Source organism: Mustela putorius, unplaced genomic scaffold (genome assembly GCF_011764305.1).
Source record: "Mustela putorius furo isolate JIRA1106 unplaced genomic scaffold, ASM1176430v1.1 tig00000198_pilon_pilon_pilon, whole genome shotgun sequence".
NCBI lineage: Eukaryota > Metazoa > Chordata > Mammalia > Carnivora > Mustelidae > Mustela > Mustela putorius.
In genome coordinates this window covers 715,808-969,250 of record NW_025421311.1, presented here as the reverse complement: position 1 = coordinate 969,250, position 253,443 = coordinate 715,808, and the positions used below count along the sequence as shown (strand labels likewise).

Sequence of the window (253,443 nt, the reverse complement as noted above, 5' to 3'; positions counted from 1 at the left end):
AAATACGAGAAGCCGATCTCAGAGTTTCCCCGAACTGAAATAAAGCAGGAAGCAGTTCTTCCCCAGCCGCGCCGTCCAGTTACTGGGAACAAATTGACCAGAGGGGCAGACTTTGTTTCAGTTTGCTGTGTGAGCCGGTCTTCTCCAGGGTGGGATCGGGTCTGGAAACAAGGAAAGAGCTTCAAAAGCAACATGACAGGACCATGTGGACAAGAGCTCTGCATTTTGGAGATCTGAGCCATGGACATGGAACACGAGTGGATTCACACAGACAGAAAGCGTTGGAACGCCCTCTCGCCTGCAGACGGAGAGGGAACTCGCCGTCCCCTGTTTGTCGGGTCGGCCCTCCGTCCACGCTCAGCTGAATGAGTCCCTTGTTCCACAGGGAAACGGAAGAAGGTTTTTCTTTCAGTCTTGAAGATCATTTAAACACATGGCCTATCTTTAGGCTGAAATTCAGTCCCTTGTTTGTCTTCAGGTATAAGGAACCCTAAAAAGGAAGTTCAGTAGCTAAAAAATACCTCTAACTTTCTCAAGCTGGTCCCAGGGTCATTGATGCTAAGTGTGTATTCTCAGTCCCAGATACAACTACCTACCTGAAGTTTCCACAGGAAAACAAAAACCCAACTTTCCCTGACAGGAGTCACTAGAGGAGATCAGGAAAGCCTGGACAGAACAGGCAACCATGAATGAAGACTCCCTCAGAGGGAGAAGTTTCCAGAACAGAGAAATGTCTCTGTCTGACCACACTTCATAGTTCTGTGTGGCTTTTACTGCTTAAATGACCATAAAGCCAGACTTGGTTTTCATCTCAAGAGCTGATAAACTACTTTTGTCTATTTATTTCTGAACTATGGTGTTCAATTTTATTAGCAATAAATAGTACAAGACTTATTTTCAAGCTTGTTTTATTTACTTATTCTCTGATAAATTGAGTTCAGTGTTTCAGATTCCCTGAACTATTTTTAAAACTTAGAAAGCAGAAGAGCCCAAGAGGGAAGACTTCAAGTGGACAAACCCGCGAGGAAGAAACAAGGTTTCAGGCATGGACAGTGCGCTGGAAGTAGGAGCCCGGGGTCTGAAGGGTCACATACAAAAGCGCATCACACGCTACAAGGTTCTCAAGATGAACGTGACCTTCTGGGAGCCTCGTGTTAGAGAACATGCCAAGTCGGGTTTCAGTGAAGGCAGCTCTCGTTTTCACGTAACACCCGGCTGGTGGCGGGACCGTGGCTCAGTCTCGTCGGTTCGACACGCCTGTCTTCGGGGCCTGCTCCACCCCATCGCCCTGTCTGCGAGGCCCGCGCTTCCCCTCGGATGTTCACCGCGGGCCTCCTAGTGCCACGCTCTGCTCCGGAGCCAAGGATGCTGGCGTGTTCCCAACCGCAGACCCCCAGGCTTCCTGCGCCTCCGGTGCCGGTCACAGTAGAGAAACCACAAACAAACCAGAAACTAGGAGTATGTCCAGTTGACATACTCAGAGACATCCTGGAGCAGGCTGGGCCCCGCCGGGCAGGAGCCGGGTCAGGGCGCCTGGGGGGTACCCCTGCAGGTTGGGCCACCTCTGGGTGCGTTCCTCCAGGGGCCGCCAGGAGAGCAGGACCCACTCCCCTTCGTCGCCGGCAGCGTTTCTCCTGGTGGCTGCGTCTGCAGGGCCCCAGCTTCTGCTCTGGCGAGGTGATACGGTCCCTCTCTCACCTCTGGGCTCTTCACTGTCCCCTCTGGCTTCTCGGCCTCCTCCATTGCTCTTAGAATGAATTTGCTGCAGTCAGTCCCCCGTTTCCAATACTCAGTGATTTCTGTTTTCCCATTGACAAGTCACTAATACTCAGTACGGTGCGCACGTGTGGGGTGTCTGGGGTGAGCTACGTGGAGCTCTTGGTGAAGACCCGAGTCCTAAAATCCGAAGGAGAGAGCAAGGAAACCATGCCTCAGGGAAAAGAGTGCCACAGGAAGAACAGTTCCATGCAAAGGCCCTGAGGCTGAGTAACCGTGAAGAGGCTCCTGGGACCGGGGAGATGCTTGGGTAGGAGGAGACTGAGGGGAAGAGATGAAGTCGGAGGAGCCGCGGGGAGACCGTCATGGGGGGCTCACAGGTCATCCTATCGACCTGAGAAGCTAGAGAGATTCAAGAAGAGAAGCGACGTGGTGATCGTCTGACTTGCGTTTAGAAGATCCCTGCAGCTGCAGACACAGGAGGCGGACGGGAAACTCCGAGCACCGCCCGTGATGCTGGCCGCCGAGAGAAAGAGCGTGAGGGGTGCCCTGAGGGGGCCACGACAGGATGGGCTCTTCCGTCTCATGGCCGTAGTGTGACTCAAGACGGGAGTCAAGGGCAAGCCAGCCTTCTTCCCAGACAGCTGGGAGAACGGAGCGTGCATTCACTGGGCCACCAGCCCCGGGGAGGAGCAGCTCTGAGCAGAAAATCCAGACTCCAGCAGGCGGAGGATATGTGGGTCAGAGATTCAGAGGCGAGGCTGAGTGTGGGGTGTCCATCCAGTCCAGGATCGGGTCAGGCCCCCTGGGCGGTGACCCAGAGAGGGACGAGAAGCGGCTGGAAATCCATTCCTCGTCATCAGCAGCCTGAAGGTGAGCTGTGCTGTACGTTTGGGCCCCACAGCCATCACACAGGGGCACGTGGGCACGGGGTCCTGCTGGGGTCTGTCCCCAGGCGGCCTGCCCTGAGAGGTTCACCGCCGCTCCCAGCCCATCGGCCGACCCTCCTGGTCAGAGCGGGCACGTCTTGTAGGACAGGGACAGATGGACAGGCAGGCACGAGCTCCCCAGCCACCCAGATTGAAGCAAAGGACGGTCAGCGTGGGGGCCAGTCCAGGATGCGAAGTCAGCCGCGCCAACTGTGCGTCACGGTCTCAGTAAATTCATGGAAAGATAAATACATCTGTCCTTAATGCAGGACAGTTTACCACTTGAGGAGGCTTCCGTCGTGCCTTCCCGAGGAGAACTGTTTTCCGTGATGGAGGGGAGCTCTGCCCGCCTCCTCGCACATGGTCTGCAGCCGGATTCTGGCCTGCAGGGTCGCTGAGACGTTGTTTAGTAAGTATTACGAAGTTCACTGACACTGTTTCTATGAGGATGGGACTTCAGGAACCACAGAGAGAATCCGTCCAAGAAGCCGCTGCGTTCCCATCAGAGGAGCCGCCTCTTTCCAACCTGCCTGCCGGCGCAAGCCAGGAGGAGCCCCAGGCCTGCCCACGTGGGAAGGTCTCCGGCCTTAGCAGAAAATGCGATTTTTAAGTCCTTCATTTCACTGATACTCATCTCAAGCCAGTTCTTTTTCTTTCTTTCTTAATTTTTTTTTTGTAAGATTTTATTTACATATTTGAAAGAGAGAGAGAGAGCACACGAACAGGTCGGGGCGGGGGCCAAGGGGGGAAGGGGACAGAATGTGAAGCCGACTCCACCTGCGCAGGGCCCCCCGGGCCTCGATCCCACGACCCTGAGATCATGACCTGAGCAGAAACCAAGAGTCAGACGCTTAACCGGCCGAGCCCCCCAAGCCCCCCGAAGCCGGTTCTGTATGGACACTTTAAGCGATTGTACTGCTGACCATCTCCAAACACAGGACGCAGCTTGCCCCAAGCTGTCTCATTTGTCCTGTAGGAGTGGCCACTGCTGTTTTTCACACATGATGAGGCTCTGAGGCCTTAGCTTGCCTGCCCAGGATCATGGCCGAGTGTCAGCCCCCACGGCCCCTCCCATGCTCCCGTGTCTGCAGTCTCCTCGCAGAGCACCGGCCTCTGCACATTCCGCACGCACCGCAGAACAGGCTCCCCCTGCGTGGTGGTCTGTGCGCCTGTAGGAACCGGGCTCCACCCGCTCCAGGCTTGCAGCAGCAGCAGGCTCAATTGCACAGGCTTCCTGGTTCTTCTGCAACACATTTCACCAAAGCTGGATTTCACGATTCCTGTGGTTTCTTTTCTCAATGCGTGTAAAGGACAAAGAAGGAGCATGGTGCATTCCCCGTTAAGCAATCCGACGGCACAGCGAGCGGCAGGCGGTAGCACCTGGGGTGCCCGTCCACAGAGATGCTCTCAGCATGCAGTTGTCAGAGGAAGTGGGGCCCCAGGGGCTGGGTCTCAGCTGTCTGCCTGGGACCCCACTATTCCGTGGTCATAAATGCAGCCCCAAACACTGGCCTGCCAGGTCCTGGCATCGAACTCTGTGAGCAGGGGACAACGCCGTGACCGTGAGAAGTTACTGTTTCACTGACCACCTCTTGATCTTACTTGGTTCTCAAGGCAAGGCTGAGGCCTAAGAAGAAAATGCTGGCCAGGGGGATGCTTTCTACGAAGAGGAAGGCAAAGATCCTGGATGAGCTGAGTTAAAGGAAGAATTTGTGTTCAGACTCCTGCCTGGCCGTGTTCTTCCGGCCGTTCGGGGGCCCTTGGCTGGAGCCCAGGATGACGCCCACTGCCCCTCCCGCCCCTCCTGGCCCCTCTCCCTGAGCTGCTGGGAATCTTGTCCTATCCGCCCTGTGGTGGCTCATGGCCCTCCGCCCGCGCTAGCAGCATCTCGGTCTGAGCTCCCTGCTCACGCGGTGCCACTTAGAACTCGTGGCCTGAGCTCCTGGGTCCTGTGCCTCTGCTGACCCCTGAAACCTGCCCCTGTCTGCAGAAGGGTGGGGGAGCGTCCTACCCAGGGAAACCATCTGCACCTTGGGACCACCTTTTCTCCTGGAAAACAGAACATGCACTTCGCAGTTTGTTTGTTTGTTTCTTTCCTTCTCTTTTTAAATGGGTGGCTTCAACCCCAAATGTTTATTTCTCACAGTCCTGGGGGCTGGACCATGGAGGCCAGCAACTGCCTTCCAGTGACAGTTCTCTTCCTGGTGATGTCACAGGACCTTCCCTGGACAGTGTCCAGAGAGAGTGCGCTCCCCTCTCTGGTGTCTTTTTATAAGGGCACTAATCCCATCACTGGGCCCATACTCTGACCCATCTAAACCACCTCCCTCCCAAAGGCCCCACCTCCAAATTCCATCCCGCTGGGGATTAGGATGTCCACACAGAGATTGAGCCCCAGGTGTGGGACACCAGTGTTGGCTCCGCAGCAATGCACAATGAGAATTACTCTGGGAGCTTTTAGAATTTCTGATAGTGAGGCTCCTTTCTGCTGGACCAATTAAGTCAGAGTCTGGGGAGGGTGAGGCCTGAGCCCCTGCATTTCCAGCGAGCTCCCCCATGAGGCCGGTGGAGTGTCTGAGCAGCACTGACTTCCTGCCGCAGAGGTTCCCTGGGGTTCCTGTGGATCGCAGCTGCCTGTTGGGTAATAATTCTGTGTGGGGGCCTCCCTCCTGCCTGTCGTCCTGCTAAGGCCTCTGAGGCTATGTGGGCAGAGGGAGGGCCCGTCAGAGGGCCAACGAGGCTGTGTCCTCCTGCTCATGCCCCCGTGACCCCACCCCGGGTGTGAGTGGCAGGCCATGCTGGGGGGCGGGAGGCCTCGTTCTCATCATCCCTGATGCGCTGCACAGACGGCCCCACCAGCCGTAACGAGCACAGGAGGCCCAGCACATGTGCAGCCACTTCAGCGAACGCCTGCGCCCGTGTGCCTGGGGCCTCTCCCTATAAAGCTGGGAGGAAGCGCCCTGCTCTGGGAGAAGGGGCCTCGGTGGGGAGAGGAGCTGGTTAGGTCTGCGGCCCTGCCACAGCCTGGGCAGCAGCTTCCGGCACCTCTCGGTTCCCAAGTGCCTTCTCAGCCAGGGAGGACAATCCTGGCCTTGGCCCGGCCCCGCAGCTCCCCGCCCTTGACCGCTCCGGAGCCTGGTTCCATAACCGCGGCTGTGGTGGGGAGCAGCAAGCGTCAGAAAGGCCCCATTTGGGCGCCTTCTGTTTCGCTCACCTGGGCCAGCCCCTCAGGGGTCCCATCCCCAGGACAACAGGCCTCTTGCTCGGCTGGCGTCGGTGGGAAATGCCGGATTCAGGGATTAAAGCTAGTTGTGAAACAGCTTTCCCAGAAAGGCCCCAGCCCCGCCTGAGCTCTGAGGGCTTGGAAATCTGGCTGAAGCGCCAGGAACTCACGAAAAGCTGTCAGACAGACGACTCCGCAGGCAGCTGGCACAGACGGCGCATTCCTGTCCCGGAGCTGTCTGACTCGCTGGGGAGAGAAGAAGGCTTCCTGACTTACTCCTCCTGCCAAGGAGGGCTGCCATGGGTCTCCTCCTCTGTCTTTGCCCCCCAGGCTCTGCGTGACAGGTAGGGTTCTGGCGCTGGTGGCAGCCCCGGGCAATGGGGGGAGGGGCGTGACCAGCCGGTGGCCAGCCTTGCCCAAGGAGGGCTTGCATCTCTGGCCCACTCCGTCCTCCAGCTCCTGCGGGCGAGCACATGGTGCCTTAACTCCAAGCTGCTCTGATGAGTAAAACACACTGGAAAAAGGGCGGGGAGTGCCTGACAGCCGTTAAGCCTCTGCCTTCAGCTCAGGTCATGATCCCAGGACTCTGGGATCGAGCCCCACATAGGGCTCTCTGCTCAGCGGGGAACCTGCTACTCCCTCTCCCACTTCCCCTCCTTGTGTTCCCTCTTTTGCCTTCTCTCTCTGTTAAATAAATAAAATCTTAAAAAAAAAAAAGTAAAAGTGTTAAAATAAATAAATAAATAAAAGGCGGGATGCACCCTGACAAGGCTGATCTCCTCAGAGAAAGTTCCAGAATTTGATTGCACCCGGTGAGGTTCTCCTCCTCTCCATGGCATTTATCGGGGGGAAAAGACCAGGTTTGGCCCGTAGGAGAACCCTGAGGTCAACACCCAGAGGAGAACCCAGCCAGGTGACAGGACCGGGCGCTCTAGGACCCCCGCTGGGGAGCACACACCTGCTCATGCTGTCCGAGCCCTGCCTGAGCCGCCAGCCTGTCAAGTCTGGTTTTCACCATTTTCTGAATTTAAATCTTTGAATCTTCGGCATTATTTAAAACATTTAAAATTATTTTAAAAATTTAAAAATGCCCGTGCGCACCCTAGTGAGAACCCAACTGAGCTGAGAGAGTGCTCGTGTGGGGTTTCTCTGATTTCAGCTTCAGGTGGATCCCCAGGGAGAACGTGTGGCTCCTGATACGAGACGGGACGGACCTGAGATTCTTCCAACAACAGTGAGTAAAATGGTTCTCTTCCTCTGGGATTGGTGTAGGCCACGCAGCCTGTGAAGGTACCAAGAAGACACGGGAGATTTGTTAAAACCTTTTTTTCTTTCCACATAAGGCACAGACCCAGAAATTACAATTAAAAAATTGAATTTGGGCACCTGGGTGGCTCAGTCAGTTAAGCAGCTGCCCTCGGCTCAGGTCATAATCCCAGGGTCCTGGGATCGAGGGCCACGTCCGGCTCTCTGCTCAGCAGGAAGTCTGCTTCTCCCTCTGCTGCTGCCCCTGCTCGTGCTGTCTTGCAGTGAAGAATTCTAAGATGTACGCTCATAGCAACATTCAAATACACCACATAGTTTTACTAACTACAGTGCCCATGCGGTACATAAGAGCTCCGTAACTTATTTATTTTATCACTGGAAGTTTGGAACTCCTGACTGCCTTCACCCGTTTCGCCCACCCCCTCCTCCCGCTGCGTCTGGCAACCACCAGTCTGCTGTCCTGTATTTGAAAGCTTGGGTGGGGTGTATTGTTTTGTTCACCTTCCATTTAGAAGTGATAAAGCAGCTTTACTCACAGTGACCACAAGCTGAACACAACGTAAATGTCCCTCGATAGATGAACGGTAGGTAGACTTGGGTGCCATCGTGGCTAGAACACCAATCATCAGCTTAAAGGGATAAACTATTAACAGACACAACAACTTGGCTGGCTCTCAAGGCATTACATTAAGTGGGAAAAAAAAATCTCAAAAAGTCACAAACTGTGATACCTTCTCTAATTGACAAAATTATAGTGATGGAAAACCAGTTCCTGGTTGCCGGGGATGTGGGATGGCGGGAACCCTACAAACGTACCAGCTTCATTTCCTGGCTTCCTAAGATGGAATCATTAGGGGAAACGGAGGAAAGGTACACAGGTCCTCTCTGTACAATCTTTCCAACTTTGTGTGATCCTTTTAAATTTTTTTTGAAAGATATCCGTGTTCAATTTAATATTTAACATTTGATTTGTATGTTGCCTCAAAAAGTTTCAAAGACACTGAGGGAGAAGAAAATAAGGTCAAGAATAATATATAACAGGGACGCCCAGGGGGCTCAGTCTGTGAAGGTCTGCCTTCCGCTCAGGTCATGATCCGGGGGCCCTGGGATCCAGCCCCGTGTCAGGCTCCCTGCTCAGTGGGGAGCCTCCTTCCCCCTCTGCCGCTGCTGCCCCTGCCTGTGCTCTGTCTCTCGCTCACTCTTGCTCTATCTCAAACAAAATCTTTTCTAAAAGATTTATATTTATTTTAATATATAATGTATATGTAGTATATATAATAATATAATATATAATAAACGCCTTTTTTCCCCTTTAGAAAGACTGAATTGTGTGTAAAGCCTTATATATCTGCAGGAGTTTCCTCGGTGATGCTCAAGGCACTAGGAGCAGAGACCGCCCCTGGGCAGGAGCGAGATGGCAGGAATTCAGAGCGGGGACACTTGCAAGGGTGCACTAATGACTGCACAGAGACCACAGGTTGGGGCTGGGACCGGCAGAGCTGCGCAGTGACCTCACAGCCTCCCCAGGCCAGCAGGCGTGCTTCCTCCCTCGGCCACCAGATGGCAGTGGCTCCCCAGAGCATTTGAGCAGAAGGTCAGGAAATCCTCAGGCCCCCTCCAGGCGGGCCTCCCATCTTACAAATCAGGCCCAGAGCCTTCTCCTCCCTGGCCTGCCTCCCTGAACCCGCTGCCCCAGGCATCTACGCACCCGGCCTCCGTGCGCGTGTGGGCAGGTCCCCGGTCAGCAGGGGCTGAGCTTGCACCCCAATGCACCCCCCCACCCCGCAGGAGCACAAGAACAAACGTATTTCAGATGAAAGTAAATGAACTCACCTGCTGAAACAGCTCTCTCTGCTTTTCCCAAGAACGCAAATCCTGAATCAAGCCCACCAGAGAGTCGGTGCAGGGTCAGATGCGACCCTCTTGGCTCTCAGACCTCGCTGTGCCCCATGGAGGCTTCTCTGCTAGCCTCTAGTCCTCTCTCATGCAGTGAATTTATTTTTAATTTTTTATTATTTTTATTAACATGTAATCTTTTATTTGCTCCAGGGGTGCAGGTCAGGCTTACACACTTCACAGCACTCACCATAGCACATACCCTCCCCAGTGTCATTAACGCAACCACCCTCTCCCTCCCCCCTCCCCCCAGCAATCCTCAGTTTGTTTCATGAGATTAAGAGTCTCTTATGGTTTGTCTCCCTCCCAGTCCCATCTTGTTTCATTTTTTTCCCCTCCCTATCCCCACAATCCCCAACCCTGCCTCTAAAATGCCTCATATCAGGGAGATCATATGATAATTGTCTTTCTCTGATTGGCTTATTTTATTAAGCATAATACCCTCTAGTTCCATCCACGTCATTGCAAATGGCAAGATTTCATTTCTTTTGATGGCTGCATAGTATTCCATTGTAAATATATACCACATCTTCTTTATCCATTCATCTGTTGATGGACATCTAGGTTCTCTCCATAGTTTGTCTATTGTGGACATGCTGTTATAAACATTCGGGTGCATGTGCCCCTTCACATCATTAGATCTGTATCTTTAAGCGATTGCTGGGTCTCAGGGTAGCTCTATATTTAACTTCTTGAGGAACCTCCATACTATTTCCCAGAGTGGCTGTACCAGCTTGCATTCCCACCAACAGTGAAGGAGGGCTCCCCTTCCTCCTCATCCTCACCAACACCTGTCGTTTCCTGACTTCTTAATTTTAGCCATTCTGACCGATGTGAGGTGGTATCTCACTATGGTTTTGATTTGTATTTCCCTGATGCCAAGTGATATGGAACACTTTTTCATGTGTCTGTTGGCCATCTGAATGTCTTCTTTGCAGAAATGTCTGTTCATGTCCTCTGCCCATTTCTTGGTTGGATTATTATTCTTTGGGTGTTGAGTTTGATAAGTTCTTTATAGATTTTGGATACTAGCCCTTTATCTGATATGTCATTTGTGAATATCTTCTCCCATTCTGTCCGTCGTCTTTTGGTTTTGTTGACTGTTTCCTTTGCTGGTAAAAGCTTTTGATCTTGATGAAATCCCAATACTTCATTTTTGCCCTTGCTTCCCTTGCCTTTGGCAATGTTCCTAGGAAGAAGATGGTGGAGCTGAGGTCGAAGAGGTTGCTGCCTCTGTTCTCCTCTAGGACCTTGATGGATTGCTGTCTCACACTGAGGTCTTTCATCCATTTGAAGTCTGTTTTTGTGTGTGGTGCAAGGAAATGGTCCAGTTTCATTCTTCTGCATGTGGCTGTCCAATTTTCCCAACACCATTTGTTGAAGAGGCTGTCTTTTTTCCATTGGACATTCTTTTCTACTTGATCAAAGATTAGTTGATCATAGAGATGAGGGTCTATTTCTGGGCTCTCTATTCTGTTCCATTGATCTACGTGTTGTTTTTGTGCCAGTACCATACTGTCTTGATGATTACAGCTTTGTAATAGAGCTTGAAGTCTGGAATTGTGATGCCACCAACTTTGCTTTCTTTTTCAACATTCCTCTGGCTATTTGGAGTCTTTTCTGGTTCCATATACATTTTAGGATTATTTGTTCCATTTCTTTGAAAAACATGGATGGTATTTTGATAGGGTTTGCATTAAATGTGTAGATTGCTTTAGGTAGCATAGACATTTTCACTATATTTGTTCTTCCAATCCATGAGCATGGAGCATTTTTCCATTTCTTTGTGTCTTCGCCAATTTCTTTCCTGAGTACTTTATAGTTTTCTGAGTACAGATTCTTTGTCTCTTTGGTTAGGTTTATTCCTAGGAATCTTATGGTTTGGAGTGCAATTATAAATGGGATTGACTCCTTAATTTCTCTTTCTTCTGTCTTGCTGTTAGTGTAAAGAAATGCAACTCATTTCTGTGCATTGATTTTATATCCTGACACTTTACTGAATTCCTGTATGAGTTCTACCAGTTTTGGAGTGGAGTCTTGGGTTTTCCACATAGAGTATCATATCATCTGCAAAAAGTGAGAGTTTGACCTTTTCTTTGCCAATTCACATGCCTTTAATTTCTTTTTGTTGTCTGATTGCTGAGGCTAGGACTTCTAGTACTATGTTGAATAGCAGTGATGATAGTGGACACCTCTGACCTCTGACCTTAGGGGAAAAGCTCTCAGTTTTTCTCCATTGAGAATTATATTCACTGTGAGTTTTTCATAGATGGCTTTGATGATATTGAGGTATGTGCCCTCTATCCCTACACTTTGAAGATTTTTTTATCAAAAAAGGATACTGTACTTTGTCAAATACTTTTCAGCATCTGTTGACAGGTTCTTGTTCTTGTTCTTTCTTTTATTAATGTGTTGTATCACTTGATTGATTTGCGGATGTTGAACCAACCTTGCAGCCCAGGAATAGATCCCACTTGGTTGTGGTGAATAATCCTTGTAATGTACTGTTGCATCTTATTGGCTAGAATTTTGGTGAGAGTTTTCCTGTCTGTGTTCATCAAGGATATTGGTGTGCAATTCTTTTTGATGGGGTCTCTGTCTGGTTTTGGGATCAAGGTAATGCTGATCTCCTAAAATGAGTTTGTAAGTTTTCCTTCTTTTCTATTTTTTGGAACAGTTTCAGGAGAAAAGGTATTAATTCTTCTTTAAATGTTTGGTAGAATTCCCCTGGGAAGCCATCTGGCCCTGGGCTCTTTTTTGGGAGATTTTTGATGACTGCTTCCATCTCCTTACTGGTTTGGGGTCTGTTCAGGTTTTCTATTTCTTCCTGGTTCAGTTGTGGTAGTTTATATGTCTCTAGGAGTGCATCCATTTCTTCCAGATTGTCAAATTTGCTGGCGTATAGTTACTCATAATATGTACTTATAATTGTCTGCATTTCTTTGGTGTTGGTTGTGATTTCTCCTCTTTCATTCATGATTTTATTTATCTGGGTCCTTTTTCTTTCTTTTTGAAAGCCTGGCCAGGGGTTTATCAACCTTATTAATTCTTTCAAAGAACCAGCTCCTAGTTTCGTTGATTTGTTCTACTGTTCTTTTGGTTTCAATTTCATTAATTTCTGCTATGATCTTTATTATTTCTCTTCTCCTCCTGGGTTTAGACTTTCTTTACTATTCTTTCTCCAGCTCCTTTAGGTATAGGGTTAGATTGTGAACTTGAGACCTTTCTCGCTTCTTGAGAAAGGCTTGTATCACTATATACTTTTCTCTCAGGACCACCTTTGCTGTGTACCATAGATTTTGAACAGTTGTGTCACTTTCATTTGTTTCCATGAATTTTTTCAATCTTTCTTCAATTTCCTGGTTGACCCATTCATTCTTTAGTAGGATGCTCTTTAGCCTCCATGTATTTGAGTTCTTTCCATTTTTCCTCTTGTGATTGAGTTCTAGCTTCAGAGTGTTGTGGTCCAAAAATATGCAGAGAATGATCCCAATCTTTTGGTGCCAGTTGAAACCTGATTTGTGACCCAGGATATATTCTGGGGAATGTTTCATGTGCACTAGAGAAGAATGTGTATTCTGTTGCTTTGGGTTGGAATGTTCTGAATATATCTGTAATGTCCTTCTGGTCCAGTGTGTCATTTAAGGCCTTTATTTCCTCGTTGATCTTTTGCTTGGGTGATCTGTCCATTTCAGTGAGGGGGATGTTAAAGCCCCCTACTATTATTGTATTATTGTCAATGTATTTCTTTGATTTCCTCATTAATTGGTTTATATAGTTGGCTGCTCCCATGTCTGGGGCATAGATATTTAAAATTGTTAGAACTTCTTGTTGGACAGACCCTTTAAGTATGATATAGTGTCCTTCCTCATCTCTTTTATGGTCTTTGGCTTAAAATCTGATTGATCTGATATAAGGATTGCCACCCCTGCTTTCTTCCGATGTCCATTAGCATGGTAAATTGTTTCCCACCCCCTCACGTTCAATCTGGAGGTGTCTTTGGGTCCAAAATGAGTTTATTGTAGACAGTATATTGATGGGTTTTGGTTTTTTATCCATTCTAATACCCTGTGTCTTTTAATTGGGGCATTTAGCCCATTTACGTTCAGAATTAACTATTGAAAGATATGAATTTAGTGCAATTGTATTGCCTGTAACATGACCACTACTGTCTATTCTCTCTGTTCTCTTCTGGTCTGCTACTTTTAGGCTCTCTCTTTGCTTCAGGACCACTTTCAATATTTCCTGTGGGGCTGGTTTGGTGTTTACAAATTCTTTTAGTTTTTATTTTACCTGGAAGCTTTTTATCTCTCCTTCTATTTTCAATGATAGCCTAGCTGGATATAGTATTCTTGGCTGCATATTTTTATCATTTAATGCTCTGAATATATCATGCCAGTTATTTCTGACCTGCCAGGTCTCTGTGGATAAGTCAGCTGCCACTCTAATATATTTACCATTGTATATTACAGACTTCTTGTCCTGAGCAGCTTTCAGGATTTTTTCTTTGTCACTAAGACTTGTAAGTTTTACTATTAGATGATGGGGTGTGGACCTATTTTTATTGATTCTGAGGGGGGTTCTCTGTGCCTCCTGGATTTAAATACTTGTTCCCTTTACCATATTAGGGAAATTCTCCACTATAATTCACTCCAGTGTACCTTCTGCCCCCCTCTCTCTTTCTTCTTCTTCCTGGATTCAAATTATTCTAATACTGTTTCACCTTATGGTATCACTTATCTCTCAAATTCTCCCTTCATGGTCCAGTAGTGTTTGTCTCTCTTTTGCTCAGCTTCTTTATTCTCCATAATTTGGTCTTCTATATCATGCTCTTGTCTGCCTCATTTATCCTAGCAGTAAGAATCTCTATTTTTTATTGTACCTCATTAATAGCATTTTTTATTTCAATAAATAAATGGTTATATTTTATTTCAATAAATAAATGGTTAGATTTTAGTTCTTTCATTTCTCCAGAAAGGGATTTTATTTCTCCAAAAAGTATTTCTCTAATATCTCCCATGCCTTTTTCAAGCCCAGCTAGCACTTTGAGAATTGTCATTCTGAACTCTAGATCTGACATATTACCAATGTCCATATTGATTAGGTCCCTAGCCATTGGTACTCCCTCTTGTTCTGTTATTTGTGGTGAGTTTTTCGCCTTGTCATTTTATCCAGATAAGAATATATGAAGGAGAGAATAAAATATTCAAAGGGTGGCAAAGAACCCAGAAAAATGTATGCTAACCAAATCAGAAGAGACCCAAAACTGGGGGGAGAAATATATATTTCTCTCTATATATATTTCTCCAAATATATATTTCTCCATATATATATATATTTCTCCATATATATATATGGAGAAAGAGAGGGAGATTAGACTGGTGAATAGAACAGAGCCACACACTCGATTTTGGGTGTATTTTCGTCTCTTACAAGAACTACCTCCCGAAATTTTAAAGAAAGAAAGAAAAAAAAAAAATATATATATATATATATATAAATAGGGGTAAACATGATGAAGGGATGGAATATGACTGTAAAGATGAAAATTTTAAAAAATTCTTAAAAAAGGGATTGATAAGATAAGTTGGTTGGAAAAAGAAAAAAAGAGAGAGGAGAGGAGAGAATGTGCTCAGGCAAGATACTAGAACAAGCCATGCACTAGATTTAGGGTATATTTTGATCTATTGGAAGAAATTGTATCCCTAAATTTTAAAGAAAAAACCCTGTATGTATACAAAAAGTAAGGTTAAATACAATGAAGGGATAAAATATGACTACAACAATGAAGGTTTAAAAATAATTTTTTAAAAAGGTTAAGATAAACTGATTAGGAAATGTTAAAAGAGGAAAGAGGAAAAGTTAAAAAAAATAAAATCAGAAAAAAATAAAATTAAAAAACTAACTTTGTAAAAGACTAAAGGATCACGGGTAAAAAGCCATGAATTCTTTGCGTTGCTTTCCCCTCTTCCGGAGTTCTGCGGTTCTTGATCAGTGAACTTGGTCTTGGCTGGATGTTCTTGAGGATCTTCTGGGGGAGGGGCCTACTGCCGTGATTCTCACACGTCTTTGTCAGAGGCGGAATCCACTACCCTTGCCAGGGGCCGGGCTAAGTGATCTGCGCAGGTCCGCGCTCTGCAGCTTTTGTTCCCTGATCGCTTTCCGTACTGCTTTGGAGGGCGGGAATGAGGATGGCGGCACCCAGTGTCCCACCGGAGGAGCCAAGACTTCGAGCCCCAATCCTAAGTGCCCTCGGAGAAAAGCCGTCAGTCCCTCCCGTCTCCCTGGTCTCCGGCCGCGCTCTGTGCTCACCGGCCTGCGACCCAGCGTCTCTGTCTGGTGCACAGCCCCGTTTGGAGCCTGCATAGCCTGCCGTGCTCCCGTGCCGCCTGTCCCGGAGAAGGAAGGTGAGTCTCCTGGATCTGCCACTTGTGGGGTCCCTGGTCGAAGAGCAGAGGCCCAGCTGTGCCTTGGATCACGGGTTAAGGTAACCCCGAGCTGAGAGCCCCCCCCGGCTCCGTCTCTGCAGCGGCTTCCCCGCTCCGATCCCTGGCAGCTCTGCCGCACTCAGACACCCTGGTCTTTCTGTGACCCCGCGGGTCCTGAGACCACACTGGCCCCGCGAGGCCTCACCCCTGCTCGGCCTCTGCAGCACCGTCCCTCCGTGGAGCAGACTCTAAAAGTGCTGGATTTGTGCTCGGCCGCCGCTGCTTGCCCGAGCCGGCCCCTCCCCCCACGGTCTATCTTCCGGTCGCTTCAGGTTCACGTCTCCGCGCGTCCCACCTGCCAGACGGTGGTCGATGTTCTGTTCCTAGCATTGCTGCTCTTCTTCTCTACTATTTCCTGTTGAGTTTGTAGGTGTTTGGTGACTTTCTCGCTGAACTGGGATCTGATATCCTTTCAGTCTGCTGCTCCGCAGCCATCTGCCTCCAGCTCTAGTGCAGTGAATTTTAGCCGCTTCTTTTCTCTGGACCAGCCGGTCCTCGAGGGCTGCACCCTGTCATTCCTTTGCAAGGCTCTTTTGGATGCCCAAAAGGGAAAAATTAATATGGAACATTCTGATGCCCATAATTGGTCCCCATGACCTACCAAATGAACTTGAAGCCTCTTGCTGTCATTCAAGGTCACCAACATGTCCCCTAATGGCTTTTCATGTCCCACCCACTCCCAGCCTGGATGAGACCCTGGGTGTCCCCATGAGCACAGGTCAAGGATACCAGGTGCCCCTGGAAAAAGGCCCCTGAGTGATACACGTTATGGATGGTGGGCTGTACTTACAATATTACAATACTAGGTACCAGGAAGGTTCTGGAGCCGGACTGCCTGGGTTCATATCTCCCTCCCTTCTCTTACTGCCTGTGCAACTTGGGAAAGCCTTCCTGTGCCTCGGTTGGCCCCTGGGCAAAGAAGGAGCTAATAATGGCTCATTTCCTACCAGGTTTTTATCTATTTCTGGAGAATGGGCTCAGTATACACATAGATCGGGCACATCGTAAGGATTCAATTGATGCTCAGCAGTACTGGGTTTCTGCTCTGTGGCAGCTGTGGTGGAGAAATGAGGAACCGGGTCTCTAACCCTTGCTGCATGGGAAGGAGGCTTGTGTTCCTGCCTCTGACTGGGAAAAGGCCTGAGGCTCAAGGAGGTTCCGCATCCTTCCGGACTCCACAGGGCAGGATGTGCCAAAGCCCAAGGCCGTCCCTGTCCTCCTGACTCACACTTTCCAAACCTCGGGCCACGGCTTGTGCCCATGTGCCGTTGTCCACTGAATGCTCTATAGTCTGGCTCTCCGTGCTTTACGTGACCACAGCACAGGCACGTGTGATCAGTTGACCACAGCATGCACGTCAGCTTCATCTGCTTGCCCAAGTGAGGTCGAAGTGTTGGCCAATTCTCCCAATTCATAATAATGTAAACAAGTCTTAAATGTGTGTCCATCTTTCATCTAAAATACTGAGGGTCTCACAGTGCTTGGTAAACACAGTGTCCTCCCTGCTGCTCTGTTTCTATTTGATGGACTTCCAGGAATGAAGGAGGTGGTCTGCTGTGCCACGATGTGCTCGGACCTGGAAACACTTGTAATTTGTTAACAAGGTAGCTTTCGTGTTAGGAGATATTTGCCACAATTTAAAAAGCAAGAAAGCAAACCAAACAAACAAAAATCCGAAAGAACTACAGGAGTGGGGGAGGAAGCATAAAGTTAGTCACTGGTGGGAGAATATCGGGAGAAATGTATTCTGTAAATCAGCGTTTTTAATTATTTGAGCAAATTAATAACCTGTATTCCTCTCAAATCAAACTGTCATAACACAGGAGCGCTGAGATAAGATCTGGTCAGTACTCCAGAGTCCGTCACTGGACTCCAGCCTCCCCCCCCCCATTCCTGTTGTAGAAAACCATGCTTCCTCAGAAAAATGCCCTTCCCTCGACTGTGTTGTTCTCCAGAGAGCCAGTTGTCTTTGTATTGTAGACATTTATCACAGCGAAGACACAGTCCTGAACATTCTATCCTGGGAACGAGAGACTGAGCACTTTCCTAGAGTCGGGGAGAAGGCGGGCCTCTCCCTGCGGATTACAGAGGCCCACAGGCTGGGGATGTTGTGTGTGGTCCCCCACACGTCATGTGAGATGCGGGTTAACTGTGACTTCACACGCACTTGGTGCATGTTCTGGTCACAAACACAGCAAGGTGGCACGTCCCAGGACTCAGCTACGTGCTCACTTGTGCCAGTGGCTGCTCTGCGCTAAAGGAGGCGGCCCCCGCTATTACTTGGTGCGTTCTGCTTCTCACTGCAGCGGACAAAGGCGACCTGGGGACGTTCATAATACAGTTAAATCACAACGACTGCTGGTTTCATGATCTCTCTGAATGTCAGGGCCAGTCAAGCACGTTCCAACTTTACTGCGTTCCAGAGACCATTAGTACTGTATTTGCGTTTGCCTCCACATGTTTTTTCTTTTCTCTGGTTTTCCATTGACCCCAGTAGTTTAGGATCCTGCTGTTTGGCCTCCACATGGTGTTTTTTCCAGTTCTTTTCTTGTGATTTATTCCTAGTTTCATACAGTTGTGGTCAGAAAAGGCACGGTACCTTATTGTGTAAGCTGAAGACTGTATTCCAGGAGGAAGGGGGTGTCTGTCTGTACCCCAGTCTTGAGGGGTTGGGAGGGCTGTGTGCAATGCCAGAGCAGACACAGGAATGGATGCCCTAGTTCTCTCTGCCAAGTGCCTGGGAGGCTGGGACCAGGCCATTCGCCTAGTTCGACCCGCTCAGTGTTTCAGCGGTGATTCCCGCGGACCGTTCTCCTGCCTGCGTCGTTCCCTTCCTGGATAACCAGTCCCAAGAGATGCTAGTATGCGAAGGGGAAAGAAACAAGGCAACTGTCTTGTTACTGGGGTGAGGGTCGCTAGGACATATCCTGGGGGCCCACAGCTGGGAGGAAGGCAGGCCCAAGGGCTGGAGCCAGAGGGCCAGACAGGGCGCACAGGTGCGGAGAGAGAGAGAGCATCAGGGAGGTGGCCAGCCAGACACAATCAGGTCCTGGCAGGTAAACACCGTTTAATGTGATGACTGTGTATTCGACCTGAAATCAGCACTTAGCCCTGTCCGGACGCCAGCAGGCTGCCTCTAAGTGCTTACTGGAGCCTTCTACATGGGTGTTTTCCTGCTCCAACACATACTTAAGGCAGACATTGGCTTGTGGTAAGGGATTGCGCTTGTGGCTGTTTACCTGCACCCATCTGTGAGGCTCCTGGGGACACGCCTCCGCTTAGTTGGTCCCTTTTGAAGGATTAAAAACAACACCTTCTACAGATTCTCCAGCTGTAATCGTCCCTGGTTTAGAAAGAAAGGGAAGTTTGTACAGCAGCGAAAGTGACAGACGAGCAGCCAGAGGTCCTTCCCTTGCTGGCAAGGCCAGAACCTCTCATTCGGAGAACGTCTGAAGGACCACTGTGCAGGAAAGAACGGACATCGCAGGCCTGAACGGCGACCCTAGAAAGTTCTGCTTGCAACGCTGGCTTTTGGCTGGCTTCTAGAAACTTAGATTTTTGGAAGTGTTCTCACCATTAATGGTTGAGAAAGACTCCCTGTGCTTAGACTGTTTGCACGAATAACAGGGCTTATGCCACACTCCTGCTTTCCCTGCGGGAGTCTGGAATTTGAGGGGACAGAGGGGGCAGAGTGCGCTCCTGCCGCTCCTGACCGAGCTTCCTTGGTGCACAACACTTCACACTGCTGTGGGGAGATTCAAGTGTGTCTGTGTGGCTCCACTAGAAAAGGACCCTCGGGATGGAAAGGGGACCCTGGCTTCCCCGAGACTTGCCCCCTCCGCCTCTGCCCTTTGCTGATTTTCCCCGCTGTGCTGCCCCATGATAAAGCGGTGCTGGGAGGACGACCCTGTGCAGGGCCCGTTGTGGTCCTTGCGGACTGGGGCCTGGGGCTGCATAGGTGGGGGCCTCCCGCACCCTCTTCTGTCATGCCGGCTCCAGAGACATGAGGAGGTAGTCTCGGCTGCAAAGTCAGATGGATCTGAGCTTGGAATGTGCCACTTAAATAGAAGGTTTGAACTCCAGACCTCGGCTAGAGAGTTGGTCGGGCATGACCGCACCGTGAGGAAACGTGACGGACTTCAGTAGCCGTCGGGGAGGGCATTTTCCCCGCGAAAAGCATCGTTTAGTGTGGTACCTGATCTCGTGCTCGAATTGCTGCTTAAGTTCAGTGCTTGTTCCCACACGTGATCTTCCTCGAAGGAAAATCCCTCAGAACTGCAAATACAACGTCCCTCTTTGCTGCGGCTGCCACCGTTGCCACCGCCGCTGCTGCTCCGTCTCCTCCTTCTTTTCCCAGGTCCTGCACACCTTTTAAAGGCATTTAGAAAACCTTGGACTTAAAGGGACCTCAGGGCCATTGATCTTCTCCTATCCATGTTGAAATGTTCTAGAACATTCCAAGAGGTTTACCTGATCACATCCCCTACACCCATGGCTTCTCACAATTTCCCTCCAAGGTTCCCTAAGGAAATACTTTTTATTGACAAAAAGGAGTTACAGGTGTAGTACAAATCAGATTTGCAATTATAAATACCTCTAAACGTGCCCAGTTTTGCTTAAAAATTCATCTGAATTTGGCTATTTCGCTGTGTGTCTGTATTTGCTTAACATGAATATATCAGATTCAGGCATAACCTGGTGCTTTTGTGTTGCTGTGGAGATGTTCACCTCTATTTTAATAAGCACAGTCTGAAATAAAGTACACTTGTTAAAGAATTTGTTTATTTATTTGAGACAGAGAAAGAGCACAAGCAGGGGAGAGCAAAAGAGGGAGAGGGAGAAGCAGGCTCCCTGCAGAGCAAGGAGCCCCATGAAGGACTCGATCCCAGAACCCTGGACTCATGACCTGAGCTGAACGCAGACGTTTCACTGACTGAACCCTTCCAGGTGCCCCCAAAGCACATTTTTATGTAACCTTTTCCCTAATTGCAAAATACATAAAAGCACAAATGGAAAAGCACAACAGTCCTACATAACCTCCCCTAGCCCTCGGGATAACTGCTCTCATATCCAAGTGCGGGTGTTAACAATTTTTTAAAGAAGAAAACTCCAACAGTTGTAATATCTAGTGACAGAGTCTAGTTGCCTGAGAAAAAAGAGAGTGGGAGCGAGAGAAAACGAGAGAAAGAGAGAATTAACAGTTTCCAAAGAAGGAAGTATGTGGAAATCTCAGTCTGCCTGCAAGACCTAGGGGTGAGAGAGACAGAAAATTAGACATAATAACCACGTTTCCATTTTAAAACATACCTTTCCAGTAGGGATCCAAATGCGTTAGCTATGATAGGGCCAAGACCGAGTCCGGAACATGGAAGGGAGGACATCTGCGTGTGTGCTGCCCAGATGCTCTGCTAATGCAGGGTTAGGCACCCGCGGGCCCGTCCGCCAGCCCCTCAGCCGCTGTCAGCGACCCTGCGTGTTTATCCCCCGGTCATGTACAGACGAGTCTTCAGGAGAGAACTGGGTCTCCTGAGAAAAAGAACTGTGCTTGCCAGACTCGTAAATTTGGTGACTGGCCACACAGAAGATCTCACAGGGTTTCAAGAGCCCGAAGGAAGTGAGGGTTACACACACGGAGAGGAGAGAGGGTAGAACCGTGGGGAGGGCAAGCGTCCTGCTGAAGAATATTCCGCCAGACTTCTGGCTTACGGGCTGGAATGTGCTGCAATGGCAGAAACCTGGAGATAGCAACAGTGCTGGAAAGAAACAAGACTTGCTTAGCAAGAAGTCGGGGCTCCCTCTCCTCCTGGCTCTGCTCTCCACCAACTGGTGAGCTCCTGCAGGCCAGGCCTCTCCGCCTGTTCTCCTGGCAGTAGAATGGGCCCAGCAGTGCTCGCCTAATGGGGCTGCAGCTACGCTATTTTTAATGCCTGGAGTCTAATAAAGACTTAATAAGCAGTAGCTCGGAGGGCTGCTATGCTGGTAAAAAAGCAATACATGTAAAGTATGTCATGATCTACACACTTATCTGAGAGTGGGAAGAAGCCATCCAATGTGTAGAACTAAGGATGATGCTCGCCTTCACCAAAGCAGGCAGACAGATCCCTGCTGGAGGAAGAACCCACTCACTGATGAGCTACTAGCAGTTGTGTCACCTTGGAAGGACCTCCCGAAGCCTTGTTCAAAACTCAGAGTTTTGTGAGGAATCATTGTTTCCAACAGTACAGAAAGGAACAGTCTTACAGCATTCGTGCCTGGCCCTGCAGTCGCCGGTCCCCTAATGGGGGATGTTGGACCTCAAGGCCGCCTCAGCGCTAATGGAAAGGCACCCTGACCGCGCACTGGTTCCTGTCTGCAGCTGCTCCACTTAATTCTGCAGAAGTTGTCATGAACAGAAAACCGCAGTCCTGAACCCCAGACCTGTTAGGTGCACACGCTGCATGAGAACCCCATGATATCCCAACCTTTTCAAGTTTCTCCAAGTGTGTAATCTCCACCGCTCCCTTTCACTCTCTTTACTCATATCACAATTTTTTATTAAGTCAACAGTTTAGGTTTTTGACTATGTAAATAATGGCTACTCCAAAGTTTGCTGAGTAAGTTTCCATTTACATACAACTTTTGTTCCTGAGAAGGTTTTTTCGCTAAAAGTTAGTTATTGCTTTATCTTTCATTGCTTCATTTTCTATGTACTCATTTCAAGTTTTTTCACATGTTCCAGCTGATTCAGTGTGTGCCTACCGATAATTACGCAACTCAAATTCCATCCAACCATTTAATTTAGCTCGATTTTTTCCTCCCTGAGGATGAAGGTGTCCATCCTGAGCTAGTAGGTCTCTAACCTTGAGGCTCAGCTATTTATCCATAAACCTCCCTTTTCTCTTTCCTTTTCTCTTCTGTAGTCTCTCCTCTGACTCCCAAATACCACGTCTTTTTCTTTCTTTACTGTATCAATTCACTGAACCATATTCTCCAGCAACTTCCAGAGACAGGATACACAGAAAATTGATTTTTTTACTCTTGATTTGTATCTTGATTGATAGATTGGTAGGGTATGAAAGCCTACAGTAAAGTCATTTTCCCTTAGAATCTTGCTCATCTACCGTCTTCCACAGTCCAGTACTCTAGCCATTTGAATCCCAGTCCTTTGATTATAATGTTTTTTTTCTATCTTTATCTGTTTTTCTAAATCTCAAAGTAATATGCCTTGGTGTGAGCCTTTTTCCATTTGTTGTATCTGGGTAACTGAAAACTCTAGAAACTCTCCACCTTCAAAAGCAAGAAATTTTCCTTTATTATTTCTCTAATAATTTCTCCCTTTCTGTTTTCTCACCTTTCTCTTTCTGGAATTCTTTTTGGTTAGATGTTCATTCCTCTGGTTTGATCTCTAGTTTTCTTATTTTTTCCCTTTAATTTTTTATGTCTTCATATTTTTATCCTATTTTCTGGACAATATCCTTCACTTTATTGTATTTTTTTAAAGATTTTATTTATTTATTTATCAGAGAGACAGAGTGAGCACAAGCAGGCAGAGAGGCAGAGAGAGAAGCAGGCTCCCCACTGAGTAAGGAGCCTGATGTGGGACTCAATCCTAGGACCCTGGGATCATGACCTGAGTCAAAGGCAGCAGCTTAACCAACTGAGCCACCCAGGTGCCCCTATTTATTGTATTTTTAATAAAATTAACCCATTTGTCTGTATCAGTCAGGGTATTTAGTTGCAAGCATAAGAAGCAAACTCTGGCTAACTGAACAGAAAGGAGATGTGGTGAAAACACGTGAGGTAGCTTATGGAATTCATAACCATAGCCAAGAAATCCACATGTGCCATAGAACTTGTTCCGTAGGGAAGCTACATCACCACGACTGGACGTAGTCAGCCGGGCTTGCACTATCAAGGACACGCCCACTGGGTGCGGATGCTGTCCTAGAATGTCTTCCATTCCACCCCTGGGAGCCGGAAGTAGCTGCAACCACGGGTGTCCAACACCCCGCAGTGAATGGGCAGTGCCTGAGTCCCCCTGTCCTTGTGTGGAGAAACTGACCATGCCCTATTTGCAAGCAAATGCTTGGCATTTTCAGTTTCAACCCTGGAGGATGATCTGGCCTCATAAGCAGGGAATCTCCTAAACAGAGGATAAGAGTTCAACTACCAGGCAGTCACAGAAGATGAAAATGTGCAGAGAAGTGTCCTTATCTGCTCTACACCAATGTCCCCCCTCTTCCATGCTATGCTTCTAAAGCAGATGCTCCTATGAGACGATGGGACTCACCACCCCTAATCCAACTGAAAACATGCTCACGCTTTGTCCTAACAATAAAAAAAAATAGCCCAAAGTCTTATTATTATCTGTGGCTTTCATTCCAGGACCAGGATCTCTGACCGATGTCCCTTCTCCCCCAGTCATGTCATGGTCCCATTTTCCATTCGGTGTCCTTTGGTCTGCACAGGACTTTGTAAAAATAAGACGACTCTAAAGTGGTGAAGAGGGGAAGACGACCAGGAGCTCACCTGTGTAGGACACGTAAGAAAAGGAAACGCTGGTGCGTCCTTACTTCTGCTACAGGCCCTGGAACTTGTGGTGGGTGGGAGAATGGCTCCCCGAGATACATCCACACCCTAATCACTAAAACCTATGAATGTTACCTCACTTAGAAAAAGAGTCGTTGTGGATGCAACTAAATTCAGGATTATTAGTGCAAACACTAAATCCACCCACAGTTACCCTTTAGAAGAGAGAGAACCATGTAATACAGGCAGAGGAAAAGGCAGTGGAACCCTGGAGACAGAGTGTGATGCATTCAGAGCCAAAGGGCTGTTGAGGTCCCAGCCTGGTCTGCTGAACACCCGCAAGGGCAGGGCGCTCACTGCCTCCGTTCTGTAGCCAGCACCAGGCTTAGATCTCCGGGGGAGCTACTCTCCATCCCCTGCAAACTTCTGTTCCACCACTGATCCCGGGTCAGCCCTCTGAAGCCACACAGATCATACCTAAGAGCCTCCTCAGATACTGCCGGTATCTGAGGAGGACTATCATGTGTCTCCCCCTTCTCAAAAAGTCAACTTTTTTTACCTCTTCTTTGTCTGATGTGTTTTGAGCACTTCTTACTTTCTGATTCCTCTCTGTGAGGTTCCACTTATGATCCTTTTAAAACATAGACTCTAGAAGGAGTCACAGTGATTCAGGTCGGTTCTGATCAGTGCTGAGACAGGGAGTAACCTGGGCCTGCCCATCATCTGCAGTCCAGTCCAGTCCCACAATACCTGCAGGACAGGGATCTCATGTGGCAGGAACCTGGTCACTCTACTTCTAGGTCAATTTAGAAGCAAACTGTCAATCAGAGAAACCAAGGAATTGCTACTCCTCACCGTGGCTCCCCCCAGACCTGGCTATAGCCCCTAATTCCACTGGGTAGATCAAGTTTTGTTGCATAATTTAACTACAGATATGATGGGAGCAGCAGTGCATTATGTCTCATTTGTCCATTTTACCAGATTGACATTTTTCAAATTCATCTAATTCCTCCCCCTCAGTTCAGGCCACCAGCTTCTCTGTGGGTTTACTGCGCATCCAGCTATGGGTGCCCCACTGCCTTTAATTTCTGACATCAAGGCCAGGGTAAGCCCTCTATCATACAGTTAGTCGTGCCAGTCCTTATCTAAGACCTTTAGGTAGTTCTCGTCACCCTCATCTTAGCATGACTCGCGAGGCCCGGCGTGACTGATGCCTGATGCCTCCTCATCCTTCACCTACCCAGCCTGTGTGATGAGTGAGCCACGCCAGACTTCGACAAGTTTGCCTGAACCAGGCCATGTTCTCTTCCACTGTCGGGCCTTTGCACCTGCTCTTCTGTTTTCCTGGAACCCCCTCCCTCTTCCATCCTGTCCTCTTTACCTGGCCTTCTCCTTGACAAGCTTTATGGCACCCAATAGCCCCCTCCTCCAGGAAGCCTTCCTGACTCCCACTCTAAGATTTCCTCTCCCCTTCCACTCCCTTAGCACAGTGACTGGTACTTGTACTATCATGTTTACCAAAAGTCGTTCTCAAGACCACAGGCCAGGAAGTCCACAACCAAATAGTGAGAGCTGGTACCATCTACACACCTTGATGTGACAAGGGAAATCAGTCAACCAGCAACACACTGTGTTGACCTTCAGAATCGTCCGGCCTTGAAGAGCAGAGAAAAAGGAACAGCCCCCTCTACTAAGTCTGAGAATAGGACGCAGTGAGTCAGTGGGAAAACCTACAAATCTGATGGGACACAGTGAAGACTTAAAAACAGTAATGATAAAGCAGAGTTTGCATTGCAAATGGTGGTATCAGGCAGACCCCAGGAACTGAGTCACCAGCACTTCCAGCCTCCCATGAATGCTGCAATCTGGAGTGGCCTGGCCTTTTTTAGTACCCTGTCATCAGCTCCAGGTCCTCAGCCAGATGATGGGTGTTGATCTGAGCGGGGGACCAAAGAGAGAGGAAACAGGCCTGTGCCCTATTTCTGGAACGGAAGCAGTATGTTGAAAGAGTGAAGGAACGCATTCATCTATTTGGAGGAGTGCATGGAAAGGTAATGAGATGAAGAAAAAATCTCAGTCCCCAAAATCCATTTGGGAAAGTGCTGCTTTCGCCCCGAAATAAACATCTTTTTTTTTTAAGAGTTACTTTATTTATTTATTTTAAATTTTTTCAATTTATTTATTTTCAGAAAAACAGTATTCATTATTTTTTCACCACACCAAGTGCTCCATGCAATCCGTGCCCTCTATAATACCTACCACCTGGTACCCCAACCTCCCACCCCCCGTCACTTCAAAACCCTCAGATTGTTTTTCAGAGTACATAGTCTCTCATGATTCACCTCCCCTTCCAATTTAACCCAACTCCCTTCTCCTCTCTAACACCCCATGATATTTGTTATGCTCCACACATAAGTGAAACCATATGATAATTGACTCTCTCTGCTTGACTTATTTCACTCATCATAATCTCTTCCAGTCCTGTCCATGTTGCTACAAAAGTTGGGTATTCATCCTTTCTGATGGAGGCATAATACTCCATAGTGTATATGGACCACATCTTCCTTATCCAGTCATCTGTTGAAGGGCATCTTGGTTCTTTCCATAGTTTGGCGACCGTGGCCATTGCTGCTATAAACATTGGGGTACAGATGGCCCTTCTTTTCACGACATCTGTATCCTTGGGGCAAATACCCAGGAGTGCAATTGCAGGGTCATAGGGAAGCTCTATTTTTAATTTCTTGAGGAATCTCCACACTGTTCTCCAAAGAGGCTGCACCAACTTGCATTCCTATTTGTATGGAATCAGAAGAGACCCCAAATCGCTAAGAAAATGTTGAAAAACGAAAGTAAAGCTGGGGGCATCACGTTACCTGATTTCAAGCTTTATTACAAAGTTGTGATCACCAAGACACCATGGTACTGGCATAAAAACAGACACATAGACCAGTGGAACAGAGTAGAGAGCCAGATATGGACCCTCAACTCTATGGTCAATTAATCTTCGACAAAACAGGAATAAATATACAGTGGAAAAAAGACAGTCTCTTCAATAAATGGTGCTGGGAAAACTGGACAGCTATATGTAGAAGAATGAAACTTGACCATTCTCTTACACCGAAATAAACATCTTAACCGAAGCTGGGAATGGCCCTCATCCTGCAGGCTTGGGCTCCAGAAACAAGGACTGCTGGTGACGTTGTTCCATATGGTAGAGAAGTGGGGGGTTTTCAAGTGCCCTTCAAAAAAGAGAGGGTTTCAGGGCACCCCCAGAAGCAGCAAGAGAAGGAAGAACCAAGGAGAATGAAGGCAGCAGATGGCTAAACCCTAACCCACAAAGACAAGTAAAATATATTTATTCATGACTTCATACCTGGAAGTTTGTACCTCTCAATCCGGGCAGCCCAGGGAATGGGGTCGATAACATTGTAACGATGTTGCACAGTGACCCAGGGCGACTCCCCTCATCATGGTGAGCCCTGAGCGACCTGTGAGAATGTCAGATTACTATGCCATCCACCCGAAACTAATACAAGTTTACGTGTTAGTTACACTTCCGTGTTTTTAAAAGAAAAAATGTTACTTATTCAAAAAAAAAAAAACAACTGCCTCTATGTGTCCTTCCTTTCCTGGATATTTTAAAAGAAAACTCTAGGGTCAGCGATCGCTGATAGACGTTTAAACTCCTGCCTCCTTAGAGCCCTTTTGAGACCGTCTGAGTCCTGAGAGTCCGGGGCACCGCGCAGACCCGGGAGCCCGTGCCCAGCCCGGGAGCTGTAATGAGAGCAAACGCTGCGTCTGATTACAACCTGCAGAAGTGCTGCTTCGTCTCTTCTGCGGCTGCTGCTGCTTATATTTTTCACCTAAACTTCTTCAAACTGCAAATTAGCACTTTAAAAAAGATCCTGGATGCTCAGGGCTGGCGGGGGGGGGGCGGTTAGGATTTCGGAATTCGGACCATGACTCTGGCTCCCAGTTGGTGTTGTCGCTGCTGCTTGAATCTGATAGACTGAGTACTTGCTCCCGTGCTCCGCGGTGAGTACCGCTCTCGCTGCGATGGGAAAGCGGAGGTGAGTGGAGTGGGACTCCGTGAACTCAGAATCTCGTCTGGGGGACGGAAATACGACAAATCACCCAAATGAAACAGAGTTCTGGGGAAATGCTGCCTTACAGGAAAGGTGTGCTGAAGACCTGGGGAAAATAGATGCACAGCCAATCATAAGCCTGTTCTTCTGGGGCTGCTGTATCCTGTTCTTGTCATCAAACATGACCGCTACAGCTATGGCCACAGCCTGTGGAGAGAAACAACAAAACCCAGCCAGCAGACGATGGCTCCCGAGAAGACGACGACTCCAGACCCGAAGTTCAGCATCACTCCATGAAGCTACGCGCCTGGTAGTCAGGCTGTTTGCAGAGGAAGCCCAAGTGTGGCCTCCCCGTTCGAGGGGGGTCAGACGGGCCTAGAAGGCACAAAATACCCAGAAAGAGCCCCCGAAGGAGGCTCCGCTCCCTGCTTCCGATACGGCTTCATTCGGATGAAATCGGGTGACGACCAGCATCGGGGAAGAGCTGATGTCCTGACAGGCAGTCTGCCCCCGTCTCAGGCTGGCATGTGGTTGTGCAGGGTGGCCCTGGGGTCATGACCACGGTCTGGGGCGGGGGGGCAGTCTGGCCCGGCGCGAGGCCCCCCGACCTGGAGGTGGGAGGCAGTGAGCACACACACAGCCTCCATCCCTCCATGGGCTCCCGTCTCCCCCGGAGCCCAGATTCTATTCTTGATACTAGAGACAAAAGAAGGTGCGTGCAAACAGGTAAGGAAAGCAGTTGAGTTGAAAGCGTTGTCCAGGTCAAAACCCCTCTGTGTTGACCCCCCACCTCCAAGGCAGAGGTCGAGCGCTGGGTGGGGCCTATGAGCCTCCCAGGAGTGGCCCTCCGGCCTCTTCTGCCCACGTCCTGCCCTTCTGCTCGCCCTTTTGGCCTTGGGAACTCTGGCTTGTCACGTTCTTGCACCCCGATGACCAGGTCCAGCCCGACCACGTCACACTGTCCCCTCCTTTGGCTGGTTCACGGCTGCCCATCCCAACATACAGCGAGGTTTCCCCGACTCCACAATAACCCCATGGCCCTGACATCCCCTCTCTGCCCTGGAGTCCTGTTTTAGGATCGCCCTTTGGTAAGACTGTCTCTTGGACCAGCCACTGAGCTGTGTGGCACCTGTTTGCCACCACATTGCTGGGGCCAGGCAGGTGGCCCTTGGTCAAGTGCGTGAGGAACTGGGATGCCTGTGGACGTCACTGGGCTCTTTCGCCGTTGCTGGCAGAAACCTCATGAGCAGCGCTCCAGGGATGGTAGGGAGGACCCCGGGAAAAGAAAGAAACATGAGCCCCTCACCCTCCCAGAGAATGCTTCTTAACTGTGAAGTTGGGTGGAGGAAGGGAAGATGAATTTAGGGTATGTTTAAAAGATAGGGAAGGAAAAATGAAAGAAAGAAGGGAAGGAAAGCAGAATATTCTCACAGCCACTCATTACTCCGTACGCCTCAGTCAGCAGTTCCAAAGAGGTTCGAAGGGATCCAAGTCCAAAGGGAGTGAAATTGGGAGGCTTTTGCAGATAAAATTATATCTTACGATTATGGTAATTATCATCTATGATATTAAAGTGTACCTGTAGGTCGTATATGAACATAATGCATACGGCATGTAATGTGTATGTGATGCTGTATCATGACGGCAAACACGACCCGGCACCTTCTGTACAGTAGGCACCGTGCCAACTGTCTACACACACCCTCTCCTTCCGTTGTGGCAGCTCAAGGGAGAAAGTCTCCCTGTCCTCACTTCATGAAGAAAGGAAAGCTTAGCAAAGCTAACTTGCCTAAGACCACACAGCCATGGGGCCTCGCTACCTTGCATATATCTAAACAGAGAAATCTACACTTGTTAACTGAAACTTCCCACCACTACACAGAGACAGACAGGTCCAAACAGTAGGTCTCCAGAAGAGCTTGTCAGGGCTACTGTGCTCTTACAAAAACACCACTCGTGTCTCCAACAGACCAACAACTCCGTCCCCCAGTGGAATGTTGCCCCCATCTAGAATCTGGTTAATTCTAAGTGCATTGTAACTAGGGAACTGTTTCCTTCGAATCTGTCCCAACTTATTAGGGAAAGGGCTTCTAAAACAAAACTAAGATTTTGTTTAACCATTCTCTGGGTCTTGAGAAACTGTTTCTTTTTTTTTTTTTTAAGATTTTATTTATTTATCAGAGTGGGGGGGAGAGCGAGCACAGGCAGACAGAATGGCAGGCAGAGGCAGAGGGAGAAGCAGGCTCCCCGCCGAGCAAGGAGCCCGATGCGGGGATGCGGGACCCCATCCCAGGATGCCGGGACTATGACCTGAGCCGAAGGCAGCTGTTCAATCAACTGAGCTACCCAGGCGTCCCGAGAAACCGTTTCTTGATGGAAGAATGTTGGGGTTACAGAGTGGAGAGATCTGTGGCTCTGTTCTCAGAGATTAATGTAAAATTATTTGAGCGTTGGAGGAACACAGCACACACCTGTAATTGCTGTGGGCGCTGGACGGGAAGGCCTGGGCTCATGACCCCTACGTCGATGTGGTTTAGGACTGGCAGGCTTTGTTTATTCCTACTTCTTTGCAAACACTACTCCTCATACTCGACATCATCTACCACTTTCCTTCTCTAAAATACAGATCCTCGTATCTGGTGACTTCTTGATTCTACTAGAACCCCCTCTCTGAAGGTTTTAAAGTGACGGCATTTGCAGAATTTCAGTATCTCATTTTTTCTCTTCTCGGGGCAGAAGTGCTGTGACAACCACCAGACAATGTGATGGTTGTGTACCAGAGTCGGTTTCCTGACACTGGCACACAGTATGCTCACATTTGGAGAATTGGGAGGAAGCATACAGCTGAATCTTTGTACTCTTTTTTGCCACTTTTCTGTAAGCCTGAGATGATCTCAAACCAAAAAGGATAAAACATAGGGAAAATTATGTAAGTAAGGAATTTTCAAAAGTAAAAAGACAAGGAAACACAGAGGTGGAGAGAAGCAGGAATCCAGGCTAAGCTCCTGATTCGGGTAGATGTTGGCCTGGGTGATACGGTAAAGACATACCTACTGTCATGTTGTGGTGCACAAGCTGTGACCCGTCTCACTGTGTGTGCAGGCCACATGCCAGCCCTGTAGGTCTCAGTCTCTGTCTTACACACACACACACAACTCACACGCACGAGGGTGCCTCGGCTTCATTTTCCCCTACGCCCCCGCCCCCGCATTTCTACCCTGTGGGGAACATGGCCACAAGGGACCCTAGAACCTCACAACCCCATCCCCAGAAAGAGCTCAGTCTCTAATCCTGAATTCAGTAATCCTGGAAAACAGTCTCATTATTTTCATGGGGTCCCCAATGGGCCCCTCCGTGGACCGGGAAAGGTGGCCAGGAAAACGGGAGCCCGTTTCCCAGGATGGTGACCCAGAGATGATGTACAGAGTATACGGTCATGAACACTCAAATGGGAAGGTTGCAGATGAACCCCAACATGAGAACTAGCGTTTCAGAGGTGGCAAAGAAAACGGAGTCCAATTACGGACACTCAGCAGGAGCCCAGAGTACACAGCTGAACACTGGGCGAGGCCATGGTCACCGAGCATGGGGACAGTAGATCAATCTCCCAATGTGCTCGTCATTTTCTTGTGTCCACTCTGCACCTTGAGATGACTCTAAAACCTTCCGTTCTCATTCTCAGAACCATGGGTGAGGGTTGTCCTCCAACAGACAGGTCTCTTCCCAGCGTTTTGGCCCCATTTCCTGATGCATGATACCCCCTTGTGTATGAAAATACCTTCTGTTTCCTAGAGTAGGTGCTCCTAGACCTCTCTGCAGCCCGTGGCCCCCTCAGCTCGGACCGCCTCCCTCCCTGCTCACCCTCACCATCCCTCCTGCTCCCCGGACCCGCCCTGCTGGGGGTCTGTAATGGGGATGAAACCCCATCCTGTGGGCAGCCCACGCTGATGCCTCTTTTCCCCATCCTGTGGGCAGCCCACGCTGATGCCTCTTTTCCCCATCCTGTGGGAAGCCCACGCTGATGCCTCTTTTCCCCTCGCCCACTCTCAGCAGTGCAGACACAGACTTTCCTTCTTCCGCTCTCCTTTGGACCTTTCAAGACCCCTGTTATCCCACTAATTACACTGTAGGATTCTTTGAGCTTACACCTGAGTCTCTCCCTGGAGGCTCTAAGGCCCTGGCAGGCAGGGACACGTTTCTGTTTACCTCCTGTGCCTCCAGCACTAAGTCCGGTACCAGCACACAGAATGAACGCAGAAGTTTTTGACTGAGTGTACACAGGAAGAACAGACAAATTATAAGCAAAGCGAGCCACAGAGCCGATTGTACAGCTCTTCCATTTCTAGATGCAAACCTAACTTAAAGGCCCATCAATACAGTCATTCAAAATTTTACTCCCTCTTTTTAAAAATGTGAGGTGGCATTAAGGAAAATTTACAAGAATGGTTCCGCATAAAGCCTTACCGCCCACACACCACTGTTCTCAGCACCATTGGTGTCTTCCCACTTTTCTGCCTGATGTTTGTGCTCTTCGTTAGCAAACATGGCGCCAAATTTGTCCAGTTCTGTAGTCCATTCTTTTGGCTACAATCATGCTTTTAAATATATTTTTTAAATTATTTATTTATTTATATATTTAACAGAGAGAGATCACAAGTAGGCAGAGAGGCAGGCAGGGTTGGGGGGAAGCAGGCTCCCCGCTAAGCAGAGAGCCCAACGTGGGGCTCGATCCCAGGACTCCGAGTTCATGACCTGAGCCGAAGGCAGAGGCTTAACCCACTGAGCCACCCAGGCGCCCCTCTTTTAATATTTTACGCATTGCTATTTTATTTCTGATGACTGAATTATATAATATTGAGTTGCCATAACTTCTGTAACCACTTGCCTATTTTCAGACGTTGAGGGGGCTTCCAAGTTTTTGCTCCAGGATTATACACAACATAAACGTCTCTGTTTCTAGTCCTTTAAATGACTTTCTTAGTAGTAGAATGTGACCCAAATACTATAATCCTTTGTATAGCTCTTGGTCCGCATGGCATAAATGCTTTTTAGAAGGACCCAACCCACTTCCAAGGTGAAGGCACGTTTTTGTCACAAAGAGTCAGCCCATATTTTTCTAAGATCTTACTCCAGGCCCAGGTCCAGCCACATCACAGGAGATCTGAGCTCCCAGCACATTAAAAACTGCTTCAAATGCTAAAAAGTAACTGAAGGTCAACAGATGAATTGAGTACGAATTAGATGAATGAATGGACTTGAATATGAGTCTATTGAAAAAATGCATTGAAGGTATATTGCATATAGTGAACATATCCATGGTGCACATGTGCTTTTATTTGTGTTTATGTATATGTACTTACAAGTGTATATATACGTACATACGAAAGAATCATCTAGTCTCACTTGTCCTCATGCACCCTGAACCGAAGCCGACAGGCGGAACCCCCTGTAATTCAACACCTGCCCAAGCGTCTCTATCCTGTAGTCAAAGACTTTTGGGAGCAACTCCACAAACGCCTTTCGTAGCTCATTTTGAAACTAGCAATGACTGGATCAAAAGGTTGTGTCCATCTCTCTAACCAGACTCCTCTGTGGTATAGGTAGGTCTGTGCTCTTCCTGCCCCTCCCCCGCCCCTTCCTCTCTCCCCTCCGCTCTCCCTTATCTACTGCTGAAGTAAGATTTTTCTCTCACCCTAACAAAAATTTCTAAGCTTTAAAAAATTGTAATGGAATTATAAAATATTACATGAATGACAAGTTAAATCAATTTTTAGGAATCCGGGGTTCAAAGGGGGCTGTATTTACTGGAGACGTCTGAAGAACAGATGGAGGCTAGGAGGGGGCTAAGGCCAGCTGGGGGCCGATTGCTGGAAGCTGGCCCCCCCGTGGGGCAGTCTTCCAGGCTGGGACTGAACTCCTTGGAAATCCAGAAATTTAATCCCTTGGGAAAGCTAAATTATTAGAGATTGAAATATAAAAATCAGAAAAACAATTGGATTGTTTGCAGTGAGAAAGAGCATCACCAGTCAGAGCGCTGGGTCTGCTTGCTCATGTTCTGTGGGGCAAACAAGACTCCACAGGAGCCCTAGCCAGCCAGCCCCTGAGGTCCCCTGCCAAGGGCACAGGCTTTGAGCTCCAGCAGGTCTGGGTGAAAATCCTGGAGACAACACTTTAGCTGAAAAGTGAGATATCTTGGACACCTGGGTGGCTCAGTCGGTAAAGCCGCTACCTTTGACTCAGGTCATGATCCCAGGGTCCTGGGATCGAGTCCACGTTGGCTCCCTGCTCAGTGGGGAGCCTGCTTCTTTCTCCTCCCACTGCTCCTCCTCCTGCTCCTTCTCTCTCACTCAAATAAATAAAATTGGGGGAAAAAAGGTTTCTTTTAAATTAGCCAAAACTGAATTTCGCAGCTCAAAACGCCAACGGCTAACACATCTTCAAAGTGGTCGGGTCAATGTTTGATTCTAGGTCTGTGTAAATACAAAGTCTGTGCCTCTCGTGGAAGTAAGACAAGTAGGCGGTCATTCTCAGCCCATCATGGGCACCTCAGCACCGTCTCAGAAACGAAAACATGGGACTGAATCAGCCGGGACCTAGCAAGAAGCAGCTCTGCGTGGAGCACTTAATCCTGTCATTTAAAACCTTTCTCCCTGTGTCTTAGTAGCACGTGGAAACTTCTGGAAAGTCTGTAGGAGCCTCTGCTTGGAGGCTCCCCACCTCCTGTCCCGTGTGGATTATTTTTCCGCAGATACGACTCGCTCTGCTGTCTTCTGTGATAGAGTCTCTCATTTCACGTCCTTCCAGTCCCGGACTGGCTTTGATAGGATCTCTGTGGGTTGGACCCATCTGGATTTAAATTTAGATTTAATATAAGAAAGACAGAGAGAAAGCAAACTTTGCTCCCTTGTAAAGAAGAAGAGAATCTGGAAAAGGAAACACCTAGTGGGAAATTATCAGCCTGGGTTTATCATTCTGTTTTGAAAGGTCGAGGATGTTGCCTCACACGGGCCTTGTGGCCTACTAATGTGTAAGTGACGTAGGAGTTGTCCGTTGTGGTCTCTGCAGTGCCCGCACACTGCGACTGAGGAGAGAGACAGGGAGAGACCGGGAGAGAGAGGTCACTACAGGAATAACCTCGAATCGAGTCTCAGTGAGAAGGCAAGTCATTTACGCATTTTCATGGCTTAACAAGTATTAGTAATAAATTGTTTGCAACAAACTTCACAAATGATGTTCAGACACGCAGTGTGTCACCACTCAAAACCGCGGCTCTGTATGAGGGCGGTACTGATGCTTTCTGCGTCTGGAATATTCCCAGCACTGTTTGCACCTTGTTTTGCTCGTCCCAGCCCTCACGATGCCATTTGCTCAGCCGGTGCAGTGTTTTCCGGCTTCGCCGCACAGCAGAGTTACCGGAAGGCTCGCGAACACAGACAGTGCGCCGTCTTCAGTAAGTCCGGGTGGGGCTGAGAATGAGCTTTCCCGACACATCCTCAGGGGACAGTGCTGCTGCGGGTCCAGCAGCCACACTCTGGGAACCCCTGATCGAGTCAACCCTTCATCCACTCGAAGGGCATTTCCTCAGACCTGCCGGGGGCCGAAGTCAGGAGCTCAGTCCAGCACTGTCCTGGAGGAGCGGGAGTCCGCTGAGCCCCATGCTCAGGGCTCTCTTCTGACCTGATGGACACCTTTATGACAGTCCAACTGAGCAAGTATCTTCCCCCATTTTACAGATGAAGATACCACAGCCGAAAGAGACCAAGTAACCTGCCCCAAGTCCTGGGGACAGGTGCCAGAACGGGGATTTGAATACGCCCGCTGGATGCCAAGTGGTCATCAGACACTGCGCGGCACGCCCGGCTTGTCCCACAGCACTGAGGAGCTCACACGCCCGACTGCAGTCCGTCGTTGCAGATTAAAACACATGCCCCTACACACAAAACCCATGTTCAGAGAGGTTACGTGACCTGCCCAAAGTCACAGAGTGAGGAAGTTCTTAAAACTGCATCTCCCTTTGGTGCCAAAGTGCTTTTCCCACTGTAAAAACCATTTCTCCGCACTCTCTCTAGATCAAGACCTGTCCTAATCAGAGCCGGGGGAGACGGGGAGCCCAGGAAGCCAGAGTGCCCCCTTCCAGTTGACTGTGATGCATCTCGTGTATTAGCTTGTTCTAGGCTCTTCTGACAGCTGGGAGGCTACGTCCCACCCTGAGTCCACACAGGCTAAGGCCATGTTTCCCCGATGGTTCAGGATCCTGTTCCGATGCTGAGGAACGCCCAAGATGACGCACCAGATTCCCGTGGCCCGTTGAATTTTGGGGGAAGGGACCGGATTGCCAGGGAGGAATTAAAGCATATTCTAATCATGGACCTCTTCTGTCCTCAGAGTGGAAGAAAGCCCCCACACCGAGACTCACCAACGTTCCCATCAGATTGGGTTAAAATTAATCAAGTTCCCCCCAATCTGTGTAAGCAGCTGACCAACTTCATGAAAGCTCAGTGTTTTTCTGCTCTTGGTAAATCGCAAGGAATGAAGCTTTTCCCCGACTCCTGTATACCCTGGTGTTACCCCGTCATCAGGGAGAGAAGCGAGCTGTATAATTACCTTTTGAGACATGAATCATCCTTGCTCCAGGGGCCCAGACCTACAGGAGGCTATAAAAGCAGCTGGAGGGCCAAGGGCAGACGCACACAGTCGGCCTCGCCTGGGCTGATCGCATCCCTGAGCCGCCCCGAGGAGATGAAGGTGCTCCCCGCTCCGGGCCTGGCTCTGCTGCTCCTCACGGCCCTTGAGCTGTCTGCTACAGCCCCCTCCCTGTCTGCAGCCACCCCCGGGACCTCACGGAACAACTACCACCTTGCACAGGTTTGTGAGTCTTTACACAATTCCTCCGCCCGGGCCGGAAAACCTACAAGGGTATAACGAGAAAACAAGGAAGACTCCCTTACTGTTTTGAGACCCCTCTGAGTGGCCCGGAGCTGAGGAGAGACTGCCCCCCGGACAGCTAGGACCCGTGTCAGGTGCACGTGGAGGTGCATGAGGCAACGGAATAAACGAGCCTCCAGGTAGCAAGTTTCCTACTGAAACTGAGGCAACTTGCAAAACCCATGCAAGACAGAAACACCAAGTATGAGACGGCAAATGTCGGTGGAAATCAGGGCAGGAAAATAGCCCCCGAGGTGTGAGTTCCACCCCTGCAGGGCAGGTTGTCAGTGACACGTTAAGTGCCTGGCAGCCACCGGAGAGAGGTCCTGGGTTCATGCGTTAGAGGACAGCCCCGGCGTTCAGCGCCAACTCGATCCAGTCCGACATGAACCGTTTGTCCCGGGCGCCTACCTGCTCTGCCCGAGAGCCATTCCTCTCTAGACGTGTTCCCAAGGACCTTACTTATGGCCACTTTCTGTATGTTCCTCTCTGAAGGTCTCTCTGAACTGGTTGGAAAGGATGTGATACAAATAATTCACGTTAGAATTTTTGCAACAGTATGTGACTCCACGTGATTCAATGTTTATTTGCTTCCAAATGTTTGTGGCGTTCAAGGGAAGGTCACAATGTCATCTAAAGAAACCTCCCCAGGGATGCCCAGCCAGCTCAGTCAGCAGAGCGCGTGACTCTTGATCTCAGGGTTGGGGGCTCAAGCCCCATGTTGGGTATAGGGTTACATTGAAATCTGGGGGATAGCGTCTGACCATGGAACTCCCAATGTTCGGGGATGCGTGCGGGTGAGACATGTTTGGGCCGGGACCTAACGGCTGTCTGTCGACTGTGCCGCAGGCTTTCCTGCCCGCCATGCTCCGCCAGTGCACATGCACACACCGACTGCTTGCACACCTGTCCACGCTCATTAGTCGGCAGTCATTAAACATTTAATGACTGGCACCCACCAGTCATTAAACATTTCCTATCAGCCCTGCTTATAAACGAGATAGTGGATGCCAAGAACAGAGCTCTTAACCTGACCTTCTGACCACAGCCCACTGCCGGGCAAACTAAATTCGCAGTGTCGTATCTCAGAATTCAGGGTCTACTTCGTGTGGCTTTAAACTGTGACTTTCGTGGGTACCCTGTAGCTCTGGGTCCCTTCTCCTGAAAAGTAACTTTCCCTCACCTGGCATCACGCCGCTCTGACTCGGAGGCTAGAGTTGCTGGGACCTCCGGAAGGAGGGTGATGCCGAGGCCGTGACTCCATGAGGGCGTCAGAGACTGTGATTTCTGTCCTGGTCCAGAAAAACCACAGTCACCGGGTCAAACCGGCCTCGCATTCTCGTTCACATACCACCTGTGTCTACACCGCAGAGGCGGAGGATGGCGGAACTGAAAATACTCACGAGCAGCCCTTCACAGCAAAAAGCAGCTGAGCCCTGCGCAGTCTATGCAGGAAAGAGACAGGAAGTCCCGGGAAAGAGAGACTTGCTAGCAGCTTTTGGACAGCCTGAAGTGGCCTTGGGATGCTCGGGGTCCCTGACGACTTCTGCTCTGAACTAAGTTCACTCTCCTCGGTCTCCCTTACAACCTGCTCAGAAAGACCCTGCTCCGAGGACCAGGGGAGCTTGGCAAACTGCATCTTCTCCTGCAGCAGCCCCAGTCGCCAGCCCCGGGCAGGAAAAAGGCATCCCCTTGAGCAAGCTAGCATGATCCGAGCAAACGGCGAGAGTGGGTCCCAGTGACGAGAAAGAATTCTTGTCCTACCCCGTGGTTTATAGGAATTCAGCGGCCGCCACTGTCTGCTGTGCGTGGTTTCTCTTCTGCTCCGCTTTGGTTCCACTGTGGTTTTCTTTAGTTCCTGTAGGTGCAATTCTAGCTTGTCCCTTCGGGATATTTTTACTTTTTGAAGGAGGCTTGGATGCCTATGTATTTCCCCCATAGGACCAACCTTGCCATATCCCATGGGTTTTGAACTGAAGTGTTTTCGTTCTCATTGGTTTCCATGAATTATTTAAATTCTTCTTTGATTTCCTGGTTGATCCAAACTTTCTTTAGCAGGATGCTTTTTAACTTCCAAACGTTTGAGCTCCTTCCAAATTTGGTCTTTTGATTAAGTTCTAGTTTCAAGGCATTGTGGTCTGATACTGCTCAGGGAATAATCTGTCTTTTGATATTGGCTGAGATCTGATTTGGTATTTGTGACCCAGTGTGTGGTTTATTTGGGGAAAAGTTCCATGTGCACTCGAGAAGAATGAGTATTCTGTTGTTTTAGGGTGGAATGTTCTGTGAGTACCTACAAAGTCCATCTGGTCCAATGTGTCATTCAGAGCTCTTGTTTTTGTGTTGTTGTTGATCTTCTATTTAGTTGATCTGTCCAGTGCTGAGAGAGGAGTGTTAAAATCTCCTAATGTTAATGTATCCTGGTCTGATTCTTTATTTTGGTTAGCAACTGGCTTATGTAGGTGGCTGCTCCCGTGTTGGGGCATAGATATTTATAATTGTTAGGTCTTCTTGGTGGACAGACCTTTAAGAATAAAACAGTGTCCCTCTGGATCTGTTATTGCAATCCTCGTTTTAAATTCTAGTTTGCCCAACTTGAGAATTGTTATCCAGATTTCTTCTGAGGAGGCACATTAGCATGAAAACTGGTTCTCCAGCCCTTCACTGTCAGTCTGGAGGTGTTGTAGTTTCACCAAAGGCAAGTGAAACAAAAGCGAAAATGAACTTTTGGGACTTCATCAAGATCAAAAGCTTCTGCACAGCAAAGGAAACAGTCAACAAAACAAAGAGGCAATCTGTGGAATTGGAGAAGATATTCGCAAATGACAGTACAGACAAAGGGCTGCTATCCAAGATCTATAAAGAACTCCTCAAACTCAAGACACACAAAACAGATAATCATGTCAAAAAATGGGCAGAAGACATGAACAGACACTTCTCTAAAAAAGACATACAAATGGCTAACAGACACATGAAAAAATGTTCAAAATCACTAGCCATCAGGGAGATTCAAATCAAAACCATAATGAAATACCACCTCAGACCAGTCAGAATGGCTAAAATTAATAAGACAAGAAACAACCAGTATTGGCGAGGATGCAGAGAAAGGGGAACCCTCCTACACTGTTGGTGGAAATGCAAGCTGGTGTGTGGCCACTGTGGGAAACCGTGTGGAGATTCTTTAGGACGTTAAGCTAGAGCTTCCCTATGACCCTGCAATTGCACTGCTGGGTATTTACCCCAGAGATACAGATGTAATGAAAAGAAGGGCCATCTGTACGCCAATGTTCATAGCAGCAATGACCGCAATTGCCAAACCGTGGAAAGAGCCTAAATGTCCTTCAACAGACGAATGGATAAAGAAGATGTGGCTCATATGTACATTGGAGTATGATGCCTCCATCAGAAAGGACGAATACCCACTGTTTGCATCAAGATGGATGGAACTGGAGGGGATTATGCTGAGTGAACTAAGCCAAGCAAAGAAAGATAATTATCATATGGTTCCACTCGTATGTGGATCATAAGCGATTGCAAGGAGGACCATAGGGGAAAGGAAGGAAATTCAAAGGGGGAGAAATCAGAGAGGGAGAGGAGCCATGAGAAACGATAGACCCCGAGAAACAATGTGGGGGTTTCAGAGGGGAGACAGGAGGGTGGAGAGGGTCACGGGGTGATGGGTATTGAGGAAGGCACGTGCTGTGATGAGCCCTGGGTGTCCTACATCACTACTGAATCACTGAATGCTGCACCAAGGAGTAATTAGGAACTCTACAGTGGCTAACTGAACATAATAAAAATAAATAAATAAAATAAAATAAATGAAAAATAAAAGCTTAAAAAATAAAAAAAGATTCTTGCAAGGAACCACCACCAGGGAAGTGCGTTTCCCCGGCCAGCAGGGTGGAGGGTGAGGATAAGCTGACACTCCCCACCCCACCTCCCCGGCCAGGAGCACCTTGTCCAAACAAGCCAGCGCACCTCACTCCTTTCGTTGTTTCCTGAACAACTGCAGTCCATGTTCACAGCAAAAAACTTTGGAATCTAGGAAAGGGCGAAAAATAAGTCATCACCCATAGTATGACAGCACAGAGGTAAACAGCTCTGGTACAGACCTATTTCTTTTTCTTTCCATTACTGATGTTACTCGTGTTCATACAAATTACATGCATATCTTTATTATCAGTAGATCCATTGACATCAATTTCAATGTTAATTTGCATATTAACCTTATATTAGCATACATGTGTAACAAACAGGCGTTTAATATGCACATATTATAGTGTTTCGTTTATTTTTGGAATTTTGCTTATAATCCGTATAAAGACTTTACCTCTATATTGTCATTCTACTGAGTGTGTTTTCCCGTGCCATTAAATATTTTTCAAAAATGGGATCTCAGAGGCCTAGTGTTGCTTCATATGAATATTATTACATATTCAACAAATCTGCTACTGTTAGGGAGCTGTCAGTGCTTTATGATTTCTGTATATAAATATGCACATAGAGCAGAAATCCTACACATAATTTATATAGAAAATAATTAAATATACAGTTCCTGTGATAGATGAACATTTACACACACTAAGTAAATGTCTCATGTATAATATATAAATACAAAATTTTACGTAAAATAAAACATACATACAGTTCTTCAGCTGTTCGGTGTTTCCCTGAAATACGGTGGACGGTGGAAGTCCCCTGGCCAGCAACAGCTCTGGCTCTCACCCCACCCAGGAAGTCCTAGAAAAGTGTCTTGAATGATAAATTTAGATGTTTGAAGCCTTAATGTGCATGTGAAAAGCTTATAATCTTATGGGTAATTTTATTTGCCTCGGGGGGACAAAGGGCCAGTCACGGAATCTGCCCTGGGAAGACAGGCTCAAGCCCACAGTCTGCTCAGTGAGTGATGGAAAGCCAGCAGGGAGCGGCACAGGCCTCTGCCTTTGGATCAGATGAGAGGCAGCAACAGTAGGGCTCCGAGCGTTGAAAGCCTATCCATCCTGCAGAATGTACAAGGAAAACATGGTACCGGTGACTGTCTTCTTGGGAAATACACTAGTCTTGGTTTTGCAAATTGGATCGAGATTTCAATGACAAATGCTCTGTGGAGAAAGTGTTCACATGAGTTTCCTTCCGTTATTTTTTCCCTTTAGAATAACTAGTCCTTTTAGGAAAGCTATAAAATGCAAGTGAGTAAAAAAAAGAAACCACACAATCCGCACCACCCAGACATAACCATTGTTAATAACGTGGAATGTCTCTGTCGAAGCTTTCTCGAGCCAAGTATATCTCTTTTTTTTTTAAAGATGGAGATATGCGGTCCCGGCTATTTTTAGGTTGTCGGGAATATTGTTCCTTGTTCTAATCTGAGCACGGGTCTCTCGCAGTTGTGTCAGCCTGCCTCTCCGTTCCAGGCCTATCTTGACAAGTATTACACCAGGGAGGCAGGGCCCCAGGTCGGTGAGATGGGGGCGGCAGGAGGCAGAGCCCTGGTCAAGAAGATCAAGGAGCTGCAAGCCTTCTTCGGCCTCCGAGTCACCGGGAAGCTGGACCGGCCCACGATGGACGTCATCAAGAGGCCTCGCTGCGGAGTTCCCGACGTGGCAAACTATCGCCTCTTCCCAGGTGAACCCAAATGGAAAAAAAATTCTTTGACATACAGGTAATGAGATGGAGTCTTTCCAAAGTCAGAGAGAAACACTCTCTCTCCTTTTCTTTTCCTTTAGAAATACCCTTCTTCAATCCGTATAAAAATCCGGACTTATCACCACTGTAAGGAAGACTTTTTAGGGCTAAGCTTTAGATGGGGACTTTGGAGGACTCAGGGTTTTTCCAATGGTTGGCCGTTTTGGGCACAAGTAATTTTATCAATTAGAGACAACACACTTGTCTTTAAAGAAAAATCACCTAGTTTAGATTAGTAACCTGACAGTACCGACCAGTTTTCTTAAAACAAGTTCCTCAATCAGAAGGAAAACAAGAAAACTCACCTATTAACAAAGCAATTGTTTTATTAATTCCAAAAAATAATTTCTTGACAATTTATTAAATGCCTACTCTAGACATTCGAGTTTGGAAACACAAAGGTGAGTCAATCCTGTTCTCTGACCCTCACGGCCCTGTTCGGGAGACACAGAAGCGAACAGATCCTTGCAGCTCCCTGTGACAGATGTGAGCCCACCAGTCCAAGCAGAGAACTGTTGTCGCACTCAGAGGGGCTGCAGGGACCCACTGCTGAGCCAGCTGGCCTCCTTCCTTGGGCTCTGTCCACCTGCGGGTCAGTTTGGAGGCAGGCTGCACACTGGGGTCTTGCACCTGCTGGACAGATGTGGCCTCGCAAACGGGCGGCCTGCACCTGCATATTTGCTCCGGGCCTGGCTAACGGCGAGGATTCTCCCTGGGCAAGACGAGACCAGGCGTGCCGAGGGCTAGCCCAGTGGGCAGGTGCTGCCCAGGGCAGCCGAGAGCCAGGCCCCAGGTGGGGCCAGAGTCTGTTCTTCAGATAAGCACATCTGGCCGCGGTGAGGCGGGGCTGTTCCAGCAGTGCCCACAGGGCGGTGCTGGAGCTCACTCCTCCGGCGCCCAGAAGCCTGTCTCCACCCGTCTGGGGTTTTGCACTCAGTTGTCAACCGCCGACCCCTGCAGGCTGGTGGCTGAACGCAGCCGTTATTAAAAATTAAGCTCTACATACCTGTAATTCAACAAATTATATTTATACACCAGTTATTACATATTACATTCTGGATGTTATACGGAATTAAAAACAAACGGCCATCCAACATTGCTTCCGTCCCTGTCCCACACTTACCTGGGATCTGTGCTCATGAGGCCGTTGGCATTTTATTTTAACCTGTGCTGGGCCCTGTGCTGCTGCTCAGGTCTTCCCAGCTGTCCCCGCCGGGGGGCAGTGGGTGGCTTGAAATTTTCCCCCATGAGAGCTTTGACAGTATGGAAATTAAAAAGCCCTCACTTGAGAAGTTTTGGTCACAGACCCTGTCCTTACAGGGCAGCAGCTCAGCGGCGGGGGGGGGGGGGGTCCCGAGTCCCCGTGGTCGGTCCAGCGAGGGTCCACAGCCCCGGAGCAGAGCACCGGGGCCTCCTCTCAGCCCTGCTCGGGCGGCGACCGGCCTGAGTCCCTAAGGCGGCGGGCTGCGAACAGGGTCATCACTCTGCTGCACCCAGGGAGGTTAAAATCCCGAGTAATCCCATAACAAGGAGAATCAAACCGTTTCAGTGGCAGGTGATTCCCAGGAGCAAATACGAAAGCGAAACAACATGACCGTTGGGGAGAAAAATGCCCGCATGGTAGACCTCCGCCCCCTACCCCCTGCCGTGCGTTCCCACCACCTCGGGCCGGGACTCCTTCAGGCCCAGCGCTCACTGAGAGGAAACCGGGTCCTTCTGTTTCCACAGAATATCTAAATACACGCCTTCCATGCCCTCGGCGGAGGTGGACAAAGCCGTGGAGATGGCCTTGCAGGCCTGGAGCAGCGCCGTGCCGCTGAGTTTCGTCAGGGTGAACGCGGGCGAGGCAGACATCATGATATCATTTGAAACTGGAGGTACGGGGGCCGTTCTCGGACTTTCGTCCTGACCCGCAGGAGACAAGCCCTGACGTGTTTCCTTCTAAGCCGTCCCCAGGCTCCTCTTCCACACAGAGTGATGGTTGGAGGCCAAGGTCATGGCAAGGTCATGGGTATGTCCGGCCGGGACACGGGACCTGGGGAGTTCTCAGCATGTCCCACTGTGCTGCATGGGGCAGGAGAGGGGGCTCTGCTCTCACGGTGCTGTCCCTTCAGAGACAAAGTCGTCCCATTCAGCTTCCCTGTTGGCTAGGAGGCCAGCGGACCTCATCCCCATGGCACTGCTCCCAACCACACACCCCCTTCCATATCCACCAGGAGTCCCCACCAGAGGAAGTCCACACCACAGTGGCCCTGGCCACGTTTCCCCCTTGGCACCGGTCAGGAGAGCAGCACTGCTGTCTTGTCCACACCCTCTGGAGTCCCCAGGCCTCCCCCACTTCCCCCACCTCTGCACCCCGTCCTCGCCCTGGTAAAGCGTGGAGGCCTAACTGGGCACAGGGCGTGGGGGCAGGCTCTGAGCCCCTTTCAGAGCCACCTGTCCAGGGAGCTCGGCTCAGCTCTTCTCAGCTTCCAGGTAGCCAAGGTGAGCGAGCGCTCCCGCCTCCTCCCTCCACAGACGCTGTGGCCGAGGGTCCCGTTCCTTCAGGTCTTGACCTTCAGGGAGTCTCAGGTCCTGGGACGTACATGTTGGGGGTGGGGGTGAGGGAGGGAAGGTGATGCAGGTCCTGGGTGTGAAGGCTTCAGGGTGGCCCTGCATGTGACCTGGCCCGTGTAGGGTTCTCTTCCCCCCAAGGCTTCTACAACATGCCTCATTATGTTCTCTCTCCTCCTTTATCAAATTTCTAATAAGCTGTTAGTTAAATATAAGCGAAACAGAAACATGGGAATCTCCACAGGTTAGGATTTTAGGGACACCTTTACTGCTTGCATGAGCTGATACAGGAAAGCATATCGAAATGCCCAAGGAAACCTCTGGAAAACTCCCCGCGTCATCTTCCTGATAGAAACAGAGGGAACACATTTACCCCGTCTGCTGCTTGTCACTGTCTTAGCTGCACCAGACTCGCACACTCAGCCCGCCCACACATGCACATCCCGGCCCGTCGGGACTGCTTCCCACTCCTTCTGTAAGATGTCCGTAGGACATAGACATCGCAATGAAAACAGTCACGAAAGAGCATTTTTTCTATTTTTAATGCTAATGATCTTTGAAAGGCCAAATATCCCTCCTAATTTTTCTTTTTTCTTTTTTTTAAAGGATTTTTATTTTTCTTTATTTGACGGAGATCACAGGCAGAGGCAGGCAGAGAGAGAGAGAGGAGGAAGCAGGCTCCCCGCTGAGCAGAGAGCCCAATGTGGGGCTTGATCCCAGGATCCTGGGATCGTGACCTGAGCCGAAGGCAAAGTTTTAACCCACTGAGCCGCCCAGGCGCACCCCCCTCCTAATTTTTCAATGGACAATTACTGGTTGATATGTGAACCTCTTATAAAAAATGAGTATTGGAAAGTAAATCTTGAATGATAAGTGTCAATGCTATTTAAAAAAGAAAAGAGAGGGGCACCTGGGTGGCTCAGAGGGTTAAGCCGCTGCCTTCGGCTCAGGTCATGGTCTCTGGGTCCCGGGATCGAGTTCTGCATCGGGCTCTCTGCTCAGCAGGGAGCCTACTTCCTCCTCTCTCTCTCTCTACCTGCCTCTCTGCCTACTTGTGATCTCTCTCTGTCAAATAAATAAATAAAATCTTAAAAAAAAAAAAAAAAGAAAAGAGAGAAAAGGTGTCCCTTCCTTGTAATGTGAAGCACGCCCCCAAAATTGCCAGGAGGACTCACTGCTGTTGGCGTCTCTCCCCACCCGTTTAGATCACGGGGATTCCTATCCATTCGATGGCCCTCGGGGGACTCTCGCCCACGCGTTTGCACCTGGGGAAGGCCTGGGAGGCGATACCCATTTCGACAATGCTGAGAAGTGGACTATGGGAATGAATGGTATATATGCACAATTCACCATAACCTGGAAAATACTGTACCTTCTTCGGGGCCTCCACCATGAAACCCTGAGGTTCAACGTCCCAAGCCACCCTTTAACTAGGGAGGCTGGCTAGGAAAACAAGTAAGCCAAAAATCCAAAAGGGAACACCATAAGGGAAAAGACCCCCCTCCCATGTGCCATACACTTGTCTGAGCTCTGGTTCCTGCCCGCGATCTCGAGGAGGAGCGAGCCCTCCCGGGCACAGCGCTCTTTTTTCTTTCCGTAGCATTTACTCTCTTACTTATACTTGGAAGTGGGCTCTGTTCCGAGATGACTGGGAAGATTCCATGCTCTCCAGAGAAGTGTGACAGGAATGGGTTTTAAAGTCCCAGGATCTCATGCCTGTCTGATCCATGTCTCACAGCCCCTGGTAGCTGTAATTAGGCCCTTCTGGATCCCAGGCTGCTGACAAGGAACAAAATGGCTTGGTTGATGTTTCCAGCCTTCCCACTCCAAAGCCCCTTCTAGCCGAGGTGGGGAGCACCGGGGAATCCTCAGCACCAGAATAACCCACCAGCCTCTGAAGAATCTGGTTAGGAAAAGAAAACAAGTTCACTGTGATTGGGGCATCCGTTCTCCTGTGAAGACGGAAGACACTGAAAACAAAACCCCGAGTGGAGGTTGTCTTTCTCTGTCGCCTCTCCTGTAGGTTTCAACTTATTCACCGTGGCTGCCCACGAATTTGGCCACGCCCTGGGCCTGGCCCACTCCACAGACCCGTCAGCACTAATGTACCCGACGTATAAGTACCAGCATCCCTACGGGTTCCACCTGCCCAAGGACGATGTGAAAGGGATCCAGGCCTTGTACGGTACGTGCACGCCCTCCCTCGGCTGCTCACCGTGAGAGCCACAGGCACTCAGTCTCCCACTTAGAGAAAGTGTCCGTTCCCGGGAGTCACCTGCACAGGTAGAGGTCAAGCTCAGGACCATAGCCGCACCTGTGCCCTTTTAGGAAGAGCTTATTTCCAGATGGGAATACAGCACATTGGTTCCTTAGGCGCCATAGAAAATGCCATCATCTGTCCGGGTTTTGGGGACTTTTGTTTTGTTTTGTTTTGTTGAGCGCGGGTCCAAATTTAGGTAGTGGGAGAGGATGGGTGTGTTTCGTAGTTCCTACATATGGTTCTTACCCGTCTGCAGATCACTGACCTTATCTTCCTAAAAACGGCAAGGGCTGTGCTAAGACCCAGACACCGGCCGCACAGGCAGCCTGCGCCTTGCCGCACGGTGCCGTGGGAGTCACCATCTCACCCCGTGTTTCCCTCCGGGACGGCTGGGACAGTTGAGGCTCAGACACAGAAGCGTCCCAGATAGTCCGGATGCTCTCAGGAGTTAACATTCTTCCCGAGGTGATAAAGAAGTATTAGGAGCTCTAGACCCTGCCTTCCTCGCCACAAAGACAGACCCACGAAGTCCTGAGAAGGAATCCCGGAGCCCTCTTAGACCTTGACCCTTTTGCTTTCACGGATCAAAGGCAGATGGCTCTAGGAAGCAGACCTTCCCCTTAGCCTCAGAGGCTGGTTCCTCGGCCTTTACCTGTCGGAGGCTCTCGGCATCCTCTCAGCCCAGGAAGGGGCCCAGAGAACCGGGCTGGCCCATCTTCCTGAGGTTGGCCAGCCCGCCTGGGGACAGGCACACACCTCTGCAGACAGCCCCTGAGCCGTGGGAGACCCGTGTCATCCTGGGAAGTGTTCAGCTGGCTCTACGCACCTCAGAGACAGGGTTCGTGCCAGCTCTGTCCCTCCTCTGAGCGACAGAGACAAAGGCTGTGAAGGCTTCCATTGTGCAAACTTGGCTTCGGAGAACAGAGTGGCCGTGTTCCAAGGTGAAGCAATCCCCGCGGGCCACTGTGAGGGACTGAGCCCCAGTGCCTGCGTGCCCCTTCCAGATCCTTCCACACGGAAGGTCACCACCGTGCTGAAGGCCATGGTCACGGAGCCAGGGGACAGAAACATTTGTTTTGACGTGGCCGTTTCTGTACAGTGACCAGAATGCATGAGCCTGGTGTGACGTGGCCGGGAGCAAACATGTCGCCACCCAGGGCCACCTCTGGCCCTTTAGCAGGTGGCTTGGCTCACAGGGAGTGTTCAAAGACTGGCAGCACATTCCTGACCTGGCCGCCTTCCAGTTTCTAATCCTTTCCCAAAGCCTCACCCCATTGCTGACCCTGTGCCACCCCAGAGCTTACCCATCTCTCTCTCTCTCACGGGTCATTCCTTGTGCCTCAGTCCCTCTGGGCACCATGGGGACTTGCTCAAGGGAGCCACCAGCACCAGCAGCTCAGCCAGCCCAGCTCCCCTCCTGCAGAAGACATATTGTTTCCAGGAGCACGGAGTGAGACAAAGCCCCCAGTAGCTCTCCCCAAGGCGCAGGCCCCCGCTTTATGGAAGGATCTAGCAGAAGGTGCCCTGAACCAGCACGCCACTCCGGGGGGCCTTGTTGCCATAAGGATGACTCAGCCTTTCCTGGGGGCCTGATAAAAGGCTTATCGTGCAGGGTGCCCAGAAGTAGAGGAAAATGATAGGAAGACACACTGGAAATTATCTTATTGAGAACAAAGAATTTAACTACCAAGAAATAATTTTTTTTAAATAGAAGTGGTAACTTTTAAAGAATAAAAAAGTTAAGGGATGCCTGGGTGGCTCAGAGGGTTAAGCATCTGCCTTCGGCTCAGGTCATGATCCCAGGGTACAGGGATTGAGTCCCGCATCGGGCCCCCTGCTCAGCGGGGAGCCTGCTTCTCCCTCTGTTGCTTCCCTTGGTTGTGCTCCCTCTCTGTCAAATAGATAAATAAAATCTTTTTTTAAAAAAAGGAATAAAAAAAGTGGCAGCTATTACAAACCATCTCTGGTTTGGAGCATCCGCAGCTGTCAGAGAAGTTAGGTATGACAGAGTAAAGGACATGATTGCTCTTCACTACAGGCCACTCGCTCTCCCAAGGGCTTCACAGACAGGAGTTCTCACAAAGCCCACCGAGGCAGCTCCTGTCTTCCCCCCTCCCATTTACTGAGGAAGAGACAGAGGCTCAGAGAGGCTCCCGGATGTGCCCGTTTATCCTACAACTCTGCAACTAGTCAAGCTGGGATTCAGATGCAGGTCCACCTGCCATAGACAGCCACACGCCTTATCACCTGCCACACAGCCCAAGGGGGTCTCTGGAGCAGACGGGGACGTGCTAGATTCCTGGTACCATTTTGACCAAGTCACTTTGAATCCTAGGACCCCGGAAAACATTCCTAGGAAAGCCCACCATGCCCCACGCACCCCCTCAAAGTCCATCCAACCCCGACCTCTGCGACTCCAGCTCCTCCTTCGATGCCGTGACGATGCTGGGAAAGGAGCTCCTGCTCTTCCGGGACCGGTAAGCCTCAGACACGGCACCACGTCTCTCCCACCTGGATCCACGCAGCCCACTAGGGGTCCTGCTGCCGCCACGTTTGAGGACCGTGCAGAGATGCCGTTCTGTGTAGCACCAGGATGGGAGGCACAGGTCTCCAGGGAGACACAGAACCGCCCAAACCACCATTTGTGGGACAGCTACCATATTCTTGGCCCTGGGCAGAGTGTTTTCCATATATGTGAGGTACTTCTACCCTTTTCACCGTGAAGGAGAATTTACAGATGCAGAAAGAAGCTCAGAGAGAATAAGGTACTCTCCTGAGGTAGCAGTTCCCTTGAGTGGCTGAGTTACAACATCAGCCCAGATTTATCTGATGCCTATTTTGTCCATCACTGTATCCCTAGTGAGAGCACACAGTATATGGTCAGTAAATACTTGTCAACAGGTTAGATAGATAGATTGGCAGACAGATAGGCGGACGGATGGGTGGTCAGAGGGATGGTTGGATGGATGGTCAGACGGATGGCTGGCTCGCTGGGTGGATGGATGGACGGATGGATGGATGGTCAGAGGGATGGATGGACGGGTAGGGAATTCCAAAGTTATCGCTCTGCTGAAACCCCTCTTTCTCAAGGCCCCTTGACTTTTCAGCTGTCAACAGGCTGTCAGCCAGCCCGGACAGGAAAGGAATACCAATGGATTTTGGTTCTTCTGTAGCTACAGCTCCTGAAGAACATCCTGAGGTTTGAGGATCTAGTTCTGTTGCTTTAGGAATGTTTCTTTTGAACTGATTAATAGAAATTTTCATAGTTCTATGAGTTGGAAAGGCCGGTGAGGTGGAATTGATATTTAAATTTAATGACATAAGAGGGATGCCTGGGTGGCACAGAGGGTTAAGTGTCTGACTCTTGGTTTCGGCTCAGGTCATGATCTCAGGGTCCTGGGAAACCCCACATAAGGCTCCGTATTCAGCAGGAAGTCTGCTTGAGATCCTCTCTCTCCCTCTCCCCCTTCCCCCACGCATGCTCTCTTTCTAAAAAAATTAATAATTAAATTTAAAAAATCAAAAAATATATTGAATGGCAGAGGAGATGGACTAACTCGTGATGCCAGAGAAGCTGGGATATTTAGGCACAGTGCTGGCAGAACGGCTGTGTTTATAGCTGTGTGAGCTGATCAGCAGGAGAACTGGTTGATCTTTATTTTTTTATAGTTATTTTTATACTTTATTAGATTTTATTTATTTGACAGAGGGAGAGAGATTGCAAGTAGGCAGAATAGCAGGCAGAGAGAGAGGGAAGCAGGCTTCCTGCCGAGCAGAGAGCCCGATGTGGGACTCGATCCCAGGACCCTGAGACCATGACCTGAGCCAAAGGCAGAGGCTTAACCCACTGAGCCACCCAGACACCCCCTTATTGATCTTTATTAGTATGTTTATGGTCATGGTCATCACTCAGGGAAATCAAATAGAAGTAAATTTAAGATTAGTGTAATACTGTAATAATAGTGTAATAATTAGTGTAATAAGCCTGGGTGGCTCAGTGGGTTAAGCCGCTGCCTTCGGCTCAGGTCATGATCTCAGGGTCCTGGGATCGAGCCCCGCATTGGGCTCTCTGCTCAGCAGGGAGCCTGCTTCCCCTTCTCTCTCTGCTGCCTGTCTGCCTACTTGTGAGCTCTATCTGTCAAATAAATAAATAAAATCTTTAAAAAAAAAAGATTAGTGTAATAAGGAAAGAGGAAATATAATTTTATTAAGCCTCTCAGGTTTGAAATTAATGGGGAAGTTTTCATGAGAGAACAGGAAATGGTGTTTGGTGACAACGTTTTCTCGTTGCGGTACGGCAACTAACAACGATGTTAGTTTTTTGTGGGCTGAGCGACTGAGGAATGGTGAGCGGCCCCGCGTAGTCATTGGGGAAAACCCAAGGAGTGTGGAAAATTCATAACGGGGTGAAGGAGCATGAAATTCTGTGTTTTGGGCACTGGGGTCACGTTCAAGTGCTGGAATGAGAGTGGAACGTGAGGACAGACCGCTCGCTTCAGGTCGCACACATCCTTGCATGAGGATCAGTGGTCGGGGTCATGTTGTGGGAATAAAAATCCAGCAAAAAGTCTTCCGGTTACAAGACACTTCGTAGAGTGGATCGGGGGGCGGTATTTGCAGTTAGAACTCGTGTCATCTAGCAAGGTTGTCCTAGTGTTGGGAAGAGAGTAGTTGTAGGACCACAGACGGCGACTGGGAAGCAGAGTTCACAGGGCTGGGCGCCCAGCCAGACAGGACAGCTCTGCTCACCAGCCTTGGGGATCCTACAACTCCGCTCACTGCTGACGGAATCCACCCGGAGGTAACCATCAGCCGACCCCGTGGGTTCAGGGCTCCGTCCTACAGGACCGCCCTCCGCTTCAGATGCCAGTTCTAACCAAGTGGCTGTAAATCACGTTCCCATGAACTCCTCCTTAGGTCTGACTGCTTTACGAGCACAGCAGACCAAACTCAGGAAACCAGTTTACTCATGAGATTAAAGTGCAGGAGAAAAGGATGTAACTCAGAAATGGCCAGAGGCAGAGGCGCCTGGAACAGTGTCTGGAGAAAGGGCTCGAAGCTTCCATGCCCTCCCCAGATGCAAACCGCCTCCACATCTGCCCATCTGCTTGTGTTCAGCAACCCAGAAGATCCCCAGGAGCCCCTTCTTTGGGGTTTTTATGGAGGCTTCGTCACAGAGGCATGACGGATTAAATCACTGGCCTTCGGCATCTGATCCAACCTCCATCCCTCTTCCCTCCCTGAAGGGGGAGAGGTGGGTGTTGGGACCAACTCTCTAATTACCTGGTTGTGCCCTGGGGTAACCAGCACCCCCTCCCCCACTAGGTACTTTCCGAAAGTGACCTTGTTAACGTAACAAAGAATACCTTGATTCTCTCATCACCGGAAATTCCCAAGCTTTTAGCGGGCTCTGTGCCGGAAACCAGGAGGAAGACCAAATATGTATTTCCTATTACAAATCCCAATATCACAGATATATTGACAGTTTTGATAATGAAGCCAGTGGAGTAGAAGTCCGTAAGAAAAGGCCTACCTGTGAAGCTGGTCTTCCAGTAATGAGGTTGTAGGAAAGGTCGAGCTTTAAGCCGCCTGGTTTTCGGATGTCTTGTCCATCATTTCAATGATCAACAACAGACCCAGCACATGAATAACACAGATTTAAAACACGCCTGTGAGCGGAAGTGAGGGATACGGGGTGCAGTGGTTAGTATCATCAGTAACCGTTGTTAGGACCAACCAGCTCACGGGAAAAAGGCGACAATCTTTCCAAAGTCATTTTGGAGGAGAGTGCAGATTGCCGTAACCAGCCTGGTCCAGCAGCTAGACTGAGTGTTGTTGGACGAGTATTTTTTCCTGTCGCTGGGTAGAAGGGACTTAATAGAAAGACACCTGCTACAACTATTGTATTTGAATGAAGGAAAGCAGAGACTGACCTTGGGTCTTTGGTGACAAAGGGAGGTCACGGGTGAAAGCCAAGTTGGACAGGTTTCCCAGCTGCAGTGAGACAAATACACTTAGTGGAATGAGGTCATGGTCAAGGTCACATGTGCGGATTTGTTAGAGACCTCATGCATTTACATTAGATCACCCCTTTTCTCTGGGCCCCCTGGCTCTCAGGGAGCAGGGGGCTGTCCCCATGGCTGATTGCTGGGATCACTTCTTTTCTTGGAGGAAAAGGCACACCAGCACTCATCCCCATTCCTCCCTCGACCAGGGACAGAATTCGCTCACACCAGAACAGACAGATGTAGGTCAAGAACAGCATGACTGAATAATTTTTACTCCTTTTTCTTCATTGGAAGAGTGGTCATGGAGCCCATATGAGGGCCCAGCCCCACGGTAGTGGCTGGAGATACAAAGGAGAAACACTCACCTTGCCTTTGCACACCTCAGTTACCTAAGGGAGTAAGACGTTCAAACACTCTGCCATCATCCTGTGTGCTCACACAGCCTCTCTGTGCACGAGGGAAGAGAGAGCAAGCTCTCGGGGCTCTCTTCTTAGAAGGATGCTCATCACATGAGACCAGAGATCCACGGCCAGGGTCTCTTCTAACCCTGGTTACACCCCACTGGTCCCACCTGCGTGTCCCCCTCCCGTCCCTCTGGGGTGTACGGCTTCAGCGTACGAACTGGGTGAGGACACAGGCTTTTAGCCCATAATAGAGTCATCACATTTTTCAACACGTATTTCCTTCCAGATTTTTCTCCTGTGTAGACAGACATAGTCTAAGTCCAGGACGGGACAAGGGATGTCCACAAAAAATGGGATTTTACAAGATGCGCTGATTTATAAACTCTCTTTGCTCAGCAATAGCTCATTTTTCCATGCCGGTGAGTTTTATTTGTCATTCATTATACAAATGCATATATTCTGCCATAAGTAGATACATCGTCACGTATTCAACCAGTCCCATACTTTGGAGCATCTGCTTGAACTTGAACTCAATCTTAACAGTGGCCTGGCGTCTGCTTTTCCGGAATGGACTAGAGCAGAGCCCAGAACCCAGGTTTCAGCATCAGGCTCAGGAGGTTTAATTTCAGCCGTGCTTCCTACTGAGCAGGGGCCCCCGAGTGGACGCTGGGCCGAGCACACAGCGAGGGCTTGGTGAGCAGCAGAGCTGTGTTGAGGGCTGAGAACCGGACAGTCCCAATGGCAGGTTATGGTTTAGAAACTGCTTGAAGTGTTTCTTACCATTTGTTTTTAAGGATTTTTATGGAGTCTTACTAATTATTGTTGTCCTTTCTATTATTACCAAAACATGAAGCAGAGCAGAATCGGTAGGCACTGACCGGCCACGACGGGCAAGGCGCAGAGCAGGGGGGCACGATGCAAGGAGTGGGGCTGTCACCAGTCCTGTGGCCCAGGCCAGCCCGGGAGCGCACCTTCCCTGAGAAGACACCAGTGCCGCCGCAAAGCACAGAGCTTACTCGTGGTGGAAGAGACCCAGAGGAGAACGGGAAGTCAAAGATGTGACGCCCCATGAACAACGATATCTGTTTTCTTTATAAAAGGAAAAAAATGTCAAAAAAAAAAAACAAACCCTATTATCCAAGTCTGAGCAATGGCCAACGTCATGGAGGGTGAAAGCAGGAACGGAGCCACAGGGACAGGAGACGCAGACGGAGAGTCAGGAGGGAGGGAGGGACACGGCGACGTGAGTGTGTTCAGGCTGCACCTTCTCGTGTGGCCCGGCCGTAGCGGCGGGCAGGAGGCAGGGAGTCAGGGGAGCCCCCCTTTGAGTCCCGGGTCCGCCACCCACTCCCCACAGGCCCACGAGCCCCTCTTCCTCTTCTCTGCACTGAGGGGCTCCAATGTCCCCGGCCTTCCCTGGGAGCATGTGGTTATCACACCCTCACGAGGACTCCGTGGGGCAGGATTTCCTGCTCCCTCTGCACAAGGACACGCTCCAGAGCTCTCATCTCCTACGGCGGACACTGAAAATTCCCAAAGTGTTTGCGGAGTCTGGCTGGAGAACAAAGCTTTCTTTCAAGCCACAGTGACAGAGCAACCCGCAGACGGCTGTGGGAGCTTGGGGTCCGGCCCGGAGTTCCCGGCAGCAGCCTGTGGGGGAGACATTCCCAGGTGTGGGCGTCATCTCCGCAGGGTGTTTCCATAGCAGGATGGGGTGCGGCACCTCTCCGGGTCCCCGTGAGACCACAGCTGCTGTCTGCTGCCCGGAAGGGCACATGGATGTGTTCCAGGCTTGTGTTTGAGGACAAATGGGCATCGCTACGCCAGGTTGAAAATGGCAGGTATCTACTGATGACAGGGACCTGGATCTGTGGGTTGAAGGCACAGACGTTCATTCTTTCCAGCAGACGGAAGATAGCACGGCCGCCCCACACTCCTCAGGCCCTTAGGGAAGATGGGAAGCACATAGCCCCCTCTCAGATGCTCGTGGGTTTTACCCAGTTGAATTTTACCCACAAAATCAAGAACATCACCGTCAGCAGTAGACTCCGAGGTGTAACAGCATTTTGCACATGGAATAAGCGTACACAGCCTTATGGGTCCAGAGCCGATCCCATCACTCACACAGAAGAGCTCGCCCGCCCTGGGACGCCCAAGACAAGAGGTACATCTCGACTTGAAAGAACTCAGGCCTCTGGTAGCATTTGAGTTTGTGGGGAAAGCAAGGGACGGCCAGTCCTGTGCTCCAGACCCTCTCCTGCCGGTCAGGTGAATAGCCACAAGGAAGGAGAAGAACGTTCTTAGAGCGTGGAGGTATCTCGAACCTGTTGGCTAGGCTGGCCCCGTTCTGTTTTCTTCTCAGAATATCTGTCAGCCGCTCCCGGGCCCGTCTTGGAGCCGCTCCGTACCTCCGATCAGCAGGTGGAGGAAAGCATCCACCAGGCTCCGTGGGTGGGAATGGAGGACGAGGCCGGAGAGGGTCCTGGGGAGTTGCCGGCAGGACGTGGAAGATTTAGTGCCGGAGACAGTGAGAGGAAGAGTCATGGCAGCAGACGAGAACGTCGAGGAGGTTTGCCGGACACAGACGGGAAATCTCAGGCTTAGACACGCGGCATTCAAGCCGAGGACAATTCTAGCAGGTTCTGTGGAAGCCGCCGGTACTTGGGGGGATGCTCACGGCTGGAGGCTTCACGGGCTATGGAACCCAGGGAAAGATCTGGAAATGGGCTCTCATAGTAATAACCGACGTTTCGCAATCACCCACGGCGTGCTGTGTGCTGTGCTCAGCGTTCTCCTTTAATCCAGCGCTACTTGCCCCACTGCAGTTTTAACCCCCTTGACATCAGAGACAGAGTCCCCCAGTGGAGCCCCACACAAGTCAAGGAAGAAAGGATTTTCTTCCAAAGTGATCAGTAGTGCAGGGCACCTGGGTGGCTCAATCGATGGGCGAGCGTCTCCTCATTTCGGCTCAGGTCGTGATCTCAGCGTTGTAGGATCGAGCCCTGAGTCGGGCTCCAGGCTCCATGTGGAGAACCTTGAGGTTCTCCGTCTCCCTCTGCCCCTCCCCCTGCTCATGCCCTCTCTCTCTCTCTCTCTCTCTAAGAAATAGAGGAATCTTCAACATGATCCATAGGGAAAGGGACGCCGGGACCCTCAGACCGAGGCCTGAAGCAAAGGGACAGCCCGGCCAGGATGATTTCGTGTGTCCTTCCAGAGGAGTCGTGAGGAGGGGGTCCAGGGCCTGGGGAGTGAAACAGCCAGATAGCAGAAGGAGGGAGCGGGTGGAAATGGTGACGCAGACCGCTGACCTGGCAGTCGTGTTAGTAACAGCGAGGTCCGCAAAGACCACAGCTGGCGCGGGCAGCCGTGTCTGGGAGGAGTTTCCAAGCCTAGAAACTACCCAGACCTGTTGGGAGACAGGAGTAGGAGCTGGTGGAGAAGCAGAAATGCGGGCGATGTGCGGCAGGAGGGACAGGACATCAGCCCCTCCTTCTCCCGGACAGGACTTTTCGGAACCTGGCGTTCTGCAGGGTCCACGAGTTTGAGCAGAGCCCGCACAACTGAGGGGGGTGTCATGCTCCTTCAGTCTCCCGGGGTCGTGTCTCTCTTCTGGTTGTGAGACTGCGCCGTGAAGTCAGCAAGCAGCACGGTGCTTACTTAGCCTGAGTCCAGGTTATGTATAAGAACTCAGACCAAGAGGCAGGAGGCATGTCACCATCCCTGATCTGCTGTCACCTCCTCTGGACTCCCTGGCTGGGGCTGGGGCCCTTTCCAGGTCACAGCTTGCCGGCCTGGGCACCCACAGGCTCCTCCCGTGGGATAAACAATGTGGCACATGAGGCTCTGACGACTTTTAAGCACCGTCTACACATGGGTCTTTGATTCTATAAGCCATGTTCTTCCGGGGCTCAGTGAGGTGAACGGTACATGCTTGATTTCTCAGCCTCCAAAGCCTTCTGATGTCGCAGACCTGGTGAGTGGAGCCCCAGGAGGAGACTGTTTCAGCCAAGGATGTGAGTGTGCTTCAGAGTTTCTAGTGATGAGAACTTCATGTCAGCGGAGGAAATTCAGAAAGAAACTTTGTTTCGCTGATAAACTCTAAGATGTATCCATCACCAATCAATACATCTGGAGAGGGAAAACGTGTGTTTCTACAGTGTCTACCAGTTATTGTTGAGAGGACTGAGTGCTTACAAGACAGCCCCGAGGACTGAGCGCTTACAAGACAGCCTCAGGTACGTTGTCACAATTCACCCTTTGAAGGATTGGCACCTGTGTTATTAGAATTCTCACTTTTATGTGACAGAAGGAAACTGAGTCTGAAAAATTGAGTGACTCACACAAGGTCACACACCCAATGATAAAACCAGGTTTCAAGCTCTCAGTGGGAAAGAAGCAGCAATTCCACTGCAAACATCAAAAGCAGAAAGAGATCCTTCCTCCCCCTGAAATGAGTCAAGGAGAGTCAAGAGTTGAAGACAATGAATGAGGAAGGGCCCCACTCAGCTCCTGCTGAATCAATCCCCCGACGGTCCAGCAACGAGGAGGTGACAGGCTCCTTACCCAAGTCGGGGTGAAGCTGGTCGGGTCCCACACAGGAAGAACAGAAGTTCGGCAACTGAGGGTCACGTCCCCAGGTGTGCCAGGTGCCCCGTAAGCCAGAGGACAGAAAGACGGATCATCAGGACCCTGCCCCCGGTGAAGGCTACCAGCGAGCCCATCTCCCAAGTTGAATTAGCTGCTGTTCTTTGAGAAAAGGGACTGAAAATCGCAGAGGCTGTGAATATCAGTGATCTCATGAGTTCCTCTCACTCCCTGGCACCCATTCACTCAGCCAACAAGTATTTATTGAGCTCTGACTGTGTACCAGGCACAGCATTGGCTCCTGCAAGCCCGAGATAAACCACACCGCTAAACATACCATCCGTGGGCGTCTACTGTCAATGCGCACCATTGTTCCGTCCTTCTTATCAAGATCAGTGACAGACCGCTGACAAAGTGTCGCCTGTTTCCGTGACCAGTTCGCCCACACCCTGTAGCTGCTCCTTCCCACGAGCTCACAGATCAGTTCTCCTTTCATTTATGTTTCAAATCCACATGCAGACACATGAAGAGAGTCTTGCTCTCCTCAGGGTTCGAGTCCATCGTAACCCATTTATGTTTGTCACCTCCGCTTCGAGGCTGTGCATCCCGTGTGCCACTACCCACTGTTGGTGCCGAAAGGTTCAGGATCACAGTTTCTTCTGGAATTTGTGCAACTTTTCCTAAGTGATGGATAGTAACTATCTCTACCTTACATGCTCAGCTTGTGCATCTTAATACGTCGTTCGGCTGTCTAAGCCCGGGCTCCTTGCCTTCGGCTCTGCGGGCACTTTGAGGCCGAGCAGTCCTTGCCGGGTGCAGGGTGTGCTACGGACCTTCCCTGGCCCACCTCCTGCTGGAGCCAGCAGCCCTGACCTCCCCCAGTGGTGACACACGCAACTGTCAGCAAACACGGCCCAGGGTCTCCAGGTGCTCAAAATCGCCCTTGGTTGAGCGTGACCAGTCCACTTCCCCTGAGTCCCCACGATTCCTGCCGTGACAGTCAGGGCTGATCTGGAAAGAACTTTTACATTCTACCACGTGAGAGAAGTCCCCAAAGCACCCTGTGGGTCTGCAGGAGCTCCACATTCCACAACCTGTCCTCCTGAGTCACTCGGGGCAGCCGAGCCCAAACGTCCCAGGAAAGATAGGGTTTCCAGGTGCCTAGCGCTGCTGCCCATTTTTAAAGGAAAAATGAGAGCAACTGTTTCCCCGCATCAGGAGCCTGAGGAGGAAGCACCCGGGAGTCCACACGCTCCTCAGAGACGTGATGCGGAGAGATCCTCCCCTGCCCGCCACCCCCTCCTTGTCCCCACCACGGCAGAACCCCGAAATGCACCTCAGTGCCTGGGTCAGCAGCCAGCATGGAGACGTGACCAGAGTCAGCATTTCAGAACCAAGTACCGAGTTCAGTGAAAAGCCCTCATTTTATGGATTTCTCCTCAGGTTCCCAATCACTGCGTCATTATCAAGAATCAGATGACAGGCTATGGACACGATGCATTTATCTGTTGTCGTGACCCAAATCTGCGGGACTCCCCAAACCCGTGCTCTCATGGTGGTGGCAGAGAGGAAGGAGAAGGGGAAGGTGGTTGCTCGCACCTTCAGGAAAGCCTAGATCTGACTGGACAGGGGTCCAGTTAAGAACACAGGAAAGCAGAGATCTCAAGGCTGGGAAGGAGCCAGGAGGTCAGATGGGTGGAGAGGAATATCCGGACAGCTGCTCTGTCTGCTCCGAGCAACAGGGGACCCCTGGGCCCGTGAGTCCACCTGAGCCCTGGTGTGTCACCTGTTAATACCCGTGTTAGAACAGGCAGTGACCTGTAGGGCATGGGGCGAGCCAGCGCACCTGCCACGGGGCCTGCCACCCCGTGATGGGTCATGTTAGCGGGTGGGTGAGGCCTAGGCAAATCATAATGTTTAGAATGGACAATGTCTAGCTCTAGGGACCTTTATGGTTTAGGATCACTTTCCTGCGCCTTCTCTCCTTGGATCCTCAGAACGACTTCAGGAGACACGGCAAGTACTGTTTGCATCTGTGAGATGGCAAGACTGAGCTCGGAGATGCCGGTCAGAGCTAGAACACAAGACGACATCTCCGGAAGCACGACGTGCTTGTCCTTCTGCATCCGATGCCACGTGGGAAACGAAGCCATGTCTCTCTCAGTGAAGCTCTTTTAAGTTCACTGTCCGCTTACACTGCCTCACCCGGGACCCCTTCACCAGAGCCCTGAATGCGGCGGACTTTCCCTCCTGTGGGGTATGCTCTGTGTCCGCCTCCTAAACTTGACTGTGTCGGACGAGTCCTAACCGTCTGATTATGATCCAAACAGCCTAATCACGTACCTGTCTGTGCTCCTGGGCGCTCCGCTCCCTGAGGCAGGACCCGGGTCTACTTCAATGTCCCGTCTTTGATGTCTACCACCATCCCGGCTGACAGGCGCACTGTAAATATTTGTTAAATTAACTGAACTGGAAAACTCAGCGGTAGATCAGGAGTTCCTACACGAACTACCCAGAAAATTAAATGTCAAAATTTACTACAGTTTCCCTGCCCACAAATAATTTTATGTATAGATTCTACTTTCTACAGAGTCAAGTAAACTCATATTTTATAAAAATGAGTTTCCCCTCCACAATTCAAAAAGGACCCCATTTATAGTGAGTGTTTCAGCCCAATACCCTCGAGGTAGCGCCGCAGATTGATGGGAATAGTTTTGGATGCATGGATGGATGAGTTGCCAAAACTGGAGTTGACTGGTGGGGACCAGATTTTCTGTTAGCTAGCCTTTGATTTCAGGAAGAGAAGCACTTTCAAGAGCTAAGTATTCAGTAGATAACTTTCAATATAACTAATGATTGTGAGTGCTCTTGCTGGCTTTATTGGGATTAATTCGCACTCCCAACCACAAAGGTTTGGTTTAATTGTACTATTCAAAACATTCACAAGGATTATATTTTATCATTATGAGATTTTAGTTTTTAAAAGAGTAGAAAGGAAAAGGACATTTATATCAAGGGATACCTGGAGTGGGAAGGGGCACAGGTGAAATGTGTGAATTACCGGGTCTTCTCCGTGCTCCATCCTTCCGTGCCGGGCACGTCCTTAAGTATATGAAGGAAAGGGGATTCCAAGGAGGCTCGAAGAATGAAAAGGGAAAAGCACTATTTAATAAGGTCAAAAACCTATTCTCTCCTTATGAAAACAAGTTAGGGGCATGAGGCATTGAGGAAAGGCCCTTGCACTGTGGTTTGTAGACAACGGGTCCACGTCCGGTTCAAGATCTAAATCAGCCATTGGTCTTGTGGGTTGCCCAACAGGATCTTCTGGCGTCGGCAAGTTCACGTGATGGCGGGGATCCGGCCCAGCACCATTACCAGCTCCTTCCCTCAGCTTATGTCCAACGTGGACGCAGCTTACGAAGTGGCCGACAGGGGCACTGCTTACTTCTTCAAAGGTACCTTATAGATCCGTGAGGGACAGGAACGGCCGGGGATGTGGGGAGCCTCTAGTGCTGGTAGCATTTGGTCAGGGATGGTGGAGATGCGCTGGTCACTCCTCGCCTTAGCCGTGAAATGCCGCTCTGTTGTCTATAGCAGTGGCAGGAGGGACAATGACTGTCACAATGTTCTCAGAGCCAATGCTCTACCTTAGAGAGACACTGTGCAAAGTGCCAGTGCCCAGGGGGCAACAGACTTTGTCCTCACCCCTCAGGGTGACATGGTGTAGCCCACTGAGAGCCTCTAGTCAGCAAATCCAACATGGCACCCCCGTTAGGAGAACGATGCCCCTGCGGCCATGTCCTACTCACAAGTGGGACCCTAACCCGTGACTCTGGGAGGTGGGCCCGGTGTCGTCAGTCTCTGGCCCCAGCCCCTTACCGTCAGAGCAACTCTGGGGAATTACCTAACTGCTCGGAGCCTTCATTTCTTCCTGGGCTGAGAAGGGATTATAGTAATAGCAAGCTCAGAGATGTGACAGTGGCTGGCCAATGGCGGTTACCCAGTAGGTGGCCCCTGTCAAGTTTAGCTTCTTTTTCTGGAAGCTGGGGGAGGAAGCTACAAGGCCGGTGCTGGCTGACGACCCACAGCATTTGTCTCTCACAGGCCCCTTCTCTCCCGTGCATCTGTACGAGACTGAGATGAGGTTACACACATGAAAAGTATCTTGAAAAAATTAATGTGTGAGATTTAAGACACAATCGTATCAAAATTACTGTTTTGCTAGGACATCACTAAGAGATGCTTGCCTCCAGAGTAGTTTGAACTCAATCCAAGCTTGTATATTGGCTTATAACCATGGCAACCATCCCATAAACTATTCCCATGTGGGACCCTGTGTAGAAATCCTCAGGAGTGAAGTACATTGCCAAGTGGTACTGAGTGTTTGTGAACTTTACTTTCTGTCTTTAGGCCCCCACTACTGGATAACGAGAGGCTTCCAGATGCAGGGTCCTCCTCGAACTATTTATGATTTTGGCTTCCCGAGGTATGTGCAGCGGATAGATGCCGCCGTGTACCTCAAGGACGTGCAGAAGACCCTTTTCTTTGTGGGAGATGAATACTACAGGTATGGCTTTTCTCCTTTTGATTGTCCAGATGTATTCAATGGGAAGAAAAAGTCCTTTTGCAGAAAAGAATGCAAAGTGCCTTGGCAGTAGGCCCATTGACTCCTCTGGGCCCCAAGGCTGCCGTGGACAGTCTCTAAGATAGGAAACCAGCCAAGTAAGCAAAGCATTCATTCACGAGTCCTACTGTTAGTTCTCTAGCACATGAATAGACTTACCCTTCACGCATCTACTAACGGGACCGCCAGTGGCGTACACGAGTAGACAGAGCATCCCCAAATACATTGCCAGCCACAGTGAATGCCGCAGCGGGGGGTGGAACTGATTCCCTGTTATGTGGGTACCAGTGCATCCAGAACACTCTGTGGTTCTGTGCAACATGGAGGTGGTTATGACTGTGGGGCTCTTTGAAGGAAAAGTCTTTTCCTGCTGCAAGGAAAAGCCCCTATTGCTGAGTCCTTTTATCCGACCTGGAACATGTGCTCTCTCCTCACCCAGAGTTGTCCTGCCCGTCTTGCAGATCTCAGGAAGCGGCTGTCAACCAGCCGCTGTGCACAGGGTCACCCTCATGCCCCCCACTGGGTTTCTAGCATTAACTGACTCCTGTGAAGGGTGAGCAGCCCCAGTGTCTGCACCGCCCCCACCCAAGTCTCACGTCCCCGGGCTTGCTCACCTGAACCTCAGCAGGGAGAAGTAAAAGCAACACATTCTAAGCAGTTGACCATGCCAAATAGTTTACTTTTCCCCAGATTTTATGTATGTGTTTATTTGTTTGAAAGAGAGAGCACAGAGGGAGAGGGAGAAACAGGCTCCCCACTGAGGGAGCCCGATGCAGGGCTTGATCCCAGGACCCTGAGATCATGACCTGAGCCGAAGGCAGAGACTTAACCCTCTGAGCCACCCAGACGCCCCAATTTTTAACTTCTTGAGGAATCTTCATACTATTTTCCACAGTAGCTGCACCATTTTCCATTCCCACCAACAGTGTAAGAGGATTCCCCTTTCTCCACATCCTCTCCATCACGTGTTGTTAGTTTTAGCCATTCTGAGAGCTGTGAGTTGGTATCTCATCATGGTTTTGATTTGCATTTCCCTGATGATGAGTGATAATGAGCATCTTTTCATGTGTCTATTAGACATCTGGATGTCTTTTCTGGAAAAATGTCTATTCATGTTTTCTTCCCATTTTTTCATTGGATTATTCATTTTTCAGGTATTGAGTTTAATAAGTTCTTTATATATTTTGGATAGTAATCCTTAGTATTTGCAAATACCTTCTCCCATTCCATAGGTTACCTTTTAGTTTTATTGATTGTTTCCTTCTCTGTGCAGAAGCTTTTAATTTTGATGGTGTCCCAATAGTTTATTTTTGCTTTAATTTCCTTTTTCTCAGAAGACATGTCTAGTAAGAAGTTGCCACCTCTGATGTCAAAAAGGTTACTGTCTACATTCTCCACTAGGATGTTGATGGATTCCTGTCTCACATTTAGGTTTTTCATCCATTGTGTATTTATTCTTGTGTGTGGTGTAAGGAAATGGTCCAGTTTCATTCTTTTGCACATGGCTGTCCCGTGTTCCCAGCACCATCTGTTGAAGAGACAGGCTTTTTCCCATTGGAAATTCTTTCCTGCTTTGTCAAAGACTAGTTGATACAGAGTTGTGGGTTCGTTTCTGGGTTCTCTGTTCTATTCTACTCATCTGTGTCTATTTTTGTGCCAATACCATACTGTCTTCGTTACTAGGGCTTTGTAATACAACTTGAAGTCCTGAACTATGACATCTCCAGCTTTCCTTTTTTCCTTATTCTTCTTCTTCAAGGTTGCTTTGGCTATTCGAGGTCTTTTTTGCTTCCATGCACACTTCAGGATTGTTCATTCTAGCTCTGTTAAAAAAAAAAAAAAAAGCTGTCAGTATTTGGATAGGGATTGCATTGATGTAGATTGCTTTCAGTTGTGTAGATATTTTAACAATATTTGCTCTTCTAATCCATGAGCATGGAGTGTCTTTTCATTTCCTTGTGTCATCTTCAAGTTCTTTCATTGGTGTTTCATGGTTTTCAGAGCACAGGGCTTTCAACTTCTTGGTTACTTAGATTCCGACGTGTCTTACTGGTTTTGGTGCTATTGAAAATGAGATGTATAGAAATGCAACAGATTTCTGTACACCGATTTTGCATTCTGCGACTTTATTGAATTCATTAGTTCTAGCACTTGGTGGAGTCTTCTGGGTTTTATATATATTATCATATTATCTACAAATAGTGACAGTTTGACTTCTTCATCACAAATCTGGATGAATTTTATTTTTTGTTGTTGTTGTCTAATTGCCAAGGCTAAGACTTCCAGTGCTATGTTACACACAGTGGTGAGGGGCACCTGGGTGTCTCAGTGAGTTAAACATCCAACTCTTGATTTTTGGCTCAGGTCATGATCTCAGAATCATGAGGTTGATCCCCACACTGGGCTCCCTGCTCAACAGGGGGTCTTCTCAAGATCGTCTCCCCCTCTCCATCTTCCCTCTCCTCTAAAATAAATAAATAATATCTTTAATAATAATAATAAATAACAGCAGTAAGAGTGAACATCCCTGTCTTGTTTCTGACTATAGGAAAAAGCTCTCTGTTTTTCCCTCTTGAGGATGCTATTAGCTGTGGGTTCTTCATATGTGGGCTTTAGGATTTTGATGTATGGTTCCTTCTATCCCTAATTTGTTGAGGATTTCCTCATAAATGGATCTTGTACTTTGAAAAATGCAAATTTTAAGAGGATCATATAGTTCTTTCTTTTATTTTTTAAAAGATTTTATTTATTATTTGACAGAGATCACAAGTAGGCATAGAGGCAGGCGGAGAGAGGGGGAAGCAGGCTCCCTGCTGAACAGAGAGCCCGATGCGGGGCTCGATCCCAGGACCCTGGGATCATGACCTGAACCGAAGGTAGAGGTTTAACCCACTGAGCCCCCAGGGCCCCCCATCCTTTCTCTTATTAATAGAGTTTGCCGCACTGACTGGTTTGAGACTACCAAGCCATCTTTGCAGCCCAAGAACAAACCCCATGTGATGAATGGTTATTTTAATGTGCTGTTGGACTTGACTTGCTGGTATTTTATTGAGAATTTTGGCATCCTTGTTCACCAGGGATATTGACCATAGTTTTCTTTCCTGGTGGGATCTTTACCTGATTTGGTATTGGCAACACTGGCCTCATAGAATGAATTTGGAAGTTTTCCTTCCTTTTCTGCTTTTTAGAACAGTTTGAGAAGCAGAGGTATTAACTCTTCTTTGAAAGTTTCATAGAATGCCGCTGTGAAGCCATGTAGTCCTGGACTTCTGACTATTGGGGGATTTCTGATGACCGATTCTGTTTCTTAGCTGGCTATCCATCTGGTCAAGTTTCCTTTCTCCCTGTTTCAGTTTTGGTAATTTATGTGTTTCTCGGAGTTTATCCATTTCTTTCAGGCTATCCAGGGTGTTGGTGTGTTTTTGTTTTTGTTTTTTCATAATACTCTCTTAGAATTGTTTGTGTTTCTGTGGCACTGGATGTGATCTCTCCTTTCTCACTTGTGATTCTATTTATTTGTATTCTTTCTCTTTTCTTTTTGGTAAGTCTGTATAGAGATTTAGTAATTTTATTCATTTTTTCAAAGAACGAGCTCCTGGTTTCATGCATCTGTTCTATTGTTTTTTAGTGTCTCTATCATTTACTTCTGTTCTGATCTTTATTATCTCCCTCCTCCTGCTGGATTTAGACTTCTTGTTCTTCCTCCAGCTCCTTTAGGAGTAAGATTAGGTTGTTATTTGAGATTTTCTTGCTTCAGGAGGTAGGCCTGTATTGTTATACACTTTAATACTGTTTCGTCTTATGGTATATCTTAACTCTCTAATTCTCCCCTGGTGGTCCAGTAGTTGTCTTTTTCTCAGCTTCTTTATTCTCCATCATTTGGTCTTCCATATCACTAATTCTCTCTTCTGCCTCATTTATCCTAGCAGTAAGAGCCCCCATTTTTTTTTATTGCACCTCACTAATAGCCTTTTTAATTTCAGCTGGGTTAGATTTTAGTTCTTTTTCATGCAGGAAGGGATTCTCTAGTATCTTCTATGCTTTTTTCAAGCCCAGCTACTTTCTTTATAATCATCATTCTGAACTCTAGTTCTAACATCTTACTAATGTCCATATTGATTACATCCCTGGCAGTCAGTACTGCCTCTTGCTCTTTTTCTTTTCTTTTCTTTTTTCTTTTTTTTCTTTTTTTTTTTTTTTTTTTTTTTTTTTTTTTTTTTTTTTTGAGGTGAGGTTTCTGTTTTGTCATTTTGTCTGGTGAAGAATAGATGAATGAGAGAAAAAAAAATGCTGAAACGGTAGCAACGACCCCAGAAAATTATACACTGAACAAATCAGAAGAGACCCCCCAACCAGGTGGGGGAAAGAAAGGGGAAAAAAAGAATATGATCAGTCTGGTGAATAGAGCAGAATTACACACTGGATTTGGGGTGTATTTTGGTCTGTTAGAAGAAACTGTGTCCCAATATTTTAAAGAAAGAAAAACGTGTGTGTGTGTGTGTGTGTGTGTGTATAATATACAAAAAATAATGTTAAATAAAATGATGGGATAGAATATGACTATAAAAATGAAAATTAAAAAAGATTTTTTAAGGTATTGATAAGATGTTGGTTAAAATAGGAAAGAGGAAAAATTTTAAAAGAAAGAAAATTTTAAAAATTTAACTTTGCAAGACTAAAGAAAACGGGGAAAGCCATGAATTCTGTGTGTTGCTTTCCCCTCCTCTGGATTTCCCTGGTTCTCGTTGACCAGTGAGCTTGGTCTTGGCTGGATGTTCTTGCTGATCTTCTGGGTCAGGGGCCTGTTGCTGAGATTCTCATATGTCTTTGCTGGAGGCGGAGGCGCAGTTGCTCTAGGCTAAGTAATCTGCGCAGGTTCACTCTCGGGAGCTTTTGTTCCCTGATCGCTTTCCGTACCGCTGTGGAGGACGGGAATGGAGATGGCGGCTTCTCAGTGTCCGGCCACATAGGACCCGAGAGCTTGGGGCCCGGCTCCTCAGTGCGGCCTCACAAAAAAGCTGTCAATCCCTCCCGTCTCCCTGGTGTCCGGCCACGCTCGGAGCTCACCCGGCCTGTGACCGAGCGTTTCTGTCTCTGGCGCACGGCCCCGTTTGGAGTCTCCAAACCCAGCAGATTCCTGCTGCGCTGCTCCTCCTGGGGAAGGAAGGTGAGTCTCCCCGGATCTGCCACTTGTGGGGTCCCTGCTCAAAGAGCAGTTGTCTGACTGTGCCTCAGATCATGGTTTAAGGTAACCCCGAGCTGAGAGCCCCCCCGCGGCTCCGTCTCTGCAGCGGCTTCCCCGCTCCATCCCTGGCAGCTCTGCGGCACTCAGACACCCCCGGTCTTTCTGTGACCCCGCGGGTCCTGAGACCACCCTGGCCCCGCGAGGGCTCACCCCTGCTCGGCCTCTGCAGCGCCGTCCCTCGGTGGAGCGGACTCTAAAAGTGCTGGTTTCGTGCTCCGCTGCCGCCCCTTGCTGGCGCCGGCCCCTCCCCCCACAGTCTATCTTCCGGTCGCTTCAGGTTCACGTCTCCGCGCGTCCCACCTGCCAGACGGTGGTCGATGTTCTGTTCCTAGCATTGCTGCTCTTCTCCTCTTCGCTCTCCTCGTGAGTCTGAAGGTGTTGGGATGGGGTGATACCTATCTAGCCGAACTCCTGGGATCCGATGTCATTTCAGTCTGCTGCTCCGCCGCCGTCTTGCTCCCTCCCCGCACATTCATTGTTCAGTTCTGTGTTCTTTAATCTCCATGTATCTGCAGTCTTCCCATTTTTTTTCTTGCGGTTGACTTCAAGTTTCATAGTCTTGTGGTCTGATAATATGCAGGTATGATCTCGGCCTTTCTGTACTTGTTGAGGCCGGATTTGTGACCCAGGATGTGATCTGTTCTGGAGAATGTCCCGTGTGCACTCGAGAAGAATGTATATTCCGTGGTTTTAGGATGCAACGTTCTGAATATGTCTGTGATGTCCACCTGGTCCAGTGTGTCATTCGAAGCCATTGTTTCCTTATTTTATGCTGGTTGTTTCTGAGCTGTTCTCTGATCCTTTCTTATCTTTGTCACTTTCATGTTTTGCTGATTTCCTTAGTGATCTATTTGGGTTTCATCCTCTTTATTCTTCATGTTTATTGGTGACTTGTGATTTGTGGTTACCATTAGGTTTTCATATAATCCCTTTGGCATAAAGCAATCTGTATTAGGCAGATGGCCATCCAAGTTTGAACCCCTTCTTTTTTCCTCTCCTCTCCAGACTTTAGGTATGTTACTGTATTTTATATCCCTTCTTTGTGAGGTCCTGGGCTGACAGTTTAGAAAATATTCGTATTTACTGCTTTTGTATTTTCTGCCTTGATGTTGTCACTTTTGTCCCTCCTTTCTGCTCAAAGAGGCCCCTCTGATCTTTCTTGCTGGCTGGTTTAGTGGTCACAAACTCCTGCAGCTGTTGTCTGAGAAACTCTTCAACTCTCCTTCTGTTCTGAATCGTAGCTTTACTGGCATATCACCTGTTTTCAGTCACCATTTCTATGGCATGAAAGAAATTTATAAATAAGTACATGTGACCTTCCTCCACCTGACTAATAGCTTCTCCTGTCTGAGACTGAGAAGACCAAATAACAGATCTGACTTGTGAAGAGGAAAATGTATTTTCTAGGAATGAAGGACACATGTAGACCCTGCTGACCCCTGCCCACTGAGAGCTCTGGGAGCCTGGCTCAGAGCACCAAGGGGTGTCCTGACTTATTCCTTCCAGTCCAATGATTAAGCCACTACAGCAGTTATTTTTCCTCCAGAACTTCCTTTTCTGGATTCCTGATGGTAATTCATTTATTAAGCCCTAAAGTCTGCTGGGCAGATTCATCAAGTCTTTCTTTAAGATAAGCTGCCTGACACCTGACACCTGACACACAGGACGATAGGTACGGAGAAACCCAACTCCCAATACGGATTTTCAGAAAATGAGACTGAGATGCCCACAGAAGCATGTGTGTGGGTGTAAGGGTGTATGTGGGGGGGGTGTGGCATCCGGTTAGGATGAGTCAGTTCATGCCTGGAAGACTGCTCACTGCCCGACTCCCGCTGCGGGAATTATCCACTTTCCCATTGCTTCAGCTCTCTGTTCCTCGTTCCTCGCCGGGTCTTTGGACTCATGTACCAGCCACCACAAAGCACATGCCTCCAGCCAGGCAGCAGTGAGGTTAGCAACTAACAGAGGAGGCTGGACGAGAGGTTTTTAATTCTCTGTAAACACAATCTTGGAGAGGGACAGGGTCTCCAATTGTAACGAGGCCCGACTCCCGCCTGAGGGAATCACAATGCACCTTTCCAACTACGTGTCTGTGAGTGTCTATTCAGGAAAAGTCTTAATAATCTGGATAAAACAGATTGATTAAAAAGTTGGTCTAAGGGATTAACTCCAATATCAAAGACTCATTTTGTGTTGAGGGAAGGAAACCCCAGAAGGCTCTTTGAAAACTAACCTTCCAAGGCTCTTGAGAGCATTAAGTGAGTAACTCAGGCAGACGCAAGCACAGAGCCCCAGCACGTAGTAGGTGCTCAAGTACAGCAACTGTTCAGACGTTACAGGAGCCCAAGTGGTAACCAGGAGATACCTGCTTCAGAAGTTGAGATAATTAACAAATGGCCGCTTAAAGCTCAGGAGTTCTCTGACCACAATCCAGTCATAGAGCAGGTCAGAGGGAACTTCCTTTGGAGAGACTGAAGGCCCAACATTGCACTGAAACTCCTGCTTTTGGCAAAGCATAGACCATCCTTCCACCACGAAGGTCCTGTGTCGGACGTGCTGCAGCACACGGCTTATGCACTAAAGAATAAAGCAAACAGCCTTGACCTACAGCTTCCGAGGTCAGAAGAGCTGCTGTGAGCCACTCCACAAACAAACCTTCTCCCCCAGACTCCGCACCTGCGTTGAGCAAAGCCTCCCCTGCAGGACACCTCACTGTCTCTGGAAGCCCCATCTTGGTGAGAAGTCCTGTTCAGCGGCTCTTCAGAGACCCGGAAGGAACTGTGGCTGAAACACGTAAAGGACTGTTTTCCTCATCTACGTAACACGTCTGAAGTTTAACACACCTGGGGGGACACGGCGAGTCCACAGTCACCAGAGACCCGAGTTCCTTCTAACACCTTGCTCCGCTGTTAACATGGAGGTGCCCGTCTCGGGGTTGCCTAAGACTCCAGCAGCCCATGAAGTCTGGTCACTACGTCCTGTTCTAAACAGGAAGAAGGAGGAAATTGGAGGAAAAGCCAAAGGGGACAGAAGTTCTGTCAGTAGAGCAGGAGGCCATATTCAAAAACACACAAGGCCAGAGCCACAGACCGAGTTCTAGACCAAGAACAGGGTGGGCCGCATGCTGGGATTTATTTCCGTTAGTCACTCCTCACGATCTTCTTTGGTCCCAACGCTAGGTCCGTCTGTGACACAAACGATGTGTCGAGGGAAGAGAAGTCTCCGGATAGGCTTGTTGTCAGGGAGAGCCTCCAAGAACTCCTGGGCGGAGCCGGTTTAGGGAATGACGGGCCATGAGAACACTACTGAAGAACTTCGCCCCCTGAGGATGGAGGGCTGGCTTGGGGCCAGGTGGGCTCAGGCTCTGGGAGTGAGGGCTCACATGTCCGTGCAATAGGAACTCACGGGGCGCAGCCACAGGGAACTACAAGGTGGAACCCAAAAGGGGGCGCTACCATGCCAGCGCCATCCCACGGCACTGATGTGCTGCTTAAACTTCAAGGAGAGCTCCTTCCCCACTCATCCCTTTGCTTTTACAGCTTCTTTCCCTCTTCTAGACAGGCCCAAATGACTCCGCCAGTTTTTCCTTCTTTACATGACTTCCATTACCTTTGGCTCATGTCTCCCTGTAGATATTCTCTCTTGCTTACCAGGAGCAGACCAGTGGCTACACCAGAGAGCTCCTGGGGTCTGGGGCTGCCGTCCACTCCATCGTCCTTGGAGGCAGTCAGTGTTCTCTGAATTTTGTGCAAAGTGACGTGCAAATCTACAGGCCCCGGCCCCTTTCTATCCCTAAGTCAATCTCTCTGTGCAGACAGACTGAGACATGATTGATACAAAGTAGGACACATTCTCTGCCTCCTGGATGCCCCGGGTATACTGAAAATTGAGTGGTTATTTGGGATTTTATAGTTAGTCACCATAGAGGAAAATAGGTGATAAGTAATAAAAATAAGAAAGATGGGTAGAGTTCAAAATCTTCTTTTTTAATCATAAATTTTTGAACTGCATTACCAAACTACCACTTTCAATCTATATATATTGGGCATGATTATACGTCAGACTCTGTACTAGGACCTTAACACTCAGAGCACAGAGTTTGCCACCTGAGAGCGTGGACCCAAGTAACGGAGTACTCACCTCAGCCCTCCCAGCCATCATGGGGCAACCTGGATTGCCTTTCTGTTTGGGTTTAATAATCTTCAAGAGGGAGTTGGAAATAGCATCTGCTTCATCCATGGGAATGGATAAGGAAACTGTGAGATGCCACCACACAATGAACATTCACGTTGAGGGCTATCCATGTTCAGGAAGGCCTACAGTTGAGAGTACATACACAGGGAAATAATGAAGAGTGGTCCAAGTGTGACAGGTGCCCTGAGAGAAGACTGGATGGAGATCAGTGGGGCAAAACAAAGAGGAAATGGCCCATGCTAGTAAAGGCGTCTGGAAAGTACCCTCAGAGGAAGTGAGCACTGCCCTTCATCTTGAGAAGGGAGTTGGAGTTTCCCAGGGAGGAGGCAGGAGGTCAGCGTGGCTTCCAGGCAGAGACAGCAGTTGAAGCAAAGGCACTGGGGCATGAAATTGCCTGTGTATGTGGCGGAAACCTCAAGCAGTTCAGCATAATAGCCTTGTAGACTAGAATGAGAGATGTGGCCCAAGGAGAAGCAGGGTGTCAGTGATGGAGGGCCTATGCCTTTCCAGGGAGACCAGTGTGAATTTATAGAAACAGAGGGATATCTTTAAGTGTCCTAAATAAACGAGTAACCCAGGAAGTTTTGTATTATAAAACTACCCTTCCGGCAGCAGTGTGACCAGAGCAGAGGGGGACAAGATGGGAGTTGGTGAAACCAGGGAGGCCAGAAAGTCACAGGCAACACTTGCAAAGTGCTCCAGAGAAGAGCTCGCAACCAAAAATCCTACGTTCAGCTTCACTGTCTCCAAGATGGAGACCAAAGAAGACATTCCCAGAGAGACAGAAACTGAGAGAATCTGTTGCTGGCACACCTACCTTACAAGCAATGCTGGAGAAAGAGCTAGCTTCAGGAGGAGGGGAAGTGACCCTGGACAGTAGTATGAATCCACGTTAAAAAAAAAAAAGAGAGAGCAGAAAATGTAACTGAAAGATAGTTTAAAGGTATATTTCCTCCCTTTCCTTCTCTTAATTGATTTTAAAAATAACTGCTTAAAACGGCATATATATGTATGTATGTATACATATTCATTTATTTATTAATTATATATATATAACTGTATTGTTAGGCCTATAACATTCAGAAACATAACCTATTTGTCAATAACAGCACAAAGCACCAGGTGTGGGGAAAATTGTACGGAGCTGAGGAAATTATATCAAATACTAACTCAAATTCACAGGAGAAACAAAAGAAAACAGACATGTTAACTAAGGAGGCTAATATATCAAAAACTATAAATATATACTTTCTCTCCTTTCTATCAGCTTCTTAAGAAGACATTAAATTGTATAAAATAGTAATTAGAGCAATGTCCACTGGGGGTTTGTGACATAAACTAATGTAAGATGTACAAAAACAAGACCATCGAAGGAAGGGACAAGGAACAGACTTTCTGGAGTGATGTTTGTGAGTCTACCTGGAATTAAGCTAGTAAAAATCTGAAGCAGTGTATGGTAAGTTAAATTATTTATGATAAGCTCCCTAGCAACCACTAAGGCAATAACTTTTTAAAATGTAGTAACAAAATCATGAAAGAAAGTAAAAGAGTACATTGGAAAATTTTCACTAATGCAAAAGAAAGCATTAAGGAGGGAAAAGGGAACCAAAAAGACATGACACATGTGGAAAACGAAAACTGAAGTGAATCCAGTTATATCATTATATCAATATAAATGTATATAAATCCAGTTATATCAATAATATTAAATGTGAATGGATTAAACAATATAATCAAATAACAGATATTATTAGATGGGATTAAAAAAACAAGACCCAACTCTATGCTATCGGTAGAAGACACATTTCATATGCAAAGATACAGATAGATTGAAAGTAAAAGGATGGAAAAAAATCTCTGTCATGTGAACAGAAACCATAAGAAAGCCAGAGTGGCTATGCTAATATCAGGCAAGACAGACTTTAAAATAAGAAGGGTTACTAGGGATTCAGAGGAACATTCTACAGTGATGAAAACTTCAGTCTACCAAGAAGGCAAAAACAACCCAACAACAGACCCCCAAAACACATGAAGCTGCTCCCCAAAAAACCCCGACAAAAATGAAGGGAGAAGACAACAACTGAATAATACTACTTAGGAATGTCAGTACCTCACCTTCAATAATGAATAGAACAAGTAGACAAGGAGATCTATAGGGAACAGGAGCCTCAGAAGCACGATAAGCCAACGAGGTCTAACAGGTGTCTGTAGAATACTTCACACAAAAGCAGAACACACGTTCTTCTCCAGGGCTTACGGAGCACTGCCCAGAAGAGGTGACATGCTAGGCCAATTTAAAACAACTGAAATCATACAAAATGCCCTTTCTGATCACAGTGAAACAAGCTACAAATCAATATCAGGGAAAACTGGAAAATTTACAAACATGTGGAAATGAACATACTCTAAAACAATCAATGTGCCAAAGAGGAAATCACAAGAGACATTAGAAAATACTTAAAGATTGGGACGCCTGGGTGACTCAGTTGGTTAAGCAGCTGCCTTTGGCTCAGGTCATGATCCCAGTGTCCTGGGATTGAGTCCCACATCGGGCTCCTTGCTCCGCAGGGAGCCTGCTTCTCCCTCTGACTCTGCCTGCCACTCTGCCTGTGCTCGCTCTTGCTCTCTCTCTCTCTCTCTGACAAATAAATAAATTTAAAAAAAAAATCTTAGAAAATACTTAAAGCTGAATGAAAACAGAGACCGGGTATTTGAGACCATATGCAGGCAATGAAAGCAGTACTCATGGGAAATTTCTGTCTCTAAATGCCCATTAAAAAAGGATCTCAAGTCAATAACCTAAATTTCCACCTTAGACACTGGGTTAAAAAAAAAAAAGCAAATGAAACCCAAAGCAAGTGGAAAGAAGGAAATAATAAAGATTATGGTGGAAATAAGTGAAATAGAGAATATTACAAGCAATTTGAGGAAATCAACAAAACTAAGTTTGGTTCTTTGCAAAGATGCACAAAATTGACAGATTTCTCACTGGACTGGCGTAGTTGAAAAGACTCAGATCACTGAAATCAGAAATGAAAAAGGGAACACAACTACCAATCTTACAGAAATTAAACGGATGATAAAGGACCCCTATGAACAACTGTATGCCAGTAAATTTGATAACTGAGCTGAAATGACAAATTCTGGGAAAGATGCAAAATGAAGAAGCTGAGTCAACAAGAAATAGCCTGAATTAACCTGTAACAATTGAAGAGATTTAATTCATAATCAAAAAATTATCCACAAAAAACAGCCCAAGACTACATGTTTCAGTAGTGAATTCTACCAAAACATTTAAAGAGGAATCAATGCCAATTTTTCATGAACTCCTCTAAAAAATAGAAGAGGAGGGGTCGTTCCCCAGCTCATTGTACAAGGGCAGGATTACCCTGATACCAAAACCAGACGAAGGCATCACAAGGAAATAAAACTTCAGATCAGTATCTTTTGTGAATATGGATACAAAAATCCTCCAAAAATAGCAAGCCAAATCCAGCAGCCTATAAAAAAAATTACACAGCATGACCAAGTGGGATTTTTTTCCCCATGCATACAAGGTTGGTTTAACTTTTGAAAATCAATTAATGCAATACACCAAATCACTAGAGTAAAAAACAAAAGCCATATGATCACCTCAAGAAAGGCAGAGAAAGCATTTGTCAAAATCCAACCCTGTTGTAAAATAAAAACTACTCTGCAAAACTGGAAACAGGACAGTTTCTCAGCCTGATGAAAGGTGTCTGTGAGAGCCCACAGCTGACCTCAGGCTCCATGGAGGAAGCCTGGATGCCTTCCCCCTAAAATCAGGAACAAGACAAAAGTTTTCACTCTCACCACTTCTTTTCAACATTGTACTAGAGGTTCCAGCTGGGACAGTTGAGCAAGAATGAGTAAGATAAAAGGCATTCAGACTGGAAAGGAAGAAAAACTATTTCTATGTCTTGTGATCTTTTATATAGAAAAGCCTTAGAAATCCTCCCAAAACACCTGTTAGAACTAAGTTCAGCAGATATGCAGGGTAGAGTTCAGCATGCAAAAATCAATGGTAGCTCCATACATTTCTTTTTCATGCATTTCAATGAATAATCCAAAAATGAAGAAAAAAATTCCACTTAAAATAGTATCAAAAGAAATGATAATTTTAATAATTATTATATATTATAAATAATAATAGAAATTAATAATATTTTGAAATAAATTTAACATAAGAAGTAGAAAATTTATAGCACAGAAATTAAACAATCTAAAGGGAAAGATCTCTTGTCAATGGATTAGAAATCTTAATTTTTTTTTAATTTATTTGAGACAGAGAGAGAGAGCATGAGCATGGGGAACAGCAGAGGGAGAGGGAAAAGCAGACTCCCACCGAGCAGGGAGCCCAATGCAGGGCTCAGTCCCAGGACCCTGGGATCATGACCTGAGTCAAAGGCAGACACTTAGCTGACCGAGCCACCCAGGTAACACAAGACTTAATATTTTTTAAATGACAACACTCCCCAAATTGATCTGCAGGACTTAACACAATCCCTATCGGAATTATCACTGGTTTCTTTGTAGAAATTGACACACTGATCTCAAATTCATATGGAAACTCATAGGACCCAGAATAACCACAGTATCTTGAAAAAGAAGACCAATTTGGAGGAGTCAGAATTCCCAATTTCAAAACTCACTACAAAGCGAGAATAATCAAGACAGCATGACACGAATGTGAGGATAGACGTACAGACCACTGGAATAAAACTGGCAGTGCAGAAATAGACCCACAGATCTATGCTCAGCTGGTTGCTGACAAGGACGCTAAGGCCACTCAATGGGGAAAGAACAAAAGAAGGGGAAGAGAAGACATAAGGAACATACAGGAGATTTGTACACATGGAGTATGACAGGCTGGTGAAACACAAGAACGGAAGTGTCCAGAAGAGCCTTCTGTGTGCAGGGCTTGAACTCAGAATTCAGGCTGGTAATGCAGATGTGCACTTCCTCAAAGAATCTGGGGTTGACTGAGGCTGTGGGTATTTTTCAGCGTGGTTACATAGTCTTGATTTTAAATCCTCACAGGCAGAGTCCCTCCCCCACATCTGGGATGGTTCGTGGCTGCTTCTTCCTCTCTTCCCCATCCTTGACCACTCTGCTTCTCTAGTGGAGATCACAGAATCCCCATCCTCCCCAAAAGCCTTCTCATTCCTAGCTGGACGTGGAGAATGACTTTCAAAGGGGACTCTGGGCTTCCATGTACCTAGAAAGGCCTCCTTGAAGAGACTTCCTGAAAACCTGTATTTTAGACACCTTATCCATAAATTCCCCTTTTGGCCGCCCTTGCGTACATTTTCCGTAAGTGTCCTTCTGCTGATACACCTCCCCACTCGGTACTTCAGAGGATGCAGGGCGGGGTCAGTTTTGCCACAGATGTATGCTGGAAATCGTCAGAAATTCCTAAAAAATCTAAATTCAAACCGTAAGATTACACAACATGCAGACACTTTACCAAAACTGTCCCCAAACACTCAGATGACCAAGGCAGAGAGTAGGATAATATAGCTGAAAAAATATGCCACATCTATGGGTCCGTGACATTGCCAGGGTCATGGCCAGGGGTGATTTCTGTGGTATCTATGCCCATTAATTGGCGATGGGGAAACAGCTCACAAAGGAAACAGTCACAGGTCAATCATGTTTACTTGGTATTTGGGCTTCACAAACAAGGCCTCGGCCATGAGAAAACACGTGCAGTGAGTTCCGCAGGTCGCTAGTAAGCAGTAGGTGCACAAGGAAAATGCACGTTTTTCCTTAACCTTGCAGTCCAGCTCATCTATGTTCATGGCTTATCGCGTGGTCGGATAATCACGTGCTGGGAATCTGCTCACGTTCTCTCGTCCTCCCTTCTGCCCAGTCGGTGGTTTGGAGAGCAGGCATTCCTGTCTCCGTGAAACAGAAACGTTGCATCTCAGAGAGCTACGTCGTTAGCTCAGGTCCCCCAGTGACCTCAGCGGTCCCCCCGCGGCTGCGTTTCACACCGGGTCTGCACCCGGAGCCCTCACTGCCCACCGCGCCATCTTCTTCCTTCTCTTCACCTCGTTCTTCCCGCCCATCAGATACCCACACTTGTGATTCTCACTCTGTCTGCGAACTTCCTTTTCTGTGATTCTCCGCAAAATCTGCAACAGAACAGTAGACCTTCTCAAGCCTAGTTCCCTCCTGGCTGCGTTCTCTGGACTCTGTCCAGTCCATGCCCTCCAGCCTCCTCTCCTCACCTTGTCTCCGCCTTGCCTCTACTGCAGAATGGTCTGCAGAGGCGGTGCTGGAGGATCAGGTAAAGATTCAACTTCTCGATGACTGAAGAGCTCAGATCACATCACGAGCTCTACTCACACTCATGCCGGCCAGTCTGTCAATGGTTCTTGGACCCCTGGATGGGTCTGTGTGCCCGGCGTGTGTATGCACGTGTGTAAATTGTCTCTCACCCTCTCGCCACCGTTTTCCAGATGAGGAAACAGGAGTTGGGAGCACTTTTCCCTGATCCCAGAGCTGTCTGGTGGTATACTCTTTCCTCTACAACAGAAATCCTCACATATCTGTCCACAAACCAGGGCTAGGTCATTGCCAAGTTCCCACCAATCCACAGCAAAATAAGAACAGAGCAATATTGTAAATGGAGAGGGTGTGGTGTGGGTCAGTATAAAGACACGTTATTGGCAAGAACCATCTTTTAGGCTGAGATTATGTTCTTTCTACCTCTTTGATGTTAAAGTTTCTTTCCTTTGTGAAATGGTAATGAAAATAGGTCGTAATTTTTTTTTTGATGACTTGATGGTAATGTCCTTACTTGGTACCATGAAAAGTGGGGAACTCTATGGTAACTCTGTAGGTACCATCTACTTAACATCTACCAGAAGGGTCCAGATGCGATATTTATATGTTATCAGCCAAGCCCACAATGATGATTTGTGTTTCAGGCCGGTGTTTTGAAACTACTGTGTTAAGAGTAACGCTCTTTAGAAAGCAGTTACTGGATAAGCAAAAGGCAGAGGGGCGAGCCCACAGGGCACGGGTCTGTTAAACACGTAAATGGTAGGAGCAGGGGAAAGAAACAGTGATTTCACAATATCCCCAAGCATTTTGCCTGGGTTTTTTGTAAATTTGATTGTGAATTTAAATTCCCAGCTTGACGTTGCTTCTCTAAAAATTCTCCTGAAAAAAAAGTTTTTAAAGATTTTTTTTATTTTAGAGAGAAAGCATGAGTGGGGGGAGGGCAGAGGGAGAGACTCCCCAGCAGGGGTCCCACCAGCAGGGAGCCCGACTCAGGGCTTGATCTGCAGCCAAAATCAGAAGTCCAAGGCTTGACTGACTGGGCCACCCAGGCGCCCCTTGAAGCATTTTGTATATATAATGTTTTTACCTCTGTCATCCTCTGAAGAAGTACATATAACATTTTGGGTCTTGCCCCCTACCTTAGTGACCTATGTAGACAGATAAAAGAGAAAGACCTTTCTTCCATATCTTCTTATTGGATTAAGAGTCCCTCTTCTCTCTTTAAAACATACCCCTGTATCTAAACTGTTGCTCTGTTCTCCAGAAAGAGATTTGCTCTGTCCTTTGATCCTTCCCAGTCCACCCCATCTAATTCAAGGAGAAGACAGCAGACCCCCACTTGGAATAGTCTCCCTACAGGGCATCTCTAATCAGTCACTCACTCGGAAGGGAGAACACATTTTGCCATAAAACAATATAAATGGTGGTTACATTCTCAGAATCCCTCCCAGATGTTTGCTTACCATGCACGAAGGCAAGGCACCGCCTGGTTTAAAAAGCTCAGCTTACAGTCCTCCCTTCAGAGCAGACAGAGAATGGACGTCTGGAAGCTGGACCCCCACGCTCCCTGAGCCCGCGGTCCAGCCCCTCCCTCCGCGCGGTCCTCCACGCCTGCAGGCCCACCGTCCCTCTGCCCTCTCCTCTGCGTCCCTCCCCAAAGACTGAAGCTTCAGAGTTATCGTCCTCACTCTCTCCCGCCAAAGCACCCGTTTCCTCTCCACAGTGTCTCTGGGAGGTGAGAGAAAAAAGCAGTCTAGCCATCAAGGGTTCATGTGTAAACAGTCCTTAATAAGGGGCTCCAGATTTCAGATGCTGGGAGGAGGCGAGCGTAAGAGACTTGGGCCACGGAGCACCCACTGTGCCTGGGCTGTTCCTTTTTTTTCTGACCCATTTTCCCCCGACTCCAGTCCTGAGACCTCGTAGTCCCCGGATGACCAAGGCCCATCCCACAGGCCTCACTGGCATTTCTGATGACCATAAAACACAGGAAATGATTTCCATCTCTGAATCTCACAGTGACTCGCAGAGCTTGGTTTTCCCCTCGCCCTACTAGGAGGTTCTAATGACCCTCCCAAAAAGGGCATCTGGGACAGTCAGCGTCCACTCCTCTCCGCCACACTCCCCCAAATAGCTCAACCCACTAGTCACGCGGGCCTGAATAATTCTTGGCCAACATGCAGTCCTGTTGGGTCAAGAGGGATCTGCCCCCAGCCGGTGCGGTCATGGCCATGTGAGAGGAGGTGGGCGTCTGCGGCTGCAGGACACGGCTCAGGGCTCCAGGCACCAGCAGAAACTGTCTGACCTTTCAGTGGGAAACGAGTGGGGCGTCCACCCTGGGAATGTCCCCGCTGGGGGCTCTGTGCCGAGGAAGAAGGAACTGTCTCACCCTGGAGATAAGGGCTGCCTGACTGCCTATGTGGTCAGCCCATACCAGGCAGGCTGATTCACACAAGTCCCCGTCTTCTATTCGAGGGGCGGCATGGTCACAAAGACAGGCATGAGACATTCTTCTGAGCAGTCATTGCGCCGTGGCTGCTGATCCGGCAAGAGAAGCCTAATCTAGTATTTGGTCCATTGTGTAATGACTCCAGGAAACAAAAGCAATTTAATGCCGTCCACCTGGTTTCAAGGCAGAGGCTCAGTTATCCGAGATGTTCTTGCTCCTGAATGTCACCTGGTGGCTGTCTGCCCATGTATTTGTTCACTCACTGCGTCGTTGGTCCGGTCGCTCCTCCACAGACATGGAGCAAAGGGGCCTGTGAATAAAAGCCCCCGGGAAGGGCTTTCAACTGATTCTTGGACAAGAATCCAAGCCCAGAAATTCTTACACAGAGTGGGGTGGTGGGGTTGTTGCTACAGTAAATAACGCAGTAACAGTACATGCCGAGTTCCTTTGGGAAGGCAACATACCTATTTTATAATAATGATTTTCTTTCCTTAATTCTTTTTTTTTTTTAGATTTTATTTATTTATTTGACAGAGATCACAAGTAGGCAGAGAGGCAGGCAGAGAGATGGGGGGAAGCAGGCTCCCTGCCGAGCAGAGAGCCCAATGTGGGGCTCGATCCTAGGACCCTGAGATCATGACCTGAGCCGAAGGCAGAGGCTTAACCCACTGAGCCACCCAGGCGCCCAACATTTTTTTTTAATTATAGGAACATGTTGCTACAATATATGGAATAATTCTAAGACTAGTTCTAAGAATATATCTATTTACAGACTAGAGCAAACGAGCCGTCCTAGAATCTAAGGATCTTGGGAGAGAAGTGATGCAGTGTGTGTCTGTGTGTCTGTGCGTGTGTGCGGACGTGTGTGGTGAACAGAGGCTCAGAGAGGCACAGACACGCATCTGGAGTGAGTCCTCAGTTGGGCCTGGCTCACGACGACCGACGAGGGCTGTGTCCCCTCCCATCAGTAAAGACCACTTACTGACATGTTTGTGGAATGACACTTCCTCCAGCTATGATGAGCGGAAACGGAAGATGGAGAAGGACTACCCGAAGAACACGGAGGAGGAATTCTCAGGGGTCAATGGCCAAATCGACGCCGCTGTGGAACTGAACGGTGAGCATCTCCGCTGAGAGCGTTCTCCGGGGAAACAGGTAGTGGGAGACGTGGGCTCTGCTCTGACATGAGGAAAAACAGGCTTCCACATAGGAGTCCTTGGTCCTGAGTCCCTTACCAGTCTAGCTGACCAGACCAACGTAGAGAAAGAGTACAGAATGTCCGCCACCAAGACTCTTTTTCTGCAGATAGAAAGTTCTAGATGGATGGCTTCTGTCCATAAGTCGGGTAACACCTCCAAGCCTACCCAGTCAAAACTGCCTCTTTCCTCTTGAAAATGCACATCCTGTCGACCTCTCCAGGGCCTTTCCCCACCTCCTTACGCCATCCTGCAATTTAGAATGGAGCAGGGGAGCCGATCGGAACCTCACAGGGTTGAGGAAACGCAGCTGAATCTCCCAGACCAGTCGGCACCTTCCGAGATCAGAGCCCAGGGCTAGACTCGGGTCTGAAACCCAGAGAGAGGTCCCGATAACAACCCCAGGAAATGCTGTGCCGCACAGACGCCGGTGCGAGGAAACCGGGTGGTCTGGGACTCGGTACTGAGCACGGACCTTGCAGCGACTGCGAGAGATGAGCAGAGAAAGGGAAGATGAGAACCCACATCTGCACTCGGAGTTTGCTTGATGGGACATCTGCAGAGTTTTAGGGACTGGCTAGAGGTTTGGGCAGGGAGAGGAGAGGAGGGGTTCCCTGGAGGGGAGCGGAGACACCAACATGGCTGAGACCCACCTGCTGGGTAAGCGTCCCTGGGAGAACAGTGAGCGGGGCCGAGCAGCCCAGAAGCGCGGGTCCGAGGGCTCCCGGAGAGCCGGCGCAGGACGGCAGCTGCCCCCGTTGCATCCCCAGCCCCACTCTGGGGCCGCCTCCAAACCCTCCCTTTGTGGCTCTGCCAGTCATTCTCAGTAACAACGTTTTCAACCTTGTCTCTTTTAGGCTACATTTACTTCTTTTCAGGACCCAAAGCATACAAGTACGATACAGAGAAGGAGGATGTGGTCAGTGTGCTGAAATCCAGCTCCTGGATCGGCTGCTAAACAGGAAGGTCTCGAGTTTTCTGGGGAGTGAGCATGACCACCAGCAGTTGGTCCCGGGACCACAAGGACCGAGGCAGAATGTAGGATCGGGGTCTTCCCGCAGCCTTCGATCCTGAGGGCGCTAAGACTTCATCGGAAATCATTACGTTTCTCAAGTTTTTATGGCTGCAGATTCATAATTCTAATCTCAATGGACAATTTCTCTAGGGTCAGCGTCACGTAAAATCAGAATTGAAACCATGCAGTCTTCCACTAGACACCCACTGCCTTTTCTCTCCTTACCTAGTAGACGGAAGCAAATTGATAAATTTGGGTTTTATTTCCAAGAAGAAGCGTATTTATGGATTCCCTGATACATATTATAACTCTTTTTAACAGGAAATGTCATTGCCTTACAAATGATAATTACTCCTCACCAGCAGCGGCGTTTGTGGCCCCTGCATTCGTTGTGATAAGTAGACATTTGTCCATCTGTACCTTGAACCCGGCACAAACAAAATACCGTGTGAGCCTTACTTCTCGTCTTTGGAGGATGAGCTCCGTGCGCTCACTGGCCTTTGAAGTAGGTCGTCGAGGGCAAACCTATTCAAATGAGTTTTCACGCTAGGCAAGAGATGGACACTTGGCGAGAAGAAATCTTTTAACAAAAGCCAATAAAAATGTTGTCTAAGAACAGTTCCTCATTTCTCTTTTCAGTTAATATTTACTAGCTTCCGTCACACTTTGTTCAGCAACCCCCTTTGTACCTCGCGGAAGCTCAGAACCGAGAGCAGCCCCAGGAGAAGCGGCAGTCGCTCGCTCCTCTGCCAGCTTCCCGGCAGTACAGCACCCCGTGAGCCGCCTTCACCCCCTCCAGGGCGTCTGTCTCTTGGCAGGGGTTTTCCGTCTGGGGGAGGCTCTCTCTTTAGTCTTTCTTACTTCAAGCTAAACCTTTTCTCTTTCTTACCTGCTCATCAGTTCAGGGAAAACACAGCTGTGTGTCCTCCTTGTGACCTCTTTTAACCTCCCACTCTAGAACGCAAGGATTCTGAAGACTGAGTCTAAAGTTAGGGGATGAATTCATTTAGTGTTCTCCATAGGCCGTCTGGAACAGCCCAGCGCTCGACACATTCGCTGTGACTGTCCCCATCACTGACTGAACTGGTGTCACGGGGCAACGAAGGGACGGGGCCATTCCCGGAGGTGACTCCCAGCTCCCACTTGGTTGCTGTTACTGAAAATGGCCATGGATAGCCAAGCAGATGTTGAATCTCTGACAGTTGAAGACAAAGTCTAGAACATCTGCTTTCCAAGGTCAATGGCCTTAGTGAGGAAGCAAAGTTGCGTTTGCAAAAACAGCCATCGGAGGAGAAGAGTGTGTTGGCAAGGAGTCGAGGCCGCCTGGCCGCTCCCCGAAGGCTCAACACAGAGTGAGCCACAAGCCAGCGATTCTGCTCCTGGATGCACACCCGTGAGGCCGGCAGACCCGCTCCAGTGTGGTTAAGTTTGAAAGCAGTACACTAAGAAACCAGATACAAAAGGCCACCGGCTCTAGGATTCTGTTTCTACGAGACGTTCGGAAGAAGAAAATCACAGGGAAAGCGGACGCGTGCTTGCCAGGAGTTGGGGGAGGGGCGATGGAGGGTGACCTAGGCTCGGCGTCGGGGGTTTCTTTGTGGGGTGATGAAAATGTTCTAGAAGTGGTGATGGTGAAGGTCGCACAACTCTGTGAACACATGGAAAGCCATTGAATTGTACATTTTAAGTGGATACATTGGATGTGAACTGCCTCTCAATAAACCTATTTCTTCATAATGACCATAGGCCAGGAGCTCCAGGTTACATGGTGATCTCTGCAGGGCGCCCTGGCTGGCTGGGGCAGGGACCCACAGCAGGGAAGTGTTAGCCCAAAGACATCTGGAGCAGAGCCCCACAAGCCACAGGTCCTGCCACTGCCCGGGGCTCGCCCGGGGACACGCACCGGGCAGACCCTTCACTGAATAAACGAGCATTTCAGGGCACAAAAAAGCATGGGCTCTGAGGTCTGACTGCCTTCAACCCAGATCTGTTATTTTTAGCCTTAATCTCAGTGTTGGTCTCTTCCTTCCTAAGACTAGAATGGAATATTCTTATGTCCTAGAGATATGTAGAGGCTTAAATACATTAAGTCAAAATACACAAAGCCCTTAGATAGTGACAGGTGCTCGAGAGGGGCTCTGTAATTGTTATGTGGAAGCCATTAGAAATAAATGTGCTTTGAGACATTTTGGAGAATTCGGATATATCCCTCGAGATAACTGAAGACATTATACGGCATCATGAGGCTTGGTAACCCGTGGCCTGAAATTTTCCTTTCCAAACTCCAAATGAAATCAGTCATCAAATAATGTACTGACCGTTGCTATGTCCCTTCCCCCCAAGAATAATTCTTTAAGTTTTCTTTAAAAAAAAAAAAAGATTTCATTTATTTATTTGACAGAGATCACAAGTAGGCAGAGAGGCAGGCAGAGAGAGGTAGAGGAGGAAGCAGGCTCCCCGCTGAGCAGAGCCTGATGCGGGACTTGATCCCAGGACCCTGAGACCATGATCCAAGCTAAAGGCAGAGGCCAAACCCACTGAGCCACCCTGGCACCCCTTTTTTCTTTTCCTTTTTTTATTTGAAAAAGAAAGAGAGCATGAGGAGAGGGAGGGACAGAGGGAGAAACAGACTCCCCACCGAGCAAGGAGCCTGATGCAGGACTCGATCCTGGGACTCCAGGATCATGACCTGAGCCGAAGGCAGACGCTTAACCAACTGAGCCACCCAGGCGCCCCAGTATTATTTCTTTGTTGAGTAAGAGAACTTCTGGCTCCCAGACACCGTTGTCTGTGTTCTGGAAAGGCAGGCTCCCTATGGACTGTGTTTGTGTCACAACTCACTTGGAACATTTCTGTGCTCGCCTGAAACAAGTTTGTGTCCAAATAATTTAAGACATCTCTTCATCACCTGGCTTCAGAGTGACTGAGGGCAAACGTGTTGTTAAGTCACAGTCGGACGGTGTAGTTCAACTGTTCTTCTTGGGGTCACGAGTAAGCAGAACGGAGTTTTATTTCCGGTGACCTTGGTCGTTGTCCTGTTAACCTCAGGGGTGACTGTTTCTGGGCAGCCCCACATGGAAGCTCTGGGAAAGCACCCGGGGACTGCTAAGGACGAGGGCAGTCCCCCAGGTGGGGCTTCCCCACCAGCTCTGCCCTAGTGTTCTGTGGCTGCCCCGAGCTCGCTCCCAGTTAGCCTGCTGTGAGACGGCAGACCCGGCTCTGGCCGGTCCTCGCTTCTCTTCCACGTGGTCATCCGGAAACGCCTCAGACCGCCCTCCCGTGGGGCACGTGGCACATGGACTATGCAGGTTTTCTGCTCGATACATTTTTCAATTATCTGAGCACCTTCAAGTGCTTTCGTTTCTGCATTATCCAATGTCGTCATCTTCTTCTTGCTTTCAGTCATTTCCTCCAATAGACAATGATGGGGGGCGGGGGCTGGTGAACATTCGCAGCTAAAATCGCCCGCGGGAGTGAGTGCCGCTTGAGGAGAAGCACACCGTGCTGGTCAGCAGGTTAGAATTTTAGATTCTCACATGGAGCAGAGGACAGTCCCAACGATTTTCTGTCTGTTGCCCTATAAACCAGTAGATCACGTCCCTCTGCTGAGCCTGGCCTTGATGCCATCCCCAACCCCAAGGGGCTTGTGGCTGTGGCCAGACAAAAGCCCGTCCTGCTGTCCCCGTAATGCCGTGGTCCTTGCTCCCGCCACCTACACACTCGTCACTGAACTAAGAACAGACCCGGGAAGACTGCTAGTGAGTAGCTATCCCAGGAAATCAGTGAATGACCCGGCCCCAAACGAGGCTTCGTGTAGCGCACGCGTCCTTCATCTCTCCGCCGTACATCCCCTCTTTAATTCAGGGCATCGCTCCAAAGGGTTGGGGAGGAAAGCAAACGTCTGTTGCGCAACATGGTGTTGTCCCGGGAAGAGTGGGAGGAGGCACGAGCAGGGAGAAGGACCAGAGCAACTCGGTGAGAAAACATTTGCAGAGACCAGTTGAGAACTGTAACCTCTAAATCCATTTTAGATCATCTGCGGTGGGAAGGGGGAAGAAAGCACGTCTGTGGAAGTAGCCATTTGTTTGTCCTTAGAACATCCCCGGCCTGTAGAGCAACGACGATCAGCGTGAGCTTCTGGGGTAGTGGGAGATGTGGGCGCAGCTCTCGAGGCCCGGGCGGCAGGAGTCCCACGCGAGCCCGTCCGTGACCTGCTGACGGGTGGCGGCCGCGTTTCCGCACCGTGGGTGGTTCCCCCGTGCCAGTTTCTGGAAGTCGGTGGTGTGACCAGCAGTTGCTTTGGAAAGATTCCATCTCTTTCCTAAAATAGCTTTATCTCCGTGAATGATCCCTTCAGCCTTCTGAGGGATCCGGCCACCCACTTTCTCCACCCTCCACGGTCACTCTCCGGCCATTCAGAAACTGTGCGAAGCATTGACTCTGTGCTGACCACACCTCGGTGCCGCTGTGTTCCCGTGGGAGCTTTCGCCTCCAAGGAACTCCCTCTTCTGATGGAGACAGTCAGTATTCCAGAATGTTCTAGGTGTAATGAAAGATACTGAGCTTCCTCTGAGAAAAGCAAGCAAAGCAGGGAAGAGGGTATAGTGCGGGTGGCGGGGCGCGTTTTCCTAACCCTGTCCAGGGAGACGACTCCCTGAGCGGGGGATCTTCGTGCCGCGCCCTGGAGGCCCTCGGTTGAGGCTGAGGGAGCAGGAGGTGGGAGGAAGGGGCTGGGCAAGTCTGAGGCCCCGCAGGAAAGCCACCATTTCCTTCCGCAGACGGGGCGGAGATGCAGAGGGCACCGACCGAGGAAGCAGCAGCGCAGATGCTAACAGGGGTCAGACAGAGGGAATTTTCTAGGTAAAACCAATAGGACTCGCTCCTGAAGTGTATGTTGGAATTAAGCAAAACCTCTCAGGTTTCAGGGTGTAGCACGTGGGAGAGGGGTGTGCGGTCTGGGAGCAGCTGGCTCTGAGCTGTGCCTTGGACGGGCCCCGCAGGAGGCCGGACAGCATGGACCGATGGGGACCCGTCAGGCTGCCGACCTGCTGTAAGAACACGGTTTGGGGGCGCCTGGGGGGCTCAGCTGGTGAAGTGGTGAAGCATCTGCCTTCAGCTCCGGTCATGACCCTGGGGTCCTGGATCCAGTCCCGTGTCGGGCTCCCTGCTCAGCGGGGGGCCTGCTTCTCCCTCTGCGTCTGCTGCTCCCCTGCCTGTGCTCTCACTCTCTCTCTCTGTCAAATAAGTTAAAATCTTATAGAAAAAAAAGAACATGGTTTAATGCTCAATAAGAGGCTTGGGTTTTCTTTTTTTCTTGATTTTTATGTTTCTCAGTACAAAAATCATGGGACAGTTCACAAAGGAAAACAAAAAATCTTAAGGACTGCTCTCCTGGAAGAGAGTTATTGGTCACCTAAGAATCATAATTAAATACAGTAAAAGAACTTTCACGACTTTTCCAAAAAATCTCTTTGTTCCTGCGGTGGAGACTCCTCTGCCACGTCAGCAGACGGTGACGGCAAGGTCTCTCCTGCACTCTTCTGTGTGTGCCTGAAAACCAGGGTCCCGCGAGTCTCTAAATCAAGGCTTGCGTCAATGTTCACATCTGGAACTCCGGCCGGCCGGCCCGCAGAGCTTGTTTCGAAAGGGCCCGTCCTGCCCTCCGGTGGGCCGGCCCCTGCGTGGGGCCCAGGGCAGAGCCACAGCCCAGGCCTCCAGACGAGGTCGGGAGGCTCCTCCCGTGTCTGTGTGCACCCCGAAACCGGGCCTCAAGCCCACACCCAGAGACGCTGCAGAGAACCCTGTTCCTGAAACGGTACAAGGCCAAGCTCATTGGATCAAAGAGAATGTCCTCATCCAGTATTTTGGGGCACAACCAGTTTCATCAAAAGCATCAGAAACCCTTGGCGTTGGACATTTCCGCCCTGCGGCTTCAACTTCCTGCAGGCACAGGCTGTCAGAGGACGGGGCTTTGCCGTTGTGCTGAGGCGCAGACGGGATCGCTCGCACCACGAGGGTGGTGGGCGGGGAGGGGTGCGGCACGGCCAGCCCGGGGGCCACGGGACACGCACATCGCAGCGCGGCTTCATGGTGCCCTTCGCTAGCGGCCGCGTCCCGCACAAGCCCCCTGTGCAGCGGAACAGCACACACGATGTATAGGAAGTGCTCCCTGCCGTCCGAGAACAGTCGTTCTTAGTAGTTAGACAAGGTCGCATGAACACGGTGCCCAGCGACACCAGAGACACCCGGCCGAGCCTGAGGGACTCCTGTGAGAAAAGGCCGGAACGGTTCAGGGCCAGAGAATAACCCCGGAGGGTGCGAGTTTGAATCCTATCCTGAACCCGGGACCGGGGAGACGGAAAGCGGGAGTGGGCGCTCCAGAAAACAGGGCAGCTGGGCTGGAAGGACGGTCGCAGTCCGAGTGTGGAAAAGCGCAAAAAGGAAAGGAGCTCGTGCAGACTAAGTTTGGCCAAATTGGATTGAATAAAAAGCAAATTTTTTCCACGGGAAAAATAACATGGAGTGTGGTATACGTTATGCCAGGCATTTTGGCCTCATTCTCTTTTTTGTCTTTTTTAAGTAAATCTTTGTGAGGAAAAGATCACTGTTACCCCATTTTACAGACAAGTACAGACTCGAGAGGTGAAGCGACCGACCAGCCGAGGTGACTCCCAACACCCCCCGGCCCTCCTCGGGCAGGGGCAGGACCTTCTGTGCTGGCAGCTCACGGGGAGGGCGAGACTGGGGGCCCCTGGGAGCAGGTGTGTGTTCAAAGGAGGCCTGGGATGCAGCTCCCCGCCCAGCCCTGAGTGAACGCTGAAGAAACACCCACGGGACGGAGAACGTGTGTGTAAACCAGTACGCAGAGGACACTCTCTGGCAGAAGCGGCTTAAACAAACAATGAGGAGAAAATTCTGCAGCTCCTGGAGAGAAACAGGAGGCGTTCACATGGCTACATGGGGCTCGTGCTGAAAATCAAGCCGAGGATGGGGGCTTGAGTCAATAACTCGAAAAGGCAGGCTACACCGTGGGATGTTTTCTTAAATGAAGCTTCAGACTGAAGAAGGTTAGGGACGTAGCGGCTGCTTGGGAAGTTGGGGAGGGTGCTTCCCGGTGCGATCTGACCACAGCCCGCAGACACCAGGGCACCAGCGCGGGGACTGACCTGGGGGGAGGGGACGGCCGCAGACAGATGGGGGCCACCAGAAGGACACTCATTGCAGGCTCGTCCTGGGTGCCCCGCACGTGTTTGTACCTGCACCTGCCGCAGGGACAGCAGCTGGCAGGCAGGATGGATACCCCAGGTAGGGGCTGGGGGTGGGGAGGGGGTCACGAGCCTTTGGGTTTTCAGATGGAGCTCAGGGGCCGCAGCAGGGGGGCGGTCATGTCCTCTCTGTGTGACCTTCCCAGCAGCGGTGTCACTGTTACTGTTGTGTTCACCGAGAGCAACAGTCTACACACCACCAGACCCCCGCGGACGGGAGCAGCGGACTCGTCTGTCTGGAGGAGGAGGAGGGGAAGAAGGGAAGGGAGGACCATGGGAACAAAACAGAACTGGCGGTCAGTTCACAGTTACACCGAACACTGTTCCAACAAGGCCTTATTCGTGAAACACTGCAACCCGCTGTAAAGGTCCTATGGAGGAGAGAATAAATGTCTGTTGAGTCCAAGTTCACCAGAGGAGAGTTTGAGTCCTAGGTCCATGAGAGTGTCCTTGACAGTGGCCTTTCCGGATAACACCTGTTATGCCAAGAACCTGTGCCTCCGGGCTCAGCATCATGGGACCTGCCCTTGTCTCTACGGGGATGTCAGCCAGTTCCCGCCCAAGATTTAATTATTCTCCTAACGACAGAGCCCCAGATTCCGAAACAGGACTACATGACTAGCCCGGCCACGTCACGCCAAGAACGCCGGGCCGGTGCCGCTGGAGCATGTGAGAGGCAACAAGCACCAAACCGCAGAACTATTAGATCCAGCACAGACAGCCCCCAAGTCCTAACTGGGCTGTAACTCAAGACCTTGTCTGTTGGCTCTTCGGAACTCAGTAGTTCCAGTGACGGTGACCTCAGCCACTCAACAAGAGGGCGGTGTAGACGCACGAGGAGATCGCGGGACGCCAGCCGTGCATACAGTCAGCTTTTGCCGGCAGCACCAAGCCCCTGGGGAAGGCGGATGTCCTACCACACACTCCCCCCGCGGCCTGTGGGCTCCAGTGGGCCGCCACTTCCACTGAGCACCTAGGATGAGCTCACAGGTGTTCCGTTTGGTCCCCATGGTACCACGCTGTGCTGGCACTGGGTCTCTGTTCCCAGGCTAAGGAAACTTAGGAGCCGGGTCACAGCCCATGACAGATGCTCTGAGCAAGGAAGCTGTCCCTGGAAACACTGCAGGGCCCACGGACACACTGGAACATACCCTCCCAGAACACCCAGAAAGGGAGAGCTTCTCTCTGTCCTGCGGGCTGGTGGGAACCATGGCATCTGCAGGCTGGTGCTGGTGTGAGAAGCGGGGATTCAGGAGGCGGGGAAGGGTGACTCAGGCGGGGAGGCAGGTGCAGGCCCAGAGGGAGGTGGAGGGCTCTGGCTCGGAGACCGTTGCACCCGTCACCAACAGCCGTCTGGGGTTCTGGGATGCTCCCCAGAATACCATGGACCCCGGGACTTTGGAGGAAACAGTGGTTCCACACGGTGCGCCTTTCCCGGTGGCGTGACTGCTCTGTCTTCCTGAATGCACCCTTTGTTCTCGGGCTCTGTTTGCTGTGGGCTGGCCAGTCGTCTCTCGCCGCAGGTGCTCCCCTAACGGTGCGGGCAGCGGCTCTTGGCGGAGGGGGCCGGCAGGCAGAAGGGAGGCCCAGAAGGGTGCCAGGGCTTCTGGCTGTCTGACCAGCTCCCTGCCGCCCCCAGATCATGGAGGTTCCCCTTTCACAACTCCAGGGGGCAGAGCCTGGGAGACAATTTGCCTCTTTGAGGCCCATGTGGGCCTGACCTTCCTCTCGGGCTGGACCCCCGGAGCCAGCAGAGAGGCTGCGATTCAGCCCAAGTGTCTCCAAATTTACAACCCTGGGTTCTTATCTTTCTCAAACACCCGGACAGGAGAATGAGAGCCCCCGGTCTGCCCTGCAGCCACCCATGGCCCAGCAGACCACAGCGCTGCTCAGCCCTCTGAGGACCCCCACGCCCGGGCAGGCCACATTCTGTTCCGCCTCCTCCTTGTCCCCATCATCTCTTCTCTGGCTGCTTCTGGAGCCTGGCTGTGGGCCTCTGGGGCTGGCCACCCTCTGGGCGCTCCATCCTCCTGTCCTTGGCAGGGCCACCGTGGGCCACCACCCCCGTTCCCCACCCCCAGGGAGTCACCACCACCTGGGCCGCCTGAGGAGGAGGTTTATGGCAGCCTGAGAGGGGAGAGGAGACAGGTTCACTGTCAAAGCCTCTGGTCCCGCCGGCTCACCGGCGTTCCTTCCTGCTGCCTCTCTTCTCGGCCCGCATCCCCCCTTTTCCCACCTCCCAAGTTCAGAGGCCCGTGAACACGTTCTGGGGACCACCAAGAAAAACAGGAAACTCCCATGACTTTCATCACACAGAGCAGTTTCACTTCTTTGACCTCTGTTCCCACTTCCTGGACTTTGATGTTCATGAACAAAACACCATAAATGAGGGGCACCTGGGTGGCTCAGTTGGTTGAGCGACTGCCTTCGGCTCAGGTCATGATCCCGGACTTCCAGGATTCGGTCCCGCGTCGGGCTCCCAGCTCCTTAGGAGTCTGCTTCTCCCTCTGATCTTCCCCTCTCTCATGCTCTCTCTCACTCATTCTCCCTCAAATAAATAAATTAAAAAAAAAAAAAAAAAACACCATAAATGAAATTGTGCAAACAAAGCTGTCCACCCCAGGCTCCCATCTCCACTGTCACTCAGGTCTCTGAAACCGTCTTCAACGACCTGAGTCTCTAGTCCGGGTCTCGCTCGCTGCCTATGAGAGCACCTGTCTTCTCCTCCGCCCGGAGTCCGCAGGTGGAAGAAGACCCGTCTGCTCTGCCCCCTACCTGGTCAGCTGTCAGAGCTGGGGACTCTTTACTCCTCTCTCATGGGTAAAAATTCTCAAAGGCACCGGTTCCTAGAGAGGAATCACATCTCCAGCATGGTTTGAGGATTGAAGCTCCGCAAGAAGGCACGCCATTCTTCTCCCCTGTCCCCTTGGGAAGATAAGGCACCTCTGGATTTCTGAGTCAACACAAAGACGCAGCAAACACGGAGAGTTAAGCACCGAGGGCCACGGAGAGTTTCTCCTAGTAAGTCCCCGAGAATGACAGCACGTGCCTCCACGGGTAGCCTCCCTCTCTCTCTGCCTTTCCCCCCACTCATGCCTAGATAAATCCTTTAAAAATAATAATAATAATTTTTCTTTCAATTTACATGTCTTTTTTTAATAGTTACTGGTTTGGGAATATAAATAATTTTTAAGTTGATTTGGACTTAATAGGACTATTGGACATCCCTTTTGGTCTAAAGGTAGTTCAAAAAATTACTAAGACCCAGGAAACCAGAAACAAGAAAGTTTTCATCTTCCATATTAACCCATTTTAGAGATGATTACAGGCTCAGAGCACTGAATTAAGCCGTCCAAGATGATAAAGCTGAGATTTGCATCGATGAGTGTCTGATTCTGGAGTCGGCATTCCTCTTACAGCCCAGCTCGGCCGACACGGAGGAACCAAGGACCAGACTCGGTGTCTGCGTCGAGGGGCTCCTGAGCTCATGGTGTCCACCCCATTCTCCCTCACTTTCCCTCCATGCGGTCTCCCGGTGGATGTTCTCCGGCTCATCGAACACACCAGACCCAGGTCCCCAGGGACCAAGACTATCCCCGGTACCAAGTAACTCTGCTCAGAAATGCACAGAGGCATGACATCCGCTCAGGTGGGTCTGGGACTGGACACAGGATGTGGGAAATTCAGAGCGAAGGGGCCACACACCCCGTTGTGGGGTTTCATAGTAACCATGCGAATCTTGCCAACTTGGGAGATTCTGAGACAAGAACGACCAGCCTGAGATGTGGTGTTGGAATTACTTCCAGGGGAATTTAGTAAACATTGGAGAACTCTTCTCTTTACCACAAGAGAATGCAACTTCTTCAAAATGAACAAGGAGGCAGAGGAGACCCCTGACAGCAGAAGCCGTGAGTGGATCACTAAATTGCACACAGAACAGGAGGGGCCGCGTGTCCAACTTAATCGTGATTTACATCAGAGAAGAAAGAAGGACAAAAATAATAAAATGCAAAATATCAAAAAACACCGTCAGGGAGCGTCAGGGAAGCCCCGGGACTTCCGCGGGCACCGCTGGGCTCCCCCGGCCGCCGCCTCTGTCGGCGCTTCAAGCCGTGAGTGCATGTGAAGCCTCGTACCAGAGAGACTTGGAAAATTCTACCAGAGCTAGAACACGACTCCTAACTCGGACTCCTCTCTCAACAAAGACAATCAACCACCGTTCGGGTAGATTTCAGCTCAGTCATGCTGTTAAAAAAAAAAAAAGACTAGCTACAAGTCTCTCTTAAAAATCACACAGGGGGTAGTTTAAAAAACTGTTCCGTCTCACAGAAATCACTTATCTTCCATTCATTTCTTAGGACAGTCTTGGCTTCCTCCCAGATACGTGCGAAACGTGCGTTCATTCATGAGCGCACGTCCCAAACCCCCCGAGATGCAGAACCGAGAAGACAGACTGATTCCCAGTGAAGAGCCGTGGTTTTGGTGTCCGAGCGGTTCAGAAACTTGGCTCCTGCACTCGTTCTCGAGTCCCTTCAAACCTTTGTGCCTCCCTTTTGTCCTCTATGAAATGGAGACGAGGCTGGTCACGGGGACAGCGGTCTCGGGAGCGCTGGCCACGCGTCTCAGGCTGTGATCTACCCGTGCCGCACCCCTCACCTGCAGGGGGGACAGGCCAAGACCCCGGTGCACATCTGGGACCACGGTGGTACCCAATCCTACAGACCGGGTTTCCCTCCTACCTGCACACACCTGTGATAAAGTTTAATTTGTAAATTAGGCTCAGTAGGAGGTTAACAGCTGTAATTAATAATAAGAACTTAGAACAACGGTGTCCACGTGCCGAATCGGGTACCTGTGGGCCCACGGCCCGGGTGCAAGGGGCAGGATCAGCTGCCCCAGGCCCTGGGTGTGCCCAGAGCTGAGCCGCAGTGAAGGGAGGTCTGCCGGGCGCCCCAAGTGCTCCTCACAGCAGCCCCATTCCTCACGGACCACTTGTGCTCACAGCTTGCAGGTGAGGAAGCTGAGCGCAGGGCACTGAGGTTGCGTGCCGGTCCCACCCCGGTCTGTCCACAGTCACAACTCGGGCATAATGTCGTTCACACGTTGCTGCTCTTCTCAGTTCCTCGCGGGCTTGTAGAGAGTCAGGAGAGCAAACAGGAAGGCGGCGAACAGGGCCCGAAACGTGCAACAAAGTCAGCTTTTATGGTTAACCAGGTACAAGCGAGGATTTCCCGTCATCAGTGTCGCACTGGGCACCCCTCCCCAGAAGAAACCACCGTCACACACGTTTTATAGTTAAATGTGTATTTATTTCTGCGACTGGAAAGTAGGTAGATACGAACCATATTGTTTAGCTGCTTGCTGTGAGCTCGCCTGTACGTCTTCGCGTATCTGGAGACGTTTCAGTGACAGTGTATAAAGATCATTTCATTTAGGATAAAGGGGACGGTTTAATTCAGTAGGAAGATGAATTCGTGGAGTGATGGTCTCGAGACCACCCCTCACCTGTTCTTTCCTGTGGTTCTGCTCACTGCGCAGCGGGCCGGGTGGCTGGCGCCCCCGCAGTACCCCTCACCAGCGACCGACGAGCTGCGGCAAGTCCACCTCCGGCCACTAAGAGAAAAGAACGACGATCTTTAGAGTCTTGATGCAGTGGGTGTCTCCGAAGAATGACGAGGCTGCCAGGTTTAATGACAGTGAGATCCAGAAGGATAATTTTATTACGGTTCACACCTGCAGGATCTAAGAAGCCCCCCACCGTGGCAGGGAAGACCCCTGGGATTCTGGAACCAGACGCCTGTTCAGAGCAGGAGACCCATGTGGGTTGGCCCTGCCCAGTCCAGAGAGCACGGCTTCTGTGAGCATAGCCGGAACCTTGGGGTCCCCGATGCCTCTCCCCCAGCTCACATGGACCGTCTCGCGGGGTTCTCCGTGAGTACTGTTGGGGAGGAGAGAAAACTGCTTCCTGACTCCTCCAGGTTCTCCAGATGGGGCCTGTCCATCAGACTCACAATAGATTATGGAGAAGAGCAGAAGTGTATTAACGGGGGCGCCGGCTGAGACTTCGGGACTGCTCAGACTGGGGTTTATACGGCACCTTCATGAAATAGATACATTACGTTTCAGAGAAGAAACAAGACCTAGGAAAAGAAATCTGAGTTTCTAGGGGGAGCACCGTGTGAGAAGGTAAATGTATCAGGGGCCAAGGCAGGAGACGATCGAGCCAGTGAAGTTCAGTGTGTAATTCCTCCGGTGCCCCTCCAGGTTGGTCAGGGTCTAGCGGGGTCCTGGGTGCTTACGTCCATCCTTCCCGGTAGAGAGGGACGGGGCGGGAGGTGCGGCCTGCCTTTAGGCGACCTCAGGAAGAGGGCAGAGAACTCTTCCCGTCTCTGTGTCTTCTCAGCTCCCTGCGGCTCAAAGTGATCCTTGTGCCAAGTGACGCCCTTGGGGAGCTGTCCTCCCCTCTCCCACGTCAGTGCCTGGATCACCGACGGTTGCTCACAAGGGGTCGGCTCTGAAAGACGGAGCACTTGGAGGAAGCAGAGGGCTGAGCATTCGGGGGCTGGTGTTGCTGAGGGTAAGTGGGAAGGACCAGCAGAACGCTCTGGGATATCACAGTTGCCCGACTGGTTCTTCGGGGTCTAGAAGGAGCGAGAAGGAAAGATGTGATGATCAGAGGAGGGGAGGCCCGGGGAAGCGCCCCTGAAGGGACGTGCGCAGGTGAGCGCGTGGTATGGGACTTCGGAGCCTCACCTGAGCGCCCACAGGAGAACGCGCAGTGTGTGGATGGGGCGACGCAGCTGGTCAGCTGGGGCGGGGGGCGGGGATCAGCCTGCCTCTGCCCATGAACACGAGCGCCAGGGCCCGGTCGTGGCCGTGGGGCGATTCAGGAGCCCGACTCCCATTGGTCTAGCCACTATGCAGCAGGTCTGACTGGTCCGCACTGATTGCGGAATCGGGGCCCCCAGGACAGGACCGTTCCTCACAGGGACTACCGAGGCAGCGGGACACACAGATTACTTCAGATGTCGACAGTATGACGCTGCCTCCATGGCTCTCGTTGCCTCGGCCAGCGCCCCCAGGCCGCCTAACTCTTCCTCCTGTCCGCCCCTCAGTGTCTCCACAAACACTTTACTGTCGCGCCGACCACACTGCTCCGATTCTGTGTGTCCTGTTCCTGAGGGCACATTCCCTAGGTCACTCTCCTCGGGTCCCCTTGCCTTAGCTCCGGGCCAGACCACGCATCGTAGGCTTTATAAATCTTTGGTAAATGAATGCATGAGTAAACAACTCACCCAGACTCCCAGAGATGGGTGCTAAGGGCTCTAAGCAGGGCAGCAGCCATGGGTTGGGAGAGTCTCCCCGTGACGGCCCTGGTTCGAGTCACCACAGCTTTTGGTGGCCACACCAGGGTCAGGAAGGAAGGAGAATCAGCCCAGACGGGAATTCAGTGGGTGAAACCATTTTATTATCTATTTGGTATTAATAACCGTGGTGATCACACGACACAGCCTAGTATTAGAAATCTGTCATGGGACGTCCAGCCTAGGGCCCAGCCCAGCGCTGGTGGGGATGGACATGCACCGCGTGCCGCAGACTGAGGGACCGCGTGGGCATGAGGGGCTGAAAGGCAGCCCAGGGCCCTGACTGACAGGCAGGCCTGGCTCCAACCCCAGCTCCGCCGCCCATCACCACGGACCTTTGAAACTCAGACAGTAACCACTTCCTGGATGATGTGGTTGAAAGCCTCAGGAAACCAACCCGAACATGCAGCATTGAAAACTGAGCAGCCAACCAGTACACGGGGAGCTCCAGCAACCTGCTGGGAAATTTCGGGCCTGAGTAGCCCTTCAGCCCTGGCCCAATGTAAGGAGCCCCACAGCGTGACTGGAAATCCACGGCCTCCTACTCAGCTTTGGTCTCAGACTAGGGTTCTCCATGTGGTCGTGAGACAGCCGTCAGCTGTGGCAAGCTCGCAGGTTCTTACGGCTCGTGCCCCAAAACACACGCTCCTGTCGACGGCTGTGAACCTCAAGGCCAGAATAGGCTCTTCACACCTGCGGCCGGGGTCACCCGTCCACTCCCGGACTGATATCCCCAAGGCCCAGGGAGGGACCCAGGAAGGAGGAGCGGCCGGCCCACGGAGGGAGGGCCGCCAAGCAGACCACAAAGGAACAACCTCGCACTAAAATTATCCGTCAGTTCTGCTGTGACGATTCCCAGCAAAGTCACCCGTAAGCACTTAGTAAGAGGCGCTGGACGAGCAGTAGCCGTTACTCGTAACGGAGCTGTGAAGGGAACAGAGTTCAAAGTAACAACAAGAATTATACATTCGGTTTGAACCGTATCCTTATTCAAGTGCAAAAGAAAAACAAACAAAAACAAAACAAAACAAAAAGCTCTTCTTTTTAAATGTTGTGTATCTGTGTGTCATACTGCCCTAATTTAGGAAACCGAAAATCATACCGGTCTCCCTGGGTACCAAGGAAAAGCAGGGCCCTACAATCTCTGAATGTTCCGTCAGGCCGCGCGGCCGTAGGAACATAGTCAGAGACCTCGAGACCATTAGTCGACCGGCTCATGACGTTCGCCGCCTCTCTTGCTCATCTGCTGTTTAAAAGGGGAGAGACAGAGTTACAGGCTAAATGCCATTTCATATACAGGACTGGGCCCTGGGACAGAAAAGGACATGACTGCAAAAACTAGTGAAGTCCAATTAAAGCCTGTGGATTAGCTAGGCGTGATTTGCCAGTGGTAATTCCATCTGGATAAACGAATCACGGTGAGGTAGGGTGTTAACATTCATACGCCACAGCCTATCCAGGAGGTCTCTAGGCAGAAGAGCCCAGAGTGATTGGTTTCAACGACACAGATGATTGGAGCCTTAAAGTAATTCTCGAACCGATTGTTGGGCTCTTACTATGTGTCAGAGCACGGTTTTAAACCCGCGATCTGTGTCATTTCATTCTCTGCTCAAAGTCATCCCAAGAAGTGGTACATCAGTCAGGATTCGGTTGAGAGAGACAGGATTTGCCTTTGCAAGTTTTAGAAGAAAGGAAATACAGGGAATCACCTGTTAATAAAAGTCACGGAAAGGCCAGACCTCCGAGAAGGACTCCCAGAACAACACCATAAACTGACCAGAGAAACCAGAGAGTCAGCAAGCTCCTCTGTGCGTCTGTGATGCTGGGAGGCCCCCAGCTGAACTGCTCCCCACACCTCTGGGAGCCCCAGTCCACGGCATGCCCACGGAGCCACAGCAGCCACGTGTGAACTATGTGACATTCACCGAAATAAGGAACACAGAGGAGAAGGAAATTAGTGCAAAAGAAATCACAATTTCCATTTAGGACGTGTAGTTCCAATGGAACATCCAGATGGACATTTCTAGAAGGTAACAGGAAATTCAAATTAAAGGGGGCAGATTTAGGCAAATTTAGGCCAGGAAATGAGGTCAGTGCTTTACACAAACATGTCCTTTATCCCAACAGCAACTAAGTGATGGGCTATTATCATCCCCCAGAAAATGAGGTTTAGAGGTGTCTGTACACGTGTGCTGCCACACAGCTAATAGGAAGGAGCCAGAATTCAGGGACAGGACAAGATCACATCAGCACTGGACAAGCCAGCACCTGATCACGGAATGGACCGTAAATGAAGAAGAGAAGACCCAAGGAGCATTTGTACCACGGAAGGAAAGGGGACAGAACCTTGAGGACTGCCAGGAGTTAGGAGATGGACAGCAGAGGGGGTGTGAATAAGCGAATGGGCAGCACGGCAGGAGAGAAAGCAGGAGTCTGCCGTGTTGGTTGCCTCTGAGTGATCAGATTCTGTAAGGACTGAGAAGAGTCCCGCAGATGCAGCAACTTAGTCCCCTGCTACGCCGCTGTTACTCATGTATGCTTTCCCGTGTAAGATGGTCCCATTCTGTGTCCCCAGACATGTGAGGCCGGAGTACATGTCTGTTCACTCCTTTCTCCCTAGGACCAAGCACATAAAATGGACAAAGCAAGGTTTTTGGTGCAAGAATGAATAAATTAGGTCATATAGGGGCACCTGGGTGGCTCAGTTGGTTAAGCCTCTGCCTTCAGCTCAGATCATGATCCGGCATCCTGGGACCAAGCCCGGCGTTGGGCGCCCTGCTCCGTGGGGAGTCTGCTTCTCCCTCCCTCTGCCTCTCCGCGCACACCCCCGCCCCCGCTCATGCTCTCTTGCTCTTTCTCTCTCAAATGGATAATTTTTTTTAAAAACGTTTAAAATTTTTTTAAAATTTAAGAAAAGATCTGGGGATATACTTTTTTTAAAAGATTTTATTTTTAAGTCATCCATACACCCAATGTGGGGCTTCAGCTCACAACCCCAAGATCAAGAGTCTCATTTTTCACCGACTGAGCCCAGCCACGTGCCCCAAAGATAAATATTTCTTGACAGTGCTGAGTCCACTCACCTCAGAGATGGGATCAGGAAAAGGTCTTCTCTCCCGAGTGGAGTCTATGATGAATTTAAAAATATTATAAAGGAAGAGTTACCCAAACAATTTAGGAAGTATTCCTAGCTAGTTTTAGGAAAAGTTCCCTCCCCATTACCCTTGCCCTCACCAGTATTCACCTAGTCTGGGGGACACTCCTCTCTAAGGGAATCGTGGAAAGCTGTGTTCAGTGAGAGCAGGTGACACAGCAACTTTGGACCTCGGTTGTCTTCCTACATGTGATCCTGCCTCCCCACCAGCTCAGCTTTTGATGTCAGATCAGCAAAATGATATCCTGAAACACCCATCCCAAATAAGGACACAAAACAGCCAAACGCAGGAAATTTTTGAGAAGACTGAATAACTTCAGGAAGCAAGAAGAAAGAAAAAAAATGACAGAAAACTGATGGCCCAGAAAAGGGGGACAATTGGCCTTGTACCCCACGGTGGGTGTCCCGTTGTGAACAACCGAGAGTAGCCTGATCAGCATGAGACCTTTACCCCTCCCCACGCAGTCTTTGCCAGAACCCTGCGTCTCAAAAATGCCTAAAGAGTAAGAAATCCTCAGTCAAATAAGTTTGGAAGGTAAAATCATAGATTCAGAACACAGATTTGCATGTTGGAGGTTCTAGGAAATCCTGCAGGAAGCAAAACTGTTAACTTGCTTTAGTATAGTGTCTCCCAAAATTATTTTGCCAGTGTGTTTCTACGTAGCGTCTGTTCATGCCCTGCATTGCTATGTTCGTGGGAAAGGCTGCCGGAGAGGCTGGTAAGTCTGGCGTCGACCTTGGAGGCTTGGCAAGTGTGTAACCACATAATTCAGTACAGAACAAAACACAAAGCATCAGAGAAATGTCCCTGGCTACGGTGAGTGAGTCTGGGTTCAAACCAGTGGATTCCCTGAGCCAGGATCACAGGAGCAAACGGAGGGAAGACCGTGGGCTTGGTCTCAAGAGAACCGGAGGGTGTGGTCCAGGTGGCCACAGGGAGCGGTCTAAGGGCACTGTGTAGCGTCCCTCCTCCCGCGGGGCCCAGCCCACACCCCAAGAGGCTTGGCTGTCTTCAAAACCATTGCTGATTCTAGTCCTCTGAGCCACTTACAGGTGGAGACATGAAACAAGATGATAGAACATCCCAGTAACTGTTAGGTCTCCAAGCAACAGCTAATTAATCATCGGCGTCCGTGTAAGCAGAGAAGAAGGGCCAGGGCAGAGCAAATGCTCCCAGCGTGGCTGGCTGAAAGCCAAAACTCTTCCCCCCCGGAAATGACATTCGGGGGGTCTGCCACTGCGGTTTCAGGTACAGCCTGACACCAATGACTGGCTTCCCCTTTGCTTGAATCCCAGGTAGCCCTGGACGTGAGGGTCATGTTATTTGATGTGGCCGAGGGGCCGGGTTCCTGCGTCGGCAGAAACGATGGTCTGAGCCCAGGAAAATACCTCGGTGGGCAACTTCGGAATGGAAAGGGAGGCTCAGAGAATGTGGGTCATAAGAAGACAATCTGGAGATTACTGAGAGACCCCTGGTCGTAAAAATAGAGTAAAGACAACCATGTTGTGGGGTTGGAATACAGCAGAAGTAGCAGAAGAAGAAATGGGAGACTTAGCTGGTAAGGTTTCTGGTAAGAACAGGGACACTTAGCCGTGTATTGCACATATCTGCATCCAGTGCTTGGCTGTGACCCGCCTCCCGTCACCTCCAACTCTTCATTCTGTGCAGACCTCTAGCTTGAGTCCCTCGGAGGAGGTCAGGCACGCACAGTGACGTCCGTCCACCGGGCTGGGCTGGGATGACACAGTCACTCCCTTTCTTTCCGAGGTGTAACTTGTAAGAAGCGGGGTCGCCTGTCATCAGACATGGTGGGAGGGACGCCCGCCCTCTGCTGTGTCCACGGAGGGACCCCCTTCCTTCCTTGGCTCTGCAAAAACCCACCATCTGGACGTGAAATGTTTCCACGCATTAAAAATTCACGGACGTCGCTTGTGCTAAGACCTGATTTGGGCTCAGGTCATGGTCCCAGGGTTCTGGGATCAAGTCCCATGTCGGGCTCCCTGCTCGGCGGGGAGTCTGCTTCTCCGTACTGCCCTCCTTGTGCACGCTTGCTCTCTCTCTCTCTCTCAAATACATAAATAAGGTCTTTTTAAAAATATATAGAAAATAAAAAGTCAATAGCACCTATGATAAGACAATATCTTTAATGGCTATTATAACATGCCACAATGTGATATTTAAAATAGATCCCCCATCTCAGAAAACACTGGCATTATCAGCATCAGTAAAATTCTTGGAACAAGACCACTTAAACTTCCTATTTTTCTTATATACCTAATTATCTGATGATCATGCTGGATTCATAGATATTGCAGTGCATGAAAACCCCCAGCACATAATGACGATGACCGAGATCCTAGCCAGCATTTATTAGTCTTACCAGCTTATGCACTTGACCCCTCATCATTCCCCTCACCAACCAAAAGAGAAAGGTGCCCCCCCTGTTTTTCAGCTGAGCTATCCACAGCACAGAGAGGTTACTCTGACGCAAGGGGACTGATCAGGACTGGAAAAAGCTCCTTCAGTGGGACAAATCTGTCTGGTCGGAACATCAAAGCAAAAAATCACACTGCAGCAGGAGGAAAGCAGAGGCATGAAAAGGAAGGCTGTAAAAAACAGAGCATGTACACAGCTGTCAGAATGGGTAAAATCAAAAGCACAAGAAGTAACAGATGCTGGTGAGGCTGCAGAGAATGGGGAACCCTCCTACACTGTTGGTGGGAATGCAGGCTGGCGCAGTCACTCTGGAAACAGCATGGAGGTTCCTCAAAATGTTGAAAATAGAGCTACCCTATGACCCAGCAATTGCACTACTGGGTATTTACCCAAAGAATACTAAAATATACATTTGAACTGAAATACGCAGCCTGATGTTTACAGCAGCATTGTCTCAATAACCAAGATACGGAAGCAGCCAGAGCGTGCACTGGCTGACGACTGCATACGGAAGACGGGGTCTGTGTCCACAGCGGGATGCGACTCGGCCATCAGAGAGAATGAGATCTTGCCGTTTGCAACAATGTGGATGGAGCCAGAGTGTGATGCTGAGCGAAATAAGTCAGCCGGAAAAAGACAGATACCGTATGATTGCACTCAAATGTGGAATTTAAGAAACACAGCAAATGAGCAGAGGGGGAAAAAAAGAGAGAAAGAGGCAAACCAAGAAAGGGACTGAACTACAGAGAACACACTGACCGTGACCAGAGGGAGGCAGGCGAGGGGATGGGGAGGAACAGGGGATGGGGGGGAGGAGGCACCTGCAGTGATGATGTATGGGAGTGCTGAATCACTCTATGTACACCTGAGAATAATGTTATACATACTTTAACAAATTTAAATTAAAATAAAAACTCAAGAAAAGAAAAAAATAATGAAGTGTGGATGCGTCACCTACAGATAAGATCTAGAAGCAAAAATCTCTCAGCACACAGGCAGAAATCTTCATGACTTTGAACTTGGCAATGGGATTTTAGATCCACCAGAAGCACAAGCAGCAACAAAAAAATAACTAAATTGGACTTTATCAAGATAGAAACTTTTGTGCATCAAAGGACATTATCAAGAGCATGAAAAGGCAACCTACAGGAGGGAGAAAAAATATTTGCAAATCCTATATTTGATAAGGGTTTAAAAGCCACACTATGTCAAGAACTCCTACAACTCAACAACAAAAAGACAACCCAATTAAAAATACAGTCAAAAAGCTTGACTAGATATTCCTATAAGGAAGATTTACGAATGGACAACTAACATTCAATATCATTCACTGGTCATTAGAAATATATATCAAAACCATAATGAGACACCACTTCAGGGTCGTAATAAAGAAAAGTTTTAAACATGGGAAATAACAAATTTTGATGAGGCTGAGGAGAAACTGAAATCCTCCTATGTTACTGGCCAGAATGTAAAATGAGGCTGTCTCTATAGAAGGTCATTTGGTGGTTCCCAAGAACCCAGTCTACTTGTAGTAGAATTGTTACATGGCCCAGCAATTCCACTCCTAAGTGTCTGCCCAGACTGGTGGAAAACGGACTGGAACAGACATTTGTACTCTGAGAACCATTGCACAGCTGTTCACAATAGCTGGCAGTGGAAACAACCCAAGATGTTGACAGATAAATAGATAAATAAAATGTGATACATTCATATGCTGGAGTATTATTCAGCCGTAAGAAGGAAGGAAGCTCTGGACGCCTGGGTGGCTCAGTTGGTTAAGTGACTGCCTTCGGCTCAGGCCACGATCCTTGAGTCCCAGGATCAAGTCCCGCGTCAGGCTCCCAGCTCCACGGGGAGTCTGCGTCTCCCTCTGACCTTCTCCCCTCTCATGCTCTCTCTTACTCTGTCTCTCAAATAAATAAAGAAAATCTTTTAAAAAAAGAAAAAGAAAAAAGAAGGAAGGGACTCTGATTCCTGCTACAACAGGGATGAACCCTGAGGACACTTTGCTCCATGACATAATCCATTCACGAAGGACGACTGTGACATGAATACGCTCACATGCGTCGAGGAGTCGCGCTCGTAGAGACAGGATGCAGAACTGAGATTACCAGGGGAGGGAAGAGTTTCCATGTCATGGGTACAGAGCTTCTGATGATGATTTAAAAAGTTGTGGAAATAGACACGGGTGAAGGCTGTTCAGTATCGTGAACGGACCTGATGCACCCAAACTGCACAGTTACAATGGTGGAAATGGTAAATGTGACAGTACGCTTATCTGACGACAGTACAAAACCATGATTTTCCTTTTTGACAGCAACCGCCACCCTTTGTTACAACATGACAAACCTGATAATGCTACTTTGTTCCTTTGAAACACTCCTCGACACTGCTTAGGATAAAGTCAGGAGCCCCTAGCAGACGAGACTGGCTCCTCACAGCCTGATTCCAGACTCCTTCTCCAGCCACTCACATCCCAGCAACGCCAACGGCTCTTTGTCATGGGCTCTCTCTTCCCGGGGTTCTCCCGTCGTGCCGGCCCCAGGGAATGCCTCGTTGCTCTCTCACTCCAGCTAAACTGTCAGCGTCTACATGATCGTTCCTCGGTTCCCATGGGAAGGATTAGCTGTTCCCCGTCCTTGGTATGTTACCTACGACAGGCAGTTTCCCACTGTACAGGGGGTCCCCATACCCCCATCCTAGAGTGTAAGCTTCCATGGGCGGGGATGGGGACTTGGTCCTGTTCACTCATTTCTCCCTAATTACAGTTCAGAGGAACAAGACAAGAAAAGATTACTTTCTTGGTCTCCAGAAATGACTAACCAAGGGAGTAACTCAAATTTATTCAAAATATTTGTAGGGGCACCTGAGTGGCTCAGTGGGTTAAGCCTCTGCCTGCAGCCCAGATCATGATCTCGGGGTCCTGGGATCAAGCCCCACATTGGGCTCTCTGCTCTGCAGGTAGCCTGCTTCCCCCTCTCTCTCTGCCTGCCTCTCTGCTCCTTGTGATCTCTCTCTGTCAAATAAATAAATCTTTAAAAATTTTTTTAAAATTTTGTATCTGATAGTCTTCAAACTGTTAAAATTAACAGAAACAGAAAATATACTATCTAGCTAATGCCTTTGAACTTTAATTCAATGCAAAGATCACAGAAAAACCTCATAAAACCTGCATTAGCTAATCCAAATCTTGAAGTATTCATTTCTTCTATAAACCCGCACCAAGCCCGTTACCATCCACATGCTGACGGGAAATAGGAGGTTCTCAAGCAGGGCTGAACCGTGATGACACAGAATTACGGCATCTACATAAAGAGCCAATTTAATTTCTTGATCTAGAAGGTTGACTTTTGCTAAGTCACGACACCCAACCTCCAGATGATTTAGGATATATTTGAATAAGTAAATTTTTCAGCTGCGGCGTATCTGGCGTGTTTCCCATGATGTAATACAGTTCAAAGCCGTGGGACTCTCCCGGGAAATGCATTACATAAAGGCACACTGGACAGGTGGCTCTGGGTGGGGATTTGGGCCACTGTCACCAAGCTGGGACATCTGGGAAAGAAGTGAATCTGTCGTCTCAGCTTCAGCTTCATCTTTGATAACAATAAAGGATTTGGACTCAAATCCTGACTTTGGAGACTATTACAGAATGCTTTGTAATTATTGATTATTTGTGTGTCTTGGGCGCTTTTTCATGCATTTCAGATTTTTTAAAAACTCCTTTAAGACACATGGTACAAGAAGTCCCCAAATTTTAGATTGCAAAGGCCTGTCTGAGTAGCAGTTTGATTCCAGCAAATAAAACGAGTTAAATTTATACAGCAAACAGGGTGGAAAAAAAAAAATACCTTGAGAGGCAAATACCTTGTGTGCTTCCTGCCAATAAGGGCATAAAACTTCCTTGTTGCCGTTAATGAAAAATAACACTCACTTCCAAGGTTCTGTAGACATTAAAAAGAAAGAAAACAGTCCAGTGAGTCACCTGTTTCCACACGCAGGGCTGAGAAGCTATATAAATGTCCCCAGCGTCCAGCGGGACTCAGCCGGTCGGCCGTCCGTCCAGAGGAGACATCGCGGACAGCAGCCATGCTGCTGACCGTGCTGTGCGCCCTTTGTCTGCTGCCCAGCGCGCTGGCCTCGCCGCTCCCCCGGGAGGCAGGGGGCATGAGTGAGCCACAGTGGAGACAGGCTCAGGTACGTCCCTGGCCCGCTCCCCTGGGGTGGGGGCTCCCCGTCTCACCATCAGCATGAAGAAGTATGATTTTCAATGTGGGTAGTTTTTCTGAGCATATGCATGTTTAATCCAGTAGCTGTTCTGAGCAGGCTGACTGGGGGGCTCCGTCAGTTAAGCGGCTGACTCTCGGTTTCAGCTCTGGTCATGATCTCAGGGTCATGAGATCAAGCCCGGTATCGGGCTCCGTGCTCCATGGGGAGTCTGCTTGATATTCTCTCTCTCCTTCTGTACACAATTGCACACATTCTCTCTGTCTCTGTCTCTCTCTCTTTTAAAAAAAAAAAAAGGAGGGGTCGCCTTGGTGGCTCCGTTGTTAAGCGTCTGCCCTCAGGGCATGATCCTGGGGTCCTGGGATTGAGTCTGGCACCGGGCTCCTCACTAGCGGTGAGTCCGCTTCTCCCTCTCCCCCTGCCGTTTCCCCCGGACTGCACTCTCTCACTCGCTCGCGCTCTGACAAATAAACAAATAAAATCTTTAAAAAATCAACAACAATAAAAAAACCAGAGCAACTTCAGAGCCTGCCCATACCAGGTTTACATCACAGCTCCTCCTACGTAGACAAATGTGGGGGTGACCCCACTCCCCTCTGAGCATCCGGGTTTCGACTGGAAGTAGATGACATGGGATGCTGTGGGGACTTACTCGGAAGCCAAAGCAGGTTTCCTGCTCAACAAATTGAGGTCGTTAATGTTGTTATTTATCATGACTCGAGATTCTTTTCACAGAGAGCTGCGTGTTGCCGTTGAGGTGGGGACTCGTGGTAATGGAGAGGCTTGAAATCAGAAAACACGGTAGAGGTTCCTGGGGGCCTGTGCCCGGCCGGTGGGGACCACGGGCAGGTGTGAAGTTCTGACTTCGCCCAATGGGGACAGTGATACTATGTGATTCACAGCTCACAGGGTTCTTCTCCTGAATAAGGAGGTGACAGTGCCAACTTCTATGTATGTGAAAATCATAGACTTAAAGTGCTTCAGCATATCTTATGTCATGGAAACTTCAGCCCTATCCCAGGAGAAAGATGCCAGAGTTATGTTGAGTCACATACTTGATGATGATAGTGATCGGAGCCAAGGACAAGTTTTTCTGGTTCAAAAGCCATGGTCTTTCCAGTAGACTTCTTAATAAGCAACGTAATAAGTATAAGTAATGAATATTTGGTAAAATAATAGACTGTCGACTCCTAACTGTTGTTCAAAAACTTCAGCTTTAAGCATAAGAAAAGTCTGCTTTTATTTCAATTAACTCAGACTTTGAAAAAGTCGCAGTAATCTGTTAGATTGAACCATATGGAATTACTGATATTTGATTTTTTTTTTTAACCGACAAAACAGCAATGTCATAAAGTCCGATCTAATGGGTTCTCCGAAAGGGGCACATTGCAAGCGTGCTGAGTCACGTCACTTCCTGCACACGCTGCCGATAAGCCAGGAAGACGTTCGCTGGGTTTAATAGAGGCAGGAGAGTTTACAGCAAGAATGCAAAAAGATTTCTTCCAAAAGAGCATCTTTGTAAAGCCTGGAGCTCAGGAAGAGATAAAATGACTATTTGCCAATACCAGATTGATCCCTAATTATACGGATGAACAGTGTTGGTTGTGTTGAAGAAAACACAATCCCTGGGACCCTGAAGAGAGAGACCAATAGGACAAAGGTCACATTTCCGAGAGTTTCAGGGACAAGTAACCTCACCGCCTAGTGCACGGCACGCGTGTGCTCAACAAAACCCTTATGCATTCTATGGCCCTCTGCAGTGTTCACATGAAACAGGCTTCGGAAACAGAATGAGTTCAAATACAGTTCCTCTCAGGGTGACCTTGCGACTTTTTCCTTCGAGAAAGTGCCAAGGATCCAGGGGCACCTGGAGTGCCCCAGGGAGAACTGCTGTGTCCTGCAGCCCGGGGGACCAGCAGTAAGGGGACTCAGGCCAGCTCTGTGACTAAGCTCATATGTGGCCCTGGGCACATCACTCAGCCCCGTGAGCTCTGCTGTCTTCGCCTGGAGAACATGCACAGTAAACGAAATAATTTCATGTGTCCTTTTCTGAGACTAGAATCTTCAGACCCGTTCACCTCAGCAAGGCAAGACCTTTGGTGGATCTCGGAGGTGACTGGGTGCTGGGGGCCTCTGGGCAGGCTGCGTCCTTGGGGGTTCACCCGGTGCCCTTCCCACTTGGCTGTTACAAGCAAGTCTATGCTTTATGAAGTGTACTGTGTGTTTCTCTGCAAAACATTTACCAGGAGACGGGTCCCTGGGGGGCTCAGTGGGTTAAGCGTCTACCTACCACTCAGGTTCATGATCTCTGGGTTCTGGGATTGTGTCCTGCGTTGGGCTCTCTGATCAGCGGGGAGTCTGCTTGTCTCTCTCCCTCTGCCTCTCCTCCTGCTTGTGCGCTCTCACTTTCTCAAATAAATTCTTTAAAATAAGAAAAATCTTCTAAAAAATACATTTAATGGGATAAAAGGGAAACGGAGGGACCGTCCACACATCATGAGATGGAGTGCTAAGGCGTCCTTATCCGTACTGAATTTTCTCCCACTGATGCATACTGTTTCCCTCGTGGCTACGCAACCACCTTCACACCCCGGCTCAAGTCCGCAGGGATCCGAGGAAAGATGCACAGTCTTCTGTGATCTAAAAGGAAGACAATAAAGGTGACAGACGATCCCCCTCTCCCCAACAGGACTATCTCAGGAGGTTTTATCCGTCCAACTCAGAAACGAGGGAGGCCGACAGCTTCGAAGCCAGACTCAAGCGGATGCAGACTTTCTTCCGCCTGCCCGTGACGGGGGTCCTTACCCCCCGCCTGGTGGAAATAATGCAGAAGCCCAGGTGTGGGGTCCCCGACGTCGCCGACTACTCCCTCTTCCCAGCCCAGCTGAAGTGGAATTCCCGAGTCGTCACCTACAGGTGCGGACCTCGGGGCTCGCCGCAGCAGACGGCCCGGCCCTCCTCCTGAGGCCAAACACTGTCCTCTCGTTCACTGTCAGGGTCATATCGTACACGCGAGACCTGCCGCGGGTCACCGTCAATCAACTCGTGTCAAAGGCTTTGGCCTTGTGGAGCAGGGAGATCCCGCTGTCCTTCCGGAGAGTGTTAGCGGGCACGGCGGACATCATGATCGGCTTTGCGAGAGGAGGTAAGGAAGGTGGAAGGAAGGTTGCCGCGGGCGGCTCTGCATGTTCCCGGGAGCGCTTTCCTCTGCTCAGGACCTTCCTCTGTGCTCCACACAGGATATAGGGGATGTATCGTGACATGCGTACGTCCCTTCACTTCTTGTGGTTTATTAACTTGGAGCCACTACTGTTGGTAGCAGAGATGCCGAATGATGGCTCGTGAGCCAAACCTGGCCCGTCATCTATTTCTGTGCATGAATTTCTATTCTTTTTTTTTTTTTTTTTTTTTTTTTTTTTTGGTGGGCATGTTTGCATTCTGTGGATAAATATTTACCAGAACACAGGGATGGTCCTTCATCAACCCGTTATCAACAACTGCTTTGGGGCCACTGTGGGAGAGTTGAGGGATCGTGACAGATACTGCCAAGCTGCTAAATCCTAAATTACTTATTATCTGGTCCTTTACAGAGAAGCTTTGCTGATCCTGTCTGTAGCGTGAATCCTGATAGACGTATACATAGGTACATACGTGCATTTACAGAACAGTTAAAATATGACTAACTAACACCCTCATTAAACCAAGACACAGGTTACAACTTCCGAAAGCCCTCAGGGTTCTCCCTGATGGCCTGTTGCCAACACCCTCAAAGGGTAAGAAAGGAGAAACGGAGAGCATTCCAATCACGGGATTTAAGGAGCTAAAACCCACACACGCCACTGCTGCTAACTGCTAGCTTTTTATGCTGCATGTTTAAAGAAAAGTGTTTTTTGGGGTCTTTTCTAATGTTGGACCGCCGACCTTTGAACTTCGCCCACAATACTGACAACACCCCAGGACATATCCCAGAAAGCCCTGATCCTGGCAGCCTGCGTCTGTCAGGAAATGGCTGGAATCCATTGGATTCAGACGGATCCCGCCGGGTCCCATTCAGACAAGCGTCTGCATCGCGACGAAAGCACTAGTGGGACTCACCGGCACCCTCTGCGCCTGGTATTCCCAGACACTGTCCGCGTTTGCGCTCCGGGAGGCAGGAAGCCTTGGGTCTGTGGGGTGGGCAGGGCGGAGCCGTGGTTTTGTGGGTGAAAACCTGCCTGTGACCAGCAGCGCGTACGGACCCCGACACTGCGCCGGGCGGATCGTCGCAGCCTCTAGTTCCGTAAAGCACAAGGTAAACGGCTAGATGTGGACTGGCTCACGAAGGGTGACCCCCTGTTCTCTTTCAGCTCACGGGGACTACTACCCATTTGATGGACCGGGAAACACCCTGGCCCACGCCTTTGCACCCGGGCCAGGTCTGGGAGGGGACGCACACTTTGATGAGGACGAGCGCTGGACGGACGGCAGCAGACTAGGTACAGTGCCCTCCCTCTTGTGCTGCACTGTGGCGGTGTGGTTTGTTTTTTTTTAAGATTTTATTTTATTTATTTTTATTATGTTCAGTTAGGTACTCTATAGTACATAATTTGTTTCTGATGCAGTGTTCAAGGATGTGCTAGTTGCGTGTAACACCCAGTGCTCAGCACAATGCGTGCCCTCCTCAGTACCCATCACCTCCCTGCACAGTGTTGTTAGAGATCCGAACCCCTAGACCAGTGTGAATTCGCTAATTGCTTTCGTTAACGGTAATTACTGACCCATGATTAACTGCCAATGACAGTGTGCATCTAATCGCATTATTTCATCCCACGAGCCCATCGTGCTGTGTAGACAGAGGATGGAAGGTGGTTGTGGGCTCAAACCACGCTGGGGTCAACCAGCCGTGGCAATGCCAGCCACTCGCCCTGTGTCTTTGGTCAAGTGATGACTTCTCTGAGCCGGTGTCCGTCTATGAAGTGGGACCGTGGTTCCCTCCTCCTGGGATTGTGGTGGGAAGTGAATGACATAATGTGCGCACAGTGCTTTACAGTGTTGGAATCGCATGGTCATTTGATCCCTCAAAGGTCTTTCCAGTTCCCAAAAGTAAGGTTTTTTATTGGAGGAGGAGGAGCGGAGACTGTGATATCTAAGAATTGTGCACAAGTCTCAGGGCATTCTCTGTTGTTCAACAGGAAGCCAGCCACCATCTTTGTCACCCTACAAAGTGGGAGATTACAGAATCCCCCGAAAACTAACAGAAGAAAGCTCTGGTCTAAATACCGCTAAGTGGAGGAGGTTCTAACAGTCAGTTAATTAGATAAGATAACGTGGTTGCTCCCTGCCCCTGAGCAGGAGATCCATGGGAGTATCTGGTCGTGGGAAGTCACCCCCACTGCAGCGTCTGCTGTCAGCTCCGAGCCTTGTGAGGTGGTGACCCGGGCTCGCTCCTACATCCTGTATGTCCTGCTCGTTCTACTTTCTTCCCTTTCAGGGTGGGCTCACAGAGGGTCCCTGGTGTCTGCCCACCGTCAGAGCTCTGGCCACCCTGCTAATTCCCAGGCTCTTGCCTTCTGCCTTCCTAGCACAGCCTGTCTGTGAATCTGAGGGAAGATGATTCAATCAATCAGAAACCAAACCTGGCGTTGTCAGGAGACCCTGCCTTGCTGTCCTGGCTTCCTCAGGGCTGACTGTCTCTCTCCTCATGCTCAAAGTCTCTGTCCATGAATAGCCATTATTTTCTAGATACTGGGAAACTCTCAGGAATATGACAGACCTACTCAGTGGGAGCGAATATCTCCAATTAACACGAGGAACCAAGACTCGGGAGGTCAGGTCGTGTGTCCCAAGTGTCCAGCTAGTAAGCAGCAGAGCTGGACCTTGAGCCTGGGTCCCTAATACCCCTGAAGCCTCTGCTTTCCACTCCAGAAGATGGCTATCTGGGGGATGACCTTAGAAAAACAGCACATTTTTGTAAAAGCAGACGGGACAATGAGATCAAAGCAGTACACTTTGAGGCTCCTTCTCAGCCCTCCACTCGTGGGGCCTGGACTCAAGGAGGTGAGCCGCAGAGGCTCTGAGGAGGTGTGCATTCCTGTGGTTGTCTCGTTTTGCCTCACCTGTCACGTGTGACGTTGTTCACGGGGCTGCTTTAACGGTTCCTGCATGTCACTCTCGGGTTGCAGGAGTTAACTTCCTGGTCACCGCGACCCACGAACTTGGCCATTCTTTGGGCCTCGGTCACTCATCTGATCCCAATGCCGTGATGTATCCAACCTACAGAGTCGGAGAGTCCAAGAATTTCAGACTTTCACCAGATGACATCAAAGGAATCCAGAAGTTATACGGTAATATTTACAATTTCACATCCCTCCTCCGGGCGGGCGGGCCTCAACAGGAAGGGCTGGGAAATGGGTACCCGCTTGGAAAAGCCTGTCCGAACTTGCATCTAAAAGCCCATTGAGAGGAGAAACTTGAGACCTTAGCTCCTGAAAACAGCCCCAGGCTGTGTTATACATTGTTCATTTACGTCTTCAGTAATACAGTATCGTTGGGTGAAATCAGGTAAAGGATGCGACGGAGGTATTTTTTGTCCCAGATCTGCCACTTGCTGTTCTTTCGGGCTCAGTACAGATGCCTTAGGGAATATCCCCCTGGGGCGATGGGCTGAGGGACAGAACGCCTTCCTCCCTAGCTGCCCAAGGGTCTGAATGATCACGAGAGCCGTCAAGGTGCTTCCAAACGGCAGGGCCGTGTCCTCAGGAGATGATCATTCCTAGAAGAAATGGATTTAGGAGATCAGTCCAACCTAGAACTTACCATCAATGGTATTTCCTAAACTGTGTTCCCAGAACGTTAAATAGTACCTCCAGACAATTCCCAGAAAAGGAAGCGATGGGAAAACAAGATCAAGAAACAGCATCTGCTGTATTTCGGGCGCAGCGGGTGGTAATCATACCTGCCAGTCCAGTTAACCGCGAGCTCCCTAGATTGAATCCTCTTTCCGGACCGCGGACTGAGCCTTCGCAGAATAGTGAACCCTTCCTGGAGAATACCACGTGCCTGTGCCTTCAGGTTGTGACTCAAACTGCCGCTGTTGCCCAGAAGTTGATGAAACACTGACAATTGTCCACAAAGTTATCACCAACAGAACAGAAAACAGTGCCACTCCTCCCATAAATCTGCAGCCCTCGTGGGATCCCCCGTGGCCTGTGTCACTGTCCCAGAACCCTAAGAAAGTGAGAAAGGGACCCAGAAAGGGACTGACTAGATTTCACAGGAAGCAGATAGACCAAGGCATCAAATTCTTAGGCATAGCCCACAGGGCGCCCCAGTCAAAGTGGGAAAGGGGTAAGTTCTGGACAAAGGGAAGCAAGACGTAATTGAAAGCTTTTAAATCTAGTGAGGACATGCACCCCAGGAATGGTATGAGCAGAAAATACACATTCCAAAGAGTATGATTCACTTCATGGGTGTTCTTTCCAGATTCATACAAATAATAGCTACAGTGCATCTCCCATGGTGTACGCCCGGCCTTTCACGCGTCCCGCTCACATACGGGACAGCCCAGGGAGTCGCTGGTCCCCTCGTAGCGCCGCTGGGTGAGCTCCGGTGGCGAGAGCTGGAGGCCCACCTTACCCAGGGGCACGCGGCTGGTATTCAAGATGCCCGGCCAGGCCGCGCTCCGCCCAGCACCGTCCTCCCCGCCGCCGCCGGGGTGGGCTTCAGAGCCCCTGGTCCAGCGCAGGAAAGCGGGCTCCGGGGACGGCAGACCGTACTGCCTGCGACGCGTCCTCTGTTTCCAGCGTCTTGGGATGGTTTTTGTGTGTTGTCGCCCATGTCGGGCGTCCGTGTTTTCTCTCTCAACAGGAGAGAAGAGCAATTTGAGGAAGAATTAGGAACGTGGGGAAGAGTGGACGTTCATTCCGTGGTCCCGTGGCTGCTCCCCAGCCGGAGCGAACACACACGGTCCCCGAGCTCCATTCGGCCGCTCGTTCGTCCCTCCCCGTGTCCTGGCTAGTTTCCACCACCTCGCTCTCCTGGGGAAAAGCACGAGAGCCTCCTTCCTCCATGACTTTCCTCAAGAGCTTGCACTTGGTCAGTGGTAATAAATGTTAAATACACAGATAAATAAAGTTTTTACTCTACGCAGAAGGATTTCTATCGGGAAGGACTGGGTCTGTGCAAATGAAGTCCAAGTCCAGACAAACAAAGGAAGACCTCCAGGTTGTTTCGGGTCTTCAGCTGCACCCATCCTGTCCCCGGGCGGGCAAGGAGCGAGCTCTCTCCATCGGCACAGCCCAAAGGTGCCCAAGTTCCCCTTTTCCTCCTGGCCCAGGCTTTCCTCCGAGTCTTCTGGGAAGCCCGGTTCTTCCCACAACAGGCATGTGAATTCCCAAGATTTTACATTCCCACACTTGTGACTGAGTCCGGGCCTGATGTCACTGCATGTCCCTGACCCACACACTGGGTTCCCTGTCCTTGGCCCAGGGCCACCCCAGATGTCAGTCCTACCCTCCTGTCTTTAACTGTCTCCCAGCTCGTCCCACAAGGCCCTGCTGAAGACCTGCTCAGCCGCGGCATTCATTACACGTTGTTCAAGGAAACAGCGTGACCCGCATCCCTCCACTCCTCCCCCTGCCCCAGCATCACGGATTTGTCACTGGCTGCCTGCCTGCCCCAGCCCCGCACTCCTATCCCCACGTCTACACCCCATTCCTTCTCACTTCTCCCAGAAACCCATTTTCCTGACATCCACACAGCTCTTTCTGCCCCGAGAGACTCGCTAATGCGTTTCTGTGGAGAAGAGCGTTGGGTAGAAGGAATCAGCGAGCTTGAACACAAGGCAGTGGAAATTATCAAAGCTCAGGGAGGAAGGAAAAAGGGTCAAAGAAAAGTGAATGGAACCTAACGTGCTGTGGGGCGGCATCAGGCACGCGGCGGTGGGAACGCCGATAACAAGGGAGGAGGTTCTGGGCGTGAAGGATGGGGGGGGTGTCTGTGGAAAACGTCCGTACCTTCCCCTTTCAGTTTCACTGTTTCAGTTTCACTGTGAACTTAAAACTTCCCTAAAAAATAAAGTCTTAATTTTAGAAAAATAAACTTATAGATTAAACATTAAATTACAATCTGGAATTTTTTTAAAGTCTGTGAAATGGACAAACATTTAGCTAGACGGACTAAGGAAAACAGAGGGAAGGCGCAAATCACTCAACTCGGATCTGAAAGTGGGGACGTTACTACTGATTCTACAGGGGAAAAAAACTACAAATAAGAGAGCTCTGTGGGCAATTAAATGTCAACCGATTGAATAACAGAGACTCGGTGGTCAAATTCCTAGAAACAGCAAACCCACCAAGATTAAATCCTAAGAAACAGAAAATCTAAACAGACCCATAACGAGGAAGGTGACTCAATCAGTAACTGAGACTTGTAACGAGGAGGGTGACTAAATCAGTAACTGAGACTCTCCTGACAAAGGAAAGCCAGGGCTGAAGCCTTCACCAGTGAATTCCACCAAACATTTAAAGGAGGACTGACATCGATTCTTCTCAACGTTTTCCCAAAACACTGACCAGGAAGGAACACTCCCTTATTTTACAAAGCTAGCATTACCCTTATATCAAAGCTAGATGAAGACACGACAAGAAAAAAAAAGTAGACCCATATTCCTTATGAAATTCATGCAGAAATTCTCAACAAAGTACTAGCAAACCAAATTCAGCAACATAGTAAAAGGGTTATGCACCATACAAGTAGGATTTATTCCCAGGACGCAAGGATGTTGCAGCATGATGAAAATCAATCAATGCGATATACCACATTAGCAAAAAGAAGGGAAAAATATCATCATCATCTCAACTCATGCAGGAAAGCATTGGACATTTTCTAAACCCTTGTATGATAAAAACACTCAGCACACTAGGAATTGAAGGAAACTCTCACAACATAAAAAAATTATGAAAAATTCACAATCAACATCATAGTCAGTGGCAAAAGACTTAAATCTTTCCCTCTGGGATCAGGAACAAGACAAGGATGCCTGTTTTTGCCACTTCTACAGAACATCGTACTGGAAGTCCCAGGCAAAGCAATTAGATAAGAAAAATAAAAGACGTCCAAAATGAAAAGGAAGGGGCGCCTGGGTAGCTCAGTGTGTTAAAGCCTCTGCCTTCGGCTCAGGTCATGATCTCAGGGTCCTGTGATTGAGCCCTGCATTGGGCTCTCTGCTCAGTGGGAACCTGTTTCTCCCTCTCTGCCTGCCTCTCTGCCTACTTATGATCTCTGCCTATGAAATAAATAAATAAAATCTTCAAAATGAAAAAGAAGAAGTAAAATGATCTCTGTTCACAAGAATAAGATCTTATATACAGAAAAGCCTAATGATTACACCACACACACACACACACACACACACACCTGTTAGAACTAATAAATTCGGCAAAGTAGCAGGATACAGAGTCTACAACCAAAAATTGGTTGCTTTTCTGTACATGAACAATGAACAATCTACAAAGGAAATCAAGACAACAGCGCCAGGAACAGTTTTATCAAAAAGGATAAAATACTCGGGAATTAAAAACGGAGGTGCAAGATCAAAGATAAATTAGAGGGAAAATCTCATGTTTGTGGACTGGAGAACTTAATGTTGTTAAACTCTCGAGACTACCCAAAGTGATCTACCGATTTAATGCAAAAGACAAGAACTTGGGCTAAAATTCATAGGGAATCTCAAAGGACCCTGAAGAGCAAAAACAATCCCAAAAAAGAACAAAGCTGGAAAAGTCACACTTCCTGATTTCAAAACGTACTTAAAAAGCCAGAGTCATCCCGCTGGATGGGGCCCGGTGTCTGGGAGGCGTGGCTCAGTGGGTTAAGTGTCTGTTTGGCTCTGGTCTGGGTCCCAGGGTCCCGGATCCCCTGCTCAGCGGGCAGCCTGCTTCCCCCCTCCCTCTGCGGCTCCCCCTGCATGTGCTCTCTTGCCATCTCTGTCACTGTTTCTATCTCTCTCAAATAAATAAATGAAATCCTTAAAAATAAATAAAGCTGCAGCATCAGTTCAAAAAAAAAAAAGAAAAGAAAAGAAATGCTGCAAAGTTCACGGTTATATTTTAAAACTGCCACACGGGGTCGCCCTTTCTCCTAGGAAACCGTCTACCTTCAACCGGAGCAGGTAAAGAAGTCCTTTCGTACAAGGGACTATTCCTCGGCCATCAGAAAGGATGAACACCCAGCTTCTGCAGCAACGTGGATGGGACTGGACGGGATCGTGCGGAGTGAAGCCAGTCAGGCAGAGAACAAGCATCCTACGGTGCCACTCACAGCTGGAACGGAAGAGCAGAGACCGCAGGGGAAGGAGGGAAGAGTGAAGGGGGAGAAATCAGGGAGGGAGACAAACCGTGAGAGACTCTGGACTCCGGGAACCAAACTGAGGGTCACAGAAGGGAGGGGGTGAGGGCTGGGGTCACCGGCTGACGGGCGGAAGGAGCCGCGTGAAGTGACGAGCACTGGGCGTTACACTCGGCTGCTGTGCTGCTGCACACTTCGTCTGAAGGCATTGACGTACTACAGGTCGGCTAGCGGAGTTTCAATCAAAAATATAAAAATTAAATGCCGGGGCGTCTGGGTGGCTCAGTGGGTTAAGCCTCTGCCTTCGGCTCAGGTCATGATCTCAGGGTCCTGGGATCGAGCCCCTCATTGGGCTCTCTGCTCAGCGGGGAATCTGCTTCCCCCTCTCTCTCGCCTGCCTCTCTGCCTCCTTGTGGGCTCTGTCTGTCAAATAAATAAATAAAATCTTTAAAAATAAATTAAATAAAATGCCGTAGGGACCAACAAAAATAAGTCCTGCTTGGTCCCCTCTTTGCCACCACAGCCTGGACGCCAATGCCCCAGCCAGCAAAGAGAGAATCACTGTCACTGCTTCAGTGCCGGAGCGACAGAGGACGCCACGGAGCACTCCCCTGGCGACCACTGTTTCTCTGGGGACGGAGTTTATGGTTTCTGCAAGTATGGAAGCGTCAGGCAGCACCAGCCCTGCCCACGTCGTCACTGATCTTTCTGCATGTGCGAAAGAGAGACTCCAGCTTGCAGGCGTGGAGACGACAGTGACCTGCCCTTCGGCCTGACCTCCAGCTAAGGGACAGCCGTGACCTACTGGGCAACTTCACCTGGTGAGGAGAAACACAGTGTCACCACTACCCACGGATGATGGGTCGAAGTTCAGGAAGCAGCACAGTCTTTGATCCCTGACACACTTTCCTAGGAATTAGAGACTAGAGAACCAAGACCGGAACCGTTGTCGGTTACGAAGCAGTCGTGGACTTGCCCTCATGGACTCTGATGACGGTGATCGTCAAGCTTGTAGTATGGGCTATGCCTGCACTTGGAGACAGTTGGGACAACTCCCTCGGCATCATTCAAACACCTTAGATAGGCTTCCTCTCCCTGCCACCCACACGAGCGAATCACCAAGCCCGGAGAAAAGAAGCAACTCCATCGAAAAGTTGGGGACCACACATGATGGGCTGGAGTTCCATTGGAACTTAACCCCTACTCCACTTCCTCAGTTTATGTGTAACTAGATCTCACACCAGGGAGAATGCACCTCCGACTGCGTAGACAGCTCTCAACCTACGGAATCATTCTGGTACAGAAACCGTGCTGGGTCGAATACTGCTATAAGCGTCTCTCCTTCCCGCCCCCAAACCCCAGTGATACTGGTGGGAACGGTGGAGCTCTGGGCAGAAAAGGCCGAGTCCCTGTCTGCGCCACTGGGAGCTAGAAGTGTAGTGATGAGTGCAACCAGCGGCCCTGAGAGGTCTCTAATACCCACTGTCAAATGGGCGAACGGATGAATGAACGAATACTAATTCGAGTTAACTTGTTCAATTAAAATTTTCATTTTAGACATCTTACAGAAGATGATGCTACAAATACAGAATGAGAGGCAGAATACAGGCTACTTTAAATTTCAAAAATCTAAATGGTTTCTGTTCAGCTTCCTAGGTATTAATGCCTAGGAAGATATTCACTATAAAAGTGGGCTTTTTCCTGAATGGTAGGCCCTTGTGCTGGGTTCACTGGGCTACTCCACATTCCAAGCACTGTTTGTCTCCAACTATGCAGAAAACAAACCTAGACTCTAAAGTCCTGAAACAATGACCGTGATTTACCACCACCCATAATTCTGTGGGTCGACCAGACGGTTCTTCTCGCAGCCTTGTTCAGGATCTCAGCCCTCTTGGGTCAGGCCGTGGCTGGGCTGGATTACCCCCCACTTGCCCATTCCCAAGTCTGCTCCTTGGCACAGATGTCTAGAGTCTGGTACGTCTTTCTCCATCCAGATGGTCTCCTTACGGAGTGGCAAGAAGCAGAAGCAGCACTGTGGCCAACTTCCCTCTGCCAAAGCCGGGATTCAACGTGAGTGGAGACCAGCTCTGTTTCTCCACGGGACAGCAGGACGGAGAACAGGAAGCCACCTTCAGTCCACACCCCAGCTGACCTTGCAGGACTTCCAGCCACCCTGGGAGGTGGGAAGGAGCCCCTCCACTGCATCAGAGAGGAAATTCTCACGGCTGCACACGATGACACTGGGGGATGAAGACATGGTTGCATCTCTGGTGTTTGTTATTGCTTCTCCAGTAAGATACAATTAAGGGTATGTACAGAATAAGACCAAACAAGATGACTTGATAGCGACTTAGGTCTCGCTTGCTCGTCTCATTCTTGTGCCTGAAAGCCTTGCTAGTTGTAGAATTATCAAGCAGGGCCTTGGATTGCTTTTAGGCTCCAAATATTGTCCCTTTAGGGTTTCCCATCTTTATTGCCCACACAGAAAACACTCATTCCCTGTACAGTCTGGCCTACCTTTCTGTTCACGACGCAGTCAATGATTCGGCCATGAGCGTGTGGCCCGGGCTCTGTTCTTCAAAGCAGACCCTACTCACCTGAGTTGACCACATAGTGTCAGCTATAGGCTAACTTGCTCTAACGACCCAACCACTTTCTCTGCTGATGTGTCCTCCGAGAAGGCAAAATAGTTCAGTAATGGCCTAGCCATCATAATTCTCCCCTACCGCCAAGTCCTGAAGACATTCCCTATTTCCTTCTCACAACAGGACCGTTCCATATTTAGGTTCTTGCTTATTTTTATATTTTGAGCTCATTTTTTATATTTTGCCTGAGGTATGGATCGAATTTATTTTTTTCCATATAACGAACCAATTTTTCCTACAAAATGTTTAGATAACCCAAACTCTCATGGGCCTCTTTCTGGACTCTGTTCTGTTCCTTGGGCCCCTTGTACATTTCTAGACCCGTTCCACATTGCTCTTCCTGCTGTGGTGGCTGGTAAGTCTCACTAGGTCATAGAGTGAGTCTGTCTCTTCTTCGATTGTCCTTTTCATGATTGTCTTAATCAGGAATAGGGGACTACAGCCCAGCAGCCAAACTCTCCGCACTGACTATTTCCGTGAAACAAGCTTTATTGGGGCCCAGTCACACCCACTTGCTTACACACGGCCACTGGCTGCTTTGACCACAATAGTGGATTTGAATAGTGGCATCCACCTGCAAAGCTTAGAATATTTAGTGTTTTTACAGAAAAAGTTTGCTGACTCCTGGTCTCAATTTCTCAGGGACTTGAATTCTTCCACGTCAAGTTTTGGCAAGGTTCCCAGTTCTGAGCTCTTGATTACAAGCAACAGAAACTTGTTCTGTCTAACTTAATGTGGAGATAGATTTACTGCAGGAGGCAGAGTGCACCGGCGCTCCCAGGGGAAAGCCTAGAGCGTGGATGCTGCCAAGTGAAAAGCCTTCCAAACTCTCCTGCCTTCCCGTACCACTCAAGATTCAGAGCCCCGACAAGCAGAATGCTTGGCCTGAGCTACGGCCCCACACTCGCGCTAGCTTCCAAAGAGCAAGGCGTGTCCAGCCCTTTATCCATATCCATAGAGAGGTGTAGGGTCCTGCCTTCTGATAAGACTCACTCTGTGGAGGGTTCATTCGAAATATGAGCAGGACAGGATCTCCCCAATGGCGGCTGTGACTTTGCTTGAAATCACATTAAAGTGGGGCAAAATTGTTATCTTTAAATACTGCACCCTCATTCACGAAGACAATTTATCTCACTTTTAATTCAGCGCTTTCTCTGCGTCCTTTGCTGGAGTTTTAAACGTTCTTCTGGAATGGTCTTGTGAATTCTTGTCTAGTAAGTCCTTGATATTTTATGGTTTCGTTATTGTTGTGTTGGACACTTTGGTATTTTATGTCTCTTCTTTGTTTTATTATGTATGGTATTGAGGGATACTGCTGATTTCTGTATATTGATCTTATAGTATTTAAGCTTTTTTATTTCTTCTGAAGGTCTGTTGGTTTTCTTCAGTCTTGCATGTAAATACTTGCAAGAGACAATTTCATCTCTTTCCATCCAATCCGTATATTTCTTAGTATCTTTTCCTGTCTTATTGCTTTGACCTGAACCTTCAGTCTCATGCAGTACATTATGTTAGCATGTATTCTTGTGCCACTCCTGATCTTAGAGCAAATGCCTTTCAAGTTTTTCCAGGTAAAAAGATAAATACTTTTTTATCCCATTAAGGAAGTTTCTTTTTATTTCTAGTTTTCTGCTAACTTAAGTTGTAAATAAGATGCTTTTTTTTTTTGCATCTGTTGAAGTGTTCCTAAGTATTTCCTTCTTTAGCTTGTTAATATGTGAAATTACATTAATAGATTTGTTTTCTAATGTTGAATTCCTACAAATTAATCGTAACTTATCACAATGTATTATTTTTTTGATCGTTACTGAATTCAGTTGTCTAATATACATTAGGGTCCTTGCACCTGTGTTCGCAAATGAGACTGGTGACCTACTTTCACTGCGCTGTTCTCATCAGGTTCTCACAGTGGGGTTACGTCGGCTTCATAAAAGGACTTGACACTCGTATCGTTCTTAAAAATAAGAAATGATGGGGGCACCTGGGGGGCTCAGTGGGTTAAGTGTCTACCTTTGGCTCATGTCATGATTTCAGAGTCTTGGGATCGAGCCCTAAGTGGGGCTCTCTGCTCTGCAGGGAGCCTGCTTCTCCCCCACCCGTGCCTCTGCCTCTCTGCCTACTTGTGATCTCTGTCAAATAAATAAATAAAATCTTTTTTAAAAAAATGATAAAACTAAGTTTCTAAATCAAAAAGAGGGAGAATATTTAAAAACAAAATTCATTTCCAAAATTATGATTTGTTCTTTTAAAAAGTTAATAAAAATAGAAAAAAACAGCTGCATATACTATTGCCCAGCCTGCCCCTGAAGGGCTCCGCGTTCTGTCCTCTCTCCTGGCAGTTACCAGCAGCTGCCCCTTCCATCCACAGAACCTCGCTGCTGGGCAGTAAATTACACGCAGTGTGAGCACGCCGTAGGGACGTGGGTTTGATGCTGCGTGTTAGCTAGATGGTGTGACAGTCACTGGCCACTCTGGGTTTCAGGTTTCCCATCAACAGAATGGAAACTGGGGAGTTGGAATAATGCAAGCTCCTTTATAATAAGCTCCTGACTTCTAAACAAAATAAGCTCCTGGCTTCTAAACAAAAGTTAGCTGACTGCAGCACTGTCGGTTGTCACCCCCAGCAACCCACAAAACGGAGCAAGGATCCCCGCTCCCAAACTCAACACAACAGACTTCCAGAGCCATCTCGAGGCAGGAAGCACACATGAGGCCATGTCACTGCAAGATGATGGCTTTCTGCCCCAGTTCCTGGCACGGAATGCCTGAAACCCTTTTAACGTCCTAAGAGACGAGAGTGTGGGGAGCACCTTTTGTGCTAATAGTGGGTGCTTGACCCCAGTGTCTGACCTGGGGCTCCTAAACTCTTGTACTTTCCTGGGATGGGTGCACCTGTTATTTTTATGAGGTGATCCTGGGTGGGCTCCTTTTAAAACAGAGACAGCCATGATTAGAACCTCGAAACTTCAGCTCCACCAGCATTCTCTGGAGAAGGGAGAGTCTGCCAACAGAGTTAATGACACGTGATACCCACATGATGAAGCTTTCATTTAAAAAAAATAAGTCGGGGGCTTGGAGAGCTTCCACGTCGGGGACCACATCCACATATGGGGAAGATGACACATCCCAGCTCCAGAACTCCGTATGTGTGGCTGTTCCCGTGGCTTCAGAGTATAATCTGGCTTCAGAGTATAATCTCCCCCGTGTGTGCTTCTCTTCCTTCTCTTTGATCTAGGAGAAAGTGAAATGGAAATTCTCGCTCTCAGCTTTGGTAAAGTCAACCCTCCCTTCCCTGGAGCACAGAGAACCTGCTTTTCAAGTTAGGGATTTAAGGAACTTCCAGCGTAGGGGAAAGGACCAGGAGAGGACTTTCCCACCAGACTGGAGCTAAGCCGGAGGAGGTCGGAGCCACCGGGAGCCAGGCTCCGCTCCATCCCTGACCCCGGGAAGCAGCCGCACCTCAGACAGGAGATAAACTAGTGCCCTACCTGTGTCAGGGAAAGTACCAGAAGCTGCCAGACCCAAGGAGTGGGCAGACACAGGAGCAGGAACGCCTGGGGACCCCTGTTGCTGAGCGAGGGCACGGGGATGCCCAGAGGGCGAGGCTACGGGAAGGGCTCAGCCCCACGGACAGCAGCTGGACTCAAAACCAGACTGATTCGTGGGCCGTGTTTCTTGCTGAAACAACGTTCCCGGCCTTCGATCTGACCCATGACGGTGCAGCAGCCCCCTGAGCCGGTGTCCACCTTGCACGTGAGGGGCCGGCCCCCAGAACGAGGCGCTCTCTGCTCACCATCCTCCCTCACCCTCCCAGCCCTCCTGCTGCCCCTCCCGGCATCTTGGCTCCCACCTGTCCTGATGTGCTTTGTCTGGGGAGAGAGACACGGGCAGGACGCAAGGAGTGTCTTCTTGGCTTTCCTTCCCCGATGTCCTGGCAGGTCACTGAGGAGAGATGGGACAGAACCCACCGGTGTCGACTGTGCTGTCCACACGGGTGTGTGAGGACATCGGGGTTGCAGAGACAGGCACCAACCAGGCGGCCGCACCTGTGCCCTTGCCCCAGGCCCCTCGAGTCAGCCCAGGCCTGTGGGGCAGGTGCTAAGTCCCCAGCTCCCGGGGACTTCCTTCCCGGCCCGCGTCCTCGTGGCCTCCTCTCATCCCCAGGGTCAGCTCCTCCATCAACGCTCCCTCCTCTCTCCTGCCTCACCCCCCATCTTCCTGCTCCTTTAGCCTCTGCAGCCGCGGTGTCCTGACCCAAGCGTCTACACCACACCTATGACGCTCTCTCCTTCTTTATTGCGTCCGTGGCCTCCATCAGACTGGACGCTCCCCGAGAACAAGAACAGGGCCTCGTATTCTTCTGGAACGCAGGTGGTGCACTCAAGTGTCCAGCACATGATAAGCTCCATGACTTTTGCGAGGACGCGCACGAAGGAATAAATACGTAAGATCAGTTACCTTCCCACATGCCGGATGTGCCCTCAGACGGTGCACGCACCTGCGTGTCCCAGGCGACCGCCTTCCGTCCGTTTCCACCCACAGGGAATTAGTGTCCAGACTAGGATCATACACCGTTTCGTTCCTGGCTTCTGTGACCTCGTTCATGAGGTCTGTTTTGCCCACTGAAGTCCTCCGTATCTCTTAAAATCGTAATGTAACTGTAACGTAAATGTTCGTAAGGAATAGCTGTCCGTTTCTGCACTTACCTGGGCTGGCCTGGGGATAGACTCTTCATGGGAGGGCGCTGTTCCCAGGCCGGGTGGGGGCTGTGGGGCTGGAACCCCGCGACCGTCAGTACTGTCCAGCCAAAGACCGCCGGGAGTGCACCTGTTCCCGCGCCTGTGGGGGCCTCCCTCAGTGCAGCCGGCGACGTTCTAGTGAGAACTGATCAGAAGGGGCTTTCTGGGGACGGGCTGCGGCTTGCCTTGGGTCCTCCTGAGACGTGGGGTCCTGCCCAGGCTGGACGGTCAGCAAGCGGGGCGGCTCCGTGACTAAGCAGTGGATGGACGCACGGGTAAAGAGTCTGAAGCTTTCAGTGGCCAGGAGTCCATGGGCACTCGTCTGTAGCTAGGATGGAAGCACATTTTTGTTATTTCTGTGGTTTGGACATGTTCCTGTTTTTGTCTGTGTTCAGACAAGGTCTCGGAGTGGCCTGGTCTGTGATGTTCTATGACATGGTTCTTGTTCCGCAGCCAGGCCTCTGGCGAGCCGGGCCAGCCCCCAGGCCTGCGCTCTCACCGCAAGGGCAGCCCGCATTGCAGGAGGTTGGCAGCGCTGGCCACGGACAGACCGGACGTGGGAGCTGGGAGCCTCGTGATCTGGCGGTCTCGTTCCAACACCGCACCCGCGCTGCACGCCGGTCTGTGCTTTGGACGTCTGCGTGAGCCTCAGGAATTCACAGTTCCAACCCAGCCTGGTGCTGCCGAGGCTGCCGGACCTCACGTGGAAACCACCCAAGTCAGCGAAGTGTGGGTGTGTGTGCGGGGAAGGAAAGATCTACCGTAGTTAGTGGCATTCCCGGGGAAAGTCTGCCCTTCTGGAAACACTGGGTGCCCTTGGGACGCGGGCTATGCTGTGCGTTTTCCCAGGTCAGGTGCCCACTCTCCCACGGGAAGCTCCCAAACAAAGATTCTCTCCAATGTATAATTTGTCCAGATCGTTGACCAATAAGTTTGTCATTAACATCAAAGTAAAATCTTTTTAAATCATTTTCTTCTTTTTAAGATATTATTTATTTATTTGACAAAGATCACAGGTAGGCAGAGAGGCAGGCAGAGAGAGAGGAGGAAGCAGGCGCCCTGCCGAGCAGAGAGCCCGATGTGGGGCTCGATCCCAGGACCCTGAGATCATGACCTGAACCAAAGGCAGAGGCTTTAACCCACTGAGCCACCCAGGTGCCCCCATCGTCAAAGTAAAATTTATGTGTAAATAAATAATGAAGTGTTCACTGCCCCCAGCTGTGGTGGACTCCAGGCACCACGAGGAAGAGAACCAGACACACTCTTCTCGGTCTCTCCCGAGACCGAGCGCCGCCCTGATGCGTAGGTGCTTCCAAACACCTGTGTCTGGAACGTTCTAGCAGACAAAGGAAGGAATCTGAGAGGTCACGGACATTGCTGTGACCGAAGGTCAGCGACAGGGGGCTTGGATGTCCAGACAATGGTCATGTGGAAAGCCCAGAAGATTTCTGTTCTCATCCACACCCAAGACAAACCAGGAATGACGATGCTGTAACTTCAGACTGAGGTGACCAGAGTGTGATGCTCGAAAGAAAGGACGCTGACAGGGAGACGGTTGTGACCTCTGGAATATTGGTCCAATTCGGGGGGAGGTGATCTTCCCAGATAGACCCTCACCCTTTGGTTCTGTTTATACGTTTTTCTTCCACCCACAAAAATCCTTGCCACCCTGTCCTCCAACTCCCTGTGGTCCTCCTTGGAACTCTGCCTTGTGCCACCATTCCAGTCCCCACACCCCCAGCTGGTTTCTGTTTCCCCAAGCCCCTATTCTGATGTTATGGTACCTACCTCTTCTACCGAAGGTGTTCACTGTTTATTTGCATGTCTTATTTAGCCAAAGAATGTAAACTGCAAAGCACTGATCCGAGGCAAGTGGTTTTGATTATTTTTGGTTATGATCTTCTAAAGGCCAGTGAGATCTTTGTCATTTCTTTTCTTTTCTTTCCTTTTAAACAACACCCTGCACCGAGCTGGCGGTTCTGGGAAAAGAGCGGAAGTTCGTTGTCTCATTCAGATGTGCTCGAGTGGCGAGAGGAAGGCGGCAGAGTCTGCACTCCCGAGCTGGGAGCCGGGTTCTGAAACGACTCTCAGTACGTAGAAATACTCTCACAGACACAGTTCACAAAGGAGTTAAGCAACCAAATATATAAACAAATAGTTCCCAGAAGAGGAATTACAAACACCCTGTAAAATAACCAAAGGTGTGAACCATCTCAGGTAATCGAGAAGGAAATGCAAATTGAACAAGACGAGCCTCCCTCATTGGCCTGTCGCTCTGGCAGAAGACTGAGAGGTCCTGTGCAGTGTCAGCAAACAGCCCACGGGGCTGGAGATGTTCAGGTGCATGTTACAAGACAGATCTGACTGCTTAGAACATGTATGGAAACCATCACGTTTCTGAGAGTGTACACCTCAAAATTACTTTTTCCGTGTTGCCGGGATTTGGGCTGAAGGATGCTCACAAGGCCATGAGTTTACATCAGTAGAAATCAGAGACGACCTACGTATCTGTCAAAACAATTATGTTTAAAGAAATGACATCCATGCTCTGACGCTTCATAGTTACCACAAAGAATGAAGCGCATCTCTTTGTGTAGATACGGGAAAATGATCCCAAAATACTGTCAAATTAAAAAAGCAAATTGCAGAAGAGTAATGAGAGTGTAATTCCTTTTTTGTGGACAAAAGGACCCATGTTCTGCGTTTTCACGGTCATAGCAATGCACGTGCAAATTTCTACACAACTATGTGTGCAAAAGACAAAACAAACACACAAAAACAGAGATCTGGAAAGAAAGTCACCCGGCAGCTGTGGTTACCAGAGTAAGACAGGAAGGACTTTTTACGCACTTCTGTGTATTGTTTAAATCTTGTTTCAACCTTCCTGTAATACTTGTGCCTCTTTTTGAAATAGAAAATAAGCCCAATTAAAAGCAGAGGCTTCTCAAAGTTGTGATAAAATGTTTGAATATTCGCAGAAGCACAGATCAAACCTCAGAGACTGCACGCGTGAATAATCTCTTTATTCTCTAGAACTCTAGGCCCACAAAATGATTCACATATATTTGGGTCCCTTACTGGAACCTGAAATCCTGTGTGGTCCCCCGGGAACAGCTCCTCCTGGGTCGTAGATGAGGTGAGAGAGGAACTCAAAGAAGAAGAAATTTCTTTGACACTTGGCTTTTTTAAAATCAGCAAAGCAAAGGGCTGTCAGAAACAATTCACCCAACCTCTGACTTTTGCGAGGGGCCACAAGTTCAAATACCCCAGGACAGGAGGGCAAGGAACCAAGCAGGAGGTTGGCGAGGCCTGCTGGAAGCAGACAGCGAGTGCGGGGCTGGGAGAGACGCTCTTCCCCGTGTCCCCCTCGGACAGGCTGGAGCCCTTACGCGGGATCTTTCGGTGTTTGGAGAGAAAGCAGACAGCAGAACGCTTCACTGCAATCCCCCTGGGTTCACAGTCGAACGGGCAGTTATTTCCCGTCTCAGGTGCTGTGCCGCTGAGCTGCAAACGCCAGAGAAGTGTATCGCCGGCAGGACTTGGGAGCCGGCTTCCCGCTCACCACTTCACTTCACTCTTCTTTCCTCAGCCCTTTGGCCGTGGTATTCCAGAACGTCAGAGCTCAACAGGTTAGACGCATCTCATTAGGGCCACCTGGGTGGCTCAGTGGGCTAGGCGTCTGACTTTAGCTCTGAGCATCATCTTGGGGTCCTGGGATGGAGCCCGCATCAGGTGGGGAACCTGCTCGCCCCACCCAATTCATGCTCTCTTTCAAAGAAACAAAATCTTTTTTTTTTTAAGATTTGATTTATTTATTTGACAGATCACAAGTAGGCAGAGCAGCAGGCAGATAAGGAGGGGGAAGCAGCCTCCCCGCTGAGCAGAGAACCAGTTGTGGGACTCGATCCCAGGACCCTGGGATCATGACCTGAGCCGAAGGCAGAGGCTTTAATCCACTGAGCCCCCCAGGCGCCCCAATAAACAAAATATTTTTTTTTAAAAGATTTATTTATTTGACAGAGAGAAATCACAAGTAGACAGAGAGGCAGCCAGAGAGAGAGAGAGAGGGAAGCAGGCTCCCTGCTGAGCAGAGAGCCCGATGCGGGACTCGATCCTAGGACCCTGAGATCATGACCTGAGCCGAAGGCAGCGGCTTAATCCACTGAGCCACCCAGGCGCCCCCCCAATAAACAAAATCTTAAGAAAAAAATGATAATTTAACGTGTACAATGCGGTGGCATTAAATACACTCATGGTGTTGTACAAAGCACCAGTACTCGCTATTTCCAACCATTTTTTATTACCCCGGCAGGAACTCTGTACTCATTACACAGTAGCTCCCACTCCGCCGACCCCCTGACCCCCAGAACCTGCAGCCTGTTCTGTCTGTCTGCCTGTCTCTACCCCTGAGCTGGGTTCCCCGACCAAGTGGAAAGACGAGCTGTTTGCCGTTAGAGCCGGCTTATTTCTCTTAGCACGGCATTTCCAGGGTCCGTCCACATCACAGCGTGCGTCAGAGCTCCAGCCCCTTTGCTGGCCGAAGAATGTTCCACTCTGCGCTGTGTATCGTGACACTGTTTCAAGGAGACTCCTTGCCCAATGTGGGGCTTGAACCCATGACCCCGAGATCAACAGCCACACGCTCCACCGACGGAGCCAGCCAGGTGCCCGGTATCACGGTTTATAAGAAACATATATTTGGTCTTCATTTCCCTTTGCAGCACGGGAGCTTCTAAACCCTTAGAATCTCCCGAGCTGTGAGAAAGTTCCAGGTGTCTTTTGGTATGTTAATGAGGCGGTTTTGGAAAGTCCCTCAGTCAAGGAGGGGTTGAACTGGTTTGGGGGGGGGGTTGATGTGGGGCTGGAACTTGCAGACCCCACCCCCTGACCTCGGGGAGGAGAGAGGGGCCATAGGGGGAAATGCCCACTGCGCCGAGATGCAGTCAACTATGCCCACATAATGGAGCGTGCATAAATGACCCAAGAGGACAGGGCTCAGAGAGCGTGCAGGGTGACCCTCGGCACGGCCACCTCTCCCCCAACCAGATCCTCTGGATTCAGATATGGCTTCCCAGCTACCTTTTTGAGAAGCCATTCCTTAAGAACTGTCGTCCCCAGGAACTCTAACCTGACCTTGTTGAGCGGGGAGACCCAGCGGTGTGGGAGCTCATTGCTCTCTGCAGGTCAGACCTTCTCACCTTTACTGGAGTCTGGTGTGTCGCATTTCTGCAGCTGTTCTTGCCTGAACGTGAGAGTCCTGCAGAGCGCTGAGTACCAAACTGGTACCCAGGACATCTTTTGGAATGAGTGGTCCTCTGAGAGAAGACACAAGAAGGAAAAACTGAAAGCAGAGGGAAGAAAGCGGGAGAAGAACAGGGGCTGCCAACCACAGACAGAGAAAGCAGAGGTGCGGAGAGGGAGTGGACCCCGTGAATTAGCCTTCGCTGCGAGGCCTTAATCACAGTGTTCAGCCTGCGGTCAGTCTGGTGAACTGGAAGTTGACAGGAAATCGCCAGGAACAGGACACGGCCACAGACCGACTCACACTCTTGTTAGGTCCTTCCACAGCTTTGGTTTTTTGCTTGTTTTTTGTTTGTTTTTTAAGATCTTATCTAGTTACTTGACAGAGCATAGAAGGGGGAACAGCAGGCAGAGGGAGAAGCAGGCTTGCTGAGCAGGGAGCCCGACGTGGGGCTCCATCCCAGGACCCTGGGATCATGACTGAGCCAAAGGCAGATCCTTATCGACTGAGCCCCCCAGGCGCCCCCTCCTGCCTTCTCTCGTTTGCTGCTCCCTCGCCGTCCCAAAGTCCAGCCGATTCTGACGCATTCCTCATGCAGACACTGATTTATCCACAGACTGGCGGATGCGTCGCTAGAGGACCATCACCGGTGCACACCTAACCAGATGACCAGTCCTTGATCGCCTTTTTCTTCCGATGAATGGGAACTTCGAGTGGGATAGAAGCAAGTTTCAGTGGTAAACCCGAAATCTCTTAGCTTCTGCACGTTCATAACAGAAGCAGCTCCTGCCATCCCGATCTCGAAACCAGCTGGCTGTTAAACCACTCACTGGGTCTACCATGTGCTGCGGCACGTGGATCTGTGTTATTCACCATTTCCCAGCACCTAGCACTGTGCCTGGTGTCTGACCTGTATCCAGTGAAGTTTGAGGCATTGGCTGATCGAACTAATGGTGGTCCCAGTCTCTGTCTGCTTCATGCTTAGGTGACCTTCAGTCTAAGACACAGACGTATGGGAAATACACAATCCCTGTGGGACAAGAAGACCCACACTTTGCTCTGTTCATGTCCACCCAACCTTCATCCCATACATACAAACTGAGTGCTGTCAGTATGATGGGAAGTGGTTTGGGCTCTCAGGTACAGATAAGGGCACAGAGCCTCACTCCCACGTGTGTGTTTCCATGATCACATTGTAGCATGCCCCACTCTGCATCAGCAGCTAGACAGCGCCTGTCAGCCACTGGAGTGTCCCCTCTGCCCGGACATTGTCCATCGTGTTGAAAGCACTCAGCACTTGACAGGACATCTAAGGGAGATGATAGCCTTCTTGGGGGAGAAGACATATCCAACTGTACACAGTCAGGATCCTTCGCTGGGAGAAGAAAAGCTGAGTGTTGTGGATGCAGCAGGGAAGGAAGATGCTGAAGATACTGGGAAGCTCTCGGCATTGTGAGAAGGTGGAGAGAATCAGGACTGAGGCTGAGCCCCAAAGCCTGCAAAACTAGTCCGGCAACAGAACCGTCCACACTGCAGCTCCTGGCCCGTGCCACGTCGGCCTCAGAAACTCAGTCTCACCTCCACTGAGAAACTGCCGTTGCCCTGAGTGCTGCCGGCCAAGCCAGCCGCCTCTGCTGCTATTCACACCAGCGGCGGGGGCAGCTCTGGACAGAGCCTGCTTCCTCAGGCTGCTCAAACCCGCATCCAAGTTTCCCAGGGACTAGCCAGATTGGCAGAACCCGGGTCACATTCTGGAGCTCAGCTGCCAAGGAGGCTGGGGACTGACATCTAAAGGAAGGCGAGCTAATCAAAAGGTAACGAGTGACCATTAGTAGGACCAGTGTCCCCTGTACTATGGCAATACATGATAGGAGCAAAGTCAGGTACGTCAGAGGTCGTCTCGGGTCCTGTGAAATTTGCTTCCTTGAGGGAGGACCAACAGTGAGCATACGCATGAGCAAAATGGTGGATAGTGTTAGGTGCTGCAGACACATAAACTGTGAGGTGAGGCAGCCAAGAAAAGCTTTTCTGAAATGAGCAGACACCCAAGTGGCAGGAGGGTCAGCCAGCACAAAGGCTGGGACCTGACTTGTCATTTCAAAAAAAAACAAAGGTAGGCTGCACCTGAGTAAGGGAAGGGGAGAAGGTAGAAATCAGGGCCGGAAGAGCCTCAGGGACTATGTTGTGTAGGGCCATGATTCTAGACCCTGGAGAGTGGCAGGGGAACAGCATGATGTGACTTCCTTTCTAGAAAGATCCTGCTGGCTGGCTGCTGAGCTTGAAGTATGAGGAGGGGATCAGGGTGCTTAAATCTTCCTGAGGTCGGGGGAGAGGGTGAGACAGGAGGGAATCTTGAGAGATTTCTCCTGCGACCGACCTTGACCTTGACACCCTTCAATCTTGTCTGTTGAACTGCCCGGGAGAGGAGGTCAGGAGGCATCCTGACAAAAGGGAGAGCAGGAGCCAACACACTCCAGCAGGGAAGGCTCTGGAATTTTTGCAGAACTTTGAGGAGTCTGGCACGGTAACGGGGATGGATCCAGACATTGGGCTGGAAAAGTAGGGGAGAGCCCGGCTGCCAAGGGCTCCTGTCCTGTCCTTTTAACTTCTCATGGCACCCAGGTCAAGTGCTGGTCCAGTGATGCGGGCAGAGCCAGATGTGACCATGGGCTAAATGTTCCCCAGGGAGTGCACATCTCCCTAGCACTTTGTAAGAGGGCAGAGAGGACACAGTTTCTTGTCCCTCCCACCGCCCCCTCCTCAGACTGGAGGAAACCGTGTGCCCATCCCCACAGTTCTGGGCAAAGCTGTTGGTGCAGAAATCAGACAACAGACCAAATTGAATGGTGTCAAGGTCAAGGTCGGTCGCAGGAGAAAACGTCAAGGGGACATCTTGTCTTCCAGACTTTCTCATTTCTCTTTGGAGGAATCTTGTATTTCAACCTTAACTCCTAGGCACACATACGCTGAGCCTTAAAGGCAGCATTCGAGTAGGTGACTGAAAGAGGTAGCCTGGTGTTCCAGAAAGAGAACAATGTACACAAATGTCCGGGAACCAGAAAGTACCCGTGCCCATGGGCGGCTGATCTGAGGCTGGAAAGGCAGGTTGAACCCGGGTTGTGAAATGCTTGGCTTGACAGTCACCGGAGCAGTTTATTCCTAAACCAGATTCCCCGGTTGATCAGAGTAACCAAACCCTAAATGTGCAGTGTTTTGCATTTAGTCCACAGTGGATGCGGGGAGTGTTTGCTGGCTCACCTGAATCAACAGATGGAAATCTGTAAATGTAGGACATTGCCCCATTTAATCTTTTTTTTTTTAAGATTTTATTTACTTATTTGACAGAGATCACGAGTAGGCAGAGAGGCAGGCACAGAGTGAGAGAGAGAGAGAGGAGGCAGGCTCCCCGCTGAGCAGAGAGCCAGATGCGGGACTCGATCCTCGGGACTCGATCCCAGGACCCTGAGATCATGACCTGAGCTGAAGGCAGAGGCTTAACCCACTGAGCCACTGAGGCGCCCCTGCCCTACTTAATCTTTATGATCAGTCATGTCCACACTGATGGACTTAACAGATCAAAAGTCCTATCCGCTCTAACACAGTTTTCAGAATTTTAACTGCAGTGATGTGGCCTTTATGTCACGGAATCTGGGTCAGATGTCGAAGGTCAGCAATGTGCAGAGGGTCGCAGGCTGGGGACTCACAGAGATTTCAGGGACCCTGCATCCTTCTGTCTCCCATCTTGGAGGAGGTCTCCCACCCTAAGCAGCACTCTTGGTCCCTCTTCCTGCACCACTTTGGGTTCTAGCGAGCACAACCTGCAGACTTAGGAAGCGTTTCAAGTCAGGACAAGGGAGTAGCACTGGCTTGGAGGGCTTGAGAGGGCCCGGACTAAAAACCCTGCAGAACAGCTTATTCCGTCTGAACCGGGGCAGCAGACACTGGGAGACAAGCGACGAGGTTCCATTTGCCCCACTGGCCTCCATGCCATACTTGCCACCACGCCTGCGTCCCCCCGCACTCCTCTCCTTAGGCACAGACTGCGCTGCCCCGATGTCCAGCGAGCAGGGAAGACAGCGAGGTACAACGCCCGTGGGGAGGTCGCTCCTATACAACTGGACCGGGTGGAGGGAAGAGCGTCCCCTCTCCCCCGCAGTCCCCTCCGCACTTGCCGGAAGAGACCTCCCCGAGCACCCCAGGCTTTTCTCCTAAAGGTCCTCTGGGACGTGTCCGATCCGGGGTAAGGCAGGTCCTCCCCGGGAGCCCCGCGCGGGGGGCGGGCCTCGCAAGGAGGGACCGCGGGGCCCGACCCCGGCCGTCTCCCGCGCGCGTCTGAGCGCGGACTAGGTGCAGCCCCGCCCCGCTCAGCCGGGTCACCCGAGGGGACCGTCCTCGGCTCACGACCCCTGCGCGGGGCCGCCCAAGCGAGAGCCGCTCCTTCCCGCCCGGGCCGCGCCCGCGCCGATCGAAGACTTCCTTCCGGGCCCCGCGAAGCCCAGCCCGCCCCGGGTCCCAGGAGGCCCAGTGGGGCCCGGCGGCGCGACGGCAGGGCGGCCGCTTCCGAGAAGACAGGAAACCGCGCGAGCGTCTAGGGGACCCGAGTCGGCCGGCGGGGTCCCGCGGCCCCGCCCCCAGCCGGCCCCGCCCCCGCCGCCGCGGCCCCGCCCCGGCCCGAGCCCGGCCGGGCTCCCGCGCCCTATTTGGGCATTCGGGGGCAGGCAGCGGGAGCGGCGCGCAGCGGGCAGCCGTGCGCAGAAGCCGCTCGGGGGCCCCGCGGACGCTCGTCGGGGAGCGCGAGGCCGGCGTCCTGCCCTCGGAACAATGGGAGTCGGCGCGCGCGGCGCCTGGGCCGCGCTGGTCCTGGGCGCGCTCCTGGTGCTGGCGCTGCTCAAGGCCGCCGTGGACAGCGCGGGCCTGCACGGTAGGCGGCGGCGGGGGCGCCAGCGCGGGCTCCCGCGCGGGCTCCCGTGGGCGCCGGGAGCGCGGAAAGTCGTGCGGCTCTCAGGCCGCGCGCGTGGATGCGGCGGGGGGGGGTCCGGGGAAACGCGGGCTGGGGCCGGCCCCGGGGCTGTCCCCCCGCAGCGGCGCTCGCCGGTCCGGAGGGCGCGCGTCACCTGTGGAGTGACCCGGGGGCTCGTGGTTCCCCCCCCCCGACGCCGGTGTCCCCACGCCCCCTTCTGTAAACTTGCGGGGTGGACCCCGCGCACCCGCGCCCGACACGGGGGTCTCGGACGAACGCCCTCTGGCCCTGAGGCCCCCGGACGCTGAAGGGGGCGGCGCTGTGGGGAGCGCGCGCTGCTCCCGGGACGGTCCTGGGGCGCCCCCCCCCCACCCGCGGTGGCACCTGCCCCGGCGCGCACTTGCCGTGCAGCCCTTGGGCCTCTTCTGCCGGGTGTGCGCGCCCACGGCTCGGGCCCCGCCCTCAGCACCGCGACGCCCTGGTTCTGGGGGGCGCGGTGGGGGCGCCGTGGACTTTGAAAGGCGTCCAGGAGAGAGGCCGCGAAGCCGGGGGGTGCTGTCCGTTCCCTGCTCCTCTGTGGGCCCTGGCAGCTGTGCGGCCCACGGCGACGTCCCGTGAACGACGGGGAGTTCTCTCAAGGGCCCCGTTCTCCGCAGTTGAGCTCGGTCCGTCGGGTGCATGCGTGGCCCGAGCTTCGTCTTACCCAGGGAAGACAGAGACGCCAGTGCGGGCGCAACACCTGCTTTGCATACAATAACCCGTGAGACTTAGTAATAATTTTTGTTTGCTTTGCTGAATTGTGCGTGTCACAAGCCGGCTTCACAGACCTGAGACTGTTTAAGGAAACAATGATCAGTAAGTCACATCCATCCCATTTTCAATATTATGAGGTGTTTCAGTGTAAGGTGAATGGTCTGGACAGAATCAGTTTATTTTGGTGCCTATTTTATACAAAATGAGCTTTTTATATAGAAAGTCTCCTTTTTAAAATTTGTTATTTGTGAAAGTAAACCTTTTTATTGTTTCTCTGATGACTTACTGATTAGAGAAACTAAGCATCCTTGCTTTACATTTTTTTTTTTGCCCTAATACAGATTTTTTTTTTTGCCCTATTTTAATACTCACCGTTCTGTTTATTACGTAAAGTCTCACTAGAAGTTAGTGCTATATGGAATCTTGGAATGAAGGTTCTACTACAGGAAAGCCTTCACTTCATGAACAAGTATAACAAACATGATCTGGAAACCGTTTCTACAGACTCTAATGTCACTTTGAAACCAGAATGAAAGGTTCTGTAGAGAGTTTCTCACAAGTAAGTGTCACTATGAAATCCAGTAACTTTTAACAATCATCCTAGAGCTTATACAGTGTTTTTACTAGGCACTTTTCCTGTGTCCATCCCCGTGCTGAGTGAGGTCCGTATGTCATCACATTGGAGCCTCACAGTATTATTCCCATTTTATAAATGGAAAAAAGCTGAGGCTTAGAAATTGCCCAATTTATTCAAAGTAAAACAGCTAATACCTGTTTGATTTCAGAGATTAAGATCCCAAAGCTTAATGCACCATTTTGCCACTAAGTCACTTCAGGTGGTGGTGGCCAGTCACACAAATGATGCTTACGCACACGATCTGCTGTTGCCTGTGATACTGTAGGAGAAGATAAAAACGTGGAAGTTCTTTCGTAAAAATACCCTGCACGGTCTGCTGGGTAGTTTCATAAATACCCTCTGTTGGAGGAGTGGGGAGGCCATGAGCAAGTTAGCAAAGCAGTGGACAATATAGAGCGTGGCGGTGCATGGCTGGGGGAAGGCTGTTCCTCAGGACTCCTGGTGGCAAGTGACAAACCCACCTGGGACAGCCTTGGTGGAAAGCAGACACTTTCCTGAGCCTTTAGCACAAAAGTCCAAAGTGGCTTCAGGGATGCAGTACTCCAGAGTTCAAATAGGTTGCCAGGAGAAGGCCACTTCCGGCTCTCTTGATCACATCTGTCAACTCGCAGGCGAGCCAAGCCCAGCCGAGCCCAGCCATAGTTCAAGCCTGGGGTGGGGATAGGGGTGGGGTCAGCGGGGGACTCCAAATAACAGAGCCTTTCTACAGTGAGTTCTCGGCGCCCACAGCCACCATAATGGGCAGCCTGTTCGGAGAGTAAATTAATCCTTACTGAGTCCATGCCGCATCATGCATCTAACTTTCTTTTCTTCCATTCGGCGCATTGTTCTATGTTAATACTTGGTCTCTGTCAAGTAAACCATCAGCCTCTTTATAGTTAGATGCTGTGGTATTCCTTGTCTCCTAGGATATAGAGCCACTGCCTGCCCACAGTGGGTGCAGCATCAGTAATGGATTCGAGAGGAGAGAAAGGTCCTAGAGCCACAAAGATCATCTGATTTTGCCTCCTTTTTCAAACCAAAAGGTTGCTGGGACATGATACATCATAGGAGTGACAATAGCAGGGAGACACAAGGGGGGCTTGTGCTGTGGTCCGGGCAGAAGGTAGCGGCCCACTGGTAGTGACCTAAGTGCCTGGAGTTCTTCTCTGGGGGGTTAAGTTACCTGCTAATGGCTTAGAGGAGGGCGTGGGGAAGAGGGAGGAATTGAGGGTGACCTCTTGGTGTGGGGGCTGGACAGCTGGTAACCCAGCAACAGAGACGCCTGGGGAGAAGCCGGTTTGTAGAAGATCAGTGTGTTCTTTTGATGCTCCCGCAAACGGGCTTTGCAGTCCAACAGCCCCGTCCAAATCCAGACTCTGCGACTTCCTAGCCGGGTGGCCTTCTCCGGGCCTCACTTCCTGTCACTGCAGAATGGCATTTGTGTCCCGGAATTGCTGGCTGCGGTGGATGAGCTGTGACGTGACAAGCTCCCGGGAGGCGTGGCACGGGGACGCTCTTCCTACCGTTGGCAGGCGGTTGATACCCACGCTACACGCAGCGGGAAGGACCGGAACAGACGCTTCTCCGAAGAGGACACACAAACGCAGACATGAAGACGTTCGACATCCTTCATCATCAGGGAAACGCAAATGAAAACCACGAGGAAATACCACCTCATGCTTGTCAGGACGCTGAGAATGAAGATGGAACAACAGGTGTTGGCAAGGACGTGGATCAAGGGGAAGCCTGGGGCGCTGCTGGCGGGAGCGCATGCTGGCGGAGGGTCCTCCAGAAGCTGAAACTGCAGCTGCCCTGTGACCAGCAGCCCCAGCTCCGGATGTGTGTTCGGAGAAGATGAAGACAGTTCCTTGATAGATTCAGCCCTGTGTTGACTTCAGCATTATTTACGGCAGCTGAGGCATGGAAGCAGCGTGGATGTCCCTCGGTAGATGAGCGGATAAAGACGGGGGTGGATAGCCGAATGTCACTGAGCCCCAAAATGAATGCGGTCTTGCCGTTTCCAACAACACACACAGACCTACGGTGTATTATGCTACGCGAAAGAAGTCAGTCAGAGAAAGACAAATGCCGTATGATTTAGTTGTCTGTGGAATTTAAAAAATGAACAAAGGAAAAAAGACAAACTCTGAAATACAAGGAGCAAACTGGTGGTTGCCTGAGGTGGGTGGGAATAAAGAGAAAACCCGACCCCCTGGTCTTCTCTCCATGGCTTGAAGTTAGGGGTCTTGGTGCTGTGAGACCCCAGGGTGCCCTTATGTCCAAAGGGCCCCTTGCCGGTGGCGCAGTCCCCTCGGAGGGGCAGAAAGGAGCTTCTCTGTCACCAGTCCCTGTGTCCTGGTGTAAGTGAACCTCTGCAGGAAGTGGGGCCTGGGGAGGAGGATGTAAGTGTTTGTCACCGGAGCCCAGTGTTTTCTGTGCTGAAGACCCCAGTAAAATGATCCCAGGTGTCCCGGCCGGTCAGGTGTGCTACGTACCCGTGCACGGCACAGGAGAGCCTCCCAGGGACGGTGTGCCTCCTCCAGGTCCCCACAACCTGTCGCCGGTGTTCTTAGATAAATATTAAATGCTTTTTCCTCACGGGATGTTTTGTTTTTATATTCTTACAGAATCTGTAAAGACAAAGAACTTGGTGCCTTCAGGAAACCACAGCACGAACCCCCCAGGTGAGTCTGGAGCAGGCCATGCAGAAGGAGGTACAGGCGGCGGGTGCAAAGCAGGAACCCAGCTGGGTGACCCGCCAGCTCCTGTCAGGGCTGCCCCTGTGGGCGTCGGCAGACCAGAGCCAGGGACAGGAGCTGCCCCTCTGGCCCCACGGGGCACAGACGTGCTCAGCTCTCCAGTCTTGCACCCCATGCTCTCTGGCTTAGCCGCAGAGCCGGGTCCCGGTTGAAGGTTCTACGCGGGTTGGAAACAGGAGTCAGGAGTCGCCGCGTCCGCCCATTGGGCTGATGGGACAGGCCACTCCACACTGGCCAGCTGCCTTCGGATGCCCAGGGTCCCGGCCCCTGCTGAATGGGTGGAGAGCCCTCCCTGGTGCCTGTGGTGCCTGCGGTGCCTGCGGTCGGGAGTCTCCGAGGCCTCTGGTGTCGGAGGATACGGGAAGTGCCCACCACCCCGGGTCTGGTCAGCCAGGGCCAGGTCCCTGTCCGCCAGGCGCCGATCGCCCAGAGCGGACTGAGCAGCGAGCCAGACCAGAGCACCCAGACCTATTGCTCTGCCTGCTTGCTGGGCAGCTGCCACAGGCAGTGCCCATGGAGTGGCCCGGGCGGCCCTGACGGTGTAGGTGCTGGGGGCACAAAATCAGCCAGACCCTGGCCTCTAGCCCTTGTGGTGGGCTTTTCAGTTTTATTTCCATGGGAAAATACCCAGGACGTGACCCGTGGGCTGGCAGCCACCTGTTAGCATCCTGCTGAGCCTGGCTTCGGAGGTCTCAGCGCTCTGCCGCCCCAGCTTCTTCCCTGTCTCTGCACCTCTGCCTTTCCTACTGGCTTCTGGCCCACCACAGAAAGTTCTTCCCGTTCAGCTTCAGTCATTCCATGGGGGAGTTTCCATCTGGGGAGAAGAGAAGAGAGAGGTTGCCTTGAAACAACCATGATGATGGCTGGGCACATTTAGGAGGGTTGGTAAAAATCTTATTAGCTTATCAAGTGCCTTTTCCCGAGAGCCTACAGTGTTGAAGAAACTTCCCGTACATTTGTTCATTGCACAGTGCGGAGCTGGGGGTGGTGTCACAGAAGAGGTAGCTGAAACCCAGACGGGTTACCTCTCCTGCCCAAGGTCACATAGCACATTCAGGATTTGAAACTCCCTTCCTTGGATTTGAAACCTGTGCCCCTTCCCCACATTTCCTGAAACTGCGGTGTGGTCTCCCCTTTGAAATACCACCGCTCACGATGGCGAACCGTGGTTAAAGATCAGCGGGGTATGCTGAGGGACCCTCTGAGGTCTGTGGGGTGATTGCACAGGGAGAGTCCTGGGGAACGAGGAAGGCATTGCCCCCCAGCGTCTTTGTGAAGACATCAGCTGTTACACATGGTGTGCTGCCTGGTGGGGAACACTTCCCAGAGCCATCACAGTATTCTTCCCGTACCCTCTTTGGTCTTAGAAAGCCTTGTGTACCATGCTGAATTTGTGTATTTTTGTGGGATGGATGCGTACTATTTTGTCTTTTGTGATGACATTACCAATTTCTCTGCTGCTGCTGACCTAACACAATTTATTTAGCATCAGTTCCAGAAGAAAACATTTTTCATGAGAACGGCCAGTAGGACAGTGCTTGTTGCTTCCAGATGGCTGGCCGCGTTGGGATCTGTGTTCCTCCCTTCTCTGTCGGGGTTTTAGCCTCATCTGAGTTCTTTGGGGGTGGCTTCCGTGATTTACTCACCCCAGCACTGTGCCTGGTACACAGGACGGACCGCACACGCGCGGATGACCTGGACCGCGGAACCAAACGTGTCTGTAGTAAGCCCCGCCTCACCTTACCCAGAGCTGCGGCACGGGGTCTGCAGACAGCGCGGTGCGTGCTCCAGGGTGATCCTTTACTACCGCTGTTTGGTGGCGGGCCTTGCTCGTGGAGGGGGACGGACAGCTGAGGTCCGAGAAGCCGAGCTGAGGTCTCTGTCCCTTCCATGGAAACGTCGTATTTCCGCGGAGGCGGGAGTCACCGAGGATAGTCATCGCTTTAACAGTCTCTCCGCAGGTTTTACTGAGTTTTAGTAATTCCGCAGAAAGGTGTTCATTGGTGGCGTGGACAAAAACAGCGCGGATTACCGAAATGTCTAATAATGATTACCGTCGGGCAGTTACGGGAGAACTGTGTTAGGTCACATGCGCGTTTTCTGCTCGGGGAGAAAGCCGGCCCCGTTTTAGATCCAGGCGGGGGCTCTGGCTTCGGGCCCGCGGGGGATTGTTCCTCACAGGGCACGGAGGTCGCGGGTTACTGTCCGTGCGGGGTCTGGGCGGAGCTGCGGGGAGCGTGACGAGGCTCGCACCGGACCGCGCTCCCATCAGTGGCCGGACGCCAGCTCGCTGTGCCCCGGGAGGAGCCTGCTCCTTGGCCCCTTGTCCCTGACGTCCCCCGCGAGGAGGAGTCCGAGAGGTCCGGGCCACCTTCCCGGGGGAAGCTCTGTTCCGGGACGGGATCCGTCCCAGCGGGCATCAGCAGGCGGTGGCCCGGCGCGCGGCCGTGCGGGCGTCTGCAGCGCGTGGTCCGGTCCGCACACGCGTGCGTGCGACGCCGGCACTTGGGGGGCTGCGTGCCGGGTCGTGGCAGGCTCCCAGCTGGCCTCGTGCCTGCGGTCTTGGTTGCCGGAGCCCGGCCCGCGGCCCCCGCCCCCGGGTTTTCCTCAGCGGGGAGACGCACCCACGTGCGTGCGGCCGCACTAGCGAGGTCGGAGGCCGGCGCGGGGCGGCGCGGGCCCCTACGACCGCGTACGGCCGCGTGTGACCGCGTACGACCACGTGCGACCCCGCGCGACCGGTCGGCGCTTACCGCACCCCCAGCTGCGGGGACGGGCGGCGGCGGACGACGGAAGCGCAGCTCTTGAGGAACCCTCGAACCCTCGCGAAAAGCCACAGCGGAGCGGGCGGGGGAGGGGCACCCGGAAGCTCCGCCCCCGCCGCGCCCCGGGCCCGCGGCTTCCCGGGACGGGCGGCGGCGGCCTCCAGAGCGGCTCTAGCGCCCACAGCGCCTCACGGAGAGTCCTCGCCGCGCCCGGGGCCGTGGTCGCGAAGCAGCGTGCGTCTGGGGGCCGGGCCGCGGTGCCCTCGGGGGGCAGACCTGGCCTGCGCGGCCCCGCGCGTCTGCAGGTGGGTAAGTCCGCGGGCCTCGCGCGTGCCGGGTCGCAGGAAGTGCGTGGCGCTGTGGGCGCGCCCGCGTCGTGCCGGGCAGGTAGGGGCCGGGAAGCCCGCCGCGGGTTCGGGCGGCTCCTCGTTGCGGGCGGGGAGCCCCGTGTCGTGTGCGGGTAGTCCGCGCCGCTGCCGCGCCCGCGGTCCAGGGAGCTCGGCGTCCTGGGAGCGCGTCTGGGCCCGAGCGCGCGGCTGCCGTCGGGCTGCGGGAAGCACGTGCTCCAGTCCCGCTGCGGCTGCCCGCCGGTGTGCCCACCGGTGTGTCCGCTGCCGCTGCGCTCCGGCCGGGACCTGCGGGCGGCTCGCGGGGCGGGGACAGCCGCGGGCTGTTACTGTCGGGCGAGAGCTGCTTCGGCTGCCTTCCGTCCACACTGAGTGTGTTTGCTCCTTTGTTTTAAGATTCGATCCGGTAGTTTTTCACGAGTCCGCACCCGCCCAGGACGCGTACCCTGTTCCACTTCAGGGAGGCTGGAAAAATTACCACCTTGCTTTTAAGTGGCCGCGAGTTACTGAACCTCTTGGTGCTCAGTTTTTTCTAGTAAAACAAAAAGCTGGTAAAATGCAAGTGTCTCGTGGGATCCGGGAGGCAGCATGTAAAGCACCTGCCGCCGAGTGGCCGCGGGCACGAGCTGGAAAGTGAATGCGTTCCTCCTTGCCCTCTCCCACCGTGACAGGTTCTTTAATCCCCCCTACGTCCACCTTCGCTGCCACAGTGCCTTTGCACGTGTTGTTCTGGCTCCCGGAAGAGCTCTTCCCTCCTGACTTTACCAGGGTAACACCCATTCAGCTTCCCATTTTGGTAAGCCTCCCTTCCTCATCAGGGCGTCGTCTCCAACCTGCAGTTCCAGGCCCTCAGAGGACCCAGCTGTCTGAGGATGTAAGTGGACCTCTTAGGGGCAGTGGTGACTTGACTCTCCACCTCGTCCCCCGGGCTCAGCACAAGACGGGACATAGATTTTTGCTGAAACAAGGAGGAACGTGCTCTGGGAGGAGGAAACCAGTTTTCATGCTTCCCAAGGCAGCCGCACGTTGGAGGTTCCCGGGTCAGACCAGTGACCTTGTGGCATGGCAGGAACACCTGAGCTCTGCCCGGACATGAGGAAGCATCGTGAAGGGGATGTGGGGAATGGGGTTTGGGAAGGGAGGGAACAAGTTTGCTGGAGCTGCTTACGGAGTTTGGATTTGATAGCAGTGCGGAAGGAAGCCACTGTAGGATAGGCAGAGGGCGGAGAGAGAGTCTCGCGAGGGAAGACGGGAGAGAGTAAGGGCCAGAAACGGCACTGAGGTCAAGTCGGGAGTGAAGGGGGGCCCCTGTACTGTGCTTCCTTGCGTGGGAGGCAGATGGGGGGAGCGTGTGGGAGCTGTTGAACCCGGTTGGTGACCCTGATTTGAAGAGGTTCCTTGAGGGTTAAGTCTTAGAAGTGATCATGTATTTGGTACACCATTCTGTTTTTATTTGTAAAATTATGCAGCCCTAAAACTGGAAGAAGAAACCTTTTTCAAGTTTCTTAGCACATTAGAATTGCCTGGAAGGTAAAAAATACTGGTCTGGGTCCCACCTAAAATCTGAGTGGGGAGGAGGGAGGCTGGAATGTGTCCTAGGTTTCAGTATGGAACTAAGGTTGAGAGCCACTGACCTCAGGGTGGGCCGGAGGCTGGAGGCCGGTGGCTGGTGGCCAGAGGCTGGAGGCCAATGACTGGAGGCTTGAGGCTGGAGGTTGGTGCCTGGTGTCCAGTGGGAGGGTGGAGGCTGGAGGCGGGTGGCTGGAGGTGGGTGGCTGGAGGCTGGTGGCTGGAGGTTAGCTGCGGGTAGCTGGTAGCTGGAGGTTGGTGGCCAGTGACTGGAGGCTGGTGGCTCAAGGTGAGTGGCTGGAGGCAGGTGGTTGGAGGCTGGAAGCAGATGCCCGGAGGCTGATAGCTGGAGGCTGGAGGCTGGAGGCAGGTGGCTGGAAGCCGGTGATGGGGGGCGGGTGGAGGGGGTAGTAGCCGAAGGCGGGTGGCTGGAGGATAGTGGCTGGTGGCCAGAGGCTGAAGGCTGGGGTGGCTGGAGGCTGGTGGCCAGAGTTTGGAGGCTGGAGGCACATGTAGGTGCTTCCAAGCAGTGGTGTGCTGAGTGGGTGGAATGTGAGACTTCTCTGGCGATGGAGGTCAGCTTTTACAAACATACGTAGCAGACACAACACGTTTCTAGCCTCTTTGGAAAAGAAGTATAAAGTCTTAAGTGGTGGGCCTAGGCAGGAAATCAGTGATGCTCACGCTGGGCTGCCCCGACCCCGGGCCCCATGAGGTCAGAGGGAAACGGGCTACCAGTGAGGCTGTTGGTCAGAGGAGCTCATTATTTTGATTAATAGTGTTTAAGTTTGATAAGAGGTCTCTAGTGACCAGAAAAGGATGGCGACTAACTTTCCAAAAATGGACAGATTCCTGAAGTTGTGTAACTAGGAGAACAAGTTACACGAGCAGCTGTGTGGGACAGTGGAAGCCTGGTCGTTAGGGTTTTTTGGTTTTATTTACATCAACCTTAACACATGTGTTCTTCACAATTGTTCTTGTGTCCGTTGTGAAAATTTCCTATTAAAGCACACTGTCATCCTGAGTTAATTAATCCCTTTAATAATTCTGTTTACCTGATAGTATGATTAAAAAAGAGGAAACAGCAAAGATTTGACAGATAATGGAATTATTAATGTGAATCATTTATGACTTTGTCCAGAGAGAGCAGGCTTAAAGCTTTGTCCAGGGACTATGATGGCTTTTCCCATCACAGCGTGCTTACTGAGATCGCCTGTTTCACACAGACATGAGCACCCTCTTTGAAACAATCGTAATGCTGATGTTACACTGAAAAGTTCATTTTTTTGCAGTTCTAGTGAATAATTGACATACAGCGTTGTGTAAGTTTAAGGTATGAGCTTAACGATCTGAGTTACACTATGAAGTGATGGCCTCAGTGCGTTTAGTTAGTGCTCATCATCTTAGAGACAGGAAAAAAGACTCAGGAGACAAAACAAAAAGAAGAAATCCTTTTTTGGTTCTTGGGATGAGACCTTGGAAGATTTACTCTGAATTTTCCTGTGTGTCCTGCAGCCGTGGTCACCACAGTCCCACGTTGGGCAACACCCCCAGTACTGCCCCCTGGACCTTTGTTCCTTGTGTGCCCCTTCACGCACTTCCCCTCCCCCATGCCTGCCCCCACGACCGCAAAGCTGATTTCTTTTTCTGTGAACTTGGTTGGTGTCCTTGGTTTAAATTCCACGGGTAAGTGAGATCATGGAGTATGTGTTTGTGTCTGACTTAATTGGCTTAACATGATGCCCTCAAGGGTCGTTCATGTTGTTGAAAGTGGTGAGATTTTGTCCTTTTTGGAGGTTGAATGATACTCCCTTGTGTGAATATGGAAACTTCCTAGCCCACTCCTGCACTGATGGGCGTGCGGGTCATTTCCACGTCTGTCTCCATGTCTGTCTGGCCATCGCAGAGCATGCTGCTAAAACATGGGGTGTGGGTGGGGGCAGCCATGATCTTGCCGTTGGATGAACACCGAGCAGTGGAGTCGTTGGAGCTCATGGTATTTCTAGTCTTCCTTTTCTTGAGGAATCTCTGACCCATTGTCTCCACAGTTCTGCCAGCAGTGCTCAAGATTTCCCTTTGCTCCACGTCCTCGCCAGCATTTATGGTTTGTCTTTCTGATCTTACCCGTTCTGACAAGCACGAGAGGACACCCCCTCATGGCATTTTACTTTTACTGAGTAATGATGAACAGCTTTTAATGTACTGTTTTACCATTTATTTGTATGTCTGTTTTGGAAAAATGTCTGTTTAGATCCTTGGCGCATTTTTCTTTTTTTTTTTTTTAAAGATTTATTTATTTGACAGAAATCACAAGTAGACAGAGAGAGAGAGAGAGAGAGAGGGAAGCAGGCTCCCCGCTGAGCAGAGAGCCTGATGCGGGACTCGATCCCAGAACCCTGAGATCATGACCTGAGCCGAAGGCAGCGGCTTAATCCACTGAGCCACCCAGGCGCCCTCCTTGGCGCATTTTAATTGGATTAATTGCATTTTGCTGTGGAGTTGTAGGAGTTCTTTATCTTTTTAAAACTAGAGTTGACACACAGACTTGGCTTCGAGTGCACAACAGAGCGACTCGACATTTGTATACATTACAAATCGCTGCCACAGGAAGTCTGGTCACCGTCTGTCATCAGAGCTATTACGTTATGGACTGTTGTCCCTGTGCTGTGCTTTAAATCCCTGTGACTTCTTTATTTTGTAGCTGGAAGTTGGCACCTCTTAATCCCCTTCACCTCTTTTGCCCATCTTCCCATCCGCTGTCCTGCTGCCAGCCACGAGTTTGTTCTTGTATTTGAGTCTCTTTTCTTTGTTTTTATTTATTTTTTATTTTTTTATTATTATTATTTTTTTTAAAGATTTTATTTATTTATTTATTTGGCAGAGATCACAAGTAGACAGAGAGGCAGGCAGAGAGAGAGAGAGAGGAGGAAGCAGGCTCCCTGCTGAGCAGAGAGCCCTATGCAGGGCTCGATCCCAGGACCGCAGGATCATGACCTGAGCTGAAGGCAGCAGCTTTAACCCACTGAGCCACCCAGGCGCCCCTCTTTTCTTTGTTTTTTAGATTCCACGTATAAGTGAGATCACAAGGTATTTCATTTCTCCATGACTTGTTTCATTTAGCAAACTACCACTCAGTCCATCCACGCGGTCGCAGAAGCAGAAGCTCCTTCTTTATGGGGAGGTAGTAGTCCATTGTACAGTCGGTGCCCATTACATGCTCTTTATCCGTTGATCTGTCAGTGTTGGGAAGTCGCTGCTGTAAGCAGAGAAGTGCAGTACTTTTTTGAATCATAGTTTGCATTTTCTTCAGATAAATACCTATAAGTGGAATTGCTAAATCTATGGTAGTTTTACTTTTAATGTTTGGAGGAACCTCCATACTGCTTCCTGTAGTGGCTGCACCAATTTATGCTCCTACTAACAGTGCTTAAGGTTTTTTCTCCATATTTCCTCCAACACTTTTTATTTCTTTTTGGTGATCGCCCTCCTGACAAGTATGAGGGGGGTAGCTCATGTGGTTCTGATTGCATTCCCCTGATGATGAGTGATGTTGAGCATCTTTTTGTGTGTGTTTTGGCCATTTGTATGTCTTCCTTGAGGCGAAAAGTGTATTTAGGTCTTATGCCCATTTTTTATTCAGATTGTGTTTTTTGTTGAGTTGTAGGAATTCTTTATAGATGTTGGATTTTAATCCCTTGTCAGATATATCATTTGCAAATGTCTTTTTCCATCCAGTAGGTTTATTCTTGTTTTGTTGGTGGTTTTCTTTGTTGTCCAAAAGCTTTTGTTTGATGTAGTCACAGTTGTTAATTTTTGCCCCTTTTATCCCTGCCTGAGGAGACAAGTACAGAAAATACTACTAAGACTGCTATCCACAAGTCTATGCCTCTCTTTTCTCTTGAGAGTTTTCTGATCACAGGCCTTATATTTAGATCTTTAAGCCACTTTGTGTTTATTTTTGTGTGTGGTGTAAGAGGCCTAGTTTCATTCTTTTCCACATAGCTGTCCAGTTTTCCAGTATCATTATTGAAGAGCTGTCTTTTCCCCATTGTATATTTTTGCCTACTTTATCTTAGATTAATTGACCATTTAAGCATGGGTTTTTTTTCTTGGGCTCTGTGTTGGGTTCCACGGATCTATATGTCTGTCTTTATACAGTGTCATACTGCTTTGTTGCTATAGCTTTGTAGTATAGATTGAAATCTGAGTGTGATGCCTCTAGCTTTGTTCTTAGGATTGCTTTGGCTTTTCAGGGTTTTTGTGGTTCCCTATGAATTGTAGGATTATTGTAGTTCTGTGGAAAATGTCATTGGTATTTGGTAAAGATTGCTTTGAATCTGCAGTTTGCTTCAGTCAGTAGGACTATCTTAACAATGCAAGTGAACATGAGAGAATTGAAGGTTTGGTTCCAGACTAATGCAATAAAGGGAGTCATGAATTTGATGGTTTCCCAGTGCATGTAAAGTTATGTTTACATAATACTATAGTCTGTTAGGTGTGCAATAGGATTATGTCTTTAAAATGTACATGCCTGGGGCACCTGGGTGGCTCAGTGGGTTAAAGCCTCTGCCTTCTGCTCAGGTCATGATCTCCGCGTCCTGGGATTGAGCCCTGCATCAGGCTCTTTGCTCAGCAGGAAGCCTGCTTCCTTCTCTCTCTCTGCCTGCCTCTCTGCCTACTTGTGATCTCTCTCTGTCAAATAAACAAATAAATAATCTTTTTTAAAAAATGTACATGCCTTAATTTTAAAATATTACCCAGAATAGTGGTAAACAGTATGAGTTTTCTGGGAGTTTTTATCATTGATCGCAGATCACCATACAAATAAAACGAGAATATTGTAACTATTGTGAGAATAACCAAAATGTGACAGGCACGAAGTGGGCAAATGCTGGTGAAAAATGGCACCAGTGGAATTGCTTGATGAAGTAGTATTGTCACAACTCTCACTTTGTGGGGAAAAAAACAAACTCATTATCTGTGAAGCATAGTAAAGCAAAGTGCTTTACTGTGAGGTTAGCCTATATAAACTCCTGTCCCATGAGTGTGGTGGGTTTTTCCTTTTGCTTGTCTCATCTTCAGTTTCTTTCGTCAGCGTTGGGGTGTTTTCCGAGTACTATGACTTGGTTTAAGTGATAGTTTATTCTTTTAACATAAATAGGATTGTTTTATCTAATTTGTTTTGCAACTACTGTGTAGAAATGCAACCAATTCAGAAATATAAATTTTGTATCCTGTAACTCTGTTAAGTTCATTTATTTTACTAGTTCTTGGGTAGATTCTTTAGGATTCTCTATCTACAGTGGCGTGTCATCTGCACACAGCGAGAGGCTGACTTCTTCCTTCCGCTTTGGATGCATTCTCTTTCTTGCCTCATGGCTATGGCTAGGACTACAAGCCCTGCGAAGGGACGTCTTTACCTTGTTCCAGATCTCAAAGAAAAAGCTTTCTGCTTTTGACCTTTCAGCACAGCATTCTCTGTGGCTCGCTCTTGTGCAGCCAGTATTGGGCTGACGTGTGCCCCCCGATACTGCTTTGTTGAGCGCTTTGATCTTGAGTGGATGCTGGTTTTTGTTCAGTGCTTCTCCTGCATCTGTTGAGAGGACATTTTCAGCCCGTGTTTTGTTACTGTATGTGTCACATTGACGTGTAGATGGACATCTGTGCGTTCCTGGAATAAGTCCTACTTCACTGGGACGAATGACCCTTGTCCTGTATCGTGCATGCTGTTTGCTGACGTGTTGTTGAGGGTTCCTGGACCTGTGTCCGTCGGAGACCCTAGCCTGGAGTTCTCTTGTTTATCCCTGTCTCTGGTTTGGGTTTCAGGGTAGTGCTGGCCTCATGGCCTGAATTTACAAATGTTCCTTCCTTTTCAGTTTTTTTTGGAGTAGTGGAGTGCGGTGGGTGTTACCTCCTCTTCACAGGTGTGCAGAACCCCCCGTGACTCCATCTGGTCCTGGACTGGTGTGTTGGGAGTTTTTTGTTGCCAGTTCAGCTGCTTGTCTAGTAATTAGTGTGTTCAAATTTTCCATTTTTTCTTGGCTCCCTCTTGGAAGATCGTACGTTTCTGGGCATTCATCCATTTCGTCTGGGTTGTCCAGTTTGTCGGTATAATTATTCAGAGCGGTCTCCTGTTACTCCTTGTGTTTTCATGCTGTCCATTGTCACTTGTCCTGATGTTCTGATTTTGACTTCTCCCTTTTCCTTGGTAATCTGGCTAAAGCTTTTCCAAATTTATTTAGGTTTTTGAAGAATTGCTTTTGGTTTCGATGATTTTTTTTTTATAGGTCTATTTTGTTTTTCAGCTTCTTTAGGTAACCGTGCTGATTTGAAATTTCTCTTGCATCTTGAGGTCGGCCCGTCTCACTGTAAGCTTCCCTCAGAACAGCTTTGGCTCTGCCACAGTTTTGGGGATGTTTTCCTTTCCATTGGTCTTAAGGTGTCTTTTGATGGCATCTTGGATTTCTTCCATGACGCACTTGTAGCAACGTGTCGCTGAACCTCTACCTGTGTAATTTCCAGTGTTTTTCTTGTAACTGACTCCTGGTTTCATAGTCTTGGTTTGGAAACAGTGCTCGAAGGGATTTGTCTTAAACCCAGCGAGACTTGTTGTGTGGCCCCCAGGTGCTCTGGTCTGCACAGTGTCCTGCGGGCGCTCTGTTGTGCATGGCTGGCGGGTTCCACATCTGTTCCACGTTCAGCTCCGCACCCTCACAGCACCTGTTTCCTTGCTGAGGGTCTGTCTGGATGATTGATGGCGGGGGCTTGGGGGGGGGGGGATTGAAGTGCCCTGCTGTTGTCACCGATTTCTCCTTTATTTGGGAGCTCCTAAGGGGGGCAAAACTGTTCCAGCCCCTTGTGAAACTGATGCCTTCGTCATCATGTAGCATCTTTCTTTTGTTATTTTTCTTTCAAAGTCTGTTTTGTGTGATGTGCATATTGCTTCCTGAGTTTGCTTTTTATTTCCATGTACAGGGAATAGGATTTTTTCCATCCCCACACTTCAGAGTGTGTGTGTGTGTGTGTGTGTGTGTGTGTGTGGTGAAGTCTGAAGTGGGTGGGTCTCTCCTCATCCCTCTGGTCGCCCTGTCTTTGGACTAGAGCCTGTAGTGCATTCCCACAGGATGGAACCGCCGATGTGGATGCACTTAGTGCCGTTTGCTTGACAGCTTCCTGATTCCTGTAGTTCTCTGTTCCTTGCTTCTCTTGCTCCTCCCTTGTGATCTCATGACTTTCTTCAGTGTTTGTATTTCATTTTCTTTAGTTTTTGTGAATAAACACAACTTGAAGATACAGCGGTTTCAAAGTTCCAGACCACCACAAAAAGCAAGTTAAATTAATTTTTTGGCTTCCCAGTGCATTTCAAAGTTATGTTTACACTATAGTCTATTAATATGTATCATAGCATTATGTCTTTTAAAAAAATACACTATGTATCTGAATTTTAAAAGGCTTATTGGGTAAAAAATACTATCATCTGAGCTGGCCGTGGGTCCTGAGCTCCCTGCGGGCAGGGGTCCCCCTGCAGTGCTGAGGGCGCCGCTGGATCAGGGTGTGGGCTGCTGAATGCTGGGGTGGCTATGGATTTATTTATTTATTTTTAAAGATTTTACTTATTTATTTGACAGAGCGAGATCACAAATAGGCAGAGAGGCAGGCAGAGAAAGAGAAAGAGAGAGAGGAGGAAGCAGGCTCCCTGCCAAGCAGAGAGCCCGACGCGGGACTCGATCCCAGGACCCTGAGATCATGACCTGAGCCGAAGGCAGAGGCTTTAACCCACTGAGCCACCCAGGCGCCCCTGGATATGCATTTATTAAAATAAGAAGTTTTGCTACATTGTTTGACTTTTTTTCCATGAACAATTTCTGTGTTATTGTGCAGTGCTCTTAGATAGCTTTTAACACACAGTATACTTCTTAAAAGTGGAGTCAGTCCTCCCAAAACTTTCTGTTGCTTTGTCAACCAAGTTTATGTGATACTCTGAATTATTCTGAAGGTCACATTCTGTAACACTTTGTTGTCATTCAACAGTCTTCACGGCATCGTCACCACGAGTCGGTTCCATGTCAGGAAACCACTGCCTTTGCTAAGAGGCAGCCCCTCCTCTGTCCAGAGTTTGCCCCGCGTCCAGACCTCGCTTCTGACTCGAGCGCCCTCGCTCTGTCCACCCCATCTGCAGCGGCCTCCTGCCCCCAGATCCTGACCCCTACGAGTCTCCCCAGAGGGTGGGAATCCTCTGCTGTGAAACCCTTTTAATGCTGAAGTTTTGACACCTCCCATGAGTCACGATCTTCTTATGGGCATCCAGAATAGGTAATCCTTTCAGAAGGTTTTCAATTTACTTTGCCCAGTTCCATCAACGAAACCAGTCTCTGGCAGCCACAGTCTGGTGAAATGTCTGTCTTAAACAACAAGGCTTGAAAGTAGAAATTCCTGGGGCACCTGGGTGGCTCAGTGGGTTAAAGCCTCTGCCTTCGGCTCAGGTCATGATCTCAGGGTCCTGGGATCGAGTCCCGCATCGGGCTCTCTGCTCAGCGGGGAGCCTGCTTCCCCCTCTCTCTCTGCCTGCCTCTCTTCCTACTTGTGATCTCTGTCAAATAAAAAAATCTTTAAAAAAGAAATGTGGACAGGAAATAGAAATGTAATGCTTTTTATTTATTTATTTACAAGATCTTGTTTACTTATTGGGGAGGGGGGAGAGGGAGAGAGAAAACAAGAGCAGGGAAGGGAGAAGCAGGCTTCCCACCCAGCAGGGAGCCCGACATGGGGCTCGATCCCAGGACCCTGAGATCCTGACCTGAGCTGAAGGCAGACATTGAACTGACTGAGCCACACAGGCGCCCCTTTCATTTTTGAGTTCTGAAATTTCTTAATAGGCCAGGACTTGTTTCACAAACGCCCGTCATGCCCTCATTCGCAGGGAATGGGCTCCAGCAGCTCCGGCTCCTTCCCAGCGGTTCCTGCACAGCGCGTGCTTCTCAGGTGGTGGCTGGCTGGCATTTCTGCTGAACCCAGACATCTTGCTCTTCGGCCTCCTTTTTCCTGACCAGTTCCCTTCACGTGCTCCAGGAAGCTGTCTCCCCTCAATACCTACCTGGGTTCCCTCGGCAAGAATCATACCCTTAACTTCCGCTCACGGTGGCGTTGCTAGCATGCTCTATCCCTGTAGACTCTGCCGGTTTCGTGTGGTAACACTTGCGGGGCGCTCCTTTTTGAACAGTGCCCGTTCCTTCCATGTCCACAGTATCCCTGGTCCTGAAGATTCCCATGTGCACGGCTAAAGGAAAGTCACACTGTTTTCTAAGCAGCCTCTCCTCTTTCCCTTTGTGGTGGTCATCTCGGCGAATTTCTGGAAGAGGGCAGTACAGGCCCAGAGGCCATGTTGCATTACTTTTAAGCCCACTGTTGAGACCTTGTGTTCAGAAAAACAGCTTCCTTTAAAAGTATCAGTGAGGGAGCACCTGGCAGTCTCCCTTGGTAGAGCATAAGACTTTTAAATGCGGGGTTGTTAAGTTCAAGCCCCATGTTGGGGTAAAGATTACTTAAAAATAAAATCTTAAAAAAAAAAAAAAAAGAAATCCATGCTCATTGACAACATACGCAGTCAGCCAAGAGCTCAGACGCAGATGTCCAATGAGATTCATATTTTCATACCTGCTAACATGGCATCCAGCTTCCACCCCAGGGATCAGGAAGGAATTTCTACCTACTTACTTACTTTCTTTCTTTCTTTCTTTCTTTCTTTTTTTTTTTAAGATTTTATTTATTTGACGAAGATCACAAGTAGGCAGAGAGAGGAGGAAGCAGGCTCCCCACTGAGCAGAGAGCCGGATGTGGGGCTCCATCCCAGGACCCTGGGATCATGACCTGAGCCGAAGGCAGAGGCTTTAACCCACTGAGCCACCCAGGCGCCCCTCCCCCTCCACATTTTATGTACTTGAAATATTCTACATGTTTGGTCTTGTGTGCCTTCTAACCACTGTAGTTTTATTTTTACTCCTTTTCTTTAACATTCCTGCTGACTTTATAAACAGTTGATTCACTACCTTCATTAGATGTGTGCTTTTGCCAGTGAGGTTTCTGTTCTTAATTTTTCTCTAGTCATGGCCTTTCCATTTCTGCTTTAGAAAGTCGCTTCAACATTTCTTGTAAGATTGGTTTAGTGGTCATGAACTCCTTTATTTATTTTTTTTTAAAGATTTTATTTATTTATTTGACAGAGAGAGATCACAAGTAGGCAAAGAGGCAGGCAGAGAGAGAGGAAGGGAAGCAGGCCCCCCGCTGAGCAGAGAGCCCGATGTGGGACTCGATCCCAGGACCCCGAGATCATGACCTGAGCCGAAGGAAGCGGCCTAACCCACTGAGCCACCCAGGCGCCAGGTCATGAACTCCTTTAAAGAAGGTTTTCTTCCTATGGGAAACTCATCATCTCTCATTCAGTTCTGAATGAGGATCTTGCTGGTTCTGTGCTGTGCTGTGTTCTAGGCTGTAGGTATTTTTTCTTAAACCACCTTGAATATATTCCTCTCACTTTTGTTCTGAAAAATTTTTGCTGAAAAATCACCAGATGGTCTTTGGAGTAACCCCTGTCGTGTGACTAGTGCCTTTACTCCTGCTACTGTGAAGGTTTCTCTCTTTAATCTTTGTCTCTTGACATTTTAATTTTGTGTCTTGGTGTGGACTCTTGGGTTTATCTTGTTTGGGACTTTCTTTGCTTCCTGGCCTGGATGTCTGTTTCCTTCCCCAGGACAGAAAATGTTATTATTTCTTCAAATACCTTTTCTGCTCTTTTCCCTCTTCTCCTTCTGGGACCCTATAATGCCAACGTCAGTGTGCTTGATGCTGTGCCAGAAGTCACCTGAAGTCCCTTCAAGTATCCTCGTCTGTAAAACCCCTTTTGCTGCGGATCTGGGCTGATTTCCAGCAACCTGTGCTCCAGGTCGCTGCGCCCTCTGCTTTGCCGCCGGTTGCTTCTGTTTTTTTTCATTTCGGGTATTAGAGCTCTGGGCTCTGAGTGTTCTTATCGTTTCTGTTTCTTTGTCTCTTGACAAGGTTCTCCGTGTGCTCATCCATTCTTCTGATTATGGTGATTGAGGATCACCAGACTCTCACTCGGAGCTCTCTCAGGTAGACGGCTTGTCTGTTTCATTTAGTTATTTTTCCTGAGGTTTGTTTTGTTCTTTTGCTTAGAACACATTCCTGTCTGTCCTGACTTTGTCTGACTTTGTGTTTATCGTGTGTGGCAGGTGGATTAGTACGGCTCCTGACCTTGAGGGAGCAGCCTTACGTGGAAGGCGCCCTTCGAGGCCCAGAAACACAGTGTTTCAGGCTGTTAAATCAGGCACTCGGGGGTGTGCCGTGTGTGGGCTTCACGCGCTGGCCATGTTGTGGCCGGCAGGGACTGTGCCCATGAACTGGTTGGCAGGGCCCCTCCACCCCCAGGCGGGAGCTGCCTAGGAGTGTGGCTGGCCCTGAGGCGTCCTGCGGTATATGGCAGCTGGGGGGCACTCTGGTGGGGCGCTGGTCCTGTCTGAGGCCACTCACTGGAGATGGCAGGGCACCTGTCCCAGCCAGGGTTGCCCACCAAGTGTGGTGGTGTGGGGCCAGCTTGCAGGGGTTCCTGCCTGGTGGGAAGCTGGGGTGAGGTCCCCAGGGGAGAGTGGGGTTGCAGAGGCAGCGCTCACAGGGTGGTTGGCGAGGGTCGACATCGCCACCCCCCAGTGTGTGGCCAGCCAGGCAGAAGGAGGGCAAGCAGATGTCGTCTGTAGCCATTTTGTTCCCAGAAAAACTTCCCTAAAGATGTCTGCTTCTCCGTTACACACGGGAAAATCAGTCTGCAGAGCTCCTTCGCATATGGCCCAGGGCTTCTCAGACCATTGCTTCTGTGCCCAGTCTCCCAGCACAGAAGGCCCCTTCGGAGGGACCCTACTGTTCTCCCGGAGAAAAGCCCCCCGTCCTGCAGAGCCAGACTCAGCAGGGCTGCCGCCTCCAGATGCAGGTCCCCAGGGCCGGGGATGCCCCGTGCCGGGCTTTAACCCTTGTCCTCAGGAGGACCCCTGCGTCTGTGATTTCCCTACTGTTTGTGGGCTGTGGATTCCCACCAGACTGTGGCTCTGCCCCCATTTAACTTTCTAGGTTTAATTTAATTTTTTAAATTTTATTTTGTTTTCCACAGTCTTTGGCTGTGAACTGTTCTGCTTCTCTTTGGGTTGTTCTGAGAGAGTCGCTCCGTATCTAGCTGCGGCCGTAGTCTGTCTGTGGGCAGTGGTGAGCTCAGCAGCCCTGGTCTGCCGTCTTGATCGGAGTCCCTATGTATTCTTTATTTTTAAATACTAAGCCCTTATTACATATTTGGTTTGCAGACATTTCTTTCCCATTATATAAGTGGTTTGTTTTGTTGTTGTTGTTGTTTTTCATTCTTTTGATTGTTTACTTTGTTGTGCAGGTTTTTAGTTTGATGGAGTTCTGGTTTTTATTTTTTTGTTCATGCGTTGGATGTCCTATCCTAAGAATCCTTTCCCAGACCCATGTCAAGGAGCTCTCTCCTACCCGCCTCCCGTTTCTTTCTAGGAGTCTTCAGGTTTCTGGTGTTGCGTTTAAGCCTTTGATCCAGTCCACATGAATTGTGTAAGCATGTCCAGGTCAGGGTCTAAGTTCAGCCTATTTTTTAATTTTTTTTAAGATTTTATTTATTTATTTGACAGAGATCACAAGTAGGCAGAGAGCCAGGCAGAGAGATGGGGGAAAGCAGACTCCCCGCTGAGCAGAGAGCCGGATGTGGGGCTCAATCCCAGGACCCTGAAATCATGACCTGAGCTGAAGGCAGAGGCTTTAACCCACTGAGCTACCCAGGCGCCCCTAAGTTTGGGTTTTAACATGTGATTGACTGTCATTTTCCCAGGCCCTTTCTTGAAGGGCCGTCTTTTCTCTCATGTCAGGTACCAGCTGACTGTGCACATCGGTCTGCGTCTGGCCCTCGATGCTGTTCCGTTGGTGTATGTGTCTGTTTTTGTGCCAGTTCCTACCCTTGGTTACCTCTAGTGTTATAATAAGGCTCAGAACGTGGAAGTGGGCAGCCTCCCTTCTTCTCTTTCTCAGCATCGCTCTGGCCCGCTGGGGTCCTCTGTGTGTCTGTATCAGTGTCACTGCAGGCTTTTCTATGTCATTAACCAAATGCCACTGGCCTCTTGACCTGGCTGAATCTGAAGCCATAGATGGCTCGGGGCCACTGACATCTTCAAAACCCTCCCCCAGCCCATAAACTCGACACTGGCTGACTGCTTGTGTCCTCAGCTTGTTTCTTCAGTGTCTTGGAGTCAGTGTAAGGTACTTACATTCTTTGATTAAATTTGTTCCTAAGTATTGCATTATTTTTGATGCTATTATAAATGGGACCGTGTTCTTTATATTTTAGATAATTCTTCAGCATACAGAAGTGTTACTACATTTTGGACATTAACTTTATTCTGCAGCTTTACTAATGTGTGGATTAGATCTATAAATTTCATGCATAATATACTTCAGATTTTCTATATTTAAAATCATGGCACCAGCAAAACAGTTATACTTAGACTCTTTTCCAAATCTGATGCTTTTACTTCCTTTTCTTACCTGATTCCTGACAAGCACTTTTAATACCATGTCGAGTAGCAGTGGTGAGAGTGGGTCCCTCCTCTTGTTCCTGATCTTAGAGAAGAGCCATCCAGCTTTTCATGGTTGAATGTGACGTAAGCTGTGTGTTTGTCTTACGTGATCTTTCTTTTGTTGATTATGTTCCCTTTACATCTCTGTTGAGTTTTTGTTGTAAATGGGTGCCCATTTATCATTTTTGTCAAAAGATATTTCTACATCTAGGACGTGCTGGAGGAGGAGGAGCCAGGGGCGGCCGTGGCTGCTGTGGCGGTGGCAGGTGGCACAGGCCCGGCTGTGTTGCAGGTGGTCGGTCTGTACCGGGGGCTGGACGCCACGTGCACCCGTGCCCTAGACCTAGGGCTCGTGTCCCCCGCACAGCTGCGCATGTTCCCGGTGCACCACGGCTCAGGCGGGCCTATGGCGGGGAGCTTGCGGCAGTGGGGTCGGGGCCGAGCTCAAGGCCAACCCCTTCTACGACCCCTACCTGGACAAGATCCCACAGCTGTGCAGGTCTGACCCAGCCGCTTTTGAATCACGACTGGAAAAGTACATTGAGTTTCTGAAGCAGCCAGTGGGGCACTCCAGGCAAGGTGACTTTATCAGATGTGTAGAACCAAAGACAGACGCCCTGGGGACACAGCCTGTGAGTAGAGGATTCACTGAGGACAAGACTCTCGGTTCCATCCTTAACACTGAGATGGCGAAAGACAAAACAGAGGAAATGAAACCGATTTCGCAGCAGTATTTTGCAGCAAAAGATACGGTCTATGCAGTTATTCCTAAAGAGAAGTTTGACTTGATCTGGTCCCAGGCTCAGTCCTGTCCAACATTTCTCTGTTCGCTGCTACCAAGAAGGGAAGGTTATTAGTTCTTTGTAGGACAACAGACAGGTACTGAACTCCACTGCACTGGTAGATACTCAGACCCGCCGGGAGGCTGCTGCCATCCAGCTGGTCTTCTATCTCTGCCCTGAACTGAAGGACGAAGGCGCAGTGCTGACGACAGCAGAAACGGAGCCCGCCTCTCTGAGTGTTGCCGAGGCACAGTGCACTGCCAGCCACATTCACTCTCCCATGCCATCGACTGCAAGGAGACCTGTGGGCCAGTGGAGACCTCTGACTTCAGACCAGGTGAGTTCAAGCACATGTCTGTCCCTGCTGAGCTGGAGCGAAGCGGACTTGAAGAACTGCGATGTGCCCGGAGCCAGCACAGGACTTAGTGCTGAGGCTGGGCTTACGGAGTCTGCTTAGCCCTGGGTGGTTTTCTGCAGCCCGCCCGGCCCCTGGAACTTTTGGGAGCTTCGCAGCTGTGAGGAGCAGTCTCTGACGGGTGGCCTGTGTGCTTACTGCAGGAAGTGACCGTGGAGGTGAGCCCCGTTACTTGATATTCAGGAATGAAGGTGCCCAAACATTCTGGTAATCATCTCCCAGCCTACTTAAGCCTTCCTTTCTAAGCGCTTGGGGTCCTAACCAGGGAGACCTAAAGGATCCACAGGATGGTGGCTTGACTTTACACAGTAGAGTAGTGCTGGGTGTCCCTCTGACCGCTCAGCTCCCAAATGACTAGTTCTTCGTATTTATAAACACGTGATAGGATAGTAAGCTTGAAGACCTGCCATGATTTGAGGTGGGCCTTGCATACTCTTCCTGTGTGCCCCTTGGCTGGCCAAAGGTATAGCCCAGATACCCTGTTTGAACTCTACACTGACCAGATACTGCCCTCGGGACTCAGACTAGATCTCCATGTGCCCAGAGCCATTGTTGGCAGGTGAGAATTCTACCACTGAACCACCCATGCGCCGATCCAGAGCCATTGTCGGAAGCCGTGTATCTGGGGAGGGTGAATCAGTGCAGTGTACAGAAACCTACACATTTTGTAAGGAGAGGGGGAAAAAAAGATCTTTCTACATCTATAAAGATCCTATTTTAATTTTATCACATTGTATATCACATTGGCATCACATTTTATCACATGGTATATCACATTGATTTCTCAGTGTTAAACTAACTTTGCACCATTGGAATAATTCCTACTTGATCCTGGTGAATTGTCTTTTTAATCGCTGCTAAAATTGGTTTGCTGACATTTTAGTCTTCATATTCATCAGGGATATTGGTCTGTAGTTTTCTGACAGTGTCCTTTCTGGCTTTGGTATCAGCATAATGATGTCCTTAGAAAAGGAGTTTGGGAGTGTTCCCCTTACTTTGATTTTTTCGGGGGGTGGGGTAGTTTAAGAAGGATTGGTGTTAAATTCTTTACATGTAAATTTCACCAATGCAGCCATCTGGTCGTGGACGTTTCTGTGTCGGGACATATTTGATGACTGAGTGAGTCTTTTTCGAAGTACTTGTTCTGCTCGGATTTACCATTACTTCTTGATACAGTCTTTCTAGTTCATTTGGAGGTTCTTAGAATTTTTCCGTTTCTCGTGTGTTTCCCAGTTCGTGGGCATACAAGTGTCGAGAGCAGCTTCTTAGGGTTCTTCAGGTTTCCGTAGAATCCGTTTTACAGTCTTTCTTATTAATTTATAATGTTGACGTGGGTGTGCTATTTCCTTGGTTTAGACTAAAGGATTGTCAAGTTTATCTTTCCCAAGAACCAGCTCTTGGTTTTGCCAATGTCCTTGTTTTCATGTTGTGTATTTCATTTATTTCTGCTCTAATCTTAATTTCCTTCATTCTGCCAATTTAGGGTTCAGTTTGTTCTTGTTTTACTAATTTGTTAAGGGACAGAGTTAGGTTGTCTATTTGAGATTTTTGTTTCTTTGTTTCTTAATGTCGACAAGGTATAAAACTTGCTCTTTGAACTGCTTTTGTTGCATCCCTAAGTTGATTTTATATATGTTCCATTTTTTATTTACTTCCCCTTTAATTTCTTCTTTGATCTGTTAGTTGTTCAGGCGAGTGTTTAATTTTGTGTATTAGTGAATTTTCCAGTTTTACTCCTGTTCCTTATTTGTAGTTTCATTGCTTTGTGGTAAGAGTAGGTGCTTGTAGGATGTGTCTTCGTGAATTTACTATATGACTTGTTTTGTGGGCTAACATACAGTCTGTGCTAGAGAACGTTGCACACGCTTTGAGAATAATGTGCATTTTGTCTATGGACAGACTGCTCTGTTTGTGTGGTGGGGTCCACCCAGTGTATGATGAGATCCCCTGGCGAGAGGTAGGGAATCTGAATGCCCAGCTGTGGGCCTGCTGTTTCCCCTATTTCCTGGTAGTTTCTGCTTTATATTTTCAAGTGCTCCAATGTTTGGTATGTAAATAATTACAATTGTTACATCGTTTTGATGGAGTGATTCCTTTACCATTACATAATGGCCCTCTTTGTGTGTTTCTACTGCTTTCCGGTTAAAGTGTATCTTTATCTCAAGGAAGTGTAGCTACCACTGGTCCTTGGGAATACTGTTGGCTGGAAATAACTTCTCTCACCGGCTCACTTGCGGCCTCTGTGTCATCCACGGCTGACGTGACTCTCTGGTAGGCAGCACATCACGGACCTTGTTTTTTATCTGCTCAGCGTTCTGAGTCTTCTGATTGCAGGATTTTATGCATTTGCGTTAAAGTCTCAATCACTGGCAGGTAGGGCTCCACTTGCGCCTTCCCGTTGAGTTCTGGCAGTTGTGCCGACCTGTCGTTACTTTTTTCATATCCTGCTTTTGTATTGTGCTGTTGTTTGACATCCGTACACTTTGACTTCTTCGTCATTGTCTTTTTTTTATTGTCGTCATTGTCTTTTGTGTAATTATAGATTTTATCTTGTGATTATGAGATTTACATAAAATATCTTACAATTGGACATCCTGTTTTAAACTGATTACAGCTTTGATAGAATTCCTAAACTTGACAATTTTACTTCTGCTCCCCTACATTTTAGGCTATTAATGTTAGGTTGCATATTTTTTCATGGTGTAACATGAAAATGAAAGTAACAGATCTTCCCTGGACTCGTAGAGCAGAGCTCTGATGAACCGTGCACCGCTGTCCCACAGCTAGAAACCAGCCGCACACAGCCCACCACAGGCTGCACATCTTGTCCCATTCTAGAAACCCACACCATCAGCAGCAAGTTTCATGCGATCTTTTTATGTTTTGTGATAACTGGCATCTTAAATCCTGCTGAGACTCCCTGTGGCACTTTGTAGTGACGAACTCCCCGAGCTTCTGTTTGTTCTGGAAATCTCTCCCCTTCATTTCAGAAGGACTGCTCTGCTAAGCGCAGAGTTCTTGGTTTAGAGCTTTTTTCTTTTCTTTAAAGATTTTGTTTATTTAACAGAGACAGACAGCTTTTTTTTCCCCTTAATATTTTGAATTTATCATTCCCTTCCCTCCTGGCCCGGAACTTTGTTGAGAACCCGCGTATAATACCGTGGGCGTTCCCTGTATCTAATTTCTGTTTTCCCTTGTTGCTTTAAAGAAACCTTTGAAAGAAACTTGGTAAAAGTGTGTCTTAGCTTAGTAGCCCTAATGAAGTCTGACCTTTTTGGGCTCCTTGGGGCCTCGTGCACCTGGATGTCCATTTGTGTCCCCAGGTTCGGGGAGTCTGAAAGCTTTAATTTGCTTCCTCTGGTGACACGCTCACTAGATTTGTGTCACGTTGGTTCTGCGCGTTTAAGCAAGCAGTCTCCTCGCCTGGTCCTTCCCAGTGGGCAGACAGCTCTGGACTGCGCCATCTCGGCTTGCGGATGGTCAGCTGTTACCTTGCCTGGGGCAGGTGGGCTTGCTGTCAGGGTCTGCTGTGGGTACGGTGGCTGCCCAGGCTGCGCCCCTGTTGAGGACAGATGGACAGATGGACAGGACCTCTGTTGGCTCCCAGGACCGGCAGGGCCGCAGGATGGGCTCTGGGGCTGCCTGGACACTCGGGATTCTGGTCCGGCTTCCTCGCTGGGGCTCTAAGTCAGATTCTCTGCCCTGTGGGGCAGCAGGACGCCTGTGCCCAGTCAGGCAGTGCTGTGCCTGGAGGGCCATGACCCTGGGCCCTGTGGGACTGCTCTGCGGGCAGGAGAAACCAGTGCTGAGCTTTCCACTGGTATCCCTGGAAGCAAGGCCGTTGCTGGGCTATGCCCCTGCCCCTCCTGCGGGCTCTGTTCTGCATCCTCAGCCAGTCGCCTTGCTGGGGGCTGTGACAGTGGGGGTGGGGCTACCAGCTAGTCCCTGAACTGGCACCCAGCCAGCGCTGGAGCTGGAAGGCCTGTGTGCACAGCGTGCTGGCGGAACGAGCTGCGGGCTCTGTCCTGCAGACGGCCACCCTGGTCTGCTGCTGTGATGCCAGCTGTTCCAGCAGTTCCCTGGGGTGGGAAGCCATGTCCCTGCCGGGCCAGCCAGGGTCTTTGAGATCCAGAGAAGACAGAGCTGCATGCCCCCAAGTCCCCAAGGCCGGGCGTCCATGGGCGTTGGAGAAGTGGGGAGCCACGGGCTGGCCCAGCTGATTGGGCGCTGCGGGTAGCAAATCCGATTGCCAAAATCCCTGCTGGCCGTCACCTGAGTGGGGGCTTCCATAAAGCCTCCTGCAGAGTGGGGGAGCTAGACATCCAGCTGGGCTCCTTCCTGCCTGCAGGAGCTTGTGCTGGCCTGGGGTGGGGGTGGGGATGCCCTTGGCCTGTGGGCACTTCTCTCCCTCATCGTGTGGGGTCTGCCATGGTCTCGGCAAGGGGCTGCCTCTGCCTGGTGTTCGAGACCCTGTCCGTGGTGTCTGGTGCGTGACTACTTGAGTGGTTGCCCTGGGGGAAGGGGGAGTCAGAAGCGCCTCGGGCCACCACCTTCCCATGCACGCTCCATGAGTTCCTGACACACTCTAACACGCAGGCACGCTGACGATGCTCCATCAGTGTGTACTGTGGGAACCGAAGGAAAAGGAGCGATACAAGTGTAAGTCAAGGGGTGAACTTTGAGAGTATTTTTTTTAAGATTTTATTTATTTATTTGACAGATAATGAGAGCAGGAACACAAGCAGGGGGAGCAGCAGAGGGAAAGGCAGAATCCCCGTTGAGCACAGAGCCTGATGCGGGGCTCGATCCCAGGACCCTGAGATCATGACCTGAGCTGAAAGTAGACGCCCAGCCACTGAGTGTCAACCCCAGACGTCCCTTGAGAGTCATTGGCCTGCCTCTTTTCCTTGATGAGACTCTCTCTTTTCACACTGAGTAGAACTACATGCGGCTCCTGTGCACCAGGAACACAGCAGCCAGACAACGGAGCTATTGACCTTTTCAAAACCCTGCCCCGTGCTCATGAGAGACAAGGAAAGGAGTGGCCAGTCCCAGGGGACGTGTGCTCTCCAGAACCAGGGGGACTCCCGACTAAGGCACTACCTCTGCTGGACAGGAACTTGGCCTCCCCAGATGACATGGAGGCAGCGGAGAACGAAACCCCCCTCCTGAAATCTGCAGTGCTCTTCCTTCAGCCTCACTGTTCGGTATTGAGCGCAAATATGTGTTTCTGTTTGTGAAGACGGTTGGTGGTGGGATAGTGAGGGAGCGGAGAGGGGCCCCGGGGGCGAGCGGGGTGCACAGCCCAGCGGACAGGGCCCCCGTTGGGGTGCCATGGCCCGCTGCCTCCTGCCGGCGCGTGCGGCTTGCCCACAGCCTTCGCGTCTGTGCCCTCTGTCACGGGCAGGGAACACACCCCATCCGGGCTCTTCTCCAGAGCCCCCGGCATCTGTTTGGTGACAACAAGGTGCTGCTGAGGTGCTGCTCAGACCATGGGACTGCACGTACCGGGACTGCACGTGGCAGACGGCCAGGGTTTGCTCCCTGCTCCCGCCGGCCACCACCTCGTGAGTCCTGAGGCCGTTCCAAGCGTCTGAACATAGGTGTGTTTTTAGTCACTGCAAAGTACAGTTTTTGGTCTTGCAAGAAAAAATGTTCGTATTGAATATTTCCTATCACCTTCATCCGGCGAGTTAGGACGATCTGTGGACAGCTTGTGGACCGCACATGTCCGGACTCGTCCCTCTGCGGATGTCTGAGCGGGTCGCGTCTATGCATGCGTGCGTCCTTGGGCGGCGCACGGAGCTTGTTTGCAGACTCCTTCTCGCGTGGCAGCTGTGGGCCGCACGCGCTCAGGCTCCATGGTCCGCGTTCGTCTTCTGTCACCAGGTGACAGCGGCAGCGCACAGCCCTTCAGGGCTGCGGAGACCTGCCTTCCCACATGGCCCCGCCATGCCGAGGAGCCAACACCAGGCGGGGGCGGCCCTGGCCGTCCGGTGTGTTCCCGCAGCGCCCACGGCTGTCGGTGTGTGCAGCATGTGCCCAGCCGAGGTTTGCTGAGTACGAGGGCCAACTCTGAGGCTGCTCGCTCCGTCTCAGGCTCCGGAGCACCTGCTCTCCGTTACCGAGGAAGGCTGCACAGGGCGGGGACGGTCCGTGGCCCTGAGCACCAACTCGCCTCAGCCGCAGCCAGACACAGGTACTGAGGGCGGGACGCTTCCTCCAGGCTGGCCAGGATCCTGTCCTGGCTTCCCGTGCTCCTTCGAGCTCCAGTTACTGGGCCTGTGTGCCTCCACTGACGTCTGCAAAAGGGGCTGACTGTGCCATCTGCCTCCTGGGGGGTTAGGACAGTTGCTGGCATTTATGGGACGTGCAGAACAGCGTCTGGCTCAGAATCAGTGCTCGCTTAGGCCTGATCCCACACGTCCACCTGGGGCAGACCGTTTCAGAGCTCAGTCCAGGTTGGGGCCATCCCCACAAGTAAAGGGACAGTAGAGAGCATCAGCAGATGATTTCTGACCAGCCCAGAAATCACAGAGCCAGCGGGCCTAGTGCCGCTCCTGACGGTCTCCTCAGGACGGAGAGCGGGCAGGAAGGGGCAGTGAGGGGTGTGCAGGGACAGACAGACACCGTCCCCTCAGGCAGAGTGCAGGCAGGACGGGGGGGGGGGTGTCTGGACAGTGTCCTGCCGCAGGTGCTAATAAGCCAGTGTCTTCCTGCTTATTTACATACAGTACACATACAATACCTGTTCATATATTTATTTCTATATAAACTTCTGTAAATACATAAAGGCTATTCTCTTCCAAAGTAAATATTTCCTAAGTTACTACAGAAAGAAACTCAGTTTCAGCGTTTCACTGGGGCGAAAGAAAGTGAGCAAATCCATGGAAGGGTAGCTCTGGCGTCAGAGTTTCTGGGCTTAAGGGAGAAACTGCCCCTTTTCTACCTGATCCAGAGGGAGGCGCTGACGGCTGAGCGGATGGTTTTCCTGCTCAGCGGGAAAGGCCGGCAAGCGACCCCCATCCTTATCCCGATGCCTCTGGTCTGCAGCGGGGACTTCTGTTCTCTCCGATGAGCCCCTCCGCCTGAGCCAGGCCCTCTGCTCCCTGTGGAGTCCAGGGCTCCCTCTGCCCGCAGCGGGAGGCGGTGTGCGCGGCCAGGTCTGTGTGCCGACCTCTGAGGGGGCCCCCCACCCATTCAGGACGGGGTCGCCGTTGACTTCCTCCATTTGGGGGTGGGGAATGGCGTTTGGCCAGACTGACAAGGCGTCATCACTTTGACCCGAACCCTGTGGTGGGCACAGTTCAAAGATGACCTCCCTGTGACCGTCACACCGTGCAGTTCTGTCTCCTGTGGGACCACATTCCAGCATGTCACTCTGACCGGCAGAGAGGACCGGACACGGGATTCCGGTTACTGGTCAGCTGACCTACAGCCAAGGGTCCTTGGGCCTAGCCACATACTGAGGTCCCCGTGGCAAGTGCGGGGTGTCGGCGAGAGCGGCAGGTGGCACTGGCCTGGCACCCCAAGGGGCCCTGGAGACCCTGGGCTACACCTGCAACATCCGGGGGGGCGTGCAGTGGGGCACGGGTCTGCAGCCTGCTCTGTGCCTCAGTCCTGCACACGGGTGTCCGCCGGGGTGTCCCAGGGAACCCCCCAGCCCTGACCCTGTGGGGTGCTCCAGTTGTCGCTGCGAGACGGTGCTGGTCTCTGGACCGCCGCGCTGCCCACCGTGTACGTTCTCTCAGCGGTGGAGCCTCCCGGTTCACAGGCTCTGTCGCACCTCAACTGTGTGCCCATCTCTCGGACGCCCAGGCCTTCCCAGCGAGGCACTGAGTCCAGCACAGAAGGAGCGTGTTCCACGTGCCAGCCAGCGGGGAAGCTGTGGGGAGCCGCACACAGGCAGGCGGACGGTGGGGACCTGGGCTGGGGTGACCTTGCAGCTGTCGGAGGTGCGTGACTGCCACGTCAATTGTCGCACGGAGCTGACGGGGAGGAGGTGGGCGCTCGCACGGGAGCCTGTGACCAACACAGGCTCCGCCCCCTCTGCGCTCCTCACCTCGCAACCGCACCTGGGTTGCAGCTGGGGGACAGCTGGGCTCTGAGGCTGCTGCGTCCTCTTGTCGCTGTTGCATGGTTCCGCCCCAGTGCACAGCCACGGGGGAGTCAGCTTAAACCCGAGTGATCCCACGAGGTTGGTGTGTGTCCGGGGTTGGGAGCTGTTTGTCCCCATGCTGTCAGCGGTGGCCACTGCTCCCGCCGGGGACCCAGGCTGCCCCCAGAGTGCTGAGCACAGCCGTGCAGCATGTCCCCATTTCCGAGACCCTTGGCATCAGCTCGTCTCAGGGAGGGGGTCCTGTTACTCCAGAAGCCTCACGCCTGCGGGCACTAGCCTGCGAGAAAGCACGATGACCGGACCCATGTTTTCTAACACAATTATGCCCGACAGCGCAAAACCACGAACTCCCTGGCTCCGGTCTCCCCCACTGCTCACGCTGTTGGGATCTGGACACCTTCTCTCCGGACGGCGACAAGGGCCTCAGCAAACGCTACTGGCTCCCGAGGCCGCTGTCTCCCCGTGGACGGTGCGCCCACAGCTGAGTGGCCGTGTGCTGGCAAGGCCTCATTCCCAGCGCAGGGGAGGCCCATCGAGGCCTCCAGCCAGGGGTTGTAGGGCCGTGTCTGCATGGTCTCTGATCGGGGAGTTCAAGCCTGGAACATGCAGCACCCAGCGGGGAAGCAGATCACGGGCGTGCCCCTAGGGTGGCGGGAGTTCCAGGCCCCACAGAGAGGCACGACCTCCGGGCCGCTGCCCCAGCACCTGGATAAATGGTGTCCTGATCCCCGTGCCACCCCGGCCCTCACCTCTCCCCGCATGGCCTCCCTCAAGCGAGGAGAGCCTCCCGCACGCCGGCCCCAGGCCGCCTGTACTGCCCCCTCTCCCATCCACAGCGTTGCGCTCCGGGTCCCAGCGCCTCCCTCCCGCTCCAGCCAGCACCCGTGAGGACTGGGGAGGCCGGGTTCCGGTGTTCACAGCCGTGTCTGGGGCGCACCGGGCACGTGTTACCTTTCAGTGAGTACTCGGCCCTCTGCGGCGCCCCCTGCGTGCGCGCGCTCGCGACCAGCTTCCCCCGGGAATGACCTCCTCCTTCCGCCCTTCCCGACCCCAGACTTGTGTGCAAGTCCCTCCTCTGTGCTCGTCCTTCCTTCACACCGGGGCTTGGTTCTGCTCTGCCTGCGTCTGTGCTCCGAGGTGTACAACGTCAGCCACGCTGGGTCTGAATCACAGAAAATACACCCGATGTCCCATGGTTGATGGAAATGCCCTTAGATTGGTTTTTCTTCTTACCACCGGTACTGTGTCGCTTGTCTTCTGTAAAACAGGCAACCAGTAGACATGGATATTTATAATTAGGCAAAACTTATAGACTCAAATACTTGGTGAATTTACTGCATTCAGCTTTAACCGGGTAGCATCTTGTTCCTTCAGTTTTAGGGCTCCCCGTGAACGGCCGATTTCTCATCACGGGTCTGTCTGTCTGCTGGATCCAGCCGGAGATCCAGCTACTGTATCTCGGTGCCCGACACGCGGGACGGTGCGCAATGTTCAGCAAGTCAGTCTAGGTTCGCAGACTCAGTCGGTGATTTAAAGTCTGTGGGAATGCCTAAATGATCAGCGTTTTTTAAGCATGACCTATACTTTGATTATTAAAGACAATGAATAGGAAAGCTGAAAAAGCCGTAAGCCTGAATGCACGATCTTAGACTCAAACTTGTGTCCGGAAGCACCATCCTGAGCCGCTTTTCTCGGTGGAGTTCTGTCGAAGCCGGGTGGCCTCGGGCCCTTGCTCCAGGGACATGAGAGCACCTAGGTCCGGGAGGCCTCGGGAAGCACGTTTCAGCCATGCAGCCTTCAGTTCTTGCATTTCCTCCCGGGGAAGCCTCTGTAGGAGCTGCATCCCCTCAGCCGGTCTGAGCCCCAAAGTCTGGGTGAACCTAGACCCCTACCTGCTGTGTGCATCTAAGTGGTGACCTCTGCTCCAAGCATGGCTTCCCCGGAGCCCACACGCTGTGAGACGGCAGGCTCAGTGTCAAAAGGTTGTAAAATTTATATTGTGATTTTCAAAATTTCATCTATGGGTAACTGAAAAGAATCTATTTTTTGATGTTTTAAGAACTGGGTATTTTTTTTAATATTGATTTTAGCTTAAATTCACAGTGGCCAAAATTCATACTCTTTCAATCCTTGAATCATCAGTTCAGGTTCATATGTACCATGTGCTCTTGAAAAGTACATGAGTTCTAGTTGGATAGAAACGTGTGTTGTTAAGTCAAATGTGTTAATGTTCTAAAATCTTCCTGATGTTTTTTTTTTTTTATCCTGCTCACTCTTTTCCCTCAAGTTGCCAAAATTCCAGCCCCGTGGATTGCTTCTCCCTATTGGGTCTTTCATTTTGCTTATGTTTCTCCTGTCACATATGAAATAGAGCTTCCTCCTGCGCTGACCCTTTTACGAAATGTCCTTTTAAAACCCTTTCCAGCTAGGGGACTTGGATCTTAAAGACTGCTGCCTGCGAACAGTGTCCTCACCGTGTTTTGAAGCGTGATTGGTGACCGTGTGGCAGCTGTACAGTGTGGGGATTTGATGTTTGTTCAGTGAAATGACCACAGCGACTCTGGTCAGCACATGCCACCACTCACAGTGAACAGTTCTCATCGCCGGAGAAACGTCAGCATTGACTCCCGCACCTTTCAGAGACGCAGTATGGAAATCCTAACCGCAGCCCCACGTGTGTGCCCCCCCCCAACCTGGAGTTTGTACCGTCTGACCCCTTCATTCATTCTGCCCCCCAGCCCCACCCCTGCATCTTGCAGCCACTAGTGCATCACGTCTGTGAGCTTAATTTTTAAAATTTCACATAGGAGTGAAATCATGCAGCATTTGTCTTTCTCGGACTCATTTCACGTAGCAGAGCACCCTCAGGATTCACACATGTTGTCACAAATGGCAAGACTGGCCTCCGATGGCGGAGGGCTGCTGCATCGCGTGCACACATCGCCTGCACACATCGCCTCTATCCAATCATCAGCCAGGGGCACCCCGTCGCCTCCACACCGTGGCCACGGTCAGTGATGGGGTCGTCAGCATGGCAGTGTGGGTGCGCGTCAAGTTGGTGTTTGGTTATCTTAGGATAAATAACTAGAAATGGAATTTCTGGATCGTACCATAGTTCCACATTTAACCTCTTGAGGCATCTCAAAGATTTTGTGCACGAGGGCTCCCCTTTCTCCACATCCTCGCCAGCACCTGTCGTTTCTTGTGGTGGTGGTCTTTGCCACTCTGACAGGGGTGAGGTGTATCTCGCCGTGGTTTTGATTCGTGTTCCCCTGATGATGGGTGGTGGTAAGCATTTCTCGTGTGTCTGTTGGCCTCTGTGTCTGTGGGGAATGTCCTTTCAGACCCCCCACCTGTGTTCTTAGCTGGATCGTTTCTTTTCCTTCGCTGTTGAGTCGATAACTTCTTTCTGTATTTTGAATACGAACCCTTATTACACGGCTTGCAGACCTCTTCTCCCACTCACTAGGCTGCCTTTTCGTTTGTTGACCGCTTCCTTTGCTGTGCGGAGGTTTTTTGGTTTGATGTAGTTGCATTTGTTGATTTTCGGGGGGGGGGTATTTCCTTTGCTCTTGGTGTCAAATCAAAACCACAGCTGCGACTAACATCACAGAGCTCATTGCCTGCATTTCTTTCGTGCTAGGTGTTGTATGACTTGAGTCTTAACATTTAAGTTAATCAACCTCAAATGAATTTTTATATACGGTAGGAGACAGCGGCTCAGCGTGCCCAGCACCATTTGTGGAAGATACGGTTTTCCTCACTGTGTGCCCTTGAACCCTGTATCATAAATTAACGGGCCGTATGTCCCTGGGTTTATTTCAGGGCAGTCTGTGCTGTTACCCTGATCTATGTGTCAGATTTTACTCCAGTGCCATGCTGCCTGGATTTGTGCAGATTTGTAAAAGAACTTGAAATTACGGAGCACGATGTTTCCAGCATTGCTCTTTTTGTCAAGATCACTTCGGCTCCCGAGGGTGTTTTCTGGTTCCATTCAAATTTCAGGCTTTCCCGTCTGTGAGACGTGCCACTGGAATGCTGATTGGGATTGAGCGGAATTACAGAAAGCTTTGGGTAGCATGGATTTTTAGCAATATTAGTTTTCCAGTACATGAGCATGGCCTGGCTTTCCATCTCACCTTCTTCGTCAGTGTTTTATGGTTCTCAGTATAAAGGTCACTCACTCACCTTCTCCCTTCAGTTCACTCCTGGTGTCTCATTCTTCCTGGTGCAGCTGTAAATACTGTTGTTTCTCGACTCTGCACTCTGCAGGCTCCTTACGAGTGTTCAGAAGGACAACACACTTTTGTATCCTGATGTCTGTTTTCTGCAACTTAACTGAATCCATTTATTCCGTCCATTACTTTGGTGGGATCTTTAGGGCTTTCCGAAGGTAAATACCATATCATCTGCAGATGGGGACAGTTTTGCTTTTTCCTTTCCAATTTGCCTTTCATTTTTCTTGCTGGGCCTGCTAATGCTGTGTTGGAGGGAGGTGGCAAGAGGGGGTGTCCCTGTCTTGCTCCTGAGCCTCTAGGAAAAATTTTTGGTTCTTCCCCATTGAGATGATGTTTGCTCTGCGTCTGTCCTTTGCGGCCTCCGTAATGCTGACGTACATTTCCTCTATAGCTACTTTGTTGGGAGTTTTTATTGTGAATTGATGTTGACTTTTATCAGGTGCATTTTCTGCATTTTTGGGGTGATCATAAGATTCTTAACTCTGATTTTGTTCATGTGGTGGAGGACATGGACTTAGATGCTGAGCGATCTTTGCCTTCCTGGTGTAAATCCCACTTGATTATGACGGAGGATCCTTTAGGCAGATTGATGGACATGGTCTGTTATTACTTGGTTGGGAACGTTTGCATTTATGTTCATCAAGGACGTTGGGGGTTACATTCTTTGCTTATGACATCCTGATCTGCTTTGTTGATCAGGGTAACGCTGGCCTGGTGAGATGTGTTTACAAGTGTTCCCTTCCCGTGTGATTCTGAAAGCCGGAGGAAGATGGTTGTTACGAATGGAACTCACCAGCACAGACGTCTGGTCCCGGACTTCGGTTCCCTGGAGGTTTTTGTTTACTGACTCAGTCTCCTTAGTAGCGACAGGTCTGATCTGTTCAGATCCCTTATTCATGAGTCAATTTGGAAAGTTATGTTTTTAGGAATGTATCCGTTCTTGTAGGTTGTCAGCTTTGTCGGCATATGGTCGTTCCTAGTAATTCTGTGGTGTCCACTGTAACATCTCTGTGATTTCTGATTCTATTCCAGTCCTTTTCTTCTCAGGGGTTCTAGCTACAGGTTTGTCAATTTGGATCATCCCTTCCAAGAAACATCTTTGTATTTCATCGATCTTTTCAGTCTCCGTCATTTCTGTGCCCACCGGGATCCTTCCACCAGCCTGGGGCTTTGTCTTGTCTCTAGTCGCTTGACGTATGAAGTGAGGTTGTTTGAGGTGTTTCTTGTCTCTTGAGGTAACATTTATCTCTGTCAGCTTTTTTCCTAGAGCTGCTTTTGCTGATTCCTGTGATTTGTGGTGTGTTGTACTTGGATTTGCCTCAAGGTGTATTTTGATTTCCCTTTTTGTTTTTCCCTTTGAACCACTGGTTGTTAAACAGCATATTTAAACTTTGCATATTGGTGAATTTCTAGTTTTCTTCTCTTAATTGATTTTTCATTTTATACCATTGTGGTTAGAAAATACACTTGGTATTTTTTTTTCTAATTTAGTAAGACTAGTTTTGTGGCAAGATAATATATATTTTAGAGAGTATCCCATGTGCACTTGAGAATAATGTGTATTTTGTTGCTTTAGGATGGAATGTTCTATGCATGTCTGTGATTATACCACCAAATATATATATTTGATTTCTTTTTTTTTTTTTTAAGATTTTATTTATTTATTTGACAGACAGAGATCACAAATAGGCAGAGAGAGAAGGGGAAGCAGGCTCCCTGCTGAGCAGAGAGGCCGATGTGGGGCTCGATCCCAGGACCCTGAGATCATGACCTGAGCCGAAGGCAGAGGCTTAACCCACTGAGCCACCCAGGCGCCTCCTATTTGATTTCTGATACATAGATACCACCAAAATAACTGATGGAATGTATGTCTGGTCTGATGTATTGTTTAAGGTCAGTATTTTTTTTTACTTTCCTAAAGATCTTTTCTTTAAAGATTTAGTTATTTATCTTAGAGCAAAGAGGGGAGACTGAGAGGGAGAGAGAGAAAGAGAAAGAGAATCTCCAGTAGACTCCCCACATGGACAGCACAGAGCGCAGGGCAGGGCTCAATCCCATAGATAACCCGGAGATCATCACCTGAGCCAAAACCAAGAGTCTGACACTCAGCTGAGCCGCCCAGGTGCCCCCCTAGCGATGGAGCTTAATGCAGGGGTTTTAAAGACCCTGCTATTATTGTTTTCTAGTTCTCCCTTTTGACCTATTACTATTTGCTTTATACATTTCAGTTCTCTGTGTTGGATGCATAAATATATACAAACGTTTTATGCTCTTGCTGGAGTGACTCTTTATTTAATGCCCTTTTTGTGTCTCATTTCATTGTTTGTTTTAAAGTCTATTTTGGGAGCGCCTGGCTGGCTCAGTTGGTAGAGAATGTGACTCTTCTTCTCAGGGTCATGAGTTTAAGCCCCACACTGGATATGGAGCCTACTTTAAAAAGAATACAACAAAGTCTCTTTTGTCTGACGGAAGTACAGCGCTCACGGCCTTCTCGGGGCCTCCTGGGCTCTTTTCTGTCCATTCCTGGGGCTGAAGTCTCGCAGGCCGCGCACCGATGCATAGATGACTCGTTAACTTCCCGTTCCGCCATGCTTTCTTCTGGAGAATGGAGTCCGCTTGCATGGAGAGTAGTTACTGACAGGAATGTCCTCACTGCCATTCTGTTCTGTTCTCTCCCAGCCGCTGTGCTGGGCCTTTGTTCCCCTCTCCGGGTCTTCCTTCGGCCGGCGCTTCTCCCGCCGTGCGCGGAGACCTTTCGTGTCCAACCTGCGCTTCTCCACGGGCTTTGCTCTGCTGCTGCGGCGACCAGGATGCGGGCCAACAGCTCGCGGTTACAGCGGCCTCCTCCAGCGGGTGGCCACCTACGACTCTTCTCCCTCCCCCGGTGTTAGGACTTCGTCACCGTCACCGTAGCTCTTTCATACCGTGCGTCCCTGCATTCACTACCGTGGTCCTGCTTTTAGTGCTTTTGACTTTTAATCTTGTGTGACTTTGTAAGCCACGAACCCACCACCTTCGCAAGAGTAGCTGTCTCAGCTGTGCCTTTCTTCTTCCGTGTGTTTTCCTATTACTAACCAGCACCTTTTTGTTTTGGCTTTAAAAGTCCTGTTAACTTTTCTTGCAAGGCTGGTCTGATTGGGACGAAGGACTTGAGCTTTTGCTTTTCTGGAAAATTCTTCATTTCCAAATGACAGCTTTGCCAGATCGAGTATTCTTGGAAGTTTTTTCTTTGCAGGCTTAGAACGTGTTTTGCCACCTCTTCCGGCCCACAGAGCGTCTGCTGGAAACTCTGACCGTCTTGTGGGGCTTCTCTTGTACAGATTCTCTCCTTTATTTAATGCTTTGTGTTTTAATTGGGATGTGTCTTGGCGTGGATCTCTGTGGTTTCCTTTTATTTGGAACTTTGTGTGCATCCTGGACCTGGATGTCTGTGTCCTTCCCCAGGTTAGGAAACTTTTCAGCCACAATTTCTTCAGATTTTTTGCTCCTTTCTTTCTTTCTTCTGGGGCTCCTGTAATGTGAACATACTGCTTTGCTTGACCTTGCCCCGTAAGTCCCTTAAGCTCTTTTCACTTTTATTCATTCTTTTATCCTTTTGCTTCTGCGACTGGGTGAGTCCTGCTCATCTTTTCTTCTGCGGAAACCAGCTGGCTGTGGGGCCCCTCTGGTGCTTTTCCAGCCCGCTGCTGTGTTCTCCAGCAATGTGGCTTCTCCGTGGGACTTTGCTTTCTTTCCCCGTCGAAGTCCCCACTGTGTTCCTCCATTCCTCTCGCTTTGACCATTATTTTTAACCCTTTATCAGGTAAATTATTTCCATTTCATTAAGAACTTTTTCTGAGGTTCTTGTGGTTTACTTTGGACTGTGTTCCTATTTCTTCATTACCTGTTAGCTCACACAGATGAAGCAGGTGTCTCTCATCTTGAAGGGGTGGCTTCAGGTAGCAGATGAACCTTACCACTCAGTCCTACCCTGGCTCGTCTTTCAGAACTTTGCGATCATGAAGCGTCCTTTTATTTCTCATGGCTCCTAGGAGCCGAGGCTGCGCCAAGCCCGTCCGTGGGCGCGCAGTCCCAGAACCGAGGCTCAGGCGGATCGTAAGCCACACACTCAGGCGGCAGCCCTGGAAGCAGCCGGACACACGGGGACTGACGCGCACGTCCTGCTGGGCACCAGCCAGGTGAGCTGGAGGCGTCCGCTGCGCAGCGCTTTAAAACATGCAGCGGCCAGGCAAGTGTTCAAGCTCCTTTCCATGAGACGCCAGTGACCTGGAGGGAGGCTGGCAGAGCGTGAAGGTGCCTCAGCCCGAGGGAATGGGCGTCCTTCACGGGAGGACGAGGCGTGTTTCAGTCTGCCGTGTATCCCGTGCCCTGGCGAGGCATTTGGCCTGGAGCTGCCTTCCCAGGCGTTACAGTCCGTGGGACCCAGGAACGCAGACCCCGGCCACCAGAGCCAGGCCAGCAAGGAGGGTGGGCCGCGGGCTCTTGTCCTGGAGATACGGGGGGCTGGAGTGAGGCAGAGGGCGAGACCATCTCTGCCCAAGAGAGGACCCATCGGCCCCCCGATGTGTGTGGAAGTGCATGCCTGCCATTTGGGCCGACACCGGCAGATGAGCAGGGGAGCCTCTTTGACATCGAGTCTGGGCATCTGTCAATCGGCTGCCTCCGTGCTTGTCCCTGGGCGAGCGACACTGAGTAAGCGAACCCCTTAAAGGTGTCTGGGGGTGTGGTGGGCCTGAGCCCTGCTGGTTTTCAAGGCCAGAGCGCCTCTGGGCTCAGCTCCCTGGGCAGGTGTGCAGGGTGGGGCACCCGATGTGTGGTTCGGGGAGAGGGTTGCGAGTTCTCTTGTGATGGGGTGCACTGTGCCAGGCGGGGAGGGGAGGCGCAGCAAGCTCGGGTCTCAGCCTCTCCCCCCCTCCCCCGCCCCGTGCCCTGCAGCTCGTCTCTGCTCCACATGGAGGAGCTGCTTACCTAGTTGTGGGGATTTTCCAGAGGAAGTTGTTCTGTGGGTCCGTGAGGATTTGGTGTACGTGGGAGGAGGTGACGGGCTCTGCTGGAGCCGGAACCTCTGCCTGTTCCCCGCTCGGTTACTGGCTGGTGGTAACCTCTGTGCTTCCACTGTCCGCACCGGTCAAGTTCGGGTCTCCTGTGAACGCGCAGCTCCGGGCTGCTTTCTTCCCTCTCATCTGCATCTTGGCGGCGGCCGTTCTGTGCGTTTCCCATGCAGTCGGCGTGCTGCCTGGGCTGGGCCTTGAACGGAGCAGAGCTTCACGAGGCTGAGGGAGCACCATGGGCCCAGGAAGGAGCAGGAGCGAAGCACAGAGATGGGAGCCCGCGAGGGGAAGGCGCGGAGGGTCCTGCTGGGGAGCCGGGACCTGCCCTCTGGTCGCTGGACGGGTCCAGCGAGTCCCACTGGCCTGTGTGCAGTTCAGTGAAAATGCAGCAGGAGTTCATGCAGTTGGTAACCTGCTACATCTGTTGAAAAGTAAAGCAAGATACAATAATTTGGGGGGGCGCGTAGGTGGCTCAGTCGGTTAAGCTTCTGACTTGATTTCAGCTCAGGTCCTGGGATCGAGTCTTGCGACAGGCTCCACGTGGAGCAGGACGTCTGCTTGGGATTCTGTCCCTCCTTCCCCTTCTGTCCCTCCCCCCCACATTGGTCTCTCGCTCTCTCAACAGTATGCATTAATTTTTATTAAATAATACAACGAAGAGGTCCAAAAAATGGAAAGCAGACATTTGATGAGAAGGGAGATGAAAGTGGAACAACGCAAGTGCGCCGTTCACGCAGAGCCTGGACCGCGCGCTCCTAGCATCCTCTGTGCGTGTGCGGGCCGGGGGCCAGGAGTGCGTTCTGGGCCACGCACGGTGAGAAGCGCCAGGATGAGGCGTTTTGAGCAGCAGGAGACGGAAATGACCGTTCTTGCCGATGCCCTTGTCACTGTGATCCGTGCCCTTTCTGTCCTTAGCGGGGGCGACATGTGTGCAAACAGCAGCATGGGCACGGCCTCGGGCAAGAGCAGGGACGCGGGGCTCCGAGCCCTGCTCAGCTGTGTCCCACACGGCACTGGGGCAAACAGACCATCCCAGGTACCCGAGACCTTAGTTTTTTTTTTTTTTTCCACTTTTTAAAAAATATTTTTATTTATTTAAGTTCAATTAGCCAACATATAGCACATCATTAGTTTTTGAGACTAGTATTCAGTGATTCATTAGTTGCGTGTAACCCCTAGTGCTCAGCACATCACCCACCGCCCTTAATCCCATCACCCAGTTACTCCATCTCTCCGCCTTCTCCCTCCAGCAACCCTGTTTGTCTCCGAGACCTTATTCACACACTTAAGTTTCTGTGTTAATGGATACAGCTGGTTTCCCTTCTGGAATTTCAATTTTGAACGTAGGAACTGAGCAGCCTCAGACACATTGCGGCGCTGACCGCAGTCGCCGGGCTGCGTGACCCGCACCCACGCCTCGCTCTGACACCCCAGCACCGTGCAGGGCCTCCCAGGAGGGATGGGGAGGGGCACTCGTACCCCAGGCGAGCGCGTCACTTTCGTGGGCCTGAGCATTGACCTCGGTGGGAGCTTCCTGATCGGTTCACGCGTCCACACGTCGGAGGCGGTTTTATACACTTGCCTGCCTGTTTTCTCCGTGTGTGGGAATGGTGAGCTTGTTTCTCTAACGCACTCGGGTTTTCATTATTTGGGTAAACCTACCACAGCTCCTGCTGTTACCCCCGTGCCTCTGTCCAGTATCTCTGAAGAACGTCTCCCTGCAGAGTGGGGGCCCGGGCGTGTGTGTGTTAGTGTGAATGTGTGCACGCTGCATCCAAAAGCAGCCCATGTTGCTTCACTGTGCACAGATCGTTCTGAAGATGCCGTGTCCACACCACACGGCTTCCGTGTTCTGTCCCACCGCAGCGGCGCACGCACAAGTGTGAAAGAGGGAAGGTTGCCGATGTGAAGCGCCGTCTCTCTAGAGCGAGCATCTGGATTCAGGCTTTGCCGCTTGTGTCCGCTCCGCGCAGTAACTACAGCACTGACATAGTCTTTTGGCCTTTTGAAAAAACTAGATAACTCTCTGTGGTGACACCACACAGTAGGGACCCGAAGCTAAGAAAACATATTAGAAACCTGAAGAGTAAAAGCTGAGACAAATAAGCAGCCGTACAGCTCAAGTCCAGGGCTGGAGGCGCCCGTGGCTCCTCCACGGAGGACCTGGAGGCTCCTCCTCCGGCCACAGAGGGGTAGGCCGTGGTGCTACAGGGAAGGTACCGTGGGAAGCGAGCTGGCTTTTGGGCACGGCCTCGCTCCAACGTACACACAGGGCCAAGAGGAAGCCGTTTTCCAAATGGGAAACGAGGAATTTTCTTAGGTATTTCGGGGAGTAGTGACAGGCGCCTTTGCATGAAAACCTGTACGTCAGGTTCAGGTGTTTGGAGTCGTGAAGCCTCCAGAGACTGAGGGAGATTTCCAAGGAGCCGCACTGGCACCAGCCGGTGACCTCCCGGCGCACGGCGGGAAGTAGCCCTGACCTTCCCCACCACAGCCCGTGCAGGGGCTTAACGCGCAGCTCACGCTCGCTTGCCCAAAGCACCAGGGAAGGAGGTGGTGCAGAATCAGCGCCATGAACACCCTTCCTCCGTCCATCCACCCGCTTGCTGAACACCCTTCCTCCGTCCGTCTGTCCGCCCGCTTGCTGAACACCCTTCCTCCGTCCGTCGGTCCGCTTGCTGAACACCCTTCCTCCGTCCGTCGGTCCATTTGCTGAACACCCTTCCTCCGTCCATCCGTCCGCCCGCTTGCCTGCTACTTGTGGCAGGACAGCGGGAAGAGGTGGTGACAGATGGTTACGGCACAGGCCTTACCCTGCAGGGACGCAGTCCTCTGTATTATTTCCAGTCTCCGAGCTCCCAGCTTCAAGGCAGCACAGGCTGGGACCCCGCAGGGTCTCTTCCCACCTGTGACACTGGGCCGTTGCACCTGTGGCTTCAGGAGGCAGAGGTGGGGGGCTCGGCATCTCCGTGCAGCTGGGTCCCCCACAATGTGGGTCCCGATTCCCTAAGCCTCTGCACCACAGCTAACATCTTACCATCGTCTTGCAGAAAATGTCACCACTGTGACCTCCAACCACACGAGCCAGCCCACCAGCACCTTGAGACCGTCGACAACGCCACGGTCTTCAGTTGCCAAGACAGAGGCGGTCACGGCCTTGACATCCACAGCAACAGCTCGAATCACCACACCTGTGGACTCCAACAGGACTCACACCAGCTTGGTTTCCCAGAACACAACCCAGACAACGCCAACCTCAGTGACCGCCCCAGCCCACAACAATTCGGTCACGTCCATTTCTTCCTCCGTGACACGTACGTATCAAAGCTGCCCCCGGCCCCCGTGTCTGCGGAGCATGGTGGTCCCGTGCCGTGTTCCTGTCATCCGCCCTCCTGCGAAGCGTGAGCGCGGACAGGGCTGTCCTGTTGCACACGCCGGAGGCATCAGTCCTGCTGGGCCTAGCCCAGTGGATGAGACGTTTCCGACTTCACCAGGCTGTATGACGACAGTGGGGGGGAGGGGACACATCCTAACAGGGAACGGTCATTATGTGACTTGAAAACATGTCCTGCCTGGGCCTCCGGGTCCCTCGATACAGACCAGAAGCAGGTAGCAGCGGCGCCGGGCTCTCCGGTCCCGCCACGGTTCCCGTGCTTCCAGCTCAGCTCCGCCGTCAGGCCCTCCAGGTCATCCCGGGGCAATCCCTGCGGTCAGCCGGCACTGTTTATGAAAATGCCTGGGAAACCATGAATGCAGAACCTAACTGTGACCTTCACGGACGCAGAGTGTGGCCGTGCCAAGCAGCTCGTGACGCCTCGAGCTCTCTGGCCTCCACTCGGCAGCGTTCTCGCTAGTCCACGTTCTCAAGTTGGTTGCTCTGTCTCAAGGGCCTTTGGGGTGATAAAGCCAAAATAGTCAAGTCCCCAGTTTATGCAGAAGGAGTTCTGGTCAGAACCACGAAGACTGGATCCAGCCGCAGGATCCCCGCTGTGGTGTCCGTGGTTCAGGCAGACTCTTACGGGCACCAATAAGGAACCCAGTCCCCCCCCCCCCCCGGGGTTGCGGTGGAAGGTCGGGGTCCAAGAGCACAAAAACCCTCAGATGCAGGGACGGGCAGGGGCCGGGAGATGCTGCATCGGCTGGAAGCACCCGGAGCCCAGCGGTCACCCAGCGCAGAGTGGGCTTTCGGCTTCTCTTAGAAGTTCACCGTGGCAGTTTATTTTAACAGGGTTGTTTAAAAGCTACTAAAGCCTGTCTTTTGTTTTCTTCTAGTCACACCAACTATTAATTCTACCGGAAACCCAGGATCAAAATTCGACATTGGCAGCTTCCTGGGCGGTATCGTGTTGACGCTGGGAGTCCTGTCGCTTCTCTATGTCGGATGCAGGACGTACTATTCGAGACGAGGCATTCGCTACAGAACCATGTGAGTCTGGGTCAGAACTTGTTTCTCTATTTCCTTAAATACCACAGCCAAATGCTAGAGCAGGGCCCAGGGCTAGGAATCACATTCCAATTAACCCTGTGCCCAAAGGTCATTGGCGACGTGCACATTATAAACGGACGCCCATTCCCTTGCCGAGGAAGAAGTACTCAAACCCCTCGTCCCTCGGGCCTGCAGGCATCGGACCGGCTGTGTGGGGCACTTCCGCGGCACGGAGGCACGGCCCCGCTAGAAACAGGGTTTGAAAGAAATCCTAACAGTGTCATTTTCTCTGTTAACTCGGGATAGTGAGTGAGCGGATGTCACCTGACCAGCAAGGCCTCCTCGGGGGACGTCAAGTGCCCCTTCTGTAGGCCTGGAGCTGTGGGGGGGTCACCTCCTCGCTACTCTAGTTCTCTGAAGTCCTTTCTGGGCTGATTCTTACTGGGGTGCGGGAACTGATCGTTAGCACAGACCCCCAAGGACACACACGCGTCCCGCACAGTCTCTGCGCTTCTGCTGGGTGTGGAGCTGACGAGACAGACACACACAACGGGTCACCTGATGCCAGGTGCCCTGAGGCCTGGAGCCACGGGCACGCATCTTGAGTTCCCAGGACACAGGAGAGCATGAAAGGGCCTCCCAGGTTGACCACTGAACCAAGAGACACGAGGCTTTGGCAAAGTTGGGGTGTTTTGCCTGCACATCTGGAACTCTAGATCACCCCAGGGAGGAAACAGACTGGACTCAGCGTGTTGGATACCTCTGTTTCTATAAGAATTTATCTCGTGCTTTTGGTGTATTTCCCCAGTTAAAACAGAAGGTACATTCTGAGTAAATCCAGTGCCACAAGTGTTTTCCAGTGCTGCTGTTTATTGACGGAGGGGAGGCTACAGAGCACTAAAGCGGCTGAACCAGGTCCCTTCAGCTTCTCTGAGCTCCGTTCCTGCCTGGGGGGCCCCTGCAGCACGCGTGCTCCCCACGCACCCTGCCCTGCAGGCCCCGGGAAGAATGCAGATGGGGCAGACACACTGCTCTGAAGCTCGGGTGCGCGCTAGTCTGGGGGGTGCAAAGGAAGGTGCGGCTCCGAAGCTGGGAGGTTCCAGGCACGGCAGCGTCTTCTGTCCCAGGCGGGGGCGGCGCTAAGCCTTGGGTGCTGGGCCCGCAGAGAGCAGCGCTCACCTGGGCCGTCCCGCGGGTCCTCGGCCGGCTGCCTGCATGAGATACAGGGTCGCTCGCACCGCACCTCTCACGGAGGAAATGTTCAAGGGCTTGTGGGTGCTTGGCTGGGAAGCGCAGAGCAGAGGCCAAGAGGAAGTGCGCCCAGCTCCTCCGGTTGTGTGGTGGGCGTGATACGTAAGCAAGGTTTTTCTGTAAAGGCCAGTGTTGATCCCAGAGCTTGAAATTATTAATCTGAAAATACAAAATGGTTTCAACTTCTCATGTCTTACAGTGACGAACACGACGCCATCATTTAAGGAAAGGCAAGGACCCACGGCAAGAAGATTGGGAACAGCCCTCACTTGTGGCGATGGCCACGCATCTGCTATACACCATATTGTGAAAAGGGTCTGGGTTTCTACATGTGTGTCTGAAACAGGTAGTTAACGTTGACTAATAGAGACAAGTCCTCCCCTTCAGCGTAGCCCTGGTCACCCTAAGGTGTGACTAACGACCTCCTCCCCAAAGGGCACCCACCCCCTTCAGGCCTTGGGATTTTTACACTGACGCCACGGAGCAAACACAGGGAAGCCGCAGCTCTTCCAGCTCAGTACTCGGGTTTTGAAACCAACGGCGCCCCCACTCAAAACTAGACGCATCGACAGCCCTCGGCCCCGCCAGGGAGCCCATTCCTCCTGCGGCCTCCTCTGGGCTCCAGGTGGTTGGTGTAGGTCAGGGGAATTGCAGTGTTGACCAAGGGTTTAAAGCTGCTGTGAGAACAGTGGCCTTGCTGGAAACTGCACAGCTGCTTCCTGGAGCGGGACCCTGTAATGCAGTGGCAAACCACCCCCCAACGGCTCACGGCTGTGTTACCACCCCAGGAGGGCGCCCCTCCCCTACAGCAGGATGATGCTGCATTCTTGTGCACTGCTGATTTTACTCCGATTTGGGGAAATTAGTATACTAAAAAAAACCTTTGTACTGGGATTAGTCTTCAGTTTTTAAAAACAGAAACTTACGAGTCCTGAGGCCCCTCATCTCCCGTGGAGGGCACCCAGCTCTGTGCTGCTGACAACAGTGTCCATCCACGGAGGTCCAAGGGTTCGGCTTTATGGTTTAGATTACAGCAGCGAAAACTCAGGGTCAAGTCTGACAAAAAGAAAGAAAAGAAAAAGTATTTAGTCCACCTAAGTGACCACCCAGGCTAGGCTGTACTTCATTAAAATGGCATTTCTGTTTCTGCTAATTCAGAAATAGCTTAGATGTCCAAATGACCCTGCGTCTACACCGAACAGGGTTTAAATGTAACTTGGGACCAGCTTTTGGCTTTCAGAGAATACCATGAATTTCATATGAAAGCGCCATTTCTACTCTGCATCATGGTCCATGGACGTGAGGACCAGGGGACAGGGCGGGTCTGCGAGACACACACTGCGGCAGGAAGCCACAGAAGCACGGGGCAGCCCCGGCTGCAGAGAGGGGGGCTGTGGTCGTGACCTGACAGCGCCGCCAGCTCTCGCTGTGAAATCCACTCATGCTTCGAGTACATGCTTTCGTCTGGAGTCCCACAAGGGCCTTTCCAGGTGTCCGTTTCCTGCGTGCTTCCCACTTCAGGGCTTGGGGTTTGTCAGAACCTGGAAGCCGGGCCTGACTCTGCCTGTTAGAAGAAATGCCGTTAAATGCCTTTCCAGCTGCCTTTGGGTCTAAAAACTGTCTTCTGTGTCAGGAAGCTGGAGCACGGCTCCCTCCAGCCCCCGTGCGGAAACGGGGAGTTGGAGGCAGCACCACGGCTCCCATGTGGCCCCCACGTTCTAAGCCTAAATTCCTGTCCTCAGTGTGTTTGCTTCCGCAGATGTGCACTTCTGTTTGCTTCCTTGAGAATGTATCCACTCGACGAGCTGGTAGAATCCAATCTGGACTTTGGGTATTTCAAACCATGAGCATTTCCCCCACAGATAAGAGCTGGCAATATATCAGTAGGCATTTTGTATTTTTCAGGAGACAAACTTAAAGCAGTTTCTTTTTCTCTTTTTATCGTAATAACCAACTTTTGGTATTTCACTGTTACTGAGATCTATTTTTAGAATAAAATTTTGTTCTTCATTTAAGAGCTTTTTGTGTGTGGTTTTGCTTCGTTTCCTCAAACTCCAGAGAAATGAAAAGCCCCAAGTAAAGAGGCCTCACTGTAGGGGTCCAGCGACACAGAAGTGTCAGCAGGCTCACCTGAAACCCTGGGAGCAGCACAAATTGCGTCAGGGCCACCCCAGACTCCCGGAACCCCAACATTTGACAAGCCGGGCTCAGGACGCTCTGTTCACGCTGCTTCCTGCTTCTGCTGGGAAGAATTAGAAGAACAGGTACGTTCATGTGAGAAACCTCCACCAGCGACACATCCCTCAATGTACAGACCCGCACACAGGACGGAGGGTGGCCTTGACCGCTAGGAACCAGAGACTGAAGTGGGGGGCTTGCAACAAGCAGCACTTGGTCTGGAGAGGGCAGAGGATGTCCCACCTGCAGAAGCAGGGCCGCGGAGGGAGGCTGTCTCCACTGGGACCCACTGCAGCTCCGCCTTGTTCCCAGCCTCAGGAGAACCTGACCTGCACCGGAGCCGGGGCTGAGCCGGTCTGGCGGTCACAGCCCAGCCACAGCGGAGACCAAGTCCACGAGAAACAGATTCAACAGACCAGTGAGGAGTAAAAGTCCTCTCTCGGCCCAGCGTGGGGCTGAACTCATGATGTTCTGAGATCAGGAGTCACAGGCTCTACTGACGCAGACAGTGGGGGACCTCCCCCACCTGAAACTCATTTTAAAAAGCCAGCATTGGGGCGCCTGGGTGGCTCAGTGGGTTAAGCCTCTGCCTTTGGCTCATGATCTCAGGGTCCTGGGATCGAGCCCTGCATCAGCCTCTCTGCTCAGCAGGGAACCTCCTTCCCTGCCCCCCGCCTGCCTCTTTGCCCACTTATGATCTCTGTCAAATAAATAAAATCTTAAAAAACAAAACAAAACAGCATTACCATAATACCGAAGCCAGAAAGGGAGAAACCAGAGGGGCACCTGGGTGGCTCAGTGGGTTAAAAGCCTCTGCCTTCAGCTCAGGTCATGATCCCAAACTCCTGGGATTGAGACCCGCATTGGGCTCTCTGCTCAGCAGGAAGCCTGCTTTCCTCTCTCCCTCTCTCTGCCTACTTGTGATCTCTCTGTCAAATAAAATCTTGAAAAAAAAAAAAAAAAAAAGAGAAACCAGAAAACTTGAAGGTAAATCCCCCAAATACAAATGCCAGCATTTTTTCCTACTGACAGAAGCCAGCCCATGCACAGGCTCACTTACCAGACTCCTCGGGGATCCGTCCCTGGGATGCAGGGATGGTCTGGGGCGCAGATGAATCCGTGGTACACAGCACTAACGGACTGCGATCATTCCGTCCTGGTTCTTGGAGACACAAAAGCATCTGACAAAATTCAACATGTGTTCATGATAAAACCTTAGGGGAGCGGTGTCATTCCATAGAGTGATGTCCCTGTAGGACAGGCCTCCAGCGGCCCTCAGAATCTGCAGATCAGGGTCCCAAGGGAGGTGGAGTGACCACGACCACACACCAGAAGTCCAAGTGTGGCAGTCTCTCGGCACACAACATGTTTCATAAACAGAAAATCCCAAAGACTCCACCAAAACCTGGTAGAGCGGATGCATAAACTCAATGAAGCTGAGGACACAAAATCACCATTCCAAGAACAGCGACATTTCTACACACAGACAACAAAAGTATCTGAAAAATAAAGATCCCATTTACAACAGCATCAGAAACAAAATACTCAGGGTTATATGTCAATGTTGAAGAGCTCTACCCTGAAAACCACCAGACACTGGTGAGAGATGCCGAAAATATTAAAGAGAGCGAAGGCATCCTGTGTTCATGGACTGGTCCGTTTACACTAACAAAGCCCATAATGTATCGTCCTCTGAAAGCTGGTACCCATCCTACCTTCCCAACCTTGTTTCCCATTACTCACCTTCATTTTCCAAAAATGCCTCATGCATTTGTCTTTCTTCATATTTCCCCCTCTGCCTGGAAAGTGCTTACCAACAGCTCCGTTCTCCAGCTCTGCACACTCTAGTCCCACTTAATCCCCAATGCCCGCCTGCACACACGTGCATCAACGGAACAGAACAGAGAGCCCGGAAATGGACCCTCAGCTCTACGGTCAACTAATTTTCGACAAACCAGGAAAGAATGTCCAATGGAAAAAAGACAGTCTCTTCAACAAATGGTGCTGGGGAACACAGGACAGCCACAGGCAGAAGAATGAAACTGGACCATTTCCTTGCACCACACACGAGAATAGACTCAAAATGGATGAAAGACCTCAATGTGAGACAGGAATCCATCACGGTCCTAGAGAACACAGGCAGCAACCTCTTCGACCTCAGCCACAGCAACTTCTTCCTAGAAACTTCGCCAAAGGCAAGGGAACAAGGGCCAAAATGAACTATCGGGACTTCATCGAGGTAGAAAGCCTCTGCACAGCAAAGGAAACAGTCATGAAAACGAAAAGATAACTGAGTAGGAGAAGATATTCTCAAATGACATATCAGATAAAGGGCTAGAATCCAAAATCCGTAAAGATTTTATAAAACTCAACCCCCCCACAAAATGAATAATCCAATTAAAAAATGAGCAGAGGACATTTTCCCAAAGACGACATCCAGTTGGCCAACAGACACATGAAAAACTGCTCCACATCACCGGGCATCAGGGAAATACAAATCAAAACCACAATGAGATCCCACCTCACACCAGTCAGAATGGCTAAAATCAACAAGTCAGGAAACGACAGATGTTGGCAAAGATGCGGAGAAAGGGGAACCCTCCTCCACGGTTGGTGGGAATGCAAGCTGGTGCAGCCACTCTAGAAAAGAGCATGAAGGTTCCTCAAAAAGTTGAAAATAGAACTGCCCTATGACCCAGCAATCGCACTACTGGGCATTTACCTAAAGAATAGAAAAATACTAATTCAAAAGTGTGCACCCCAAAGTCTACAGCAGCATTTTCAACAAGATCTAAATTATGGAGAGCGCCCGGATGTCCAGCGACAGCAAAGTGGGCAGAGACGCGGTCTGTATGCACACGGTGGAGTATCCGCTGTCAAAAAGAACGAGCCCTGCAGCCGGCTGGCCGAAGCCGGAGAGTCCATCCCAGGCAAAGTCAAGTCAGAGAAAGACAAGTACCGTCTGATTTCACTCATGTGGAATTTAGGAAACAAAACACACGAGCCAAGGAAAAAAGAAAAGAAAAACTGAGAGGCAAACCAAGAAACAGACTGACCTACAGAAAACACGCTGACAGTCCCCAGAGCGGACGCGGGCCGGGGGTGTGGACGGAGGAGGGCACCGGCCGTGCTGAGCCCCGGGAGGTGTCTGGAAGAGCGGGGTCCCGGTCCTGTCCGCCAGAAGCTGATACTACATTGTGTTAACTAACGAAACAAAACCAGAATGACTGACTCCTCCTCTCCCGAACGCGACGTGAACTCCCCACAGCTCTGAACATGGAGCTCACCGCTGTCCGGACTGGCATCTGCCCGCAGAGCCTGCGTATCCCGCGCCCCCACAGTGGCACTCAGGGGCTTTCGTTCAGGCGCTGCTCCCCACGCGACAACGCATATTCCTGGCACCCCGTCCCCTGCAAGCCCGTCACTCCTCTCCGTGGCTGCCCTCGTGCCTTCTCACCTTCAGTCTCTATACAACACCCCCAGTCCCTCCGCAGCAGGCTAGAGCATGGGTGAGCCCAGCAATCACGACGCCTGCAAACGAAGAGCGTCATGGAGAGCTGGAATTCCGCTGGGGACACGGCCGTGCGCGGGGTCCAACAAGTGCCACACAGGTTCTGTGCCCGGTGAGGACAGAGAAAGCTTTAGTCTCCGTGAAACTCTGCAGCTGCTGTCATGAGTTTTCAGAGAAAACCCTACGGACTTGGAAGTGCAGAGCTCCGAGGCCTACTGTCCAGGCACAGAGCATGCGGAGCGACACACACGCACCATGCGTGGTCAGCCAGCGGTGTCCCCACTGGAGAGTGCGCAGGTCCTGGCGGGGAGCCAACCCCGAGGCAGCCTCCGCATCGACCCAGGCTCCACCTTTAGGACACGACAGCAGCCCCGCCAGAGGGGAGCGCAATGGCTCCGGCGACACGGCTGGGGGACAGGACCGCTGCCCCTGCCGTGAGCGGAGCCCGCTAAGGGAGTGGGTCCCACGTGCAGACCCACGTGCCACCCTGCTTACCCTCCTGACCCACAGGAAGGGCAGACACGGGCCCTCGGAGAAAAGCTGAGGGCAGAGGGAGAAAGGGCCCGCCAGGCCTTCTGACTCCAGGGAAGCCCCAGCCCTGCTCCCCTCACACCGAGCAGCACCGCCACGTGGCTGGCAAGATGTGACCACGACGGGTTAAAAGCTCAGAGAACTCTCAGGTTGAGACCTGCCGGGCACCACCAGGAAGACGCCAGGTCCCTGCACAAATAGCAACGGTCGTGGTTCTCCCGCTTCTGCTAAGCCAATCGCATGGATCCGCCCACCAGCCAGACCGTGCCAGGCTCGTGCGGCCCAGTGAGAGACCCCGATGGCACCCAAGCTCAGGACGGATAAGGAATGAAGTCCTCACACGGACAAGAAAATGTCACCTTCATCACCGAAAAAGACTGGATGACAACAGAGGTGGAAGCCTCCGCACGCCAGATCCCAGGAGACTTTTATCCTTGGTGACGGAAATACTGGCAACCGAGGCGGCCGACGTCACCGAAGCTCAGCGCGAACGGCAGGCCCCCTCGCTCCCACACACACAGAAAGGGAAAGACGGGGTGCAACTCCCCAGTCTCCCTCCCGAAAGCACCAGGACCGCAGACGGCTGCGCCAAGCCAACTTCCGCGACGGAAAGACTGCCAGGAGGACAGCCTGCCCCCATCCCACCCGGCCCTGGGCCAGTCCTTCCGGGATTGACTTGTGAATTCACGTTACCATTCACGGACACTCGGGGCTCTGATGACACGTACGAGTCCCTGCCACCGTCGCTGATGTGCGAAGACTGCACGATCACGGCCGCCAGCCGGGTCTGCATCCAGAGGTCACGGGCGCTGGCGGCCACGGCCGCCCCACCCGGACGCTATAAACAGCAAACACTGCCCCCACGTGGCAGAGGACCAAGATGCCATCAAACTCCTTCATCAAACCGACCCCAGCGCTCTGGCTGCAGCGTTAAGGCCGGAAAGGTAAGCGCATCGAAGCGTCTCCCTCCACACCGATCGGCTATGGAGAAGCGGCAGCAGGAAAGGTGCGCGCAGCACATGCACTTAGAAGGGGGCGGACACACACGGGCACACCCAAGCAGCCATCCGCTTCTCGGCGTGTGAGCAGCACGGACTGCAGCTGCCGCCGCTGCTGAAAACCGCAGTGCGACGCGGACACAGACATCTCACGGAGGTGCCGGACCGCGGTGATGCGCACCCCAGCCGGGACTTCTGGGAACGAGCAACGCTGCATGTCAGCAGCAGAGACAGCCGCACGACTCAGTCAAGGGCGATTTTCCAATGACTAAAGCATCATGGTTCTCGATGACACGCGGGTTCAAGATCCATCCAGAAAAAAAAAGATCCATCCAGAGTGCAGTGTTCCCCAAGGAGTCTTAATCCATTTGACCCTTAAACAACACCGGTTTGATGGTCGTGGGTCTACTTAGAATGTGGATTTTTTTTTCAATGATTACATAAACGTGTAGTGTCGATACACTACAATACTGTAACTGTGTTTTATGGGGTTTTTTTTTTTAAGACTGATTTTATTTATGTGACAGAGAGCGTGAGAGCAGGAACACAAGCAAGGAGGTGGCAGAGGCAGAAGCAGACTCCCCACTGAGCAGGGAGCCCCATGCGGGGCTCGATCCCAGGACCCTGACACCATGACCTGAGCCGAAGGCAGATGCTTAATGACTGTGCCACCCACGTGCCCCTCCTTATGGTTTTTTGATTCTTTCTTGCTCTAGTATGATTTAAGAATACAGCATGTAATACATAGAACATACACAATGTACGTATTAATCAACTGTTTATGAGTAAGGCTCCAGCCAAGAGTGGACTCTTAGTAGTTAAATTTTGGGGAAGTCAGTAATTACACACAGATTTTCACCCGTACTGGGGGACTGGTGCCCGTAACCCTCGTATTGTCTGAGGGTCAGCGGTGTTAAGAGAAAACAAAAGCTCATCGAACAGTGAAAGGCATGGTGGTTGTAGGGGCTGGTGGGCAGGAAGGGATGAACAGGAGGCACAATTTTTAAACTTAAATACTTTAAGACCACTGATGACTGGAAATTCTCCTTCCTTTTGTAAATACATCCTCTGAGATGCTGACCTTTCTTCATAAACTGCAACAAAGCCAACACGTTACAGAAGATTAGAAGCAGAAGCAGACACCAGAGTCCAGGCGTCTGCCATCAGGCCAGACATCAGAGCTTTGCCAGAATGTAATCGATGCCATTCTGAATGTGAACTTTATACAGTGATTTTTCTCAGGAAGTGCTACATTACCATGTAGTGTGCGCTGCTTTTTTAAAAGGAATACTTATTTCATTCTCAAATGAAGCATGAAATACTGTGGAGATCCGCTGTGATCTCACACAGCAGCTCAACGCAGGCAGACACAGCTGCGTGAACACGAGCTCCTCCGGGCCTTCAGGAACATCTGGGGCCGTAAAGGGATTCTGAGACCAGGATGTTTGGAACCTCCTCCGCTGCATCAGGTTTTCTTCATATAGAAGGCTTCCAGAAAACAATGCCCGTCTATCTTCAAAGCTGACAGCCGGCTGTCCTTGGACTTACAGGACAGCAGCCGACAAGGGAGGGCCAGGGGGCCGGCGGGGCCGGGAGCGCCCTGCTCAGCTCTGGCGCGTGGCAGACACAGCAGGGCGCTGGCCGGGGCCCTGGCAGAGGACTGACTACAATTTCCCCCACATACGTTAAGAAGGTAAAGAAGAGCCATATATTTTTCAAACAGAAGTAAAATGACCGGAAGGTGCAGTTGAACAGGAGACGCAGAGGTGGCTCAGCCTCCCGCCCATCTGGCCCCCACAGCCGGCCCCACGCACGCATCCTGGTGCAGCCGAGGCGGGCAGAGAACCTCGCGCTCCCGCCAACCGCGCACAGCCTCCTCCTGACCAGAAGCCTTCCCGGGGACTTACCCTGCAACTTCATGTCGTCCACGCCGTATTGCCACCGTAACACTTCTCTTCCCTTTTTTTGGTATTTCTAGACCACAGCTGGCAAGTTATTTCAGATTGTCAAGAATCTCAAAAAAACGTCCAGCAAAACCTGAAAACCTGCAAAACCTGAAAACCTGCTTGCGGCAGCCCCACAGTCACGCCTGTGCTGTCCGGGGCTTGACTGCAGCCAGACCACAGCCGTATGCGCCACGTCACCGAGCCCACAGCGGCACGTGGAGCAGACGCGGCTCACACGCGTGCTCGGGCTTCAGGGACAGAAAACGCAGTCAATACGCAGAACAGAGCATCTGACATGGGCCTCCTGGTCCGACACCACAAGTACCTGCTATGACAGACGCTCCGCGTGAGAAGCAACAGAGACCAAGACCCCACTGCCCGCTGCAGCCTCAGAGGACTCGGCAAGGGGGCGAAATACGACATCACCGCTTACCTCTATTTCATGCAGCATTTTCACCGAATGCAAAAACCTAGAAGTTCTTACACATTATGAAAACCAACTATCTAAATTTTAATAAACGAAATTTAAATAATTTGAGTTCTTATGCTTGAGGAGAGCCCATGCAATTTTTAAAAACATCAATACGGCTTCCTAGGACAGCCTGCCCACAAAGCACAAGCTAGCGGGCCAGGTGGACCCACGTTCGAATTTCACTTCGTAGCTGCTGAAGGGATATGGGCTACTGGGCTTAAAGCCGCCAGCACCTGGCACTGTCAGGCCTGCCCAACTCAGCACCAGACGGACTCGAGCAATGGAAATTTCTTTTCTTACCATGTCTGGTGGCCAGGAGTCCGGAGATCCAGGTGCTGGTAGGCACAGTTTCTTCCGAGGTGCTCCCACGGCTTGCTGACTGCTGCCCATGCGTCTCCACGGGCTCCTCCCTCTGGGTGTGTCTGTGACCTGAGCTCTTCTTAGGAAGGCACCAGTCCTCTTACATTTGGGCTCAGAAGATGGCATTTTGCCTGAGGTACCTTTAAAGGCCCGATCTAGAAAGGCAGTCCTACTCCGAGGTACCAGGGAGACCAGGACTTCAGCATATGGATTTGGGGGACACAATTCAACCCATAACCATAGTGGACCCTCAATCGAGCAAAAAGGAAAGTAGACAAGTTTCGAAAATAATTTCATTCCCTCTTTAAATTCCTTCGCTAGAGAGGAGAGAAGCCTCTCACCAGCACGAGGCCGTGGAGACGCTAGAGCCTCAAGGGTGGGGAGACTCCCCCTCCCCCCAGGGAGGCCTGTGCGGAAGGCACCTAGAGGAGCTACAGGACCGGAGGACACATGGCATGTTCATGGTCTGCTCCTTTCCCGGGCCTCAGCAGTCCGCCGCAGACCCGGTCTGGGAAAGCGCGGGGATGCCTGGGCCCAAGGAGGAGACAAGGCCCCTGCCTGTGTCGTCCCCTTCCCCCCAACATCTATGCAACAGACAAAGCCGGCACACGACTGCTTTCTAATCCCAGTGCAGATTGGCCTCATTTTACTTCATTTTTAACGTGGACTTTAGTTATAATACAGAAACCAACTAGACAGATACCGTCCTCCTAAAAGAATTTCAAAAATCACATTATTTAAGAACACTTTTTTAAAGATTTTATTTACTTGAGAGAGAGCAAGAGAATGAGGGAAGGGTCAAAGGGAGAGGGAGAAGCCGGCTCCCCACTGAACAGGAAGCCTGATGTGGGGCTTGGCCCCAGAACCCCAAGATCATGACCTGAGCCAAAGGCAGATGCTTCACCGACTGAGCCCCTAGGCGCCCCTAAGAACACTTCTTAGTAATTTGTTTAATGAATTCCACTTTTAACAGCTAATATCTGTGTGCTTACAAAGGGACAGATTACTGTACAGTAACTCATTTAACCCTGATAACCCTATTAAGGCATGGAAAAAAACACTTTCTAAGTCAGGAGAAAAAAATACATTCTAAGGAGGAAAATGATGATGCAGTTTTCTTAAAGAATTTTATTACGAGGTTTCTCACCAATGGGAAAAGCTTATTTACCAGTAAGAAAAAAGTCCTTATTTTAAAACACAAGTGGAAAAACACCAAAAAGAATTTGGCGCAGTAACTGTGGTGAACCCCAGCACTCCCCTGTCCGGTTCCTGTCAACAGCACGCTCTCGGGTCGCACTCAGAGGTTCCAGAAAGAACACCCAACACGCCCTTGTCACGTGTCACCTCAGGGCACCAAGGTCCCCCATAACCTCTCCCTGCGCGCACACGCACATTAACACAGCCCGTCACACGCAAACCCCCTCATCTAAATGGAGATTAAACGGAACTTAGGACATTAACCTCTGGAGCAAGCACTAGCAGTGAAGCAGAACCCAGCACAAACGTCCTAATCTAAGAACCAGTAATTCCTCTCCACCTCAGACGGCTCCCAGTGCTCGGCCATCTCCTGAAGACTCCTACGAGAGGAAGGTACGCACAGTGCCCTTAATTATGCCCCTGCAGATGGGGCACTTTCTCAGAGACGGGGCGCACTCCTGGCACACGACTAGGTGGCCGCAGGGGATGAACACGATGGACACCTCCTTGTCCATGCACACTTTGCACGTCCTCTCCTCCTGCAGCCGCCGCAGCTGCTCCTCCAGCGACAGACCTAGCAGGAACAGCACACTCCGTCACACCGGGTTTCTACTTCACCTCCCCCCAAAAAAAAAAAAAAAAGGAGTAATATTTCCTTTTGGTCTTAAGTCTTCATTTTGTTTTACCTGAAACGTCTTCTGTTGGAATATACTTCATGTTCTTGTCCACTGAGGAAAGAAACACACCAAAAGGCATTATTCCCCCAAAGACCAGAGTGCGCCCCCCACTCCTCATCTCCTGGACACCACGGAGGCCAGCTACAGACCACGAATCCCCCAGTGACACTGCTCGGGCAAGGAGAGCACGCCCCTGTTCTAGAACTAGTTAAACGTACACACTAGAGTCGGCTAATTCGATTTACCTTGTTTGTCAAACAGAAACACAAACATAATCCCACAGATTTCTGAAATAATATTACCAAAAACTCACCAAATAAGTTCTTGTATAATGTGGAGTCGATTTCTTTTAAGCAACTTTTGAAGATGTTGGCCGCAGCATTTCCTTTAACTAAAATGGTATCAATCAGTTCTCTTGCTTGCAAAGGTATCTGTGTTTTTTGTTTAATGATATCATGTTCCTGTTTATTAATTATATTGGCCTTTAAAAGATTATCCAGGATAGGAAGCACACAAGTCAACTGTTGAAAGAGAGCCATTCTATTCCTCCGAATTAATGACAAATCATCTTCATTTAAAAAAGGAAAAAGAAAATAAATCCATTAGATTTTAAAGGGCTCCAACTATACACACATAGTCACTAACAACCAAGTCTACAAACAATTTAGGCATTAGAGAGGAGCTTGAAAAAGCAGCATAGAATCACTGGTTCACACTTAATCTTATGCCTATCGTTCAGGAAACTTCTGGAAGATTTAGCTAAGGCATATCATACAGTACATGTAACACATGTCATTTCTAAAAGTCCTCAAACCCTGCTGTTCCCCAGAAAGCAGAACTGTAAAGGACACTAACACTCACAATCCCTGTACCTCCCGACCCACGGAACGAATGACACGGACTTCCACTTGCATCCCCTCACATCAGTTCTACAAGCACTTCCGTCAAACTCCCTTATTTGACACCCACGATCTGTCAGTTAAACAAAGCCAGTCCTCTGAGCCTCACAGAACAGGGCGGACAACTAACATTCCCAAGTACCTGACGCCATTTCTTCAGTTTGCTGGTCCTTCTCTTCTTCTCGGGACTCCTCTTCCGCATTAAGCAGCGCTACCACAAGCTCGTTCACGGTCCTGTAATTCTCCCCGGTGCTCAGGATCTTCCTCTGCACCGTCTGCCTCACCAGGCTCCTGCCGAAGCCCATCTCCAAGGCGGCCGCCACCACGGGCGTGTTCATCATGACCGCGTCTTCTGAACAACTTTCTCCAGCTCCAAAATGGACAACTATTTGAAAAGACATGTACCAATGCTAAATTCCACAAATGTGAAAATACACAGAAAAATCATGACGATGGCACAGTCTTTACTCTCGTGTGCTCATGTCCTGGTAAGGCCCACGAGCTTTATGCACCAATTACCTGGAATTCCAACACAGGTGTGAACACGAGAGCATCCATGAGAGTGGCACAGGGGATATCCTGTCTTAAAGATCACTTCCGACACGACATCTTGGAACCCACTTCGTGAGAGACTCTCTAAGGACAGGGCGTAGGAACCCGTGTCTTTTTCAATTCCCAAAACGATTCTTCTGGGGAACGAATATGCTGCAGGACGGGGGATCTGTCCCCGGAAAGCAGGAGACCCCAGCAAAGACTTCGCTAGGCCGGCAGCAGTTTGGACTTGGAGGGAAACGGGATCCAGAGAGGCGGACGGACGATCCGGAGTAACCCAGATGGGAAGGAGAGCGAAGTGGAGGAGAGTTCGCGCAAAATACACCCAACACCACAGTAACAAGACGGGACTGTGCTCACAGCAGACATCCGACACTCTGAGGGACAGAAAGCTGTGTCGGCGGTTACAGCGAACTGCAGGGATGAGGACCGCGGACACGGTGATCAGGGAAGTACCTTCTGACAGCAGTGGGTGGACACTTGGGTGGACATCACGAGAGATGTGATCCTTCACGACACTAGACTGCCCCCTGCTGGAAGAGTGTTCTAGTACACACCCGCACAGCGCACCCGCAGCAGCCTGCCAGAGGCTGCACCACGACCACAAGGACCAGCGTGTGAATAATGCTAAGGGTCAGGGGAACTTCTGAAAGAAATCTTCTGGGCAAGACAGCCCCAGGCATAAGAGCCCTGAGACAAGTTCCTGATGTTCAAAAACTAGGAAGAGGGGCGCCGGGTGGCTCAGTCATTCAGTGTCCGCATTCGGCTCAAGTCATGATCCTGGGGTCCTGGGAATGAGCCCCTCGTCAGGCTCCCCACTTAGTGGAGAGCCTGCTTCTCCCTCTCTCTGCCTGCTGCTCCCCCTGCTCGTGCTCCCTCTGTCAAATATTTTTTTTTTTAATCTTAAAAAGAAAATTAAAAAGAACAAGACAGTGTGAGTAGCAGTGAGGAGGGCAATCCCCAGACCGTGTACAGCCTTGCCATTGTACCTTGCACTCTAGGTGTGCTAGAATGTTCGGCAGGCATTTGAAGTAAAGAACGGTAAAACCCGATCTGTGTTTTCAGAAAATGCTTCTGGCAGCTTTGTAATAAACGTTCATGAGATTCAATGAGGGGACCAGCCAGGTCATCAGGAAGATGGATGGCAGCATGGACTGGGCTCACAGTGCCCTGTGGACGGGGGAGACGCACGAAGATTCGGGGCTGTCAGGAAGGCAGGGATGAGAAGACATCCGAAGGATGAAACACACCAAGTAAAGAGAGGAGCAGGGAGGCTGCCTGGCTTGAGTCACCTTCCTGACCTCAGCAGGCGGCTACCATTAACTGAGATGGGGACGACCAGACAAGAACAAGTCGGAGCGATCAAAGACGAGAGAGAAGGTCTACTCTGATCACATGAACTCGGGAACACCCACTATAATCAAGTAGAGATTTAAACATGTAACTGGACATGCCAGCCTAGAGCTCAAGAAATGAAGAAGTAAATCTGGGCCAAGTGTTGAGAAGTTCTCCATCATTTGTGGTTCAAAAAAGGAGCCACCGAAGGAGACTGTTCGTGACCAACCAGAGAAACGGGAGGAAAACCACGAAGGTGGTGTCCAGGAAGCCAGGCGAAGGAGGGGTCTGAAAGATGACGCAGGAGACTCACGTCAGCGAGACAACCAAGTAAGACGCCCCCGTGTACTGAGACCAAGTAAGACGCCCCCGTGTACTGCGACCAAGTGAGACGTCCCCCACGTGTACTGCGACCAAGTGAGACGTCCCCCATGTGACGTCCCCCACGTGTACTGCGACCAAGTGAGACGTCCCCCACGTGTACTGCGACCAAGTGAGACGTCCCCCACGTGTACTGCGACTCGACAGCAATCTGGAATGCACCAGTGAACAACTGCACCTCTGTGAAAGCTTTGAGATCCAGGCAGAAGACTGTGAAACCCCAGCGGAGCCCGATGCCAAGGAGAACTGTTGTAACAAGTCAGGCCTGCACCCAGACGGTTGGCTCGCCAACACTGGGCCTGGCTACAGACCCGTGAATAGCTCCACCCCCTCAGGATTTGGCTACAGGCCCGTAAGACTTGATCCTGTCGCCAGCACCCTACACAAAAGAATGAGGAAGACCCAGGCCTACCCGTGCTTTGGCATACAGACATACAGAACCCAGTTCTAGCTCTCGACACTGAAACTGCCTGAGAACTGCATCCCACCATGGTCCGGGAGCCACTGGAGGTAAACCCACTAAATTCAGTCAGAATGCAGAATCTGACCAGCCAATCCCAGCGTCAATCTGCGCGCAGTCCGGCTAGCACAAGGGATGCAGCAGGAGACACTGCCCAGTGCACACCTGCAGCGCCTGAAAGGCCTCAGCCTCAGTCCACAGCAGCACAACCAGCGCTGGGACCCAGGGAGGGACACCCTTGTCTGCACCTCTAGAGATCCTGCAAAGCTCCAGCTTCTCCGAACATCATCAGGAAGCACTCCTCCCCACCAAGAGACATGGCTAGAGACATGCCCACCTGTGCCTCCAAAGCCAGGTCTGCAGACCTCAATCTTGGCAGTAGAACCAGAAACAGCCCCGGGCTCCATTCCAGCCCCTCTCAGCCAGGGTCCAGGGCCCCGCGTTCTGCTCCAGACAGGAGCCCTTCCACAGACCTAGAGGGGGCCACACCCGTCTGCATATCTGGTAATAGCCCTGCCACCTGAGGACCCAACTGTGGACCCATATCCCACATCCTGCAGAACAGTGTACTGTCCTCCATCAGGGGACCAGACAGAACCCATGCCAGCCTGCGCCACTGGCAATAAGCCCACCAACCGGAAATCCCACCACAGACAAAGCAACAGCCTCACAACTGGTCCCAAGCAGGCACCCGCCAAGGGAACGGACAGGAAAAGGTCTCTGATCTGCCAAAACCAGTCCTTTACGGACTAGAAGAGATGCTTCTTTCCTCCAGTGCTCAGACACCAATGAAAGGCTCCTCAAATCATGCAAAACAGGCCACAGGACAACACCAAAGGAAACCAAGAAACGGAGACCTACGATCTGCCTAACAAACTAAATATTATCATCTTATACTCAATGCAATTCAAGAAAACAAAAGTAGGCAACTAAAAAAAAATGAACTACATTTCAAAAGTTTAATACACAGAAACCACAAAACAGAACCAAAGAGAAATCCTGGAACAGAACTAGAAAACTGAGTCAGGAGCTTCAACAAGTGACTTGACCACACCGAAGAAACAAATCAGAGAACCTAAAGGGACATTATTTGAAATCACGCAGTTATAGGAACAAAAAAGGAAAAAGAATAAAAGAGTGAAAAGTCTGTGGAAGTTACAAGACACCAGCAAACAAATGAGCATCTACGTCGCAGAAGTCCCAAAGAAGAAAAATGCAGAAGTTTATTTAAAGACGAAACAGGTGAAAACTTCCCAAATCATGGGAGAGATTTTCCAGTTCTGTTATTGTATTCTCCAGCAACAGTAAAAGCAAAGAACCACAAGCATGATCAACCCAAACATTATTCTCAAATGTGTAACAGTGAATATAAAAAGACAGAGCTGAAGAGAGAACTTTGAAAACAGCAAGAAAAAAACATCTGCTCACATACAAGGGACACCCTCAACCTCTCCACACCCTGGTCTGCAGAGACGGTACAGCCCAGCTGAGACAGACTCGGAAAACAAAACCACACCAAGAACAACAACAAAACCATCCTTCAGAAATGAAAAAAACAAAAAACAAAACAAAACAAAAAAACCAGACTTCCCAGAAAACCAAAGTTGAAGATGTTATTCAACATTAAACCTGCCCTAAAACCAATGCCAGCAGGTTCTCTGCACGCTGAAACGGACACTACACAGCAACATAGAAACATGCGCCAGTGTGCACAGCTTCTTGGTAAAGGTAAATACGGAGTCAATTCAGAATATCCTCTCCTGTTACCATACCTCTAGCATGGAAGTGAAACAATAACTTCAGTAACTACAACTGAAATAACTTGTTAGACGGACCCATATCAGAAGTTGGACATCAACAGGGCAAACTGCGCGGTGAAGAGAAGTGAGCTGTTACCAGCCCTCTTAAGACGCTTTACATGAACATCCAGGTGAACACAAACACAAAACCTAGAGTAGACACATAAGATGTAAAGCAAAGGAACTAAAGCACACTACTACAGCAGACAGTCAAGGATTACAGCGTGAGGGGAAGAAAGGAACAAAGAACTAGGGGAAAAAATCGTATTAAGCCTCCAGAGGACCAGTAATTACTTTAAAACACAAATGGACTACATTCTCTAATCAAAAGACACAGAATGGCTAAATCCATTTAAAGAAACGAGACCCAACAATAAGCCACCAAAGGAGACTCCGTCCGGTAGGATGAAAGTAAAAGGGATGAAAATTCCATGCAAAGGGCAACCCCGAGATGAAGAGTGGCTGCCTAACAAGTTAGACTTTTGTGGTCAAAATTGGTGGGAGCAGACGGCGGCGGCTGCCGAAGGGGTTAGCTCGCCAAGAGGACGCCACAGATGCACAGGTGCGTGGGCATGCACCACCGGAGCGCCTTAGCATTCAAACCAAGGGCAGCCGGCGGATCCGTCGGTTAAGCCGACTCTTGATTTCAGCTTCCGTCACGATCTCAGGGTTGTGAGATAGAGCCCCGCATCAGGCTCTGCACTCAGGGGGCCGTCTGCTTGAGATTGGCCCTCTCTCACACACACAAATAAGTAAGATCTTAAAAAAAAAAATGTTTAAAGCAAATATTCACAAAACTACAGTGAAGAAAAGACTAATACCTACAAACAGGAGGCTTCCAGAGCCCACTTTCAGCGTCCACCAAAACACCCAGCCGCAGTGTTCATAAGGAAACCACAGACCTGCAAAACACTCCGCCGAGTGGACCTCACCCGGCAGCACCACACACACTTCTCAAGCTCTCGCCCAACAGTCCTCTCAGGACAGATCTCAGCCTGTCCTCAAAGCTGGCTTTAACAACCTGAAAATATGGAAATCACATCAAGTATCTTTTCCACCTACAACAATGGCATCAAACTAAAAATCAGTAACAGAAAGGAAACTCATGAACTAACGAAGTCACAAATACAGGAGATTAAACACACTTCTGGGCCACCAATGGACCAGACAGGGTATCAACAAGCCATCAAGTACTTGAGACGGACAAAAACACGACAGGCCCAAACTAAGCAGATGCAGCAAAAGCAGTTCTGAGATGGAAGTTTTTAGCAAGAAATACCGAAATTAGGCACAATGAAAGCTCTCTGGGATGCCTGAGCGGCAGCTGGATAAGCATCCAACACTCAGATTTGGCTCAGGTCATGGTCTCAGGGTCGTGGGATCGAGCCCCAATCAGCCTCCCTGTGTAGAGGGGAGAATGCTTCAGATTCTCTCTGCCCCGTCCTCCCACATGAGCTCTCACATGCATGAAAACAAGCCAATCTTAAAAAAAAAAAAAAAAAAAAGCTTAACTTTGTATGTCCAGAAAGCAGAAAAGTAAGGTGAGGAGAGATGGAGTAAATAGGTGAAGGGGATTAAAATGCACCCATCTTGATGAGAACTGAGTAACATACGGAATCATATCATACAGCTGAAATTAACGTAACACGGCATATTAACTACCCTAGAATTTTAAGAAAACTTACTAGTTTAAACATTAAACATGAAAAATACAAACAAACTAAGCCTCTGGTGAGCAGAAGCAAGAAAATATTAAAGATTAAAACAGACATAAGTGCCACAGAAACTGTAAAAACAAAAGCAAAAAAACCCCAAAAAACAAAAACAAAACAAAAACAATGGAACACTAGGATTTTTGAAAAGATAAAACTGACAAACCTCTAGCTGGACCAACCCGGAAAAGAGAGAAATCATACAAAATTAGAGACATTACAGATGATGCACCAAGTATCCCGAAGGTCCTAGAAGACTACTGTGGGTAACTACAAGCTAAGAAACCGGACGATATATACGAAATGGATAAGTTCCTAGAAACCCACACCTTAACCTAGACTGCCGAGGATAAAAGCCTCGGCAGGCAGGGCTACAGGCTGGAGGTGCTGCCCTACCGCTGGAGAAGAGGCGGGCAAACAACCCGGAGACGGACAGTGCGGAAACAGTGCCTGAAACACCTGAAAAACGCCTGGAGCACACAGCAGGGGAGACTACTTGCCCTTCTTGGAGAGGCAGCATTACAGAGACGCCTCTCTGGGTACAAAGGCACCGCTGGCCCCACTTCCCTCCCCACCCCTCAGCATAAACACAGACCCACCTGCAGTGAACAGCACAGCGCCCACACTGGCTGCGTACCCCGCTTATACCGGGGCCCACGCCCTACCCCACACACTGCCGGGAAAGCCCTTCCCGGTCAAGCTTGCCTCAGTCGCAGAGCGCCAGAAGACAAACAGAAACCCCTGCCCACACTGCGTCTCCCAACCGTCTGCAAGGCCGCAGTTCTGCTGGAGGAGCTGACAGGTCTCACTTCACAAACAGACCCAAGCGCACCTCATTAAAGCTCACCACATTCGGGCCAGGGACCAAACGCTGCCCACAGCGGGCAAGGAGAACCCATGGCAGACCGCTGGCCCGAAGGACAGAGCAGCCAAACCACAGCAGCAGAGCGTGTGCAGCGCACACCCGAGACACTCCCTGAAGCGCCAGGCCCTGGGCACTGCAGGGCCTCTTCCTCAGAAGGTTGTTGTTTTCAGGAGCAGAGACGTAACAGGCTTTTCTAACACAGAGAAGGAGGAAGAGACTTGGACAAAATACCAAGATGGAGGAATTTATCCCAAATCAGAGAACAAGGTAAGGCCACAGCCAGAGATCTAAGCAAAACAGATGTAAGTAACATCTGATGGGAAATTTAAAGCAACAATCAAAAGCACACTCACTGGGCTTGAGAAATGAATGGAAGACTTCAGGGAAGCCCTCACTACAGAGGTAAGAGAATAAAACAGAATCAGTGAGAGATGAAGAATGCAGTAACTGATCATGAAACAAGCCTGATGCAAGGCAGAAGCAGGAGAAGAATGAATCTGATCCAGAAGACAACGTAATGGAAGATAATGAAGCTGAACAAAAGAGAAAGAATTATGGTGGGACACCTGGTGGTTCAGACCGTTAAGCGTCTGCCTTTAGCTTGGGTCATAATCCCATGGTCGTGGGATCAAGTCCCGCATCAGGCTCCCAGCTCAGTGAGGGGTCTGCTTCTCCCTCTCCCTCTGCCCCTGCCACTGGCTCACACTGTCTCTCTCAAACAGATAAAGAAAATTTAAAGGAACACAAGAATACACTTGGAGAACTCAGTGACTCCATCAAACACCCCAACACTGGTATGACAGGAGTTCCAGAAGAAGAGAAATGAGGGCAGAAGGTTTATGTGAGGAAATACCAGGAGAAAACTTCCCTAATCTGGGGAATCAAAGGGACGTCCGGATCCAGGAGGTACAGAGAATTTCCCTTGAAATCAGTAAAAGCCGGCCAATACCAAGATACACTGTAGGAAAATTTGCAAACCATAGTGTGAAAGTCTTAAAAGCAACAGGACAAAAGCAGCCCTTAATTTACAAGGGAAGACCCAAAAGGCCAGCTGAGATTCCCCACAGACACCTGGCAGGCCAGAAGAGAATGGCATGATGTATTCATTGTGCTGAACGGGAAAAATCTGCAGCCAATACTCTACCCAGCAAGGCCGTCTTTCAGAATGGAAGGAGAGATGAAGCATTTCCCAGACAAAACCGAAGGAGGTCATGGTCATTAAGTCAGTCCTGCAAAAAGTACGACTGAAAGGGCCTCTGTGAGTGGAACAGATCAAAATGATATACAAGAAAGGAACAGAGAAAATCTCCAGAAACAAATAAAAACCAAATAATAAAAAGCACTACATTCAAATCTATAAATAATTACTCTGAATATAAATAGACTAAATGCTCCAATCAAAGATGTATGGTGTCTGGATGGGTTAAAAAAAAAAGAACCAAGACCCATTGATATGCTGCCTACAAAAGACACATTTTAGACCTAAAAACACCTGCAGATTGAAAGTCAAGAGGATAGAAAACCATTTATTATGCTGGCAGATGTCAAAAGAGAGCCAGAGTAGCCAGACTCATAAGACAAACTAGGCTGTAAACCAAAGACTGTAACAAGAAACAAAGAAGGTCACTGTATCTTCATCCGTGCATCTGTCCACCGAGATCTAACAATTGTAAATATCTATGCCCCCAATTTGGGAGCAGCCAAATACATAAAACAATTCAGAACTAACAAAGAAACTCAATAATAATGACACAGTGAGAGTAGGAGCTTTAACACCCCACTCACATCGAGGGGCAGATCATCAAAGCAGAGAATAAGGAAACAATGGCTTCGAATGACACACTGGACCAGGTGGACATCACAAACATATTCAGAACGTTCCATCCTAAAACCACGGAATATTCATTCTTCTCGAGTGCACACGGGACATTCTCCAGAACAGATCACATCTTGGGTCACCAATCCCGCCTCAACAAGTACAGAAAGACCAAGATCATACCTGCATATTATCAGACCACAAGACTATGAAACTTGAAGTCAACCACAAGAAAAAATTTTGAAAAACCACAAATACATGGAGATTAAACAACATGCGGCTAAGGAATGAATGGGTCAACCGGGAAATCAAAGAAATAAAAGACTCCATGGACACATGAAAATGAACACAATGGTCCAGAGCCTTTGGGATGAAGCAAAGGTGGTCCCCTAAGAGGGACGTATGCAGCAATACAGGCCTACGTCATGAAACAAGAAAAGTCTCAGATACAAAACCTAATCTTACACCTAAAGGAGCTGGAGAGAAAAAAGGAAGTCTAAAGCCAAAAGGAGGAAAATATTAAGATTAGAGCAGAAATAAATGATAGAAAAAGTAAAAACAAAAACAAAAAACAAAAAACAACACCTAGAACAGATCAATGAAACTGAGAGCAGAATTTGGTAAACCCCTAGCCACACTTACCAAAAAAGAGAAAAGACCCAAATAAATCATGATGAGAGAAATCACACCGCCACAAAAATGCAGGCATAAGAGAGTATTATGAAAAACTACACGCCACCACACTGGACAGCCTAGAAGAAATGGATAAACTCCTAGAAACACATAAATTACCAAAACTAAAACAGGAAGAATAGGAAACTTGACCAGACCTGTAACAGCAAAGAAATTGAATCAGCAATCAAAAATCCCCTCAACACACACAAGTCCAGGGTTGGATGGCTTCCCAGGGGAATTCTCCCAAACATTTGAAGAGTTAATACCTATTCTTCTCAACCAGTCCAAAAAAAGAAAAAAGGAAGGAAGGAAAACTTTCAAATTCATTCGATGAGGCCAGCATAACCCTGATAGCAAAAACAGACAAAGACCCCACCAGAAATGAAAACTACAGGTCAAGAGCCCCGATGAACATGGATGTAGAAATCCTCAACAGAATACTAGCAAGCAATCCAACGGGACATTCAACGACTCACTCATCACAATCAAGTAGCACTCACGCCTGGGCTGCAAGAGTGGTTCAACATTCGCAAGTTAATCAGCAAGATCCTGAAGACGGAGAGTAAGACCTGTGTCACCCTAACAGATGCAGAAAAAGCATGTGACAAAGCGCATCACTCGTGATAAAAACCCTCAGCAAAGGTTTAGCGGGAACATACTTCAAACATCATAAAGGCCCCGTATGAAAAACCCACAGCTAGTACCCTCAGAGCTTTTTCCTCTAAGGTCAGGAACAAGACAGGGGTGTCTACTCTCACCGTTACTATTTAACACAGAACTGGAAATCTTAGCCTCAGCAGTCGGACAACAAAAGGAAATAAAGGGCATCCAAATCAGCATTAAAAAAGTCAAACTTTCACTATTTGCAGATGACATGATACTCTATATAGAAAACCTGAAAGACTCCACCAAAAACCTGATAGAACCGATGTTAAAAAAAAAAAAAATCAACATAAAGAAATCTGTTACATTTTCATACACCAATAATGGAGCAGAAAGAGAAATCAAGGAGCTGATCCCATCTATAATTGCAACAAAAACCGTAAGATATCGAGGAATTAACCTAACCAAAGAGGTAAAGGATCTGTACTCTAGAAACTACAAAACACTCATGAACGACACTGAGAAAGACACAAAGAGATGAAAAGACATTCCATTCTCAGGGACTGGAAAAACAAATATTGTGAAAATGTCTATGCTACCCAAAGCAATCTACACTTTCAATGCCGGCCCTATCAAAATACCACCAGCATTTTTTTACAGAGCTAGACCAACCAACCCTAAAATTTGTATAGAACCAGAAAAGAGGGGCGCCTGGGTGCCTCAGTGGGTTAAGCCTCTGCCTTTGGCTCAGGTCATGATCTTGGGGTCCTGGGATCAAGCCTCACATTGGGTTCTCTGCTTGACGGGAGTCTGATTCCCCCTCTCTCTGCCTACTTGTGCTCTCTCTCTGTCAAATAAATAAAATCTTAAAAACAAAAAAAGAAGAAGAACCAGAAAAGACCCCAAATAGCCAAAGGAATGTTGAAAAAGAAAACCAAATCTGGTGGCATCCCAATTCTGGACTTCAAGCTGTATCACAATCATCAAGACAGTATGGTACAGGCACAAAAATAGACACACAGATCAATGGAACAGAAGAGAGAGCCTGGAAATGGACCCTCAACTCTATGGTCAGCTAACCTTCAACAAACCAGGAAAGAATGTCCAATGGAAAAAAGACTCTTCAATAAATGGTGCTGGGAACACTGATAGCCACATGCAGAAGAATGAAAATGGACCATTCTCTGACACCACACATGAAAATAGACTCAAAATGGATGAAAGGCCTCAATGTGAGACAGGAATCCATCAACGTACTAGAGGAGAACACAGGCAGCAACCTCTCTGACATCAGCCACAGCAACTTCCTACTAGAAATGTCACTGAAAGCACCCTTGCTTCCAGTGACAAAAGCAAAAATGAACTACTGGGACTTCAGCAAGATATAAAACTTCTGCACAGCAAAGGAACCAATCTACAAAAACTAAAAGGCAACCTTCACAATGAGAGAAGATATCTGCAAATGACTTACCTGATAAATGGTTAGTAGAAATATATACTAATATACATTTATACTAATATACATTTGTATAAAAATATATAAAAAACTTCTAAAACTCAACTCTCCAAAAAACCAATAACCCAACTAAACAACGGAGAGAAAACATGAGCAACATTTTCCCAAAGAAGACATACAAATGGCCAAAACACATGAAAAGATGTTCAACATCATGTCACTCATCATCAAAAAAACACAAACCAAAACCACAATGAGAAACTATACATGACACCTGTCAGAACGGCTACAACCAACAGCCCAAGAAAAAAGTGCTGACAAAGCAGGAAAAGGGGACGCCTCTTCCACCACTGGGAGACATGTAAAGTAATTCAGCCACTGTGGAAAATAGTATGGAGGTTCCTCAAAACATTGACACTAGAACTTCCCAGGGCACCTGGGTTGCTCAGTCAGTTCAGCATCTGATTCTTGGTTTCACCTTGGGTCATAATCTCAGGGTCGCGAGATCAAGCCCAGGGTCCGGCTCTGCACTGGGCAGGAGTCTGCTTGAGAGTCTCCGCCTCTCCCTCTTCCTCTGTACCCCCTCCTCCTGCTTGCAAACGCATGCTAAAATCAATCTAAAAATTTGTTTAAAGGAAAAACAAACTTCCCTATGATCCAGCAATCTCACTTCTGTGTATTTATCAGAAGGAAACAAAACCACTTTCTGGAAGCTTTTCTGCGTTCCCATGTTCCCTGCAGCATGATTCGCCACAGCAACCATGAGAACAACCCCTAGTGCTCATCAGCAGACCTGAAAAAAGAAAACGTGGTAATATGTGCGGAATATTATTTACCCATAAAAAAGAAGGAAACCCTGCCACTTGCAATAACATGGACAGACTTCATCAGAGAAGTAAGTTCTGAGAATCTAATATCCAGTGTGCTGGGCACAGATTACAGTATTGGATCACACACCTGGAAGTTACAAAGAGTAAATCTTAAATATTCTTACTACATAGAAAAAGTAAAATTATGTGAGGCAAATGATGTGTTAATCTTAACATGATAATCATTTAGCAATATATGTGTATCAATCACGTCACTTCTTAAAGTTATATAGCATCATACGGGAATTCTATCCCAATAAAGCTCGGGGAGGACGAGATAAAGACTCAACTGTCTGTGGGTACCAGGTCAAGCAGTGGCTTTACGAAGGTGGTGGGTTCTTGGTGACCCTGACAGGAGCACTTTTTAGTAGAGTAAGTTCAAGAAAGAATAGAAAAGAAATAAGAAAGTAAGCACAGATAAATCTTTCTACACATTTTATTGTAAAGGGAAGCAAACAAGTGTGACAACAGCTAGCAGATGACATGGACTCAAGGAAGGGTCTTCTGGGGACTGGCTACAGTGCATCAGGTTCATACACTGAAATAAATATTCTGGAGACTGAAAACCTGATGCTATGGAAACAGAAGGGGCTGAGCACTGCCAAAGCAATATTCTGATGCTGGCAGGAGGCTTGAGATTCAGAGGACAAAGGACAAGGAGAAAAGCTGGCCTTAGATCCTTCATGAAACAAACAGAAAGGTGAGTGGTATGGACACATCTCAGACTGGTGGCTCTGCTGGGAGGGAATGGGAGCAGCTCTCTCTTGAGTGTGTCTATTTCCTCAGCGATGCAAGATCATGAGTTGTGAGTTACGGAAGAGAGCATAGAAACTTTCAAAGAGAAAAAAATGTGACAGTCCCTGTACTAGGGAGCTGCACAGGGTGGCCCACGGAAAACCTGGTCATACACGTAGATCAAGAGCGGTGAGCCCTGCTGCCTTTTCCAGGTCCGGCACACGGGAGGTAGTTACCGAGTTAAAACCAATTCCAAATCCCAACACCACTCGGAGTCATCTGAGCATGGTGTATGCCAAGAAATGGTGCACGGCCATCTCACTTTGGACACCCAACACACGTCAATTACATACACTAACTATATGCCAGATGTGGCCAGAACTAAGTTCTAACCAGTTCTATTTCCTATCCTTGCCTAAAATAGTACACACCTAATGAACAGCTAACATCTAGCCCAATTCTTTTTTTTTATTTTTTAAGATTTTTTTTTTTTTTTTTTTTTTAGTCAGAGAGCGAGAGCGAGCACAGGCAGACAGAGTGGCAGGCAGAGTCAGAGGGAGAAGCAGGCTCCCCATGGAGCAAGGAGCCCGATGTGGGACTCGATCCCAGGACGCCGGGATCATGACCTGAGCCGAAGGCAGCTGCTTAACCAACTGAGCCACCCAGGCGTCCCCTAGCCCAATTCTTAAATCATCCATCAACTAGCCCTTTCCAAACATACTAGCTTATAGAAAACTTGTCCTCTTTGGACGGCGGATGTTCATACTTCTCATCTGGTATTCCCTGAGCTATCTGTGATGGTCACTTCTCTTCTGCATATGGCCGGTTCCCCAGTTGGAAGGTCAGCATTGAAGAACAAAGTTTAGCAGACTTGCTAAAACGCTGTATAAGCGTCCTGAGTCTTCAGAGATACATAATATTAGTTAACTTCCCAGCACTTTTTCCTATGTCCTCAGAAATCAAACCCTCTGTTTATATACTTTTATGCTTAACATTCTTATAAAAATTCCCATTCTACATCTGGAATACTTTCATACGTACTTGGTGGATCAGGATTTTCATCTCCAGGAGTATCTGATGTTGACAAAAGCTATGAAACAGGAGAAAAATTAATAGGTAAAATTTAAAAATCTCAACCTTAAATAGAGCAATAGGATAAGTTTACCTCCAGTAACACATATGCTCTTCTGAAAACTAGGCAATTTATTTACTTACTTTGCTCTGTTTTACCTTCATCATCAAAAAAATCCCCTTAAACTTTACCTACTTCCAAACAGAGTTCAAGTACTTCTCTAATTTCAGGGAAGGGGGAAGAATTAATGGTTCCTCATTCCATTTAAAAGATATTTCAGCTGGATCACTCCCAGAGGCTCCAAAGTCCTAACAAGTTGTTTTTGTTTGTTTATTTTTCTAGAAAAGATGGAGGAGACACTACCAATCCTCCTCCAATCCCACCACAAATTTGCACACTGGGAAACTGATTTTTCGGAACCCTGAAAGCAAGAAATCTTTTTTTTTTTTTTAGTTTATTCATTTAGAGAGAGCAAGTGAGCAGGGGGAGTAGGGGGGAGAGAGAATCTCAAATACGCTTCCCGTGAGCAGGGAGCCCAGCACGGGGCTTAATCCCAGAACCCTGAGATCATGACTTGAGCCGAAACCAAAACTGGATGCTCAATAAGCCACCCAGCGCCCCCTAAAAATTTTTTTAAAAAGCCCTGAATAAGCAAGGTAGTTACAAAAGTAAAAATTAAAGGTCTCATTAATTGGATATAAAGCAATTAACTATACTTAATAAGAAAACACAATGTTAAGAAAATACACATGTGAACATTACTCTTAATATTCTTTGTCATTTTCATTTAGAATTCAGCGTTGACAAGTATAAGAACTTACTCACCTGCTCAAGAAGGTGAGGGTATCGAGCTTGAATCTCATCAACAAAGTCCTGCCCTTTCATGCGTATCAAGAACTCACACCTATAACAGAAGATGAAAATTACTTGTGAAGTGTTTTATACCTAAAAAAAAAAAAAACACCTGATTTTCTAGAAGAGTGGGTTTCAAGCTCTGTGCCCCACAGTATTAACATTTTACATCACAACCTACTACACATATGTATTGAGCAGGAAAAAAATCCTTAAAAATCTTCATAAAACACTAACTCTTACTACGTATTGATGCATTCTGCCATCTTCTACTTAATCACATTAACAAGTATCAAGAAAAGGGTTTAGACCTCAAAGGAGCACAAGCTAAAACTTGAAAAATGCTGTTCGGACAGTTTACTTTTGGGGCTTCACATAGTTTCAAAAGCTGTAATTAGTATTCCTAACATGGGATCTTTCACAACATAACTGCTTATCTTTCTCAGGGATCCCTCTTCCATTACCAATGAAGCACAAACCCTTCTTCCAAAACATAGAGAAATATTATCTCTATGCATAATGACGGTGTTTCCCAAACACTTGTTCACCAACTCCCAGAGCTGCTTGAAAGCCTTCCAAGAAGCTCACTGAATGGCGACTTCCATTTTATCCCTTCGGTAGCTCATTAAATTGCTAACCACAGCTCAGCACCAACCCGCAAAAACAAGCCTCCACCCATGCCCAGCTGTGTGCAGAAACTAAGAACGAATCAGAGCTGATGTTCAACATCACACAGTGCAACTTCTAGAAGACAGCAGAAAAATCTTTTCTTCCTTAGATTCCTCAGCTAGAGACCAGAAGCATAATCCACACAAAATAAAACTGATACAATGACATCCTCAACAGCCACTGTTACAACAATGAAAAGACAAGCCACAAACTCAAAGGTAGCAAAACACACCTGTTAAAGAACGTGTACCCAGAATGTTCTAAGAACTCTCAAAACTTAGTAATTAAAAATACTTTAAAATGGGCAGAAGATTTGGAGACTTTACCAAAGAAGATATGTAGAAGGCAAATAAGCCGCTCACCGTCATTACTCATTAAGGAAATGCTACATAAAAGCGCAGAGAGATGTTAGGGCACACCTTCTGGGATGGCCACACTAAAATGATGATCCAGTTACAGTTAAGGATGTGGGACACTGGGAGAGCTCACGGGCTACCGGCAGAAACCTACAACAGCACAGCCGCTTAAGAAAACAACACAGCACTTCGTAGGAAGTGAAAACTTGCCACACAACCCATCTATCCCACGCCTAGCTGGTCTTCCAAGCCAAATGAAAACATCTGTCACAACTGTTTATCGATGTTTACAGTGGCTCTATGCTTATCGCTCCAAGCTGGAAACAATCCAAATGCGCTTCAACCACTGACTGGCTAGAATCAGCAGGGACCACGGAAGCATGTGCGTGACTTCAGTCTGTCACGGAGATAAAACAGCTCATTCTCACGATGTTCTCAGTCGTCATACGGTTTTTAATTATTTTTGCTCTGGGACCGGTTAATTTACATTCATTATGATTAAAGCAAGTACAATGAGCCCTGGCTCATATATCGCCCCTCCTCTAAGAAGTTCAGTAAGGACAGAGATCATTGTCTTCATCACTGTTACATCTCCAGCATCTGAAACATCCTCCAGTCGGCCCTCAAACACAGGACAAGTAAATACACTGATAACAATTATCCATTCTGGTTTTCCATTTACTGAGATTAAAGATTATCCACAATTGACATTTGCTGCTTTCCAAAGTGTTCACACAAAGCACCCTAAGCCTTTTTCCCTTATTTAACCATTTCAACAAAACACAAATGATGGAAATAAACCAAGACTTTGTTTTCTTTTGTTTTATAAAGGACAAAATGCAGTAATTCCAACCCCGGAGCTGAAAATCTGTTTTTGTCTTTCTAATACTGTTATTAAATTTCAAATTTTATGCACCCAATCCCATAGAGCCAAGCATAATCAAGTCATTTAAAATTCTGACAAAATACATTTTCCTAAGTAATCTAAACAGTATGTCACTTTTAAGAATTAGAAGGTCAAATTTTACCTTGTTATATTATGAATATTAAAGATAAAATTTTACGGGCGCCTAGGTGGCTCAGTGGGTTGAAGCCTCTGCCTTCGGCTCAGGTCATGATCCCAGGGTCATGGGATCGAGCCCCGCATCGGGCTCTCTGCTCAGCTGGGAGCCTGCTTCCTCCTCTCTCTCTCTGCCTGCCTCTCTGCCTACTTGCGATCTCTGTCAAATAAATAAAATCTTTAAAAAAAAAAGAAAAAAGATAAAATTTTAGGGGCGCCTGGGTGGCTCAGTGGGTTGAAGTCTCTGCCTTTGGCTCAGGCCATGATCTCAGGGTCCTGGGATGGAGCCCCGCATTGGGCTCTCTGCTCAGCAGGGAGCCTGCTTCCTCCTCTCTCTCTGCCTGCCTCTCTGCCTACTTGTGCACTCTCTCTGTCAAATAAATAAATAAAATCTTTAACAATGTATTGATCCATAATACTCAAATAAATAAATAAAATCTTTAACAATGTATTGATCCATAATACTTCAAGTTTATGTAAAAAAAAAAACGACAAAAATATGTTTTAATTTCCTGAAGGGGTTCAAGAGATTCCTCGTCATTATGAAAGGTGCTCACAGGTCAAAACACTGCCCTGTATGATCCCACCGATGGGAGATACCTAGTCAGACTCAGACAGACAGAAAGAACCGTGGCGGCTGGGGTGGGAGGTAGGTATGGGGAGTTCCTGTGATGAGTATAATAAGCTTGGGAAGATGAGAAAGTCTGCTAGTAAAGACAGAAGAACAATGTGAACATACTCAATGCCACAGAACAATAAGCTTAGAAACGGTTAAAATGGTAAATTCTGTTATTTTTTTTTCACAATTTAAAAAAAAACTATCTAGTCCAATGCCCCCACTATACAGATAAGCACAGTTTCAAATAGGTCACAAGACTAGTCCAAGTTCACACAGCTCCTCAAAAATGAAGCATTTCTAATTCTTTTTCCACGAACAATTCTGCCTCTCAATTCTTTGTAGGCTACAAAAGAAAACAGGACATACTGCTAGAAACACAGTGACTAAGATATCACAAGATCTTATCACAAGATAAACTGTACAGAAAAAATAACTTACAATTATAATCAGATTTAATCAGCTTTCGTTATATGCATTTTTATATTTGCCTTTTTCTAGATCATTTTATGTCTCTTCTTATTCTCCTTTTCTCTTTCCAACTATTTTCTTTTGTGCAATTTTATACATCTTTGTAATCCTTAAGATTTCTTTTTTTTTTAAGATTTTTGTTTATTTGACAGAAAGAGATCACAGGTAGGTAGAGAGGCTGGCAGAGAGAGAGAGAGAGAGAAGCAGGCTCCCTGCTAAGCAGAGAGCCCGATGTGGGACTCGATCCCAGGACCCCGAGACCATGACCTGAGCCGAAGGCAGAGGCTTAACCCACTGAGCCACCCAGGCGCCCCCCCTTAAGATTTCTTTAAAGCAAAACTGGGAACGCTACAGATAAAACATATGGCCATAATTATAAATGAATCCTCAAGAATAAACTAAAATTAGGGGCACCTGGGTGCCTCAGGTGATTGGGCATCTGACTCGTGATCAGGTCATGGTCTCAGGGTCCTGGGATCCAGCCCAAGATCAAGCCCAGCACCCAGTCTGCTTGTCTTCTCCCCTCCCTGCCCACCCCACTGTTAGCATTCTCTCCCTCTCTCAAATAAGCAAATCTTTTTTTAAAAAATCACAGCAAGTTATATTATATCCTGATACATGGCTTACAAAAGGAAAGAGAACATTCTAAAACATTTTTATCAAAACAATGAATGTGAAAATTCGGGTGTATTTTAAGTTATTAAGTAACCTCTACAGCCAACGTGCAGTTCAACAGTCCCCAGACCGAGAGTCACATGCTCCCCCGCTGAGCCAGAGGCCTTAGATTTAGTGCTTGCTTTCTAAGGCCAATTTCCCAACAGCATAAAAGCAGCTTTGTTACACTGAAATGTAACCTAAATTCTGCAAGCACACCTGCCTCTTGTAAGCACAGTCTGGGGCAGTAATATCTTTCAAAACAGTTACCTTGGAAACCACTTGGCGTGCTCCACCCATGGGTCATCTCCAGACTCCCAACACCGTAAGCCACCATCACAACAAAAGCATTTGACATCATCATTGCGACCTAAAGAAAACAAGACTGAACTTACACACACATCCTAATACGTAAAACAAAGTGAACCTGATAAAACATACAACCACAGGAGAGTTTCTTACCCACGTAATAGAAACCAGCACTTGCCAGCTGCTCGGGCCGAACCGGTACGCTGGGCGGCCAGTACATGAACGTTCTCAGTCGAGCCGCGTGTGTCTGCATGCTCAGATTTGAAATGCTAAACCGCAGCGTCTCCAGAGAGTTTTCCAAAAACGGGCAGTTGGGGAAATGTCTGCGGTGTTCGGACATCGCATCATCCTTTGGTTCCCAGTTACTCAGCGTCCCACCACAGGCAAAGCAGGCGACTTTGTCTCCAGGTCCTATATAGTAAAAACCAGCTCTTGCCAGGTCTGATGGTGACAGGAAGGTTAATGGCCACATATGGTAAGTAAGAAATCTGGCCTCTTCGGTACTCATTGCATAACTGTAGGGGTTAGTCCTCAATGGGGAGAAGTCTTCCACTGCTCTAGGATTAGCAGGGCTCGGTGCAAGGTCAGCACGAGAACCGCTGAAGGAGCCCCCGTGTTCCGAAGTGGGACATAATGAATGTGGAGAACTGTTTCTCATTGGAGAAGTTGTCTTAAAGGTGGAATCCCGGCTAGTAAGAGTGACCAGACTGTGAATAAAACTGCAGCTAGGATAGAGCTGTTTGTGCTTTTCAACAGGATTGTCTCCAGGTTTCCAGTTGTCCAGCATCAGGCCACAACAGAAGCATTTGACCTTGTCATTCACACCGGTGTAGTAAAAACCAGCCCGGGCCAGACTCCTCTCTGAGACGGGAACGCCGCTGGGGAATGTTGAGTATGTAGACATTCTATAGAGTTCACATGAAAAGTCGTATTTTATTTTCTGTTTGTTGCCAACTGTCTGATTTTGTAAGATCGTGCTATCTTCCATGGTACTCTTAATTCTCTGACATGAAGAACCTAGGAGAAGTCTTTGGCAAGTAGTTTTGTGCATGAGCGATTTTACTTTTTAATGGCCAAAAACCTTCACATGAAATTTCTCTTCTCTTCACATGAAATTAGCTCCTTTACCACACAGAAGAATCAAACAAAAGGCTCCTACTTAGTAAAATTCACTACACCTTCTTAAACTCAGGCGGGATGAAGATCTATCCTAAATTACCAGGATAACATCTAGTTCTGTTTCAGATTAACTCTTAGTAACTCAACGGCTAACGGCTCATTACTTGGTGTAATACTAATATAAGGCCTGAAAGAAACTGGCACATTTACGGAAATATGCTAAAACTTCTTGATGTTTTGAGGCCGATATTCCCAAAATCCTAAAAAATTATAGGGTACTTAAATTATGCTTTCACTATGCTTTTAGTTACAAGCTACAAGGCCTATTCATCAAGCCAATTACTGATTATGCTACAAGTGGGAAAAACTATATACAGGTTTCTTTGAAGACCTTTAATATGTTTTTTTTTTTTTTAAATCTTGTTTTACTCTAGCAAACAAGAATTAAAGTCTTCTTAGGGTCAGATTATCTATCTGAAGGCCAGTTTCACACAGGTTATCGCCACGGTATTTACTTAAGCGGGTTGTACTAGCTACAAGGGCAGCTTCTGGGGACATCAACACCCACAAGCTTTGCTGAACCTACACCTGTTTTAGTGTATATGTCAAACAGATTCCACTTGAAGCTAAGTGCTAACTCTTCCACCTTTGTTCAATACCGTATCTATTCCCACGCCCGGCAGCATCATGGTCTGCCTGCCCTCCTCGCTCTGCACACCGGTTAGACGGGCTCGACTGAAGGTACGCTCTTAATAAACCATTTAACCATAAACTTTCCACAACAGGAACTTTAACACTGCCTTTAAAGATTAAATAGCCTGTCTTTAAACATCATGTACCTAAGTCATTCATTTTGTAAAGAGAAATCAGCTTAACCGGACACAGCGCATCCTTCCTAGTGTCATCACACAGGAGGAACTCTGACGAACAGAATCGTCTGCGCACACTAAGCCAACAGCTAACCCCACTGGCCTCCCGTCTTCAGACACCTGCCCCTTTCAGACTACACTTCACACACAAAGCTACGCTCCGCAGCATTCCCGCTATTTCCCTTTATAAAGTTCCTGCGTCTCCATAATGGGGTTGATCACTGCCGGGGAAAGAAATGAGGGCAAAGACGGGCTCTTCCAGGCTGTGAATCTGAAAAAAAAAGAAGGCCGCTTCAGAAAGCCGCGCTTTCCTGGCACAGAGAACGAACCCCGGCGTACCCAGTGCCGTGCACGGCGACTTACGTCCAGAGACGGGTCTGCGCGACCTTCGACAGGCCGATGCACCGCAGCCCCGGCGGCAGTCACCGCACGTTTTAAAGCCGTCCACCTCCGCGGGTGGCCGACACGTCCTCCCCAGCAGCGCCCTCGCTCCCGCCCCCTCCCCTGGCGACTCGGCCCGGCGGTCAGCGGGCAGGAGCGCCGCGTGCGCGCCGCAGGTGACCAGGAGCGACAGGCGTCAGCCGCTCACCAACGCGAAGTCCCGGGCGCCGCGAAGAGCCAGCGCGCAAGCCCGCCTCGGCCACGGGCCCCGGGCAGTGAGGCCCGGGCGGTGGGCCCCGGGGTCGGCCCGCCGGCCGGCGGCGCAGGGATCCCCCGACCCCACCCGCGCCCGGGAACCGGCTGCACGCCCTGCGGGGACGCGGCGAGACCGGGGTCCGGTGCGCGCGCCGGGCCGGCCCCCGCACAGCTCGGCCCTGAAGCCCCGACGAGAAGCGTCAGCTACCGGGGGAGCCCGCAGCCCGCCGCGCCCCTGCCCCCGCGTCCGGCCGAAGGGCCGCGGCCTCCGCCCGTCCCTCCCCGCCCGCCGGCGCCGCTGACCCGCGCCCGCAAAGGGCCCACACTCACCGCGGGGCCGGTGCAGCACACGCGGACACAGCGCGACAGCCGGCGGCCTCCCCGAGTGCGAACCGCGTCGCCCCCCGGAGATGCGGCCGGCCGGCGCGGCTCTGGCGTCCCGAGCCCTCGCCCTGGCGGGGCACGCGCTGACGCGCACGGGCGCACGGAGACGTCAACGCCGCGCCAGGGCGCCGAGATTCTGCGTCACAGAGCGAGCGGACGAGCCTTCCTCGGTGGGCGGGGCCGTCCGGTTGCCGGCGCCGCAGCTGTCTTTCTGCCTCGGCGCCTCTCCGTGGCCACACGTCCCGGGCCGCGGGGTCGGACCGTCGGGAAGCCGGCGGGTGAGCCGCCCTCCGCCCCGCCTCGCGGACTCCCTCCGGGGCGGTGCCGGCGTCTGCGCCTGCGCCCTGGGCGCCTGCGCGCGGGGAGGGCCGCGGCCGACTGGCGGCGCTGATCAAAGTGGGTCACAGCCTGGCCCGTGTCGCGTCTGGAGAGTCGCTCTGCCGTCGCTCGGTCGGAGTCCGTCCGGCGGCGGGGACGGGGGCGGCGGCCCCGCGGGGAGCGGCAGCGCCGAGCGCCGTCCTCGGGGCGGGGGAAGTCCGGGGCCACCGCCTCAGAAGTTTCCAGAGCGCCGGGCGCTAGGCGGGGCGGCCGGGGAACCCCGTTCCGGCTTCCGGCCCTGCCGGCCGAGCCCGAGGGCCCGCGGCGGTCGCTGCTGCGCGGGGCGCGGCTCCGGGGCTCGACCGGGAGGCCGCCGGGCGCTCGGCGCCGCTGCTCGGGAAGTTCCAGAACCTTTCTTGGCGGGAGGGGTACACGGAGAAGGCGGTTCGCTGTGAGTCGGGTGGCCGGCGCGCTCCGCTCTGGCCGGGACCAGGCGGCCCCGAGGACGAAGACGCTCCTGCCGCGCACACCCCGCGCTTCGGGGCGCCGAGCCGTGAACACCGCCACGGAGCCAGGCGGCGGCCCGAGTTCGTCCCGCGGCCTTCAGTCGCGCGGCCGCGCGGATCCGGGTCCGCTCGCTGCGCTCGGCCGCGTCCGCAGCCCCGGCCCCGGCAGGGTGCGCGGCGGCGGAGGTCGCGTTGCGGCCCTTGCCGCGGTCCTGGGGAGCGCGGGGTCCCGGCCGAGCAGAGGGAGACGGGCCGGCTGGAAGGGACTCGTCCTCCGGGCCCAGCTTCCGTGATGCAGCCGCGGCGGCGGGATGGGTCCCGGGGAGCCCGAAGACGGACCGACGGACCCGCACAGTGTGTGAATGAGGTCGGTGGGACGTGGGGGTCACGTCTGCGAGAAACTGTTGGAGGCCAGGAAGTGGCCAAACTAGCCGCTGCGAAGGAAGGTGACCTCATACGGTGACCTGTGAAAACGTGAGGAAATCGTGTGGATTTCCTGAAAGCAGCTGCTGTTAGGAATCGGGGGCGAAACCTGCTTCTTGACCTGCGAGCCCCGGCCGTCCTCGCCCTCACCGCGGCTGCGGGAGGAGCGATGCTCTGCCGCGCTAGGCTCCCGGCCCAGAGCGGCCTCCGCAGAAACACACGGTCACCGGGCTGTGCGCCCCGTGTGCGCGCCGGGGGAGAGGCGGCACCGAGGCTCCGCGACGCGGCCCAAGCCCTCACCTTGAACTCCACCTTAGGCTAAAGACAACAGATGTCGGGGTGGGGACTGGGCTATGGGAAGTTACCAGAAAAGCGCAGTACACGAGGGTAACACGGCTACACTGATCTAAGTCCTTGCCTGCTCCGCTGTAAGACCTTCTGGAGACCTGGTCATCCCCCTCTTCCCGGTACGGCCAGGAAGACCCCTCACAAATGGGGATTTCCCTTATATAGAGAAACCTCTCTTAGGGGGGGAAAAAACCTACTCCGTTTTCAGAGTTTATCCTTAGTTTGACAATACCCTGGTCTCCATATTTATCTAGACCAGGGCTATCCAACAGAAGTTTAATGTCCTCTACCTAAGTAATTTAAAAATTTCTAGTAACCATATCGGGTAAAAAGAAACAAGTGAAATTATTTTTAGTATTGATACAAGCCAACATATCTGAAATATTACTTCAACATGCGATCAATATAAATTATTGAGATGTTTGACATTCTTCTGTACTAGGTCTTTGACATATATCAGAGTTAGCATACATCTCAATTCAAAGGAGGGGACATTTTAAGTGCTCTGTAGCTTGGCTAGGGACTATTCAGACCACACAAATCTACTTTTCACCAGAATTCCCAATATTTTCAAGTATGAAGACCTCTCAAAATGTCGTAATGATAACCACTGTATAGTTGGACACTTTTTAAAGATTTATTTATTTCAGAGAAAGAGCATGGGAGGAGGGGACAGAGGGAGGAGAGAGAGAGAGAGAATGTCCAGCAGACTCCACACTGAGTGCAGAGCCCGACCTGGGGTTCCATCCCGGGACGCTGAGATCCAGAACTGAGCCGAAATCAAGAGTCAGTTGCTTAACTGAGTGCTCCTATACTTAGGCACTTTTAATATCCACTGACTGATACATCACTGAAAAAGTTCTTACAAATACATTTAACAGTGCTTTTCCATGTATGTTTCTTTTGCACATGGGTGTCAACTGTTCAACAAAATTCACCAAGTAAATCAAGATGTAACTGGCTTCATTAAAGGGTTTGTGAAATGGGCAGCATCCCTTTTAGCACATGGAGGGGAGCTCTGAGGAGCTATACAAAACAGAAGGTTTTATAGGAAGGAGGATGGGGAAGAAAGTTATTGGCAAGAGAAAAGGATTGTTCAGGTGGGGAAAGCTGGGGGTGTATGAAGACGACCTCATCTTCCTGTGGGGGAGGGGATAAAGAGGACCCACGATGCTGACTCAGTGTTCCTGATTAGCCAGTAAAGACTAGCTCCTGGGGGACTGAAAGTGTGGTTTCATTAGATATTACACCCTGGTGTGGTTTCCTCCCTAACACTCTATCTGGAGAACGGTGCGACAGGGCATGGTGGTACTTGCCACCATATTACGTTACAAACAACATGCTATCATGCTATTTGCTCAAGCTACTGTGGATTGGACTTGGACCCAGCGAGCTACACTGATCACTCTTTTCAGGCATGACCTAAGTTCTGTTGTCAACACAAACCGACCAGATGACCCCTTTCTGAGGGCTCCTTGCAGAAGGGACTCTGATATCCTGCCCGCAGAATGACCACTAAAGGGTCCCAAAGTCGCCCAGGTCTTCTCCTGCCTCTCATTCACCAGCTGGGAGACCTCAGGAGACACACTTAGACTCTCTTAAGCTCAGTTTCTGTGTCTTTATGAAACAAGAGCAGTGGAATCCTTACGGGGGCTCAGTCTTGGCTGAGTGACAGACTCTTGGATTCAGCTCAGGTCCTGATCTCGGGGTGGGGAGATCCAGTCCCGCATCCAGCTCTGTGCTCAGCACGGAGTCAGCTTGGACATTCTCTCTCTCTCTCTCCCCCTTTCCCATACTTGGGTGTTTGCACTCTCCCTTTTTCTCAAACAAATCTTAAAACAAGCGGTATCTACTTGATAACTTCGTGTGAGCATTCCAAGCACCTGACGCGTTAACTCACTGAATGCTCAGCAGGGTTCCTTGAGAGGCTGTTATACCATCTGCTAAGTACCTAGCCCAGGGTCACACAGGGTGACTCAGCAGTGATTTGAATCCAGAGCCTGCAGGGCTGGTCCCTGGGCTACACAGCCTTTCTAAAATTGCAGCGCATCTCCAGTAAGTAACGTGTGTAGCTACTGAGGACGCACGAGTCCTGCAAATGTCCATCTGTTACCACTGCAATTGCCAGGACTCTAACGCCCGTGTTGGGGTGTTCTGGGAAGGCTCGCTCCAAGTTGAAATGCCTTGCTTCCTCATTCAGAACAGAGCTCTACATCCCAACCTGCACATCAATCTTTACCTGGGTTGAGCTTTCCTCTCTAAAAATTCCTTTTGATCTCTAAAGGAATGCAGTATTTGGCCCATGGCTCTGAATCTGAATTTTGATTACCAACATAGGCAATTCAGGGAGAAGAAATCCCTCACCCCACCCCCACTCAGCGTCACAAGCTCAGAAAGTACTTGTTCTCTGTCAGGCTCTCTGGTAGGTGGGATCCTACACTGGTGAACAAAACACATGGCTCTGGGTGCCTGGGGACTCTGTGGGTGAAGCGTCTGCCTTTGGTTCAGGTCTCAGGTCCCAAGACTGAGTCCTACATTGGGCTCCGGCTTAGCGGGGAGCCAGCTTCTCCCCCTCCTCCCTGCTTGTGCTCTCTCTATCTCTGCCTCTCTCAAATAAGTAGAATCTTTAAAAAAACAAAACACCAAAAACACATAGTTCCTCTTCTCCTGGAAATGTTAAAAATGGAGTATGACATTAAAGACGTCTATAAATACAAACTGCATTGTGCAGTGTCATAAAGAGCGAAAACAAACAGGCCACTGGGAAGACAGGCCGAGAGAGGATTTAGGTGACAGAGTCTGAGGACACCTCTCGGAGGAGGTGACATCCAAGGAAGTAGACCTGAGAGATGAGCAGGAGTTTCCCAGGTAAAGAGTGAATGAAAGAACATTCCAGGCAAAGACTTGAAGCAAAAGAGCTTGTGATGCTTAGAAAGTGTGGGACGTTGTACGGGGGAAGGGGTAGAAAATGAGGCCGAAAGCCACGCAGGCTGTGTGAGGGTCTGACAAGAAGCATACTGTGCGAGCTGAAACCTTTGCACATTGCAAAGTGGTACTGAGCCCGGACTGGTCTGGCCTCTGGGGGCGGGTGTGGGCACAGCTTTAACACAGAGGAGTAATGCCGATTCCGTTCGAGGATATTAGTGTTGCTTCTGAGAGAGTGAATCCCTTCAACACTCCGTCTGATAGTTTTGCCTGGAATTTGCCTCGTAAATACCCACAAGGTCGTCTAGGATACGTGTGACATCAGAAGAGGTGAACACAGCTGAGGGACGTTGACTGTGACCAAACAGGGACCAGGAGCTACGAGCACCACGAAACTGTCCGGGCTGACAAGAGAGACATGTCGTGACCACGACCCAAGTACGGAATTACGCTCGGCGCCACGCTCTAACTCCAACACGGACTGTATACCTTGTACACTGAGGTTTAAACCACCGATTCAGGGCACCGCAGACCAGACTGGATTGGGACAGAGGGAACAAGGCTGGAGGGAATCAAATGAATGAATGGAGGTCAAGCCCTCCACAATGGTGCCTGACCGTCAGCACGCTGAGCTACCATTGGTATCTACAGTGATTTATTTTTTCTAAAACGGGTTTTCAAGTTAAAGAACACCTGGAGGAATAACAAAACATTTGGATAAACAAGTTGGCTATGTTGGCTGTGTATTACCAAAATGACCAATGTACAAGAGTTTCACAGTGGAGAAGGTGAAATCAAAACAGTAAGTGTAGTATGCAGTAAGACCCAGATTTTTAAAAAACGTTGCAAGAAGGGAATGTCCTTTGTAAATATTTATCCTATAACAATGTTAGGTTACGAAGGGCCTCAGCAATACAACACAGCCGCAACTGTTTTGGGAGTCCCAGGAGGGAGCTGATGCCACGTGACCAGCCACAGGACCCTTTTCACAGGGAGCCAAAATCAGCGGCTGCCCAAAGGAGTAAGTGTCCCTGCACCGAGAAATGGACCCTCTTGTCCTCGCTGGGTTCCTAACCTGTCTCTGGAGGACCCCAGCACACATCTAGAAGTGCTTTAGTGGACGGACCTTTGCTTTTCCCCCGACAATATCCACCACTCCAGTGTTCCTTCCGGTTTTAAAGCCCCAGTGACTCTACAGAAAACAAAGGACAGAGAATGATGAGTTGGGTGTGCTGAGTACCAAAAAGCAACGCGACCGAGGCAAATGTCCTGCCCAGACAGTCCAGAATAAATTCATTCCCCAGAACGGGCTGCTCACATGTAGGCCGAGTACCGGATCTCAGAGCACAGTGAGGACGACAAGGAACGTTTCCTGATGGGTAGGGCAGGCACGAGACCTCCCGAATGAACAAGCAAGCTTGCTGATCCGGACTCACGCATCCCACCTGCCGAGGAAAGCCGGGTACGGATCCGCCAACCCCGGGATCTTTGGTGGGGATGAAAAACCATCTTTGAGAAAGGGATCTAAAGAGAGCTCAACACCCACGGGGTCTTGAGGAGGAGGAGGAGAAGCCCGGGAGGGAGTAAACGGATCCAGAAATACAGACGTTAAGAACAACAGTCACTCTGATGGCTTTATTAAAATGTCGGCCACAGCTCTCTTTACAAAACCACCAAGTCCCCAGAGTCATTCAGCAAGTATCAAGACCTTCTACCTGCAGGAAGCGCATCCAGAAAGGCAGGTCTTCCATGCTCCTGTTTCTTAATACAACTCCAAAGTATTTAAACTTCTGAAAGCTTCATTCAGCCAGCATTTCAGTAGCAATTCTGACTTAGCATTGTGCCTGTAATGCTGTGTCTTTGTTCACACGAGCAAAAGCCGGTTGTTCTCTCTCTTAGGTGCCCACAGATCACAGGGTTTAGACAGATACTTAAATAAACCAGTTTTGAGCGGCAAAGAGGTAAAAAGTGTTAGGGAAACAAACTACAGTACAGTAGTCAAAGTTACAATACATTTAATCCACTATTTTTAAAAGTGTAGATGGAGTGTGGAATCGCTTTCATGAAAGAAACGTACGCACTGTGCCCTTGACTGCGCCCCGACAGATAGGGCACCTTCTCAGAGACGGGGCGCACTCCTGGCACACGACCAGGTGGCCGCAGGGGATGAACACGATGGACACCTCCTTGTCCATGCACACTTTGCACGTCCTCTCCTCCTGCAGCCGCCGCAGCTGCTCCTCCACAGGTAAATCTGGAAAAGGGAAGAATTTTTTATTTTTAAAGATTTTATTTATTTGACAGAGGTCACAAGCAGGCAGAGAGACAGGCAGAGAGAGAGAGGGAAGCAGGCTCCCTGCTGAGCAGAGACCTGGATGTGGGGCTCAACCCCAGGACCCTGGGATCATGACCTGAGCCGAAGGCAGGGGCTTAACCCACTGAGCCACCCAGGCACCCCAAGAGGGAAAAAATTTTGATGAAAGTCAACTTGCTTCTCCAATAAAAAGCTGAGAAAATAAAACCCATGATTTCTATGGGTTTAAATTACGAGTACTATGTATGTTACCTGAGACATTTTCCGGGGGAATATACTTTAGGTCCTGTTGCACTAGGGGAGAAACACAAAAGGGCATTATTAGTAACAAGTATAGTTAATATTTAGCCACAAAGTATCCATTTTTAAGCGAACCACTCAGACTCTGGCCAAATGCTATCAACAGTTGTCACAACGTCAAGGGCAACACAACTCTTTCATCTTGTGGTACAAGCTTATACATTAGACTGAATCATTTCTGGGAATCCCAAAGTATTGCTGAAAGCCCATTTTCTTTTTTTAAATTGAACTGACCTGAATTTTAAGTACCCGTGAGTTAACATACGGTGTAATACTTGTTGCTGGGTGCAGAATTGGGATTTGACACTTCCGCGCCCTGCCTGCCGCTGGCCACATTACCAGTGTGTTTCCAACTAACCCAGAAAGTTCCCCGGAGTCATCGAGCAGCACTCACCAAAGATACGCTTGTATAGCACGGGGTCCATTTCTTGCAGAGAGTTTTTAAACACGGTGGCAGCTGAGCTGCCCCTCCCTAACACGGTGTCGAGCAGCTCCCCGGCCTGCAAAGGCGTCCGCGCCTTCTGCTCCAGCACCCCGCGCTCGTGCTCACTGATCACTCCGGCTGCCAGCAGGCTGTCCAGGATCGGGAGCACGTGAGTCAAGCGCTGGAGAAGCACCGTTCTGTTCTTCCGGATCAATGCTGCATCATCTTTAGAAAACAGAAAACACAGACACATTCCAGCTCCACTCAGACCTCCTTCACACAGACACATGACTGCAGTAATGCCCTGTTCGCACCGCAGGAGGCTGCTGGGCCTGGGGGTCCCTGCCGCCCCGCGTCGGGACCTGCACCCTGTGAGGGCAGCACTGCGTGTCACAGGTCCCCTCTGTTCGTGCTCCCAGCAGCACCCGCGGGAGGTGCCGGTGCTCCCACCTGGCAGCGGACAAAGAAAAAGCAAGCACGCGCTGCGGGATGCGCCAGGAACGGGAATGGTGGCAGACTGGTGTCTGGCCGCCTCCCGCGGTCTCTGCACAGCCACTCAGCCCCTCACCAAATCCAGTTCAGAACCTAAGAACACTGAAATTCCAAATCAGTTGGAAAGACAGAAGAGATTAAAATGACAGAATGTTTATTTCCTAAATTATCGTTCACCTGGGAAATATCTCCAAAATTCCCTGCTGGGATAGTTTTAATTATTTCCCCAAATTAGACATGATATTGCCATTACCCAAATCTTTTATAGTAAATGGGGAAAGACACTAACAGCCTTTCAAAAATTAAATCGTACTTGTCAATAATACCATCCTGTCTATAGGATCATTCTATTCTTTGTTGAGATCCAGATTTTGTATCTATCGATGTAGTATTTTATATTTTGAAATTCTGCAATTTTCTTATCCCCTTGGAATACACTTTGTGAATCTAAGTTTAGTCATTACTACACAATTTTCCCATGATCCATAGGCTCTTTCTATAAAATAACCAATGACAGAAGTTGGGCTGTCTAAAAAATTATTTGAGGGAAGAGAACTGTTGGATTTTAGAAACACTGACTCTAACAAGTAATAGGACATAAAAATAGAACCATTCAATAAAAAATAGTGCTTAGTAAAAGAGTCAAGGCCGGAGAGACCCATTCTGAAGGTAACTGGAGCTCTGGGCATAACCGGGAAAGAGGACGCGGGCCTAGCACGGTGTCTGGCATAAGCGCACGCTCCATCCACACCTGAGGGACAGCCGGGCAGGCAAGTCTGAGTGATCCAGACAGCAGCTGGGACAGAAACGTCAGAGCCAGGGGGCTAAGATTAGCACCTAATCAACTGGGTTAAATCATCTGGTGTAGAGGTAGTGATACCCCAGAAAACTAACGTAGAATTCATATCTCACGTTGACATATATTCATTCTTCCATCTAAGATTTCTGGTCCTTTTTTAAAAAAAGATTAGAGAGAAAGAAGAGGGGTGAGGCGAGGAGGAGGAGAGCAGGCAGAGGGACGAGCAGGCTCCCCACTCGGCGCAGAGCCCAGCATGGGGCTGGATCTCACCACCCTGAGACCGTGCCCGGAGCTGAAATCAATCATCAGATGCTCAACTGACTGAGGGACCCACGTGCCCCTAAGGTTTACTTCTCTATTTAACTTAGACTAATGTAACAAGTTTTCTGAAGTTTTAAAACTTCTTTTTATTTTTTTTTAAGACTTATTTATTTATTTATTTGACACAGAGAGATCACAAGCAGCCAGAGAGGCAGGCAGAGAGAGAGGAGGAAGCAGGCTCCCTGCTGAGCAGAGAGCCCGATGTGGGGCTCGATCCCAGGACCCTGGGATCACGACCTGAGCCGAAGGCAGCGGCTTAACCCACTGAGCCACCCAGGCACCCCTAAAACTTCTTTCTTTTTAATATTTTATGTATTTATTGGTCAGAGAGAGAGAGACAATACAAACCAAGGGAGCAGCAGGCAGACAGAGAAGCAGGTTCCCCACCGAGCAGGGAGCCCGATGCAGGGTTCCATCCCAGGACCCTGGGATCATGACCTGAGCCGAAGGCAGATGCTTAACCCACTGAGCCACCCAGGCATCGCAAGATTTCTAAAATTGCATTGCTAGTGGTTGAGAAAAAAAGACTCATTTCAAAGTCACAGTTTGTCTTCTGACTTCTAAGAGGTAAAGACTTGAATACACCTTTGAAGTCTATTATTCTTTCGCTCTGGAAATAATATCCTAAATTGTCTCTTTATTTACACACCTGTCAAGAAATTACTTACCTACTGTTCTTGGGAAATTGTAAAGCCCTCAGTAACCTAAATGGAAATACTTTGATCTGCTCATTCCGACAGTCTCTCTGAGCACAGAGCACATAAAGCCGGCGCTGCGCAGCGCACACGGCACAGGCACCAGACACTACGAGATCTGACGATGCAAATGATAGTATGCTGTCGCTAGTGGTCATGTCAGCACACTGGGGATTTTCTTTGAAAGAAACGCAGAGGTTTCACCACTGGCGTCCACAAACAATTGTGGAGGGGGGCGTTCTCGTCTTTGGAAGATGACCACCAGCTAAGACGGAGACGACCCCTGCACCTCTGCGGAGCTGGTGGTTTGCGGAACCAAGGAAGTCACACTTTAGTAAAGGCAGAATCAGATGTACGCCCCAGGCTGACCAGAAGACAAACCCTCCTACAGAGCAGACTTCGTGAAGCCTGGTGGACAACCTTCCAATCACCCGGGGCAGAAAGAGATTCCAGATCATGCTGGACAACCACGAGGGGCAGACCCTTTTCCCTTCCTGGGCTGTGGGCGTACCCAGGGGCAAGAGCTCTCCTAAGGGAAAACACCTGGGACTCTCCGAGTCATTTATGTAAAACGGCCAGAGCTACACAGCGGTGAGCCTGAGCGGAAGCCGGACTGAGAGACTCCCGAGGACGGGCTCAGGGACACCAAGAGTCCGAGAGCTGTAGGTGCCGACTGCCATCGGTGACAGACCGTGCTTCCGGGACCCCGAGACCTCTAATAAGAGCTCGTGGAAAGCTGCAGTCTGCATCTAATGTTGGAAAGACTTCTGGGTCTGGTCCATGCTTGGCGAAGGGCAGCAGAGCAGAGACAAACACCTCTGCCTGTCAGGGTCCGAGTGTGGACGGCATTCAGAGTGGCCAGCTGGGACGTGCTCGGGGGAAGACAGCGTCTGTCAAGGGCCGCAGAGCAGAGGCCGCAGGGCAGTGACCAGGCAGGGATAGGCGTGGCCACCCTGTCTTAGAACGTGCAGCTGTGTCCTCGCCCTGCCCTCCGGAACAGAAGGGCCCCTGAGGGGGCTCTGGTCCCATGTGTGCAGGCAGGACACTCAATCATGCTTCCTCTGTTCCCGGGTTATTAGTGCTGTGGAAGCGTCCCTGGGCTGAGATGCTCTGTGATGCGAGTACTAAAGGGACCATCCCTGATCCCACTCCAATTTACAAGAGTGGGCGTGGGGACATAGCGGTGAGTGATTCCATATGTGGCCAACAGCCCAGAGCACAACTATAAATTAAGAACAGGCTTTCATGGGGCGCCTGGGTGGCTCAGTGGGTTAAAGCCTCTGCCTTCAGCTCAGGTCATGATCCCAGAATCATGGGATCGAGCCCCACATCGGGCTCTCTGCTCAGTGGGGAGCCTGCTTCCCTTCCTCTCTCTGCCTGCCTCTCTGCCTACTTGTGGTCTCTCTCAAATAAATAAATAAAATATTTAAAAAAAGAAAAAGAAAAAAAGAATGGGCTTTCACTCAATACACACATTTTCAATCAACTGATGGGCAATTCAAATACACTGTGATGTAAAAACTTTCCAGAGTTCAAATTGAGAACACTGAACAGAAGTGCCCTGAGTTTTCTGTGACTGACACACGGCGACATCGCACGCACACGGTGACATCACACCTGCAGTGACCTCACACCCGCAATGACATCACACCCACACGGGGACCTCACATGGCATGGTGACCTCACACCCGCACAGTGATGTCAGGCCCATGCAGGGGACGACGCTGGTCAGTGTGGGTACGTACCTGAGTCTCTGTTCTCAGCTGCTCGCTCCTTCTCCTCTTCCCTGAGCTCGTCTTCCGCGTGCAGTAAGTCTGACACAAGCTCGTTCACGGTCCTGTAATTCTCCCCGGTGCTCAGGATCTTCCTCTGCACCGTCTGCCTCACCAGGCTCCTGCCGAAGCCCATCTCCAAGGCGGCCGCCACCACGGGCGTGTTCATCATGACCGCGTCTTCTGAACGGATTTCTCCAGGTCCAAAATGGACAACTACAAGAAATAAAGGATTTCTCCATGCTGGGAGAATCTGTATATCTTTTGAATTAAGTTATTACAATTTCAAGAACATAAAGCCCAGAAAACATATGGGCATTGCTTTATATTAACTTTATTGAAGTTAAAACCACGATGTACGTGTCCAGTCACTAAAATAAGAACATGGAAAATCGCACTGCCATTCAAAATATGCATTACTGGGCATAACTGTGAGTGGGCGGAAGAGAATGTAGGGGATCCCCGTCCACCGAGCATTCCTTACTCCCTAGGATGAACGAACAAATGAGCTTTCTAAGTCCAGTATGTTTTCCGTGTTTTTCAAAGAGGTCACTGTCCCCACTCACCCCACCCCTGTGGGCCTCCCAGGGCGCCCCTCCTGTCTAGTGCTTCTCAGCAGCGCCACCAGAGTGTCTTCAGAAACACAGACCCGGCTCTGTCGCCCTCCTTCAGAAGTCCCAGCACAGTCCCCCTGTTCCCACAAACGCTCCACTGTGGCTCACAAGAGCCCGCCCATCCGGGCCCCGCTCGCCTCTTCGGTCTCACCACTTGCCACTTTCTCATTCCCAGGCGACACTCCCGCCCAGAAGTCACAGACAGACAGCGCATGGGTCACGCCCGGCCTGGCTGATCGCTCGGAGCGCGGACCTGCCTCCTCCTCCTGCTTGTTCGCAAATCCCACTCTGGCCGTAGGGAATTTTGTTCAGTTCTGCTAACGTCCCTGTTTTGTTTTTGTCACTTAAGCCTTCCATGCACTGTTCTCTCTGCCTAGAATATTCTTTTTCTCCCTTTGTCACCTGCTTAACTCCTACCCTTCCCTTCGAGTCTGTGCCAAGGCAAGTATGTCCTCTGGAAAGCCTTTCTCAGCCTCCGACACCGGGCGCACAGCCCCTCAGGGGCTCCCACAGCACAGCACCCTTTACTTTTCCAACCAGATCCCTTCCTCCTACCTGCGTCCTTGGCTGTACCCCCTGGACTGTTCGCCCACGAGAGCAAGGGTTCTGTTTACCCTGTTCCAGGTTCTGGTTTAATGCTGGTTCTACGGTTTAATTCAGTTCAATAAATATTCTGTGTGTACGGTCCTCTGAGACCAGACACACAGAATATTTATTGAACTGAATTATACCCTAAAGGATGGAGTAGAACAGCTTGTTCAAATCCTGGCTCTGTCACCTTTTAGGGTTAGCCTCAAAAGACAGGATATTTAGCCTCTCTGAGCCACAGGGTCCCTGCTGAGGAATGGGAGTAATATTTTGTACCCTTTTCATGTTACAGAAAGAGTATGTGACCAATCGCATGTCATCACGCCCGTGTCCCCATAGGGTCTGAGAACCAGGGCGAGGCTGGGTTCCTGGCGTCTATTAGACCTACAGACACTCACGTCCCGCCATTAGACAACACCACGCAGGACGGTAGGTTCAAAGTGGAGACCAGAAATCTGGCTCCTTAGGCAATTACGATGCACGCTAAGGTTTAAGAAACACCAGCTTAATGCACTGAGAGCGCATAACACAGAGCATCGTACAAGTACACCTTGTGACTGTTACCAGCTTTCAATCTCCACGGTACCTGTGGTTCTGTTTAAATGCAGTAATTATCGTCATTATACGTACTTGGTGATTCAGCATTTTCATCTTCTGTGTTGTCTGAAGTAGATAACAGCTACAGGGAAAAAAGTTTATAAATTAAAATACAAGTCTTAGCCTGTTACGATATAAATGAGTCAAGAGATCTATTTTATTCAACTTATTGCAAATTGACATCCTTGTAGGCAAAATGATTTTTTTTTTATCTTGAAAGCAATTTTTTATCATTTACATTCAAGAGCTATTCTCAACACCAGAAACTCTTTCTCATGGACTCTATATTCATAACAGCAAGAAAAGTGCCACACCTTCCAGTGAGACAATCGCTGTTGGCATTTCATCCCCAGCATCTTACACTTCCTGGGTCATCGTTTGGGGTAAGTTGGATCCTATAGCAGTTCTACCGACTGTGGCTAAAAAGGGTTTGACCCTCAAACTATTATATAGGCACTTACCTGCTTTTCCAAGATTATTTTCCATTCAGCACTTTGACTCTCTCCTGAAATACCCTTCTGGCCTGCCAAATTTCTGCTGAAAAACCTCTGCTAGGCTTATGGAGTTTCCCTTATACATAACTGTCTTTTTTCCACCTTGCTTTTTAGATTATCTCTTTATCATTATTTTTTGTGACTGTAATTACTGTGTGTCTTAATGTGGACCTCCTTGGGTTGATTTTGTTGGGGGCTCTCTCTGGCCCCTGGATCTGGATATCTGTTTCCTTCCCCAGATTCAGGAAGTTTTCAGCTATTTATTCATCAAATAAATTTTCTGTCCCCTTTTCTCTCTTTTCTTCTTCTGAGATCCATATTATGTGAGTATTTTTATGCTTGATGGAATCAATCAATTCCCTAAGTCTATTCCCATTTTGCACAATTTTTTTTCTCTCTCCCGCTCAGCTTCGTAACTGTCCATTACTCTGTCTTTTGGTTCGTTCATCAATTCATTCCTCCACTTCTTCCTGCCTACTGTTCAAGTCATCAAGAGTGTTTCTTGGGGCTCCTGCATGGCTCAGTCATTATGCGTCTGCCTTCAGCTCAGGTCATGATCCCAGGGTCCTGGAATCCAGCCCCACATCAGGGACCTCCCTGTTTGGCAGGTCCCCTGCTTTTCCCTCTCCCATTCCCCCTGCTTGTGTTCCCTCTCTCGCTGTCTCTCTGTCTAACAAATAAATAAATTTTTAAAAAAATTAAAAATTTTTTTTAAAAAGACTGTTTCTCACTCATGTCTGCTGTATTACTCTTTACCTCTGTGTTACAGGCCTAGTCACATCTTTTCTCAAGTCCAGTGAGCATCCTTCTGATCACTGCTTTAAATTCTCCATTGGACATGCTACCTACATCTGATTCACCTGGGTCTCCTGGTACGATTTTTTTCTGTTCTTTCCTTTGGGGTGTATTCCTGTCTCCTCATTGTGTCTAACTCTGTGTGTGTTCTGTGTGTGAGCAAAGACAGCTCCATCTTCTGCTCCTGAGAGCAGTGGCCATATGAAGAGGTAGTCCTGTGGTCCCCCGAGGTGCCACGCGTCCCCCACTCCCCAGCAGCCAGCACTTCAGGGCTATCTCCTGAGTGTGCTGTGCGTGTCCTGCTGCTGTGGCTGAGCCACTTTTGCCTTCAGTGCAGGTGTCTGCAGGGACTGTCTTGGTCTGTTGTGGGCAGGATTTCATCCCTGAGTCATTTGTGGGGTCACTTTGGGTTTGAGCTGAGTGAGACCAGAGTTGCAGTAGCCCCGAACCACAGGGCACCATCTCTGTGTTGTTCCTGAGAAGCTTACACTGGTGGGCGGAGCCTGCAGACCAATCAGCTGTCTGCTCCCAGCCCGCTGCCGGGGACGGGGTGGGAGCTGGGACGAGGTGGCCCGCTGGGTTGCCTGCGCGCTGCCCTGGTTTGGATGAGCTCTGACCAAGAACGCCTCAGATGGCGTGGATCCACAAAGGACCTGGTGTTGGCAAGGTTGATGCCCATCTTCTGGTAGGAGGGCAGCCCAGGCACCAGCACTGAGGCCAGCCCAGGGGAGGAGGTGGTGTGGGGTAAGCAAGGGAGGCGGTGAGAGTCGGCACCGTCCTGGTTCCCACAGGAGGCTGTGTGTTTACGCCGAGGGGCAGGGGCAGAGACCGGTGCTGGCTCTTGCCACCCTCAGGAACCTCCGAGACCACAAGGAACTCTGCCTCCCATGGCCCAGGTGTGTTCTTCAATCTGCTGCTTCTCACCCTGAGTCTCCATGGGCTGTTTCTCGTGCTGTGTCTCTAAGAGCAGGGACTCTGTTTCCTCTCACCCACCAGCTGCCCCAGAGCCAAGCCTGGCAATTTTTTAAAATACCAGTTTTCAGTCCTGCTGGCAGTAAAAACTCACAAAATTCGGCCCCTCTGGTCTTCAAAGCTAAATGTCATGGGGTTTCATCTTCCCTGGGTGGGGGGCTTCCCAGCATGTGGGTGTGTTTCTCTCCCCCTCTGGGCTGTGGCTCCCTCTCGCAGGTGGACACAGTCTCTGCCCTTCCCGCCCTCTTCCCTGTGGCCTGCTCTCCACAGTTGGCTGTGTAGAGTCTGCTCTGCCAGTCCCCAGGTCATTTTCTGGGTTATTTATGCTGATGGGGGCTTTATCTAGTTGTATCCATGGGACGGGCAAGGTGAGCCGAGGGTCCTCCTGCTCTGCCATCTTCTCAGCAATCTCCTTCCAGGAAGATTAGAAGGAGCGATAAAATTCTCTTTCTCAAGTCTTTTAAACAAAAATTAGTATTTTAAATGCTACCATCCCAGCCAATGTTTTCCTCAAATAATATAACTGACGGTGACCTTACTATAGCAATACTTGGGGCTATACCCTAAATATTATTTTTCAGGAAGTCTCTAATTCTGAATATATTTTTATCCAAAGAATAATTCTAAGATCATGTTGAGCATTTTTTAAAATGGAATGTACTTTTAAAGCCACTCTTGTCTTTTCACTAAAGTACTGTACTCTTTAATTATCAGAAAATAATTTATCTGTTGTTAACTGATGAAAAAGCCATCCCTACCTGTTCGAGTAGATGAGGGTAACTGGCTTGAATCCGACTGATGAACTCCTGTCCTTTGATGTGTATCAGGTACTCGCACCTAAAATGGAAACAACATTAAGCGTGGGGGTTATTCTAACCACACCGTCAGTAGCCTGTGCAGTGTTCCCACCGACTGTGGACACATGGCACCACGTGACACTCATTTCGCCTCCCACAGCAGAAGTGAGACGTCGTAAGCGAGGCAGGTTGCACGCCCTGGGGCAAGGCAGGCTGTCCCGCTCCGAGCCCCCAGCGGCTCTCTCCCAAAGTTCGAGGAAGGCGACCCACAGTCTGCACACTGAGAAGAGAGCCAAGGGGACAGGTAGGAAGCTCTCTCACGGACGACCCTGTTCACGCACAGGTTTGTTGTCAGAGAGTTTACGACATATGAAGAGAGACAAGGGAAGTAGCGCGGAAGTTGCCCGCGGCTCCTGGTGAGTCCCATCCTCGCGGATCGGGCTATTCCTAGACAGCACACATCGCGGTCCAGCTCAAGCACAAGACGACCCCTCACCCTACCAAAGTGAACCCGCCCTTCATCTCGTATGCTCGAAAAACGGCCACTGCGAAAGGCTAGCAACACTGCTCAAAAACCCGTGGATAAGGTATTCTTAATCTCTGTAACTTTTGAAGCCTGAAACATCTGGGCGTGTAAAGGGGCTACAAATGACAGCACCACACTAAACACAGGAGGAAGGTAAGTCATTATGAGCTTAGTAAGCGACACTAAAATCACGAAGAGTTTTGAGCCTGGAAACTCTAGATGATCATAAATCACCTAGTCTCAGTGAGAAAAGGAGAGTGTGAATCAGGACAGAACTGTCAGAAGCACAGGAACGGACGACCAGGGGTTCTGTGGTGACAAAAATACACGTGCTGGGTCCCTCTTCACCCGGACACCCGATTTAACATCACAACTTGGCTCTGATTCTTCTTGCCCAGCTCTGTTTTCTATTTCTATCCATGGAAACTACCATCTTCCAACATGCTACATAACTCATTTATTAAGTTGGTTTTTTTTTTAAGATTTTATTTATTTACTTGAGAGAGATAGCGAGCGAGCATGAGAAGGGAGAAGGTCAGAGGGAGAAGCAGACTCCCTGTGGAGCTGGGAGCCTGATGCGGGACTGGATCCCGGGACTCCAGGATCATGAGCTGAGCTGAAGGCGGTCACTTAACCCACTGAGCCACCCACATGCCTTAGTAAGTTGTTAACTGTCTGCCTCTCCCACTATTAAATTAATGTACGAGACCAAGTACAGCTGAGTATTTTGACCACGAAGACAGTGCCTGACAATAAACAACTGACTAATATTAAACATTAAAAGAATGGAAATATGTCCAAGACATAAGATTGACTGAAAAAGGTTTCAAAACAGCATCTATAACACCTAATTCATGTAGTATTATATACATTTATCTGTATATGTATACATGCATGAAAAATGTCTGCAGAGATATTCACTAAAATGCTAACTGATCCTCTTTATTTTCTTTCAAATGTTAAAATAACTTCATTTTTGGCTTCAGAGGTAGAGGTCAGTGGTTCATTAGCTGCATACGACACCCAGTGCTCATCACATCACGTGCCCTCCGTCATGCCCACCCCCCAGTGACCCCATCCCCCATCTCTCTTCCTTCCAGCAACCGTTGGTTTCCTTTAAGAGTCTCTTATGGTTTGTGTCCCTCTCGGATTCTGACTTATGAGCCTCTGTTTTGTTTCTTAAATTCCACGTGAGTGAGATCATACGATAACGGGCTTTCTCTGATTTATTCTGCTCAGCATAATACCCTCTAGTTCTGTCCATGTCATTGGAAATGGCCAGATTTCCTTTTTTATGGCTGAGTAATATTCCATAGTATGTTCGTGCCATACCTTCTTTACCCATTCATTAAACGGGTCCTCTTGAGAGAGTGAGACTTCTGGACACTTACATTTTTTTCTCTGTACTTTTCTACAAGGTGTGATTTTGGTTTTTCTAATAAACATATATTATTTTAAAACATATACATTTTTTGATATATGCAGAAACACCCTAAACCTCTATCTTCCACTAAAACAGATTATTTTTCTAAGTCATCTGTCCTAAATTTATTCAAAAGTGCCTTCTTGAAACAGAGTCCAGCAAGAGCTGATTCTAAGGGGATACATTCAGCCCAGCTCACAACCACCACCACCATCATATGCAGAGAGAGTTTCACAAGTTACCTTGGAAACCACTTGGCGTGCTCCACCCACGGGTCGTCTCCAGACTCCCAACACCGCAGTCCACCGTCACAGCAAAAGCATTTGACGTCGTCACTGTGACCTAAAATTAATTTTGGACCAAAACATATGAACTTCTGTAATGTGCCCACCCCGCCCGTGTAAGGTGCAGCCCAGGGGCGTCCTTACCAGTGTAATAGAAGCCAGCGGTGGCGAGCTGCTCGGGTCGCACGGGCACACGGGAGGGCCAGCTGCAGAAGGTCTGCAGACGGGCCGCGTGGGCCCGCATGCTCGCGTTGGACACGGTGCTCTGCAGCGCGTCCTCGAGCTGCCGGTCCACAAATGGGCAGTCAGGGAAGTGTCTCAGGTGTTCAGACAGAGCGCTGTCGTTCGGCTCCCAGTTGCTCAGCTTCCCATCACAGGCGAAGCAGGCTACTCTGTCCCCGGGTCCCACATAATAGAAACCGGCTCGGGCCAGATCCTGCGCCGGAGGGGAGGTCAAGGGCCAGGTCTGGAAGGTGAGCAGCCTGTCCTCTGCAGTCTTCAGGGCTCCCTCACAGGGGCTGGGCCTCCGGGGAGCAAACTCCCGATTCTCTCTGAAGTTTACGGGACTCGATGGGAAGCTGGCATAAGACCCGCTGAAATAGCCCGTGGTCTCCAAGCTGGGCAGCAGCGGGTGTGTGGAGCTCGTGGCGGAAGGAGGCTGCCGTGGCGGACAGCGGGCTCCGGGCTCAGAGGCTGTGCTTAGACTCCGAACGAAGGCACAGCTGGGGTACAGCTTCCTGTGCTTCTCCACAGGACGATCCCCCAGTTTCCAGTTGTCCAGCATCAGGCCGCAGCAGAAGCACCTGACCTTGTCGTTGACACCAGTGTAGTAAAACCCCGCCCGCGCCAGGCTCCGCTCCGAGACGGGGACGCCTGCCGGGAACGTCGAGAACGTGGACATGCGGTACAGCTCACACGAGTGATCGTACCTCAGCTCAAGCGCGGGGGCGCTTTTCAGCAGGCCGGACAGGCAGAGGCTCTCCTGGACCAGGTCCATAGTGAAGGGGACAGGGAAGGAAAGGGACTAGCCTTTCTCAGGGGAGGTAGTTTTGTGCACGGCTCTTGGTTTGGGCTCATTTTGGTTCTGGGCGGGGCTCAACACGGGCACCTGTCTTGTCTTCCTGTCCGCGCGCTCCGTGTGTCGGCTGGCTGGCACTCTGCCTTCCACACGCGCATTTCAAAGGACCATTATGGACATGGCCCCTTAGCATAATCTTTACACCCACAGTGTAAGTGTGATGCCGCACAGCTCCTCCTGAAGACAACCAAAACCCTTTAGGAAGGCACAGTGTGCTGTGGGGCATCAGAGGCCACTCCGCGCCCGGTCCCCCTGGCATGGGGCAGCCTGCAGCCAGCCCATCAAATGCGGGATGTTCTCAGCTGGCTTGTTATCAGGAGAAACCGCGCTCAGTAAGTGCTCTACAGAAACTAAACTCAAACTAGGTTCATCTTGCTTTTTTATTAATGACGAAATTTGGTACCCAGAAAGAAAGAAAAAGGATAAGACCTTCCTTAAAAGGAGAATGCACGACCCTATTTCACTGATTCTGGATGCATCTTTTCAGTGTCTTTGTTATCGAGAGGTATCTAACAGCTAGTAACATCAGATTTTAATTAGCAGCATTTTTATTTCCCAAAAGTATTTAAATTGACAGTGTGTCCTACAATCAGTGACATCTCAGCATATCCCAAATCTTGCTCAAATTAAATAATTTTTCTTTCTATAATAATTTTAATAGGGCACACAGAATGATCTAGAACTTCCCTACAAATAAGAGCTTAAATGGGAATAGAACTGGCTGATGGGTCTTAAGGCCTGTTTCAAAATTTATTAAATAAGAATCACTTCCCATAGTCAGGAGCTTGGTGGCTGAATCACAGTGGTTCTATCAATTAAATTATCAGGACGGATACATTCCCGACTGCCACCCATCAGAGGTCTCTCCTGCACATCTCTCTACTTTAGCAGAGGGCCAAGCGTTTACTCTCCGTTCTAGATAACTGCCACTCATTTTTAGATCTTTACCAAACACAAGTTCCTTTTTTCTATGCTGCACGGCAGCCAGGGGTCCAACAATGTGTTCCAGCGAGAATCACTTCCCCTTTATGCCCCAAGTCAGATTCAAATCAAGATTATCATCACTTTAGGGTTAGAACTCACAGGACTAGATTCGGTCATATGAGCCAGGCTTTTTTAAATTAACATTCTTTGGATACCAGAAACTCCAGTTCACTATTGAATTTGTGTATTCATGCACAAAACTACCTCCCGGAGATCAGACTAAGTCCCTTTTAAGGGGTTTAGGCCTCCATTTTGAGATGTTTTGACGTATAAAAGAAACTGGAAAAAATCTAGAAAAAGGCGAATAGTTTGCCTCTTTTGTAAAACCTGTTTTAAAAAAAGAAAGACAGTTTCAAAGTCAAATAATCCATAGCTGTAACACAGCGCACTCTTCAAACCTTTCCTCCAGCGCGGAGGCTGCTTATGCAGGACTGGGCATTGTGCCCACAAGGTCCTGCAGGACCGAGAAATCCTGGAGGGACCCACTGGCTCCAGCCAGTGCCGGCAGGAGTGCGAGGAGGCCTGGCTCATGCTGGGTTAGACCTCAGTGCTTGACTCATTCCTGTAACTTGCTATTTTGAAATTTTTACAGAGAAGAGCTACAGAAACAACAGAATTCCCACGCACATGGTGGGGACTCCCCTGGGGGAAGGGAAGGGGCAGAGGGAGAAGCAGACTCCCCGCTGAGCAGGGAGCCCTATGTGGGGCTCGATCTTGGGACCCCGGGACCATGAGCAGAGCCTAAGGCAGATGTTTAACCGACTGAGCCACCCAGGTGCCCCAGGATCACAGGTTTTCTTCTTTAAGGTTGTAATTAATCACCAACATTTGTTAAAAGTAAGAGACTTCCCATGACGTTCTTGATCCCAAGCTCCTCCTGAAAAACCCCAAGGGCGACAGGGAGCTGGCCGCGAGGGAGGCGCCACTGCTCCCAGCAGGCATGCTGGCTCTGACACGCAGTGTCCAGGACATGTGTCACTGAACGGGCACCACGGGTCTTCTGACGGGGCCGTTATTAAGAAAGTGAAATTGTCCTAATACCTGTATCTGTCGAAAGTGACAGATGCAAAGTGGACGGAGAGAGACAAGTTGGGAAAAAAATGAAGATGCCATACTTCTTCGTGGAAAAGGAGACTATTCCCACACGTTAAGATATGCACATAAAGTATGTTTTTGTTTAGAAGAGACGCCTGTCTCTGGTCATTTATGCCACCTGCCTGGCCTGTCTACACCCTGGCCCTGTGCTCCCGAAGCCCAGCTGTGCACACAAGGCCCACAGACTCCTATGGACAGGCAGGCAACCATTTATGATCAGAGGACGAGACTACTCCAAAACACCCATGCCGCATCCGTCCAAACTCTCCCAGCCTCTTCTGCACACAGACCCCCGAGAGCTCTGGGGGACGCCCGGCACCTCACGGGCTGGGGCCACCATCCCCGCACAGCTGTCCGTGGCCCGAGGCAGCTCCCTAGCCCACTGCCCCCTGCAACTTTGAAGCCTTCGGGATCCTTACCGAAGTTTTCCCTGCTCCCCTTTGGAAGACTGCTTTGCCTTCTGCGTCCCTAAGAGACCTCACTGAGCAGTAACCCTTTCATGCCCCCAAATCCATGCCTTTCTCCCTACAACCCACCTGCTGCTCCCAACCCAGCCTCTCCCCTCCTCCTCTCTCCCGATCCTTCCTTTGAGAGAGCAGGCACACCGAAGTCTGTCTTGGTTTCCGAATGAGAACAGCAACGAAAGTCCTCTTTGAACCCCACTTTCCGTTCTAGCAACTACAGTCGACCCTTGAACAATGCAGGGGTCGGGGTGCCCACAGCCCTCCCCACACTGTTGAAAATCTGATTCTGTTAACTCCCAAAAACTTTGTAGTAAACTGTACTTGACTAAAGGTGTTACTGGTAACAGTGGTTGAATGCGTATTTTGGATATTGTATGTATTATGTACTGTATTTTTTACAAGAAAGTCAGCAGAAGAGAATGTTAAGAAAATCAAAGGAAAATGCATTTACAGCACTGTACCATAGTGATGGAAACCATAGGCATGTAAACGGACGTGAGAGGCTGGAACCCAGCTGTTCAAGGGTCAGCTGGGCGGCATCTCACTTTAGCTTCACAGCCCACGAATGCAAAAGCATCTACAGCCGAGGCCTCCCAGAACAACTGGATTAGGCCAACATGAACAACTGGGGAAGCTCAGTGGGTGAAGCGTCTGCCTTCAGCTCAGGTCAGGATCGACCCCTACTATGTCAGGCTCCTTGCGCAGCAGGGAGCCTGCTTCTCTGGCTCACTCTGCCCCTCTCCCCACCCCCAGCTCGCTTGCTCTCTCTCACAATTAAATAAATAAATCTTAGAAAAGAAATGTTCTCCTTCCTTGGCCTCTTGATGCCACTCTGGGGTTCCTGTCTCCTTTCTAGTGGTTCCCTCTCTGAATGGCTCAAGGTCTCAGCCTCTTCTCTTCTCTTAGCCCCTCTGGCAGGTAACCTTCTGGATCCCAGGGCTGGTGGGTGTGTCCCCCCCTCCAGGGCACCTGGCAGGACCACAGCTCTGAGGCCGGAGGGAGAGTGTACCTTCCCCTCCCTCCTTCCCCAGACCTTGAGGTTCTTCAGAGAGCACCAGCTTTCAGCTCTGGACCAGTCCTCCCACTGCCAACATCCACGGGGCTCCACACAAAATGGAGAACATTCTCCATAGGTGCTGAACAAGGGAAGGTCAGCAGACTTGCCCCAGCACCCTGTGACCACAACACACTCATTTGTATGGTATTAAGAACATCAACTCTCCATGAGTGACTACAAAGTCCCATGGCTTAATATCAGGGTTTGAAGTCAGAGATCCTGGGTTTTCAGATACCATTCAGGCCCCCCCAGCACAGGGCGGGACCTTTGGCAAGGAAACCTCCCCGAGCCCGAGCAAGCCCATTACCCACAGAGATTGTCATGGCACCTACCGGGAACACAGCCCCAAACGCGCTGGGAGGGCGTCCCTGCACACAGCGGCACTGGGCAGCGGCGGGGGCTGGAATGACCACTGGCAGACCCAGTTCGTCAGCGTCGGCCGCCTCCCAACACCGGGCTACATAGACCAACCGCACTGCTGGCTACCCGAGCTGCCCCCCAGGACCGCCCGCAAATCTACTCTCCGCACCAACGCGCGCCAGCACTCGTTCCTCCACGGGGTCGTCTGGGGCGGAGAGCTGGGAAGCGCAGGGGGCACCCTCCACGGCGCGGACCACCACCGGGCCCTGGGGGTCACCCCAGCCACGAAGGCCTCCCGCCCACGGGCTCACCGCCGACTGGCACGCGGGTGCTCATAGGCCAGGGGGTCCCCGCAGCGACGCCTGGCCCTCCCGCCTCCCGGCCGACCCTCGCCCTCCGCCGCGCTCCCCCGTGGGCCGCACCCACGCCAGGGAGGTCCGCACACGCGCACCCCGAAGGCCCGTCACCCACCTGCCGCCCCGAGGCCCCGCGCGCCAGCGCCTGCCGCCGGCCGTGTCCTGGGGTGGCCGCGGGCGCCCTGCTCTCCCGGGCGGGCGGGAGGCCTACGCGGCTTTTAGCGGCCCCGCCGCCCCATCCGTGCAGCCCGCGGCCGGTGCTTTCCTCGCAGGCCGTGGGGGAAGTCCGCGGCGGTAACCACACGCACTTCCCCTGGGCCGCGGCCTGGCAAGCTCCCCGGGGGATTTCCGCGACCCCGGGGGCGCCGCTGTGCCGGCCGCGGCCTTTCCGCCCGCGCGGCTGCGGCCCGGGTCAACGCGCCCCGCTTCCTGACAGCAGTGACGTGCGCGCGGCGGCCGGGGGCGCGGGGAGCAGGGCGCTCCGCCGGGGTCTTCCCTGGGCCCAGCACGGAGCCGACCCTCCGGCTTCGGGCATCCGAGCTTCGTCTCTCGGCGGGGCCGCTGCTCTAGAGCTGGCGCCGCGCGGCAAAGCCTGGTCCTCCCGCCTGCGGTCCGCCCCCCGGGGAGGTCTCCGCGCGGGCGGGGCTCTCGCTGGAGTCCCCGCCCCGCGCCGCACCCAGCGCCCCGCACCCCGCGCGCCGCACCCGGCGCGTCCGGGTCCAAGGGCCCCGCCAGGGCGGCGACAGGCTGCGCCGGCCAGGCCGGGCCTGTGCTCCCGAGAGAAGGCCCGCCACCACCGTCCCCCGCAGCCCCTCTTGCCCTTCCTCCGGGTCGCAGGAGCGCGCGCACTTCCAGGGCCCCGCAGCCCGCCGCCCCGCGGTTAGGGCCCCCGCTGGAACCGTGCCAGGATGACTGCGTTCATCCTCCACGTGGAAAGGTCAATCCTCTCCTGCGCCCGCTTCGTTCAAAGCTTGATGAGACGTTTTCTGAAAACCTCTCTGTGGGTCTTACACACTGCGGATCATGCACCCGCCCAAAGAATTTTGAAAAACTCTTCTCTGCACACTTTTAACTTCACATTACAATGTTAGAAGCTGTCCCAGTTGCAAAGCAACTGCCAAACGCAGGTTAGGTGTTTTAGAAGGAAACTGATGCAGCACTCTTTGCAGAGAATTCAGGGAAATGTAAATATCTAACCATTTAATGCCCAGCATCACCACAACACATCAGCTCACCTTCAATAACTGCGAATATTGTATCATTGCCTTTCATCCTGAACAATCTACTTCCCTCGCAATTTCATTTAATTTTAATTTTGATTCCAATATAGTTAACAAACAGCAATATATGACTTCCAGGTGACCCCACATAATTTTAATGTATGCTTACAAGAGACATCTCTATACTCATATTTCTGAAATAAATATGTGCATGAGCCAATTTAATTTTTTCCTGTGATCATAAAGCTCCAAGTGTTAAAAATGTCTCCCTGATTGCATCACTGATACACTAGTTTCAGTACATTAGTTACACAGTTGATCAAAACAATATAGATCATAAATACTGATAATTACTAAAGATAAAAAGTAAAATTCTACTACAAACGGAATCTTAATGGGGGCTTCAGCTCATATTTGAGCAGCCTGTTCAAACGTGTGTTTGTTGGTATTACCTATTATTAAAGTATGACCAGTTCACCACAGGTTCTGCTCCGTTTTTCCATATCCAAAGGTAAGTGTTGAAAACCTTCTCTACATAAGTAAATATAGATAGGTCCAGAAAAATGTTTTTTATGTCAATTTTTCTCAATTTTCTGAACTTCTGTTTTATACCTCCCCCCGGACATTTAACGATCTTTAATTGAAATTTAGTTATCAGGAAACCACTCTATTTTGTTGAAATCAGTGGCCTGGAAACCATGGGCCTTGTGTTGCTAGAGTTAGGAAACGAAAATACAGGTTATGGGGCACCTGGGTGGCTCAGTCAGTGAAGGTTCTGCCTTCGGCTCAGGTCATGATCCCGGGGTCCTGGGACTGAGCCCTGCATCGGGCTCTCTGCTCAGTGGGGAGCCTGCTTCCTCCCTCTGCCCCTCATCCCACTCACTTGTGCTGTCTCTCTCTCTCTCTCTCTCTCTCAAATGAATGAATAAAATATTTTTAAAATAAAATACAGGATACCTGATTAAATTTAAACTTGAGATAAATAACTTTTTGGTGTAAGTTTGCCCCATGCAATATATGATTCATTGATTATCTTACATTCAAATTTAACTGGATGTCGCATAGTCCACTGGGCACTTCCGTAGGCAGATATCATTTTTTGAACAATAAGAGCAATTATTTCTAATTGTCCAGGAAGATTTTACACTGAGGGGCAATATACTAGTCTAAAACCCAAGATGGGTGAGAGGTGCGCCTGTCCTTTTCAGAAGAGCAGGGCTGATGAGAAGACAGGAGTGGCCTGGCCCCCTGAGCAGCTCATTTCCAGGCTGATCCGTTTCAGGAAGAGCTACAAGAGGAAATTAAGGGTCAGGCTGTCAGTTCCCTTTGAACGGTTTGAGTTCCCTTTTGCCCATGACTAAGTCTTTGCAAGGACCCAGTGACCCTGCACAAGGGAGCACCTACCCCAATTTAAACACGGGGTCTGGGACAGCTGGGTGGCTCTGTGAGGTAAGTGTCTGACGCTTGACCTCAGCTCAGGTCTTCATCTCAGGGTTGTGAATTCAAGTCCTGCACTGGGCTCCATGCTGGGTGTGGGGTCTACTCAAGAAAGACAGACATACAGAAAGAAAGAAAGAAAGAAAGAAAGAAAGAAAGAAAGAAAGAAAGAAAGAAAGAAAAGAAAAGAAAAGAAAAGAAGAAAACAAAACAAAACTGGGCCACGCACCTCAGACTCTATGAGAGCCGAGATCAGACCCGCCAGGGCCTGGAGTAGATCACTGTGTCTCCTCTACCACATTTCACCCAAGTTTACAGGTTGATTTTTTTCTTAAAGATTCATATACTTATTTTAGAGTGGGTGAATGGGGCAGGGTGGGGGAGGATGCAGAGTGAGAGGGAAGGAGAGAATCCCAAGAAGGTACCCGAAGCGGGGCTCAATCTCACAACCCTGAGACCATGACCTGGGCCAAACCAAGAGCTAGTCGCTCAACCGACTGTGCCACCAGGGAGCCTTAAGTGTGGATTTCCTGCAAGAACTGCCTTCCTGTAACGGTGCTGAGCTGCATGTGAGCAAGGCCTGCCTGTGTTTTGCTCACAGTATCCCAGCACCGGCTGGGGTGAGCCGGGGGGGGGTCAACAGACCCTGTTGCCAACTGACAGACACAGGCCGGTCCTGCCTCCTGGGCCTTCTGCATTCAAAACCTGCACCCAGTTTTTAGTATTGTGACTTACCTTATATTTTCCCTCTAACCCTGTGACTATCCCAAATATTTTATATAAAAACTCCATTTTTTTCCTTCCAGCACCCACATATAACCTACTTTCTCTCCGATACCCTTTGAGACACAGAAGCAAGCAAGGAAATGTTTGAGGACAGTGACAGAATGAGACAGGGGGCCATTTCTATCTGATGTACGTGCTTTCCTCTGTTGTCCGCGTGTAAGCAAGGTGTGAGAAGCAAGCTCACCCCATTCCTGGTTTGGAAACTTGCTAACGTTCACCTCTGGTGTGTTCTGAATATCCCGTGCTTAAATAACCGGTTTTAAAATATTTTTTTCCCTTCAGGTAGTCAGGATGAACACACGCTCTTTCTCCGGAAGGAGTTTCCCAGGGTAGAAAGACTCTGACAACGTCAGCCCCAGCTATTTCACTCTAAGTTCTTCCATTTTTAGCTGAAGAGATCCGATCTGCCCAGGACTCTAGAAAGGAAAGCAAAAGTGAAACTGAACAAAGGGGACATGCTGTTCTGACTCCAAAGTAAATATGAAAGTCCTCACGAGTGCGGGGATTTCCTGGTCCGCTGGCAACTTGATGACTTGCAGATGAAACAATGGGTTCAGCCTGGAACAAGTGCGAATAAGAAATCCACAGGAAGTCCTGTCACAGGGTCAGAGCGGTCCTCCAGGTAGCATCTGCCCTTCCGAGGGGCGGCTTACTGGGGATCTCTTTGTCCTGGGAGTGCTTCATGGACACCGCTGACACATTCTGAAGTCACCCAGATGGAGATCAAGAATGCCTTCCATCAGCCCAGAAAATTCCTTCATGCCTCTTTCCAGGGGACACTTACACAGACACGCCACCCTGGCCTCAAACACTCTTGGGATGGGTCTCATGGCGGCTTTGGCCTGTCTGCTCCGACGTCCCATACATGGACTTGTACGGCTTCTCTCCCTCACCTCCCTCCTTGCCTCCACATGAGAGCACGTGTCTGCGGCTTGTTGTCTTTGCCAACAAACAGTATCCCACCGGATAAATACAGCCCAGTGATGTGGGGCTCCATCCTGGGACCCCACAGTCTCCTGTTCTCCTGCTGATGGACATGGGGTTACTTCCTCTGTGGCCCCACAAGCAGAGCGAAGCTAAGGGTGTTCTGGCTCAAGTGTTTTTGTCAGTCTCTGGATTCATGTCTGTTTTATAAGTACCTGGTAGGTAGGTTGGTATTTATTTTCGTGAGGTGTTGCCAAAGACTGTGACAAGGGGTTTGCAGCATTTTATACTCCCACCAGCGATAGATCACAATTCTAGCTGCTCAACACCCCTCCAAGGACTAAGTTTGATCTCTTGAGTATACACTGGTATCTCATTACGCTTCTAATTTTTATTTCCTGGTAATTAATGATTTCGAATATGATTTCCTATATTCTTTCTTGACTTAGACATCAGCCTCTCTGAAACGACTGTTCAAATCTTTAGTTTTAAACCAAACAGATTAACTTATTTTTAAAGATATATTTACTTATTTTAGAGAGAGGTAGAGAGAGTGTGTGTGCACACTCATGCAAGTGGAAGGAAGGGCAGAGGGAGAGAGAGAGAATCCCAAGCAGACCCCACACTCAGCATGGAGCCCAGTGCAGGGCTCAGTCTCTCACCCCTGAGTCTGTGACCTAAGCAGAAGTCAAGAGTCAGATGCTTAACTCACTGAGCCACCCTGGTGCCCCCAACTTTTTATTATTGATTTAAGGGAGTTCTTTACATATTCTGGATATGAGACCTGTTATATACGTTGTGACTTTTTTTCACCAAGTTGGTGGCTTGTCTTTTGCCTTTACTAACAGTTTCTTTTAATGAGTAGAATATATTAATTCTGATGGAGCCTAAGTTAACAATATTTTCTTTCATGTAGAATGCATTTTATACCCCAATTAAGAAATCTCACCTACCTCAAGCTCATAAAGATTTTCTTCTATGGATTCTCTTAGAAGCTGTGATATTAACTTTTGCACTTAGGACTATGATTCATCCCAGATTAAATTTTGCATGTGGCGTGAGTGGAGGTGCAAGGTTCATTTTTTTTTTCCCTAAACATTGTTCCAACACAATTTATTGAAAGTTCCTTTCCTCGCTGAATGCTTTACTGTCTTTGTCAAAAATCAACTGAACTTACACGTGGAGGTTCCTTGGAACTCCGTGTTCTGTTCTGTTAATGTCTTTCTCTATCCTTATGACAACACTGAACTGATCACTGTATTTTAAAGCAAGCATTGATATCAAACAGCATTATTTTTTTTTTTAGCATTTTAGCACAGTAGATGTTTATTTCTCATTTATGAAATGTCTGATGCAAGTTATGAAGTCTACCTTCCTCTGGAGCACGTCTTCCAAGTTCACTGCAATGAAGAGAGCAATGGCGGGGGACACTGTCTCTAGCGGCACATGCCATCTCCACTCTCAGAAATACAGACTAGCTTCAACTGAACTACAGGGGAAGCTGGGAAGTGTAGGAAAGTAGGTGGGATATTTGGTGAATATTAACTGTCCTGCCCCTAGCTTAAGAGAAGTTGGTTTGAAAATACTTTGGTGTTTTTTGTTAGCTACAGGGCTAACTCGTGCCACACATGTTTGTGTGAGGTGGCTGCTAAGCACAAGGCAACTTTGGAAAGCGTTGATAAAATATACTCAGGAAAATAAGGAGGGCATTTTCTTCCATCAGACCTGGGTCACATTTGAAAAACTGTATTCAGATGATATAAAAATGGTGTCGTCTTTTAAGAGGGCCACTGAGGTGTTGGTCTATGTCCAGAGAAGGCTAACTACAAAAGTGTATTAGCCTTAATAGGCTCTGATATACTGCAGTAGTGAATAAATCTTCATCTTAACTGCTTAATTCAATAAAGGTTTATATTCCACTTGTGTCACTGGCAGGTGTCCGACAGGTAGCTTTTTATGCAATGACTCAGGGATTTAAGCATCTTCCATTTCTGGCCTCTGTATCTTCCAGGTTCTCCTTGGAATCGTCTACTGGATCCTTGGCATCAAGCAGTTCTTGAAACGGTCGAAGGCTGGGTGAGCTTGGAGCGCAGCTGGAGGCCACGGAGATGGGAGTGATTGCGTGCTTTTCTCTGAGGGCACACTGAGGAGTGGGCCCCCGAGCTTTTGACTCCTCCGGGCCAGAGACTGGGAGCCCGCCATTTTCATTCCCGTCCTCCGGAACTCTACAGAAAGCCCAAACAGCATTATTTGAACTCTGTTTTTCTTCAAAATTGTCTTGTCTGCGTCCTTTAAATTTTCATATAATATTTAGAATTGTGAATATATTTTTAAAAGTTGCTAGGAGTCTGATTAGCATTACGTTTAATCTGTTGATTGGTTTTAGAAGTATTGACGTTTCATTGTTCTGAGCCTTCTAATCCGTGAGTGAATACAGCCTCCATCTATTTCCCTTCTTTAATTTCCTTGTTTTCAGTACAGAGAGAGAGAGCACAAGCTGGGGGAGCAGCAGAGAGAGAGAGAGAAGCAGGCTCTGCTCTGAGCAGGAGCCTGATGCGGGACTCAATCCTGGGACCCCAGGATCACGGCCTGAGCCGAAGGCAGACGCTTAACCCACTGAGCCACTGAGGCGCCCCTTGTTTTGTTTTGTTTTACTTTGCTTTGCTTTTTATTGGTAATCTCGACTTGGGTTTTGGGGTCCTGGGAGAGAGAGCAGGCTCACTCCTGACCGGAGGCTAGAGAACAGAGGCATCCGTCTCGGACCAGATCAGCCCTACAGGAGCTGAACAGCTGGACAGGAGGCAGCGCTGGGCTGACCGCGCTGGCTCGGATGGAGCTCTCAGACGAGGGAAGCTGGTTCCAAGCAAAAGACCGGGTGGAGGCAGATGAAGATGGAGTGAAGCTGCGAGAGAGAGAGCATATCCAGCCAGGTGCCCGCCCCATAGGGAGGCTCTGGTGAGGACAGCTGTCCTGTTCCCAGAGCTTCCTGACCCCCTGACTGTGCAGCTTTGAGTGTCTGAGACCCAGAAGCTCTAAAAGCGGAGGCGATCGACTCCAGACACCCATGCGCCTCACTCCACCATTTACCCCACTGACAAGAGGCAGGAGGGTAACCGAGGGACATGCCGGGATTCTCGAGGCCACGCTGCTCTGCTGCGGAGCAAGGCTGTTGATTCCGGCCTTTCTTGGAGCAGCACTGGGCAAGGCCAGAGAGATGTGCTCGTCCTCAGGCTTAAGAGACGCTGACTTGCGCGGGCTTGTGTACCTCGGTCCCGACCTTGAGCAAATGCAAGATGGGCACGGATAGGCCTCCCCAAACTGGAGGCAACCACGAAACAAGAGGGTGGTTGTTGAAACCATCTTACAACCTCTGCACTGAATGGGCACAAAATCTTCCCCAAACAAACCAAATTGTCTGGGAAACCGCAGGTATCCTTGGCTCGGCGAGTCAGGGTTTTGAGGTAAACGGAGGAAGCTGGTGCAGAGGTCAAGCTAGGCAACCTGCCTCTAGTCCAGCCTGCTGGTCTGCTTCCCCCCTCCCAGCTGTGTGCTGTGACAGACACTGCCGGTGCCCACCCCAGTCCCTGTCCCTCCCTGTGCACCCGACTCCCGCTGCTGGCTTACACCTGCGACCCACTCTGGAGCAGCACGACCTTGGAGGATGGGAGTCTGCGACCACTCCTACAGCCGCCAGCTCTGCCCCCCCGGCTCTTCCACCTGGATCCCATGAGGCTAGACGCCTTCCTTGTTCAGCTCAGTCTCCCTGCTGGATCTCGCTGCCCTGCTTGGCCACAGGCTCTCCCGAAGGGCAGGACACACTCAACAGATCACATGGTCCTGAGCCCATGCCAGCTTCTGCTTCGAGAGAGCCCAGAAGAGCGACACCTGCAGCAAGTTGCCCGATCGGCACCTGTCCCTACTCAGCTGCAAAATGGGCACACGCCCCTGGGAGCGCTGCCAGGATTCACGGAGCTGAGACCCGCGTGGCACTTAGGAGAGTGTGTGGCACACAGAAGGAGCTCAGGGAAGTCAGCGCTTATCACCAGTGCCACTGGATACAAAGGTACAGCAGTTATTCATAGTAACTTTCAAACGCCTGATTACTACAGTGGTTTTACGAGCGATGCTTCTCGGGCTCAGTGTCTTTTACCATTAGTCACAGGGAAGAGTGGACGTAGTGTCAGTGTCTCATAGCAGGGGCGAGCACAGCTGCGACAAAGCAGCTCCCCGAGCGGTTCGTACTGAGGACAGGAAGCACACACTTCAGGCCCCTCCCCCGTGCCTGGCCGCAGAGCAGTAGTTATCACGCCTGGACCACTGAGCATCATACAGCCGTCAAAACTAATAGGATGTTGCCAGCAAAAGCAAACTTAAATTCGTTCCAGAGGAATGCGTCCTCAAAAGGGGTTTCAAAAACACACTGTGAATGTGAACTCCCAGGTGAGGGTCACAAGACATCCAGAATCATCAAATATAAAAGAAATACATCTAGTATGCTTATAGAAATAAAATAATTGACTAAGTTCTTCCACTAAAACCAGATGAAATCAGAGAGGGAGACAAACCACAAGACTCTTCACTCGAGCCAACAAACTGAGGGTAGTTGGAGGAGAGGAGGTAGGGCGACGGGAAGGCTGGGGACCGGCATGACAGAGGGCACGTGGTGATGAGCACTGGGGGTTGTATGCAGCTGATGATCACTGACCTCTATCCTTGAAGCCAATTTTACACTATATGTTATTTAACTGAATTTAAAATAAAATTAAATTAGGGGTGCCTGGGTGGCTCAGTGGGGTAAGCCGCTGCCTTCGGCTCAGGTCATGATCTCAGGGTCCTGGGATCAAGTCCTGCATCGGGCTCTCTGCTCAGCGGGGAGCCTGTTTCCCTCTCTCTCTCTCTGCCTACTTGTGATTTCTCTCTCTCAAATAAATAAATAAAGTCTTTAAAAAATAAAATTAAAAAATAACTAACTAAATAAAATTAACTTAAAAAAAGAAATAAAAGAGGGAATTGAAAATATGGGTAAGGAGCAAGAGATAAAAAATAAATAGGCAGATTTGTAAAAGGACAGAATAGACTAGAAACTAGAAAATCATCAATGAAACTAAAACCTTAATGAGATAATTAAACTGCTAAGGAAGAGAGAGGGAGCTGGCTAATGAGCTTGAGCCACAACCTGTAGAGAGTGCCAGATCGCAGTACAGAGATGAACCAACAGGAAAGTGGAAACGTAGTTACGGAGGGTTTGTCCAACTCCGGACACACAAGAGGATAACAAGATGGGAAAATTCAATAAAAAGGAGTAGTGACTGAGACCTTCCCAGAAACTGAAAGACTGAGAGTCAGTAATTCAAGGAAGTAACTGCTTCATTAAGCCACAAACCAAAACCACCAGTGAATATTCTAGAACAGAGGGGTTCCCAGACAGATTTGAAAAGCCCTTTACAACAGCCAATAAGAACTCTGATTTCTTAGGGATATTCTCAGAGGTACCTTGGCGGCTCACCTTGCTGGTAAATGTCATCTCTCATGAGGCAGAGGAAGAGGTTAACACTGACCCTCACTGTCACCAATGGAAGAAACGGCTGATGAACTAAACAACAACAGGACCTCAAGAGAAGAGAGCAACAGTATCGTTTATTTTTCTTAATATGGCTGTTGTAGGTTACATTCTCCGGCAAACCGACCCTTGGAGGGAGACCGTGTGTAGGTGGGTCACGGGACACTGCTGTCAGAGATGCCGCCCTTCAGCTCCTCACAGGCCACACCGAGCGCCACCAGCAGGCAGCCCTCATTTAGCTGCGGTGGCGAGTGAGTGCCCTGGACGCGGATCAGGACAGGTTAGCCGCAAGGACCCTGGGGACAATGCTGGCTGCAGTCACACGTCCACCCTCAGCTGGAGGAACATACATTCCAGAACGGCTGAAGGATCCAGAGAAAACTGCAGCCACCTGAGAAGGGCAGTGTGCAGAGCATGCACCCAATCAACAAATATTTCGGCCAGACTTACTGTTATCAAACGCGGCGCAAGGACGCCAGAAAGAGTGAGGGATGACAGACAGTCGTGACTGGCAGGGTGCCGGAGACAGCCGCTGCCTGCTGGCAAGGGTCTGTCCTAAGCACTCCTTCCCTACTCCCAAGGATGTCCGGTTGGTAGCCTGAACTGGGCCTCAGTGGAAGTACTTCCACCACAGAGAC

General features: G+C 50.0%; 5 protein-coding genes and 3 long non-coding RNA genes across 11 annotated transcripts; 4 read left to right on the top strand and 4 right to left on the bottom strand.

Moving 5' to 3' along the window:
- Positions 1-36,850: 36,850 nt before the first annotated feature.
- Positions 36,851-85,499, top strand: MMP20 (matrix metallopeptidase 20). Its single transcript, XM_004764459.2, has 10 exons — positions 36,851-36,976; positions 42,454-42,701; positions 44,453-44,601; positions 46,483-46,608; positions 47,301-47,462; positions 49,873-50,014; positions 61,852-61,988; positions 62,944-63,100; positions 82,368-82,471; positions 83,408-85,499. Exons 1-10 carry the CDS (start codon positions 36,851-36,853, stop codon positions 83,506-83,508), a joined length of 1,452 nt encoding a protein of 483 aa, XP_004764516.1. The 3' UTR covers positions 83,509-85,499.
- Positions 85,500-107,813: 22,314 nt separating this feature from the next.
- Positions 107,814-116,138, top strand: MMP7 (matrix metallopeptidase 7). Of its 2 annotated transcripts, none has more exons than XM_045077495.1 (6): positions 107,814-107,985; positions 110,705-110,853; positions 111,012-111,160; positions 112,362-112,490; positions 114,177-114,338; positions 115,861-116,138. In XM_045077495.1, the coding sequence occupies exons 1-6, from the start codon at positions 107,878-107,880 to the stop codon at positions 115,887-115,889; spliced, it is 726 nt and encodes a 241-aa protein (XP_044933430.1). In that variant the 5' UTR covers positions 107,814-107,877; the 3' UTR covers positions 115,890-116,138. The 2 variants fall into 2 exon arrangements, with proteins under 2 accessions (XP_044933430.1, XP_004764517.1); XM_004764460.3 differs by having other exon boundaries at positions 110,705-110,931.
- Positions 116,139-124,228: 8,090 nt separating this feature from the next.
- On the bottom strand, positions 124,229-128,822 carry LOC106007034. Its single transcript, XR_001181515.2, has 4 exons — positions 128,513-128,822; positions 126,692-127,052; positions 125,836-125,927; positions 124,229-125,216 (listed from the first exon to the last, which is right to left on the bottom strand). It is a non-coding gene; the product is annotated as an uncharacterized LOC106007034 (long non-coding RNA).
- Positions 128,823-136,634: 7,812 nt separating this feature from the next.
- On the top strand, positions 136,635-185,678 carry TMEM123 (transmembrane protein 123). Of its 2 annotated transcripts, XM_045077493.1 has the most exons (6): positions 136,635-136,887; positions 140,926-140,982; positions 160,351-160,500; positions 181,037-181,300; positions 182,259-182,412; positions 183,863-185,678. In XM_045077493.1, the coding sequence occupies exons 1-6, from the start codon at positions 136,788-136,790 to the stop codon at positions 183,885-183,887; spliced, it is 750 nt and encodes a 249-aa protein (XP_044933428.1). In that variant the 5' UTR covers positions 136,635-136,787; the 3' UTR covers positions 183,888-185,678. The 2 variants fall into 2 exon arrangements, with proteins under 2 accessions (XP_044933428.1, XP_044933429.1); XM_045077494.1 differs by lacking the exon at positions 160,351-160,500 and having other exon boundaries at positions 136,642-136,887.
- On the bottom strand, positions 183,265-187,845 carry LOC123391313. 2 transcript variants are annotated; one of them, XR_006605939.1, is made up of 4 exons: positions 186,902-187,845; positions 185,794-185,905; positions 184,590-184,719; positions 183,265-183,822 (listed from the first exon to the last, which is right to left on the bottom strand). It is a non-coding gene; the product is annotated as an uncharacterized LOC123391313 (long non-coding RNA). The 2 variants fall into 2 exon arrangements; XR_006605940.1 differs by having other exon boundaries at positions 185,794-185,902.
- A 6,922-nt stretch (positions 187,846-194,767) lies between these two features.
- BIRC2 (baculoviral IAP repeat containing 2) lies at positions 194,768-219,046 on the bottom strand. Its single transcript, XM_045077491.1, has 9 exons — positions 218,704-219,046; positions 215,903-218,008; positions 215,711-215,810; positions 211,588-211,666; positions 210,732-210,780; positions 196,575-196,817; positions 195,847-196,101; positions 195,543-195,584; positions 194,768-195,430 (listed from the first exon to the last, which is right to left on the bottom strand). Exons 2-9 carry the CDS (start codon positions 216,798-216,800, stop codon positions 195,237-195,239), a joined length of 1,860 nt encoding a protein of 619 aa, XP_044933426.1. The 5' UTR covers positions 216,801-218,008; positions 218,704-219,046; the 3' UTR covers positions 194,768-195,236.
- Positions 219,047-224,885: 5,839 nt separating this feature from the next.
- On the bottom strand, positions 224,886-243,130 carry BIRC3 (baculoviral IAP repeat containing 3). The gene is made up of 9 exons (XM_045077492.1): positions 242,994-243,130; positions 237,629-239,873; positions 237,443-237,542; positions 235,213-235,291; positions 232,227-232,275; positions 230,368-230,610; positions 226,286-226,540; positions 225,844-225,885; positions 224,886-225,531 (listed from the first exon to the last, which is right to left on the bottom strand). The coding sequence occupies exons 2-9, from the start codon at positions 238,479-238,481 to the stop codon at positions 225,338-225,340; spliced, it is 1,815 nt and encodes a 604-aa protein (XP_044933427.1). The 5' UTR covers positions 238,482-239,873; positions 242,994-243,130; the 3' UTR covers positions 224,886-225,337.
- Positions 243,131-243,681: 551 nt separating this feature from the next.
- LOC106007037 lies at positions 243,682-249,692 on the top strand. Its single transcript, XR_006605938.1, has 3 exons — positions 243,682-243,815; positions 246,604-247,463; positions 249,257-249,692. It is a non-coding gene; the product is annotated as an uncharacterized LOC106007037 (long non-coding RNA).
- The last annotated feature ends 3,751 nt before the right edge of the window (positions 249,693-253,443 follow it).

Coding starts and splice junctions, on each gene's coding strand:
- MMP20 (XM_004764459.2), top strand. CDS start 36,851: ATGAAGGTGCTCCCCGCTCCGGGCCTGGCTCTGCTGCTCCTCACGGCC. Junction 44,602..46,482: donor GATATCATTTGAAACTGGAG/GTACGGGGGCCG, acceptor CCACCCGTTTAG/ATCACGGGGATTCCTATCCA. Junction 46,609..47,300: donor GTGGACTATGGGAATGAATG/GTATATATGCAC, acceptor CCTCTCCTGTAG/GTTTCAACTTATTCACCGTG.
- MMP7 (XM_004764460.3), top strand. CDS start 107,878: ATGCTGCTGACCGTGCTGTGCGCCCTTTGTCTGCTGCCCAGCGCGCTG. Junction 107,986..110,704: donor CACAGTGGAGACAGGCTCAG/GTACGTCCCTGG, acceptor TCTCCCCAACAG/GACTATCTCAGGAGGTTTTA. Junction 110,932..111,011: donor TCCCGAGTCGTCACCTACAG/GTGCGGACCTCG, acceptor GTTCACTGTCAG/GGTCATATCGTACACGCGAG.
- TMEM123 (XM_045077493.1), top strand. CDS start 136,788: ATGGGAGTCGGCGCGCGCGGCGCCTGGGCCGCGCTGGTCCTGGGCGCG. Junction 181,301..182,258: donor CATTTCTTCCTCCGTGACAC/GTACGTATCAAA, acceptor GTTTTCTTCTAG/TCACACCAACTATTAATTCT. Junction 182,413..183,862: donor GGCATTCGCTACAGAACCAT/GTGAGTCTGGGT, acceptor CATGTCTTACAG/TGACGAACACGACGCCATCA.
- BIRC2 (XM_045077491.1), bottom strand. CDS start 216,800: ATGCACAAAACTACTTGCCAAAGACTTCTCCTAGGTTCTTCATGTCAG. Junction 215,811..215,902: donor TGCTGGTTTCTATTACGTGG/GTAAGAAACTCT, acceptor TGTTTTCTTTAG/GTCGCAATGATGATGTCAAA. Junction 196,818..210,731: donor TGAAAATCCTGATCCACCAA/GTACGTATGAAA, acceptor CTTTTCAAATAG/TTGTCCATTTTGGAGCTGGA.
- BIRC3 (XM_045077492.1), bottom strand. CDS start 238,481: ATGGACCTGGTCCAGGAGAGCCTCTGCCTGTCCGGCCTGCTGAAAAGC. Junction 237,543..237,628: donor CGCTGGCTTCTATTACACTG/GTAAGGACGCCC, acceptor AATTAATTTTAG/GTCACAGTGACGACGTCAAA. Junction 232,276..235,212: donor ACCCTCATCTACTCGAACAG/GTAGGGATGGCT, acceptor TTTTCCCTGTAG/CTGTTATCTACTTCAGACAA.